The sequence below is a fragment of the Barbatula barbatula genome (genome assembly GCF_947034865.1).
Source record: "Barbatula barbatula genome assembly, chromosome: 10".
Classification (NCBI taxonomy): Eukaryota; Metazoa; Chordata; class Actinopteri; order Cypriniformes; family Nemacheilidae; genus Barbatula; species Barbatula barbatula.
The window spans coordinates 10016407-10286751 of NC_136773.1; the positions used below are offsets into that span (position 1 = coordinate 10016407).

Here is a 270345-nt window from a genome sequence, read left to right on the forward strand (position 1 = left end):
CAATCAATAATAATAAGCTTTTTATGCTTCACAGCCAGTCATACAATAAAGAAAGGCGTGTAAAAGATTTCTGTGTTTTTGGGTAGCTGTCCCTTTAAAGCTAAAACAGGTTTCAGAGAGCGAGAGCGCGAGAGAGAGAGCGAGAGGGTAATGAGTATCTTAGCATTTGCCAGCAGATTCAGTTAGGTCACTACAAAGCTCTAAAGTTAATCCTGTTAGCTCTGGAGTTACTGTAGCACAGGGACCTGTTTTGAGTATTAATGAAGAGAAGGCAAACAAAATGAAGAAAACACATCCAAGACTGAGACTTAAACACTCACAATGCTCTCAAAGGATATTGTCAATATTGCTGCCTGTATAGCCACCTATGTTAATAGAAAGAAATCGCACATTGATCTAGTCTAGTCTGGGGTTCATCACAGGAGAACAAACAGATGCTTTTGACCTACTTTATGAGTAGAGCAAATAGAAATCTGTTCATTTAAATATGACCCGAAATAACCTATAGTCTTTCGAAGACTATTGAGTTTGATCACATTTAAAAAAGACAGATACGGCTGTATAAAAATAGGCGAGGCTTAAACGTGTTGGGGTTTGGGTGGGGCGAGACTACAGCACGAGCCCACAATACATCGTCGCATGATCCCTGCAAAACTGTTGATTCACTGGAAGTTTGTGTTGTGTACCTTATGCACGCACACACCCATTGCCAACAAAACACAGACATATGACTCAAGTTTCACGCTGGACCGCTCCATCTATCAGCTTCAAAATACATCCAAATCCAGTGTTAGATCCACAGTTTATATAACATCCATCACTGTTATGCAGTGAACAAACAAACACAGCTGAACTTTGTGAACGCAGTGCTCCATCTCTCTGGCTCCATGTGTTTCCAGCTCTGGCGGGTTTGACGCGTGGACGTGCTTTTTTGGGAGAACTGTTCAATAAGGGACTAATAAAAGTTGTAACATAAGGGAATTTCATGTTTGAAAAAACGTTGAAAACCTACATGTACGCTGGGGAGTGTATCGAGCACTGAAATACTACGTCACACGTCCAACTTGTTTTTTGACCATGTTAAGCATGAGAAGACCGGATGTTTAACATTGTAAAGAAGTCAGAATCCATGAAACACTGTTTTCCTTTATAATAATGATTATTGATATTTATTTAAAGATTAAACAAATTAAACAATTAAATGCATTTTTATTTATAGACTTATTAAAAGAAATTAGATTTTTTTTTAGAATTAACACATTTTTAATACCACCTAGACTTAAATGCTACTGTAGAAACAACATGGGAATTCAATGTAAGGGGCCCCGCTGTGTGTGAATATAGAAAAAGCTCATTCTAAGAAAATAGAAACATCTATTATGTAAGGTCTTTATACAACCTCACACATTGCGCCTTCACGCTAAACTTTCATAATATCTCCAGGGCTCACGGAATCTCTGTCAAAAATATGAATTGCTAAAAAAACATCTGGGATGTCGATATGGAGATAAAGTTAGGATCTGGGTTTTCAGCAGATGCTCATGGATTCGTCTATGTCTGTGCTGTATGAGGACATGAACACGTGAACAAACTCTCAGAGCAACTTTGGAGGTGATTTCACGAACATTTTACTATTTGAGAGAAGAAACCGATATACTAAAAATAAGCGTCTTCCCACAACCTGCCAAAATAAAAGTCCTGTTAACTACAGAATCTTTGTGGACAGAAATATTACTATTTATTCCACAGACCCCACTTAGAAGAACCTTTTGGTTCCCTAAAGCAGAGTTCTCAAAGGCATCAGAGAACCTTTTGAAACACCTTTTTTAACATTTACATTTATTCATTCGGCAGACGCTTTTATCCAAAGCGACTTACAAGTAGTTTTTTTTACAGTGGCACATTACTGCAGAGCAATCAGGGGTAAGGTGTCTTGCTCAAGGGCACTTCAGTCATGACCTGCTGGCACTGAGATTCCAACCGGCAACTTTTTGATCACAAGACCAACACTCTAACCACTAGGCCACAGCTGACCCCATTTTTAAATGAACGCACATACCACACCCCCACACCTAATACGCATGCGCGCAATTTCATTTTCTTATGCTTGCGTACTTTGGGGTTTACACGGAAATGAAAACGGCGTGATTTTCAAAAACTTGCACTTTGTTTGCGTTATCAGTCCCCTAAAACAGCTTTTCCGTGTAAACGGACAGCCAAGTCGCATAAATTGTCTTGCGCTTTCACTTGAAAACGGCCCCTTAAAAACTCCATTGGAGAAAAAACCTCAGAGGAAGAAAACGTGTGGTGAAAGGAGGAAGCATCCGGATTTATTTGAACAAGTTCAAGCGGCAAGTTTCAAATTCTGTTAGCGTTTGCATTATGAGTGTTGTGTCATATGTTAAGTAAAAGGTTACATTCAAATAAATGTCACTGTTTGCATGTTAGTGCCAATGATAATCGAGTCAAGTGTCCTCACAAACCTTTTAATTATTTTATACTGTAATGGGGTAAAATAAATGGGAGGACATGGTGGGGTTTACAGTACATATTTTATATAGGCCTATCCAAAATCTATGTGCTAGAAAACAATAGATGTATGACTAGCAATTTGCTTGGATAGATACTCTATTAGGTTTAAAAAACTAAATTTAAACAAAATAAATTGATCTGTTTATTATTTGTATATACTTTTACCTTAATGAAAGTAATCTTGTGTAATTGAGTATAAAAACTGATGTTTGTTTTAATATAGCATATGCAAGTTTGTTCTGTCAGTTGTCTTACTGAAGTTTATTCTATTAGTCTTATACACCAGCAGACTGAGGAGGATGTTCATCTGCATGAAAGACCACAGTGAGCACGCAACAGTTTCATTAACAATAAACTTGTATACTTCATGTATTTCTTTTAATACATTTATATTAACAATTAGAATTATTCATAAAATTGTGTTTCACGTGTTAGCATGTACTGGTGTTTTGCTTTGGTTTCCGAAATTGGTACCGAGAACCGTGGAATTTGACTGGTATTGGTACCTACTACTGAAATTTTGGAACCGTGACAAAACTAGGCGTGAGTGTGTCAAATAAAAGGCTGCAAAAGCTCAAATGAACACAATGGGAAGCTTTTGTCCTGAGAAGCTATTACGCATGGCAAACACGCGCAAGTCTAACACAACTGTGTGTCAAGGGTTCATGACTCAGTTCAAAAGTATCCAACCAACCAAATATATAAATAAGAGTTCATCTGTACATCCATTAAAAAAAACCTTTTAACCTTAAAACACAAAGACACAGATCAAAGCAGGGCAATGAAAGAACCAGGGTGCCCCTTACCTTAAGCAGAACTCTCTCTCTCTCTTCAACTCATTAGGATGAACGAGTGCAGTTCTTCAACCCACCAGGATCATTTGCGTCTTCTCTCCGTGTCTTTCTCTTTTCCCATCTGTCTCCTTGAGATTAAAGCCATGCTCCAGTTCTGCTTTTGCTTCGGAAACTGTGCATGCCTGTGTAGATCACATGAACATGAATGAAGTTAGTGTAACCTGAAATAGTGCTTTTATTGAATGCGTATGTGCAGAATCGGTTTCTTTGGGTTGCGGCGTGTGCTGTGCTTCGGCTATGAGTTCATGTGCTATGCAGTTCTAATCCCTCAGAGTATATGAGCAGGTGCTTAGCAGCCAGGAGTCTTCAGAGAATAAAAGAAAAATGTCTTGATTCAACACACGGTATAATAATGCTGACTCGCATACTTCAGAATATTGCAGTCTCATTGCACAATGAACACCAAATCCATCTTCAACCCTTTCGGAAACACTCACCCATATCAAGACACTAGTACTTGTGTAAGTGGATTAGAGTAGCAAAAGTAGGACACTGCTTGATACTTTTAGTCCCGATTGTCCTTGACATGGCAAACATTAAGAGCACATGATACAGGCTGATGGCTGATAGACATGGCGATGTTGAGTCAGCATCGCAATTCGCAATAAAGAAAAAATTACAGGAAAATACAGCAAATTTCCAAGAAGAACGTGTAATTTTGTATGTCTATTTAAAAAAAGTAAAACATTTAAATTTACAAGAAAAAACCTGGGGAAAACGTGTAATTGTACGGGAAAATTATCCTCATTTTTACGGTATATTTCTGGCACCCCAGCTCCCGGATATTTTTCACGGGATTGTAGACCGCAAGGAACAAATAAAAATCACACAACAGGTGACAGAATTACAGCATGTCTCACCGTTGCCTTCATTATGAGAACTCTTCAAAGTGTAAAACATGCTTATTCTCATTGCTGTCATTAGGATAAATGGGAATGCTTAAGACCATCACACAACCCCACCCAACCACCTGGTAGCCATCACTTTTCATGAACCAATCCGTTTCTGATGGTTAAAATCTCCTCTTATATTGTTTGTCATTGAATATGTTGTTCCACTCAGAAAACCATCAAATTAAAGAAGTAAAACAAGATAAATGGGCATGTTGTGCTGACACACCCCTGTTTCAATACTCTCCCACATCCACGTTAATGCTCAGAGTAGTTTGTTGATCAAACTTTTATGGTTAATATAGTTTATGTTAATACGTTTTTCTGCACTGATCAATAAAGGTCTTTTTTTAGGGGAAGGTGCGGGGAATGATGAAACGGAGAATGCGTGCGAGAGAAATGAAGAACAAGACACTGTGATGAGAAGAAAACGAGGAAAGGCGTCTTGAGAGTAATTGAAAACATTCATTATTTAGCTTCAGCACCTGTCAAGGTCTGTCCATCCATCGCACACAAACAAACACAAAGCACTAAAAGAGGAACACAGGTTCCTCCATTAGAATACAATATTGAACTATCTTTAAACATCACACAGTGGCAGAGAGTGTGTTATCTGAGAGATATAGGGGCTGATGGGAAGGATCTTGTGTCCGTGAACAAACGAGATGGACTTTCCCCTCCCTAATGGCACTTCTCAGGTGTGAAATGAATCGCCTGACCTTTCTTATACACACACAAACCTCTCTATTAGTGCGGGTCAAGCTGTCTTTCAGTCTCAACACATCAGAGTTTAACCTAAAGGAAAGCAATCCCGATGGGAGGCCGTTCATTTATTCGTTTTCTTTCTACTTTTATCTAACCATCTTCTCTTCATCTCAGCAAAGCATCTTTCCCTTCAGTCCATTTACAGTCATCAATATAAACCTGTGACATAAACACACATGAGTCATATATTCCTTTCAGACCATCCTGATAATTTTTACAATATTGATTTGTTCTCTAAAGAAGAGGGAAAAGACAGAAATTTGGACTAATATTTTAGTTGGTATTTTTTTATGGAACATTACACCCAAGCCAAGTTGTTTCAAACTCATAGTCTGCCTTCCATGTACCTAACATTCTTTGATTGATAGAGTAGAAGGGAATTTTTATTTCTGGGTGAACTGTCCCTTTACGAATCACACATGGGCAAGTGTACATCATGGCAGTCGTGATAAGGTATTGGGATGTATAAGACACGATGAAGCATGCAGGATACTTTTAGCTGATTAAAAAAAGTATTTTTCCCTCACATGGAGATGTCTGTATATATTAAGGTGAGAATCATTTCTGTTCTTACTCTTAGCAAAAATCTCATATTTCTTTTCACTTTTAAAGGGTTAGTTCACTCAAAAATGAACATTTACTCACCCTCAGTTTGTTTCAAACCTATAAACATCTCTTTGTTCCGTTTAACACAAAGAAATATATTTGTAAGAATGTTACCCATTTTCAGTTCTGTGACATCATCCACTATCATAGTAGGAAAGAAGAATTTAGGAAAACAAACCTTTCTCTGAGTTCATCAGAACAAAGTAATTTATTCAGGTATGAATTGACATGAGACTGAGTGAATGATTTTTGGGTGAACTATAGTTTTAAGACTTGTAAACATCTGGATGATAATCGAGCGCGTTTAACGCCAATGTTTAAAGCTGGCGAAAAGCATGTGCGATTATCGGCCCGGTGTGTACAAGCCTTTATGTCACTCCAAATCTTTTGTTTTCTTTTGACAAAAGAACATGGTTTGCAAAATGTCCAAGTTGCTCTTCTTCACACGCAAGTAGAAGTAATCACAGTGACATTTTCTTTTTTGGTGCTTTTCTGGTCACTATATGCTGTGGGCACAGCTTAAAAAAGGTCCATTAAAAGATAGGTACAGTAAACGTTTAAATCCCTCTAAAAAACCTGAGAATGTGAGAGTTTAAGAGAGTATTTTTGCATTCTGTCTTTGGCAGCACTCATCTAATTCTCCTCACTGCATACTCTGGTAGCTAGAATGGTCGAAAGTCAATGAAGCAAAAAAAAAAGAAAAAAAGTAGAACGTATTTCTTGTGAATTTTGTGATCAGTAAAGCAAAACGCTAAAAACCATCCTAAAGAGTCAGACCTCTGGAGAGTGTCAAGCACTTATTTTCCTCAAAAGAAATTTTAATTTTTTCCATTCTTTGCTGCCGGGCTGTTTGTCGGAATCAAGCCGCTGAAGCCCGGTGATGGAAGAAAGCTCAGATGCTCAGTGGGGCTTTAAGAATCAATAATCAGGACGGACAAAGTCGCCCGGAGGAGGAAGTGCAGTAAACCTGGACTGTGTGCTTTCATCCACTTTTAATCTAAAAGGTTACTGTCATCTGGAGGTGTGTGTCTGTGTATGATTCAGCGCTTGCTTTTTCTGTCCCAGTGGTCCATGAAGATCAGAGTTTGGTCTGTTCTCTGTCAATCAAAGAGGCATTTAAATCGGGCGGCTGTATCTATTGATTTCAAATGACCCTCTTTTGTTGTATTGTGTGCAAGGCTTGACCTCACAGATATTGAGATGGCATATACAGACCCGTATTGGTATAAATCATGTTGGCGATGGGGGCACCTCAGCCATTTCCCTGTACCAGAATAGCGACGTACAATAACAGTGTTTCTGCTAGGATTTTGTGAAACTGTAGCGATTGGTGATGTCACACGCTAATAAACATATTCGCAACATCATCATGTAGTTTTAATACTGCATTCGAGACACCTCTGAAATCTAATATTTCCTACCACAAACGCAATAGTAACGTCTGGATTTACTTACATTAAAAGTATGTAGTAAAAGTAATGTAATGAGTTGCAAACTTAGCAACAATGGGCGGACAAATTATGCGTGAATGGGAAACAGTGCGTGAATGTAGTTTTACATTCTCGAAACATCACGTAAAGCAGGATGTATGTGCGTGCGTGTCACCGGTGGTTTATAATCAACGAAGGGTCCGCAAGATGGAAATGTCACTGTGCTGATGGGGAGCTGAACTGTAATCACATGAAAAGGTCGAATGAGTGTTTCCAATCTCGCAATAGAAAGAAAACAACAACAAAAGATAGCGAGCAACCTTATATCCACACTAATACCGATGAATACAACGCCGCCTTGACATAACACTTTCAAGTGTTAACCAATCAGCAGCTGCTTAGGGTCGAAGGCATTCCCATTACATCCACTGGTAATGTGATCCCAGTGAAAGGGAAAAGGTCATTCATCCTGGCCTTGAATGGAGACCTTCAGCACATCACACTTATGAAGGAATGCCATCAAGATCACAGCTTAATTATTCTTCTGTGTATGGAACAGAAACGTGCATTAAAAAGCACAATCTGCTGTGGGCATGACAAAAGACTTGATTACTTTTACCTCTTCTTTGCTTTTTTGAAAGACCATATCCATGTTTGTTGCGTGCCCTATTGAAAGAGTAGGCTTGGCCATTTCTTTTCATTTTTGCAAATTCACTCTTTAAATATATCCATATTGTAATATCAAGACAATCACTTATGCCAATGGTAGAAATATCCATTAGCCGTCTGTGGATGCGCTATTACACAATAAATCACTTTATAAAATGATGCACAATTATTAAAGGCCTAAAAGGTCAGTTGTAACAGTGCAAACAGTGCAGTCTTTTCTCATGGGGAGCAAATTGAAAGGTGCTGGGTCGCTAGTAGGAAACTTGCTAAATAATTTAGCACGTAGTTAACATGTTTTCACACCTGAAGAACTATACATAACCCAGTGGGAACGGTTAACTCGATCATAAGATAAAATCTAGGTCAAACAGAAAGGTGTGTAAGAATTGAGAAATGCTTTCTGAATGCACCAGTAATGGAAATTCAATACTAATTGTAAAATAAAATGTAAAATGACATTAGAATAAGGTATTTTCAAAACACCTACAATTTTCACTTTGCATAATGTTACACTGAGGGAAATGGTTTGTCCGGCCTCAGACTTACATGCATGTTATTCTGCAGAGTTCAGTTCCAGTCTTAATTTAACACACTTTACCCGGCTAATCAAGGTCTTCAGGATTCCTCGAACATCACAGACTAGAGAACTTCTTATTTCTATTGGAAAGTTTGCCAAAGGATTAATAAAGTAATCCCAAAAAGCTTTTTTAGATTCATCTATAATCGACAGATTAGTCAACTAATTGGAAAAGAGCAATAGATTAGTCGACTAATCGAAAAGTTTATGGTAGATTAGTCGACAGTAAAAATAATCGTTAGTTGCAGCCGGTCACTAATGCGAATCAATAAAGCTTTAGGTATATGTAAAGCTAAAGTTACAGGATTGACAGTAGAATATAGGGTTAGCATTAGCGTTGATAATTAGTACTTAAATAAGAACATTTGTTGGGTCCATTGAGTCATGGAATGTAATTATCGCAGATAATCTTTGGCTGATCGATCAGAGCACTTCTGGTTTAAGATTGCACTAAATGGCCACGAAACAAACATAAGTGAATTAATGAAAAAAACGTACACTAACCCTCTCTCTTTCTCTAAACAGGTAGTGGTCTAGCTTTGTTGAAACTAGTAACTTTGTATTAGCACCTATTGTATTATTGCTCTTTTATGACTTATCGCTTATTGCTCCCCGAACTCTTTGTAAGTCGCTTTTGATAAAAGCGTCTGCTAAATGACTAAATGTAAATGTAATGAAATGAGCTCATGCACCTAGTCAAAGTGGTTCTTAATTTTCGTGGCAAAACTGACACCGTTCGCCCTCACAGGAATGTATTAATTCATTTGAAATCAGGATTTGACATTCAAAACGATGTTCCAAGGACATGGAGGGATTTTATATATTTATATAAAATATTAATATTTGAATATATTCATATTTTATATAGAATGGGTACGCAATACATATATTCTATATGGTGTATGTGGGTATGGGAGATGTTCAGAATTACTCGCAGCAAATGTGCTTATGATGAATGCTTGAAAAGAACTGTATTATAGATGACAGTGGCTGAAATGTAAACAAAACAAACACACAAGTACGACAAGAAATCAATAAGTTATACATAACGAACTATGTACCTGTGTACATTGTACATTTGATGTGAACCATATTCACTAACTCTTGTCCAGATTATTTCTGATCTGGCTATCCTAACATTTTCCATGTCTAAAAACTCATCCTATAAAACCAGGCCATGAAATTCACATCATTTTCATTAGTGTAATCAAATTACACCTTGAAAACATAACTAACAGTTTAATAGTCTCGAGTTATGCAACCCCTGATGAATTTTTCTTTCTTTTAGGGATTCTCAGCTCACCATTTTCTGCTCGAGGATTTCTACATCCCTCTTAGTCACATCTCACTGGACGTCTACCCAGCATCACAAGCTCAACCTTGACAAGATGTCCAGGGTCTGTCTGCCAGACAAGATCTCACTCTCACAGATTTCTGCTCATCTCAGAGGATAGTTGCACATTCAGTGCCTCCAGGTGTAAAACACTCATTGCAGACCACGTTTCGACAACTGACAATAGGAAAATAAAGCCCTTCCCAAGCAATTATGCTAGAGATAAGTACACCGAAGCATATTTCACAGCTTGTGTCAGCATTACATGGAATTGCCAGTGACCTCTCGTGGACTGTCTAAAGCATATTGAAAACAAAAAAGTTATTGTCCAGTCGGCTGATTCATAAGCATCACGTAAAATATAATTTTGAGTGCTAAGAACTGGTGTTACAAAAGATATGATGCGAGTTAACATGCAAATTACATGTCCAGTGCCCTCCACTGTAATTGGCACCCTTGGTAAATATGAGCAAAGGCGGCTGTAAAAATGAATCTGCATTGTTTCTCGGGTTTGATCTTTTATTTAAAAAAATTCTACAATATTCCAACATTAAATCAAAGTAAAACAATTTGAAGTGGGGGAATATCACATTATGAAAAACGCACCCTGGATTATTGGCACCCTTGTATACAAAACATTCTGCAACCATTTGCATGAAAAACAGCTTAGAGTCTTTTCTTTTATGTCTGACGAGGTTTGAGAATACATGGCAAGTCATCCAAGTCCATTTCTTCATACAGAATCTGTTAAGATCCTTCAAATGCCACATTTTTTGTTGATTATTATGTTTATTTTGAACCAGTGTGCTGATGGAAGATCTAACCACGACCCATTATAATATTTCTAGCAGAGCAAGTCAGGTTTAGATTTTATTTTTTGGTATTTGATATAAAACACAATGCCATGTATCTGAACAAGATGTCCAGGGGCCGTATCAATAAGGAGGTTCAACCAACTAGGTTATACCTCGAACATAGAGTTGGTTTGCTTAGACATAAGAAACTTTGAGATTTCCGTTTCAGAACAGCTGATTTGAGCTGATTCTATCAACTCTGGGTAGGCTTACCTTGAGTCTTACCTACAACTACGACAAGCCATGATCAATGGAGCTCCGATATTACAATTCCCCATGGCAATGGCACTCCGCATACAGTGGATTTATTAATGTGCTGAAAATGATTTAAGTTTAAATTAATTAATAGATAAATGTACCAATAGACAAACACATCAATCAGTAAATTAATTAATTCATTAATGAAACAACAGAAATAATAAAAAGCTTATCATGCTCTCATTCATCATCATTGCTCTAGTGATGAGTGTGAGATGTCATGGTACATGGGACACTTGTAAGGGTGGCAGACAAATCTGCAGTACGAACCCTGCTTGGTTAGTTTTGGGTAGGAACGGCTGCATGTCCAAATTAACGTTTATTACCTATATCGCAGCATTTTTGCATAAGTCTCTATTTATTCATGCACCTTATTTATACACTTTCAGTCATTTCTTATCCTGAGTAGAAAACCACCATTTGTGAGGGCATGTAAGGGAAAGAATATGCTCTGATGTAATACACGGCCACGATGCCTGATCTTAGGATGGATGAGGAGTTTTGCTATTTCTAATTCGCTGTATAGAAAAGTTTTAATTCAAATGAACAGGGAAATGACAGTTCCAATCGGGTCCAAAATTGCTCTTCTGAAATCAAAGTACATCTCTATGAAATAATAATGCACATACAGGATCCTCTATAAAAGCAAAAATGACATTTTAGTCACCGAGATGGTCTCTGTGTGATCAAAATGTGTGCAATGAGTGACTGTATTAATGAATGAATGAGGTACACCGCTTGCGCTTAAAAAGAATGGTTGCGTAATTTTAGGACTCCTACATATTAGGGCTTCACGATTTGAGGATAATGTCACATTGCAATTATTGAGGTAAAAATTGCGATGTGCGATTGCAATACGATAAACTGGGTATAATGTTGGGAAACTGGAAAAATGCACACACCGGTAACTGAAAATGCTGAAATTTGTATTTCTCAACTGAGATATACAGTTCAAACTACAACAACAAGAACTGAAGAAGTTCACAAATTAAAATAAAATGTTATAAAATAAAATAACAGTAACATCTTTGCATTACTGAATTAAATTAACTTAAAAATATATATGTTCTCAACAGTACAGGTAAATAAAACTAATAGAACATAAATACGGATGCGCATATTTTAAGGAAAATAATCCCGACATAATGAACTCTTTTGAAAAAGAAACTGGATATAAATGTGTGGTTCACACATCTGTAAAACTTAAACCTCTATAATCTTTCTTGTTACTATAAATGGTTGTTACTCAACCAACTGGTTGAACATTCTATTTAGTACTTTATTTACAACTTTAGTTTTGCTAATTCTCTCTGCTCAGGGTCTGATATCCTGAAACCAAAATATCGCCAAATAACAGAGGTAGCGTTTTCTCTGGGCACTAGTACAGTGTCGGCCTGCTCTGCATCCATTTCTCCCGTTTCCACACTGCGCCTCGCAAGTCACGTGACCATAGCACACAAGACTTTTCTCGCATAGAAAATGGGCCTATATCTCTACAAATGGATGTCTCATCACGTCCACGGATGCATTTGTTTCTTTAATATAATCGCAGCATTTTGGGGTCATGTAATTGCATAGCCCGACATCGTGATTGTGATGAGGACTCGAAGACCAACTCACAACAATCCTAAAACGGCTGTAACATCGGCAGTCTACCTTGAAACGTTGACCTTTTAAAAAGATTTCTTGACAATGAGCTTAACCATAAAGACTATTTGCTAACTGTTTATGAGACAGGCAAAATGCTTACAATAAGCTGAACATATACTTTATATGAACATGGTACAGTTTTTTGCAAAACATAACTGCTTTTTTTATTCGAGTTTATTGTGTTATGTTCTTAGTGTGTTTAATGTATTTGGTAGCTGTGTAACTGTTTGATTGTAATGCACAATAAAAACGTGAATTTTGAAAATACAAAGTTTTGTTTTTGAAATGAACTTCACTTTAATTTGTAATTTACTGATATTTATATTATATAATATTTATCGCTGTATATTTTATAATCTTAATTTAAAAATTGCAACAATTTTAATATAAAATATTTTATTTGAATAGGAGTACATTTTTATTTTAAGATCTAAATTTACATATGACAGCATGATACCTCATTCTATAATATTTCTATGATGAAATGACTGACAGAGAACCCGTCCCCTATCAGCCAATCACTGTGGTCATCATCAGTAGGCTTTCTGACATCATCCAGAACAACAAGGTCAACCCCGCCCTTTCTCTTAGTTTGAGATATCGTTCTGCTTCTTGCTGTCAAGTGCATTGTGAAGAGGTTTTAAGCCAAAAACGTTTACAGCCGTTTAGGCGAGCTCTTAGTGGTAAAATCACTAACAAAATTATCATAACGTTATATTCAAAATGTTTTACTTTGATGTAATGTTGGAATATTGTAATTTTTTAAATAAAAGATCACAAGGAGAAACAATGCAGATTTATTTTAACAGCCTTGTTTTCTCATATTTACCAAGGGTGCCAATAATAGTGGAGGGCACGGTTTATCTTATTAACAGAAAAATGAAAAACGCTAACACTATGAATTTACTAAATGTATTAACAGACTCTCACAAAGAGAAATGTCAAGCACATGCTCTCAAAAACTGTTTTGTCACTTCCATAATTTACAGATAACCACCCCTCAAAACTCATGTATAAAACAGTCAGTGGCCCCGCTCCACTGTATGTGATGAATCATCTGGGTGGATTAACCACCACACTGGATCTTTACAAGCGAACGACAAAGCCAATTCATCCATTCTGGAATCGATCGGTTAACCAGAGGTTCCATTAAACCTCTGCATGATGCTATCTACATGACTAGCCTCTATATAAGATATGCTTCATTCATTACCCACAATGCACTTCTATCACTGCTATGAGTTGCCATGGGGATTAAAGATCTTAAAATCGGTGTCACCATCAGCCCAATGATAATGCCACCTCACACCGGTCTCGGTTCAGCAATACACACATAAACGTTGACTGACAGTACACTACTGCTGAAGCCGATGCAAAAGATAGGAGAACCAACAGTCTTCATAGAGGAGGAGGTGGAGAGATTGGTAGGAGGGGAATTCCCCAGATGTCCAATGCCTTGTAAAAGGTAAATTACAGATGTGTTTAGACGCTACTGCTTAAAGCGACACTCCACCCAAAAATGAAAAATTGTCACGAATATCTCTAGTTGTTCCAAACATGCTAACATTTCTTTGTTCGGTTGAACACACAGAGAGGTATTCTGGAATAATGTTTGCAACCAACACTTCTGAAGCACCATTGACTGCCATAGTAGGAAAACATTTATGTCGTTTTTTGTTCTGTTGAACACAAAAGAGGATATTTTGAGGAATGTAGGAAAACAAACAGTTCTGGGGCACCTTTGACTACCATTCACATTTTTCCTACTATGGCAGTCAATGGTGCTTCAGAAGTGTTGGTTGCAAACTTTATTGCAGAATATCTCTCTTTCTGTTCAACCGAACAAAGAAATGTTAACATGTTTGGAACAACTAGAGGTGAGCGATTCAAGACAGAATTTGCATTTTTGGGTATAGAGTCCCTTTAATCTGGCGTCCAGTGTTCTTGGATCAACTCTCAGGCACTGATCAGGATCTTCTGTACGGCATTACCCATCATGCATTGGTTAACAAAACAGAAAATGCTAGGAAAATTGCCCACTGAAAAATAGGAGTATAGTAGAGCTGACATTCTTATAAAGGCCGAGATGTTGTTTGGCTCTGTATACAACACGATGACATGATTCAGAGTTGAATTTAGAAGAGCTGAGCACACGATGACAACCCAAAACGCCGTCCAACAGTTTCGTCAAAGTATTTCCAGAGGGAAAGAAAGAGAGAATTATATAATATAAACAGTCCATTCAAATCCATACGTCCAGCGTCCTCCTCACACATGACCGAATCAAACCTCATTCACCTTGACAGTTCTGACTCATGAGATCCTCTTATGTAAACAAAGCTTTATCGAAATGATAACGTTGCGTATTCGTGTATCGATCAATACCCGAGAAATATGTTGCGGACACAAAGGTCATGGACGCCATGTAGCGTTTGAGACCCGGGTATTGCTTGTGCGGATGATCGGGAAAGGGCTGGACAAACGATATAAGCCTTATTAGAGTATGTCATGAACATATTACTCGTATTTTAAATGATTTGTACGTTTAGATAACAAGCACACATAATATGTCGCCTTACCACTTCATAAGCAACCGTTGGCATTAACTTCCGGTAGGTCATGTGTAAAATTGCATGATTATTTCCACCAAAGTCGGAAAACAAAAGCTCGAGCGCCATAAAATGGTCAAAATGAGGATCTTTGACTAGCAGACTGCTGTTTAATGAATCAATTAACTTCCTGTCAAGGCGAGCAGGGATTGGTCCGTTCCCTCATATGGCGGTCAAGGTGAAAGAAATGTAATAGAAGTTTAGTTCTTATTGGGATTACTTTTCCCCGGCAGTAGTTACGATTTTACTTTTTATTATAAAAAACAATATAACTTAAAGTATCATACGTGTGGAATATCATTCTTTATTTAAATAACATTGCGTCACACTTGTCAACTGCGCAGCTGCAGTGCCCTCTACAGGTAGAACGTGAAAGAGAAGCCGGATATACAAACATCGGAGCGATGCCTCGGAAATGGGATCCACAAACACGGAAGTAAAGTCAGGATTGACTAACATTTAGAGTATTCAATGACTTTAATGTTATTATTGGTTTATTAACATTAAATCATTACAAGTATCTGTTAACATTCAAATAATTTATTGAGACCTTAAGAGAGATTATTTCCGTTTGAAGTGGGAATTTTCGAAATTCCGAGAGCACGTGAGGGCAGCCTTATGGTTAGAAATAGATGGTGTTTCCACACTGTACAACAAATTGGTGAAGATTACAGAAACGTTTTCCTGCGAGATATTTCTTTAAATGTATCTATTCATATTCATTAAGACAAAGCAATGCAAATTAAACTCAAATGTGTTTTGTCTGCTTATGTCAAATACATATATACCAAATACTAAAGCATTGAAAATAATAGAAATGTCATTAGAAAATGTCACTATTATATTTATCATTTATGCTGCTTCTGTTATTTTTCTTCTATCAGCTATATGTCCCCATTGATGATTGTGTTATATGTATATATAACGAAATGAAAATAAAGTAGGTGGCACTATGACGTTTTGTGGAACTCTACTGTCACCTAGTGATTGATAATGGAAGTAAAGGACGTACTTGCTTAATGTACTGAAATGGGTCAATCCTAGAAATTACACACAAGTAACAGTACAAACAGTAATACACATATAATACATACAATTTTAAATGTAACATTTGTATATTATTACTTTAAATATAAGTGCAAAAGAGGAAACACACAGCACATTAGCTTGGTAAATATTTTATATGACTGATCTTTTTTCTTTGCAAATACAGCATAAAAAACACATACGGTAACGTTTCAAAACATTAAAGCGAGTCTGAGCCATTAAGACATGTAGTGAGAGGAATGTTCCTCTACAATTTTACTAAATCAAATTCTATCAACCAAAAAAACAAAGAGACACTCATTTCATCACTTTCATCTCTCGAGCTTCAGGCTTCCCTCCGCTCCTGATCTGGATTCACAGTTGGCCATAATACTGATCTCTTTAATGGTGCTTAACTCTCTTTACATTTAATACAGTATTCAAAAGAAAAATGGTTACATTTTATTTACACAAGCTTACTGAATGATTTTCAAATACACTGTATATATATTTTATATATATTTCTTTACATTTATAGATGCTCACTTGCCAAGGATTCTCCTAAACTTCATCTTAGTTTTCTGTCCGAGTCCAGATCCACCCCATTAGAATCTAAATCTGTATCTGATTTGAGAACCCGATTCCAAATTGGAATACAAAATATGTCTGATTCATAGTCTCTTTACTTATCTCTTATTTTGCTCCACAATTCTGTGTATAAGCGTCTTTGTGTGTATGTGTTTAATTTGAAGACAAACGCACACTACGCCATCTCTGTATTTTGTACAAAACATGTACAAATAATGACTCTAAATCATTATACAACTTCCAAATGACCTGCAAATACGAATGTGTATTTTAAAATAAAAACAAAGTCAAACAAGGCTTTCAGTACCAGTACATGTATAGCACTTGCAGCACAAGATACATACATTCAGCATAGGGGGAAGATACAGGCACTCTATGGGACAACTACGTTTTTAGGGGCCTGGAACCTCCCTGCACAAACATTCACACAGTTCTTTCAAAGATAACTCAACACACTGTATGCTAAAGAAGGACTGCAAAAGCAGCACGATCAAAACAATGTCAACCTTAAAGGGATAGTATTGAAATGCTTTCATCATTTTGTCTCCCTCATGTCGTTCCAAACATGTTTGACTCTTTCTTCTGCAGAACACAAAAGAAGATATTTCGAAGAATGTTGGAAACCGAAAACAATATTGACCCCCGTTGACTTCCATTGAATGGACACAAAAGCACCAAGACATCGGAGTCAAAATATCTTCTTTTGTCTTCCACAGAAGGGTAAACTATCCCATTAAAGAAACATTTTAGCAAAAAAAGCTTAAATCAACTATTCTTTTAAAAAGAAGTAGCCCCGCATGAGTGAATGCACTGATGTATCTCTGGAACGTCTCTCTCCAAACATACAAACACAACTGACTTTCACACAGAAAGAAATACACATTCTCATGCACTCGCTATACTACACAAGACTAAATACACTTGCACACTCCAGCTTGTTGTAGAGAACCCGTTCCATGGTTATTAAAAGGCTCATGACCTGCAGACAGACACTTAATCACACACATTGACTTTTGGTATTCTTAAAAATACACCCAAACTGATGCATGGTCCCCACGAGTGATGATTCCATGGCCTTATAACGGTAAAGGAATGGCTGTATAAATATCAAAATGATATCATTTCTCTCTCAAACTATAACTAACTAAGGGAATATATCCCTCAGTTATCTAAAAATGGCCCTATTTGAGTTCAAGGTCACCCTTAATATCCCCTCAACCCATACACACGGGTGATTTGCCCTAGGATCTTGATGGGCTAAACACAAGTAGCTTAACAGGTCAAATACGGGCCTCAACGTCATATTTAATAACAGCAGCTTTCAATATGAGTTTAAGTGAAAGTGATAATGTGTTGTACCTTACAGAAGTCTTTATAGTACATGTACGTTTTTGTCAAATCTGTCGAGATCTAAAAGGAAAATGTCAGTTTACAAGTTTGCTTTGTTTGAATTTCCAATGATCATTTCTATCCAGCTAACTACTATCAATCTTTATTTTCTTGTATTTTCTAAATATTATTTTATGGCACAAAGACAGAGAAAGAGAGAGAGTGACTCTAAAGATAAGGATTAAGAGATGGTACCAACACATAAGTACCTGCCTTATCTCAAACTGCCACTCTCTCTCCCCCACATTCCCCACCATCCTTCCCACCCTCAGCCGTCATCGGGCGTGGTGGACTCCTCGGCGAACTCGTCAGACGAGCCGCTCTTGTGGATGCGTCCGTCACTGCGCATGCTGTGGAAGGTTTTCTTAAAGGCTTCCATCATGGAGTGGGCGAGTTTTTTAGCCTCTAGTTTGCTCTCGCACTCTACAGCGTGGCAGTCCATCTGGAACGTCAGATCATCATTGATTTGTCGGTAGATCCACGCGAACAAGTTTGGGCTAATGTCGTGGTCCGCCGTGCAATATGCGATACGAGCGACCTGGTAGGTGTCCATGGCCACCGTGGCCTCGCCCCGCCCTTCCAGGTGATGCAGTCGCACCTGGAAGGGGCGGATCTCCAGTATGGCGTTGGAAGAGGTGATGGAATCGTCGTAGGCTAAAGACTTTCGTTTTGTGTCCCATAATCCCATAACTGCTGACTCTGTGCAGCCGGACAGGAACTGAGTGCCGGAAATCGTCACCTTGCCTAGGTAAGTCACCTGGGAAAGGTACAAAACCACAAAAAATGAAAGGTAAGTGAGGTACAGTTTTACACAAATGCCAACATGCACAAATAAACATTTAAAAGAACTATAACTGAGATATATTCAGACCTTTTCGATTAGAATGACACTATTGAAATATTTATGTTTAAATCATATGAAAAAATTGCTGAGAACAAATATATATATATATATTTATATAAAACACGTCATGTAAATACATAGTCATGAAAATGTTTAGTTTACGTTCACAGGTTAGTTCAAACTGAAGATTATATTTGAAAACTATTAAAATGTGTATCAATAAACACGTGATAATGTATCAAACAATACAAATTTGAACCAAAAATGTTTGGTTATTTAAAGTAATAATGTTGGTAGAGCTTTCAAACGATTATAGCATCCAGAATAAAAGTTTGTCTTAACATAATATATGTTGGTGTTCTGTGCATATTAATTTTGTATTCATTTATAAACATAAAAACATAGATGTATACATATTTATGAAATATTTACATGTATTTATTTATATTTACAAATAATTTTAACACACACACACACTTCATAAATAAATATGCACACGCCACAGACATATATTATGTAAAGACAAACCTTTATTTTGGATGTGATTAATCGTCGGACAGCCCTAGCATAAATATTACTTTAAATTATTTTTTGTTGTATACCAATGCTTTTGTTTAAATTCGATGCTTCCCAAAATATAAAAAAAACATACAATTAAATTTCACAGAATATGTTACAAATTTGACAAATAACAATGTACAAAATTGTTCCTTAATCTTTTTACTGATCTTAAATGTAAGTACGCTAAAAGTAAACAGAAGGATTTGTGAGTTATGAATGCCCGCTCTTGCCCAAGTGTTTAAAAGTGTGTGCTTCTGGCAAGCGTTCGGGAAGAAAATGTGAAGCTCCAGGAGAAAAACACTGTGTGGCTGTCTGCTTTCCTCTTCCAGACGGTATGTTTAGTCTACCACCACAAGGTCTAATTCTGGCCTTCTTTTCTCCCTCCCATTTCTTCATAGAACATATTTTTAAGCTAAATGGTCTTTATGACTTGAACTGTACAAAACTCAGCAGGAAGGGTTTAAACATCTGCGCCAGACAAACGCCAGAATGCAAAGTCACTCAGGATTGTACTATAGTGCTATTCTCTCATGTCAGAAACAGACACGTGGCCTTGCTGTGAGCTGGAGAGGAAATGCCAGTAATATCTTGTCTCTTCTGAAAACGATTTACATCAGAGAGAGAGAAAGAGAGAGGGAATGACTGTTCTCTATTGGAAGACGTATTGGAAAACATTACAACAGAAAGAAACAAGAGCCTCACTGCACTATGACAAACAGATGAGATAGTGTGAGTACTTGTGCATGTGTTTCTCAATACTTGATGGATAACTTTCCTAAATGAAAACTGGTAAACAACCCACAACAGAGCGTAGAAGCTTCACGACTGTACTTTTAAACTGTACTGTGGTATCAACTACACAAAGATAAACCTCTTAAAGGAATAGTTCGCCTTCAAAATGAACATTCTGTCATCACTTACTCACCCTGTTGTCATCTTAAACCTGAGTGACTTTCTTCTTTCTGCAAAAGAAGATATTTTGAAGAATGTTGGTAACCAACAACCATTGGTCCCCATTGATTTCTATTGTGTGGATACAAAACCAACAAGTTTTCGGTTGCCAACATTCTTCATTTTCTGCAGAAGTCAGTCACACAGGTTTGAAATAGTGCGAATATTAAAGGTGAACTATTCCTATACAGGCTAAATCATCCAAACTCAAAGGGAACAGCTGATTTTCCTCTCAGAGAGTTTATTTAATCTCACCGCAATGCTGTCTGTTGCTGGGTGGGTCTGTCTGTGTGTATGTTCCTCAGGGGGAAAACTGTGAAAAACCATCAAACACTAAGAGGGATTGATGCTGCTCAGTCACCGCAGAGTCTAGACGCCAACAGAGCGTTCATTCATCTTTCCATCCTCATACCTCCATAGGCAACTGAGAGAAATCCAATGATTTAGCTGCCCTGCCAGCTCTTTGATGCACAGCTCTCATATAAAGAAGTATAATATTGTGCAAAGCATGAGATGAGAATAAGGATGCTGTGCACATACAGTATTGCGTATTCACAAATCAAGATCATAACGTTAATGATAGAGACACGGGTTCCCTCTTAAACAGACTTTATGGGACAAAATCAATCTCCGTGCTTAATGTGCCTGCTACAAATTAACCAAGAGTCAAACCCACACACACAACAACATATTTCCACAGGAAAAACACATGCACACCTACACAATTCATGTGGAGACAATGTTATTTGTGCCACAGTGTTATGCAACACTATGTGGCCACAGTTGTCTCAATGTGTGTGAATCATTGTTTAGTGCTTTATATATATAACACAATGATAAATCCAAAATTTCCAGCCTTATAAATATACCGACAGTTTTGTAGCTGGTTACTATGAAATTGTTATTGATTTTGACCAAACAGCCTTTGTTGCCAAGTAGATGTAAAACACAGTTTTGTCTTCATATAGTCCCCCTTGTGTCATTAAAAAATCTGTATATGACTCTTTCATTTCTCAGACACAAAAGAGGATATTGAGAAATGTCTCTGTGGTTTCGTGTCCATACAATGGAAAACACATACGTGGACATTTTTTGAGTTAAGAAAAGAATGATTCAATTTAACCTTCTTTATGTTTTCGAACAAAACAATCAAAAACAACAACCATTTCCAGTACACAATCCTAAAGCACTGACTCTTATCCAGCAATTCCCTCAGTTGTGTCACAGGGAGTCTCCAGCAGGTGGCAGCGTTGAGAACAATGCTCAGCACTCCAGTTGAGGAAACTCCATGTATAATTCAGAAAATAATTCCTCACCAGCTCGGCATTCCGGAGCGGGACGTTAATGTCCCAGCCATCTCACAGAATGAGAAGCGTACGTGTCCTCCAACACAGCTGCACAATGAAGACATATGCATGCACACTCAAGTGTGTGTGTGTGTGTGTGTGTGTGTCAAAGAGCTGACTTGTGTGCTGTGGCATGGTACTATATTTGGTCTGTGGGGTGGAGGGAAGGGGTAACTATGTTTGTTAGCAGAATGCATGTGTGTGTTTGTGTAAACAACACACAGAACAGACTTTATACACGCCACTGAGCTTGCAGAATTATGCTTTCACATCTGGCCTCAGAATGAAGGCTTTCACAAACATGCAGACGCAATACACTCGCAGCCAGACAAACAGAAAAATAAATACCAAACGTACATAAATGTAAAACGACAGAGCGAAAAGAATCCAACTATGTGGAAGCTGAGTCATTCTCTCTTAGTGCTACACTATAAAATACACTATAAAACCTTGTAAACAACACGGGTCCACAAACACTTCTGCATTCACTCTGTGTGTTGAATGTTATTCTAATGTTCATGTGTTAAAAAACTAAAACAGGAAGTGTTTCTAGACCAATGTTGTTCGCTTTTATCAAAACGGTCTATATTAGCATCGACACTAACATAATAATCTTCGATTGCAGTCAATCCTTTATTGTTTATTACCTGAACAAAATCGCTCTGAAAGTGATTCCAACATTACTGTTCTCTGTATAGAAGTATAGCCACAGCTGTTCTCCACCATTTAGACAGAAAGTGCTTTGTAGTTTTTTTTTACTTTGTAGTTTTCTTTATATTGTCCCTGGTGTGAACGGGCCTTAAAGGGACAGTTCAGACATTCTGTCTTCATTTCAAAATAAACATAGTATGAAAACCTACAATGGTAGTTAATGGTCCCCCAGAACTGTTTGCTTCCCTACATTGTTCAAAGTATCTTCTTTTGTGTTCAACAGAACAAAGAAATTGATACAGATTTGGAGTAAGAAGTGAGGGTTCTTACATGACGTGAGAATTTTCATTTTTGGGTGAACTGGGAAGATCTGAAACCATGTGAATGCAGACATCACTTTCAGCTATTTCGAAATGTCCCTGATTCATAATGCACCCTTTGCAGGGAGGACAATATAGCAGGCATTAACTTTCTCCAATGTCAAATTTCACAATTTTTCAATCAATTACTTTCATGGCGGCACTACATGTTGAAGAGAATCTTGTCGTACAAGTTAGTACGTTTTTAGCATCTAAAGTTTACTCTAGGTACGCTCCTCATTGGGTACAGAGGTTGGCCATATATTGGTCAAACATGCACAACTGCACATCTGTGTTCTTGTTTACAGTATGTTTTCAGTTAAAAGGAGATGAGTTCCTTCAGTTCAGTCGGTAGAGCATGGCAATAATAACGGCAAGGTCATGGGTTTGATTCTGCCAAAGGAAAAAATTGCTTGGTCTTTACATGGATTTCACTCTTACATATCACAGCAAATCAGATCACTTTTGTCGTCACATCACAGCGATGAAAGGTGAGTGAAAGTCTTGGGTGCGTACTCCATACAAAGTAGAATGCAGTTGGACAAACAACTGTATGATTATGTAAACTTATCAACAGTATGTAGTGCAGACAAACAGTGCAAATTATAAATAGACCGGCTGTACAAAAAGTCTAATAGCCCGGGGAAGAAAGCTGTCCTTCAGCTATAGCCTGTCCTTCTGACATATTTCAGAATTGTGTTAAAATCTTTGCTTGGTAAGACACAAATGTTTGCCCTCACACACATAAGTCAAAAGATAACATGCATAAATCATACATTTTCCCAGAATGCCCATCCGGCAGAGTAAAAACCAGAGTCTAAACTAAAATATTTATTTCACATTTAACAATTTACTCAGCCATTTCTTTAAAATGGTCTCAGATATGTCACAATACACACAGAGAATAAAAAGTAGAGATCAGGACAGACATATGTATAGACAAAATGGTGCTCATAAATATATATCGATAAGAATCGGAATCGATCAGCAAAATTTGAATCGCTAAAATCGAATAATACCCAATCCTACTCTTCAGGTTAATTCATCTGACATTACTCTTAAAAGCATTTAAATAATTATGTTGTTTATGTACACTTTACTACTGAAAGCATAACTAACACATAACTATTCAGACGTAAACAGTGGTATGGGCATACATAAGTTGGTTGTTGATGACAGTTGGTAACTAGTCACAGACATGCTAAATGAACATGATGGCAAGGAAAAGCAAGGACGTCATCGTGTGGATAACGTTAGATAAGATAATACATGTTATGAGGCTTGTTTGATTTCATTTGGCGCCACGCAGACAGATCGACGGATGACATTGCGATACTGAGAGAGCTTTTTTGTAAACATATACGACTCGATTCTCTCTCGCGTTGCTGTAATGTCACCGTTTCGATCTGCGTACGCACTGCAGCTTGAAGTTAAACAAGCCTGATGTGTACACGGCCCTTGCGAGTCTGGTCATTGTCGCCTTCAGGTAGCATAATGGCTCATATGACAAGAGGCTTGACGAATCAGGGAAGCAAACGCAATGATACAGACGACACAATCAGTAAGCGGATGTGGGCAACCACGCCTGCGTATTCTTAAGTCTCCGTTACTGTTTTAAAGAAAAACGCAGAAGTATAAACGCTGCCTAAGCAAAGGGGCCCTCACAAAAGGACATATCGAATTTTGGGTGTACCTCGCATCTGAAAGTTTGAAAGCCCCTGCACAGCACTAGATAACAAAAACGCTGTCAAACTAACCAAATCAGACCTTATCACTTTCAAAATCCCAGCGTGAACAGTCAGTCCTAAAATCATTTGTAAAGACAGAGAAGTGTAAATAGGGAAGGCCAGATATTTTAAGTGTTCCTAATGCTGAGTGTGCACAGGAGGCTGTGCGCACACACACACACACACAGCAGGACAGATCTCCATGGAAACAGCATATAGACTGGAATTGTTGTGTTGTTACATAATCAAAGGACCACAAAGGATGATTAAGACTTCTTTTTTCTTCCTCTTTAACAAGTTCTATCAAACACAGCTACCAACACATGGTCTTGTCTGTGAGATCATCCAATTGGACTTAAATCGCCAGTAAAAATGTGAATCATCATACAACCGCTCTACACCCATGGGTAGAAACGCTTGTGGTCGAGCGGGAGTTTGGCTATACTATCTGAGGTCCGTGTTAAAACTACACAGATGAAAATGTGAAATATTTTGGAAGAGGCCGTCGACGGAGCACAAGCGTGTGCCAGAAATGTCAAAATGTGGACTTGATCATCATGGGCCCTAAACTCAGGGAAACAGAGCACTCTTAGTTTTTCTTTATTGTGAATCGTGTGCAGTATTTCTATGCAACAAAACACTGCAGCCAAAAAGTACTGCATGCCGCAATGCACTCGACTTTAACTTCTGCGTCCAGTGTCATGATTAAACCAGAACAAAACCGATTTAACTGGACAACCAAAGGTTAAACATTTGGACACAAAACTGGATTAGAAGAAATAGAGTGAGGGAGGGATGCTCGGTTTGTCTAAGCCAGCATTTGGAATGAATGGATGCTGAGGTTTCCATGGCAACAGCATTACAGCTTCTTCAGCAGGGTGACATCCTTGAGAGATTCGCTATATTTTCAGCACATTAATTTTTAACTCTTTTCCTTTCAATATATGCATGAAGAAATACTTTTGAACACATCTATTATAAATTCGTAGAAATTTTGTGTTCCAATACAGATTCCTGATGTGAGTGTTGGTTCTATACCTTGTATCCTGTGTGTGTGCGGTTCTTCGTGTGAGGTGTGGTTGAACACAGCTCAATGGCCTCTGGCTCATGAAAGATCACCGTCGGCAGCGGATCCTTCCGAAGCGTCAACACATTGAGTTTGGTCTTCAGCATGGTCTGTAAATGCTGAAAGAGAAAAATGATTATTTTCAACACACCCACAGAAGAGACAGAAAGCAACTAGTCACATAAATTGTTTGTTGGGGTGTTGAGTTCAATTTTAAACAGCATTCTCATTTCCTCCACCTGCCAGCATAAAAAAGACACCTTGCCGTTTGTCTATCTGCTAACCTACATACCTAAACACCTACAGACCTAACAAATACAGATAGAGAAAAATGATGAGAGGAAGTGGATAAATACCATTATAGAAAAATGATGGTGGGTGGGGGGGCAGTGTGTGCGAAAGAGAAAGGAAATGATTGAATGACAGAAGCCACGTGTATAAATGCTCCCTGAGACCAGATTCAGCACTTTACAACCCTGAGCGAAGAAAAAAAACATTCCTGTGGTCTGAGGAAGAAATAAAAGCAGAAAGACGAGTAAAAAGTGAACTGGAGCAAGAGGAAGAGAGAGAGGTTTGCTCAAAGGAAAGTGTTGAAATAAAGCTGGAATATACACTCAAACATATCAACTTACAAATATTTGTCTGTGTCTTCTGAGTTTTTACAAGGTCATAATACAATGTGTTTTTGAAAGACCGATAATTGAAACTGTCAGCATGTTCACCGTCCACCTCCCTTACTGGAAACGGGATATTGTGTTCCAAACTTTACCTCCCACGGAGCACATTGGTTTTCAAAGTTTCTTAGAAAGACGGACATTCCTAGAGTTAGATCCTAATTTCAAGAGGGGTCTACAGACACGTTCCGGTTTACTTGAACGCTGGATGCATGAAAAGAACACATGACACAATCTTGACAAGTTTTGCCAGGATCTCCATCCTTAATTTCTACATTTGTGTGTCTTGAATACGTTATCTCCTTCGGCAAAGAGGCGAAAAGTGACGACATCCTAGTTCTGTGTCAGCCACAGTAGTTCTTTGAAAAGGGGTGGAGTGAGCCGTTGGTTGCAATTCACAAACCTGACTGCTAGATGCCGCTTAATTTCATACACTGGACCTATAAAGGAAATGTGTATGCAAACATCGTCATTTATGTTTGATCGTTGAAAGAAAGTCCTACAGTTTGGAATAACACAAAAGAAGATACTTGTCTCTATACAATAGACATCAATGGGGGACAGTGTTGTGTTTGCCAAAATTCATCAAAATATATATTTTTGTGTTCTGCAGAATAAAGAAAGTCATGCAGGTTTGAAATGACACAAGGGTGAGTAAATAATTTTACAATTGTCATACTCAGGCAAACTATCTCTTTAAAAATAGTTCTACTCTGACTACGTCTATGTCCCTCCGTCTCTCAGCATACTGAAATGCTTCTGCTAGACTTGTTTTGAACCTCGGAAATGTCTCTTAAATTATTTCTCTGCTGTGTTCTTCGCCATGTCTGCCAATATCTTGAACAATTCAATTCAAAACACAGTTCTTGGCCAACACTGCTTCCAATGGCCTGAACTTAATGACTTCCACACCTGTACTGAAAATGCCCCGAATCTGTTGTCTCGGCACTCATCTTTTAAGACTCACTGTTTTCACACTTGGTTGGATGAATTTAGTCTCAATCCAAAATCGATCCCATTGAAAGTCTCTTTCCACATTGCATTGGCGTATTGTATTTGTTGACGTGTGTTAATTAATACATTAACTAAGAAACAGACTAACATGTAGTTCACCTAGGCAGTTTAAACACATGAATCCTCATGACTTCAGTATTAGCTAAGGTTAGCCCTTTCATGGCCGTAGCCAGGGTTTGAAAATGAGTCCATGGTGGGGTGTCAATAATTATACATAATATTACCAATAAAGTCTATAAATCATTCAATAAATTTAATACATAAATATAATACATAAATACATAATAAAGTTAACGAATGATAAACGTATACCTTCAAACAGGGCTTGATGTTGTGGCTAATGGTTTTACAAAAAGACTAATAAGTCCTACTCTGCCTGGTCCAGGCGGAGGGCTGTCGGGGAATCAGGTTTACTTGCACAGCTCTCTCTCGCTGGTCTCTGTTACACAAGCCACCCAGCATTTTCACTGTCAACTATTTTATATGACTACAGTTGACAATGAATCATCCGTTCAAAAAACACGCCCAAAATAAAAAGGGAAATGTTCCCATACGCAACTCACCACTTATGGTAAAGTGTTACCAAATTATTCTCTACTACCCCTTTGCATACATTTAGTATTAAACACCTGTTCGCCATTTTTCTAATATTTACTTAATTTAAAAAAAAAACTAAAACTGATCTAAATTCTGGACCTTTGTCGTTCGGACCACCACAAGCTACAGGCCTGTTTAATAGCAATGTAATTATTATTATTATTATAAGATGGCTGCTTTGCATGTGCATTCTGTGAATGGTGTAAAAAGAACGATGACTTTTATCACCTGGTAAAACAGTGATTTAAATGCAGGTTTGTGACCTGAAATAGTGACTTCACTGTACCCTGTTTATGCCTGTGTGAAAGACAGATAGTTAGTACTTGTCAGACCTGAACTAAATGGTTTCGAGTAGTAAATCACATGCCCATTTCCTGCTGTGTGTGGGCAGGTGACAGACCAAACTGTGTCACTGTTTAAAACATTAAACAGAAGTTTGTGGGCCTGACCGGCAGTGATGTGCTTAACAAGATCCAGAAAGACTCTGGTCATTCATATATCACACACAGACACGGAGAGAAAGTGGAGCGAATCAGAAAAAAACATTGCCTCAACAAGCCAAATGAGAATTATAATAAGTGCAACAAAAAACATTAAAAGATGCCATTTATATATCATTGACAGTGTACTGATATTGTGTTAATTTAACATATATGACAAATCTCGTACTAGACTTTCACACAGAGAAAATAGACAGAAGTTTGAGATGGGTTAAGAATGAAAGTGTGTCCAGATAAAGTCTGTTAGTTCCTGTTTGGGTGCCTAGGAGTTTGCACGAAACTTTACGAATGCTTGTGTTGCGTTTCACATGGACCCGTCGAGGCCAGATGGGGCCATACACGTAGGAGGTCCTGTGCTGGTGGACGCTGTGGGTGCGAGATGCCAATGACAGCAGTCAAGGCTCCGCCCACAGTCCTAAAACACGTCGAGAGGCACTGACGCAAAACGACCATTAAACCAATTGCTCAAACATACTAATGAAAACATATGTCAGTTAACTATGCATTTCTACATTAAAGACCCAGATTTACTGGCATATTTTCAGACGCACTCGCATGCATACACGCTCTCTGTGAACCTCTTGGGAGAGTCTTGCCAGACACTAAAGAAACTAACGACAGACAGACGGATCTGCGGTTTACCGTCAAACACACTAAACCGACACGCACACACATACTGAAACCAAACCGAAACCAAATGATATTCTTGGAAACTATGGATTATAAAAGAGGCTGTGTTGTACTGCAGTTCACTCAATTAATACTATAAAGAACACCCAAAAACACTTTATACAAGTACTTTCTAACACATCCTGACACGGGCCAAACCCAAATCTCTGCTCGCTGTCCAAACACACTGCAGAAGGAGAACAATTTCACTTTTTGCAGTTCAATATAAACATTTTAAGTGAACAAGGTACAACGCTAAATCATCCAATAAGACATTAGCACCTCATATGAAAACAATTTATAGGGGACATATCATATTAGGCAAGATCTTTGTCTCCCTTGTTTTTATCTCTTGCATTTACATTAGCACATCTGGGCATATAAACTCTCAGGGAACGTATTTGTTAACAATACATTGAGAAATCTGTTTATTTTTACTAAACCCATGATGATAGAGTCCAGACATCAGAAAAATGTTTTCTTTGTTAAAAAGGGAAATGAACATGCATTATGCATGTGACAAAAATAACATTTTAGACACTATACTTTGTAGGATTTCTGTGAATTAAAATAGACAAACCAGAAACAATAATACCCAACAAATGAAGAAGGGATGCCTCTTCAAAGAACATTCAAATGTTGTTTTATTTTGCTTTTCATGTACCCATTCATGAAGAATATGAACCGGTGTGGATGTGACAAATTCAAAAATGGCACCTACCTAAAAAGGAAAAATCATGCATAAAAAAAGCTTTAAAAACTTCAAGAGACCCCACATGGGTATTTCAACCACCAAATGTTGACATCTGTGCCTTCAGAATAGTAAAAACCTTTGGTCGATTCTATTAGTTTGTGTGTTCCCTGGGAATCAAACCCACAACCTTAAAACCCCACAACTTTCAGGCTTTTGCAGAGCCACGGAGAGAGTCACGTCAACTCCGTTGGAACAGTATTTTCACAGCAATGGCAGTTCTTGGAGCCTCTCAATAGTTCCCGGAAGTTATTAGTAACACATGGAGATGCAGCAAAACAGTCCCATTGTGGTAGACTTTTAACACACTTAAAGATGCAAGTCTTTTAAATAAAAAATGTACGTGTTAGCAGAAACAGTGACTAAATCATACATCTGGGGATGCAGAAAAGGGAAGGAAAATCAATGGCAACAAATGGAGGAATTTATCTACTCTGAGGTGAATGAATTTAACGCATTATTGCAACATACTACAGCGAGTATACAGTTCTAAAACCAGTTTATACCAAGGCCTCCATAGTCTAGTTTGTAATGTACTTGAAACCGACTGACCAAATGATGGTTAAAACTCGTAAGGCCATCTCGTATCGCTTGTCACGGTATCACGTCACATCTGGTTAGGTCGCGGACGCAGCGTGAAGCCCTTTAGGTGAGTCACCGGAACCATTCCATTAAAACACACAAACAACAATACAAACACTGAGTATAAAACACATCAAATGTATTCTTCAAAGCATGTTTACATCATTGTCTATGTGTGCTGACACAATCACAACAAAACTAATGAGCACCATCCAAACGGGACATGAACCTCAACAACAGCGAACACAAAATACACCGGACCCGTTCCAGATCTCAGAGAGAGAGACGAGAATGAGACCGCGCGCATCACCATCAACAGCGATGCATGTTACCGTGGAAACGCCACAAAGAGAGACTGCTGGTCGCCATGGTTACAATGCAGCGGACACAGTAAAAGGCTTCAATGCATTCTGAGAAAAGTGTGCAGTGAAAGGATCCATGTATACGTGCGTGTGCGTGTGGAAATATGAGGAGTTGAATATTAGGTTGGGTGGCTGTGAGCACATCAATGAAGTCTGTTCTGTAATTGTATAAATATCCACCCAGTGTCCATAACTAGGCATTCATTTAACCTGCGTGATAATAAAAATCTTTGGGAGTATTTGGGAATTGTGAAAGCAGTGAGGTCCAATCTACTCGCAGAATTTAACAACGCCCTTAAAACGACAAATCTGTGATGCTAAGATTGCATGTACTCGTGTAACAGTGATATGGCGCTGGTCAGAATGTTCTGTATTATTTCAGATAAGAGTGTAGGAGTGATCTGAAGGTTTGTCTCAAGGCCTCAGTAAAAATATCTATTTCAATCACGCATTGACAGTGTAAATGTCTACGTGTCTCTAGTTTTTCGAAAGCAGCGGCAGTAACACGTGTCCTTCAATGTGTTTAAAGACCAAATACCTAATCCATTCTGTTTCAGATCTAACCTTGCAGTTTTATTTTAGAAAGTAACTTGTGTACTTACAGTAGTTCCCATCATTCTGGGTTTAATGCAAGACTGTAAATACAGCCACGGAAAAAAAACGAAGAGACCAGTTTTTCTGAATGTACCATTTATGGGTGTGTGTTTAGGTAAATGGTAACCTAACCCTAACTACTACCAATATTTCTCCCAAATTTCAAATACAAATGTGTCTCCATTTGCATTTTTTTGCATTTGTCTGTTCATTTTGTTGAAACTCAACAGACACTGGACTGTTATGGCCACAATACATCTGGAAATGCAGATTACATGAGAATTTGGGATGGTCTCTTCATATTTTCTGCAGCTGTATATATTGAATTAGATTCTTAAAATGGTGCTGTTGATATTTATGAGAAATAAATATTTGTAATTCAGAAAAAAGTTGGGTCTGGTGACGTTACTCAACAACATGGGGTGTATGTATACAAAAGTAAAAAATAATGCCGGTTGGTATCACTATGCAAGAATAAACATCAGCGACAAAACTTTCTCTCCAGAGATTTGAGATCCAGTTGCTGCACAGGATCTGTTTGTGGTGTTGACGGTATAATCCAACTTTACTCAAATCTCCATGAACTAATAATGTCAATCCTGAAAGATACGAACGAAACATGTTTTATGAGATTACAGAACAATGCACCCTCACATTGGAGAACAGGTCCCTATACAAATTCACTCATCATTTTTGTTATATTACGTTTATGCACTTATAAGCTTACAATAAACAAGCACTTGTAAGTGCCCCGTGTTTAAACTCTCACGTTTATGTATGACCTTTGTGGGTCCACTGACACCATTCATTTTAGGAAGACAGTCTTTTGTAGGTCAAATTGTAAATCTAACTTTGTCACGGACACTATGATAAAGAGCATGTCTCCGTATACGTAAATCTTTAAAACATCAAAAATTCTCAATCAAAAGGAAAACGATGGTCCTTAAAACCAAAATATATGTCGACATCGAACATTTCATTTTCTTTAACATAGTTCGCCCTGCAAATAAATGTGGTAGACACAAGTTCAACAAAACCCTGCTGTCGTTCAAGCTTTTAAATCCTTTATAGAGTTTCAATGTCGCCATTTTACTATGATGTAAATCAAATGACTTAAAACAGCTTTGAAAAGTTTACTACGCTATTGAATAACTGTCGCCATGCCAAAGATTGTGCAAGTTCATCTGGCGAAACCCGTGGCTCTCCACATCTGGATAATATTACAGCCAGTGCAGACGTGAAGCCCAGCACCCCTGGAGATAAAAATACATCACTTGTGTTTTATTTCAACTAGATTTACAGGTAACTATTTGACAACGAGCGATACAAGCACGACTGCTCGGATGTGTTACCACGCACAGCTTGTCAATAGATGTTTTTCCGTTAACACCGCGAACACAAACACATGCAGTGGACGCGAACGCAGGAATCTCCAAACGCCGTTCGGAAGTTTGAACTTAACGCAACGCTCGTGGCGCGAAACGCGACGCTTCTATTAACAGACGTCGTGGCTTTAGACTCACAATTACACAAATGTGTGAATCCTAAAAGTAAACCAACGTCCATCAAAGTGTTTCCAGACCCAAGGCCATTTCACACACTTGGCGTGCTGGGCTGTAGTCTCTGAAACGGCCTGGCGTCTCGAGCGTTACGCATTGGGAACCGATTGGTTTGCTTGGATTTTAAAAGAAAAACTCCAAGTACCGTTAACGTTAGCCGAACATTAGCTTTGAGCTAAAAAGTTGCGAAGACGCAAAACACCGACGTACCACACCGTAGCAACCCGTTTCTGTGCGTGTTCGCTGGATGAGACGCGTTGATGCTTGTGGGTCGGCCTGCGCGCGTACGATGGATAAAAACGCGTTTCTTGATTGTATATCGGCACATTGATACCCGTGCGTACCTGCAATCGCTCCGACGCGGGCTGCCACATTGTACTGGATTGTAGGGTCGATCTCGGGCTGGAAACAGAGGGATAGTCCGGCTATAACATCTGCTCGCTGGCGCTTGCTCGCTGCTTCGCGCTCCTCCAGCAAATCCCGAGAAAAAACGGTTGGACGGTGAATTCCAACGGTGCGCGAGAGAAACTCCTCCTACGAAAACACACACGTTCTCTTTTCTTTCTTTCTTTCTCTCTCTGTCTCTGTCTCTCTCCCCCTTTTCTCTCTGTGTCCTCCGCCCCCTCTTTCATCTGCTGCGATTCTCGCGGTAACTCGAGAGGGCGACAGAGAGGCGCTTTGTGGTTCAGCAAACTTCCCAGCGACTTTTTCTTCAATTGAAACATTATGTAACATACACTTTTGTAGAAATGAAACTTGCGAGTGTAAAACGTTTTGAGGTATTATGAGAACAGTACGAAGGGGAAACTATTTATGCTGTATCAAATAAATACTGTGTTAAACTATTTAGTTTCAATATTTTATGTATTCACTTTAATCAACAGTATAAAGTTAGGTTTCTAAAACAGTTTGCAATTTTGTAGAATTATGGTCAAGTTAACAAACTCACAAGTTGAATAGTAAAATAACTTTTAATCTTCTCCAGGATAATCCGTGTAGACAGAATGTATATTTCCTATACACCATTTCATCGGGCGTGCGCGTTTGTGTTTGGCTAGTGTATAATAATGACTATTTATATTTGATTTCATTTATGTTGATATTTATTTATATTCTTATTTTCTGTATAATAATGGCCAAGTAACGGTTCTTCCCGGTTTCTTTTGAATGTTAACATGTATTATCTACAGGCACTTTATTGTTTGTTAACGTTTACCGAAGTTCAATTGGGGGTCACAAAATGAGCATGCGCGGTAACGTCTGTTGTTAAGATGAAACCGTGTATAAAACAGATGTTTTGATCACTGAATACTTTCATTAATACATTACTGTACCTTACACCACAATATAACAAAATATTTAAGAGATCAAATTGTTTTTGTAATACAGTCCAGATGTTTATGGCATGGGCAGGCATAATGACACCCAAGTCCATTTGATCACGTTTTAATGGACAAAATGAAATGGAGTTTGAATTTTGATCATTATGCAGTAATACTGAAATTTATTACAAGGTTGGCTTTCTAACCAGCTGGTTTATGAATTGGGTGAAAGGGAGGCCAGATGAAAGGGGTATTATAGTATAGTAAAATCTGATCTCTTGAAAAGTTATGTCAGAGGTCAGACATTTACCGGTCTCTGTGGTTCTTCAAGTAGAATTTCTCACCAAAGCTGCTCAGTCAGGAGACACTTTCAAAGGTATGGAGATTATTTAAAGGCTGTTATTTTGCATGGCATGTACTCTATACTTTATGTTATACTCTTATTAATTGAATTAAATAATATCAAACAGATACACAGCAATACTGTATATGCAAGAGAGAATGCCATTATTTGTCTCATGGTTTTATTTGGCCTTATATGGTCTATTATTTAATTTTTCATTGTATTTTAAAATTACTTTTTGTTGTATTTTATTTGAATTCAATATGTATTCATTTAAATTTCAAATAAATAATTAATCATCATCAGCGGTCACTCGAAACGAGTATGACTGTCCTACCTTTTGGGTCTAATTGTGGGACTTCAGATGGCTGTAGAGGCCAATCCGCGATCCGCATACTTTGGTGCAATGTGGACAGGAGAGAGTGGAAATAACTGATACTGGTTGAGCCTTTTTAGCTTTCTCCTTGTGAAGCTGGCATTATCTCTGCGGCACGGCAGAGTTCTATTTCATGATTTGCTGCTCCATCCTTCACGGATTTCTAACAGGAACTTCTGTCCCATGCAATGTAATATGTATTTTCTTCAAAATGATCTTAATGTTGTCCTTATAACGTTTCTTTTGTCCACCAGTTGCTCAACTGCCTTCCTTCAGCTGGGTGTACAGGATCTGTTTGGGGAGACCTGTATTGGGCATGCAGATGACATGGCCTATCCATCAAAGTTGATACTGCATTATAGCAGTAATGCTGGTCATGTAGGTTTCCTCCAAGATGCTGATGTAAGTACGTCTGTCCTTACAGCTGGTCCTCAGAATCTTTCGTAAGGATCTTTGATGGCAATGTTCCATGGCTCTCAGATGCCTGGTGTAGGTGGTCCGTGACTCGGCTCCATATAGCAGGATGGGGAGGACAACAGCTCTGTAGACCAGAAGTTTTGTTTGGGCAGGTAAGTCTCGATCTGGAAAGAGTCGTCTCCTGAGCCTGCCATAGGCACAACTCAGGTGATGGTTAACGTCAGAGTCTATGTCAGCTTTTGAGTAAAGAATGCAGCCTTGTTGTTCTTAAGGCTCCTGATGGCATCTTGAACCTCTATTTTAGTCGGAGGTCCCCATGTCTTCTCGAATGGGACCATGGGGGATATGTTTGGTACTGTCAATGTTGAGGAGATCTTGGAAATACGCTTTCCATCGGGCATTAATTGATTCATTGTCCTTCAGCAATTCCTGACCGTCCTTTGAGTGCAGAGGGTGCCACGATAGCTTGGACCATAGACGGTTTTGGTAGCATTGAAAAAGCTCCTGGTATCACCAGAGTCTGCCAGTCTTTGTATTTCTAGAGCCCTTTTCTTCCACCAAGAGTTTTTAGCACCCTTACCCGTCTTTGGACATCTGCTTTGGCTCTGGAGAGACCAGCCTTTTGGCCTGGCAGGTTACATCATTGGATGCGGGATGTCTCTAAGATGCCTTAAATTAGCTTTTCTGACGAAAGAGAGTATTAGTTATGATAAGATCATGTTTAACACAATTGCTGAGAAGCATAACTCTACTAGTGTTGATGTGTTCGTTGGCTTTCTTTCCTATAGTGCCCTTCCAGAGGTGTTGATCCCTGCCAACCCTGGCATTGAAGTCTCCAAGGAGAATAATCTCATCTTCCTTGGGGATTCTCGACAGTGTCTCGTCTAAACAGGCACAGAAGGTCTTAACTTCCTCTACAGAATCTAAGGTGTGTAGGCACTCACATCTGGTCAATCTATCTAGTTGTTGGCAAGCACCAGACGGATGGTCATGAGGTGCTCACCAATAGGAAATAATGAATATATTATTATGATTCATATTAAAATTCAAATATATGAATACAATTAATATATATATATTAATAAATGAAACACTTTATTCATTATTTTATTCTTTATTTTATGTTTATGTTCTTTTATTTATGAATATTGTATTTTTATTATAATTTATAGATTTATTGATTTGTTTGTTTATATTTCTTTTTTCCAAAATCGCATAGCCATTAGGTGTAAAGTATTGGAGTAAATGTAATGAGTAACTGTACTTAAGAATCTTTGAGTATTAAAGATATTATATCAAAGATATAAAAAACTTTTACTCTACTTACTACTACTACTTAAGTATATGTACTCTTTACTCCACTATATTTGAAATGAGTAATGTCAATATGTAAATTATTATGTAAATAATTTACAGGAAATTGTAGGTACTATATCTTGTGGATTTTCCCCTTACTTACTCAAACTTGTCAACGTGGCTTCTTTATGTGAATAAGCCAAAACCAGCATGTCCGATGCAAATCAGGCTTTGAATTTTTAATTTGACATTTAACATGATTTTATTTATCCATTATATTGAAGAGATCTTTTTGAATGAGTTTGGTTTACTTACAAGCACTTGAGCTTAAATGAGACTTGGGTGTTTGTAACAGACGTATGTTATGGTGTCTTATTATGATTTAAGAAAATAAATGCGATGGCTCTCTGACTTTCTTGTTTTCACTGACATTTCTCTTAAGTGTTGAGGAATAGTGCTTCTTTGAGCCTACATTCAGGATGATTAAAATACTCAAGCACTGTTAAACTCAGATACTGTACTCTAAGACTTTTACTGAAGTTGTTTTGGAATTGGTGACTTGTCACTTGTAATGGAATAATTCACTGCAAGGTATTGGTACTGTTAAGTGTGGTTTTCAGGATCTCTTTAAACCTCTGGCCACTTACATTACACTGTAGCAGAAACAATCATCTCCATTAAGTGCCAGTTACAAAGTGCTGACGAAAGACATCCTTATAGAATAAAACAGATACAACAGGTCAAATAAACACTCAGCCATTGAGTAACCCACCCACCCCATCTCTCTCTTCTCCTTGTGGGGTGACTTCTGAGTGGCCTACGTCACCACAGTCGGCCATATTTTCAGATGTTTACTCTCAGAACATCTGGAAACCACACAAGGTCAGTGAAGGGTCCAGGACACTGTTTGAAATCCATATAAGGGCACAGGCAGCTGGGGGACATTCCATGTTCAGACAGTCAAAGACATTCCAGCTGTGGAAAACGTACCTTCAGACAGGCTTGCTGTCTGTATCTGTGCGAGTGTGTTTCTCATTTTGAGACTTGAGAAAATATTGCAACACTGAATGGTTTTACAATTGGCTTAAAAGTGTTTTTAGTTTCTGTTTGGAATGTACATCCGCAATAGGGAGAGATAAAGAAAGAGTGTGTGCATGATAAAGACTTGTGAAACTTACCATCTGTTTATTGGAAAACACATTACTGAAACATCTTGTGCTTAGTGATCTGAAGTAAAGGTGTGCACGTAGCCCTCTCATGGTAACGCTTTAGATTACAGCCTGCAATGTAGCGCATAATTAAACAGGATTTACAGCGTAACTACTTGTAACAATAATGTACCTCTAGACTACATATCAGGGGAACAATATGTAAAGTTTGGGGAATAAAGGGGTAAGTTAATATAACTTATATTTATGAGTGAACTACATGCCATATAAACATCCAAATCAAACCGCTCTTGTCTCAAAAGATCAACATTGATTTTGGACATTTTACACATTAAAACTCATCAAAATAAAATTATATTCCACATGGACCCATTAATACCACCAAGTTTATTTTATATTTCAGCCTGAAGAATATCTGAAATGACTCAGTTTAGGGAAATCGTGCCACTCAGCGGCCGTCTTTGCGATGCGCCTCCGGGCAGTTAATACGTAATTCAAACAATGGGCAATTCCAGTGAATGGGGAATACCGATATTTCTACAATCGCCGGCTAAAATCCCAATTAAACGACATATTTAAAAACAACATTTAAAAATGACATAAACTGTACCATAATGTTTGTTTCCTAATTGCGCTTAAAACATTATTTTTCATGTCGCTTTAGATACTGCGCTACCGGGCGGCCATTTTGAGCGTTGCGTTCCTCCCCATTCATTTCAATGGCAGCGACGTGTCTGGTTGTATATCTTTACTTTGGGTACATTATAACTCCAGATATACATTATATATTGTAATATTCAAATTTTGATTTATGCATTTGTAAGATGTATTTATCCATAGGATCTTAAAGTAAAAGGTTCAAGGTATACATGTTGTTTTTAGATCTTTCATCTCGGCATTGCTAGTGGCTGTTTTTATTTAAATAATGTTAGAAAAACATACAGTGAATGACCTCAGGTTTTCACTTTAACTTTTATTAGTACATCATTCCACATATAACCAAATGTGTTTTATGGTTTGTCTAACAAAGAAGCTTTCCTTTAAAACCGATAAAATTCAACTAATAAAAGAGCAAAACTGGTCTCAGATCAGCCGCAGAGAGCAGTTTCGACCTGTCTATACTAAGCAATAGGATAACCATAGGAATACAATGAGTAGAACTAGGAGTATATTGCAGATAAGAGAGATGGAATGGGAGATGGGAAGACAGTATGAACAAATGAACAGCACTCAAGCCAGACGCAGATGAAAAGAAAAAGAGAGAGAGAGAGCTGGAACCAACTGCAGGAATACCAGAAGCACACGGCAGAACTACACCGGCTTTAACCAGCCTGCAGGAGACATGGCTCATGTTCCAATACTCCTAACATGAGCTTATCCATGTCTGTATAGATACCAATGAAAAGAGTAGTTTTATTTCTTTAATAGTCTGTTTTAATCACAATAAGCCTTTCATGCTTTGTTAAACTCCAACATAGTTGATTTTAATGTGATTTTCCTGTTTTTGTCCTGAATTCTTTCGTCTCTCTGAGGTCATTTGGAGCTTGAACTAAGGAGCTTCGCAGATGTATTGAAACAGAGATGTCCGATCGGTTAATTTCCACAAAACACTATGAAATACAGATCAGAACTCCTATTTTATTACTCAGTGAAATGCCACAACCGAATATTACTTACTGTATAAAAGCACTTTTAGTGCCGCCTTGACATTAGCAGTGGTATCTTAAGACTTTTGCTACCACCAGACACAGAGGAGACCACAATGAGCAATAGTAAATCAACTGTAAACAACAACGTACAGAAGGTTACAGAGAAATGTGAAAACCATTGATCCTATCCATGCACCGGTTAAGGCAAGCTACATCATCTTATGTTTTTTTTCCTCCTGTATAAAGTTACAACATAACCATACGTAGAGAGCTATTATACACCTAATTCTACAGCTGGACTGCTGCTCTCGTATTTGTGATCTAGTTGGTTAAATCCCTCGGCGTGTAGCTTGGTATTCATCTACTCACATTCCACAAAATATTTGCGTCAGCAAACAAAACACATTTGTCTCCAGTTGAACTAACTCCATGATGCACTCTAGGTGCTTGATATGAATAAACTCTTACTGATATGAAGCACCATAAGCTAAGTGTGTTACAATGGTAAAATATATCAAAAGATTTATGTTAGGGTTCGATTTATATTTAAACTATTTTCTGGAAATGAATGCTAAATTATTGGCTCATTTCAAAGGCTGGTGTCTGTGTGTGTGATATATATATGTATATATATATATATATATATATATATATATATATGTATATATATATATATATGTGTGTGTGTGTGTGTGTGTTTAAAGTGTAATGCTTCACAAATCCTTCGTTTTAATGAGTGCGACGAGGGGCTTGTCATCTGGACTGTAGTCTTCATAGTTGATAGGTGTAGCGTCATACATCGCTGGTCTGGATTTCTTTCCAAACCTGTACCAGACACACAAACAAGGGAACAGTCTCATGATTTTCACAATTCTGATTCACATTTAAAGTTCACCCAAAATCTCTCACTGTCATATCTTCAACTTCTAAATGGATACAACACATTCGAAAACCAATGGTGTTTGCCAGCAAACTTAAAAAAGCATAATGACAGAGACTTGGAAGTGTAATTTGTACGGTCATGTGTAGTACTTTTGCAAAACTTTTATGTTACTCCGTTGGTCAAACAGCCCCTAGCTACTGTTTGTGTGTATACGTCTTAACAATTTGAAAATATTTTATTCATATATATATATAAACAAAGATATTGTGATATTTTACATATAAATTCAAATTCACCCGTGTGTATTGTTTTTTTTGTGTGTAGCTTTTCAATGTTTATCAGACATTGATATTCAATATAATGTATAGTATAAGTGTATTTTTTCCACCCATATCAGGGATTTTGCTTTTCCAGTACATTTTGTTTAATAAATACATTTTTATTTGGGTACACTAGACTTGTGAACACTGGCTGAATAACAAAACATGATCACCATACAGGGTTTAAACAGAATAAGGCTAAATAATGGCAAAATTGTGATTATTGGGTGAACTATTACTATTTTCTAACTAACAAATTAATTTAAGTCAATCTTATTTATAGATGCATGGATATAGATGTAGTCATTCATATTCAATACATTAACTTGTAGCTGTATGTATGGTGTTTTATAAAGAGGTCTGACATACCTTGCATGGCGAATGGAAGCGACAGCATTACTGAAATCGCTGTCGATGCTGCGGCAGTTGTAAAACTCCTGGTAGGCGTGACGGGACGAGCCCTGGTACTCGATCCGACTGATGCGACAGATACCGACAATGAGGATGATGAGCATCAGGACAAAGGCAACGCACAGTGCGCCGATTATTATGTAGAGAGAGTGACGAGGCATATTGGTCAATGAGTCCACAGGCTGAGCCATCTTCCACTGCAAATCTGGCAGACAGAGAGAGAGAGAACGAAAGGACTGAGAGGATGAAAAAGTGTGCTGGTTGAAGATAAGATAGAACAGAGGAAAGATTTAGCTTGTTTGTACTTAAATTGTTGCCATGATGCTAGGCTAGGCTATTCTGGGTGGTTGCCAAGAGGTTGCATATCGGTTGCTAAAATCATATGTGTTGTTTTTAGCACCTCACTGGTTGATAGGGTTTTCTGTGTGGTTGCCATGACATTGCTATGTGGTAACTATGGTCCACTGTGTAGTTATTAGCACCTTACTAGTTGAAAGGGTTTTCTGGGCGTTTGCCAGGACATTGCTATGTGGTTACTAAGGTTCTCTGTGAAGTTATTAGCATCTCACAGGTTGAAAGTGTTTTTTGAGAGGTTGCCAGGTCGTTGCTATGCGATTGCAAAGGTCCTCTGTGTAGTTATTAGCATCTTACAGGTTGATCGGGTATTCTGGGTGGTTGCCAGGACATTGTTTGTCGGTTGCTAAAATCATTGGTGTTGTTTTTAGCATCTCAGTGGTTGATGGGGTATTCTGGGTGGTTGCCAGGCCGTTGCCATACGGTTGCAAAGGTCCTCTGTGTAGTTATTAGCATCTCACAGGTTGATCGGGTATTCTGGGTGGTTGCCTGGACATTGTTTGTCGATTGCTAAAATCATCTGTGTTGTTTTTAGCATCTCAGTGGTTGATGGGGTATTATGGGTGGTTGCCAGGTCGTTGCTATTCGGTTGCAAAGATCCTCTGTATAGTTATTAGCATCTCACAGGTTGATCGGGTATTCTGAGTGGTTACCCGGTCGTTGCTATGCGGTTGCAAAGGTCCTCTGTGTAGTTTTTAGCATCTCACAGGTTGATCAGGTATTCCAGGTGGTTGCCAGGTCGTTGCTATGCGGTTGCAAAGGTCCTCTGTGTAGTTATTAGCATCTCACAGGTTGATAGTGTATTTTGGGTGGTTGCCCGGACATTGTTTGTCAGTTGCTAAAATCATCGGTGTTGTTTTTGGCATCTCAGTGGTTGATGGGGTATTCTGGGTGGTTGCCAGGTCGTTGCTTTGCGGTTGCAAAGGTCCTCTGTTTAGTTATTAGCATCTGACAGGTTGATCGGGTATTCTGGGTTGTTGCCTGGACATTGTTTGTCAGTTGCTAAAATCATCGGTGTTGTTTTTAGCATCTCAGTGGTTGATGGGGTATTCTGGGTGGTTGCTATGCGGTTGCAAAGGTCCTCTGTGTAGTTATTAGCATCTCACAGGTTGATAAGGTATTCTCTGTGGTTGTCCGGACATTTGTCATAAATTATTATCATTAATGTGCATTTGTACATCCACATACATATAGTGGTACATTTTTGACAAGCAGGTCCTAATGTTAGCGCCTTACAATTCATTGGCATAGAGAAGGTTTAATAAACAGGTAAGAGGTGGTGACTTTGTGGCGACTTTATTTATTTATACTTTGAATACTTTCTCGCCAAATCGTTTTTGGCATCAATCCGTTTCATTGGTTGTTATTTGGGGTGTTTTGTTTTCTTTCATTTGTCAAAAAATTACTATTATGATTATTATTATTTCTTTTTTTGCTAATGTGACATGCTGTTTGTAAATTGAGAGTTCACCCAATCAAGGTGATCACCTGATATCTATAAGACTCACTTTATTGTCTTGTTGATATTTGCCTGACGAAGACCTGGCGGTTGAAAAATTGCTGATTAATTATTAAAGTTGTGGAGCAGAATCCGTGTGCTGACATTTTGTTTCTCCTAATTATTATCATGTAACTGGGTGCTCTTAGTGGTTGCTAGGGCATTGCTAGATGGTTGATAGGGTGTTTTGAATGGCTGTTTAGTAAAACAATCTATAAAAAAAACTTGGTCCTTAAACAGATATGACTTATGTTATTTGGCAGCTTTATTTGGCAGAAACTAGGCTCAAAGTTGTGAGTTATCTGAGAGTGGCAGAATGACTCCACCTCTCTTCCTGTCATTGATTTCCTACCTCTCAACCGGAGGGGTTGGGGGCGTGAGAGTACACGATGAGCTACACTTAATGATAATGGCACTGCGTCACAGCTGTCTCAGTTAGTAATACAACGTCATTCCTCAGGAGACAGCACTCAGCCCCGTGCCAGCACGATGTTGTCCTTGACGCCCATGAAGGTTGTGATTGAGCAGCATAGCCTCCACAGACACGATTTGATCTATCTCCTGCATGACCATGACCTGAATTTCCCCCCACGCCCCTTTAACATTTGCTGTATTTCCACACTTTTACTGTATTTTACCAGTAACTTACTGTAGATCATACTAGTTTCCTATTAGTACTGTTTTCTATTTGAGTTAAACTTGACTTTATTCAAAAGGAAAACACTTCAAAATGTGTTTTATGAGAGAAAATATAAGAACTAGGTAAGTTTCAAACAAAATTGTAAATTAAACCTACAGTAAGTAACTGGAAAACCTGCTGCAAAACTACAGCAAAGTTTTACAGTGCACACGGACCCTTACATTTTGTATTTACTTCTTACTCCACCTCTCACAGAATAGCTCTAGGTAGATCAGAAAGGCAAAGGTGAACTTACGGATCTCACAACTGCCACCAACCCAGCCAGGTGGGCAGTGGCAGGTGTAGCCATTTGATTGGTCGATGCAGGTGCCGCCATGGTGACAGGGGTTACTCTCACATTCATTCAGGTCAACTTCACAGTTCTCACCTACATAGAAACGTAAAGGTGTGTTTAGAACACCGTGCCGGACATAACCGCTAACATTGCTATCTTCCTGATTGTTCTTTATTAAAAATAGTACATGAAACAAATAAACAAACACAAATTTTAATATGTACCCATGTATCCTGGTGGACACACACAGGACGCATTTCTCCCTCCGCTTTCACAGCGTCCACCATTCTGGCATCTGAGCTTCAGACAGGGGTCCTTGTATATCTCACAGTGCTTTCCTGAACAAATCCACACAAGTTCAGTTAACTGATATGTTTTTAATTTAGAGTGACGTTGTTCATGAATTTGAAATGAATTGCGGATGGCTGCGCGTGTGAAATGCACCTGTGAACTGAGGAGCGCAGATGCACTCGTAGGCATTTATAAGATCCCTGCATGTGGCGTAGTTCTGACAGGGAGCAGACAAACATTCATTATACTCCTCTTCACAGTACAGACCATGATAACCTATAAAACAGAAGAGAGAGAGAGAGAGAGAGAGAGAGAGAGAGAGAGAGAGAGAATATGCATGATTTCTAATTAATGTTTAGGGTTAAATACAACAAGATGTATTAGCAGCATTTTTGGAAGATTTCTAAATAAGCAGCACAAAGAAAAATATATTTCAAATTTTTCAGCATATCTCATATTGTGATGATAAACATGAATATCTGCCACCCTGCAGAGCACAACTGGGGTTGGAGAAGGAAGGATGGTTAATGACATGGTTTGCTGATTATTGTCCACCAGAGGACAGTGTTTTGTTTTAAGGGTGTTTTCCATCACAAAAAACAAGAGTCCAGTAAAACAAAATGACATGAACTGGAGTTGACCAGATATTGTTAAGGGATCGTGTTCCACAGAACACAAAAGAAGATTTTGTAAAGCATGTTGGTGACCATTCACTTCTATTGTATGGACACAAAACCAATGGAAGTCAACGGGGGCCGGTGCTGTTCAGTTTAAAAGATATTTTATGTTCTGCAGAACAAAGAAGATCATATAGGTTTTAAATGACAAGAGGGTCAAAAGGAAGACAGAATATTCATTTTTGGGTGAACTATCACTTTAATATGTGTAAATATGTGCCCGTGTATAGTGTATCTATTGTGTTGCTAAGTGGTTTTTAAAGTTTAAAGTTAAAGAGACTTCATTGAGATCTCAGTTGCGTTTTATTCATGTAACTGCAAACACATGCAAAGGAAAGCGAAATTACAATAAATAGTATAGACCACCTCGGATGACGTTTAATCATAGCGTATCTCATTCTTAATAAACTTCACAATCTGTCGTATCATTATTGTCTGTAGCACAAATGATCATCATCCTCAAGGTTACACATTAAATGTGCTGTAATACTTAGTGTTAGTTATTTTTTTCACTAAATAAGAGCAATAATAAACGTAGTATGATTGGTGTGATTATTCAAGGCCCTGAACAATGCAAGTAAATAATTAGCTGATTTGTTTTGCGAGCATCATATTGTTCTTCTTGAGTATGCTCTTTAAACTATCGTCAGAAGTGATGTTTACAGTGTAATCCCACCGGACATTATTTACAATCCCAATGGAGAACACACTGGTCCCAGTCGATAGCTCTTATCAGAGTGAGGTGATATCAGTGGATAGACTGAGCTGCCTGCACAGCTGGTGCATCCACACTGTCTGAGCACGCTATACACTGGAGGCAGTTGCCATGACAACCAGACAGACCCGGAAAGATGTATTGGGAGGATGTAAGTGTTGATAGGAGACAGAAACAGCTATGGGTGGAAAGGAAAGAGGTGACACAGGAAAACAAACACTTTAAAAGACATGGTCATGTCCTTACCTGGCACACACAGGCATCTATAGCTGGTACCAATACTGCGGCAGATGCCGTGAGCGCATGGATTGAGGGCGCAGAAGTCCACCAGCTGGGCGCAGGTGGGTCCAGTGAAACCAGCGGGACAGGTGCAGCTGAAGGCCAAACCAGTGCCCTGTGGAAAACAGCTGCCATTATTGTGACAGGGCCCAGAAGCACAGGGGTCGATTTTCTGCTCACACATTGCACCTCGATAACCTGATGGAGAGAAAGACACATAGAGATGCTATATTGTACAAAGATACTTATTCACTCCTCTGGTATTTAAAATTAGCTCTAATCTAGATCAAAACATGCCCTGGATCAGGTTGGCCGCGCAGAAAAAGTGACCATGCCGATGAACACAGATTAAAGCCTAGTTGCTTTTATACCTAAAACCCAGGGTTGGCAAACTAATCTGGCTAGCCACCTTAAACGGCTTCACGGCACAGGGCCCTGGAGACTATGTAGTGATGTAGAGATCAGATCTCTATGTGTTCCTTAAGGTCTCTTTCCATACTAGAAGCTCACTTGGTTATAATAGTTAATGACATATTTCCTACAGACACTCAAAATATTGAAATATAAATGTTGAAAACTTGTACTGGTGAAGCCTTAACGCCTAAAACCCAGGGACGGTGTAACAAAGTTCAAGAAAGGATGGAGGTGGGAAACGGCGAACATAAAACAGACTTTTAATAAAATAAACAAACAACAAAACCCCTCGCGGTCAAATGCCAGCCACACAAACATAATGACACAACATAAAGTCCATCCCATCCTGTCCTCTCTCGTCGTATCCTCCTGTCGCTCGTTCTTTTATGCTCCCGGAGCTCCTCTGTGAGAGATGCGAGACCAGTGCAACGCACAGCTGACACTCATCATCACTGGCGTCACCGGCCTCGGCCGTTCCCCCACAGCTCTCATCCCACCTTGCTCGTTGCAAACGGATAATGACTTCAAAGCGCTCCGGGGCCGGTTACCTCCAAGGACCCCCCTCCCACAATTTTTCCGTTCTTTCCCTTAGCTGCACATTCACAGTTATAGAAAGTGAAAGTTAAGATGATAACGAATATTAGATCGTTCTCAAACTGCATCAAATGCCTAAGCTACACTAAAAAATAATCTGTACAGGGTTTATAGAAGTGTAATATTAGCTACACAGTGAAAACTCAACAATAGACCAAATTAAGGCGTATAAAATTAACTGTCAAATATACACATATTTTAATGCATCAGATAAATAAAACATGTCTCACCATAAAAAGCCCCTGTGACACATACATTTAATTTAATAAGTAACATATTTAATTTAAAAATGTAACATAAAAACATGTGTTGCTATGATTTGTTGATCATTTCATATTTTGCAGGGTACCCACAGAGGCTAGGACCCATATATTAAACATAGATAAACATTTGTTTTCATTGTTGTTGGGTTCTCTGTACCCCCTCGGGCTCATGGTAGTCAAGGGCCCCTGGACACTGGCCCCATTGGCCCGGTCAGTAATCCATCCCTGCTAACACCGTGTCTACACCAGACGTGACAGGACAACCCGCTTGTTCTTAAAGGGTCTGATGCGCTGCATCCAGGGTGGACAAAATTTGAATTATAATGGGTTCTAATGCCTTTCTAATGTATTTTGTCATGTCGCGTCGCGTCCGGTGTAGACACAGTGTGGCACAGTACTGTATGTGTTTGTGTTTTGTGCAGCAAAATATTCTCCTCTCAAAATTACATGCACACCCCTGCAGATTAAATGACCCGCACAATAAATGTCAATCACACGGAATCTGTGCTGATTCACCCAACACTCTTTCCCTTACAGAAGCTCTTTTATGCATCTTCCTAATGAATCTCACACAGAGCCAACATGGATGCATTTCATTCTCAGTATCAAAGAGGGAAATAGTGTCATTACATGCACATTCTTAAAAAAAGGTGCTTCAAAAGGTTCCATAAAGAACCTTTAACATCTGAAGAATCTTTCTGTTTCACAAAAGGTTCTTTGTGGTGGACTTGCTGGGAAAACATTCTGGAACATGGCAAACAAACTTTAATGACGTAATGACCGACATCTATAAGAAACCTGCTAACATGTTTAACTGTTTAAAAGCAACATACAGGTTTGAAACAGTGAACCGATTGAGCCAGGATACTCTTTTTTTTTGTGAACTACTTTTTAGATGTAACTTCTTCCCTCTTGCCTTTTCTTGTTTGCAGCAGAGCTACTTTATCGAGGTGAACGGGTCCAAAAGATTTGATTCCGTCTGAGTGCAGTCTAGAGTCTGAATAAAGCCTGGATAGATGTGTTAGCTGGGAGACGCAGCAAAAGCTATTAAGTGCCTCACATGGCTCTTGAAATATTAAATGCTGTAGCCCGAGCTTCGCCACACTAATTAAAAAATGTGCTAATGGTGCCGCTATCGTTATTGCCTCATCTTTCCTTCTGCTTCAAACGGTGCCAGTTCACACCACAAGATTAATATTTCAGCCTACGAGTGCATTGCTGGCTCCTCCCGAAGCCAAAGTTCCTATCAAATGTTCTCGTGTTTTTCAAGGAAGTAAATGTCTCCCTGTTCTATCTGCTGACTGTTTGGAGTGTTTATCCTGGTTAGAGAGGCCGTCATCTCTGATGGTTGCTCCTGAGAGAGAAACAGAGAGAGTGGGGGCGGAGCTGTGCTGCGGCTCACGATTAATTGGAAGAGTGGAGGAGAGTTTAAAATAAGCAACTCTCTGACACACTTAGAGAGAGCACGAGGAGTGCGAGCAGAAATAGAGCTTGAATCAGGCCGACTCGAGTTCAACATGAATGCAAAAACACTTTCACGCAGGCATATAAAGAAGAACACGAAAAGGAATAAAAAACATTGTTATTGTATATTTAAACGTAATTTAATGGAAGGATGCTGTTAATAAATGTGTTTGTTTGTGTGTGTGTCTACCTTCTGCACAAAAGCAGTGAACCCCTTCTAGACTGCTGGTACAAGTGGCTCCATTCCTGCAGGGTCCAGAAGCGCAGTGATCTACCAAAGACTGACAGCGATCTCCCTCAAAACCTGAAAACACACATTATTCTATTATGCTATATACAGTATATACTATATATATATATATATATATATATATATATATATATATATATATACTGTACTATATATATTGTCGTTTACAAGCTGGTGCCGTTTTTTAAAGCATGTTTATTTTTCTGTCATGATTAACTTTCTTACACAAACCTGTCTCTTAATGTTGTTATTAGGACAATATGTTGTATGTTAAAATTAAATTAAATTATTTTCTAGGACTGTCAAACGGTGAATTACATCCAGAATAAGAGTTTGTGTTCACATAATAAATGTCTGTTTACTGGGAATATTTTATTTTTTATACATTTTGTATTTACAGTATAAACACAAACACATACATTTATACACGTTGTGAAAAAATATAAATGTATTTATTTATATTTACCAATCATTTAATTATATAAAATGTTTATAAATGTTTATATTATATATTTTTCTTGCATGTATGTGTATGTACAGTTTGTGTTTGTTTTTATCAATAATAAATATATACTGTACGCAGACATATATTATGAAAACACAAACTTTTGCTCAGGATGCGATTAATTGCGATTAATCATTTGACAGCCGATTATTCTCACTATGTAGAGAAAATATACAAACAGAAACAATCACTTCCTTTTATTGGACAACTCTCCATGGAAGGGGTGGGACTCTTTGGATTCTAAAGCGGATTTGATTGGACGAGAACTTTGATGAAAGGCTGATGTCATGGAATTTCTAGATTTTTTTTAACGCTTATATCTTCTAAATGGGATTTTTTTCAGGTTGTAGGAGCATCAGTTCATTGACGTCCTTAAGGCTAACTTATTTAAAAAAAAAAGAAAATAATTGTTTTTATTTCACTGGGGCTTTACATTTAACCAAGGCAGTCTGTGTGCTTTCCTACAAAACAGATAGTTAACATTATTTCTGTTCTTTATAATCCTTTTATAATCCAAAATGCGGCAGCTCGAGTTCTTACGCGTACAAAAAAGTATGAGCATATTAGCCCGGTTCTGTCAACCTTGCACTGGTTACCTGTAAAGCATTGCATAAACTTTAAAATCTTGCTTATTACCTATAAAGCCTTGTATGGTTTAGCTCCTCACTACTTGAGAGAACTTCTGACGTATTATAGTCCATCACGTGCACTACGCTCTCAGGTGTCAGGTCAGTTGGTAATACCTAGAATTTCAAAATCAAGTGCAGGCGGCAGATCCTTTTCCTATCTAGCGCCTAAACTTTGGATCAGTCTTCCCTGCAATGTCCGGGAGGCGGACACACTCTGTCAGTTTAAATCTAGACTAAAGACGCATCTTTTTAATCTTGCATACACTACATTATCATAATATATATATTTCAAAGATCTAGGCTGCACTAGTTAGATCAACCGGAACCAGGGACACTTACAAAAACAACTGATGCATTTGTTGCATCAAAGAGTGCAGAACAGTACTCTACTCTCAGCCAGTCTTGTCTCATTGTTCCAAGGTTACCAGAGCGGGCAGGACGCAGTCCAAGGTTACAGGAGCGGGCAGGGCGCAATCCATTCCCAGACCTGACAAATGCTGGACGAAGGACGTGGCGACTCTACAAAACTTCAGTCGCTATTAGATTATTAATGATAATTTTAAATCTAACTTTGTTTTTTATTTTGCCTTGTTGTGCAAGCACTGTCGAGCTTGTGCAGAGGCAGCAGTTTTTGCCAGAGGGGAACTGGAATCCCCTGGTTAGGCCTGGTCTCCCTTTGAGTTTCTTTTTCTCCTCCAATGGAGTTTTGGGTTCCTCGCCACCGTTTGCATACTGTTTTGCACTGTTTGCCTGGCCGGGGGGGCTGCTAGAATTTGATAGTCTTATTTAATTAACTCTGCATATAGGAATTTATTGTGTGTCTGATATTTGACCTGTGTTTTGACTTCCATAACCTTTTATGTTTTACTTATAGTCAATGTTTTCTTGTACAGCTGCTTTGTAACAATGACAATTGTAAAAAGCGCTATATAAATAAAGCTGACTTGACTTGACTCTTACAAAAATGGAGTGAACAGCAAACAATGTTCATTTGTTTGTCTGCCAATAAGCTCCTACTATATCTAAATAGATCAGCTTGTCCATAACAACATTTCACAAAATGTTTCTGTTCTGTGTGTTCTGTGTTTAAAGAACTCCAGACTGAAAACTAATCACAATCTGACCTTCTCTTCCTCTCTCCCCCTCTTTCTCTATTCATTTTAATTTACTCTCTTTCTGTGCCTCGTCTTTGCCTTTAAAGCAGCTTCAAAGCATGTAGGCTAAAGGCTCTGTGCTGTAAACCACCTTTATTTACTGCTATCCACTTATAAACAGACACGTTTAAGACAGCATGTACACATACACATGCACACACACAAACACACTGATGTTTGTCATAGGTGTATAAAAGATTTTTAATTAATTGAATATGTGTAAAATATTCATAAGATAATTTCTTTGTTAGGGAATGGTTTTGCTACATTCATGTTGTGCATCAATTAACTTGTATATGTTAATTTTATAAATATAATGAATCTCTTTAAAAGAATAAATCACATCATGAATGGGAATTGTTGAGCAACAACAATGTTCTTCAATGCTGATCTTCAATAAAATTGCGAAACGGTTATTTTTAAGGGAATGGTGCAAAAGTTAGGCTATTAGGTGACATTAACGCTAATGCTAAAAACTAATTCTGCATTACCAAAAAATACGATGTGGAGATCAAAACATAATTTTGCAAATATGCAATCTATAATTTTTGCCTCTATATTTGTTTGAAACAAAAAATTGCATATTACTTTACGTAAATATTTTGACATGTATTGACGACATGAAATGTTCTAATAATTGATTTATGTTTTAATTAAACAAACAAGCGATAGATCGTCGCTTTTTATAGCCCGATCTATGTAGAATTGTATTTCTATTTTCTTAATCCTATATTCCGATGAAAACAAAGGTTTTATAAATAATGTTCATCTTGCAATACATACAGAACAGAAATAACATCATCAAACAATATGTAATGTCAAATAATGACTAAACCTGTATCTGTAGTAAAGAAAAGTAATCTTACACACCTGGTTGACAGTTACAGGTGTAGTTTTGTCCTTCATCTCTTTGTCTGAGATCAGCACAGCTGCCGTTATTCTCACAGGGATTTACATGGCACGCGTCAAACTCCTCGCAGAAGATTCCCGAATAGCCATCCCCACACTGGCAATAAAACGTGTCCTACATTTCACATTTGCACACGGTCAAATCACAGAGAAAGCACATACACCCTCATCATTTGAAACGAATAAATAGTTTAACGTAAATTAACAGTATGCCAATTGTAATCTTGGCCTTTCAATCCTAGATAAAACAGCAAATATGAGTGCATAACGGTCATTTTTATAAGAGGTCATTACCACAGAAGACTGGGTGATGCATTTTCCTTTCCCAGAGCATTGTGGGTCGCTGAAACTGCTGCCGGGTTCCAAGCAGTTATTGGTTTTTACCATGAGGTGCAGCCTCAAAGTGACCTCTGGACCAGAGGATGACCCAACATGCAGCACACCTACACGAAGAAACTTAATTATCAACAGTAAATAATATTTTTACATTTTTGTACCAGTGTTTACATATTTGTTTGTTCTATTGAACACAAAACTAGATATTTCGAAGAATTTTATAAAGCAACCTTACAACTCTTTGAATTGTTCCTACTATGGTAGTCAATGATGTCACAGAACTGCAAGTTTATAACATTCTTCCAAATATCTTTGGTATTGGTATTGGTGAGTTGATCAGAACTAAGACATTTATACATGTTTGGAAAAACTTAAGGGGGAAGTAATTCATGACAGAATATTTTTTTTGGTGATTTCCCTTTAAAGTAACGAATTGTCGCTTTTTTAATCGACCAGTTAACCAATAAAAAATGCTACTCCAAATAAAAAATACTGCTTATGTATATCCAAGGCTAGAAATGGGGGAAACATCGGGGGTTGAATTTATTTGGGGGGGTTTGGGTTCCACTTCAAAACATAGAAGATTTCTTTAATACATGAAATAGATTCCAAACACTATGCACATTTCATAGATACATACATAAAGTATAATTTTCTGCATGTATGATTTAAACATAATCAAATGTCCCCCAACTAAAGTCTCCCCAGTAAATTCATTTCATGCACTGAATAAAAATGGTCACCTTAAGCAAAACCAATGTCATAGATGTTAGTTAGACCAATGATAGACCAAAGCCAATGATTTTTTAAAATAATAAATCGACAGTATACAAAGTACAATACCTATTTTTTCTTAAAGACACTGAATTTTGAATTCACAATTTACTACATTAAACATAAACCATACAAAGCAAATCAGTATGTTTCAATAAAATTATTAAACACCTAAACCTTAAACACAGTTTACTGTATTTCTTCCTGGTGCAGATGCTGATACTGTATTTTATAACACCTAAATCAACTGCTTCCTCTCATAAATAAACACAGACAGAGAACAGTCACGTACATGTTCACAAAATCACACGGCACCGCCTCAAGGGCGGACCATCATGCGACTGATGCATAGGATAAAGATGTTTGGCTCACTAAACCAGACAGGGTCTTATGAAAGACTCGCATCACTTACAACAATGCGCCTAGACGCACATTCAGAATGCCACACAAACAAAATTTTAAAACAGACTTGCACAAAGATCGTTTAAAGGTAAAGCCAAGATTTACATGCGCTGCTACTACGTCATGGATCCAAATGCGGCTGACGCGCTGCAACATGTGCGAGAACAGATGCACTTACTGATGAAGTAGTTGTGCCCGAATGGCAGAGACTGGTCTGGTAGAACCAATCCATCCGAGCTCTGTTGAAACCACATAATTGTGCCATCTGCAACAGAGCACTGATCATAACCAGCTTCACCTATACGCCACAACACGGCAGAGCTGCTCACGTTCCCAACCAACCTACAGAGAGAAAGACTTTCTTAAAAGCCCTCGAAACAGCACATTTTATTAAACGACAGAATAGCTGCTTTCATTTTCTCACGCTCCAAAATACAATCACAGTTGCACAGTTTCTTACTTCACAGCGGTTTCCTCGGCAACCTCCATGGAAACGGTCATCATGCCGGCAGACTCTCCTCCGGCGGTACTCACACACTCAGCTTCATCCGTGATCTACAACACACACAGATGAGGTATTCAGAGTCATTACTGATGTAGATAACTACTGCTCTACACGCTTAAAAGGGTGCATGCTTCGCTTTAATTCGTTTACACATGCAAACGCACACCTGCTCACCTGTTGATCCTCCCACAATATCTCCACCACCTTTTGACCTGGCTTGGCCTGCCACGGTTCCAGGGTGGGCGGAGCCTGAGTAGTGGTGGGGACTGTGGTTGGCTGAAAGACTTGAGTGGTGGTCGCAGGAGTGGCGGGAGTGGCGGGCGTGGCGTGTTCCGGCACCAGGCTCTCGGCGAGGTCCCAGGTGGACTCGGACATGTCAAAGGTCAAGGTCGGCAGGTCACAACGGACGCCGCCGTAACCTTCGGTGCACTCGCATACGAACCCATTCCCCTCGCCATCCTGGTTACAGTTGCCATGGAGACAGGGGCTGCTGGCACAGGGATCTGCAAAAAACTGCGACCAACAAAACAACGACGAGATGTGAGAATTGCATAACAATAAACCTTTTGCTCCTGTCACGCTGGATAAGAGGAGGCAGCAATAAGAGCAGGAAAGAATACAGCCATTATTTCAAGTAAATATGAAAGAACAAAATTGATTTGGAAAATGGATCCGCATAGAAAAATACAATAAAATGACTGGGTGTTACGGAGGAGAGCTGTGGATAAAAGGCACAATAAAAGATATAGAGCTCAGTGAATCAGTCTGTTTTTCCCAAGTTGTAATTAAACAGAATGATGCATTTCCTATTTAAAGCTATACTGAATAATTGATGTAAATAAAGAAGAATATATCCTAAATCCTAGTCATGAGTAATGTAAAGCAATGCTGAATACAGTGGATTACAATCAGATGAGTTTCAAGAGGTAACTGATCCTTTGTAAAGCTCAGAGCTCAGATGGGCTTTAATGAACACTGTTTTCATGAAAATGTGCTTGCAAGATGATAAAAAAAACATATTCTTATTGCTTATGTACACTGTGTATCACTCATGTATACTTATGGGTGTATCATTTTCACCGGGTGTTTTTCTTGAAATGAAATTGTAAAATGATGCAGCAATCTGCTTATAAACTAAAGAAATCGTAAAGCCAGAATCAGTTACAGTTGTCAACTGAAAATAGAAGTCTAATTTGAGGCAATTGTTATAACATTGGTGTATTTGAATACAATTACAGTATTTGTTTCTGGGCAATTCCAGCACTATGGATGTGACATTTACAGTAAAAACTAGAAATATAAATACTCAGAGAATTGATTTATTATGTGTGTTTCATCATTTTCTCCTGTATGACTTTGTTTCTTCTACAGAACACAAAAGAAGATACTATGAAGAATGTTGGTAACCCAACAACATTGGCCCCCTGTTGACTTCCATTGTATGGACACAAAACCACTGATGCATTTTTCAAAATATCTTCATTTGTGTTTCACAGAAGAATCCTGTTTCATTTTAGCCAAAAGTGTTTTTACTGCTGTTATAGAAAGGTTTTCATGGTATAGGGCTTCATGGTTTCACCTGAATGTTGGGACCTTTAATGTATTTAAACACTGTACAATGTACAAAAGATCATGGAGGACTTGCATAAACGATCATTGGAAAAAATCGAACAACAACTGTGTCAGGTTGAAACAGTTGCTATTATTTGGAAATGTTTTGGAGGCGGCGCTAAGTAGAGATTCAATTACATTTCTCAATCTTCAGTGACCTGGAGATCACAGCACGTATTGTGAGATCGACTTGACATAAATCCATTTTAAAAGAGCCTAAACCCCTAAAAGATGTGCTTATGCTCCTGCATGTTTGTGTTTCAGAAAGAAACCACAAGGAACAAAACGTTCCTGTTATACGCCAGCAGCCAGCTTGCAAACCCACTGTCATCTGCCTATTAATAGAAAAAGTGTGTTAGTTGTGCCTGTACTCTATGTGTGTGTGAAAAGGATACATCACTACCAACTGCTGTATTAATATTATGAAATTATGATCAAAATAAAATATTTTATTTGTTCTTTCAGACAGTGTACACACGCAAATAGCATCACGGAGGAGGTACAGTATGTAAAGGAAGTCTATGATTGGATCACAGCCATTAAGCATCAAGGGAAGCCCAGAATGAATACTTACCAGCCTGCAGATGTAAGACGCATTACAGTTTATAGTATACAAGTTCACAGATACATTGGGAGGGAGATTGCATCAGAAAAACTCATTGTTGTACAGCAGCAAGCGTAGCCTTTTGTGAATATTGTAATGATAGTGTCCAACTCCACAACCCCGTCCCTGCTTACTGTTAATCCTGATATGAATCTGCATATTATCACTTCTAAAGTAAGGTATTCGCTGTCATTAAACATTAATTCTAATTATCGTTTGCCTGCAGACGCTCTGGTGGGTCTCGGCAGTTTTGCCACATCGGATTTACTAACTCTGCTTTTATAAACTGTAACTGTGTTTTTTTGCCGTTTGTAAAATTAAATATACACAACATGTGCTGTAATGTACTGTTTTAGTGTGTATTTAGGTGAACACTTGTGCAGTGTCCGCCTGTCAACAGATTAAATCGGATTTGAAGCTTGTCATATAAACATGCACATCAAACACCTTTCATTTAAACACTACATTCAGATTTCACAATCTGAACAAATTCAATCCGATATGTCTATGTAAATGTACCTACAGTAGGTGTGTCTCATGTAAAATTTCTTCATATTTACATAGACATGGTAAAATTGGGCACACACATTACGGGGCGGTTTCCCGGACAGGGCTTCAGTCCACTCCCAGACTAAATTAAATGTAAGAGGCGACTTAATCAAAAACAACTTACACTGACACATCTTGAAATATATCAGTGTGATTGTTTTGTCTCAAGATGCACACAGTAATGTTTTTATAAAGTTTTTTTTTACTTAAATATCCTAATTTAGCTAAAGTCTAATCCTGTTTTAAACTAATCCCTGTCCGTTATATTGGGGCAGGATCTGGTTACACACCTGCCTGCATCCTACAATATTGTGCTTTGATGCACGTATAGTCAAAACCAATTAGTTTGATGCATGTACAAGAGACAAAATATATCTTATGCTGAATTTCTTCATAATAACATAGACATGCTAAAATTTCAAGGGAACACACTACATGCAGGACTGGTTCATATTTCAAAGGGGGGAATATTTGTGCAGGATCTATTTTGCCGACCTGCATGCATTCGATTGCCTCTCAAACTCGAAATCTTATGCTTTGATGCACATATCGTCAAATATTATTAGTTTGATGCATGCACACAAACGACACTATAAGTCTGATGTTCAGGCCCGGATAAAGAATTCAGGGGCCCTTGGGCTAAACCGCCCCCCCCCCATGCACGGTCACACAATACATTTTTTAAATAGCCTACAGGGTAGTACGTGTAGGATCACCTCTACTGTACATATACAGGATTACATTGCCAGGTTACAAACTATGATCACAACCTGAAATACAATATCAACACCTGTACACATTCTCCATCATACACGATTTACAACACAACAATGCTTTTCTGGACCAGCAACAACAATATCAAGACATCTCCCTGCATACTGTAACTCACCTATTAATTTAGATCTATCAGATTCTTCCATAATTCACACACAAACACGACGGATTAACAAAACTGTTTTAAAGAGAAAATATAAAACTTTATTAAGATAAATTATAGGACGTTCTTAAGAATATTCTTAAGTGTAATTCTCAAATATTTACTTATAAACATATACATTTTTCTCAGAATTAAAGGGCAGACTTTGTCAATTATTATACTATAAGAGTAATTTGTCGATTCGATCAACTTTTTTTGTGTAACAAGCACCTCGCGACTCACGTTCTTATGTAAGCGTGTAATGTGTTAAACGGCATTTACAAATATTATAGGTATATACTACTTTAACCTATATGTTACAAGTCTGTGTAATTTAACATTTTGCAATGTATGTAAAAGTGCTCTGGATTTTCTAATAATGAAAGCTAAACATCCGTAAAGAAAGGCAGTTAGACATGATCAACGTTATATCAAAATTTATTATTGGCAAAGAAACACCACCAATGTAAAAAATAAACTCTTACCTTTTGAGATTTTAAAGACGTAGAATACGTGAGGATATTCTAACTTAGCCTATATATTATATTTACAACATTAAAGCTGTTTTCCTTTATATATCTTCCGCTTCTATTGTCTGACTTAACGTGACATGTTCTAACAAATCATCACAAAAAGCGGCGATTTTGGCTGTATTCTTTCACACAGTCTCTGTCTAGGTAACCATGTGCATATTTGCGTGTGTGCGGGCCAGAGAGTCACACGGCAGAATGAATATAGAAAAAACATTATGTGAAATGTTCTCCCCCTTTCTTGGGCCCCAAGCGCACATGTGCCCCTATGCCGGTGCCCATAATGCCCATTGGAAAATCTGGCCCTGTACATGTTACACCTGACAGAATATTTAAATGGGGGTAATATGGTGACAGGTTCTGTGTTGCTCAACTGCCTGGATTCTACCCCTCAAATTTAAGTGCACTTAAATGCACATATAGTAAAATAAACAAGAAAGTTACAGACATGATCATTTATTCATAGGGGCACACAAATCTAATATTTCAAGGGCACACACACAGAACATGCAATATTCAATTGAAACAAAAGTGGTTGTTTAATTACATCGTCAAACTTCAAATATGAGAAAAAGTAGTGGTCTAAACAGCCCATAAGGATGTTTTTTGAAGCTAAACAAAAGTTTTTATGATTAACCATCTTGTTGCCTGAAAACCTGCTACCACTACTCGAATTACATTCACATTAGCATTATTGGCTTTCATGTTAAAACATAACTAGCATTATTGCTCTTCATTGTATTATTAGTACATTGAAAAAGTGCACATTAGGCTTAAGAGCAATAGCAGAGGCGAAACAAATGTGTTTGGCACACAAAGCAACCAATACCTTCAGAAAAAGCAAATATAGTGCATGGGATGCATGGACTTCTTTTTTGTGTTTTTTAAAGCTTAACTGCCTATAAGTACGAACAGGAACAGACTGGACATACCGCTAAGAACCTCTTGGAATGAGAGTAAAAAATCATTTTTGTACAATTGTCCTTGACATTAAGGGCTCTCTTGGTTTACTTTTCCCGTCTGCAAATTACATATCCTTTGATGTCTTCCCAAATATTCAACTTTTCCTTTTACACGCTCGATTCCCATTTTACTCATGAAATAAATCCTCAAATGAGTTGTTTTAATGAGGCCTGGTTAGATAACCGGACTCCAGCGATAGACATACTGCTCATAAATTGTGATCTATTCCATCAACTGTTAATCCAAAACAGACAATCCTATCAATATGTATCTAAATTCATGTCATTTCACACACGTATGCTTGTTATTTTTGTTCTGTAGAAAGTTTTGAAGAATTGTTTAACTGCTCTTGCTCCAAAAAGAACATTTTGGCTTTTTTGCTCGTGAAAAATGACAAAATGCATTTTGGGCGAACTATTTGTACAGCTGAAAGCTTCCAAGTAGCAATGGTCAGTCCAGCTCTTTCTTGAATATAAATGTATTCCCCACGGCTGCTTAACAAGCTGAAATCAAAGCCAAGAGACCAAAGAGAAAAACAGCTCACGGCCTGTCTTGTGATCCCATACCCACTAACCAGGTCATTCTTTATAAATATACAAACATTGATGTCTTCAGTTAATAATCAACATATCTTGCTTACAAAACCGTGCTTTCTGGTGACTCATGCACAGTCGCCCTACATCAGCTACCGCACAACACCTCAGCCTAAGGTTAAAATAGCTTCTCAAGGGTAAAATGCACCTAACTTCAGTTCATCAAAGCATTTCTCTTCACACGCACTTTCTCTAAATGTACAAAACTCAATCACATTTATTTCTGAAAATAACCTAACATCCTCACACACAAATGTTTAAGCACTATGCTTGAAGTTTGAAACATGGCTGTCTCACTTCAGGATGAATGAAGAACACCGGCCTTGCCTGAGGAAATGGAACACTGACATCACGATGACTTCAGTAGTCTTCTCGACCAATCACAGTGGATCTTATCAGCCCTGTCATCCAACCGCACGGCAGCGTCCTTTCTGTCTGCATTCAGGGGAATGTTAATGAGCTTTTTGACGTCATGGCACAGAGGATCGGACTTGAGTAAGGTTGAAGAAAGGACAAAATGCACTGATGAATGCAGCACTACATTTCCACAAAAACATCGGTTCCTTTTGGTCCCTAATTCCCTGTTCTTCAAAACAATTTAGTAGAAAAACAAAAGACACAGAACACAACCGCAAGGTGACACCTGTTGGTTTGCAAAATGGTCACCTTGTGAGATAGACGCACACACATATACAGCATTTCTGTGGATCTCAATTCAGATTAATTGGTGAGATTTAGGTCAGAGGCCGCAAATGTGTCTAGCTGTGACACAGATTTTCATTTTTAATATAACATTGGTCTACATCCAATACACAACTATAAATATTATATAAAATATGTAACATTATATCTAATTTAAAGTTGCTAATTATTAGATAACAAGCTGCAAGGTTTGCGTTCAAGCATTAATATCACTGCGACTTCAATCTTTGACTCAAGATATCAAGATCCCAAGATGTCCCAAATTTCCTCATCTATCCATACGTACCCTAAACCTGTACATTCAAACAGAATATTTTGCATTGGACCATCATAAATTCACAACGCACTACACATTAAAATTAAAAATAAATGACAAATTCACAATAGGTGTTTGCACACTTGCGTTATAAATAAACTCTTGCATTGATCGTAAAACACAATGCTGAAAAGCAGGAGATACAACACCTACAGTTACACTGATCTTTACCTCTTACACACTCACACAGCATCCTCTCCTCCTAGCTGTTGCCACGGCAACACAGCACTCTCCTTCACATCTCACCGATAGCACAAGCTCTTGCAGACCTTCTGACACACGCACGAAAACCTATTTACCCCAACACAACTCTCAGCCGCTAGAGGATTTTTAATACAAAGTACACACCTCACAGTTCTGTCCTGTAAACCCCTGGCCGCAGATGCAAGCGTAAGTCCAGAAATCCGACTGCATCTGGGTGCCGTCCTCAATCTCTCCCACCCGACTACAGATGCCACCGTTCAGACATGGTCTGCCCTCGCATGGGTCTGGCAGCGCGCTGGAGGTCTCGGTAGGGCTGGGACCTGGCATCAGCGGGGTCCCAAATCCTCCCCTCACCCTGAGGATGAGGAGGAGAGGAAGTATATAGCACTTCATGAGAGCCGTACAGATGTGTCGCCTTTTTGTTTCTCTCTGTTCTGCATATGCTGGTAGAGAGCAGCTGTGCGGATTAGTGTCGTCTGCTTGCGACAGCTTGAGTGTGAGAGAGGTAATTTGCTTGAGTGGAAGGTCTGTGCGTGTTTGAAGGAGGAGAGAGAGAGCAGGAGAGGAGAGAGGAGGGAGGGTACCGGTTCAGAGCGACGACAGGTGACGACACTTACATACTCCTCCTCCCTCAAAGACGCATTCATGTGTTTTAATGTATACTGTTTTTTTTGCTGTGTCAGGGTGAATCTGGGTTAATAAAGTACCGCATGGTTTGATAAAGAATGTTTCGTTCATTTTCTTAAAAAAAAACACAGAAAAGCATCACTATTAAGTTGTCCATACAATTGAAGTCAATGAGGTTCAGTGTTGTTTGGTTATCGACATTTTTCAAAATATCTTATTCTGCAGAAGATAAAAAGTCAATATCAAACCTAGTCCAACATATTTGGACAGTGAGCCTGGTTTGAGATGTAGTTTATTGGGTTTATAGTGAGTTTATGAGGCACAAACCATCGGCCGCCCTCACTGTGCTTTCCTGACGATCTTCTCCTCAATTTCTCCTCCTGCTTGTTACCATGACAACCGCACTGGAAATCGCACTATTACCTTTGCTCCGTATCGCTAGTTACGATTAAACATCCCAATTCTGAAATATATATTTTTCTAATTAGCAGTTTCATTAATAGAGAGATCAGAACAGATCTTTCTAAAGCCTGCAGTAGTTACAACACAGTATAAATTTTCATTAAGGTGTGGGCTGGCTGTTTTTGCTGGAAACTATTGATTTGATTCCGGTGCTGCTGTAACCAGAATAGTCATGAAGTTTGTCAGTCAAACAACATGTAGATCTTTAAAGCTGAACCAATAGTGATGAATATGTAAAACTAATTATGAAAGCTACTGTGACCACCAGCATCCCTGGCTGGGAACCAGTATCCACAACATACACTGGAGGGACACTATCAGGTAGGGACAAAGCTTTGGTGTCAGTGCACCTTTGTGTCTAAATCAAATGACATAGCTTTAAATATAGCTTTAACTTACAGTAAACGTTAGCTATTAGCCTACATACAGTATGTGGCATCTCATGTGAGCTTCATAATATTCAAGCCTATAGCTGAGACAACAGCCTATGGGTTGTAAGAGAGTAAAAAGACAGCACTTTATATCAAGCCCAATGAAATACATTTTTTCTTTAACATGATCAAAATAAAAAGGGACACTATTTTAGACGTTGTACAGTGGCGCTTCCTACTGGACACAAATTGCCTTATCAACCATATTTGGTTCCAAACCACCAACTATTATTGAATCATTATTCAAAATACAAAAGTGCTTAAACCTTTTTCCAGCTTTATAGAAAACAATTAAGCACAAACACAGCAGACAGGACGAAACAAGACACATAAATGAATAGAAAAGATCAAATACACGAGAAATGATACATGCCGTCACTGTCTCATCACCATTTGGCTGCCTTCATACTGTATGTGGTCATCTTTTTATGTCACAGGGCTGTGCATACAGATGATTCGGAGCCGGACCTGTCAGTCTCAGATCTCCTCAGGAACCTATATATAATATTCAAACAAGACTTAAACAAAGAAAATATATTTTCAAATGAACTGTCAATACATAAAATAATTTTATATTCGAAAATATATAGAATAATGCATTGTTTATATATGACAACATTACTATATTGAATAACACATAAGGAATTGTCGCTCTTTATAGATCTTAAACTTAACCAAGTGTCTAAATCCCAAACAAGGCTAAAGACTTTGAAATTGTAGAAGGGCTAGTATGATAAGATCTTCTGCCTTTGATAGTCTGGGAATTATGAAGTGATGCATTATAATCTAAGGCTCTAAAACATGAACTGCATTCGAAAGTATTTATGAAAATTTTGGAATACACGCTTATCTAAGCTTAATATTGCTGCGATGATAAAATTGATATGATCATCTGTCTTTGATCTAGTAAGCCCTAAACCTTTTACTGTGAAAAAGTCCCGTAAAAATGTAATGAAATATAAAAATAATTATTAAAAGTACATGTTTTCCCTGCTTTGTTGTAAATTAGTGTTCGGTCATTGGACAATGTGGACAGGTAAATTATGTGAAAAATCTGTAAAGATCGTTGTAACAAGTTAAATAAAAGGAGGGAAAGATGCTGCAACCGGCGAACATAAAACAACTTTTAATTAATTAATAAAAAGGCAAATAGACAGCCGACAGCCCCCTCACGGGCGACTGCCGGCGACACACACAAACAGAACATAAAGTCCAGGCGTGGTCCTCTCTCACATACGGTCCGGTCGCTCGTCCCCTTATGCTCCCGATCTCCTCCGTGATACTGCCTCACTACAATAGTACAATTTTGTAAAATGATACTTTTTTTAACAGTGATGGCATAGCCCTGCAGGGCACCCACCCAGTTATGAAACACAATAATTATTTCGTGCAGGTAAACACTGCATTATTAAACACTGGAAATCAAACAACAGATTTTGAAAGTAGTAGAAATTGGACAAATAGGAGTCAAGCCAAACTAATCATTGGTTAATTATTAGAATGACATAATCTATGCTTTTAAAAGCTACATTTAAGGACCATTGTGTCATTTTAAGCAGCATCTACTGGTGAGGATGCGAATTGCAACCAACGGCTCACTCCACCCCTCCTTTTCAAAGCATGAGCTTCTTTGCTAAAGGAGATAACGTATTTAGAAAACGCATTCTGTAGAGCAGTATTTCATTTTTATGTTATGGTGAATGAGCAGAGGAAGATATTCATAGCAAACTTGAGTATATTAGTGTGCTTCTGTAGTTTGTGTCTGTGGCAGTTCTTAACCATGGCAGTAGAGGGTGATCTTGTATTATATAAGGTGCAGCCAGACTTACTATATGTACATGACTAATGGTGGTGGATTCAAGATTGCATTAATAAACAATAAACAAAAACTGAGTTTAATTTAACAACAGTCTTAAATTTGATTGTGTGAAATTCTATATCCAGATAAAAACTAGGGGATAGTTCACCCAAAAATAAAAATGTTGTCATTTATTCACCATGTGTCATTTAGTCCTATCCTGTGTAGGACTATTTCTACTGTGGATCACAGAATAATGTATTTTGAGAAATGTGGTGTCCATACAATAGAGGTCAATGGGGCCCAATGTTGTTTGGTTTCCAACATTCTTCAAAATATCTTCTTTTGTGTTGTGCAGAAGAAAGAAAATAATACAGGTTTGGATAGCAAATTTGACCTCCATCATTGTAAGCGTAGGGACTACTGCCTTGGCTCATGCTATATATATCTATTAGCCCCTCCTTATCTGAATGTAATTCCCAGAATTCTCCAAATCCACTCAAAACAGACACGTTTAAAGTGTTTGATTGTCTAGCGGATGTTGAAGCAAGCCAGATGCCCGGAGAATTGGATGCCAGTACCACATGTTCGTGTGTGCGCACCTGTCACTTGTGCCAGACCCATTGCCTCCACCGCTCAACAGCTCCCTGCTATGATGTCACAAGCCGGGTTACACTAATCAACATAGACACTAATCCAGATCTTCTATAAAGCGCTTTTCCTCTTCATGAGGGACACCGAGAGAGACAGGGGAGGATAAAGGGAGCAAGGGATGGGGAAAAAATAGACGACTGCATGATGTTCAGTGGCGTGACTTACTTTGGAATATTTTAAGAGTGAACACAGTTTTTCCCTTCACTGACCCACAGCGGAGTTGCATAGATCGTGCACTCACAACAGGGATCACACTGGAGGGACAGTGCCCCCAAATGGGGCCTGCTGAGGGGCAGTGCTGTGGGAGCTGCGCCCCTTTGCCCCCTATTATCATACCAAGCATGGCCAGCATGGAGCTTTGCACCGCCCAAGATGAAGGATGCTTTCCCTCAGATGGGTAGGACCTCATAGAAATGTTTTGTGAGCTGCGGATGTGTTTGTTTGTGTTGCATTTGGTGTCTAAGGTTTCTGCATGTGTGCATTGAGAAATTTCACAACATTACACAACTTGTAGCCTTATGGCACATGTTAACTAATGCCGTTCTTGCTCTGTAAATCTTTTAATGGAAAAAATGTTCAGGCATGATTACCTGTAAGTAAAATATACTGTATATAAAAATGGTCACACTTCAGTATAGGGGGCAATACTCGCTATTGACAAACCATTAATTACAACTTTAATAAACTCTTCATTTGTTGCTTATTAATAGTTAGTAAGGTAATTTTTAGGTTAGGGTATTGGGAAGAATTCTGGATGTAGAGTATGGACGTGCAGAATATGTGCTTTAAAGCACTAATAAACAGCCAAATCAACAATAATAGGCATGCTAATAATAACTAGTTAATAGTGAGAATTGCCCCTATACTGAAGTGTTACTAAAACTATATAATAAATAGCAATAGTAAAAAATTATGATATTAGAAATAATAAATATTAAGGTAATCGTCAATAAATGTTAATTGTCAATTTAAAATATTACATATACTTCAATGATTGAACTATCGTTATAATACTTTTTTAATATTTAAGAAAATAAAAAGACATCAAAATATTGTCACAGTAATTTGATAACTCAACAAAAACACATCAACATTGCCTCTGTTTTTCCATTCTTGGTAGGTCCTTATGTTGATTTTTTTCATTCTCAACGTACCTTTAATCTTAACATTTCAGCAATGTGAACGTTTTAAAATGAATGATTTTCAGTGGGTCAAAAAAAGAATAAACCCAATCGTTATAAACTAACCCATGGGTTGTTGTAGCCCAAAATGCTGGGTTGTTTTAACACAAAAGGTTGGGTTTGTTCCCTTGGTTGTTAAATGTTTTGAGAGAGAGACTACAGTATTTATATTTGACATTCAAACCCCAGATCTCTGCAAGTGCTCTGCTCTTCACACCCTTGTTTACACTTAAGCTTTTCTCACTTTTACCTCCACATCTTCAACCTGTGAGGCAACAGGAGTATCAGGAGCCATCTGTTCTGTCAGCTTGTTAAGGTTTTACCACTGACGGGGGGGGGGGGGGGGGGGGGGGGCTGGATTACACTGTTACCACAGAGACCTGAGCAGATATGTGACGTACATGGGTTGAACATGTGAATTTTGTCACAGGGGTTAACAGTATATTTATCCTTTTCCCTGTATGTCACTTTAAAATCATCAGTTCTGGCCTTTAGTCTGCTCTGTAATACTTCGAATCTGAAGTATCTCCTACTGTAATAAAATCATTTTAAAGCAATAATCTTGAAATCCATGCTTCATGTTTATTTGTGCATTTGGCTGTGTGCTTCAGGATCAGCTGTTAAAGTATTTTTTTTTTTTAAATTGTCAAGCACATCAGATATGCCGTAACCCACAACTCTTTAGGTGTTACATCGACCTGCACTTTCAATGTTATGTGTAATAACTTTCCATGTTGTTTTGCGAAATAACTCTATCTGCAGGTCACAGCTTCTAACGTTTCCATCTCAGATCGCTTAGGTTGATAAATACACACACACACACACACACACACACACATAGAATGTTCCTAGTGAGTGCAAGAAAAATAAAGAGAGATTTACTTGGAGAATATAAACAGATTTGGAACAAAAAAAGTGAATTCAAGTTCACAGGTATGTGTAATTTTATCGTTCGCAAACAGGCTATGAAAAAAAAAGGAATAAAGATCAAATATGCATCACGAAGTCTTCTTTGGCCACTTCCCTCTTTGTGCTGACACTTCAGCTATGTTCATCCGCTATTAAAAAAAACTATTTCTGCTTATGGGCATTTCTGCAACTACAGGCATTTTTGAATCTATGAAACCCCCTAAATGTATTTACATTTTAAGTCTGTAATACTTATAAAATGGTCAAATTGCATGAGCCATTTAGATTGAAACTTTGAAAATGTGGCGCGGTAAAAGTTTAATATTGCAGCTAACTGGCAGCTAGCAAGCTGCATGAGTTTTGACTCTTAGCATCTTAATATACATGTGTTAAACATAAATATACATACATTTTTAAATGTAGTTCAAAGTACAGAATTGTAAAAATGTATGGTAAGGACACACAATAAAAACTGACACAGATAAAGCACAGATTATATTTACCTTTTGTTTTGGGGATGTTGTGAGTGAGGTAGTGAGGTTGCCTAATCTGTTAGCAATGTGCTCATGTGGTAATTTTGTATACTTGTGGAAACTATACTTTGATAATGTCATGACACTGAGACTAGGAAGATTCGGAGACTCAGATGCAGGGCAAACAAGAGATGTTTATTGAACAAGGCAGATAATCCACTCTGGCACCAGCCTGGAGACACAACCGCGTAAACCCGGCGGGGAGGGGTCTCGACCCGTCGCGACCTACGGGAGAACACGAAACCCACTACGGGAGAACAGGAACGGAGAATCCGTAGAAACCACGGGAGTCCGCGGGGAGATGACTCGACCCGACGGCACTCACGGGAGAGCTGCTTGAAGACCCAGACCGGGAGAAGTTCTAGATGCGGAAAAGGCGCACGGCGGGGAAAGCCTCGACCCGTCGGCCAGCCAAACGAGAGATGCGGGTTGAGTGAAGGTGAGCCAGCACCGTGCAAAGCACGAAGGTCCAGAGCGTCAACGCAAACTAATGGGCAAACAAAAACAAAACTTGCAAGCAAGAGAGCAGAACTATGAACACTATGACTAGACTAAGAAAATAAATAACAAGACTGTGACTATGACTTTTACTAAGACGATGACAAGAGGAGCCAGGAACGAAAGTAACACATACAATGATCTGACAAAGAACGAGAGGACAAGAGGGACTAAATAGAGGGGAACTAAACAGCGGGGACAAGCTACAGGTGAGAATTAATTAATCACTAATGGGAACGAGTTAAAGGGGCATGAGAGAATGAATGAGTGGTAAAGTGATCGTGATGGAAACCCGGTGCCGGGAAAGCCTAGCGGAGACACGGAGGGCGGGGCAAATGACGTAGACACCGAACACGTGCGGAGCTGTCAAAACAGCTCCCCACGAGTTCGACAACAATAACACAGTACACACAACCAAGACAAGGCTAGGATCACGACAGTATCCCCCCCCACCGGCATCACATGACGCCTAAGGAGGGGGCTTACCTTTCCTCCGGTGAAAATCCACAATGAGCGACCGGTCCAGAATGTTGCGAGACGGCACCCAACACCTCTCCTCTGAACCATAACCCTTCCAGTCCACCAAATACTGGTGCTCCCGGCCCCGCCGACGTACATCCAACAGCCTCCTGACGGTGTAAGTCGGTGTACCATCCACGAGACATGGGGGAGAAGGGGAGGGGCGTTTACTAGCTGGATTGAGGGGGGAAATGACAACAGGCTTGACCCTGGAAACATGAAAAACAGGGTGAACACAACCAAGGTTAGGAGAAAGCTTAAGCCGGATGGCCACCGGATTAACCACCTTGGTGATACGGAATGGCCCAATGAACCTGGGTGCCAACTTCCGAGAGGGCACCCGAAGAGGAAGTTCCAAAGTGGAGAGCCATACCCGCTGACCACACACATAGGTCGGGGGAGAGGTCCGGTGCCGATCGGCCGCTGTCTTGGTTCTCTGAGAGGTTCGGGCCAGAACCCCTCTGGCCCTCGTCCAGGTGCGACGACAGCACCGAACGAAGGCCAGAGCATAGGGAACCGCAGCGTCAAGCTCCTTAGAGGGGAACAAAGGCGGTTGGTAACCCACAGAACATTCAAAGGGGGACATACCTGAGAAGGGCTGTGTTGCTCCCTCCAGCCAGTGACGCCACTCACCCAAAGCCAGCCGAACCGCCAAAAGCTCCCTGTTACCTATGTCGTAGTTCGCTCGGCAGGGCTGAGGCGATGAGAGTATAAGGCACAAGGATGCACCTTCCCATCCTGACTAGACCGCTGAGACAGAACCGCGCCTACTCCGACATCGACGCATCAACTTCGACAATGAACTGGCGTTCAGGTTCTGGAAAACAAAGCACAGGAGCAGAGACAAAACGGGACCTTAAGTTATCAAAGGCTACCTGTGCTAGGGCATTCCATCTGAACGCAACCTTGGTGGAAGTTAATGCTGTGAGCGGGACGGCAATCTGGCCGAAACCCCGGATGAATCGCCTGTAAAAATTGGCGAAACCCAGGAACCGCTGAAGAGCCTTACTAGAGTCGGGAACGGGCCACTCGGCGACGGCTCTGATCTTGGCAGGATCAGGGTTAATGCCCTTGGGAGAAACTAAATAGGCAAGGAACGAAACTGAGACAGCATGGAATTCGCACTTCTCCGCCTTGACAAAAAGTTGATTCTCTAATAAACACTGGAGAACCTCTCTAACGTGTCGGGTGTGTTCCTGGAGAGAACGGGAAAAAATCAGAATGTCATCCAGGTACACAAACACAAAGCGATTAAGCATGTCGCCCAACACGGCATTGACGAGGCCCTGGAAAACGGCAGGAGCATTGGTCAAACCGAAAGGGAGAACTCTATACTCAAAATGTCCCGAAGGTGTATTAAATGCCGTCTTCCACTCATCCTCCCGGATACGAACCAGGTGATAGGCATTGCGTAGGTCTATCTTAGTAAAGACCTGAGCTCCCTGCAAGAGTTCGAAAGCGGTTGACATGAGAGGTAAGGGGTATTTATTCTTAACAGTAATCTCATTCAAACCTCGATAATCAATGCATGGACGCAAAGAGCCGTCCTTCTTCTGGACAAAGAAGAATCCAGCACCTGCCGGGGAGGAGGAGTGGCAAATGAGTCCAGTCTGTAGGCTTTCCTGGATATACTTGTCCATCGCTTCTCTCTCCGGAGCGGACAATGAATAGAGACGCCCCTTGGGCGGAGAAGTGCCTGGAAGGAGGTCAATGGCGCAGTCAAAGAGGCAATGCGGAGGAAGTGAGGTGGCTCGCGACTTACTGAACACCGGACTCAAATCGTGATATTCCTCCGGGACCCCAGACAAGTCAGGGCTGTCAACCTGCAACACAGAAGACACACAGACAGGAGACGGGGCAGCGCCCAAACAAGACACGTGACAAGGGCTCCAGGCTAACACAGAATTCTTAACCCAATCAATGTGAGGATTGTGCTGTGACAACCAGGGATGCCCTAATATGAGAGGGGTATTGGGGGAATCGAGGATGTACAGCTCAATACTCTCACAATGATTTCCAGAAAGAAAAAGTCTTACGTGAGGAGTGACGTGAGTAATAGTGGCGAACGGGAGTCCTGCTAACGTCTGGACCGAAATGGGCTGGACGAGAGGCTTAATGGGAATCCTCCACAAGGCAGCGATGGTGGAATCAAGAAAGCTACCCTCTGCACCCGAGTCGAGAAGAGCCTTGATACGTGCCTCGACGCGAAGGCAGAGGTTGGTTAGAGGGCAGCAATCTCATCCGCGATGACCAGATTTACCCCGTCCAGGAACCGAGCCCGAAGAGCTCCCTCATTCCAGTCGCAAACAGCCGCCAAGGTCTGGAACTTTATGGAGTAGTCCGTAAAAAGGACTCCGCCCCTGAGACAAATGTGAGAGCTGAGCGGCCGCCTGATCCCCCTGGGCTGAACGGTCAAAAAGTCTCGTCATCTCCGCCCGAAAGCGCATGAAGGAGGGACAACACGAAGCCCCAGCGTCCCACATGGCCGTTCCCCACTCTCTAGCTCGACCCGTCAACAGAGTCAAGACGAATGCCACTCTGGACTCTTCAGTAGCGTAGCGACGAGGCTGGAGAGAGAAGCAAGCGCGCACTGGGAGAGGAAAGGACGGCAGGCACTGGGCTCTTCATCGAAAGTCGGAGGACTGTTGACATGGGGCTCTGTCTCGGCTAGATGTCCCCGTGCCGCAGGCTCGGGAGAAGCGCGACTCACCGCTAGTTCTCTGCGTAGTTCTGTGACCAGTGCTGCTAATTCCGTGACTTGACTAGCAAGAACTCCCACATCTTGAGCCGTGACATTTAGGCGAGTGACTTGCTGTCCGAGAGCAACTCCCTGCTGCTGGATGGTATTGCGGAGCGGATCCATCCCCGCTGAGTCTCCGGTGTGGTCAGATCGTTCTGTCATGACACTGAGACAAGGAAGATTCGGAGACTCAGATGCAGGGCAAACAAGAGATGTTTATTGAACAAGGCAGATAATCCACTCTGGCACCAGCCTGGAGACACAACCGCGTAAACCCGGCGGGGAGGGGTCTCGACCCGTCGTGACCTACGGGAGAACACGAAACCCACTATGGGAGAACAGTAACAGAGAATCCGTAGAAACCACGGGAGTCCGCGGGGAGATGACTCGACCCGACGGCACTCACGGGAGAGCTGCTTGAAGACCCAGACCGGAAGAAGTTCTAGATGCGGAAAAGGCGCACGGCGGGGAAAGCCTCGACCCGTCGGCCAGCCAAACGAGAGATGCGGGTTGAGTGAAGGTGAGCCAGCACCGTGCAAAGCAGGAAGGTCCAGAGCGTCAACGCAAACTAATGGGCAAACAAAACTTGCAAGCAAGAGAGCAGAACTATGAAGACTATGACTAGACTAAGAAAATAAATAACAAGACTGTGACTATGACTTTTACTAAGACGATGACAAGAGGAGCCAGGAACGAAAGTAACACATACAATGATCTGGCAAAGAACGAGAGGACAAGAGGGACTAAATAGAGGGGAACTAAACAGCGGGGAAAAGCTACAGGTGAGAATTAATTAATCACTAATGGGAACGAGTTAAAGGGGCATGAGAGAATGAATGAGTGGTAAAGTGATCGTGATGGAAACCCGGTGCGGGGAAAGCCTAGCAGAGACACGGAAGGCGGGGCAAATGACGTAGACACCGAACACGTGCGGAGCGGTCAAAACAGCTCCCCACGAGTTCGACAACAATAACACAGTACACACAACCAAGACAAGGCTAGGATCACGACCGATAAAATGTCCCAATAAAAGCTGTTTTTGTTATTGTAAGGACTCAAAAGTGTGGGACAGGCACATTTTCTTTATAATGATCAGTAAATAATAAAAAAAAATCACAATGCTGTAAATACGTATATTAAATAATTGCTTTTGAAATAAGGTCAAATTGTAATTCCAGGAACTTATTTGAAGTATTTTAACATTGTGACCGGAGTTGTGGGATATGAACAAAAATGGTGTTCGAACCTATACATGTTTTTTATTTTAATTCACATAAATCCTTTATTATATTTTTTGTCAGGGTGTGTAATGACACTGTGACTTTATTTATAAATATGACACATTTTTACATAAATCCAAAATTTCACAACTGGGACTTAAGTGCCGCAGTTGCAGAAACACCCGAATATAAAAATACAAATTGCTAATATTGTGCATTTTCTTCCAAGTAATTGAAAAGGCAAAATATGTATTTTCAACTTGACAACTTAATGCCCTCCCTGTTATGAACTGTGACGGAGAACCCAATTGCAGGCAGCGAAACGGGGATGAAGGGGTTAACAAGGACTTAAAGACTTAATATAAAACAGAAAACAAAAACCCACGAGGGGGTATCAAGACAGTACACAATAACTAACACCATAAACTGAAAACTAAACACTCACAAAGACTAGCATAAACTTCAAAGATTCTGCCACGACAAGGCTTAGGACAGGGTAACAAGTACAGGCATACAAGTACAACGAACGAGCACAAGACAATAGACAAGAGGGCATTAAATAGGGGAACAAACACAGGATAATTACTAAGGGGCAGGTGAAGGTAATGAAACACTAATGGGAAGGCTAACGAGACAAAAGGGCGGGAAACACTGACGAGACACGAGAAAGCACATGGCATGTCAGAATCAAAACAAAACCATGTCTTTCTCACACAAAACCTAAGGCTATGCCATGACTCTGCTGCAAGACCAAGAATAAACATGACATGATAGCGGAATCATGACATAAGCCCCCCCTAAAATGAACACCTCCAGGTGTTCATCAAGGGGTAGACTAACAAGACAGGGCAGACTGGGACAACGACAAGACAAGGCAAAACATGGAAAACAAGATTAAGGGCAGACAAGCAAAAATTACAAAGGGGTTGGGGTGACATAATAAAAATAACAAACAAGGGAGGTGGGGAGGGGGAACAACCGAGTTCATGGGGGGAACAAAAGAGTCCATGGGAGGAAGTCCAAAGGGTGTGGGACATGGGGGAACAGTTCTTGTCCCTGGCGCTCGGAAGCGCGGAGTCCCAGGGGACTAAGGGGACACCCTGGGGGGCGGCGCTCGAGCGCGAAGTCCCCGGCAGGGCGGGACTTGACGCCGGCTGGAAGGCCGGCAGGGCGGGACTTGACGCCGGCTGGAAGGCCGGCAGGGCGGGACTTGACGCCGGCTGGAAGGCCGGCAGGGCGGGACTTGACGCCGGCTGGAAGGCCGGCAGGGCGGGACTTGACGCCGGCTGGAAGGCCGGCAGGGCGGGACTTGACGCCGGCTGGAAGGCCGGCAGGGCGGGACTTGACGCCGGCTGGAAGGCCGGCAGGGCGGGACTTGACGCCGGCTGGAAGGCCGGCAGGGCGGGACTTGACGCCGGCTGGAAGGCCGGCAGGGCGGGACTTGACGCCGGCTGGAAGGCCGGCAGGGCGGGACTTGACGCCGGCTGGAAGGCCGGCAGGGCGGGACTTGACGCCGGCTGGAAGGCCGGCAGGGCGGGACTTGACGCCGGCTGGAAGGCCGGCAGGGCGGGACTTGACGCCGGCTGGAAGGCCGGCAGGGCGGGACTTGACGCCGGCTGGAAGGCCGGCAGGGCGGGACTTGACGCCGGCTGGAAGGCCGGCAGGGCGGGACTTGACGCCGGCTGGAAGGCCGGCAGGGCGGGACTTGACGCCGGCTGGAAGGCCGGCAGGGCGGGACTTGACGGGACCACCGGGACCACCGGACTTGACGGGACCACCGGGACCACCGGACTTGACGGGACCACCGGGACCACCGGACTTGACGGGACCACCGGGCTTGACGGGACCACCGGGACCACCGGACTTGACGGGACCACCGGGACCACCGGACTTGACGGGACCACCGGGACCACCGGACTTGACGGGACCACCGGGACCACCGGACTCCGAGCCGCCCTCCGTTGCCTCTTCTTCAGCCGAGCCACCCGCCTGGTGGTCGGCTGCAGGCATGATGTGAATGGGAGTAACATGGGTTCGATGAGGTCGCCGACTCCGAACGCGCTGCGGCAGTTATCCACACGGCGTCGAAGTCCAACGGCCTCATCGCCCTCATCTCCGAGCGAGAGAGTGGCTCTCTGAGACCAGAGTTGAATAGCACCGCCAGCTCCCTCTCCCCGAAGACGCCCTGCCAAGCTATGTCCAGGAATCTCTCCACATACTCGTCCACAGTCTCACTTCCTTGGCGAAGACTGCAAAGTCTGCGGGCCAAGCTGGAACGGTTAGTGTCCATGCTGCTGCTGCCTACTGGGTTCAGTTCGGGCTCGTTCGTTCTGTTATGAACTGTGACGGAGAACCCAATTGCAGGCAGCGAAACGGGGATGAAGGGGTTAACAAGGACTTTAATAATATAAAACAGAAAACAAAAACCCACGAGGGGGTATCAAGACAGTACACAATAACTAACACCATAAACTGAAAACTAAACACTCAACTGGAACTCAACTATAAAGACTAAACAAACACTCACAAAGACTAGCATAAACTTCAAAGATTCTGCCACGACAAGGCTTAGGACAGGGTAACAAGTACAGGCATACAAGTACAACGAACAAGCACAAGACAATAGACATGAGGGCATTAAATAGGGGAACAAACACAGGATAATTACTAAGGGGCAGGTGAAGGTAATGAAACACTAATGGGAAGGCTAACGAGACAAAAGGGCGGGAAACACTGACGAGACACGAGAAAGCACATGGCATGTCAGAATCAAAACAAAACCATGTCTTTCTCACACAAAACCTAAGGCTATGCCATGACTCCGCTGCAAGACCAAGAATAAACATGACATGATAGCGGAATCATGACACTCCCATGCAACGTGATGTTACAGTGCAACAACCACAGATATTAAAGTTAAGCATTGCGTAATGCAAATTACAAAGAGAAATGGTTGGGAGAATACAAATATTGTGTAATATTTTTGAAGCAGTAACATTAGTTTTAATGTCTGAAATAATATCCCATAATGCAATGCTTTCCTCTGTCTCTCATATAAAATGACTATAAGAGAACATAATCCATTTTGATATAATCGTATACGCATCCAGTAATCCGGTTCTCTGCCTTCCAACGCAGTTGCTTGAGAGTGAAACGATTAGTAGCAGGTCAGCTGGGATCAGCAGCAGTTAGTAAATCCTACACGCTTTGTTTCTTAGTATTGTGATGTTGAAAACACACTGAACAGTCCACAGTTCTGCAGCGTCACTCTCCACGATTAAGATTCCCGAGAATAACTGAAATTGTTAATTTAGTTTGTTTCAATTATTAATCTTGTTTTGTGCATGCATGGTATCATGGGAAATGAATGATTTAGAACACATCTGTCTCTATGTTTTTATGTGCATGGGCATCTTTGTATTGAATGTCACACAAACACATTTCCATTGACAATTTTCTAATCCAACAGATTGATGGGGGAAACAGAAGCACAGGCCATGGAGGAATTTCCAGTACAGAGAAAAGGTGACAGACTGCCCTTTCAGGTAAAAAAAGCATCCCCTTCTTTGCTGGGAGATTTGTGTTAATATGTGTATATTCATTTTTGTATTTTAATTCATACAGGTGGCTCAAATAAAACTTTTTATGCATATCAAATATTTGCGGGGTCTGTATGCAGTGTACAGTGGAACCTACAGTCATAGTTCACCCAAAAATTTAAATTCGGTCATCATATATTCACCCTCTCTTCATTTCAAACCTGTATGACTTTCTTTCTTCCAAAAGGAGCTGAACAGTGCCGGAAACCCATTCACGTATGGACACAAAGCCAATGCTAGTTAATGGGTGTCGTTGCTCTTTTACCAACTTTTTTCAAAATATCTTCTTCTGTGTTCTGCGGAAGAAAGTCATACAGGTTTCAAATGATAAAAGGGTGAATAAATGATGATTTTCTAACCATCACTTCAAGCCATAATGCTTAAATGTGTTTTTATTCTTCTGAAATGTTTTCCAGTCATTTTAAAGGGGTCTAAGTAATGTTACCGATTTATTTAAATTCAATCAACAATTTGGCAACTATAAAATGTTTTGGCACTTAGGAGCCATGAAATAAAATGTATAACCTGCTATTCTGCTACAGATGGTGTTTTTAAGAAGAGAGTATAACGCACTGCTCGAATTGAATCATGTCAACCATGGGATGTTTTTTCTTGGGTTGGACCAAAAAAGTAAACTAATTTTACAATATATTTAAAATAGTAAATCATTTATTTTAAATATTTACCATATCTTAATTGTCAATTTTTAGATTTGTCATTATTGTTATTTAAAAAAAAATTACAATTACCCTCAGATAATTAAAAAGAATAATAATGACAAATCAAATGTGTGCAGAGAAATGGTAAATAACGCTTTACGGGGGCCCCGGATACCTCAGCCCCCCTTAAATCGAGCAATGCTATAGACTATTCATTTAATGCTATAGACTATACATATAAAAATGTATTTCATTTATAAAAAAGTTGATTTTGTCAATATTTAGAAGTGGCTACAAATCTTTAATGTCAATTGTAGTTCTGTTTGCATGTATATACCATTCAAGTGTTTTTCCTCATAATTTTGCAGATCTTCCCAGATCCAGTGGAGGTAGTTTTGGGACAGGAGGGTACTCTAACCTGCATTCAACAGGGGAAAGAGCGTCTGCCGTCTATTGTGGTGGAGCCTACAGATGTTAGTGAGGTGGAGAGCGGTGAGCTCCGCTGGCCCCCAGAAGACATGGACTTTGATGAAGATGAAGATCTGTTCCTGGAACAGTGCATCCCACCTGCTAACATCGCAGACTGGGGGGAGGAAGATGAAGAAAGCTCTGTCGTTGAAAACCACCAGCAGACCATATCTTTATTAGGTATTTTGCCTTCCTTAACCAGTCATGTGCTCACTTACTCGCTGGAGATTGAAAAATCGGATGTATTATGAAACATTCATTAACTGTCATAACTAAACTGGCATCTTTGACTATCTATGTGCAGATCTTCAGACGGATGACTTTAGGGACGACACCCCGACACTGCCTCCAGAGAGTGCTTCGGCTCTTAACTAAACCCTGCCGACTGCTCAGGGCCTGACCCTAATAACCTGTTAAACCCAGCATTGTCGTGTCTGACCAAGGAGATATGCATGAAAATATAACTTGAGGATGCTTTCCTGATCATCTCACAGAGATTCAAACTAACTTATGTTCAAAATGAGTTACATGACCAAACACACATGAGAGTGTGTGGCTGTGATAGTTCACAGGATGACTTCAACTTTGACACTTTATCTAAAGAACGGAAAGCATAAACCTGTAAAAAAAAATGACTGCACTCGCCATTAAAAAATATGTGCAAAGCAGTAGATTGCATATAGTCGTTTTACAACTTTTCCTAATGTTTTCCATTTGTTTATCGTTTTAGAATGAACATCATGTTTAAACACTTGCTGTCAGAATGCATTGATTTATATTATTAAGTTGTTACAGTATATTTCAAAATTTTACACACGCTCAGCGTAATACCAAATCTAAACTCGCAATCAAAAAAGGGAAGAAACATCATGGCAACCACATGATCTGTAAAACAGCATTTATGGAGACAATGCAATAAACAAACTAAGCGAAGTTTTCTTTTCTACTTATTTTTCTTTTTTTTGTGTTCACCATCTAAATGAAAACAGAACCACAACCATTACTGCAATATAATTCATATTATTACACAATTTGCTGTGTTTAAAAGACATTATAATTATTAAATACAAATTCTGGGACTTTACAGCAGTGAATCGTATTGCAGTTAGGATAAATGAATAGGTAGTTTGACTGTTATTCAAAATGTAAGATAACGAAATATGTAAGTAACCAGCTGTACGGGCAACAAAAAGTGCTTACACAACATAATTAAGGAAAGGAGTTTTGAACACATCATTGTGCAACCGTTTCCTGGTAGTTTCACAGCTATATAGACTGTTACATCCAGTTTTAAAGCCAGACGCACCACTTCACTGACACAAATTCTAAGAGGTAATGTGTTTGATTTTTAAATATTTGATGATATTAGTACTTATGTTTTTTATAATAATTATAATAATAAATAGGGCTGTAAATTGATCAATCGCATCCAGAATAAAAGTTTGTGTTAACATAATATATACCTGTGTACTATACATATTAGATCATTTTGCATAAACAAATATTTAGGAAATATTAAAATTAATTTATTTATATTTACCAATAATTTGAAATATATATAAATATTTATAAATGTGTATATTTTATATTTTTCTTAAATCTATTGATTATGAATACAAAATTAATATGCACAGTACACAGACATATATTATGTAAAACAAACTTTTATTCTGGATGCGATAAATTGCAATTCATTGTTTGACAGCCCTAATAATAAATATATTTTTTTAATAGTCAGACATTGTTTAATGACTATTTATTGAGAAAATATGTTTATTTATAACACTGTGTTTGGTAATGCAAATTTTAATAGATGAAAACATATTTTGCTTTGTTTTTTGTCATAATTCAATCATCGTATCAAAGTTAGAAATACCAGTATCATGTCAACACTAATATCTATCTCAAATTTTTTCATCATTTTACAGCTAAAATGGAGGACGGTGACTACGTGATTACTTTAGACCACAATTATACCAACTGTTGGTTAGGAAACTGCTCCTATGTGGTGAATCCCGATGAGATCTCTGTCATAGGTGCACGCCACTGGTTCGCTCTGATCTGCTACAGCATCGTCTTCCTGCTGGGTGTCCCGGGCAACTGCCTGGTGGTGTGGGTGACTGGATTCAGAATGCCAAACTCGGTCAACGCACAGTGGTTTTTAAACCTGGCCATAGCCGATCTGTTGTGTTGTTTATCTTTGCCTCTGCTGATGGTACCGCTCGCTCAAGACCAAGACTGGCCCTTTGGTCCTCTGGCATGCAAAATACTACACGGCCTGTTCTACTCCATGATGTACTGCAGTGTTCTGCTCTTGGTTGTGATCAGCTTGGATCGTTTTCTGTTGGTGACCAAGCCCGTGTGGTGCCAGAACCGGAGAAATCCAAAGATAGCCCGTTGCGTCTGTTTGGCCATTTGGCTGCTGGCTCTCTTGGGTAGCTCTCCACAGTTTGCTCACATGACAGAAGAGGTACAAAGTGAGACTAAAACATTGTGTGTTAGTGTGCATCATAGCATGGGTCAAGCCTGGGCTGTGACTGTGTCTCGATGTTTACTGTCCTTTGTGTTACCTTTCATGATCATCTGTGTCAGCCACTGGAAGGTTTACCATAGGACAAGGTACGGCCAGGGCCAACGGGGCAATAACAAGTCGGCCCGGACACTGCGTGTCATCCTTGCTTTGGTGTTAAGCTTCTTTCTGTGCTGGATCCCTCTGCACATCGTGGATCTCCTTCAATTGATAACATACAAAACATCACCTCAGTTACGAGCCGACATAAAATTAGGCCACGTGCTAGCGCTTTGCTTGGCTTACTTTAACAGCTGCATGAATCCTCTACTCTACGTGTGTCTTGGCCGAGGTTTCAAGGAAAATCTGATATCCTCCCTGCGTAGCGTGCTCTTCTTTGCGTCCGAGGCCCCGTCCAATCGAATGAACTTGACTGGAAGCAGTAAAACCACCACCACAGATGGACAATCTTGCAGGGAGAAGCCTGTGTGAAGCCTTGCATGGACAAATGGTCAAATAGTCTAAATTCTCAATAGTCAATATGACAACCTGGACTCCATCTTTGTTTCATGGGTTCTCAAGGCGGGGTTCTTTTTAACAACATTTTATTAACTACATATACATTTAAAGACATGAGGCTCTTAGGAGATATGCTATAACAATGTTAAGGCCGCGAGCCTCGGAGAATCACATCCAACCAAATGCTCTACGCAGTTGACGCAGTTTGATTCGCTTAAAGACTTTTATATATCAAAATATAGATTACTAGATCGATCACAACCACATTAAACAAAAAGGTTTTGTTTCTATACCTGTAATTTTAAATATATTTTATTTTAACATTTGCAGATGCGCCATCTCAGCAGTTGAGATGTTAAGACATGTTTGATCTTCTCCTAGCTGTTGGTTTAGCTTATGCCGTTGAATGCTTTGATTTTGATTGATTTTTTCCTTGTTTAAATATAACTTTTATTTACTAATTTAAAATATTTACATGTAGCTGCATAGGTCATTCATCCCTTCAACTGCACTGCAAGCCAACCAACCAAACCTGGGATCATCTAGTGAGCTCCAGACGGTTTGTTTTGGTTAAACAAAATGCTTCATTATTATTTTACAACTGAATATATGCTGAGTAATATCACTTGAATTCAATTCAATTTTATATATATAGCGCTTTTCACAATTTGCATTGTTCCAAAGCAGCTTTACACACACAAAAAAAGGTAAAACACAGTACATGAATAGTTTAACTTGTTATATAAGCACCAATAATATCTAATGTCAGCAGTCTCACGGGGGTTTATTTTGCATTAAGTAAATGCGTGGCTCTCAAGAAGTGTCTTTAATCTAGATTTAAATTGGACGAGTGTGTCTGATCCTGGAAAAATATCAGGAAAGCTATTCCAGAGTTTAGGTGCTACGTATGAGAAAGCTCGACCCCCTTTGGTGGATTGAGTTATTCTAGGTATTATCAAAGGTCCTAAGTTTTGAGATCTTAGAGAGCGTGATGGGTTGTAGTGTGATAAGCTCTGTTAGGTAGGTAGGGGCTAAACCCTTTAAGGCTTTATAAGTGATTAAAAGAACTTTAAAATCAATACGATACTTAATGTGTAGCCAGTGAAGGGTTGATAACATTGGGGTTATGTGATTGTATTTTCTGGACCTGGTTAGAACTATGGCAGCTGCGTTCTGAACTAACTGTAGTTTGTTTATTGATGATGCAGGACAACCAGCTAGTAGCGCATTACAGTAGTCAAGTCTTGAGGTCATAAATGCATGAATAAGCTTCTCCGCGTCAGCAACACTTGAATACTTGAACCTTGATTTTCATTGTAAACTTCTAACCTCGAGAAAATAAAAGAACAACATGGCGCAGAGCCGCATGAGGTTTAACACTATTGAGGCGAAAGTAAAAGGGACGGATTCCTTTTCTCGAAACACAAAACACCACTCTCATGTGTGTTTGCTATCTGAACAAGACAGTGAAAAGACATACAAGTCTAAAACTAAAGCTTGGAATTTACATACAAAGAACTGAAATCTCCCAAAATGTGCATGAACTTGCCAAACCAGAGCTCAGTAAAGAGCAAAAGTATTAACTTGTGCTTGTGATTTAGTGAATGATTGTAAAAAAGGCTACATTCACCATAATTAGACCAAAAGGGACCCAGTGGAACAACAAAATGGTTAATGTTTACGTAATGCAGTTGGTTGGGAAATTTGGCCATGAGTTAGCAACCATTATTTCCCAATCAGCATTTTTTTCTATTGCCAGGGCTACAAAAGGCAGTTATATAGAACATAGAAACTGGAAACAGAAGGTATCGCAATTAAAAAATGATCCTCAACCACTTTTTGCTTATACTATATGTTAATGGAGAATATGATAATCATGTTGTGTAGTTTACTCTGGTTTTTTTTTGTTAATAGATCAGAAACATGAAATAAAAAAGGTTTGTAGTTCTGTTTCTAGCCTACATTCATTTACACTCTGAGACACACTAAACGAATAAAGTGTGTGTGTAAAACAGCCACATACAACTTTATAGATGTTTTTTTTCCAATCCAGGATGTCCCAAATAGGATTATTGATGTATAACTTTAATTAATAACATTTAGAAATATTACATTATTAACTCCGTACAGATAAGCTGCTATCTAAAATAATTTAGAAGCAGTTTATCAAGAACATGCGATGAGCAGAAACATTATAAACTATACAACACAGTGGCATTGAAACATGTGGTGAAATATTGAACGCAAGGCATACTATACATACATACCAGACTCACAGGTTTTGGTGTGTTGAGAATGGGACCCTTCCTCTACGGGTAAGAGCGTCTGAGTGTAGAGCAGCAAATGAATTATTCCTGTCCTTAAATGCACTAAATGGTTCATATGAATATTCTTCATAATGTCAATCTTTATCATCAAAGCATAAAGACAGATTACTTACTATACATGTAAAAAGGTTGCAGCAATAACACTGCAAATTCATTTTAACAAACATGCTACAAAATATGTGTATCAAGATTCTTGTGCAAAATATATAGAAAACCCATGAGGCATAGCAGGCAAGGCGTTACGTAGTAGTACAAAAAAAATCATTTATGCACCCTTGTGTTGTTCCAAACACGTATAACTTTCTTTATCAGAACACAAAAGGGAACAAATGTAATGAAGAATCCCAGAGGAAAACTGTATTGCTCAACTACATTGAGAAATTTGAATTTTCTGACCTTTAACTAAGTTCTCGTTTGCATTTTATTTTAGAGATTCATATCCGTTTTGACCCGCATGTTTTTACTTAAAATTCATTTGAATCTATTTACAAAACTGCAATTGCCTAAAAAATTTTTTAGAAAAAATGAACTACAGTACAGCTGAAAGAATCAGATTTTGGAGAAATTTGATGAGAAATGTCTGAGATATTAAATCTTCAATAAATCCTTTAATGGAGACATATGTAAGATTTCTGGACCTTTTCTGGGTAGGAATATCTAAGATTAAGGAGCCCTGCAAAAGATTTCATGTACTCTAAATTTAATCTCATTACCGTCTAAGAGAAACAACTGAGATACTTATGAGATCTCATCTGTTACTTTTCGTTCTTAAAGCGAACACCCAAAAATGAAAATTGGGAAAGGTACTAATGACGGGTAATGATGATAGAATTTACATTTCTGATGAACTATCTCTTTAAGAGAGCTTTGAAATCCGTTACTCCCCGACATCAATCCATATGATCTGAACAAAATTGTCTGCTTAAAAATTCTATAAGAGTTTCCTATAATTTAATACTCGAATGAGGTCTGACGCACTCATACAGCACTGCAAAAATAACTTCATCAACATAGATGCTCATCATTTATTAATTTGTGCATTGCTTTGGATAAATGTCCCTGCTATATGTCTGAATGTAAATCTATTTGGTGGTCCGACTCAAACAGTGGTCATGAGTTTAAGAGAGCCCGAACGAAAACTCATGATTTTCTTTTTGAGTGCTTGTGAGGCTTTAATCTTCACCACAGAACCGGAGGGATTCTGGGAGGAAGAGGATGAAGACGGGTGCAAGCGAGGAGGCAACTGCTGAGGCCAGACCAGCCCACCGCTCTCATCTGAATCGCTAGACACCGAACTGGTCGCCGGGGAGAAAGTCCCACTCAAACTGGAGTCGGAAACGTCGGTGGGCTCAACGGCTTTCGCCAACCCCTTCCCAACCCTCTGATCCTTCTTCACGAACTGAACGCAAGTGTGATTGGGTAAATAACCATGTCTGATCTCATGCATAACCTCGTTCTCCTCCTGACTGAGATCCGCTGAGGAGGACCTGAGTCGCTGATCAGATGTGTAAAATTTGTCACCGGGTTGCCTTGTGGTGTCCCTTCCCACTGTGTAATATTTGTTCTCTGCATGGGCGGCCCATCCTTGAGAAGAAGAACCATCTTCAGACTGAGAGCGGATGGTTGTGTTGATGTGTCGTTTTGATCCGGTCGTCCACCTTTCTTCGGAATCCCTTCTTGCTTGAGAGCGAAGAAGAGCCCAGTCTCGAGAAGGAAGGAGTTTCTCACGGGACCCTGGGGCCGAGCATGTTTGATTGCAGCAGGTGTGAATGTGCGGTTTCACAGTGTCTGACATCACATGCCAGTGTTTAAAATGCCCCTCTTGATGCTGAGGTGAGTCAATATCATCGTTGCTGGAGCTGACATCCGCAGCTCCGTACTGATCCGTCTCTAAGGAGGATTCAAGCTCCTCGCTGTCCAGAGAAGTTGGTCCAGCCTGGGCGACGGGAAGGGTCGTGTAATATCCGTCCAGTCCCTCATCCTGGTTCTCATCCTCTGAAAAGACTCCCCATTCGGGCCATTCTGGCTGATGGTGCTGAAGGTCTGGGTTGCTGGGTGGGTATGTGTGCCACTGAGTGACATCTGAGTTGAGTTCGGGTGTCGTTCTGAGGTGTTGACGCTGCAGGAGATTCAGAATGTATGCCTCCACACGCATGGCCTGCTGGATGTCCTCTTCTGTCGGGCCATCGTCTGTTTTTCCTTCCGCTTTTGTATTGAGGCTCATCTCGAGCGCGAGGCTCTCGTTCTCATCAACCATGGATTCGACTTCCACCAGATGATCCATACTCCAATGAGTGCTTTCATCCTCCTCCTCTTCCTCCTCTATTACCTCAGCAATATTCTCTAAAGGGGGGTAGGGGGCAGAAAACGAACGGGGCAGGGTGGCATGTATTGTTGGCTCCATGTGACCCTCCCAGTCCAGCATGTAGGCATCTGTTGACAGATGAAAATAAAACAAACTTTTATTATCCAAACAATTTTACTTTTATGAATCTGTTTAACATATCCTGAAAACGACAGGTTGAGGGCTTATATGCACAGTGACATTTTTGTAAAAGTGAAATGAAGCTATCTTCAGGCAGACTCTTATAATTCATTGCGATTCTTTACAATAACGTTCTTTAAAATGCATAAAGTTACATGGTATTGAAAGAAGGATTTCATGCATGTCAAGAGCAAATAAAAAAGTTGATGTGAGATAAAAAAATGAAGAATACCCTTACCCACAGATCTGGGTCTGTGACAAGACACCGAGAGGTTTGGAGTGGAACAAGTGCGCAGTGGAGGAGACAGGCACTCACTTTGATCATAAAACCCTGAAAATAATCAAAAATTGTTTTGAAAAGTTTTTTAGTCTTAATTATTTAAATAAATTGTTCAAACAAATCAGATGAATGAATGACTCATTGACTTAATAATGACGACATTTGCCGCCACCTACTGGGTGTTTTCAGGATTTCACATTGGATTAATAACATAAGATATAGTTGCCCCGAAAGAAAATGTAATCATAATTTACTTAAACTCGTAGTATAATTGTTTATGGGGTGGTTTTCCGGACAGGACTTAATATTAGTCCCATACTAAGTTCCAGCTTGCATTTACATATCTCAAAATATATCAGTGCCATTGTTTTCTCTCAAGATGCACTCCGGCATCTTTTGTAAGGCATGTTTGTAAAAACTACTTAAATATCCTATTTTAACGAAAGTCTATCCCTGTTCAGGAAACGTACATTATGTTTAATATATTCTATGTTGAATTAAGATCTTTATTTCTGAAGCTACTTTTAATAAATGTGCTTTTAATTTGCGATTAATTAAATTATTTAAGATATTTAATAGCCTCACATCCAGTGCATTTAACTAAATTTATTAGAACACCTGCTATAGCAAAGAGATAACATAAATATTTTAAGAAATAAAATATAAAAAAAACTTTACAATAAAAATGTTATTGACAGTTGTAAGGCAAAAAACAACAACCTGAAACAATTTTTTTTTATTCTTTATTGTACGTTTATATGTTCTTTTCCACGATCTGTTTTTATTGGCTGTATTTGGGCATCTGAATAAAAAAAGGGCTGAACTATTCAGCGCTGTGCTACTACCTTCCAGATATCTAATAAATCGAGTACCTGAGCTGGATGCACTGGGGCTGTCCAGTTCCTCTTCTGGATTCTGCTCACATGTGAATCCAGTATCCAGCCTGAACTCACTGAGCTGTTGTTGCAGTGCCAGCATCAGCAGGCTGGGGGCGCCCTGAAGCCGGTTCTGCAAAATACCACAGAGAGACTGAAATCACAGACAGTACAAATGACATGCATATTCTTTATTAAACACTGGGCTGATGTCTTATGTAATGCAATGCGAGTCCTGCTCATTTACAGCACATAAACTATCCTGTGCGGCTCTTAAAAGCAATGCATAATTCACAGACTGCAGTGACATGGTGACTCAGCTCAGATGGCAGTGAGGTGCATTAGGGCATTTTTCTGCCCTTTTTTCCCACATTGTCCCGTGTTCCACATTACCATGAAACACTTCTTTCCTGAAATATTTTAAAAGATTACTAAAAATACAGTCCTGTAAATGTCCTGTGTGAATTAAAGAAAGAAATGTTAATAAAGTGATGTATCAAATTAGGAGAAGCCATCATTATTATAGTAGCATCATATTATTTTTCATATATCATATATAGGAATGTGAGATGGGACAGACAACTCCAACATGTAGCACTATGCCAACATGACTCCAAGCATGTGCCCGGAAATGGCAAATGTACCGGATTTAGAACATCAATAATTTACAGAAGACACAGAAAAGATTTTCATCCTCTCTTTTTGTTTGTGAAAAATGTGTTCATAAATTACAGCATGTTAAACACCTGTCCAGAATATTTCGGGCTGTTGTTTTATTTAGCTGGTTTAAGACACAAAGGGGGTCATTATTTTAACCACTGTCTCCATTTACAGTTCAGAGTGCTTCTTTATTTTCCATAATAACGACTATAATAATGACAAAACCTAAGTTTAGGTGGACGGATCCCGGTCAGATCTGGTTATTCAACATTCATTATGTTTTTATGTCACACTATGCTAAAACAATGATCCAGTTGTGATGATGTTATGATATCAGCTGTGAAGTCCACGACTCGCCTTGTTTCCTCTAGGGAATCTTTGTTTCGGCTTCACGATTAATCTTCATAGTCTGTTTTAAGACAGGCAGCAGTCTATCTGATTACTACAGAAGCAGACAGGACCTGAGGGAGATCAGGCAGCATGTGTACTCTCATTATCAGGCGCGTGTCTAGGCTTTAATGTGCCAAAATGGGACACAAGCGGTTTTACCCCCAACCACACACACCACCCTGCCCCCATTTATCATCACACATGCACCTCGGTCTAAAAGAAGAAGAAACTGCATCACTAGCTCGCGTGTTCATGAAAGCAGAGAATCTCTGGCCTTGAGGCCTGATGCTGTGTTTGCCCAGATGTTGTGCAAACAATACTGCACCAGTGCTGCTGGGGTCTCATCTACAGTTGAACTTACAAATGAATATGTGTTAAACTGTTTAAAGCGTGCATTGAAATAAAACTTACAATTAAAGGATCGATGTGTAACTGCATGATACCTGCAGGTCGTTAAATGCATGGATGTTTAGATTGTCTATCTGACAGAGACAGAGACAGAGAGAGAGAGACATAATGAAAGATCTCGCGGTGAGCGCTGCTCTCATCAGTTTGGTAAAGTAAACCGTGTTTCCGGTGGCCAGTGAAGCACGAGCCGCTGACAGCTCATTTGGGTGATGCGTCTCGAGCTCTCCCGCGAGACTCTGACTTATTAGTATTCCACTCCAGTCGCCTTTTGTCTGATTCAACGGACTGCTGCTTATTTGATTTCTCTCACCGCCTTTTCACGGACTCTTTATTGAAAAGTGAGTTAGAGTGAGTCCTAACCCGGGACTGATGGACAGGTAATGAAAGGACAAGGGGAGCATGAAAATGATGACTTAGGAAATAGAATCTGCAGCTATCCAAGATAGAATTAAATTAGCATAAAAGCAAAGCAGATAAAATAACAACGCATAGGGCAAAGAAATACAATTAAATAGCCCTGTAACCAAATACTCATTGATAAAACACACGACTTTGTTTTAATATATAATAATTAAGCCATACCCAATAACAATATTGAGAAAAATTACAATAGTTGAAGAAAGGAATTCATATTTTTTCGTGTACAATATGAATTGGTGATCATCGCGAAAGAAACAATGGACAATTAAACAACTGGAGGCTCCGCCCACTTTACACGCGCACATCAATCACAGCTGTCAAACAGCGTCACTTACACATGCAGACTTTAAACGCACAAATATTGTTAACGGCCTTGTTATATTTGTATTCGCTTCATTGGCTTTTCATAACGCAAGGTTCACTGTTTGTGTGCATTTGACACTAAATCCTGTTTCTCAACTTTCTCTCACACTTTTCAACCCCATGAAGGAAACTTCACACAGAATGTATTGCCACAAACACACCGCGAATCTTTAACCTACCAGCTGTCGTCTTAAAGTCAGCTGCTCGTGCTCTCTGCTGCAACGGGCCGGACCGACGTCACCCCACGCCGGGCACCCCGCCACAGTCTCCCCGAGCGCCAGAGCGCCCAACACCAGGCTCTCCTGCCGCTGCTTCAACATATCGAGCTCACACAGCCACGCCAAACTGATCTCTAGACGCTCTTTAGTCCGACTGCTCTCTTCTTCCATCTTTACATGATTCTCATGGTCCACCTGGAGCTCGTTCCCAACAGAACAAAAGCAATCAATCATTCGATGTGATCTGCGTAAGGCTGAGGTCTGATTCTTAAGGCTGCGGTCTGATCCTTAAATCATCGCTTTTCGCCTCACAATGAAATAAATGTCTTTGTGTGTTTTAAACAACACGCGCCTCTCACATGGATGCGGAGCGGAGGGACATGTTTGGGTCTCTGAACGATGTTTCCCTAACGCCCCTCACATTGCTGTACATTCGACGGGTTTCCCCGTTTATTAGAATATTCTTACGTTTCAGTTTTGATTGGTGGAAAGGTAACATTTTCCGCCCTCCTGATGAATATCGCCCGCCCACTCTCTGACCTCCCCTGCTCCTATTGGTCAGTTTTCCGCAGCCTCATATGCGCTCAGACCGTACATGCAGTGCTGCACAGACATAGTTGCCAAGTCCGCTTATAATACGCGACTTTGGGCTTTTTTTATTAGTAAGTCGCGTTAAAACAACACAGGTTGCGGGTTGCGTTTTTTTGGGCTTATTAAAAAAATATGGTTGCTTGTTAGGAAAATCTGACAAGCAACTTCGTTATCTTTACATCTATGGCCAATCTCCAATACATTGAATGACACTGTCTGCTCAGTGCAATAATATAAGTGCTGTGGCGTAATTCGTCAAAACATTCTACCGAATCATCCCCCTTATCCCCCTCATTGGAGGAAAAAATCACGTTCAACGTGCAGGCGCGCGCGACGCTGTAAGCTATGATAGACGTAAATAAATACTCATACTTCAATTTCTGCAAACAATGCCTCCAACGAAGTGGTCCAAGTATGGCAAAAATCACAACAAAGACTGGGAAAAGGATTAATTATCGCTTTAATAAAAAAACAAGTAGGCCTAGTTATATACTACAATAACAGAAGATAGCCTACATATGGTTCAAATTTATTTTATTAAGCTAAATATTGGTTACAGCTCCCCTTAATGCTCTTGTCTTTTCCTGCTTGTCTTTTTGTCCTTTTCCACCTCTACAATCCTATCCAGCCTCACAGGTGATCGGAGATGAGGATAGTACGTGCCGTACCTTCCGCTTTGTTGCAGTTCGCTGATTTTTATTTTTTATCCTTTTTTTCCTAATCCTTTTTTAATAAAGGAGTGGTTTCAGTTTAATATGTTGCAGGCTCATTTATTGGTAATAAATAATAAATGATAATGCTGAAACTAAATAATCTAATAATATTGGGCGTGTTTTGGGCTTGTTTTTGAAGCTCCAGTTGCTTATTTGTCTCGCGAGAGTTGGCAACTGTGTGCACAGACCGATCGACAAGATGAGCGCTTGCCGTCGAGGGAGGAGTTGAACGTCCAATAAACAAACGTTTTGAATTCAAAGTAGCAGCCATAAGCACTTGCCCAACATGTGGTACATTGACATCTAGCGGCTGAGCCTGGTATCGCAGTCTAAGCAGTGTTGCCATATAACTACAGTGGGCACGTTTGTCAGCAGAATGAATCCTAGTTGGTGTCCTCCTGAAGATTTAATATACAAAATACTGTATGATAATCCAAATATCAGTTCCATTCTGTAGTCAGACACAGTGATTTGCAATGCATCTTCACAATCGAACCCACAACCATTTATGCTACTAACCCAATGATCCAACTGAGCCACAGGATCAGTGAAAGAGTCAAATAACGAATAGCGGATCATACTTCATAATTGGCCAACAGATGTCCTCTGAGATGCCTGAAATATATATATATATATATATATATATATATATATATATATATATATATATATATATATTATTAACTGCTTGTAGAAGATAACAAAAAAGCAAACATTTACAACAACCATTATCATTGTCAATACAACCTCCAGATTCCCTCAGTCCAGACTAAATTCCTTCAGTCTTTCAATCCAGATTAAGTGCAAAGTCCTTAAACACTGCCACTGTTCTTGTAGCTTTTAAGTTTTTAGATAACACAACAGACTACTCAAAGTACATTTTCAACTCGCGTTTAAACCTCAAAAAAAGAAGAGTGCATTTAGAGAATTTAGATTTGTGAATTTGAAATTTAGCTAACAGAAAAATAAGGTTTATAAAATAAATATCACTTTTCTTTTCACATTCATGAAAACCAAAAATTACATTTCTTTATGTAAAATCAACATTAGGATTAACATAACAATTGATAAAATCACAAATGTCACACCAAAATGTAACTGTAAAAGAATAAAGTAAGTCCAGAATAAATGTAAAGTGGTCTCAGGTTTTTCTGAACAGAAAGAACAGAGGGTATCAATGCCATTCTTAAGTCTTTTGAGAAAGCATTTAGACCTGTGTAAAACCTGTGAATTCATTTAAAGGTGATTTCTCTCGTTTTATTACTATCCCTGGCTGAAATATTAACGTTACTTTTAGAAATAAGAGCATCTGGTTGACTTCATGAGGATTGAGGAGTAGACCCCTGCTAATAACATTTCCTTCTCATTTCATGATTTTTTCTCTCTTCTTCAAAACACATCACTTATTTGTATTGATACTTCATTTATTTTCTTCTCGTGCCTTGCTTCATGCCTGTTTACTTGCATCAATCAGTGCCATTATAAAGTAGCCTATATGAAGACTTTGGTTCCAAAATGAGATAACTCCGTTCATAAAACATTTCTAAAGGCATGTTTTTTATTACGTTATCACGTTTTTGTTGTGTTATCTAGCTGTATTTTTGGAGTTACTATGGCTTAAATCCCTCAATCCCTTCATAATAATATCTTGTTCAATATGTACACAATATAAAGGCTAATATATATATATATATATATATATATATGTGTGTGTGTGTGTATATATATATATATATATATATATATATATATATATATATGTGTGTGTGTGTGTGTGTGTGTGTATGTATATTTGTACAAGAAAGTTACTTCAAGAGTTGGATGGCGAAGTGAGTATGCAGAATAAACCTTTCTTTAAGGCACTCCCTAAGAAACTGTGGTCTGAGATCAGCCTGTGTGCTCGAACCTAAAGAACACATTCATTCAGCAGCTAAAACCCATTAGGAAACCTTTACAACTGTCCACGGTTATCAAACATCGCCCTCTACTGGCGAAGGGGTGTAAACGTTCAATTGAAAGGAGAAGACGAATCAGATTCTCATTTTCTTTACAGAAGTAAAAGCCAGTTTAAGAAGAGTTTAAATGTACTTACTGAATTGTTGAATGACACTCCTAAAAGTGCCACACAAACACACATAACCGAATATTGATTAGCGTTGTATGAAGAACACAGACTGTAATAAATATGATTAAGAGACTGTAATAAATATGATTTTATTTTTTATTAATAAATAATTGTTAGGAACGATCGAAGAAGTGATGACGACCTCTAGTGTTAGAGGTCATCTTGTGGTAAAAGCCACGCGTTTGTCAAAAAGAAGTTATCTCATGACAATTTCACATCACCCCCCAAGCGTTGCATTTGCAAAAGAGCTTAACGATCATATACTGTAGCTCCGAAACAGGATTGGTAATATCATGCAACGTTGTTTTCGTTACACTAGATGTCCTCAAAGCCCCGTTTCACATCGAACAGAGAGTTCGCTTTTTCAAATGTGTACATCAAGTCCCGTTGATTTCATTGGTTAGGTGGTGAAAAGAATGACAACGCGATATAAGCAAAAGCTCTTTATTTGGAGGCCAGGCGCTGGCGGTTCGGCCAGCGAAACTTCATCCGTGTCTTTATGCGCTGTGGTGGGGACGTGCAGATCAGCGCGATCCTTCCCACCTAAATAACATGGGGTGGTCTTCTCGTGGCAGTTTCACTGTCTGCAGTCGGGTGCCTGAAAGAAGTCTGTTAACTTTAGGTGTAGGCCAAAAGTCATTGGGATAAAGACGCCCGTTTCAAAGCCTTCATTCCAACGAATGGTCTCGAAGTGTCATTCATTTTCCTCCGGCAACACCAACACACACGGAAAGGCTCACCCACCTGTTTGTGGGTCAATGCGCAAATCTGTTTCTCCATCGTGGCACAGGCGACGCACAGATGCCCTCTGGATCCCTTCCCGCGCGCGGCATGCCGTCTGGTGTCTCTTCATCGGGCTCTACCCTGTAAAGGCCTGTGCTGCGCTCAGCTTAATGACACACACACGCATCCTGAAAATACAGTCTGGATGTCGCAGTCACGTACCTGCCGTGCTGTCGATGTGGTAAAGCATGCGGTGATCCAGCGAGCGGTCCAAACTGTTGAAGATGTCCCCCTGGACTGAATGATGAGCGGTCAGCATAATGCGTGTACAGAGACCCCGTTTCCTCACGGCCACGGCCGGCGGCAGTTAACTACACGCTAAGCGCACAGCAAACTTGAATGCACTGCATAAGGGTAGCGTCACCCAAATATACTGTATTTTCTGAACACGTACCTACGATGAAGCGAGTGTTGGGCTTTTCCTTGTCCAGCCTGGCAGCTGTTGAAATGGAGTGCTTGACGCGGTCAACAAATGCAAAGCGCGTGGCCTCAGCGATGACGTCAGCGCCTGCCGTCCGCACCACAGATCCTACAGGTTCCTCGGTGAAAGTAAAAACACGCAATGCCACTCTCACGGGAGCACTCGTCTCTCATAAAACACTGAGAAACTTTCTGATGCCTCGCCCGTAGTAGTGATACTCTCGACATGACCAGTGGCGAGAGCTCCACCGGCTGACCCTCTGGCACTGACCCTTCAAAAGCCAGTCTATTCCTCCCAGGTGGCTCGGGGTCCACTGTGGCCTAGTGGTTAGAGCGTTGGGCTTGTGATCAGAAGGTTGCCGTTTCAAATCTCAGTGCCAGCCAGCACGGGTCATGGCTGAAGTGCCCTTGAGGAAGGCACCTTACCCCTGATTGCTCTGCAGTGATGTGCCACAATTACTGCAGAGTAATCCAACGATGTAAACTGCTTATTAAGCAAACACAATCATATCATGTCTATATACTTCAAACAATCTGTGAATGACCGATTCAAATATTGCTTTGTATGCAGTTGGAGAACCGCCATTGGCTGTTGTTTTGCATAATTAATGAGCTAGCTCTGGAAACGTCATTCTGTGACTACTCGTATATAATAAATATCATTGCGTTTCGAGTTCCGTTTTCAACAAAAGTGTGTACAATAAAAGTGCTCTGTTCTGTCTGACTCGTGTTCTCAACGTTAAACGTGAATGTACATTTTCTCACCAACCGTCGTCGGCTGGAGGGTCGCCGATGTATAGCCTATCAAATCAGTCGCGACGCCCACGCGGTCGTCCGGGCCGGAGACCTATCGCCCTGGCCACCAAGCCAACATGCTACTAGAGTCGCTCGTCAGGGCGCTGGGCCTCTGTGCTCGGACACCGGGCTGATGCCGTCCGGCCGGCGCGCATCGGCTATTTACACTGGTTAATGTTAGAGCTTTACTTGTGGACACATCCGTGTGCATCAGAAGAGATGACCTGCATATGTACGGGATGAATTTCGACTCAAAATGATTAACAAATGCACGCACAGTCATCCGTGAACGTGATACACGTTTCATTTGTATTTTACGACTCACAAACAAATGCCTTCTGATTTGATTCTGTGAAATTAAGATTTGAATAAACACGAAGCGATTTGTACAAATAGAGGCAGATTTGTGATCGCAATGTTTTATTTTGTGTTCATGTATATTGATTTTGCGCATACCAATTAGAAGTTGTGCATTTGTGGATCCTGTGACGCGCGTTCATACATCCTGTTCGGTTCATTTGGATTTTGAGACTTTCTTTACGCGGTTTTGCATTGGACAATCCACACACACGCAACTGCAGATCCATGCGCAACCGTGCAGAAAATAAGAACTACCACTAGATGGCAGGCTTACGGAAACCATAGGTGCTGGCCATATCATTAGAATATCATCAAAAAGTTGATGCATTTCACTATTTCCATTTAAAAAGTGAAACTTGTAAATTATATTAATTCATTACACGCAGACTGATATATTTCAAATGTTTATTTATTTTAATTGTGATGATTATAACTGACAACTAATTAAAATACCAAATTGATAAGGCGTTTTAATCTCAAAGACAAAGCATTTTCTCATAAAGTTAATAGATGCAGTTATTAAAGTTACAGTGCAGTAGATGAGTTTACAACTGTCCACGGTTATCAAACAACGCCCCCTACTGGCGAAGGGGTGTAAACGTTCAATTGACAGGAGAAGACGAATCAGATTCTCATTTTCTTTACAGAAGTAAAAGCCAGTTTAAAAAGAGTTTAAATGTACTTACTGAATTGATGAATGACAGGGCGCGCTGGGTCTCTGTGCTCGGACACCGGGCTGATGCCGTCGGGTTACCCGGCGCGCATCGGCTATTTACACTGGTTAATGTTAGAGCTTTACTTGTGGACACATCCATGTGCATCAGAGATGACCTGCATATGCGAAGTCACACCGGTGGGAAGTGCTCCTAAAATCAACATTAGGATTTGCATAACAATTGATAAAATCACAAATGTCACACCAAAATGTAACTGTGAAAGACCAGTTCCAAAATAAATGTAAAGTGGTCTCAGGTTTTTCTGAACAGAAAGAACAGAGGGTATCAATGCCATTCTTAAGTCTTTTGAGAAAGCATTTAGACCTGTGTAAAACCTGTGAATTCATTTAAAGGTGATTTCTCTCGTTTAATTACTATCACTGGCTGAAATATTAACGTTACTTTTAGAAATAAGAGCATCTGGTTGACTTCATGAGGATTGAGGAGTAGACCCTTGCTAATAACGTTTCCTTCTCATTTCATGATTTTTTCTCTCTTCTTCAAAACACATCACTTATTTGTATTCATACTTCATTTATTTTCTTCTCGTGCCTTGCTTCATGCCTGTTTACTTGCATCAATCAGTGCCAATATAAAGTAGCCTATATGAAGACTTTGGTTCCAAAATGAGATAACTCCGTTCATAAAACATTTCTTAAGGCATGTTTTTTATTACGTTATCACGTTTTTGTTGTGTTTTATTGTGTTATCTAGCTGTATTTGTGGAGTTACTATGGCTTAAATCCCTCAATCCCTTCATAATAATATCTTGTTCAATATGTACACAATATACAGGCTAATATATATATATATATATATATATATATATATATATGTGTGTGTGTGTATGTATATTTGTACAAGAAAGTTACTTCAAGAGTTGGATGGCGAAGTGAGTATGCAGAATAAACCTTTCTTTAAGGCACTCCCTAAGAAACTGTGGTCTGAGATCAGCCTGTGTGCTCGAACCTAAAGAATACATTCATTCAGCAGCTAAAACCCATTAGGAAACCTTTGCAACTGTCCACGGTTATCAAACATCGCCCTCTACTGGCGAAGGGGTGTAAACGTTCAATTGAAAGGAGAAGACGAATCAGATTCTCATTTTCTTTACAGAAGTAAAAGCCAGTTTAAAAAGAGTTTAAATGTACTTACTGAATTGATGAATGACACTCCTTAAAGTGCCACACAAACACACATAACCGAATATCGATTAGCGTTGTATGAACAACAGACTGTAATAAATATGATTAAGAGACTGTAATAAATATGATTTTAATTTTTATTAATAAATAATTGTTAGGAACGATCGAAGAAGTGATGACGACCTCTAGTGTTAGAGGTCAACTTGTGGTAAAAGCCACGCGTTTATCAAAAAGAAGTTATCTCATGACAATTTCACATCACCCCCCAAGCGTTGCATTTGCGAAAGAGCATAAACGAGTATATACTGTAGCTCCGAAACAGGATTGGTAATATCATGCAACGTTGTTTTCGTTACACTAGATGTCCTCAAAGCCCCTTTTCACATTGAACAGAGAGTTCGCTTTTTCAAATGTGTACATCAAGTCCCGTTGATTTCATTGGTTAGGTGGTGAAAAGAATGACAACGCGATATAAGCAAAAGCTCTTTATTTGCAGGCCTGGCGCTGGCGGTTCGGCCAGCGAAACTTCATCCGTGTCTTTATGCGCTGTGGTGGGGACGTGCAGATCAGCGTGATCCTTCCCACCTAAATAACATGGGGTGGTCTTCTCCTGGCAGTTTCACTGTCTGCAGTCGGGTGCCTGAAAGAAGTCTGTTAACTTTAGGTGTAGGCCAAAAGTCATTGGGATAAAGACGCCCGTTTTAAAGCCTTCATTCCAACGAATGGTCTCGAAGTGTCATTCATTTTCCTCCGGCAATACACACAAACACGGAAAGGCTCACCCACCTGTTTGTGGGTCAATGCGCAAATCTGTTTCTCCATCGTAGCACAGGCGACGCACAGATGCCCTCTGGATCCCTTCCCGCGCGCGGCATGCCGTCTGGTGTCTCTTCATCGGGCTCTACCCTGTAAAGGCCTGTGCTGCACTCAGCTTAATGACACACACGCATCCTGAAAATACAGTCTGGATGTCGCAGTCACGTACCTGCCGTGCTGTCGATGTGGTAAAGCATGCGGTGATCCAGCGAGCGGTCCAAACTGTTGAAGATGTCCCCCTGGACTGAATGATGAGCGGTCAGCATAATGCGTGTACAGAGACCCCGTTTCCTCACGGCCACGGCCGGCGGCAGTTAACTACACGCTAAGCGCACAGCAAACTTGAATGCACTGCATAAGGGTAGCGTCACCCAAATATACTGTATTTTCTGAACACGTACCTACGATGAAGCGAGTGTTGGGCTTTTCCTTGTCCAGCCTGGCAGCTGTTGAAATGGAGTGCTTGACGCGGTCAACAAATGCAAAGCGCGTGGCCTCAGCGATGACGTCAGCGCCTGCCGTCCGCACCACAGATCCTACAGGTTCCTCGGTGAAAGTAAAAACACGCAATGCCACTCTCACGGGAGCACTCGTCTCTCATAAAACACTGAGAAACTTTCTGATGCCTCGCCCGTAGTAGTGATACTCTCGACATGACCAGTGGCGAGAGCTCCACCGGCTGACCCTCTGGCACTGACCCTTCAAAAGCCAGTCTATTCCTCCCAGGTGGCTCGGGGTCCACTGTGGCCTAGTGGTTAGAGCGTTGGGCTTGTGATCAGAAGGTTGCCGTTTCAAATCTCAGTGCCAGCCAGCACGGGTCATGGCTGAAGTGCCCTTGAGCAAGGCACCTTACCCCTGATTGCTCTGCAGTGATGTGCCACAATTACTGCAGAGTAATCCAACGATGTAAACTGCTTATTAAGCAAACACAATCATATCATGTCTATATACTTCAAACAATCTGTGAATGACCGATTCAAATATTGCTTTGTATGCAGTTGGAGAACCGCCATTGGCTGTTGTTTTGCATAATTAATGAGCTAGCTCTGGAAACGTCATTCTGTGACTACTCGTATATAATAAATATCATTGCGTTTCGAGTTCCGTTTTCAACAAAAGTGTGTACAATAAAAGTGCTCTGTTCTGTCTGACTCGTGTTCTCCACGTTAAACGTGAATTTACATTTTCTCACCAACCGTCGTCGGCTGGAGGGTCGCCGATGTATAGCCTATCAAATCAGTGGCGACGCCCACGCGGTCGTCCGGGCCGGAGACCTATCGCCCTGGCCACCAAGCCAACATGCTACTAGAGTCGCTCGTCAGGGCGCTGGGCCTCTGTGCTCGGACACCGGGCTGATGCCGTCCGGCCGGCGCGCATCGGCTATTTACACTGGTTAATGTTAGAGCTTTACTTGTGGACACATCCGTGTGCATCAGAAGAGATGACCTGCATATGTACGGGATGAATTTCGACTCAAAATGATTAACAAATGCACGCACAGTCATCCGTGAACGTGATACACGTTTCATTTGTATTTTACGACTCACAAACAAATGCCTTCTGATTTGATTCTGTGAAATTAAGATTTGAATAAACACGAAGCGATTTGTACAAATAGAGGCAGATTTGTGATCGCAATGTTTTATTTTGTGTTCATGTATATTGATTTTGCGCATACCAATTAGAAGTTGTGCATTTGTGGATCCTGTGACGCGCGTTCATACATCCTGTTCGGTTCATTTGGATTTTGAGACTTTCTTTACGCGGTTTTGCATTGGACAATCCACACACACGCAACTGCAGATCCATGCGCAACCGTGCAGAAAATAAGAACTACCACTAGATGGCAGGCTTACGGAAACCATAGGTGCTGGTCATATCATTAGAATATCATCAAAAAGTTGATGCATTTCACTATTTCCATTTAAAAAGTGAAACTTGTAAATTATATTAATTCATTACACGCAGACTGATATATTTCAAATGTTTATTTATTTTAATTGTGATGATTATAACTGACAACTAATTAAAATACCAAATTGATAAGGCGTTTTAATCTCAAAGACAAAGCATTTTCTCATAAAGTTAATAGATGCAGTTATTACAGTTACAGTGCAGTAGATGAGTTAATGCAGTTATTAAAGTTACAGTGCAGTAGATGAGTTTACAACTGTCCACGGTTATCAAACATCGCCCTCTACTGGCGAAGGGGTGTAAACGTTCAATTGAAAGGAGAAGACGAATCAGATTCTCATTTTCTTTACAGAAGTAAAAGCCAGTTTAAAAAGAGTTTAAATGTACTTACTGAATTGATGAATGACAGGGCGCGCTGGGTCTCTGTGCTCGGACACCGGGCTGATGCCGTCGGGTTACCCGGCGCGCATCGGCTATTTACACTGGTTAATGTTAGAGCTTTACCTGTGGACACATCCATGTGCATCAGAGATGACCTGCATATGCGAAGTCACACCGGTGGGAAGTGCTCCTAAAATCAACATTAGGATTTACATAACAATTGATAAAATCACAAATGTCACACCAAAATGTAACTGTGAAAGACCAGTTCCAAAATAAATGTAAAGTGGTCTCAGGTTTTCTGAACAGAAAGAACAGAGGGTATCAATGCCATTCTTAAGTCTTTTGAGAAAGCATTTAGACCTGTGTAAAACCCGTGAATTCATTTAAAGGTGATTTCTCTCGTTTAATTACTATCACTGGCTGAAATATTAACGTTACTTTTAGAAATAAGAGCATCTGGTTGACTTCATGAGGATTGAGGAGTAGACCCTTGCTAATAACGTTTCCTTCTCATTTCATGATTTTTTCTCTCTTCTTCAAAACACATCACTTATTTGTATTGATACTTCATTTATTTTCTTCTCGTGCCTTGCTTCATGCCTGTTTACTTGCATCAATCAGAGCCATTATAAAGTAGCCTATATGAAGACTTTGGTTCCAAAATGAGATAACTCCGTTCATAAAACATTTCTTAAGGCATGTTTTTTATTACGTTATCACGTTTTTGTTGTGTTTTATTGTGTTATCTAGCTGTATTTGTGGAGTTACTATGGCTTAAATCCCTCAATCCCTTCATAATAATATCTTGTTCAATATGTACACAATATACAGGCTAATATATATATATATATATATATATATATATATATATATGTGTGTGTGTGTGTGTATGTATATTTGTACAAGAAAGTTACTTTAAGAGTTGGATGGCGAAGTGAGTATGCAGAATAAACCTTTCTTTAAGGCACTCCCTAAGAAACTGTGGTCTGAGATCAGCCTGTGTGCTCGAACCTAAAGAACACATTCATTCAGCAGCTAAAACCCATTAGGAAACCTATACAACTCCACGGTTATCAAACATCGCCCTCTACTGGCGAAGGGGTGTAAACGTTCAATTGAAAGGAGAAGACGAATCAGATTCTTATTTTCTTTACAGAATTAAAAGCCAGTTTAAAATGAGTTTAAATGTACTTACTGAATTCATGAATGACAGGGCGCGCTGGGTCTCTGTGCTCGGACACCGGGCTGATGCCGTCCGGTTACCCGGCGCGCATCGGCTATTTACACTGGTTAATGTTAGAGCTTTACTTGTGGACACATCCATGTGCATCAGAGATGACCTGCATATGCGAAGTCACACCGACGGCAGGAAGTGAACCCGTTCCACCGGAAGTGCTCCTAAAATCAACATTAGGATATACATAACAATTGATAAAATCACAAATGTCACACCAAAATGTAACTGTAAAAGAATAAAGTAAGTCCAAAATAAATGTAAAGTGGTCTCAGGTTTTTCTGAACAGAAAGAACAGAGGGTATCAATGCCATTCTTAAGTCTTTTGAGAAAGCATTTAGACCTGTGTAAAACCTGTGAATTCATTTAAAGGTGATTTCTCTCGTTTAATTACTATCACTGGCTGAAATATTAACGTTACTTTTAGAAATAAGAGCATCTGGTTGACTTCATGAGGATTGAGGAGTAGACCCCTGCTAATAACGTTTCCTTCTCATTTCATGATTTTTTCTCTCTTCTTCAAAACACATCACTTATTTGTATTGATACTTCATTTATTTTCTTCTCGTGCCTTGCTTCATGCCTGTTTACTTGCATCAATCAGTGCCATTATAAAGTAGCCTATATGAAGACTTTGGTTCCAAAATGAGATAACTCCGTTCATAAAACATTTCTTAAGGCATGTTTTTTATTACGTTATCACGTTTTTGTTGTGTTTTATTGTGTTATCTAGCTGTATTTGTGGAGTTACTATGGCTTAAATCCCTCAATCCCTTCATAATAATATCTTGTTCAATATGTACACAATATACAGGCTAATATATATATATATATATATATATATATATATATGTGTGTGTGTGTATGTATATTTGTACAAGAAAGTTACTTCAAGAGTTGGATGGCGAAGTGAGTATGCAGAATAAACCTTTCTTTAAGGCACTCCCTAAGAAACTGTGGTCTGAGATCAGCCTGTGTGCTCGAACCTAAAGAATACATTCATTCAGCAGCTAAAACCCATTAGGAAACCTTTGCAACTGTCCACGGTTATCAAACATCGCCCTCTACTGGCGAAGGGGTGTAAACGTTCAATTGAAAGGAGAAGACGAATCAGATTCTCATTTTCTTTACAGAAGTAAAAGCCAGTTTAAAAAGAGTTTAAATGTACTTACTGAATTGATGAATGACACTCCTTAAAGTGCCACACAAACACACATAACCGAATATCGATTAGCGTTGTATGAACAACAGACTGTAATAAATATGATTAAGAGACTGTAATAAATATGATTTTAATTTTTATTAATAAATAATTGTTAGGAACGATCGAAGAAGTGATGACGACCTCTAGTGTTAGAGGTCAACTTGTGGTAAAAGCCACGCGTTTATCAAAAAGAAGTTATCTCATGACAATTTCACATCACCCCCCAAGCGTTGCATTTGCGAAAGAGCATAAACGAGTATATACTGTAGCTCCGAAACAGGATTGGTAATATCATGCAACGTTGTTTTCGTTACACTAGATGTCCTCAAAGCCCCTTTTCACATTGAACAGAGAGTTCGCTTTTTCAAATGTGTACATCAAGTCCCGTTGATTTCATTGGTTAGGTGGTGAAAAGAATGACAACGCGATATAAGCAAAAGCTCTTTATTTGCAGGCCTGGCGCTGGCGGTTCGGCCAGCGAAACTTCATCCGTGTCTTTATGCGCTGTGGTGGGGACGTGCAGATCAGCGTGATCCTTCCCACCTAAATAACATGGGGTGGTCTTCTCCTGGCAGTTTCACTGTCTGCAGTCGGGTGCCTGAAAGAAGTCTGTTAACTTTAGGTGTAGGCCAAAAGTCATTGGGATAAAGACGCCCGTTTTAAAGCCTTCATTCCAACGAATGGTCTCGAAGTGTCATTCATTTTCCTCCGGCAATACACACAAACACGGAAAGGCTCACCCACCTGTTTGTGGGTCAATGCGCAAATCTGTTTCTCCATCGTAGCACAGGCGACGCACAGATGCCCTCTGGATCCCTTCCCGCGCGCGGCATGCCGTCTGGTGTCTCTTCATCGGGCTCTACCCTGTAAAGGCCTGTGCTGCACTCAGCTTAATGACACACACGCATCCTGAAAATACAGTCTGGATGTCGCAGTCACGTACCTGCCGTGCTGTCGATGTGGTAAAGCATGCGGTGATCCAGCGAGCGGTCCAAACTGTTGAAGATGTCCCCCTGGACTGAATGATGAGCGGTCAGCATAATGCGTGTACAGAGACCCCGTTTCCTCACGGCCACGGCCGGCGGCAGTTAACTACACGCTAAGCGCACAGCAAACTTGAATGCACTGCATAAGGGTAGCGTCACCCAAATATACTGTATTTTCTGAACACGTACCTACGATGAAGCGAGTGTTGGGCTTTTCCTTGTCCAGCCTGGCAGCTGTTGAAATGGAGTGCTTGACGCGGTCAACAAATGCAAAGCGCGTGGCCTCAGCGATGACGTCAGCGCCTGCCGTCCGCACCACAGATCCTACAGGTTCCTCGGTGAAAGTAAAAACACGCAATGCCACTCTCACGGGAGCACTCGTCTCTCATAAAACACTGAGAAACTTTCTGATGCCTCGCCCGTAGTAGTGATACTCTCGACATGACCAGTGGCGAGAGCTCCACCGGCTGACCCTCTGGCACTGACCCTTCAAAAGCCAGTCTATTCCTCCCAGGTGGCTCGGGGTCCACTGTGGCCTAGTGGTTAGAGCGTTGGGCTTGTGATCAGAAGGTTGCCGTTTCAAATCTCAGTGCCAGCCAGCACGGGTCATGGCTGAAGTGCCCTTGAGCAAGGCACCTTACCCCTGATTGCTCTGCAGTGATGTGCCACAATTACTGCAGAGTAATCCAACGATGTAAACTGCTTATTAAGCAAACACAATCATATCATGTCTATATACTTCAAACAATCTGTGAATGACCGATTCAAATATTGCTTTGTATGCAGTTGGAGAACCGCCATTGGCTGTTGTTTTGCATAATTAATGAGCTAGCTCTGGAAACGTCATTCTGTGACTACTCGTATATAATAAATATCATTGCGTTTCGAGTTCCGTTTTCAACAAAAGTGTGTACAATAAAAGTGCTCTGTTCTGTCTGACTCGTGTTCTCAACGTTAAACGTGAATGTACATTTTCTCACCAACCGTCGTCGGCTGGAGGGTCGCCGATGTATAGGCTATCAAATCAGTCGCGACGCCCACGCGGTCGTCCGGGCCGGAGACCTATCGCCCTGGCCACCAAGCCAACATGCTACTAGAGTCGCTCGTCAGGGCGCTGGGCCTCTGTGCTCGGACACCGGGCTGATGCCGTCCGGCCGGCGCGCATCGGCTATTTACACTGGTTAATGTTAGAGCTTTACTTGTGGACACATCCGTGTGCATCAGAAGAGATGACCTGCATATGTACGGCATGAATTTCGACTCAAAATGATTAACAAATGCACGCACAGTCATCCGTGAACTTGATACACGTTTCATTTGTATTTTACGACTCACAAACAAATGCCTTCTGATTTGATTCTGTGAAATTAAGATTTGCATAAACACGAAGCGATTTGTACAAATAGAGGCAGATTTGTGATCGCAATGTTTTATTTTGTGTTCATGTATATTGATTTTGCGCATACCAATTAGAAGTTGTGCATTTGTGGATCCTGTGACGCGCGTTCATACATCCTGTTCGGTTCATTTGGATTTTGAGACTTTCTTTACGCGGTTTTGCATTGGACAATCCACACACACGCAACTGCAGATCCATGCGCAACCGTGCAGAAAATAAGAACTACCACTAGATGGCAGGCTTACGGAAACCATAGGTGCTGGCCATATCATTAGAATATCATCAAAAAGTTGATGCATTTCACTATTTCCATTTAAAAAGTGAAACTTGTAAATTATATTAATTCATTACACGCAGACTGATATATTTCAAATGTTTATTTATTTTAATTGTGATGATTATAACTGACAACTTAAATTTATGTTGTTGTTAATGACAATTTATTTAGCGAAATGAATACAACATGCTAAACAAATAATACAATCATAAACTATAATAATGGTAAGATTCGAAAACATGTAAAATGCATGCTTACCTTTTAAAATCAATTAAGATGATATAAAGTCACTTCATCTGAGTACATAAAGGGACCCTCCATCTGTTTCAAAAAATAAATTTGGCCAATTTATCTTGACCCCAGGTTTCGTATCGTCGAATTACCTGCACGGAAACCATTGAATAACATCTGCAGAATAAACGTGACGGTATTGGTTCAGCTGGTGAGACAAGCAAGTAGTATGGCCGGATACATGGGAAATGTGCCATAGTGCACGTGCTAGAATAAATAATAATAATCTATTATAAGATTATATTTAAAAATATATAGTTTAGCATTATAAATAAAGTAGGCCATACGAAAGTATTTCACAAGTGTTGAAAATTTGAGTGTGTCTCTTATTTCATTAATTAAATTTATTTATTTATTATATCCTATATCTATTTTCCACCCGTCAAAAAGCATCCACCGTGACAGCTGTTTGGCAAGTTCAAATGTCCTTGCCGAACAGATTCGCGAAATTAGTTATAGCAATTTATTATGCACAAAAGAAGTAAATAAATAACAGTCGTCATGCCAGAGGAATTTATCAATAAATCTAAAGAAAAACATCTGCAATGATCGCGCAACTGACTGTAAGTTTTTTAGTATGATAAATAAATAAACCAAAAGTGTTGAAAGTGCTGCCGCCGAATCCTCCAGTGCGTTTCAATAGAAGTTGATGACGTATCTCCGAGCAGTCAACAGACGTACACAGTCGGTTTGGACTGAAGCTCCCGAGCCAATATTTTCCTTTTTTCTGCGGTTTGTGCGTTTTCCCGGTGTTCTCGACATCTTTCGAGTAGAAGAGCGCGTTTGCACGGTACCCGCGAGGCCGTTTCTTGCGGATTTTGAGGATGTGAGCACGCTCCGGAGTGTGACGCCTGTTTTTATTTTAGCCCAGCGCCGCGACGCACAGAAAGTGAAATGGACGGATCAATCGACATGACACTTTAAAGACACGACTGGACGACGTTTAACATTATATTGCACTTTTAAACGTTGGCTTATAAGAGTCTCTTTTAGTAAACGAGGAGATCTTTGCGCAGGAGACCAGGCCAGCTGTGAAAGACTAGTGATCTACCAACCTAATATACAGCTTGACATCTTTAAACACTTCTGCCAGTCCTTTATCGTGGTAGCAGAGCAGGAACAGTTGTAAATGTAATCGTGGACAAACCTTAAAGACGCGATGTTTGCTGAACGGTGGTGTTTGATAGTGTCAACATGATGCCCATTTAAGATATTTTCTTTATTGTGGTTGGTGTTGATAAAGTTCGACGTCAGCTCTGTTTGACATGTAACTAACCAGATCCAGAGCACAGACACTAAAGGAAATATATAAAACATAGTTGATGATTGTAAACCTGATGCAGCCCATACATGCTTCAGAACACTTACAGTATTGCGGTCAAATAAGTTCATGGTTTTGTGAACATACAAATAAGGAAAGTTTAATGATTAGAGTTGGCTTTCAGAAAATATACATTGAAACCCCACTCAAAGTAGTGTTTTTCGCTGTCATGTGAATGCTTAATAGACAATGCACTTTTCAGGGAGATATTGACCTGTTTTTTCCCCAAGATTGAGAGAATTAGACTATGTTTTAGCTGGTTGAACATCATTGGTGCGTGACAGGCAGTGGTGTGTTCCAACTTTCTGGAAATGAGAAAATGAATTGCGAGGATCAAGCTGTAGATTCGTGCAATACCATGACAAAACCCGACATAGATGACAACACTACATCACACCCCGTGGACAAAATCCTTCCCTGTGACGGTCTCTCGGATGGAGACAATGGGGAGTGGGGTGCCACCACGGAGGCTGCGGACTCTGCTGTCTTGGCGAGATTAAAAGACGTCCATGCCAAGGATGAGGATATTAAGCTTTCCACAGACATCAAAGCAATGCACGGTAAAAACAATGGATCCATTGCATCGGCTGCCGTGTCAGCTGACCCTGTGAACGGTTCCAGTGGTGAGCAGCAAACATTTTCAAGCAATGTGGAGGAATCATTAGTGACCAAATGTTCCCTTGGAGATGGATGTGATGATGGTGACATGGATATCGGTGTGGATTTAAGTCTGGATGAAAATGGGGTTTTGGAGTTGCAACCAGCAGACAAGACGACTGCTGTAAGTGACGGAAGTGCCTCTAGTTGCGATAACATCCTCATTTCAGAAACTGTCATAGAACTCCATTCACAGGTCAATTCAGAGGAAAGTACTGAAGATGTATCCTCGATCAGTCCATGTGTGGAGGCTGTCTCCCCTGCTTCCACACCTGGGGAGGGAACAGGGGTCAAGCACGGCTCCAAAAAGGTGACCTTTCCTTCGGACGAAGACATCATCTCGGGTGCGGTTGAGCCGAAGGACCCTTGGAGACATGGTAAGCGGACATTTACAGTTTTTCACTGTGTTGTTGTGTATTAGGCTGTTTGCTTGAGCCGTCAACACCTTTGAGGTGATTGACAGATTTTTCAGTTCTCGCTGGGTCCAAGCTAGACCTTTGAACATGGCTTCTGTTACCCTTTTTGCTCTAGGAAAAGAGCACGAAAGCATAAACAGAAGTGGCTTCCTGAAAGGCTTGCGTGATCCAAATGACATTTGATCCCAGAGTCCTCCAGGGTCAATCCAAAGCTACATAACAACTGCAGCCATTACTGTTCGTCTGAGGCTCCAGCAAACATAGATATGGAGCAACGTCCGTAACCCTTCCAGACGGTGTTTCATAACACTGAGATATCGGAATCTAGTGTAAGGGACAGTAACCCAGAACCTTGTGTTATTCTGAGCGTTCGGCTGTGTCACGTCATACTCGCAAACACATGTTTGTGAGCCAGCAGAAACGTAACAGCACGTTCATTGCTTTCTTCTCGGCCAAAGGTTATGAGGTGTGTCTTACTTTGGCCCGCAGGGAATCTCCTTTGTGTGCTCTGCACAGGCCAAGGTGTAGTGTGCATTGCTTATGTCTGAGTAAGCTCAATCAAAACCCAGCAAAGCCGTCAAGACACAATAAAACAACGGATTGGTTGACAGCTGCTCTTTGTTTTCATTGTAGTATTTGCATTACATTTTTACTGTTGGCAAAGACTTTCATTTAAAGCGACTTTGAATAGTGTATTCAAAGAACATGTTATCAGTCTGTGTGTTCTGTAGGTATTGGATTCATGACCTTGATGTCGCTTGCGCTATGCTTTACCAGCTGATAATATATTAAACATAGTTGATGATGATAAAAATGTGCAATTTATATTATTTAGCTGGAGTTGAATCTCATTGTTTGCCATCTATCTCAAATATAACTTTTTTTATTAAAAAATAAACATTTACTAGCCAGCTGCAGTTTTAACTGGTTTTGTGGTGACTTGTGGTTTAAATGATCATTAGTTCAATGTTATTAATGCAAGTTGTAAAATGTTTCCCTATTTTGCATCCTCTATCTACATGTTATTCATTACGTAATCCTCTCTGCTTGAATAAGAGAGCCTGGAATTGCACTGGTTGTACAGTTTATGTAAGTTTTAAAGGTTCAGCCATCACTTGTGGTAATAGTCTCGTGTTTAAAGAGCTGATGAGCAAACACAAAGCTTGCTGTGTAATTTCCACATAATGTTGTCCCTGGAGAATTCCAGTGATCCCAGACCTGCATTGCCACCATTGTTTCTTTGAGCAGGGCACAGTACACCAGGTCGCTTCAGCAGGCCTTTTCTTGGAATAAATATAGAAAATTGCATTGTACACTGAGTAGCTAGTTGATCCACTCATGTGATGTGTGTATATGGATAATGTATAGAAGATAGATCACCATTAGATTTGAGTTTATATTGTCTGCAGTGCACCTCTTTAATGTGGTCCTAATATTTGGGAAGTTGTTTTTTATATTGGAGCCTTTGAATTGTCTTATTTCACTGTTACACATTGTACTGTTGTTATTTGGGAATGAGGAAGTAGTTGAAATCACATGCCTGCACTGTACAGCGTATCATTTCCTTATATTCCGAAGCTGAACTTCCCACTTTTGTAGCTTGGTTTCCTACACCGTTTCCTCCCACGCTGAGCTTTTGTATCAGGGAAACACTTGTATTTGTTTATCGACAGTTCTTATTTTCATGAGACTTCACGAGCGAGCCAGTGGCCATGTTTAGAAAGTCGAGTCTGTTTTGGTGTATTTGCAGTGACAACCTTTTATTAAAGCTGAAAATATAAAGAACAAAGAAAATAGACTATTATTGTGACAGCTATCCTGTTTTGAGTTTTAAAACCTTTTCTGACACTTTGTTCATGTAATGACATCTAAACTAGTGATGTTATGTTTTTATCATCAAATGTCTACACAGTTATAAAGAGACAAAGGCCTCCCAAATTCTCTGAGTTATCTCTCAGCATTGCAAGTACCTGTCTCTGAACTCTGAATACTTTACAGGAAATATGTTTACATTAGAGGTGTAAATCAGACAGTTCATCTTGATACTATGCAATATAAATTTTCTTCGCCAGCATTGTGGTTTTTGCTGATTCCTTTGTATACATTTACAATTCGATTAATTTATCGATATTTTGATATTACTTGCCTAATGTGACCCTGGATTACGCCATAGGCTAATTTACATGTTCGTGACATCATCACATAGTTTTGTGTGTTGCAACTTCAGAACCATTTTTGTTTCTACTTTCTAAACATTCTATATGTGTTACATTATTAATACAGCATATTTAAATCAAATAGAACTTTTTATGCTTTTCAACTACATTTTAGCCCACAATAGCCAACTAAATTAACTATAAAGTTAAAGTCTTACTATCTGAGGAAATCTCGTTCACATCCTGCGTTCTCTTGTGGTTCACTGAGCTTTATATTATTTAATGATATTTTATATTCACTAGTGACTGAAACCTTTTACCAGTTTAAAAGACATGTTAAAAATTTAAAAAAAGTTTTTTTTCTGGCCAATGCAGATTTAAAATTTTAATCAGGCCAGCCGATGGCTGATATCTAAGGCCAATTTTCTTTTTAACACATTTATCTCATAAAATTGTATCAAATAATAAGAAGTGATACAGAACATTTCTTAAATTAAACATTTATTGAAGACGTCTAGAAAGTTTGAGTAAGTGTTTATTGCAGGATACAAAACAGCAGTCTAATTCATAGTAATAATACATTGCTCAGAACTTTTAAGCACCTTCTCAAAATGTTCAGAAGCATGCATTAATCTAAGTTAAAACAAGCGCTCATATTAAAGAGCCTGCTGCTCATAACTGCGCTTTTTTTGTTATTTTATGCCTTTTTCTAGTCTGACAGGAAATTAGACGTTCTTGTAGTCGAATGTGTTTTAACAAGGCATGGCTGCAGAGTGTGACTTGCTCCATCTCACAGCCTCAGAGGGAATGAAATTCTCCTGTACCGAAACAGGATAGATAACGTCAGAATTTATCTACCTGACAACTGTAATAGTTTAGCCGCTGGGCTCGTCACCAGGTTTTTGTACCGGTGCATACATGAAGCCTAAACTATGTGGTTGAAGGCTCGCTAACAATAGAGTTCCATAAAGTAACATGCATTCTCAAGTAGCATCATACTAAATCAATGAAATACAAGGCGAGATTAAATAATTTAAGTGTTACAATTTTCTTGGAAAGTTAGCAGGCAGTTAGGTTAGCAGGGCATCGCAGTGTTATGCCGGTGGTAATCTGTTTGTGGCAAGAGGCAGCATCACGTGTAGCACAACAATGCTTAGCTGCTCTCAGATGCACCTGCCTGTTAATCTGCCTAATTTGTGGCAAAATTATTAATATTGGGCTGATTAAAATTGCCCCACATTTTATCGGCTAGTGGTGCCACCCCTAGCATATTTGATTCCAAAACATTCCAAAAAGAATGTTTATACTTATACCAAACTGTTAAAATCTTGTGTGCTGTTATGGGTTTCAAAGTAAATTAAAACAGGTTATGATGTCTCACTAATTACATATACTCAATATTACTGTTGTGCAATTCAAAGAAATTTTTTTAGTAATTTATTAGTTTGCCCCGGGTCTTGATTTTGCTTAGGCCCCCAAAATAGTAAACACACCCCTGTCAATATGCGCACACTTCTTAATATTGCAATGTTGCAAATTATAACAATTGATCTCTCAGATGTCATTAATTTGATGCAAGAAACATTTTGTCACATTTTCATTGCAGAAAACACCTAATCATTTTTGTTTTGTTAAACCACACAGTTGAGTTATAAATATATCAATACTTATCAATATAGTTAATATTAAGGTGGTTTATTTAAAGGAACATTACAGTTTCATGGTTCAGGCAATACTCTTTATAACTGTAGCCTTATAAACTTCACTGCAATTTGTAATGTTTCGATTCAGAATCAAAAAAACGATCATTCATTAATTGTTATCGCCATCGGCAGGTACTGCCGTAAGGTATGGTACCCACCTTGGTCGTCATCGGCAAAATAATAAAAAAAAACGGTCGACCTCTAGGATCGATGCTTTGTGTGATTAGAAATTAAATCGATACTAGCATTGTTACATTTCAAGTTCACATAAGGAATGCAGCAATTACCGAATTTCACTATTAGCCGCGCTTAAAAACGTCACGGTTAATTCATCGCAAAAAAAAACAATGTTACACCAGCAGTGCACCAGCTTAAAGAGCCGTGCTTATCAGAGACACAAAGACAAAACATACTTACTGCTCCTGACTGATTAACTTTAATTACTTTCATATGGTTTCATATACGTTTCATTTATTCTGTGAAGACTATGAAGTGTTATTTTATATACCTGATAACCACAGTTAGATCAACTAAACACCTAAAAAACACTGATAATTTAATTTGTGTGTTTGCTTTATTACATTTTTTGTGTTATTGCTTATCATTTTATAATTTGTACTAATTTTATTACTTACTGATTCACTGTCTTTGACTATATAAAATGTCTGTGAGTTAGGCTAATTGTTTTATGGTATTATAACAGTATTTATTAAGAAAACAAACAAATAAATGGAGAATATTATTAATTTAACTTTTTTCTGATAGGAAAAGTAAATGTATGTATTATAATTGCCATAATCATGCAACCGTGATTTATTCCACTGACTATAATCATACCTACAAAATCTGTAATCATTGCATCCCTAGCTCACATATGTCAAACCAGCTTTAGATTTACATTCTTAAACAGTTGAGAAGAAATCCTAAGGTTATAAAGATGCGACTTTATGTGAATGCATTTTTAGTAGGGTTGTAATGATTAGCTCCGCTCGCGATGTCATTCACGATTCTGATCTCACGATGCGATTTAAAAAAAACTAAGACTTTGTCTTTGCTTTTTTAAGAAATATCAGCATATCCACATTTACAAAGTTTGTAGAAAAAAACTGTGACCCCCACTGTTCAAAATATGAACGGCGATTCTTTTAATATCTCAACCGATTTGAATAGTTTTTCAATCATTGAATCGTTACATCCCTAGTTTTTGGTAAAGCACCTAAAGCAAATGCAAGTAAAATGCCTGAAGCTAAGATTTTTATAAATAAATTGGGCAGTTCCTTCTGTTATAAGTAAATTTTGCTCTGGATTTTGATGTTTTTGTTGCTGGGTCTTCTGTTGGGTATCACTCATGATCTGTGTCTGATTGATCATTAACCACAATTCCGGTCAAAAGCAGGCAGAAAATGCAGCATGTGACACCATCCCACTTACAGCATTCATGCTAGCCACTGTCCCCACTAAGATGAAAGTTTTGGAAGTGAGAGTGGAACTATGCGACCAAACAACAGAGAAAATAGACAAATAGATAGATAGACTTTGTGTCCACACCAGATGTGACACCACTTTGCAACACATAAGAGAAGGTTTGTTTCCCATGTTGTTGTTATAATAGGGTACAATGGATTCTATACTAGAAACTTTTTCTTTAATGTTGTACCTTTAGAATCGATTTACATGTTTTTATCGGTTTTATTTCAAATGTAAAAATACTGTCTGATCAATGCGGATACATTTTTATAAATTTTACGGAAAGTTTGAGAATACATGTATTGCACGTTCAATATTTATACAATATTTATTTGTAAACATATTTTAAGTACTTTCAATTTTATTAAAATTTCTAACACTGTTTTTATAAGGTGTCACTTTGTGAGGCTAGATAACACAACGCCAAATCCCAAATACTGTTCTAACCATATGTAAGTAACTCTCTCTGAATGTAATCTCTGGATGACAGTCACAGCTTTGAGCAGTGTTGGTTTCATTCAGGTCATATTTGAGGTGATTTATCAGTACAGAAAGGGCATGGATGCGGTGTGGGTGTTTTCCTACCACACACTGTCCCCCATGACTGTGGCACTGCTGTGTGAATGACTTTGAGGTCAGCTGGCATGAAGTGTGTGGAGATCTATTTTAGAACGTATCACTTAGATGTTACTGCCTCACGACGTTCCCAGGGGTTTAGCATAGATCTCCTCTTGTGTTTGCTATTGACCCCCGAGACCTCATACGGAAATTCCCACAGGGGCTCTATTATCATAACTCATTTGTATCATTAAGAGCCATAATTTTAAAAGACTATCATTGAAAAGTTATAATAGATGTTTAGAAAACTTTGGGCTTCGTTGGGAGAGACTATCAAGTTTAAAGGGGTCAAAACAATAATGTTTTGAACTGGCTAAACAGACTATTTAGACAGCTCTGCTCTGCTCCACTGTACCAACCCAAGCAATTGAGCTTTCACTGTAAAATACATTATGTACTGTAGATATGCATACATTTGGAACCAATATTCTGTATGCACTCTTTGGATGCAAAGGTGTAAGTCTTTTTCTCTTCTTTGTGTTTCAGTTGTTGACGACTCTGAAAGATTAATGCTTTATTGATATCATCTTCTTCATCAAAAATATTTTCAAAATTAGCTTTAGAACCAGACTCTAGCTAAGCTCGGTTTGGAGGAAATGATGCTGCTGTCTGGGCTTGTTTGATGCTGTCGAGAGACGCCGCTCAATCTTGCCTCAATGCTCAAATTTTTGCCTGCACCCGAGGGGCTTGATTCTGTCTGCAGACATTACCTCGCTTTAATTCCCAACAGCTTTTGTTTACATGTCGTCCTTATCGCATACAGTGCACGTCCGCCTGCAGAATATACTTGCGTAATGTGTCCAATTCACTTGCACTGAATCATGTTTGAGCTTACTGGATCTGGCCTTTGGATTTGTTATCTCACCAAAGCTTCTACAAACATGTATTTATATAGAGTTAACAGTCAAGTCGGTAGAATAAAACAGCTGTGTTTCACAGGAAAGTGAGCTGGCACAGTTAATTTACAATGGCTGTTCATATTCTGTGATGACTTAAAGTCACCATGAAACGGAAATTGGGATCGTCTTCTTTTCCGCATCGTGACGTACATCCGAGCGAAACGGCTTCTGAAATTTGAAAAAAGTAGGGCGGGTCTTCATGTCGCTCTCCCCTTATTGATTGTATCATTGTAAATTGGCCTTATACACCACTGATACCCATTGGACAGTCTAGATAGTCCTTCCTCTTTTTCAGAGATTACGTCATGAAGAGAATAGTTGTTGTTTGGATCTTTGTGTTTTTGATTAAAGATTACAACTAGACATGAATTTTACAAAAATAATGATCTGCATGGATGAATCATTTATAATAATCACTGCAACACTGTGTAAGAAAATTAGTATTATCATTTTTAATAACACGGTGACTTTAACCAATGGCTAAGGCAGAGGCTTTTTGTATTTAACACTGCAAGATTTTTTAAGACATTTTGTACAGTTCAGTCAAATGTATTTCAAATCAGTGTATTTCTAGCGCTTTTTCTCTTTTGCGTGTTTTCTGTACAGTTTTGAAACCATTCAATACATGTACAAAAATATTATTAGAACGTCACCGGTCTTTATGTGTAAAAGATTGTAAGATGAGAGTTGGAAGATAACTGTTATGCCACACTCAGGAAGAAAGGTCTCTTTATGGAAACAGAGTGAAGTTGCTTTCATCAGAGGGGATTTGCTAAAGCTCACCTTGTGCGTTGTATGTGAATTCACATGTGAAACAATTTATAGATCATACACGCACACTGCAATACGGTTGTTGTTCCTGTTTCCTGGGCGCTTAATCCCATATGAGATATGGGAAAATGTCCAGTTGAATTTCTAATAACCACAGAAAGGTCATAGTACAGTGTCTGGTGTTGCTGTCGTCTCAGATTTTTTGCAAAAATACATTTCATAATCGTTTTTTTTTATCTCTCAACCTTCATACATTTGTAGATGTACCATCACTTTGTATTGTGACTTAATACCTGTTGCTGAATTCGCTGAGATTTTCTACTGCAGTACTGCCATGCATTTATGTAAATGTAATGAGTTTTAATCTGTTAAAGAAGCAGTCTTTAATTCAGCAGATCAGCAGGAGACTGAATGTTCTGCAGCAGTCCACTTGGAAAGCTTCCAGTTACAGAACTGCAAGCCACTGGTTTTCAGAAAGCTTGCTTTGCTGATCGACTGTGCTTCATTGATTATCTCTGCTCTCACACAGCTATAGTTTAGATTAGTTACTCTCATACATACTGCGATGCTGCAGCGTTATGATCCATATAAAACTGTAATGTGTGGGTTTTCAAATATGTTAAAATCATCCAGAGGTTTTAGCAGGTCCATTTAATGCAGAACAACAACTTTATCTATAAGCTTTATCTGGAAGTGTTATGGCACATATACTCATGTCCAAGACATACACATTTACATGATCTTAAAGCTTATGAAACTGACCAGACAGTGTGTTCAAGGGCTGGACAAATGTGGTTAAATGTGCTTTGAACCAAAGACACCTCATGGACACTACATGGACAACTAAAGACAAACTTTATTCTAGAAAGACTTTATTCTTTATTCTCAGCTTTTAAGTTAGGCTACTAAATGTATTTGACAAGGTTATTTATTTATTAAGGAATGTTTTTATAGCATTGTTTATGTGTTTGTTGAGTAGCGATATTGTTGTCCCATTTTGGGAAGCCTCTCCTTATTTCTCTCAATGGGAACGTTTGCCCAGGCTGAGATTTTGAAAGCGCACGCCAAACTAAGGATTTTTCCAAGGACATGCTGTACACATGGTACATGAAGCACATTTTGTGCCCTGCTGAGCCCCTGTGTCCAAAAAACATGTACACAGATGTGGGTTTCAGCATCTTTTATGTCATATTAAGGTTTAGTTCTTCACACATTCCATGGACAGAACTTACAGCCTGTTTACTTTGTGTGTGTGTGTGTGTTTTTCATTAAAGAAATGCAGGAGAAAAAGATTCTAGACCTAAAATTCATGGTAGAACTATTCCACGACTAATTTACTAGGACATACTTAAGCTACAGGTAGCTTGGACGCCAGAAGTTGTGGACATGCCCTGACATTTGTAAGATTTCTTTAATGGCAGGTGATTATTTAATATGACAAACTACATTACTCGGCCATCTGAAATAACATTTCCTGTCTTTTAGACATATTTAGTAAATACAGCCCTTTTGATGGAGAGTGAAGCGTTTGAAATCTTTTAGAGTTAAGTGTTTAATTAGAATCTGTCTGAGGAGACGACGAGGGACACAGGATGCACTCTTGGCTAAATCCTCACATCCGTTCGTTTATTTATTTTCATTTATAACCCATGTTCCTGATGAAGGTCATTATTAAAATGGCCCTTATTCGAAGTGTGGAGGAACTGTATCAGAAACAAGTTAAATATATATAAATAGTCATTACTCATCACTGATTCCGCTTCCTTCTGGAATCTATATTCATTTTGGGGGTAGAGAAGGTGTAAAGACCAGAGAGAGCACTACACCCGCCTTTTTAATTTATATATTGATTCAAAATGTACATGTCATATAAGACTATTATCTTGTAAAGTGGAATAAATGGTAGATTCTGGTTGGGTTTTCAGCCTGATGACCATATTAACAATTTAGCAAGAGAACCGTTATGCAAAATGTAAACAATGATACAGTAGCACTTCCTGATTCAGTTTTTTTGCGCAAAATACAACCAACAGAACATTTACAACTGAATCTAAAAGTTAAACAAACATCTTTCAGACAGAATTACAACAAATGTTATAAAATCTGTCTTTTATTGAAATAAAAAGCTGAAACTCGAAGTGATTTCATTTGACTTAATGGGTAGGGGTTTGCCAGTGAATGTATTTAAAATAACGCCATGTGAACTTTTTGAATTGCTATACTCTACTTGTGGTACAGTCTACTGCGCACTCCCAAAGCACTGCTGGCAGTGCCAAGCACAGTTAAACACTCGTGCTTAATGCGTGAGACTCTGCGGACGCGTAAGACTCGGGCGAATGTTAAAAAGTTGTTTACATAGAGAAACGGAGGGAGAGTAGTGCTGCGGGATGGAAAATCCCATTGCCTTTATGCATGTCCGGGCCGGTCACTCGGTCACTGTGGCTCACAGCACGGCACACACATACTTTGTGCAGTTATTAGCGTGTTCTGTACAGTAATGAAAACAGGTTGCACCACAACAGAATGTGCACTCACACAAATGCTCCCAAATATATTTTAAGGTTGCACGGCTTAACTTTAGGGAGCATATGCGACAAGAATTATCGCAATTTAGAGTCCAGCACTCCATCATGCCAATTGCGTGAGGATATCGTGATCTTGCAAGATCAAAAAATTCTCAAGCAATTGGCATTTGTTACACCCCTAATAATGGGCTATCCCTAACATATTTTCTGTCTTATTTATGCAGTAAGTTGTGCAAAATGTGGAGATGTTATGTTATTGTGAAAGTGTCATCATAACAAGACAAACATTTGCTTTAGGACACCCTCAAATGCGGTGTTGTACTGTATTTCAAAAGTATGTGCATGTGCTTTTCCAAATGTGGTCACATGACTGTCATCAGATCCCAAAACGGTTGGACCCTGTTAACCTGTGTTAAGCACTGTGTACTTTCGATCACCTGAAATGGATCTTAATAGCAGGTGTAAATAGGGACTGTCTGTTTGTGATGCAGAAAGTTTGAATGTGTTTAGTAATCATCTGACTGAGCTCAGCTCTTAGAAGTTCTTCACTGGTAGGTTCTCTGAATATGTGTGTTCATCGTTTACACAAAGACTCTTCTGAGAGGCTCGAGCTGTACACGCACTTCTCTCAGGGCACTCATCTACCACCATATACTCTATGAGAACACTTTGTGTTTCTGTTCCCTTTCATTGTTCAAGCTCTCACTCTTGCCGAACACTACAAATAGATGCAGAGTGAACATTCAGTACGGATAAAACGTTATCACGCTTTGATGAGGATGATGATAAAGATAATAATAATGACCATGTACATATCTACACTTCTAAACATCCTTCTGCATGACCTTTGACTTTGTCCTCGTGTCGTTTTGTCCCTGCAGCCCAGAATGTGACTGTGGAGGAGATTCTGAATGCCTACAGACAAGCATGCCAGAAACTCAACTGCAAACCTATCCCCAAAGTGCTTAAACAGATACAGGTAACAAACACACACATCTGCTTAGGTTCACTTAAAGAATATTTCAAATGTGCCCACATCCCCAGCCTTGTTGAATGCATTCTGTCTTTACTCCTTGTTTCACATTTCTTGCTCCTGGCTTGCTTCACAGTAGTTAAAAGAGACCCTAACCTCATCCCACATGTCATAGTTTCTATAGACAGTTTCAGCAACAGCAACATTAACAAACGTTATGTGGCCCAAGCTTAACTTCTGGTAGACCTCTGCAAAGAATCAATTACTGTTGAAATTTCATTTAACACAATTAATATCTAGTAAAATGTTTATGATTTTATATTAAAGGAGTAGTTTACTTTGAGTGTATTGTCATGACAATTCACTCACTCACACGTCATACAAGCAAGGAGGAGATACAAACATGCACGTTATGTGGATAATTTAGTGTTTTTAAACCTTAAATCGTGTAAAAACATATTTTACAATGATTTACATCTAAAACAAACGATAATATTCATTTTAGCCACGTCATATGGCCCCTTTAACATCCAATCTTTTCTTCTGATCTAACTGTCTTTTATCACTTTTTGACATATAGTGTCATGCAATGCATTGTGGGTTGATAACGTGTTACGAGGGAACCGTATCAGATTCTCCTTTACATAATCTGCACTGAACAAAGGAAAGCTTGATTTGTGTGCATTTGTAATCTCTACTCTGTCCTTGTTTGGCCTCATATGTTCACTTGCGCAGGATTACATTTGAACTCTATTCACAAGGCTGTCAATCAAACGTACAACCTCAACAACCTCTGGCATCCAGCCAATCACATGCCTCCCGGTCTAGACCCCCCTCTGGCTGCAGGTTGTCTGAGGTTGAACGAACACTGATTTGTTAAAATTATGTATACGTCTTGTGTTAGCATTGCGGTTGACATATATAGGTTTGCGTGTGTTGCTGTTAGGGTATAAACACACACCTTGGCAGACAGATATTTGCATTCAGCGTTAGATCGATTCAGTGTGAGATCAATATAAACATTGCATTTGAGTTAATGTGTAACTACGTGATTTAACATAACAGGTACATCCTATTTAAAGCACCTGTTTAATTCGAAGGGTCAAAAACTGAAAATGTAAATAGTAGGCTTTCTGTATAAATTCATGACAACCGCTTGAAGCTCCAGACTGATAGATCGATAGAGGGAGAATAGTTTCTCTCGTGTGCTCCTAGCTGAGTCACAACAAACAGAAGGATGGACAGAAAGAGGGAGGTCATGTTATCATGGTCTGATGTTTGCACAGATATGCCAACTAACACCCACAGTATTTCACCAACCAGCGCATGCTCCTGTTCTCCACCCCTCTCTTTTCCCCATTCCCACCTCATTCCCAATTTTTCCGCTCCTTTATTTTAGTCTCAAGTTGTAATATTTGTGTGCCCTGCACCTATATTACTACACAGGATTTGTTGCCGTCTCTTCTGCAGTCATGTTTATAAAACATAGTTGCGCCGTAGGTCTGTTAAATTCACTGTAAATTTCCACCGCGAGTCCCTGGAGCAGAAAATAACCATCATTACTGCGTGTGTATAAATGTATGTGTTTTTCCACCACCTCAGTCTCAGTCTGCTCTTGTGTTGCTCTGCCTTAATTGCTTAGTCACCGTTGGAAAAATGACTTCACAAACAGGCCTGTAAAAGAAATGCGCTAAAGAGAGAGAGAGAGAGGGCGCGAGAAGATTAATGGTCCCTTTATGTTCCTTTACTCTGCACAGATGGACAGTTTTCTTTATATACACATTTTGTACGTTGAGGTTGTGTGTATAATCCCAGTGTTGCTCACGCCTTTAACAGATACACAGCACAGTTTAGGTAACTGTTAAGTGTTTAATCTGTCCAACACAATCTCATGTATTATTTGGTTTCACACTGGTCAGGTTTGAGGGTGGTGTAGGGGAGGGGCTTCTGAGTTTCCCCTAGGTTTACAGATTGGGGGGGTCTCTATATTTGTGGCGGAGGTCCGGACAATACTTTTTAAATAAATGATATGTAATCAATTGAGCCCAGTCGAATCTTTATATAAAAAGTTAATATCTAATGTTTTATCAGGCCATTTAGTTTATATTCTGATACCCGCAGTGTGTATGAAACATAGAAAGGCCTGGTAACTGAGAAAATGTGTTGTAGGCTCTGGTGCTAAATCCTAGTTGACTATTTTAATATTTAAAAATCTACTGACAACAAAATGTAACAACTAAAATTAATTTATCAATACCAGACGTACTTACAAAGTTACTAACAAGTTGCCTTAATGCTATTCATACTAAAAATGATTCTAAATGATCTCGGGACTAAAACATGATTTATTATGAAATGCTCATTACATGCTGATTATTTATGATATTAATATTATTAATATCATTAATCCCAAATGTAAATGCAAGACTTTTACCAGTTTATAATCTGTCACAAACCTAGATGGCAAACAGTAAACTGACTGCTTGCTAAAAAGAACTTATTAGGCTACTAATGCATTATAGTTTACTTAAACATTACAGTAAACAGCTTACAGCTTTTGCTGTCTGCAGGTCTTTACATGAGACACGTCTTTGGCAGGAGAGTAGAAAGGGTTCAAATAAAGCGCGTTTGGAGCTAGCTTAAGCTATTAGAGGATATCAATATATGGATATAGGATATATTCAAGGATATATAAGCGGCAAAGATCAATTTCATAAATGTTCCTGAGAGCGTGTGTAATGCGATTCTCCATTGGCTCAATTTAAACAAACAAAATAGTCAAATGTCTTAAATGGTTTATTAGACTATGTTTCGCAGTCTGGATGGAACGAAGCAAAAGTCCGTATCCAGCCCAACCTCAACAAACAAACAAACAAAAAGAAAGTGTTAAAACGGAGCATGTTTGGCGCTAAATAAAGATATTAGAAGATATCGCGGAAAAACAATCAACATAAATGAGTTCACGTGATTTGTACATCTCAGTTATGAAGACGCCCTACTTGGACTCAGAGCAGAAGGAAAGTGGCCATTTTTAGCGTAAAAAATGCTAATATTTGACATAATATGTTTTCCAACACGCGTTTCTATCCATTGGTGGGAGTGTGCCTTCCTGTGTATGTAATGCGCATCGGGTGAAACTTCTGGCGCTCGCCAGAAATTACATGCTGCCATTTAAATAAGATAAATACCACAATGCTATTTAGTTTGTTTAATAAAAGAACAAGGTATGTTCTATAGGAAGGGTTACCTTAAATGACTTGTCTTGTGATCTGGTACTATATTGAAAATAAAATGAACTTGACCTTCAAGGGAGGTGTGTTGGAGGGGCGGGGCGCCCCCCTAAGGTAATGGTAGGGGAAACACTGATTTGCAAATTGATATGAATGTTTCTCTCTTAAAGACGGCATGAAATCAAAATTCTAAACATTGTTGTGTATTTTAGAAGTGACTTATCAGTCCACTCATAATGTTTCATCAAAACGTTAAACTCCCCCCTCAAAATGACTTTTCATCACTTACTCTCATAAGGAATGGCACGAGGGTGAAGCTTTCTTCATGTGAGGAAGCCGATGGTGAGTCCGGTGGGGAATAATCCTCCACGATTGACTTCAAACTCGCATGAAATCTGCCTCGATCTGCCTCGACCTTGTTCTCAAAAAGATTATACGTTAAGTACAGCTAGCCAATCAGATCAATGCCTGTAATTTGAGCAAGTGCTTGTCAGGTTTAGTGCAACATAGTTTAGTGCTCCAAACCCATAACATGTTTGTTATTAGCCTAGAGATTTAACACCACCTCATGTGTGTGACGTGGTTTGAATACTCAGAGCTGTTTTTGGCCTTTATTGGATATCTACTGGGCCTCTTTTGACAGTTTTGTGTTGAATCCTTTGTCGTCAGTAGCAGAAGTACAGACATCTTTTGCGTGCTCGCAGCTGCACGTTACATAGTTTCCCTAACAAATACACACGGACAATCTTAGGAATTCATACTTTCAACAGTGTGTGATATGTGTCCTTTAACAGTGTAACCTCACTTCCTGTCTTATCTATAGAGTAGTCTTGTATATTATAGATGCAAACAACTGTTATAACTACATCGTTTGATTATAATTGAAATCATACAAATGTCAGTTTGAAAGGCACTCACTCCATCCATACGCTTAGATTTTAGTTTTTCATCCTTGGTTGGCTACAGAAGGTAATCATGTTTTGCCTTTTTTTATGTGTGATTCTGTAAATCTGAGGTTTATGAGACATAACCTGATGGGTAGTGCATGTATTGCACGCTTATATGCCGGTGACTCAAGTTTGAATCTCGCTTGGGTCATTTCTCGATACTCTTAGCCTCCCCTGTCATTTCCTGTCTCCTCTCTTTGAAATTCCATTCGTAAGCTTTTGAACTGGCGGCCAACAAACCAAAACAACAGTTTCAACATGAAACTCATTGCTTCAGTATATGAACGTGTATGTGTTTATGTTTGTATATGTAGTACTCTTAAACAAACATGAGTGGTTCACAACAGGAATATTTTTTTAACAATAAAAAAATATAATATTTCCAATAATTAGTTTGAATACATATTTAATTTCTTAGTTGAAACGGATAAGATACAGGGCAGCACAAAAGATGACAGCAGTTGGATTGTTTAACAGCAACAACACAAGACTCATTGAAGTCAGAAAATAACGCTTAGCGTTCAATGCTGCTCGCAGGGCACTGTTAAATGTCACAGTATGTGTCTGGATGCTCCGACTTATCGTCTGTGCTGATCGTAGATCAGGTTTAGGGCAGCATGCCCCCAGCTGCAGGTGAGCACAGGCATAAGTGTTTACCTAGCCGTGTAACACCGCAAGTAAACGTTTACCATAACTTATTTACAGATCTTACTTCCTGGTGTTCAGCAGGTTTGTGTATAATGTCATCTTGAGGTGTGTCGTTGTGCTTTCTGAGATACACACGTACACATTACGTACTTGTCCCTGCTGACACACACAAACACACTTTTCTTCAGTCTTATCTTGCTTACTAACATTTTGCACACAGTTTGCAGATTTTCTATATGTATATCCCAGCATGCAATGCGCTCTATTCTTCCATTCTTAATGATCAAGGTAATGTAAGCTGCAATTATACTGCTACTTTTCTGGAATTGAGAACATGTTACACAATTAAAAATCGAAAAATAGCAGTAATTGTAAAAATAATGTTGATTTTCACATTGGTACCAAAATATCACTTGCATGCTGTGTAGAAATTATAATGCTGTGATCTTATTTTGGAATAATGCCTAATGGTATAAGGCAAGCAAGGGAGTTTAAAGCTACAATTTCTTTCTAAATATAGCCACTTTCTACATGATCTTGGCTAGATACAAATTGTCCGATCAGAATAAAGTGTTTAATTCCTGATTGTGGCTGGCTCTCTTATTTTTCGTCTCTCTGTCTCTGTCCACAGGACTTAAAAGACCTGACACAGCGAAATGAGTGCCTAGACCTCAAAGGTGAGCTGAAAGCTTTCACACAGACACACACCCTTATCCACACACAGGTTAACTGGTAAGTTCGACCTGTTGAGGCCGATTTGCATCCTTGTTTAGTTTGTGGAGTTAATGGGCGGAGATTTGCCTTCGAACTGTGCTTGCTATGATGTCAGTTGTCTCCTCATGGATCACCTCATCAGACGACTCAGATTTACTGTAGATACAGTAGCGGAAAAATTAAAGGGCCATTGTTGCATACATTGTTACAGAATTGGCTCTGACAAGCAACTGGAAGTCAGCTGTTTTCAATAAGAGTCTACGGCAATGTGGGCAGCACATTAGCAGAAATAAGATATTGCAACCCACCAATGGGAGTGAAGGAGCTCAAATAAGCCCTCCCCTTTGAGAAATTTTGATTTTTTTTGCATTCTTGAAGCAGAATTATAGTTGTCTGCCAGAAAACTATTAATTACTTTCAGCTTAATTGCCACCAATCCGCTTGTTAAGCCTGACGTCATGCAACACCGTACAGTATACAGAAGGCTTCATCGAATGCGCATGCCTAGGATCGAACATGTGTTCCACATTTTTGGATGAACCTTTCCTTTGCAACTCACCCTTGCAGGTGTGTAATTAGACCTCTATTATTGTTTTTCTCTAAAGGAGAGAAGCTGGACTATAAATCTTGTGAATCTTTAGAAGAGATCCTTAAGAGGGTCCAGTTTAGAGTGGTAGACCTGGAACAGACCAACCTGGATGAGGACGTAAGTTCACTTTATTATTGTTATTCTGTTTTCTTTGGGGGGAGGGATCGTGGGAAGCCTCTGCACCACATAGTCCTCTGTTAGCAGGGATGTGTTTTGATTATTTTAATCAGTATTGTAACACAATCACTTTATATCTAATAAAGTGGCCATAAGCCTATTGTTTTGGGTTATGGTTAAGGCATGTGTGTGCGCACATGTGTTATAGTGTGTGTTATATTACTGGAAGGCATTACGCTTTCATAACGTTTGTTTGTCCAACATAAACACAGCCCTAGAAACATAAACTCAGCTGTTCCTAAACGTCGTTTACTTGGCTTTAATTCACAAATTAATTTCACCATAAGTCATAGTGTATAAAATCCTAAATTTTATGTATATTGATGTGTTTGTAGGGTGTGTGTGTGTGTTGAGAGTGACTGTTGGGTCATTCTTACCATGTCCAAATAACGCATCAAAGTACAAATAAATCTCTTCAGTAAACGTGTTCCTGAAGCTCAAGTGGTACAACATGGCAGTGAAATAAACAAATAAATAATAAAATGATTCGTAAAACTGAGAACAAAAGTCTGCAAATAACATTGGTTCAATTGCAGGGGCTAAAATGTATACCTTTGAATATTTTGTATAACTTCTTATTTGACAATTAACCCTATATATGTCTATGACCTCTAAATGTTTTGGCCAATTATATTATTCTAGATTCATTATGAATAATAATTATATGATTGATTATATCATTTATGTCTTTAAAATACAGAGCAGGGCTGCTTGATTATGACAAAAATCATAATCTCGATTATTTTGGCCAATATTTAGATCCCGACTATTTAACACAAACTCATTAACCTTTAAAACAACATAGAAAATAGAAAAAACTTTGCCTTTTAAACTCAGAATTTCACTGGAAAATAAATGTAAAGAAATAGCACTGCTGAACCACTGTAAAGGAAAGGGCTCACTGTATATTTATACTACAAGAAAAGAGAGGATCATTGGCAAATGGAATGCAGCACAATAAACGTTTACCTCGATTATTTAGTTTTTGTAATTGACGAAGGCTAAAATTGATGATTATGAATAATTTTCTATTAATTGCTTAGCCCGAATACAGAGCATATAAACTACTGTATTATAATTATTATAGTTATTATAGTTTTATTTTTAGATTTTTTATTTTTGTTGAATTTATTTTTTCTTTTTATTATGTTGCCATAAGATTAAGTTTTTTTTGTTTTTGCTTATTATTATGATATAAGTGCCTTAAACTTATTTCAGTGTATTTCTGAGGCTACATTTCAATATTTCATTGTTTAAGTTTTTCCAAAGAAATGTAGGCCAATATGTTATTTGATTTCAATAAACTGATTTTTTTTCGAAGCTTTAGATTTAGTAAACTAAAATAGCCTTGGTGTATAACTGATTATACGTTCTGCTTGTTGTTTGAGAACGTGAAAATACTTAAGTATGTGTCATCATATATTGTTAAATATGTATTTGATTTTCTTTAACAAGATAAAATATTGACTGAACCAAGTGCCTTTTTCTTTTGAATGCTTAGACATCACGTCTGTCCACGCTCTCTACATCTCTCTCTCTCTCTCTCTCTCTCTCTCTCTCTCTCTCTCTCTCTCTCTCTCTCTCTCTCTCTCTCTCTCTCTCTCTCTCTCTCTCTCAAGTGTCATGAAGGCAATATTTAGGGTGTTTTGTCTTGGCTTGTCTCGGGTCACTTTGTAAAAAGATCATGACTCATACTGCATCTGAGGATGGTGTAAATCTCGGGTGTAAAGCTTTTGGAAACAGAACCATATTTGCTCCTGAGACAGACACGCACGAACGCACGAACGCACGCACGCACGCACGCACGCACACACACACACACACACACACACACAGAGAGACATACACACACACACACACACACACACACAGAGAGACATACACATGCTCAAACGCTTACAGTAATTCTCAGCCATGTCAGATGCAACGCATTGTGTTATCCATGGAACAGTAAGAATTGAGAATCGATCATCATTAAACATGTCAGTGAGAATTACCATGTAATGCAAATATATATTTAGCCAGTAGTAAAGCATAAGGAGGAAATATTCTTTAATGATAATTATTTTTTAATCCTTTTCGTATTAAGCAAAATCCTTTTATTCACAATAAACAGGAAGGCAACTGAGTCTTAATAAAGCCATTTCTTCTTTCTCCCCCCATCTCTCAGGGAGCATCAGCTCTGTTTGATATGATAGAGTACTATGAATCTGCCACTCATCTCAACATCTCCTTCAACAAGCACATCGGCACACGCGGTTGGCAGGCCGCCGCCCACATGATGAGGAAGGTTTGTCTTTACAATTGGTTCACACATCATTCTCCTGATTACAGGATACGTTTCACACATTTGGCCGGTATTTGGCCCAAAAACAAATTCTGTTATCATTTACTCCCAGTCTTGTCATTTCAAACCTGTATGACTTTCTTTCTTCCGCAGAACACAAAATACGATACTTTGCATAATGTTATTAACTGGTCCCCATTCAATTGCATTGGTTATATGTCCATACAATAGAAGTGAATGGGGGCCAGTGCTGTTTAGTTGTCACCTTTCTTCACAATATCTTCTTTTGTGTTCTGTAGAAGAAAGAAAGTCATAAAGGTTTGAAATGAGTAAAGGACAGAAATGACAGAATTTTCATTTTGAGGTGAACTATCACTTTAATATGTATCTGTGTGTATATGCAGACGAGTTCTCTGCAGTACCTGGAGGCTCGTAACACCCCACTGCTGGACCATTCTGCTCCATTCGTGGCTAGAGCTTTGCGGATTAGCAGCAGTCTAACTGTTTTGCATCTGGAAAATGCCGGCCTCTCAGGGCGACCACTTATGCTTCTGGGTAAGAGCGAAATTAATGTGAATCAGAGCAAGTTGTATTAAAAACAGAACCTCTGTTTTCTAGTACACTTCCTAGTACGTTGTTTGTGTGATTGGAGTGATTTTTAATGGAGGCGTTGTCCAAGAGCACGGCAAATCCGTTTGTTGATCATCAGATTGGTTTAGACTAAAATCGAGAAATACACTAAAATAAACATCAAGACTCCTAAATGTCAGTTAAAGAGTTGATAAGTTGGATAATTAAGTTGTTTTGTGTCTGTGCAGCCACGGCGCTGAAGATGAACATGAACCTCAGAGAGCTGTATCTGGCCGATAATAAACTCAACGGCCTTCAAGATTCAGCCCAACTGGGGAACCTGCTGAAGTTTAACTACAACATCCAGATTCTGGACCTGAGGAACAATCACTTACTAGACTCAGGTCTGTTGCCTACTCTCTTCATCTTTCTTTCTCTTGTCTACTTTTGCTCCTCTTAACCCAGATTTGTGTGTGTGTTTCACAGGCTTGGCGTATGTGTGTGAGGGTCTCAAAGAGCAGAGGAAGGGTCTGGTCACTCTCGTGCTCTGGAATAACCAGCTTACACACAATGGCATGAGCTACATGGCTGCTGCTCTGGTAAACACACATACACATCATGTGTACACACAATTTAAAGGGATACTTCACCCCAAATGTAAATTCTGTCATTCACTCACCCTTGAGTTGTTCCAAATCGGTATAAATGTCTTTGTTCTGATGAACACAGAGAAAGATACTTTGAAGAATGCTTGTAACCAAACAGTTTTGGGGCTCTATTGACTACCATAGTAGGGACATTTACGAATGGTGTAAGTGCCCCAGAACTGTTGGCTTTCTTACATTCTTCAAAATATCAACTTTTTTGTTCAACAGAATAAAAAAAAAATCTTATTATGGATTTCAGTGCTGTCCGACTGTTTGGTTACAAGCATTCTTTCAAATATCTTTCTCTGTGTACATCAGATCAAAGAAATGTATACATATTCAGAACAACGTGAGAGTGAGAATTTTCATTTTTGGATGAGCTTTGCCTTTAAGTCCCATGCAAAAGCTGGACTGGTCACAAGATGAGCACATGTGTTACCACTCGGGCTTTGTTATATTTTGGTGCCTACAGACAGCAACTTGTGTTGTATTGGTTGGTGATGGATGGGCAAAGATAAACAAAACGGGATAAACAAACAGGTTAAACAAAACGTAGCACATACATTTGTTTACATGTACTTACAATGCACAGGAAAACAAATAGTTCACCCAAAAATGGAAATTCTGTCTACATTTACTAACGCTAATATCATTCCACCTCTGTATGACTTACTTTCTTCTGATGAACACAAAATAAGATATTTTGGCAACAAAACAACATTGGACCACATCAACTTCTACTGTATAGACACAAAACCACTGAGACATTTTTTTCAAAATATCTTCTTTTGTGTTCCATGTTGTACAGGTTTTGAACAACATGAGGGTGAAAATGTTTTGCTTCAAACATGCCTCATTACATGGGCTTCCCTAAGGTCAACTTGTCTGAAAACTGAACATAAATAGTTTAGCACATCCACCTCCCTTCATTTTTACTGATCTGTCTGTTCGACTCGTTGTTACCGTAGCCATTCACTCAGAGTCTGGAGACACTGAACTTGGGACATAACGCTGTGGGGAACGAGGGAGTGCACAAGCTTAAAGACGGTCTGATCACAAACCGCTCCATCCTGAGACTGGGTCTGGCCTCCACCAAACTGTCCTGCGAAGGTGAGGTCGAAGTGAGGGGAGAAGTTAGTTTAGATTACAAGATTCATTTTCTTAGTTTTACGTCTACATTGACTTGTTTTACTGTGTGTGTGTTAGCATGTAGGTGATGTGTTGTACTGCCTCACGATTCGATTACGATTCAGAGGGTCACGATTCGATGCATCTTGTCTGATATTTGTTTATTAGTAATACAAATACTTCAACATCTTTCACTTGCAACTTTTATATTTGGCAGCTTTTTTAAGCAAAAATAATAGTTTTTTTAATATCTAAATTATTAGTCTAGAATTATTCCTATATGCATGTCAGTAGTTACAAACTCAGCATTACTTGCGCATACAAAAGTTTATATATGGAACACAGTCATTTTTAATGAAAACGACGGAGCAGCAGTGCTGTTCATATAAACAGGCAAATATTAGCTTTTAAGGCATCAGGTGTGTTTATTAGCACTGGCTCCTGCTCTCCCTTTTGCCAATGTACGTACAAACGGAAATGCAATTTTCTTCCAAAGGTCACATTATTAAAAAGATATTGTTACGTCCGCATCATGATGCATCGTAAAAACAATTATTTTCCACAGCTCTAATGTGTTGTGTCTTCATGACAGGAGCTGTCGCTATAGCAGAATTCATTGCGGAGAGTCCACGGCTCCTTCGGCTTGACCTGAGGGAGAATGAAATCAAGACCGGGGGCCTCATGGCTCTCTCTCTTGCCTTCAAGGTGAATACATCTCTGCTCCGACTGGACCTGGACCGAGAACCCAAGAAAGAGACGGTAGGGTTGATTCAATGGGAAGAGAAACAAATTCGACCTTATATAAAGACTATTCGCTACTTGCACAAGATCGCGACGGTGAGCTTTTGGGACGCCAGAGTAATTTCCGGTCGTGTAACACTGTGTGGGAAAAGGAGGATTTTGGGCCGGCAAAAATGGGTGTTTTTTAGATTAAAAAGGAGAAAGTAATATATAAGCGATATGCCAGATCCTCGTTACATCGTTGAGTATTTTATTAAGCCACAACTTAACAACTCTACAGTGTTTTGCAAAAGTAAATTAGTCTGCGGACTCTGGCGTCGCAAAAGCTCACCGGCGCCATCTTGTGCAACTAACTCATTGCTTTTGAACTGTGGCCATAATATAGATTATGTATCACTTATTTGGCTAAACATTTCCTTAACACCGACTAGTACAGGATTGTCTTGTCTTGAAAACTATTTTTATATTATTATACTCTCACAGGTGAAGAGCTTCATTGAGACACAGCGCGCCCTGCTGGCAGACATCCAGAACGGTTGCAAAAGGAACTTCATCTCGGCCAAAGAGAAAGAAGAGACCGAGCAGAAGATGAGAGAGTCGGTCTCTATGGCAGAAATCGCCACAGAGGAACAAACTCAGGAGGGGGAAGATGAGGAAACCCCCTCTTCTGCTGAGAAGGACGATGATGAAAACTCAGACAGTCAGGGAGAGAAAACAGATGAAGAAAGGTCTTCTGAGAACCAAGAGGACAAAGATGAAAAACCAACAGTGCAGGATGACTCAGACACAGAAGATGAGGAAGTTGCTGAAGAGCCAGTTGTTTCTGCACAGGCCACACCTCCAATACAGATCCCAACATCAGTTGCATCTCCACACGCTTGTATGATAATGCCTCCTACACCTCCTCCCCCTGCGTCTCCAGTTGTCATTTCGGGAATTAAGGTGACTGAAGCAACTGTGGCCACCGGAACCCCACCATCAGCTGGCCGGTGCTTCTCCGTATCCAGCCCAGGCAGGGGACACAAAATTTTTATGGTAACACGAGTGGAGAGCCCCCCGGAACAGAAACAGCTCACTGCGTGTCCTAACGTAATCCAGGAGAGTGCAGCAGAGAGCCAAACACCTGCAGCACCGAAACAGACTGATACGACAGCTCCTTTAGATTTACCTTCAAATCTGCTTGAGCAGAAATCAACAGATTCTCCTGCTAGCCTTAATGGTTCCAAGACTCCATTGATGGTCGAGCCTTTACGAATTCAGTCGGATGTCAAATCACAGTCTCCACAGACGGCGCAAACGGCCGAGTCTGAGCCCCCGAACGAGCCCCCTTCTGAGCCTCTCACCCACAATGACACAAATTCGACGCCTTCGCTTGCAGCAGACAAATGTGAGAATGTAACAGAACAGATTCATTCAGATGAGGTTCTACCTGAAGCCTCAATATCAGAAAGCTCACATGCTCAAGACAGAATTCCTACACCACAGCATCAATTAGAAAGTCAAACAGACGCTGTTGATCAGTCTCACATTGAGCAATCAACCATATACACAAACACACAAAGACTGCACGAGATACATATTGTCATTAAGCAGGACCAAACTGCACCGTCTGTCCAGGAAGAGGAAAGAAGCAACGACCGTCCCGTTCAGGAATCCAGCCCTTCCCAAACAGAGCCATTCGTTTCAGGACAATCCCAGGTGGGCTGTATTACACAAGCAAATGCAGAGTCATCCACAGGATCTCCTGAAGGGAGATGCACGAAAGAGGAGAGTCTTCCCACTGTGACCACAGGGGCAGCATTGCCGAACGGGCTTAAGCCAGAATTTGCCTTTCACCTGCTCGAACCAGAGGGACCCAAACCAACAAGCTGCATTATGGAGCACGGTGAGTTATTATTTGCATCAACATTGTAGTACACACATCTCGCTTAAAATATGATGCTTAATATATTTTAGTATGTGACCCTGGACCACAAAACCAGTCATAAGGGTCTGTTTTTTGAAACCGAGATTTAAACATCTGAAAGCTCAATAAATTTCCATTGATGTATGGTTTATTTGGACAATATTTGGTCGAAAGACAACTATTTGAAAATCTGGAATCTAAGGGTGAACAAATCTAAATATTGAGAAAGTTGTCCATCAGATGTGCTGTAGCAAGCCGTTGCTCAGATGAAACGGGCTTGTTTTAATGCTCTCTATTGTCTTATCACTGCAATGACGTTGCGGAGAGTAGATGAATCCAAAACCTGAAATTCTAAGCTTTACATAGATACCAAACTTGAGTGGCTAAATCTCACACCGTGTCTACACCGAATGTGGCGTGATGCAACAAAAGGCAATAGATCACATTCGAATCCATTAAAATTTTTAATTTTGTCCACAACGGACGCAGGGCGACAATGCCATTAGAACAAGCCGTGAGTCGCATTGCATCCTGTCCGGTGTAGACACGGTGTCAAAGAGCAGGCATTTCCGGCCATATTTTGCGATTTTGCTGCATTCACTCACAAAAATAAAGCTTTGAGTAGAGAATTTACAGAATATCTTCATGGAACATAATCTTTATTATTCAAATTATTTTTGGCATAAAAGAAAAATGTATCAATTTGACCCCTACAATGTTTTGTTGGCTATTGCTACAAATAAACACGTGCTTATTATGAATGGATTTGTGGTCCAGGGTCACATAAGATAGCTGATTTGATCATAAACATGCAGAGTGATGAACGGTGTTATTTGTAAATATTAGTGACCATGACAGCAGAGCTGAGCTGTGGACAAGATTTGGAGGAGCTGCTTCTGGATGCCAGTCTAGAAACCAGCAGAGATGCACCTTAATGCTATAACAAAGGTAAGCAAATAAAAGTATAAAGACATCTGACGGTATCGGTTTTACATATCACGGTAATTGATGTGGCTTGGCGGTGTGCGACATTATCACGGAATTGGGGGTTTGCAACTTTTTGGAAAAATAACAAAAACATGAATATTAAAATAAATGAAGATATTTGAAGAGTTATTGAGCAAAAACAGATTTTTTATTGTGCGTTCCAGGTAATACTCTTGGGTTGTTTTGATTAAATAAAAATAAAAACATGATAAGATCATACAGTTTTGATTTTTAAAAGTTTTTGCAAATAAAATGTACCAAGTAACCAACTGTTTCAAACAGCTTCAAATGCAACCAAACTGTGAAGAACAATTATAAAGAATCAGACGTTTTAACCATAATTGTTTTGAGCTGGCATGTTTTAGTTTACATAAATAAACATACATAAAAGTGATTAAAGTATAGGTATGAAAAAGAGGTTAAATATTATACATTTTAAGTGTTTTATTTATACTCGTATACGCCCCTTATACTCAACACACACACACGGTGATGTAAATTTGATCCAGCTGATGGAAATCTTGAAATGAAAAAACTTCAAACCAAAATTGGAATATATTGATCATTTGAAAGTGTGCATGATAATATTCTGCATTATATGTTGTATTATTGAATACCGGCACATGTCTGCTATGAACTTAGGAAATTGTTTTTAAAATAGATATTATCTTTCAATTTTTAATACGACACTCTTTGTCTTTTCTCAGAGTCAAGACACGCAGTGAAAATCAGAAGGACCTGTTCGCTGTTATTCCTTGGGCCATGTTTCCCCTTTATGTTTTCTTCTATTGTCATTTCCCAAAATTTTCTAAAATCTCTGTTCAGCTGTGCAACACAGAGGCACTCTCGACCTCCCTCCAATTAAAATAAGAAAATCGTATGTGTTGTGGTCGAAAATGTAAACACTCACTTGCGACAAACATATACTGTGTGTATGAAGACATTAAAATGCTGTATTTTCCCCGTCACAATGTTTAGTCAGTAACTATGTAAAACATGCAGTTACCAAAGACACAAGCAGAGCAACACACACTAATACTTCTTCTGTTCTGCCCCATTACTCTGCCGAATGTGGCACTTCGCTCATTGCTGCCACCAGGTGGACTAGAGGTTCTATTGCTGTCGAAAGACTTCCGCTCAAGGACTGCTGTTGGAACACTTTCAGATCTTGGGCAGACACAAAAATTTTTGTTAGGGAGTGTATGTGCTGCATCTATGTGTGCGTCAAACTTACTGGTGTCTCGTGAAAGAAAGACTTCTACCAAAGTGACATGTATTCACTTTTCAATTGGTCCTGCTGCTGTTGTCCTGCTCAGGAATCAATGTTTGTATTTGAGCTTGGTTGAAACTTCGATCTGTCACAACACAGGCAGTCACTCTCACTCTCTGATCTCACCAGGTTCCCTCCATGAAGCAGCACTTTTAAAGCATTTTGATCTCTGCGTGAATATCTGAAAGTTTGAACAATTGACATCTTCCATGCCTGGATAACTGTTGATTTCTAGTGATGATCCGATTCAGATATTAGATTTAGAGACACAAAGTTCCACACCAAATGAAATGTAAACTCTCTTTCTCACAAATCTCATTCTGTCTTCCCTCTGTGTCACCATAAATCCATCATAACACAAGACATGACACATTTGCCTTTAAAGCTCTTTCTCCTGGCTGCTTATCTCAATCAGTTTGTATTTATTTTAAAATTTAAGTCTATTGTGTGATTTTGTGTTGCCCCTTTTTTTGTTCCCAATCTTTTTTTAAGCTGTGGGATACTTCCCTTTGGTGTATATTTTCAGATTCTATAAAGAGAAAATATTAAATTGAAGTTTTTTTCCTATTTTGATTGGTGGGGGTTTGGGGAAGGGACTGAGGCGGGCTCTGTTGATTTATATAAATGGGACTGGAGCTCTAGGGAAAGTATATAATGTAAACCAAGAGTGTGTTTGGGGGGGGGGGTGAAAGCTCTGAGGCCTATGGCTGCTCTTTACAAGGCAGTATGAGTGCTGGACCACAAAACTTCATGATGAAAACACTAAAGTTGCGTTAAGCTACTGCCGCTGGGGAGACTAGATACTAAACTTTACCTCGAGATAGACAGAGCCACCAGCGTAAGATAAACAAGTGATAATGGGACAAACAAAGAAGGTCATGACATCATGCAAGGCCTGACCTGTACTTACCACCATTCCAGGGTCATTTGGTTTCTTTCTCGAACGTCTGGTTGACTCTTGACTTTGAGGAGAGACAGATATCTGCCAAGCTTCACCAAGCTCCAGAGGAGCTTTGCGTCTACATCCAGATTGTCTTTAACTTAAAAATCAACACTTCTGTGCTGCCCCCTCAAACCCAATGTTTGTAATGCTTTATTTTTAGTAATTTTTAAAATTACCTGTTAAATTAATCAAAATGTACTTGTAAACACAAAGAGATGTGTATGGCTTTTCCCTCTCAAATAAATGCATGTAATGACAAAAAGCTTGTGTGGCAAATGTGTCTTTGAAATAGTTAATTTAGCAAAGCCAGTTTGTCAGATGACCCCCCAACACTGAATTCAAGCCACGGTACACTGTGAAGCCAATGAAGCATGGTGACGCAAGCATCATATGGGGCTGCTTCTCATACTATGGTGTTGGGCCTATTTATCGGTTTGACTACTTAAAGAGGTCATGTTGCCTTATGCCAAAGAGGAAATGCCCTTGAACAAGACAACAACCCAAAACACAGCAGTAAGCATCTTGGTTCCACACCAACAAGATTAATGTTATGAAGTGGCCAGCCCCAGGTCATCTCCAGACTTTAATCCAATAGAAAACTTATTGGCTGAAGTAAAAAAAACACTGTTTCTGAGGCAACACCAAGAAATTGCAAGGAATTGTGGTCTGTAGTGCAATTGTTCTGGGCTGGAATACCTGTTGTGCCAGGAGTTGGTCGACTCAATGCAACACAGACGTGAAGCAGTTCAACCTGAAACCGTGGCTATACAATTAATTATTAGTCCAGTGATTTACACAGTAATAGAAAAATGCAGACACTGCTAACAGTCCTTATTCTTCACTTTCTGCAGAGTAATAACAAATGTAATACTTTTTTTTCTTCATGTTTTGATATAAAATAGAATGTGCAGTGTTCCCAATGCATTGTATTGATCTAAAAGTTTTTATAAGGATTTTAAGCTTTACTCCCTTTTTTAAACACACAGCTATTATTTTGAACAAAACTGTAGATAGAAATAGCTCATTCTAAGGTAATTAAAACATAGAGCTTTGTTATGTAAGGTATTTTAACACCTCTGAAGACATAGTTTTGTATATTATATTGCATTTATATCTATAGGGCCTCCAAAAATACGACACACCTTTGATAGCACTTATCTTTTGTTGCTTATGTGTTTTATTTTTTGCTCAAAATCATTTGTGTAGTAAACATTTGTTCAGTGTTATATTAAAACTCAGAGAATTTAACTGTGTTTTGGGGTTTACAGTATATGAAAGAAAGTCACTTCATGGGGTCTGGTATGCTTACACACCCTTTGAAATGCATGATACAGCCTTGCCCCAGGACTGCAATATGTTTGAGATTAGCAAAGTCAGTGGACGCCAAGCACAGAACAAACAAATTATGAACCAAATTCACCTTCTGTTGTCTCTAGACATGTCTTGATATCTTGAAAGATTGGTACTTTTTTGTCTCAAGACGAGAGGTCTCTTAAGATTCCTTTTAAGAACCTTTATGTAGTTTTAGACTTTAGTGGGCCCCATTTAAAGACATTGTGGTCCTATGTGGGAGAGTTTCTTTAAAGAAGGGATTTCAGTGATCATTGATGCTTAAAATTGTAATCCCCAGTCACTCTTACTTAAAGGCTGGAATACACTGCAAGACTTTTGCTCATATTTTCGCCCAAATTCTCAGTCTGGAGATGTTGCAGAAAGTCAGATTTGATCATGTACTGTTTTCTCTGCAAACGTTCAACAAGTCTGCAAGTGTGTGATGTCTTGTTTTATAAAAATCTGTTCCGATTTTAGAAGTCGTGTAGTGTGTTTCTGCCTTAAATGACCACAGAGAGCGCACAGGTAAAGTTAACTTTTTATACGTTGCTAATGTGGTTATCCTGCATTATCAGGACCAAATGGGAATTGTATAAAAAAATAAGTCTACTAGAAATAAACAATGACCCTTGTTTGTAGATTTTACCATGTTCACAATTACTGATCAACCTGACAACCATCTCATGATTAAACTGGTTAGACCTTGACATTAAATCTGAAGTGTCTGAGCTATGGTTTGTAAATATGTTGTGTAAACCTCACAATGTCTCCTTGAAATATATCTCCTAGAAGAATTAAATGGTTTTTGCACCCCAAAGGTAAGAGAGTTACTGGCTGGAATCCTAAATCTGCATTGCATTCATGGTTTGCTGAATGTGTAGCCTGTTGTTGATTTAGCGCTTTAAAGACCCGTTCGCTTGTCAGTTTCAATCTGACTTGTTCGTTTTTGGCCTACTGTTCTCTGCCAGATCGGGGTGAAGATAACCTCCACGACCTCTTCATTGCAATTGTCTTTTATAGACTTTTTAGTATAGATTATTTTGCTGAGAAAGACTTTAAAGAGCTGCTGATGAACTGTGTGAATCAGACAGCGCAGAGTTGTCTCACATGATGGCGATTAGAAGAAGCTCGCTCTCTTTCTGGTGGTGTTGGTGGAGTGACCAGTGGGCGGTCCATAAACTTTCTACATTCATTTCCTGAACGGCATCCCATGCACGGTGGAGTTTAAGAGCAAGTTTCTGTACCACAGGACAGCCTTACTTCAAACAGGTAAATATTACACTTTCACAGATTTAAAAGCAAATCATTCGTTATATTGTGCTAAGCAGATCATTAAAGTACTTTGAAATAATTATAAATGTCATTCTACTTTTTTATTCATTTGGAATTCTGTTATCGTTTAAATAAGACAGAATTTTATTGATCGACTTTTATATTTTATTATTAATATATTTATCGCATGGAAATGATCTGGTCACATGTCAATGTTTTGTTTTATAAATAAATACACGTCAATGTACTGTATAGAGGTGTTTGATTATTTCTCTCCAGCCAAGCTATGCACAAAGTAATTGTAGCCACACTGTTTAAGAAACTGTTTTCTCTCATGTACCTTCACTTTGTGCCTTAGGTTTTCCCCCAGGGTTTTCATTATAGTGCGGTTCTTTAAGTTCCATTTGGAGCATGTCCAGAAAGGGAGGATTCCATTGAGTCAGTGTAATTTTTACAGTGGGAATTCACTGAGGTCCCTATAGAGGTCATAGCAACGGGGCAACATCTTTGAAAATTTGTATTCACCCCAGGGCTTTGCTTTTTGTGTGTTTTCTCTTCACACGCCATTACTTTCGGTCTTTAGAGATGCGCGGATAGTACATTTCTCCACCGATGGCTGATTATGCACTGTAAACAAATATTAGTTTTTTGCTAATTTTAACTTGATGAATTTCTCGTTGAGTTGACTAAACTCATTGAGTTGACTAATATTCTTAAGGTAAAGTAACTTTAAGGCAACTTGGTAACTTATTTTTTAAGTTAAACCAACCATTTTTTACTGAAGATTAAATTAACATTTCTTAACTTTCTGAATGTTATTCATTCACAAAAAACTATTAATATTGAACATCAAACTGGTGATGTTTCTTTACTTTTTATATACAAAGAGCACAAATTCATTGCCTTTTCCTGTCCTCTTTTAAATGAATAAATCAGCCTTGAACATTGCCTTCCTAAACTATCGTCCAATACCCATTTATGTGAGAAATTGCTCTTAATTGACTGATTATTGGCTGATATGTCAATGCATCTCCAATTTTTGCATTCAGTTCAAGGATTACATTAATGTATTTGATTTTTACAGGTGCAATGACAAAGATATCCGCTATTCTGGGCGGCTCTGCTCACAAGAGCATGTTGGTCTTGACCTTCACCTTCCTGGTTTGTGAGATTGTGGTTGGCCAAATCTGCAGATCTCTCCTCATCGCAGTGGATAGCTTTCACACTCTCTACGTTTTCATAAATACGGCTCTTTCTGTATCGAACCATCAGCCTAAAACCTCTCTCACTTACCCACATCTTTCCTCTGCCTTTTTGTCAGGACCACATAATTCTGTTCTTTATTCTGGTTCTTGCACAGCCTCTGGTCCCTCTCTTCCGAACATCACCCAGGCGGTTGACCAAGCCTCAGGGTCAATGGGATGTCCCGGGATCCCTGATCGTGAACCCTACAGCAGGATGCGACTTAAGCCTTTTGCTATTCTGATCTCAGCTCTGCTGTTGGCATCTCAGTGCATCTCAGTTAGTCTGGAGATTCTCACTCGCCTTGTGCAGCCCGAAGCCATTCAACATCCATTCCTGTCCACTGTGGTTGGGGCAACTAGTCTGTTATTCAATATACTAATGTTTACCTGGAGAACGAGAAACAGAGGAATGAGTGAAGTTGTTGAGGGGATTGAGTTACAAGGGTTGATACAAACTGACCTTCATTCAACATCAGAGAGCAAAGGTATGATTGAAATGAACTCAATGTTTGTTAGATGGGAGGAAGGCCTAGTCTTGCCTGATGTATAATTATACGTGTCCTATGGTGTGACATAGCAAAAAAGATTTATTTTGAGATTTACATTCTTCTTTTATGTGAAATTTTTGGGAGAAATATTGTCAATAGTTTACAGAATAAAACAAAAACATGCCTATCAATAGTAAATTCTGAAAAAAATGAAATATTTTTATTATAAAGTAGGCTACAACAGTATTTTTTCTGGGCCACCACAAAAGTTCCTACTTATATTCTGGTAAAGCTTATATGATCATTAAAATATTTGTTAATTTGTAACACTGCTAAAAATGACAAAATATTTCATCAGTTTACAAAACTTTTTGCAGGAAAATTTCTAATAATAATTTAATTGGAATATTTAAACATTTTAAACTATTATAGCTCCCCCGCAATACCACTTCAGCCCACCAGAGGCTGTCACAATTTGAGAAAGCAATGTAATCAATGTAATTTTTGAGTGATTATGTGACATAATTTGTCACTATGTACTTCTATATATTATTTCAAAATTTTCACTGTGTTTTAGGAATTGTTGTCCAGGATGAATCACTGATGTTCTGCAACCCTGAAGCCCCCAGTGTTTTAAATCCAGATCAAAGCTCTCAGGACTGCTCTTCTATATGCTCTGAGTTGCAAAACCACCATGTTTCCAAACCGGATCCTGAGCTCAGTCAGGCTCAAATCCACAATTCCAGTATCTGTGAAAGTACTCACAAAGTTTTTCAGTCTACAGTGGAACTTTCAGAGAAAACTGTAGACTCTCCGTGCACTGACCCCACGAGTGAGATGCTTTCACACCAATATATTATGTTGTGTTTTACAATAGGCCTATATGTTAAAATCCTACTTTTGCATTTTCCCTAAATACCAAAATGTGTTTTTTTGTCATAGTGCCGTCAAATGACCAGGCTGCTCCGCATACAGGCAGTCCTATAAGATCCAGGTTCAGAAGACTCTTCATCACTGTGATGCAGGACTTTCTTTCTTCAGCGCTCATTTTAGTTAATGGTCTCGTTGTCCAGCTTATCAAACCACACTGTCATCGTCCTCATTCAGACTGCCATCTTCTGGTCTATTTAGATGCAAGTTTTTCCATACTAGTCGTTGTAGTTTTATTAGCTACAGCCCTGCCTAAGCTGTATCGCTATGGACTGCTTGTGCTCCAGGCAACACCACTGCATCTTTGCATCAGTGAGGTACGGGATTCTCTTACTCGTGTGCCGGGTGTATTGACGGTCCATGAGCTGCACGTGTGGCAGCTCTCAGAAACATATGTGGTGGCGTCTGTGCATGTACACTGTCCGGAAAAACTGAATGCAGAAGAGTGTTCAGATCTCATGGTGAAGATCACAGGGGTGCTGAAAGCCTTCGGTATAAACCACTGCACTGTGCAGCCTGAATTCCTTCCCTCAGACAGGGGTGATGCAGCGAATATTGGTGGAGATGGACGAACAGCGCCTGTGAGCTCAGGTTGTAGCTTACGTTGCGGGCGAGAATGTGCTGAGAAGCTCTGCTGTTCTTCACAGACGGAAGAATCCTGCATTCTCAAAGCCAACAGCTCCACCGCCTCTAAGAACCTGAGATCTCTCTGTCCACAAGAAGAGAGTTTCTACCCTCCTGCTTCCACTAGTGTTGGCACGACTACAGATGTGATTATTGAGAACACACACCTGTGACTAAATATTGGAGAAAATATTAGTTTTTTACTAACAGCTACATTTGTGTACATTAAGTACTGTATTTGGTGAAGTTACTCCAGCAATAAACATAACATAACATAAACATATGTGTCTCTCAGTTGGTGGCCTAACATTAATAAAGCCAGAGGTAAAACAGGAATTTTCATAAGACATTTACTTGTTACTATGAGGCTATAACCTGTTTAAGCTGGATTGTCTTAAAAAATACAAATGTTCCAAAACAAATATATTGTATGATTATATTAATATTATATTATAACAGCGCCACCATTGCAGTCCGGGCAAGCCCACTATAAACAGTGAATGAGGGAGCTGATGTTTTTCTGGCTTAAAACAATTCCAGTTACAATGAAAAAGATTACATTGGATAAAAATAATTTGTCCTGCTTTCAGTTTTGTGTATTTATATTGCAGACGTCACAGTTGTCCTAAACCAACAGTTATATCCAACATACAAGTATTTTATTTGCTCTAATATGTTCTAAACATTAATGACAGACGTTACCTTGGTCTGCCAGATGCTGATCCTTATGTCATCACCAGTGTTGGCAAGTTACTCTAAAAATGTAATTCATTACATATGCAATAGTGTAATTAGATTACTGTACAAATTACTCTCCAAATAGTATTTAATTACAAATTTTTCAAGATCTCAACCCGTGGGGTCAAAATGATCACAAGAACGATGAGCAAAAATCCCAGAACCACATGGGGGGAACTAGATATTCACTTTTAGTAGTGTTATTTATCTATTCAGTAAGTACATTTAAACTCTTTTTAAACTGGCTTTTACTTCTGTAAAGAAAATGAGAATCTGATTTGTCTTCTCCTTTCAATTGAACGTTTACACCCCTTCGCCAGTAGAGGGCGTTGTTTGATAACCGTGGACAGTTGTATAGGTTTCCTAATGGGTTTTAGCTGCTGAATGAATGTGTTCTTTAGGTTCGAGCACACAAGCTGATCTCAGACCACAGTTTCTTAGGGAGTGCCTTAAACCACAAAGGCTTTATGGAAACTTACAAATCCCAATTAGACCATTCTGAAATGTTAAAACAAGCCTCATCAGTCTAGGCTTATCCGATTTCTCCATTATAATCCTGAAATCACAAATCAAACACACTTTTGAAAGGGTTTGATAATTGGACCCTTCACTTGTGCACTAGAAGGAAACAATTATCAGAACACTATTGTATTCTGGCATTCCAGCTGTAATGCAGTTAGCAGCGGTTTAATTTAGTGCCGGCCCCGTGAGCGCAGACAGGAACCAGAGACCTCCCACAGGTGACTGAAAGTAAATATTTTAACATCAAATTGGAGGCACTCGCTTAGCTTGTTTTTTGAAGTCAGTTTTCGGCTCTCTCTGCTTCCTGCACAATTATTAATGGCTTGTTGTTCCACTGCCAATCTCTTCACTGCCCAGTTTTAAGAAAACCAACTGTATCCTTTCCACCTTTTCTTTACTCAACCGTGCAAAGAAACTGGGGCCGAATGTGGGAAAATATAAGATGCTGTATCCTCGGGCAGATGTGGCATGACTGCTGTTTGGTTTATCGGTAGATGGCCGAATTATGACTGCTGTTGCACCGTCAGGTGCGGACATGCCTTATTTGGCTCAACAGGAAACCGCAGATCTGTTTGAACTTCCTGTAAGGTTGCCATGGCTGTCTTTAAATCCCGCATCAGGTCTCCCTCAGCATTTGATTTATTTTGCACATTGCGCAAATTGAAAACGTATCCAACAATGATCCTTGTCATATGGGAGATTGCCTTTTTTGTCAGGACATTACTCACGCGCTCTTCTCGAGAGATCCATTTAACTGACACAGGTTTTCGGATTTCTGGGATTTATCTGCTGCGGCAAATAAGAAAGCCATAGGCCTTGCGGAGGTTTTAGACTTAGAGGGTCAGGGTTCAAGTGCGCTGCGAAACGTCACCAGCTCAAATTTCAAAAGCATAATACATGCGGGGAGTTTCGGGAGAATGCCAAAATGTGTTTATCTCATTCATCTGTCTGCTAACTGAAAGCATAAGAGATGATTCAGTTTTCATGTTTGAGCATGGAGGGTTTCAGGACGTGACCTCCAGTTATTTTAGACAGAACTGCTCCCGCCACCTGTTGCTTTACTCCAGCAATCAGGTGTGCATGGGAGGCAGGTGCACGGGAACAGGAGAAGTTATACTCCACACGTTGACTGTAGCGCTCTGCTGTCAGGGAGGCCAACATCTGCCCCAGGCAACTGTAAATCCACACATGTGCTGAGTTGGAGGATTTTACTGTTACTCTATCTCAAGTAGTTTTTTCATCCCTATGCTTTCATTTATGGAGATGTCAGCCAGAAGCTGGAGGAGAAAGCCTCAGAATCCCCAAAAAGAAACAAATCCAAGAGTTAATCGGTAATGTGATTGTGGTGATGCGATTGCCTGACCCACCTATGTTTGAGGAAATGGTACGGTCCGGGGGTATAAAGGTAGATAGGACTGGCATGTCACACAGGTGTGTCCTATAGGGCTTCCGGGAGTACCTTTATTTCCGGTGGGTTGGGCTACACGTCCAAGAGTGTGGTTGAGGAGTACTGCGGGCATTTGTGAATGGCCATGTATTTTCGAGAGCCATTAGTGAAGTCCGCGTCAAGTGCGTGGTGCATTACGGGTCATTAGCTGCAGTGACTTTGGGTGTTGGAGGTGTTGCAGCAGGCTGAACCGACGCCAGTTCGCAGGCTGATACCGGCGCTATTTGGGGCTGTGATTCTCCCTTATGGACTAGCGCTATTGTACCTGCATGTATAACGACTGCTTGAACTGGAGTGTTTTCCGAGATAGACAGTGCCACTATTGTTCGCACTGATTCGTCCAACTTACCATTTCTCCTACCTGACTGCCTAGTGGATTCCTGAACCGGGTTGTTTCCAGACCCGTTACTTTTAGTGCGACGCTTAATTTACCTTCCACTTTCATTTCACTGCGTAGCGGATGCATGAAGCTGACTGTTCCGGACCGAAGTGGACAGTCCGTAGAGTCGTGTTTATTTCCGTTTTTGCTCTTTCACTCGTTGCCGTGCCTGGGACAGCGTCTTTGTCCCGGTTGGTGTGGAGGATCTATTCCCATTTAGCTGGCAGTTATTTCCAGTGTATAATAACCATTTAGTGTCTGTTGACGTGCTTCGATATCGCGTTCTGCGTGTCTATAGGCACGACATTTGGCTCTCTTTCTCGGAGGACTGGTGATTACCGGACTAGCTATTATTATCGATGTCATTTTGGGCGTAACTTGTTTTGTTTAAATTGATTTTGTTTAATTCGTTTTGTTTAAAATTTATTTTGTTTAATTCGTTTTGTTTAAGTGATTTTGTTTACTTCGTTTTGCCTAAGTGATTTGGTTTTGTTTAAGTGATTTTGTTTACTTCGTTTTGCTTAAGTGATTTGGTTTAATCTGTTTTGCTTAAGTGATTTGGTTTAATTTGTTTTGTGTAAGTGATTTGGTTTACTTCGTTTTGCTTAAGTGATTTTGTTTACTTCGTTTTGCTTAAGTGATTTTGTTTACTTCGTTTGTTTTGTTTAAGTGATTTGGTTTAATTTGTTTTGTTTAAGTGATTTGGTTTAATTTGTTTTGTGTAAGTGATTTTGGGATTGAGTTTATTAATTTTCTTTTCGTTCCAGAATTAGGGGGAATTAGTCGCGGTCGAGATCCTCTGTATGTGGTGCTGTGGTTGACTTGTTTGTAGTGTCCACAATATCGAAACATTTGGCGTGTGGTGACGTGAGTGAGCACAACGGTTGTCGGATCAATCAGACGACTTTCCCCAATTCTGGGTTGGACGTTTTAAGTGTGTGTATGCTTTGTACGAAGATGATGGCCTGTTTCTTTTAATGACTTTAATTAAATGTGATTTTGTATTTTAGATGGTGTGTGTGAAATAAATTGTTTACCAGCTTCCCTTTTGTCTGCTACCTGTCTCAGCCAATAACGAACCTGTGAGCTTTTGGTGATTTACTTAATTTTGGGTCCCTGGCCCTATCCGGGGTGGCGTAGTCGGCTCATGCTTTGATTAATCTTCTTTCACCGTATGCCATCGCCACATTTGGCGTAGTCGGCAGGGTCTTGGCTGTTGTACGGGTACAGACGTAGGGATTTGTATTTTTTTTTTCACACATATATATATATTCTTTCTTCTACTTGACCATATGGTGGAGACGCGTCTGGTGATTACCCCTTATATTGTGTAGAGATGGAGGCTGAATTACAGGAAATGAGAGACCTTGTGGCTCAGTTGAAGGCCGATAACGATCGACTGCGACAGGAGCAGACACCGGTTGAGTTGCTTGATCCTGGCGCAGGCTCTAGTAGTGCGTCACGGCCATTAACGCCTATATCTGTAGGATCCAATGTTAACACCGTTGAGCGCTTTGTTTTTGTTCCTCGTGAACGGCGCTGTCCCAAATTTAATGGTAGGTCTGGTGTAGGCATTGACGAGTGGGTCGAAGAAGCTCAGGCGTGCATGCGCATGCGGACGATGACGGCTGTCGAGCAGGCTTTCTTTTTGTTTGATCATCTTGAGGGAGAGGCTCGGGATGAGATTAAATATCGGCCGAGCCCTGATAAAGATAATCCTGAGAAGATTATTTCTGCGTTGCGTGAAGTGTATGGCTGTCTCGAGTCCTATATTACGCTTCAAGAAGCCTTTTACTCACGGCGACAGGTGGAGGGAGAAACGTTACAAGAGTTCTCCCTGGCGCTCTTGAGTTTATTTGATAAGCTTAAACAACAGTCTCCGCATGCCATTTTAGATGCGCAGGTGGTAGTTAGGGATCAGTTTATTGAATGTGTGTTGGATAATGCCTTGCGCAGAGAATTGAAACAATTGGTAAGGCGTCAGCCTGCTGCAACACTGTTAGATGTCCGAGGGGAAGCAATTCGCTGGGAGAGAGAGGGAGTGCCAGGCGGTGTACGGGGGCGCAGTCAGTCTGTTCCTTTGGTGCAGGGACATCAATGTGGCGTTAAAGATGATTCTGGGGTAAATCCTGAGCAGGGACATCATTCACAGGAATTTAGGGAGTTGAAGGACATGCTGATTCGACAGCAACAGCAAATTGATCAGCTTTCTCAGACTTTAGCCCGTAACCATAGTCCCCAGTCTCGTGGTCAGCCACTGCGTTCTAGTTACGTGATTTGCAGACGGTGTCAACAGCCTGGCCATTTTGCTCGAGACTGTCAGTGGCAGCCCCATTCGTCTGGCCCTCAAAACCATTCCCGGGGTAACCTGATATCTCGTGATGCTAGGTCAAGTGTCCCTAACCAGCCGGAAAACTAGTACCCACCGGACTGCAGAGTCTCAGTTCGGTTGGAGGTAAGAATGGCTCTTGTGATTTTCGTGCCAGCGGTTCTGTGCCTCGTTTAGTCTCCTCATGCCCACATTTAGTTGCAAATATTGGCGGTGTGCCCATACCCTGTTTGATAGACACTGGTTCCATGGTATCGACCATTACAGAGAGTTGTTTTCGGTCTGGATTCGAACCATGGGGCCAGCGTCGATTACAAAACTGTCATTGGTTACAGCTTAGAGCAGCCAATGGACTGGAAATCCCTTATATAGGGTATATGGAATTGGACGTTGAACTGTGTGATCGTGTGGTATCAGGGTGTGGCATATTGGTTGTGCGTGATCCACCTGGGGGTAATTCTAGTGTTCCTGGGATTTTGGGAATGAATGTTCTTGGTCGCTGTTATCGTGAGCTTTTCGGGCAGTACGGACCGACCCTATTTGAGCTACCATTAGTGACCCAAGACGTGGGAATATCTCGGGCCTTCCAAGCCTGTCAGAAAGTAGATGGCGTTCTGGCATACGGGGGCAATGTAAGAGTCCGTGGGCATCGGGTTTGTCGCGTTCCAGGGGGCACTATGAAGTTTGTAACAGCAACATGTTCGTCCATGTTTAGAGATAAGATCGTGTTATTCGAGCCCCTTGACACTGGTCTGCCTGCTGGCTTATTGGCCTCTCCGTCGTTAGTGTATGTCGACGGTGGTTTGGTTTGGGTGCCTGTTGTCAATGTGGGTGTTCTCGACGCTGTTTTATACCCGAAAACCATCCTCGGGAAGTTGCGGGAAGTGTATCTGGTGGATTCACCTGCCGGACTGACTGAGGTATCTGCGGTTCCTGCTATCACAGTGACTTGTGATATGATGGCAGCCCCTGAGGCAGCACAGGTCGAGAACATAGAACTGTCAGGGCTGTCGGATGAGGAACAGGGCAAGGTTAGGGCTCTCCTTCAGGAATTCCAGGCGGTGTTCTCTGCTGGGGAGGGAGACTTGGGTTGTACCGACCTCCTGTCCCATGAAATTCCTTTAATCGACGAGACGCCTGTTCGACAACGCTATAGACGGATTCCTCCATCTGAATATGAGTTAGTTAAGACTCATATTGGCCAGCTTTTAGACACCCAAGTGATCCGGGAAAGTTGTAGCCCGTACGCCTCCCCATTAGTATTGGTTAAGAAGAAGGACGGTGGCCTACGCATGTGCGTAGACTACCGCCAACTCAATGCTAAAACTCGGAAAGATTCGTTTCCACTGCCTCGAATCGATGAGACATTGGATTCATTGACAGGGGCTCGCTGGTTCACTACGCTAGATCTGGCCAGCGGATATAATCAAGTCCCGGTTGCAGAGGCTGATCGCTACAAAACAGCTTTTTGTACACCTTTTGGTTTATATGAATGGAACCGTATGCCTTTTGGTTTGTGTAACGCACCAGGCACCTTCCAGCGGTTGATGCAACGGCTGTTTGGCGACCAGCAACATCAGTCTCTCCTGCTGTATCTAGACGATATTATTGTCTATTCCTCCTCTGTGCAACATCATTTACAGAGGTTGAGGATGGTGCTGGAACGGTTGCGGGCTGCTGATCTTAAGGTAAACTTGGCCAAGTGTGCATTTTTTAGAGAAAAGGTGCAGTACTTAGGACACGTAATATCCCCCCAAGGAGTGGCCACAGACCCGGCAAAGGTTGAGGTTGTGGCGCAGTGGCCACGCCCCAAGACTGTGTCAGAGCTACGTACCTTTCTGGGATTTGGTAGTTACTATCGGCGATTTGTGGAAGGGTTTGCTCAGATAGCAGCACCGTTGCATCGGCTGGTAGGGGAGGTAGGACAAGGGAAGGGGAGAACTAAGATACAGGAGTTGGATGCGTTATGGTCCGAACAGTGTGAACAAGCATTCCGGACCCTGAAAGCTAAGCTTGCCACCACACCAGTCCTGGCATATGCTGATTTTAAGTTACCGTTTATCTTGGAAGTCGATGCCAGCTATGTAGGGTTAGGTGCTGTACTGTCTCAAGAGATTGGGGGCAAGGTAAGACCAGTGGCCTATGCCAGCCGTAGCCTGCGTCCTGCAGAGCATAACACTGCTACCTATAGTTCTATGCGGCTTGAGTTTTTGGCTCTAAAATGGGCCATGGCTGAAAAGTTTCGTGAGTACTTATTGGGCCATCGTTGTATCGTTCGTACAGACAATAACCCCCTTAGTCATTTGGCGACTGCTAAGTTAGGTGCCACCGAACAGCGATGGGCAGCTGAACTAGCGGCCTTTGATTTCGAAGTGCAGTACCGATCCGGGAGATCTAACCAGAATGCGGATGCGCTATCACGCATGACTCCTAAGGAACGGTACCTGGAAAGGGAAGGCTCGTTGGGAACATTAGTTCCTGAACTGCTTAGGCGTGCTGGAGTGGTGGATCGGGCAGACTCCACCACTGTGAGGGCCATGCAGGTGATGCCAAATCGATCTAGACCAGAGTTGGCTCGATTACAGGAGGAGGATCCCATTATCAGTTCAGCTTTTAAATTTTGGCGCCAAGGGCAAGGCCCAGGGCCCCAAGAACGACGACAGTTACCCAAGCTAGTGTTGGTGTTACTCCGGCAATGGGAGCGGTTGGAGGAACTGGGGGGCCTATTATATCGACGGGTTTGCAGTCCTGATGGTGGTGCAAAGGTGTTGCAGCTGGTGCTGCCTGTTGTGTTACAGACTGAAGTGTTGACCCAACTGCATCAGTGTCATGGGCACCAAGGCACCGAGCGCACTTTGGAACTGGTGCGACAGCGGTGCTACTGGCCTGGGATGTCGGCCGATGTAGCCCGTTGGATACAGCAATGTGAGCGGTGCCAGCAAGCCAAAGAGGCTGCCCCAGTCCCCAGAAGCTACATGGCCCATCTGTTAGCTTCCCGTCCAAATGAGATAGTGGCCATTGATTTTACGGTCCTAGAACCTTCTCGTTCGGGGCATGAAAACGTGTTAATAATGACAGACATTTTTAGTAAATTCACAGTGGCAATCCCTACTCGGGACCAACAGGCGGCGACTGTGGCTCGCGTCCTGGTTGACGAATGGTTCTTTAAGTTTGGGGTCCCAGGCCGTATCCATTCGGACCAGGGACGTAACTTCGAATCGCATCTTATCCAGCAGTTGTGCACCCTTTACCAGGTGGGTAAGTCTCGTACTACCGCATACCATCCAGCTGGTAATGGCCAGTGTGAACGGTTTAACCGTACCCTGCACAATTTGTTGCGGACCTTGCCCACTGGAAGGAAGAGGGATTGGGCCTCTTGTTTGTCCCAGGTGGTATTTTGCTATAATACCACTCTCCATCAAGCCACCGGTGAGAGTCCTTATTTTTTGATGTTCGGGCAAGAGCCTAGACTGCCTGTGGATTTCTTGCTTGGTCGGGTGCAAGAACCAGTGGCTGGTGGAGTCCATCATTGGATGGAAGAGCATCAGGCTTGCCTTAAAGTGGCCTTCGAAGGTGCCCGTGAGCGGTTGCAGGCCGCAGCTCAGCATCGCAAGGCGAAGCATGATCAACGGGTAAAAGAGCAACCGCTAGAAGAGGGCCAAAGGGTCTATCTGCGAGAACGTGGGTTCTCCGGGCGCCATAAGATCCAGGATCTGTGGAGCTCGATCATCTATCAGGTAGTTCGAGTGCCACGGGATGGGGGATCGGTGTACTCTGTAGCACCAGTGCAAGATCTCACTAAAGTCCGTAACGTGCATAGAGTGTCCCTAAAACCCAGAGTTCAAAGGGATCCCATGCCGACCGAGTCCTTTAAGGATTGGCCGGAGTTGCCAGTACCTTCAGTAAGAGAGGAAGGCTTTGAGGAATTTGAGGATGGGGATTTAGCCTTGGTGGTGACCCAGGCCCCATCAGAAATTCCAGAGAGCATTGGGGTGAATAGAGCATCGCCAGAGGTAAGGGCGAGTCCTGCGGTACCTGGGGGTGCAGTTGGGGGGAGCGAGAGGAGTGTAAGTGTACCATTAGACGTAGTACCAGATTCTATCGGACCGTCTAGTATCTCCGAAAGGATCGTTAGACCTAGACGTGCTAGGGCCGGGCAGCATACGAATTTGTACCATTTACCACGGACCGTAGGGGCTGAGGCTCATCAGATTTCTGCTGGGTCTACTTCAGGGCTAAATCGTGCTATGGCTTTCAGACCTTGAGGCTACGTTGTTCATCGTCGGGACTACGATGACTTGTGGGGGGGGTAGATTGTGGTGATGCGATTGCCTGACCCACCTATGTTTGAGGAAATGGTACGGTCCGGGGGTATAAAGGTAGATAGGACTGGCATGTCACACAGGTGTGTCCTATAGGGCTTCCGGGAGTACCTTTATTTCCGGTGGGTTGGGCTACACGTCCAAGAGTGTGGTTGAGGAGTACTGCGGGCATTTGTGAATGGCCATGTATTTTCGAGAGCCATTAGTGAAGTCCGCGTCAAGTGCGTGGTGCATTACGGGTCATTAGCTGCAGTGACTTTGGGTGTTGGAGGTGTTGCAGCAGGCTGAACCGACGCCAGTTCGCAGGCTGATACCGGCGCTATTTGGGGCTGTGATTCTCCCTTATGGACTAGCGCTATTGTACCTGCATGTATAACGACTGCTTGAACTGGAGTGTTTTCCGAGATAGACAGTGCCACTATTGTTCGCACTGATTCGTCCAACTTACCATTTCTCCTACCTGACTGCCTAGTGGATTCCTGAACCGGGTTGTTTCCAGACCCGTTACTTTTAGTGCGACGCTTAATTTACCTTCCACTTTCATTTCACTGCGTAGCGGATGCATGAAGCTGACTGTTCCGGACCGAAGTGGACAGTCCGTAGAGTCGTGTTTATTTCCGTTTTTGCTCTTTCACTCGTTGCCGTGCCTGGGACAGCGTCTTTGTCCCGGTTGGTGTGGAGGATCTATTCCCATTTAGCTGGCAGTTATTTCCAGTGTATAATAACCATTTAGTGTCTGTTGACGTGCTTCGATATCGCGTTCTGCGTGTCTATAGGCACGACATTTGGCTCTCTTTCTCGGAGGACTGGTGATTACCGGACTAGCTATTATTATCGATGTCATTTTGGGCGTAACTTGTTTTGTTTAAATTGATTTTGTTTAATTCGTTTTGTTTAAAATTTATTTTGTTTAATTCGTTTTGTTTAAGTGATTTTGTTTACTTCGTTTTGCCTAAGTGATTTGGTTTTGTTTAAGTGATTTTGTTTACTTCGTTTTGCTTAAGTGATTTGGTTTAATCTGTTTTGCTTAAGTGATTTGGTTTAATTTGTTTTGTGTAAGTGATTTGGTTTACTTCGTTTTGCTTAAGTGATTTTGTTTACTTCGTTTTGCTTAAGTGATTTTGTTTACTTCGTTTGTTTTGTTTAAGTGATTTGGTTTAATTTGTTTTGTTTAAGTGATTTGGTTTAATTTGTTTTGTGTAAGTGATTTTGGGATTGAGTTTATTAATTTTCTTTTCGTTCCAGAATTAGGGGGAATTAGTCGCGGTCGAGATCCTCTGTATGTGGTGCTGTGGTTGACTTGTTTGTAGTGTCCACAATATCGAAACATTTGGCGTGTGGTGACGTGAGTGAGCACAACGGTTGTCGGATCAATCAGACGACTTTCCCCAATTCTGGGTTGGACGTTTTAAGTGTGTGTATGCTTTGTACGAAGATGATGGCCTGTTTCTTTTAATGACTTTAATTAAATGTGATTTTGTATTTTAGATGGTGTGTGTGAAATAAATTGTTTACCAGCTTCCCTTTTGTCTGCTACCTGTCTCAGCCAATAACGAACCTGTGAGCTTTTGGTGATTTACTTAATTTTGGGTCCCTGGCCCTATCCGGGGTGGCGTAGTCGGCTCATGCTTTGATTAATCTTCTTTCACCGTATGCCATCGCCACATATTTCACACGTTTAGGGAGAGAAAATGGGCTTCAGTCAATGACAAGTTGATCTTAAATTAGAATGTTGGCAGATGTCTTTCTGGAACACAAACCACTTTCATGAACATTTTATCTCACCCCAAAATCTCAATTCTGTCACCGTTTGCTTACTCTCATGCATGACACAAAAGACGATATTTTGAAGAATGTTGATGACCAAATAACATTGGCCCACACTGACTTCCATTGTATGGACATAAAACCACTGAGACATTTTTCAAAATATCTTCTCTTGTGTTTTCAACTCCTTCCAAAAGCATTTTTATTGTTGCTTAGGGTTTAAAGTATTTTATTAATATATCCGGCTTTAAAGAATGCAACTTAAAATCTTAATACCTCCGTATTTTATTTTATCTACTAAATGGTCTAAAGATAAAAAATGTATCAGAGAAAAAAAGGGAGATGAATGACAGCATTTCCATACTTCTGTCACTGTATTTGTGCTGTTCTGTAATTTAGTGAAGTATAAATGCACTCTCAGTTAGAAAAAGAGAGTGGAGAAAGAGGTTGAGTCTCAAAGGACACTTCTTATAAACAAGCAAACATTTCAGGTCTCGTGTAATGAATACATAGACAGGTGTATACATACAGCACGGCACATATTTATAAAACAATGTGTCAAAATATTCATAAACATGGTTAAATTCATGTGGGTCAATGAAAAAAAATACCATTTAGCTTTAAGATGTAAGTGTACATTTTGCATTAACATGAACCTCACGGGTACTGCATAAGCAAGCAATGGACTTTACACAAAGGGGACTTGCAACTACAAAGTTTGAGAACCACTGAGATAGCAGACTCTCATCATTCCCTCCCTCTCTCTGTTTCTTTCTCCTCCACCCTTAATTATTTGTTGGACCACAGGCAAGAGGGACGGGTCCATCCGCAGGCCTGGCTCTGATAACTTCCACATGTTCGTAAGGTTTTTGAATCAAAAATACACCTCTCCTCCTTAAACCCAGAAGAAAGCAGCAGAGGAGATATAAAAGCTATGCTCCTATTTGATCTGTGACCGAGCACCTGCGAAAGGGGACCGAGGACCAAACAGCGCCATTTCTCTTCCTTCGCCACGTCATTAGAGAATAGTCAGCTTGATTTTCCTCTTCTTCCTTTCGTGCGACCATCTGTGCGTCCATTTGTTGAACTCTACCTGTGCGGCTCGAACCTCTTTCCTCTCCGACATATGATTTTATGGTATTTATCGCTTCCTCTGCCCCAGTTCTCTAGCCTGAAACGTACAGTAATGGTTTGTCAAAGCAAACGTTTTTATTGCGTTATGCACACTGAATTGTTTGTGTTGTTGCCTTTTCGCATTGATTTTGACCTGCATTAGCATATACTGTCTTCTTCGCGGTTCTCTTTGAGGTCAGCTGCTGTGATGGCAGCGTGAGTTTGAAGAGAATCTTAACTGCTGACATATTTATAGATGGATATCTGAATAACACCTGGTTTGTTTGCATAGACATTTAAATAATCACTTTTAAGTAAGCATCAAATTGGCCCTATTTACTTTTTCATTGCATGTTTTTGGTTTGCATGATGTGACATTTTTTCCGGTTCACTCTGAAAATACGTTGCCTCATGGGAGTAAATGGATGCAAATGGCAATCCACATTGCCTTTACTGCACCCTCAACAGAACTGCGCGCGGCACATCGGAAGCTTTCGCATCTGCGTTCATCCCTTCAATCTTTCTCATGTCTCTCTCACTGTGACTTCCCAGGGTCCAGAGGTTTTACCCTTGACTGCCATCTCACCCCACCGCGCCCCTCGTCTCCTCTTCACACTTCTTTTAAATATTCATTTCCGTCCTCCGGAGTGAGATTGGGAGAGCTTCCTGCAACGGCCTCACTGGTTTCCCTGGGAAAGATTTGTAGGAAGCAAAATGGATGGAGTTGCTGTGTGTCCTGGCATCCGAGCGCATCCAGAGAGTCGTTTAAAAAGCAGAGACAGGGGCGGGCGTCTGCAGCACCCCGTTAGTTTGCGCTCGCCATCGGAATGCTCTCATTACCAACATCACTCTTTTTCTTGACTCCGGTAGCTGTGCTTGTTCAGGACCTTGTCCATGGGATCTGCTGTTTGCTTTGACATCTGGGGCTGAATAAGAGATCCTGGAGGGAGGTTCAGTTTGCTGTGTAAACCTTCATCTCTCGCTGGAAATCTATCAGATGTGTCATACGTTAACACCTGAATATGTATACAGTATAGCCTATCTCTAAAGCCGGTTGAAAACGTGTGACAATAGATGTTTGCCCATAAAATACTCATTGCTGTAATATTCTGAGAATTTTCTTTTTCTTTTGGACGTACGTTTTGTAAAACGATTTTTGACAATATAAGGCAATAAAAGAAAAAAATGCATAGATACTGTATAAATGAAATCGGTGTAAAAAAGTAATGGACATTTACTTGCAAAACATGAATAAAAGCAATACGTTGTCAAGCAAAACAAACAATTTACTTATCATTTTTGTTAAAACATGAAATTAGTGTTGTAATAATGTGCTTTTATGACATTTATTTAATGTTTTAGGACGCATAACTTTTCGTTCAAGTTTGGTATCTATGTAAAGTTTAGAATTTCAGCTTTCGGGTTCATCGACTCTCCCCTATCTTTATGGCTGGTTTTGTGGTCCAGGGTCACATTTATGGGTTTTGCAGAAAATTTTTGCCAAAAGTTTTTTATTAATTTGTGTGTTTCTTGGGGATCAAACTCATATCACAAGGCAGAATACCAACTAAGATACAAGAACACTCTTCTAAGGATGTTGCTTGCCGCAGTCACTCTCAGCATGCTCACAGGGGCATTCATAAGGTGTGATTTTTCTGCTTTAAGTTATTATATATGAAGACATTTTTATATAAATAAAACAAACTTGACTATTTATTTTGCTCTGAAATAAAACTTGGACAGATTTACTTGTTATGCTGTGGCCACATTAGCCTTTACTTTCAATTGACTTTCATTTAACGAGTTCTCCATTGCAAAAACCATAAAAGAAATAATAGAATGTGTATTTGGTGAGCTGTCCTGGGAGAGAGCTCCGAGCTTGGTATTCAGGCTGAGGTAGAAAGCGGGCCGATGGTACGGAGTCAAGGTGGTGGAGGGATGCTGAAAACAGATGAGAGAATATAAGACGGCTTGTCTATATTTATAGGGACTTCCTCTTACGCTAATAGGACAGATGATGTAATAGCTGATGACATATGAATAAATTATTTGCACACGCTTCTCCCGAACTTTGTTAAAGGGACAGTTCATCCAAAAATATCATTATCATTAACTCACCCTTAGGTTGTTTCCAGCCTGTATATGTTTCTTTCTTCAGTTGAACGCAAAGAAAGATATATGGACGAATGTTGACAATTTTCAGTTCTGGGACATCATCCACCACTAGTAGAAAATGATATTGTATATTTTTTTTGTCTGTTGGGCACAAACTGAGATATTTTGAAGAATGAAGGAAAGCAAACGGTTCTGGGGCACCTTTGACTACCATTTATTTTTTCCTACTATGGTGGTCAATGATGTCCGAGAACTGAAAATTACCAACATTCTTCCAAATATCTTTCTCTGAGTAATTTATGCAGGTATGAAATTACACGAGGGTGAGTAAATTATAACAATGATTTTTCATTTTTGGGGGAACCACCCCTTTAATAAAACATCATAAACAAGCGAATGTTACAGACTGAATGCAAAACATTATTCAAAAGAAACGAAACAACTTAGAACGATGTGTTCTGAAGTTCAGGCTTGGTGTGAATTTACATCATGTTATGATGGTGCGTGACCAATATGTATGATCAATATGTCACGTCCATTTTAGGAGAAAGAAACACCGAAAACAACAAACACATTTTGTACAATAAAGCTTCAAAATAACAAAAGCAACAATAACAGTGCAAGCACGGCAGAATCTATGATGTATGGATAAAAAACAATATGTGTGACATTGTGTGACAGTGTGTGACAATAAACGGGTTGAGAAATTGAAAAAACTGTTAATAATAATAATATATTATTTTATATTTTTTATATTTATAATCTAAAATAGCATAAGAAAGATTTATCTAATTTTTTCAAAATGTTTGCTATGTCACACGATACGACACATTTCCGGATTAATTGTCAACTACCATAAGCTTGCTACCCAATATGTAGGTGTCTGCATAGAAAATTCCCATTTTGAAAGTCAGCGGCATCGCCTGTATCCCAGACACCATCAAACCATGTTGCTGCAACCACAGCAACAACAACTTTGGCTATGCAAGATGATGAAAGATTTTTGACCGTGTCTAAGGCTTGAACACAGAGCAGCTTTTTCCCATCTTGTTCCAAATCTGCACATGTGCCTGTTAACAAAAGTCAGACTTACTGGACGTCTTGGTTACAATTTTAATGCTACGGTTTACGAATCCAATGGCACTCCTGTCCAAATAAAACACACCCGGCGATATGCCGCTCCACCAATGAGGAGGTCCGAACATAATTCAGTCCATAAGAGGGGACAAAATCATTCATTCTGTTTATTTGTACTGCAGACATAATGCGCACGGCAGCATAACTTCCGTCGATCTTCTCAAAGGTGGTCCGGTGTGGTTCGAGAGCTTGATGAGAATGAAGACAGCAAAGCTGAGGGGCGATGTTTACCAAACCTGTACGTTTATCGTAGTGATCTCTGTGCAAGTGGATCTCAAAGTACATAGCAAATGTCCTTGCGTGTCAGTTGTGAGCGACATACGTGTGGTGATAGCGTGAGAAGTGTGGGTGTGTAAGTGATAGAAATGTGTTGTTGTGAGTGTGTTTGTGTGTCGGATGATGAACTGGGCTCGCCCAAGACAGGAAGTATAATGACTTTGCACGTTTGGTTTTCTCATTCTGGCAATGAACTCTTTGTCATTTATCTTATTGTACCTTAACCATGGCCACACACAGAAGGAAAGTTACTGATTTCTGACTCTTGACCTTGTGAGACTTCAGGTCTTGCGTTGCAAATCTGTCAGACTGTCAGACAGAAAATCAGTTCAACTTCATAGACAAAGTATTCAAGTTTGGGTATCTACTCTATTATTTAGTCCTGCATTTTCCTAATGGAGAAAGATAGGGTAACACTTTACAATAAGGTGCTATTAGTTAACATTAGTAAATGCATTAGATAAATATGAACAATTGAGTTTTTTAGCATGTATTAATCCTTGTTATTGTTAGTTTATGTCAAAACAGTTATATGTTAGTTCATGTGAACAGTGACAATATTTGATTTTAATAATGCATTAGTAAATGCTAAAATGAACATGAATTGATATTAATAAATGAGTACTGTTGATGCTAATGCATGAACAAATTGTTAACAAATAGCACCTTATTGTAAACCAAAAATAGTTCACCCACAAGTGAGAATAGTGTCATTATTTAACATTAGCATGGAACAACATGAGTAAATGATTTTTGAACATCAGCATTTACCATTAATATCATTATTACAAAAGTCACTTCTGACAGAGCAAGGTAAGGAAAAGTACTTATATTTTTTGTCATTGTGTTTTGTTTTTACGCAGCTGTTAAGTTTAATACATTGGCGCAGGATCCTTTTTCTGTGACACAAAGCACATCCACCTAGTGAAATTAAAACGTTGTAATAACCTTTTATGATGGACACCGCTGACCTGCTCCAATGTCAGCACAGTAAAACCATCCAATACTTATTGCTTTTAGTTTTGAACCGACGCCACATTACAACCAGGGGAGGCTCAAAAAGTTCATTTGGAGCATGGCTGACCAATTACAGTACTGGAATTCCACTCAATGCATTTTTAACAGCTTTGATGCGAGAAAGTATCCAGAAAACTGTCCCTCGAACCCATTTACATTCAGTCTAAAGACTTTTTAAAGGTGTAGTATCTGACTGTTCTGTGCTACAAAAGAATGAACACATTATGGCAAACTATTTGTTTTTGGTTGAACTATCCTTTTGAAATTATAAAGTTAGGGATTTGATCTAAACACCCCACTTAAAATAACACTGGTGCAAAAGTCATCCCATGCTGTCTGGACACCAGAAATGATTTAATCTCAAGTCTTTCGACCTGTTGAGGAGAGATGTGATATTACGATTTATTCCAAAAAGAAAATAAACACATTCATTCACATTCATGCAAGGACATAATTAATGACTTGAACATTATAGGAAACGCACCACTCACATGTTTTCTTAATGCAAAACAGAGGTTAAATACACCCAAGGTTTCAAGAGACATATTTTGGTTTATTGAGCTTGGCTCTCATTACCATTCATTAAAACAGTGAAACGGTTTGATAAGTGTTGAGCTGGGACACTGACGTCTGCGTGTTGGTGACCTGTGTTTGGATGTGAGTGTGTTTCTTTTATCGGGTTGGGTTGTTTTGAGTCGCTCTCATGCAACACTCTCCATGTTACAGAGATGAAAAAGATGCATCCCACATATGTTTTATGCACAGACGTCTCTGATACAATTTTTGGCTGACCTCAGAAGAGAAACACAGATGGGCTATGCATATGTTCACTGTAATGATTTGCTGGCCAGATATTTTGGATTGATTTTTTCTTTTCACAGAAGCATAACTTATGCTGTTTAATTTTAAATAGACATATGCTTTCCAAACACTCCCATTTAGGGAAATGATTCAGCTGCGTTGTTTAAGTCTTCAGACAGCTTTGCAGCAGCACATACGGTATGTTGAATTTATAAAGAATATTACTTATTCACCTTCTTACAACCGCAAGATCTTGTTTCGTCTTCGGAAGACGAATTAAGATATTTTTAAAGAAGTCTGAGAGCTTTCTGACCCCCCATAGAGAGCAACGCAACTACCTTCAACGCTGTTAAAAATAAAGGTGCTTAAAAGGTTCGATAAAGAACCTTTAACATCGGAAGAACCTTTGTGTTTCTCAAAAGGTTCTTTGTGGAAAACATTTTCTTCAGATTATAAAAAACCAAGAGAAACCAATAGAATTTATCTATGTTTTTTGTCAGCAGGGTTGCCTGATGTCTTATCCCACGTTAAATGAGCGTGGGTGTTACCAACCTATCAGCATGTGCGACTGATTGCGCAATTATTCTTTATTCGTAAAATGGGCCCATGCAATTTGCTACATCGCACGAGCTAATCTGTATCCATTATCTTTAACCTTATTAAATCACGGCTGTAATGTTCCTAGTCAGTACTCTGTAATAAAAACGTAGACAAAGTAAGGAATCTGCAAAAATGTTCAGTGGTGAAAGCGGACCTGAAGTGAGATGTTGATGGAAATTAGCTACAGTCGCGTCGAGGCTGATTTGGGTTGGTGTGGGCTTCACAGATCAGCACCTCTCTCCGAGAGAGAATAATGAAGTCTGGTGGGGCAGCAATCATTTAGCCAGGATGTATATAATCCCTACGCTGCTTTTTTGTACTTGCATATAAGTCAATGGGTTGTTTTTTTTCCGGAAAGTTATAGGGCCAAACGTGATTATGAGGATAGAACCGTATAAAAGATCAAGCTGACATACCCCTCTGGACTTGGTGTATATTTGAGCACACATGTATAGGAAAATGTTGTTTTTCACACTTGTGCTCAGGAAGCATTTTAAGCTGTGTGTGGGAGGAAACGGCATTTAAAGACGAATGCACATTTCCATTACCCTTTGACGATTTTCCTGGATGTTCATCATAGCACTGCACATTATCACTTGTTTAGGATTTCTCTTTGGTTCTCCTGTGACTTTGGAGATGAGAATAGAAGTGTCAACAACAACTGTTCCCTGGACCTTTGGGACCCCATAACAGTCAGTACCCACCCAAACATTTTCACCTGAGTCCTAAAACGCAAAATGTGTCCTAAAGCCTGTGTTTTAGCCTTTTTATTTATCGTTGATGATATCAAACAATGCAATTGCCCCAGAAACTCAAAAGCCACCGCGGTCCATGATTCTATTTATTAAATAAATTGAGCAGTATAAATATAAGGCTCTTGTGCGAAAATAAAGTTTTTTTGTATTACAGAAACGTTTCCAAACCGTCCCCTTCCTTTGAAAGCAATGTGGTCACAGACGTTCGCAAATTCTTGATGTGTTTTACGATTCAGAGCGGTCGACGACAGATGGAGATACCAGGGAAATAAACAGGCTCGATGAGAGGAAAACAGATCAGACGAAAAAAAACCCGGGACAAAATACGGGGAGAAGAAGGAGGCAGGATCCGGGAAGGAGCTTGAAGGATTGTGAGATGGAGGGGTAATCTGTCGGGAAGCGGTAGTCGGGGCTGGACGAATTTGCAGATGTTTGAAAGTGCTAATCTAATCTTTCTGCCAGGCCTCTTCTCCTTAACTCCTTCCTTCTTCTGTCTTTCTCCTGGCTTTTCTGGAAAGGATGAAATACTCTTTAATGCTTCTCGGGAGCATCATGTACTGTGCGAGGTAGTCGGCAGCAGTCATTCATCTGCCTGTTAGCGGCCATGTTTTGGCGAAGAGGGACATGTGCTAATGTAATGAGGGCCTTTTCTCTTGGAAAGGATGGAAAAGGGGAAAAACGGATTGTAGAAAACCCAGAACTGACTGAAAACAAGCGGAGAACAGCAAGGAGGCGAGGGAAAATAGGAAGGATGAGGTTTTTTCTTTGTAATGTCACCCCCGGTGGCCATCTATCATATTCGATGAACTCTCGTTTTTTTCTCAAGTAGTCATTTTATTCATTGAACAGCATTCATTTGCTCGCTGGCTGTTTTGGTCTCTTTCCTGACCGTAATTCCTTGGTTATGGATGTGATAAAATTTTAAAGAGGATCAAGTTGCATACCTGCCATATAAAAAGCAATATATGCTAAACTAAAGGCTGAATTTAAATTGTAGACTGGAAAATTTGACTCCTGATGTTCAATTTATATATATTTATTTTATTACCTTACTTTATTGTTACCTTAAGCCCACATTTTTTATAGTTTACAAATCACAAAATACAATATAAATATTTGATTGCGTATGGAGAGACTTGGATAAAAAATTGGGTTTAAAGATACGACTACTATAATTTGCAAACATTTGTCAAATTCAGCTGTAAGTTTAAGCGATTAATTTGCTGCCTAAAACCCATTAGTCACTTTTTATTTGGCATGCCATGCAAACCGGCTTAAAATAGATCCACTGTTATGATGTTGACAGGCCTGTAATGAGAAGACCTGCTGTGCGGTTTGGAGAGCTCTCTGTTTCTGTTTATCGGCTGATGTACTGGGCACTGTTGCTATTGACCCTTCTCTTGTATGTAGATCTGTGCAGCACTTTGTTTGTGAAAGTTATAAAACACCTTCTACGATGATTCCATCCTGGCAACCAGACCCCCTTCTTTCCTGCCTCTCGTCTCCGGGCTTCATCTGAGGAGTAAACAGCCCAACAGCTGTCTTAACGTCTCTTCCTCCTGTTTCTCAATCTCCAAATCTGTTCTTCTCTTTCTTGCCCATTCAGGTTGGCCAGAGGACTGTTAAATTGGCAGTTTTTTGCATGTTTTATTTAATTAAATTTTTTCTACATATTTTTGTTTGAAGTAACTGTGAAGTTGTAGGTATTTTGTGAACCATTTTAAACCCACAAGAGACAAGGACTTAAGGTCCTTTTCAGAATTTTTTTAACATAATAATTCTCAGATGGTTTGGCCAGACCTCAAGACCACACACCTGTGGATTGTAATGACGAACTCATACTGGCAATTCCACAGATGCAAGAACTCAGAGAAACTCTCCTGATCAAATGTGACTTCATCAGAAAATGAACACATGAAAAGTTTGTTTCCAAAATGAGATGTTAAAAAATCATGCTATCATGTTTTTATTGTGTTTTATTGTGTTAGTTAGCTGTATTTTATACAGTTATTATGGCTCAAATCAAAAACACATACCAACTGCAGTTTAATTGGAATGCACAACAAAATAAACATGATTTCTGAAATGTTTTCATCTTATTTTGGATCCAAACTCTTCATATAGAGGGACATTATAAAGACATTCATACTGTCGGTCTCCGTCCCATCCCCTGCCTGCGGAAGTGTGCGATATGGTTTCCAAACAGCGTTTCTGCATTCAATTTTTTCAACAGCTTAGTAATTAAATTGACGTGTATTGCACTGCCTTTGAGCTTATACAGAGACATCATTAAAGACACTGGTAAAAGACAATTGCGCTTAACAACCACATGGGGTAGCCATGAGCAAAAGTTCTAAAGTGTTGCTTGAATTTAGGTTTTTCGTCCACACTGAGATGGCATTTATGTAAAAAATGAAACTTTTTGAAAAGTGGAAATATTACGTTTTACTCAAGCGCAGAACATATGTAGAACAGTTCATAAAGAGTTGTGGACATTGTATAACAAGATAGGTTACAAGATTTCATCCATTATGGTCTACCCTCTCATATCCATTCAGATCAGGGCTGAGATTTTGAAAGCGGTCTCATAAAGGAGCTACTAAAGATGCTTGGTATTCGAAAATCCAGAACCTCATCGTACCATGCACAAGGGCAGCCACAGCCTGAAAGGTTCTACCGAACGCTCCTTTCCATGCTTGGAACGCTGAATCTTGCAGAGAAAAGCAGTCGGAGTCAACACATCAATCGTTTGGTACACGCATACAACTGTAATAAGAACGAATCAACTAGGTACTGACCGTACTATCTTCTATTTGGAAGGGAGGCTCGTTTGCCAGCGGATGTGTGCTTCGGAACGTCGCCAGATGGAAATGGATCCAGTAAACATCGCAAGTATGTGGAAAGGATGAAATCGGACTTGCAGAGAGTCTATCAGCACACAGCTTTAAACTATTATTTTACTTAATTCTTTTATTTCTTGTTTATTTATATATTTTCAATATTCTTAATTAAATAGCCATCAAAGTATTATTTACAACTGTTTATGAATTTACGTTTTCCTAAGTTCAAGATAGTGGTATCAGAGTAGGACATTTTAATAACTAAACCCGATGCCTGCCCCAAAAAGTAAAGTTTGGATAACACACTCCAAATAGGGTAGGGATTCTACACATAGATGTAAGCATTTTCCAACAGGTTTAGTATGGATGAGCAGCTTTTGAAAAACTCTAGTATGGACAAAGTGCTTTTAAAACTTAAACTCTGACTTGATCGGGAGCAGTATAATTGTAATGACACCACAGATTGGGGATTTCTTGGACAAATTGGCTCCAATATTTGGCTTAAAATCTTTACATGTGTGACTAACCAGATTAAGAATCAGACAACTGAAAGTAAGACATTGATTGACTTTCTGAGTCTGAACACTGTAGTTCAGGTTATTGTTTTGTTTTAATATAAAGTAGGCTAATATGAGGAAATATGAAATACTGCAAATTATGAGTGGCTTTTAGGACAGACTGGAATCATAGTAAGTGGAACTCACGTCATCTGTCTCTAGTTTACTGTAGTGGATGGAAGATTAAGTAGCTCATTTGTTGCAACTTCTTGATTTGAAACGATACATTGGGAACTGACTGACCTAAATAGCACGCCGTATGATTCTTGTATGTCATATGAGATTTGATCAATTAAATAAAATGATTCTGTACTAATGCAGTTTATATAAAACACTTTTGAATGTCATATAAATTTGATTTGAGCTCCATACAAATGATATGAAACAACATCAAACAGCAGTGACAAAACAAACAACCTGACAGAAAGAGACCGCATCAAAAGTCGCTGGCTGTGTAAACTTAGCTTTAAAGTCAGCTGATCATTGTAGGTTTTAGAGCTCAAAAGTAGTAAACCCCAGGTCCAGTAGAGAGCACAGTAAGTCAAGCATCCCTGGTCACCCTATTATCACCTTCACCATAGAGAGTTCCAGACAGACTATAGGACATCAGGGGTCTGCTTAACACAAGAGATACTGACACAACAACAAAATGAACCCCAGAGTACCTGTTATAAGCAACCTCCTGCTCTAATGGTTTGAGTGATACGTCTACCATAGTAACCACTCAAAGCAGGACACTGGCCTCAGACACGCATATAGTCTGACAGACAGACCTCAGAGAGAGAGAGAGAGAGAGAGAGAGAGAGAGAGAGAGAGAGAGAGAGAGAGGGGGGGGGGCAAGCTAGAGGAGGAGCAAATAAATGTGAATTCCAGCCGAGCAGGGATAGCATCCGCATCGCTAGACACCTGTAAAAACATAATTTTTCATCCTGGGCCGTGGGGGAAGCAGCAGGATTCATGGGAGGAGTTTTGGTTGGTCTGTACTTGGGTATGATTTCGTCCACCACCATAAAGTTCTCGCTGAGGTTCTTGCTTAAGGATTTCATTGTGTCTAAGGTCAAAATGATTTTGTGAGGATGTTGGAAACCCAACCTACCTAAACCAGAATGGGTTATGGTGGCTGGTGCAGGTCTAGTGTAACATAGTAGTTTAGTAAGTCTGGCGTGTAACACACTCTTGCTTTTGAGTGTTTCCAGGACAACTTTGTTTATAGCTAAATATAGAGGGATTCACCCGAGCTGGAGGTGACTAAAGCAACTTGATGTGCTGTTTTGTGGTTCAATCTGCAAATCTTGCTCGCTGTGTGAGTTTAGTTTTTTTGGCTTATATATGTGTCTTTGACCACACAGGAGAAAGGGGATTTCTATAGGTGAACACACAAAACCACAATGTTCCAGATTCTTCTGATGATAAACAGCTACTGTGTATGACGTCAATGTGAACCAGGTGAAAAAGTAGAGTTAAATATTCTTTGGTTTGATTTGGCATGGTAATTGACTTATGACAGGGCTATGAATTCTGTCAGCTAAAATGTTGGGCAATAAATGCAGTCTGACCTATGTTTGGAAAGTAGAGAGGATGGACTATGATGAAATTGTGGAACCTTGCCATGGCGGTTGAAACCAAAAGCACCTCACATCTATTTAATTATATTCACAACTTTTCAAATCATACCCAGGCCCGTTGTGGTTGTGACAAGTTGCAGACTCTTTGGAACGTTGCCCCCCTTGATGGGAAATGAGCGGAAAGGTGGGACTAAACATAGGAAAAGATTTTTGAGTCGGGTTGTTCTTTAACCTGTCAGTTATAAGGTACCCAATGGACACATTTCAATGGATCTACCATAGTTCTCACAAAATCTTTGGAGGCTCTTTCAAGTGAGAATATTTGCTTTAACAAGCCCCTTAACCAAACAGTGTGTCCCTATGCATCTATTTATCCCTGTGATGTAATTCTATAATATCCTTATCAACTCTATTTTGGTAAAATAATTAGAAGTATTTTAGATTAGTTTGCAGTTTGTTATGTTTAGTTGCATTGGTTTTGGTAAAAATAAGCTTTGAGATTGAAATCATTGTAGAGCGCTGTAAATTGTAATATATATATATATATTTCACTAATCACTAAATACTGTATTACATTAAATACGTCATTTGTCTATTGAAGTGATTGTACTCTTACATTTTGTGGCAGATTTGTAAACGATGACTGAGGATAAAACACATTGTAATGAACGTATCTTCAATCTCATGGTCTTGGCTTACGTTTAGGGCTCTGTGATTTATGGTTGTGTGAAGGTGCTATATACATGTCACTGTATCAAGGCCACTGCAATTCAGTTCATAGGTCAACACCTGGAAAGATAAACCGGCCATATCCCATCCAACCTTCCTTCTCCACTCCTCTGTAATGGAAAACATATATGAGTGTGAGAAAGAAGGCAGCACAGGTAAAAGGTCATTTTCCTGCTGGTTTGTGACCTATGCTACTTACTTTCTTTTTTGCTTCTTTCCCATAGTTTCAGATGTTTCGTGTGATCCTTCACACAAACATCTATGAAGTCGACCTTTTGTAGATGTGTTGACTTTATTGGACATAAAACATGCATTTGTGAGATTTAAGAGATCACTTTAAAAGACAGCTGTTGATCTCAATTACAAACATTACAGACACTAATGAAGTGTATCTGTTCATTTCAAACCAGTTTGGTCTCCAAAGGCCAAGGTACAGAGAACATACAAGCTCTTCTCACTTGTTATGAGATGAATGAACCACGGGAGGAAAGCGGGACCACTGCAGACGTATTGCTCGTTCTTCTGAAGCTCTTTCACAGGACGAAAAACAGATGTAAGAAAGAAATCTATAATGTGAAGTGATAAACTGTTGAGGGTTTTACAGTGCTGTTTCTCTTCGTATGACATCTACAGTATCCTGCTATAAGGAATCACATGTGAGTGTGTAAGTGTGTGTGTGTGTGTGTGTGTGGTCCGCCAAGTATAGTAAACCTGTAATGTTTAACTTTTTTGATCCTCGTGAGAAAAACAGCTTATAAACGTAATGATGTTTATTTGTAAATGGAAAATTGCAGAAAGGTTTGTTTGATGGTAAGGTAATATAATATACAGTTTGTATAGTATTAAAATCATAATGTCTAACAAATCAACATGCATTCAATCCAAGCAAAACCTTAAGTTACAAATTAATTTGTACAAAATCACTAAATATGGTGATATAAAAATAAGGTAAGATTTGTGATTTGTTTTGTGTGAAAATGTCCAAAAGTGTGTTTTAAGGTTAAGGTTAGACTTTAGTGATTATAGACGTTCACTTCTGGTCTGTGTTTGGTTATCGGTCTGGCTAGTCACTAATAATATAACATTTTAATTTATATTATTATTGCATAATAATTGTATTAAACTAGGTTAAAACTACTCAACATGTATTGATTATTCGTGGAGGTCTACAAGAAGTTAAGTTTGGGCCAGATAACGTTTGTTTTGGTTACCGTTGAAATTGTCTATGTCTATAACTAGCTGTGTACAGTATAAAAACAATAGAAGTCTATGTCCTCATTAAAATAGATACAGTACGTAAAAATAATTTCAAAATGAGGAAACATTTAAAGTTTCACCTGTGAGGAAAGACATGTCACAGCTTTGGAAAGAAAACAATTTGAGAGGTGAAACTGCCCTTTTAGTTTGGGATTTATTTTTGCACATTTCAACACAATGGATCGAGACAACGTCACACATTCTCAAAGCTGTTGTTTAAATTCTGCATGTACAGCATCACAGTGGTAAAATATAATCAGCTATTCATGTCAGAACATTGGAATAAGCTTAGACGTATTTGTTCATCTTTCATTTTTTATCTCTTTATGCAACAGCTTGATCAATGCTGAGATAACTACTTGACAACAAACAAGACACTTGTCACAAAGTTATGTAGAATACCAAGCTTGCACATGTATGGCACATAACATTTGGCACGTATTATGGAATGTTTTGGCAACGTTCTTTGTTTCACAAAGCTTCTAAATCTTAAGCCCATAGATAAATCAATGCCGAAATAAAGCTGCCATGAGTCAGTGCTGTGGATTTACAAATAATAATAGGTGAGCAATACCAGTTTTGACTGGCTTTAAAAGGATCTATAAGGCGTTCTGGTATTTGTACTGAATATCTGCAGTAATGTCAAGATTAAATATTACATATTTAATTGCTTAAATAGATATATAGATGCATTTTTTAAATTAGATTTACATAACTACCACAGAAGTATTTGTTTTGCAAACTTTTCGTTAGACTGCACCGTAAAAAACAATTACAGGTAACCATAAATAATAGCACATTCAAAAAATGACACAATAATTTCTCTGTGTCATGATTTTTTTTAAATAGCTCATAATGAGAAGTGCCTGCAATGAGTTAATGCCTCTGTCACAGCGCATGCTTTACAGTTTATTTTGCTACCAGGGATGAAGAGTCCAATCTGCAGCAGTAAAATGTTACTCTTATTGTCTCTGCTCGGTTTCTCGACACAAACGCTCTAGTCTGTGGTCATTTCTTGGTCCCTTGGAGTTGTCAAAGTTATGGTGTTCATGAGGGAAGAACGCACAACACAGTACAGGAAAGACACAACAACAGGAACATAGCGACTGGATGCTTACAAGACAGTTTGAGTATGTTACAGAAGACTGACACGTTACGGTTGGACTGCACCATTTTTAGGTCGCAGTTCAAACAGATATAATGCGTCACTGGATACACGAAGACAAAGCTGGGTTCCAAAGGATTATGGGAAGGTGCTCGTGTTAAAGGAATGCTCTGGGTCCAATGCAAGTTGAGCTCAATCGACACCTTTTGTGGCATAAGCTATAATGACACATTTTGTCCCTATTTATTGAATTTCAAATGTATTTGTGGGCAGATGAGACAGTTTTTGACATATTTAACACATGGAGCTGAACCTAGAGCATTCCTGATGAACTGATGAAACAGTTTGACCTCGCTTTCTTTCACTTCTCTTTCCGACTTTATTCTTTATCTTTCTTAGAGGGATAATTTACCAAAAAATGAAAAATCTTTCATCATTTACTCATCCTCATATTGTTTATGTCTTTCTTTCTTCTGAAAAATGCAAAAACCACAGAGACATTTCTCAAAATATCTTCTTTTGTGTTCCATAGAAGAAAGAGTCATATTTTAACTGAGAGTGAGTAAATGATGACAAACAAAAATTTTTTTTGGGCTGCACTATCCCCTTAACTTCCGCTTTAAAACCTTTATTTTCAAATTCCCCCTTCTCGCATTTATTCCATAAGTGTGTTTTGCTATCGACAACCGCATCCCTCCACCACCATGTCTTCGTAGTTTTTTAACACCACACGTTCCTCCTGGTCCAGGTAGAGGAGCGCAATAGGGCTGAGGGAGGTGGGTACGCAGCAGGCCCGCGGCACGGCTCCATTTACAGAGTTAACCAGCGTCTGCACCATAGCATGGCTGGAAGAATTCATATGGTCAGCCAGCGGGAAGCGGCACTCTCCGAGACAAAAGAAAGCATCGTAACCGGACGGCGCCACGATCCATTTATTCCAGCCTACGTCTTTGAAGTCCACATACAGCGGGTGTCGACGGCAGCGTGCCCGGGAGAGGCGTTTGAGCTTCGCCGCCCTCCCTCCGTTGCGTTTCACCCGTCTTTCATTCCATCCCCCCTGCCAGTCTGCATCCGAGCCCTGACCTCTGTTAGCCCTAAACTTGCCCCCAGTCCATCTGCCCCTGCCTCTTCTGCCCGCGGGGGTCCTCTTTTTGAGGGATGCAAACGGTTTGCTGCGGCCATCGTGACTGTAAGTTACCAGTAGGGGTCTCTGACTCGCCCAGCTGGGCTCATCCTGCTTCGCTGACCTGCGCACACGCAGATGTCTCTCTGTCAGAAGGCTGCTGTTGTCTGCGACAACATCCAGAATGAAAGACAGGCTACCTGACTTTTTAGATATGCTCTTAAAAACATCTCCATGGAGGGGGAAGGTTTCCCAGAGTTCGGGGGTGTTTTTATCTCTGGTCAATCGACGTGAATAGAGGAGTTTGGGATTCGACGCAGGATCACCGCTGGAGAGATAAAGATCGACCACGTGAGAACTTCCATGTGGTCCTTCATGCATGAAGCGTAGCTCTGCCGACACAACGGTTTCATCTGATGGAATGGAAGAGAGATTGAAGCCGATATGAATGCTGTCAACCGGTCCATTCTTCTCTTCTGTAGTACTCTGTAGATCTGTTGACACTAAAGATGACCAGAAAAAAAGAGACACAGAAGTTCTTAAGTTGTTAAACGTTTTCCCTTCATGTTCCAACACCTCCCTATCTGGCTGTCCCAGGAAAAATGACATAATTATCTAACTAAATAATAATTGCACATGATTTTCTGGCAGCACTTTAAAAAATAGCCTACGTTCTTCTCAACCTATTCCAAGGTGTCTACACCGATGCCAAGATTGAAGTGAAAAACCTCAGTACATCAGAATCCACAGGTAGCGTTTTCAATAACCATATAGTTAACCGAATTCCACGTATTTCTGTGGTTTGTTCGTGGTAAATTTAACCTTTACGACTGCCAAGAGATTTAAAGTTCTCCATGACCTACAGTAACTGCTCATACCTGTGTGGTGAAAGCACCGGACCGTGTTGGCTCCACGCACATGCTGGGAGGGGAAGCTAAATGCCGGCTCTTCAATAAGATGGTACTGTTGAGTGTGAAATCGATACAAGTCTAGAAGGTACCGCGGCACCCACGCCTGCGGACTGGGGTTGAGGTGTGACTGTAGACCCAGGCGGGTCAGCAGAAGCTTCTGAACGGTGTGGGCCAAACTGGGATCCAGAGGGGTGACCAGGTTTCCATTAGTCTGACTGGGACCCCCCTGGCGACCTGATAAGGCGTGAGGTAGCAGCAGGATCATCAGAAGCAGTAGGCTAGCAGGGAACATGTTGGACCTGGGGAAAGAAAGGTAAAGAGAAGAGACACTTTTAAAAATTTGGAATAGCGCTTAATAAAACGCATCACAAAAATAACGACGAAGCTTGCACATTTGCTAATCGATGGTATATTTGTAAAAAACACTTTTCATATGTCTCAATTTCGTGTTGAAAAAAACAGCATATGCTAGTTAGGTAGGTTTTGAAACATGGTATGGTTTAAACCAGTTTAGAACCAGCTCAAGACCGTCTTAAACCAGCACATGACCAGCTTAAACTAGCAAATGACCAGCCTAAACCACCACAAACCAGCTACCATGCTTCAAAACCTACCAAAGCAGCATATGCTGTTTTTTCAACAGGGTTGAGCACTTGTGATTGGATCATCCAACACCAACTTCTTAGTAGTAGATGTAAAAAGGGCAAAAACATGTCTCAAACGCTATATACTCAATAACAGTTTCAACTTGTTTTCATGTCCCATTTACCAGAATAGTAATCAAGCATATTTTCAGGTCTGGTCCTTCTGCCATGTTTCCCTTGTTTTTCATATATTAAGTGATTTAAGGCTAGCGGTCTGGTATGTTACAAACAACGGTTAGAAACCATCGCTCTGTGTTTTTGTTGTTGATTTACTGGTATTTGTTGTTTTGGTCACAGTAATGGCTAAAACAGCATCACAGGGCACTGAAGTAGTTTTACAGAGATTATGGCCTGGCGGTGTTTGATTTAGAGGTCCACGATAGGCCTGTTAGACCAATTCATTAGACCCGTGTCTCACCAGTTGATTTGGCTGACAAATGAGGGTAATCCACTACATCATTGTTTGTGCCAGGCTTTCTGGAAAAGCACATCTTTAATGTATATTTATTATTAATGCTGATTGACCAATAGCAATCTCTTCAAACACATTTATATATTTAACATTTATATATTTTGCTGACATATTTAGCATTTATTAACTTACACAGTGTTATCAGCATGTCTGTTCCCTGAGATTCGATAACCTATAGCTTCTGGGTCGAGTATTGCTATCCTTAATATAAAGTGTAAACTTTCTTGTTGTGTTTTAAGACTTTTAATATTGTGCTATAGCCTATCCTGTGTTATAGCTTAAACTTTTATATTTAAGCAAACCAATGCATTAATAAAGTAAAATAACAGTTAATGAAAGTATAATTAGTTATTTTTACTCCATCGTGTAAATGTGCTGTCTATTTCTGCAATTTAACATTTTAATCTCATGAAAATCTGTTAAATAAAACAGTAAAATGCCGTACATTTATATATTTTAACGTGTGGTGTGGATCATTGTTTGCTGATTTACTTTGGTCTGGCTGGTCAGCCTGGACAAACTTGTTTTCAGCCAAACTGGTTTCCTCTTGTAATTTCTTAAAATCGATCTAAAGTAATCTATGCTTTTAAAAGCTTAGATGTCCTGCCTTTCAATATCAACTAATACAGCAGTTACATACTGTGATCCTCAGTCAACCCTGCTCTTCCTCATTAACCCTCTGTATTTTAATCCCCCATAATCCTTTAAGTGACATTTTCAAATAAGTACTTTGGTGGGGATTAACACACGTGTAAGAGTTTATATGAGAATACGAGGTGCTGAAGCACAAGGATTACACTGTTAAATTGCTTGCACCACATACTGTAGGTCAGGGGTCCCCAAACTTTATTCTGCAAGGGTCACATAATTCTCCTTGTCTTTAATGGGGGGCCGGGTCGGTTTGTAACAGAAAATTACATGGGCCGGAGGTCCCACTTGAATTATTGTGGAGATTTAATTATGATTTGAAATGTATTTATTATGCCTCCTAATGGTACAATAGTTTATTAATAGTTTAGTGCTACTCAAATTCAAAACATTTTCTTATGCATATTAATTAACCTTTCTCTTTCCCAACCGCTTGGCCATTTTGTCGTCTTTGAAATTTTCTCACCGCCTTAATAGAGCAAGCTCCTGATTGGTTAACGCGGCGAAAAATTTTGTGAAAGTTCAGATTTTTCAACGCAAACGCTCAATTCATGCGATTCGCGTGAGCGTCTTTGCATTGACTAAACATGTAAATCACTCTCGCTTAACGCTTCATTCGCGTTTGGTGTGAACACACTATAAGGCATTGTTCAGAGGGCCGGTCCAAATCTGTGGGCGGGCCACATTCAGCCCGCGGGCCGTAGTTTGGGGACCCCTGCTGTAGGTAAAGCTCAACTTTTTACTCATTTCTGTTGTAAATAAATTTTTTGTCTGTGAACGTTCATAACTCCAAAAAGCTTATTTATGATTTTTCCTATTCATCAAGGAAAGGAACAAAAATTATATAAATATACTTTTAAAAAATAAAACCTTTAAAAATAGCTGGGTCGCCTGACGATAAATCAAGCACATTTACTGAAGCCAGGAACACAACCTTGCATTTGACACAGACAAAATGTTCTTTTGATCTACTGTCCGCTCAAGTCAAGACATGCAGGGTTTGCTCTTGGTCTCTTGTTCTTGGAATCTTGGTTTGCTGAAAATTACAGGTGTTAAAGGTCAGTTACGGGAGAAAAAGACCTCCCACTGTCCTCTGAGCCCCTCCCTCACGTTCATTCACCAAACTCCAGCCAAATCCACAGAGGACACACAGGATGAGATGCTTGGCCCACGCCCACAGCATCCGGCAGTAAAGTAGATTAAGTGGCTTTCATCCATCTACTAGATTGTTCGCCCAGTGGGACCTCACGGAGGTGTAATTTACAGACAGAGCGGATCTCCTGATCCCCTCCTCCCTCATGGTTTGCATTCACGCTACAGGTGTGTCATGGTCCCCGTGATTGAATTTGCCACATGTAATCACTTCCTCAACGAAGAAAGGGGTGGAGAGAAGCGTTTATTAGATTCCAGAATGACCCCAGAACAGACGTGGGGGTGACCCCAGCAGACGAAAGCCAGCCAGACTCGTGCCATTTCCAGAACAATGTGACCTACGACCTGAGAGTTTAGAGGGCGTTTTTCCTTTTTGTATACACTTATCTTTTTGAGCCTGTTTGCCCTGTTTCTCTTTTGTGGTCTCTCTCCTCCATCTTTTTCCTATTTTTATTTCTTCTTATCAGTTCCCTTCCTGTTAGGCATGACTGAAATTGATATATTGTTACAGACCTCCATAGTTCTAGGAAAGGCCAGTTATCGCTCCCTCGTGTTATTCCCCTGTATTTTCACCCAGAAGTCAACGGCACAGGGCCGTAAGGGTCACGCAGCCTCTGCTCATTGCTGATTTATCCCCGGTGTCTTCATGTTTCACGTTTTGCTCCGTACCTCCATCCCTCTGCTCTCCTTTCCTGTTGTTCTTCCTTTCGTTCAATTCCCAGACTGCTTTCCCTAGCTCAGGCTACTTTCTTTCTTCCCCCTTTCATTTGTCATCTATATCTTAAAGGAAACCTAACCAAATTAATTCTGTCATTTACAAATTCTCATGTCGTTCTTTCTTCTGAAGCATGTTTTTCATACTGTGTAAATACAGTGAACTTCTGAAGCTGAATGACAGCATTGTATGAGGAACATACAGCAAATATTGTCTTAAATTCGTATTTTTGCCTTGATTTCTTTGGTATGCGTGTTCATGAGAGTTCATGAAAGAAGCCCCGCTTCGTTCACATTGGTTAGAGGATATTTATTTTGAGACAGTTGATCTTTTGAGGGATTTGTCAAATTGTATGTATTTTAATAATTTAGTTTCTTACGTATTGCCATAGAAAAACATTGTTGGCTCCATGACTGAACACAAAATGTGTTGTTTTAAACAGAATTGTTTTGAGAGTGCACATCAAAGAAACTGAATCAGAAACTGAATGAAATGGTTTAAATAAACTGAATCAGAGAGGTAAACAAAAACTGAATCAGAAACGAAATCAGAAACTGAATCATAAAGGTTTAAAGGAACTGAATCAAAAACTGATTCAGAAAGCTTCAAAGAAACTGACCCTGCATTCCATTCCGAAGTGATCATCCCAATGCCCTACTCCCTCCTTCCAAGAGTAAAGATCTTGATGTATAAACTCTAGAAGGAAAAAACAATTGTATCTAACAATCTGTCCGTTCAAAATTTACTTGGCAAAAGGAGCTCTTTATTTGGAGTGACGTTTTGTGTGTTGTCCCCTTTGAAGGGCCCTTCGGAGGGCAATATATCCTATTTGGAATGCATTGTGAATCAGAAAGGTTGAAAGAAGCTGAATCAGAAACTAATGTAAATCAGAAAGGTTCAAAGAAACGGAATCAATAAGGTTGAAAGAAACTGAATCCGAAACTAAATCAAAAAGTTCCAAAGAAACTGAATCAATAAGGTTTGAAAGAAATTAATCATGAATGAATCATAAACGTTTATAGAAACTGATTCAGAAATGTTTAAAGGAACTGAATCAGAAACTGATTTAGAAAGGTTCAAAGAAACTAAATAAAAAAAGGTTTAAAGAAACTGAATCAGATAAGTTCAAAACATGAATCAGAAAGGTTCAAAGAAACTGAATCATAAATGTTTAAAAAAAGATAATTCTGAAACTGAATCATAAAGGTTTAAAGTAACTGAATCAGAAACTGAATCAGAAAGGTTCAAAGAAACTGAATCAGAAACGGAATCAGAAATGTTTGAAGAAATCAGAAATGTTCAAAGAAACTGAATCAGAAACTGAATCAGAAATGTTCAAAGAAACTGAATCAGAAACTGATTCGGAAATGTTTAAAGAAACTGAATCAGAAACTGAATCACAAAGTTTCAAAGAAACAGAATCAGAAACTGAATCAGAAAGCTTTAAAGAAACTGAATCAGAAATGTTTAAAGAAACTGAATCAGAAAATTTTAAAGAAACTGAATCAGAAAGGTTAAAAGAAACCGAATCAGAAACAGAATTAGAAACTGAATCAGAAACTGAATCAGAAATGTTTAAAGAAACTGAATCATAAAAGTTTAAAGAAACTGAATCAGAAAGGTTCAAAGAAACTGAATCAGAAACAGAATTAGAAACTGAATCAGAAACTGAATCAGAAATGTTTAAAGAAACTGAATCAGAAATGTTTAAAGAAACTGAATCAGAAATGTTTAAAGAAACTGAATCAGAAAGGTTTAAAGAAACTGAATCAGAAAGGTTCAAAGAAACTGAATCTGAAATGTTTAAAGAAACTGAATCAGAAACTGAATCACAAAGTTTCAAAGAAACAGAATCAGAAACAGAATCAGAAAGCTTTAAAGAAACTGAATCAGAAATGTTTAAAGAAACTGAATCAGAAAATTTTAAAGAAACTGAATCAGAAAGGTTAAAAGAAACCGAATCAGAAACAGAATTAGAAACTGAATCAGAAACTGAATTAGAAATGTTTAAAGAAACTGAATCATAAAAGTTTAAAGAAACTGAATCAGAAAGGTTCAAAGAAACAGAATCAGAAACAGAATTAGAAACTGAATCAGAAACTGAATTAGAAATGTTTAAAGAAACTGAATCATAAAAGTTTAAAGAAACTGAATCAGAAAGGTTCAAAGAAACAGAATCAGAAACAGAATTAGAAATTGAATAAGAAACTGAATCAGAAATGTTTAAAGAAACTGAATCAGAAATGTTTAAAGAAACTGAATCAGAAATGTTTAAAGAAACTGAATCAGAAAGGTTTAAAGAAACTGAATCAGAAAGGTTTAAAGAAACTGAATCAGAAAGGTTTAAAGAAACTGAATCAGAAAGGTTTAAAGAAACTGAATCAGAAAGGTTTAAAGAAACTGAATCAGAAATGTTTAAAGAAACTGAATCAGAAAGGTTTAAAGAGACTGAATCAGAAAGGTTCAAAGAAACAGAATAAGAAATGTTTAAAGAAACTGAATCAGAAACTGAATCACAAAGTTTCAAAGAAACAGAATCAGAAACTGAATCAGAAAGCTTTAAAGAAACTGAATAAGAAATGTTTAAAGAAACTGAATCAGAAAATTTTAAAGAAACTGAATCAGAAAGGTTAAAATAAACCGAATCAGAAACAGAATTAGAAACTGAATCAGAAACTGAATCAGAAATGTTTAAAGAAACTGAATCATAAAAGTTTAAAGAAACTGAATCAGAAAGGTTCAAAGAAACAGAATCAGAAACAGAATTAGAAACTGAATAAGAAACGGAATAAAAAATGTTTAAAGAAACTGAATCAGAAATGTTTAAAGAAACTGAATCAGAAATGTTTAAAGAAACTGAATCAGAAAGGTTTAAAGAAACTGAATCAGAAAGGTTTAAAGAAACTGAATCAGAAAGGTTCAAAGAAACAGAATAAGAAATGTTTAAAGAAACTGAATCAGAAAGGTTTAAAGAGACTGAATCAGAAAGGTTCAAAGAAACAGAATAAGAAATGTTTAAAAAAGATACATCTGAAACTGAATCAGAAAGGTTTAAAGAAACTGAATCAGAAAGGTTTTTCGGATGTGAGTACAGTAGTTCTGCATGGAACCATTCAGCCAAAATAAATTCTTCAATGGCATCAACTTAATTTTTAAGGGTGTATATTTTTCAGAGAAGATCAAGAGTTGGCCCCTTTGACTATTCTTTTGTGGTTCTTTGGCATCTTTTTAAAGCTTGAAAACTCCAGTCGCTATTTATTTCACGGGAAATAAAAATCAGTACAATAATCAGCATTTCTTTTTTTTTCCTCAGAAGAAAAGCACTCAAAGTATTGTACGCAAAGGGACATGGTAGTGAGTAAACGATGACAGAAGTTGCATAAGTCTTTAAAAGAACACTTTCTAAAAGTAGAGTGAGTCCAGTTTTGGATGCAAACTCATTTCCTCCCAAATCTTGACTGCTGTGGGCACATGAGAAGTCACAGATGGTGAGTGCTGTGCCTCTGTTCTGCTACATTAAGGAGATGAAATCATTAGAAAAATATTGCAGGTAGCCCATAGGCCGGTTTTATTGGACTGTATTAGCACAGACCTGTAATTTATGCCAGCTGGGCCGAATAAGAGATCATGACAGATGGCTCAGACCTCAGTTTGTGCCCTATAAAATGATGTAGAAGAATCCTTTGTGATCGCATTCAGGTTTCTTCATGTAGCACGCGTACATACACATGCCTACAGTTGCATCGGTTACACACACTAGAAGCCAATGATACAGACAGAAACACACACTTTATAGTACATTTTCCAAAGGTCAGAACGTTTAAAGTTGTCTCAAAGGACGAATACAGTAGACCAGACAAAAGTTTTCTCCCAGAATCCCTCACACAACATTAACAGTGCATTCCCACATAAAAAACTTCTGTATTAATATCAGTTTGTCAGATTTACAGATACTGAAGATGATATTTTCATCATCTCCGGTGAAAAGAAACGCTAAGATGGTCTGATCTTAGATGGTTTGCTGGTTTTAGAGAGGTTTTGGGCACTTTTATGATAAATAATTAAAACAACCCAAAATATAAGCAAGACACTTTTTCTGTAGAATGTATTTTTATCATATTTGAGAACAGGGTTTGTCTTTTGCTTTTATATTCTTACCGATACATTTAATTCTTTAAGCGGCTGCATTTAGCTCTCTGCCAGCATTTACCAGTCATACTCGCCTCACTTTAACTGCGATCTCCAGCTGATAGATAGTCAGCCACACAACACGGATTTCATGTCAGTTCAAAAGTCATTCATGGGAAAAGTGAGACGTGCGCAAAACTGACTACTGTTTGATTTGTGTAAACAATGACTGGCCTGGTTCACATGCTGTGAGGCAGCATCTTCTGACATTGGGTGTGAATTTTTTAAACAAAGACAGTCTGTAAGGAGCTGGTGTGGAATGTGATATGATTCAGGTGTTTTTGAGTTGGTGTTGTTTGAGTTGATTGATTGGATTTGAGTTTGATCTGATCTCAGTCTCAGAGTTAAAGGAACAGATCACCCAAAAATGAAAATTCCGGCTTAATTTACTCGCCCTCGAGTTGTTCCAAATCTGTGTACATTTCTTAGTTCTGATGAACACAGAGAAAGGTATCTGGAAGACTGCATTTTATGTGGCCACCATTGAATAGCACAGAAGGAAAAAATGCTTTATAAATGTCTTTACTCTGTTGAACACAAAAGAAGATATTTAGAAGAATGTAGGAGAGCAAACAGTTCTGGGGCACTTTTGATTACCGTTGTAATTTGTCCTTCTATGGTAGTCAATGGTGGCCAAGAACTGTCTGGTTATAAGCATTCTTCCAAATGTTTCTGTGTTCATCAGAACAAAGAAATGTACACAGATTTGAAACAACTCGAGGGGGAGTAAATGATCACAGAAGTTTCTTTTTTGGGTGAACTGTCCCTTTAGAGCAAAGTTTAGCTGGTACAAAATACGTGAGACTGAACACAAATGATTTTTCAGAACACACATTTTGTTCAGATTCTTCCTCTGAGAAACAGACGGTAGACCACAGAGTCTAGATCCCTAGAGTTTCACAATATCTTTGCAAAAAATTTGCTGTCACAATCAAAAATGTGAGATGTTGTGATCTCAATCATTTCTTATTAAATCCTGAATATCTGAGCTATCCTCTTTTTCTTTCTCTATATTCTAACTGTATGTCCAAAATAATCTCATTTTTGTTCGCCCTTCATCATTTAGGGACAAACACCTGAAACAAAGTTAAAAACTGAGAGATCAGTAAACCTATACAATTGGAGCATTAGAGCGCAAGCATTCCTGTGGGTTATATTACAAGCTTTGATGTATTCTTCTGCCGTAAGGGGTTTGGTGTGCGTGTGTCATACTCACGTCCAGGTGAAGTGGGAGGTGTGCAGAGTCCATGGCTTGTCCTTGAGCTCCAGCGTTACAGACCCTCTCTTCTCATTTGCCCCTTGAGGATGGACGTGGACACTGTCTCTCTCTCTCTCTTCCGCAATCTCCTGCTTCTCTCTTCAGCAAATGTCTATGACTGAATAAAATGGTGTAGGAGCGGGACAGCACTCATCCTGTTGTGAGTGTCAGAGAAGTGCTCTCTTAAAAAATATCCACCGGCTTCCCTCTGGCTGGCTGACCTGTGCTCCCCCTCACCTCCCTACAGCAACCCGAATGCACAACGCTGTTGTGGTCTCCACACCTCCACCAGCAGAAGTTTTATGCCAGCGAAATTCCCTCTTGTCGCTGACTGTCTACCTTCCCTTCTGAATCTGTCTGTCCTGCTCTTTTGAGCTCTCCTCCTCTTTTTCCCCTCTCTCTCTCTCTCTCTCTCCCTTGCCAGCTGTTAAACTCAGTTAAACTCTAATTGACTTTCCTGTCCATTTGGATCCTCCCCGATAGTGATGTCACCCGTGCCTCCCTCCCTCTCTCCACCCCTTTCCCAAACCTACAGCGCACACACACAAACACAGATAAGGTCAGGGCTGCTTTGGATACACAGAATGGGTCAGACTGCCATTTACAACTTTACATATTGGTCTAAATGTTTCTTTCGTAGGAGACAGGAAAAAACATCAAAGATAATGTCGAGCACACAATGGGCGGCATGACCGGTTGATCTGACATTATCTGGGCAAGTGTTTATTCTGGAGGGTGTCATGAAGGTGAAAGAGAACTAATGATGATATGAGATTAATTCACTGTCATTGGTGCAAATGAATAGCCAGAGGGTGCCAGGAAAACACATCTATCACCAGAAAGAGAGTGAGCGCGCGCGCGAGAGAGAGTGAGAGAGTGAGAGCAAAAGCAACGCAAATGAAAGGGAGAGAGAACAAGGTGCGCTCGTCCTTCTGGTGTGGTGGACCGCATTGGTATGCATCTGGCAGGGCAATGAGAAAATGTCTATAACCTCGCAAATGTTGTCTGACAGATTGGATTGCATCTGTTGAATCAGTTGAAACGTCCCCCTCAACACACACACTCTACCCCCTCAAATCCACAGAGAAACTTTCATTTCTCATTTTGTGAGGTTTGGAACTCAGTAGTTGTCAGCTGATGGGTCACAGATTTGATCTTGTAGGGTCACGGATAACATGAACAATGATAACTGCAACAAATAAAATACAACAGACCAAATACTGCATTTTAATGTTTATTTTGGTTTGCTCTAGCTGGTTAAAGAAGTAGTTCACTTTAAAAAAATTAGGAATAAAATTACTATGGAAAGTCAACAAGTATGATCTGTCCGATGAAACTTGCAATGAAGTTTCCAGGTTAAAGGGACATCCTCATGTCATTCCAAACCGTGTATGTTTTTCTTCTGAAAACACAAAACACGACATTTTGAAGAATGTTATTGGACCACGTTGGCTTCCATTGTATGAACACAAAACAAAAAGAAATTTGTGTACCACAGAAGAATCTAAAAAAAAAGAAAAAAGAAAGAAGGAGTCATATACAGGATTTGAACAACATGAGGCTGAAAATGAAGACAATTTGGTCAGCATTTCATAAAAGGAACACACAACCAGCCCTACTTTACATATAAACAGTTTTGCTCGACTGAAAACCATCCCCAATAAGAAAGACAAGTGTTATATGAATGACTTTGCAATGTAGAAATAAAAAGGAAGGAAAGACAGCAAGACTACTGTTGGATGATAAAATGAGGGTCTTCCTGTGGAGAGCTTCTGGTTGATGTTCACAGTCAGCGTTAGACACAGTCAGAGAGAGAGACAGGTCTCATCGCCCTCACATTTCCTTCACCGAGTCGGGAGAGTCCTCTACATTCCGACACGGGTGGAGCATCCTGAATTAATTCATTTATTTATTGGACATGGTGTCCTAATACAGATCTGTGCAAATTAATTCACAAACTCTCTCTCTCGCTCTTTGTTGTGGCATGCTGTTTGTGGCTTGTGGCCTGCAAGAAAATGACATACATACACAACCAAATGCAATCCTCAAATGTCATAAGATTTTCTTCTTATTCTCTTGCGAGACTCTGTTGTCCGTTTATCACCATCTGCTCATCGAATACGCTTTAATTGTCAGTTCTGCCATATTGAATTACACTTCAGATTCCATTAAATTACTCATCATTGCCATATAAGGTCACCAGATGGGATTTGCTGTAAAACTATGACAATGTGACACCCGCCTCAAACGGGTCTCATTTCATCTTCTCTTCTGTCTTCTCCAGTTACCTTTCTCTCTTTCTTCTTTTTGTCCCACTATCTGATTTTGCTCAGACGTTAAACACCAAGTGTTCTCATTCACTTTAACCTCTGCTGTCTGAGGAGAGTAAATGCTGGTAATGACACACTGAGAGACGTCATGCATTGATACAAACTAACTTGAAGCAAAAGGTGAAGGACTCTCATTCTTCTTTAATCGTGACAAACACATCCGTTTGCTCAGGTGCCTGTACTTGGAGTTAATGTGAAACAGAAGCAGTTTACACAACGGTAAAACAAAAGAGGCCCTATTGTTTGTTTAATCAATATGGAGGATGTTGATGTCATGCTGTCTGGTTGTTAAAGCTCACCCAAAAATCATTTATACTCAGCCTCATGTCATTCCAATCCTGTGTGACTTTCTTTCTTTTGCAGAACACTGAAGAATATATGAAGAGTTTGGTTCCAAAATGAGATAACTCTGTTTAATTTGTTCATCGAAAATGATGTTTTTTTATTGTGCATTACAATTAATATCAATCAAACTGAAGTTGGTTTGTATTGCTTTAAGCCATAATAACCCCAAAATACAGCTAACTTACACAAAAAAAACACGATTAAAACATGATAACATAATAAAAAACATAATCTTTCAAAATAATTTTGGAACCAAACTCTTTGTATTTTGTAGAATGTTGGTAACTATACAACAGCCCCCATTTACTTCCATTGTATGGACACAAAAGACAAGACATTTCTCAAAATATCTTCTCTTGTGTTCTGCAGAAGAAAGAAAGTTTTAGAAAGCTTTTAAAATACACAAGGGTGAATAACTTGTGCCATACTAATCACTAATAGCTATAAGATTAAGAAAAATAATGGATACTTTTAAACTTTCGCCATCAGTCATTTCTCTCCCTCCTAAATGCAAACATGAGTTGGCTTTGCATTTGATAGAAATTCCAAAGTGCATTCTGAGATAAGATTCCTTTCTCGTTAGCTCATTGTTTGCTGAAAGAGAGAGAGAGAGAGAGAGAGAGAGAGAGCAAGAAAGAAGGACAGAAAGTGTGATGAGATTAAGATGGGGGCGTCCATTGCCTCATTCTCAGTCGACCTGCTCTTTCAGTAAGAGGCGAGCAGCTTCCTCTGACTGTTAATCGCTGTTCTGCCAGAGTATGCTTGGCAAACATTCGCTCTCTGGATTACATGATAAAACACTGCTGGCCATCACAGATATATAAAGACACACACACCCACACAAGCACACACACACATTGAGCTGTGCTGATACTTTGTCCCCCCTCCAGAAAACATTCCAGTGATATCACCGGTGTAAACGTTCAAGGCATTTTGTCCTGTTTTGTTATCATTGTAGTGATTTTGTCAGTGATCTAATGCAGTCCGAGACAGAGAGAACGCAGATAGTGTAGGTGACTGTTTGTGCTTGTGTCTTCTCTTGGACTGCAGAGGCCCTCCACTTTTTTTGGAGACACCCAAAGCGCTGTTTGCAAAAGATGCCTTAAAAATAATTGCATTTACCACCTTATTAGTTTGAGAAGAGTGCTGTTGGAGTGTAAATCAACAACAATGCACCTTAAGCTTTAATGTGGTATACGACTGACATATAAATTCAAATCCAGTTGGTGAAGATATGATAAACTGTGTTATTGTTGATTTAATATAGCCTAGATATATTATATATGGGCCATACATACATTTAAGAAATACATGTTTATTGTATTTTTTTATTTCACTTGTCTGTCTTTAAATATATATATTTTTTTGTTAATTATTTAATTATTCATTTTCTGTTAACTGGTAAATATCCTAAACATGATCCTAAAGTGTATTTACATATTTTGCATTTATATAGATGACTTTAATTAGTATTATTGTAGTTATATTAAAATATTTGTTTTTTATTCATTTTGGTGGAAATGGTAATTGTATGCAGCTTTGTTAATGCTTTGAAAACGTTTAGAAAAAGAGAAAAAAGATAAATTGATCCCAGTTCATTTGAGAAATAGGGTGAGGACGATGACAGTTTAATTTGAGTGTGAGCTATTCTTTTACGATCACAAGAAACACATTCAGTCAAGTATGTCAACACACACACTAATCCTATATTCTTATCTCAACAGCCCTTCTCACCTTAATGTGATTAAGATTCTCAGCACTCAGACAATGTTTAACCCATATAAATCTTGCATTGTATAATATTGGCAAGAAATAGTTAAATTACAGTTAAACTGTTTAACTGCTTCTCACTCTGATAAAAGCCCCAATCTGCTGTCTTATGTTGTAAGTACCTGTCATTAAAGTGATATGAGCTGTCACTTCAACACTCAACATGACCCAAATAATCTAGAACTGTTTGCATGAGCTGATACACAACCATTATGCTGATATGGTACATTATGCTGTAGTTGCTTGAGCACCACTTCACATTTTCTTTACTGTATTTGTGTGCATGTGTGCACGTGTGCGTGTGTGTTGATGTCATAAACAACCCTTGTGCAAAGAAAATAAATTTTCCTATACATTAACTATCAGTATATTTAATCATTTAATAAATATTTGAATAGAATTGTCAACAATATGAACACTTGGTTACAATATATGGAAATGTTTTATTTAATATATTGCATTATGTTTTCCAGCATATTCCCATATATTTTGGTTTCGTAACTGGACTGCAAACGTAAGTTTGGTCTGGCAATTAACTCTTACCCTGTTTATTACCATTACAGGCAACAGGCAAACACACTGTAAAGCTTCGGCCAGCCCCAAGGGCCCGTGCAGATGGGGCCCAGGGGTCGGAAAACGAGATGGAGGGTTTTCAAAAGAAGAGGAAGATTAGGACTAACAGGAAGCGTGCTCTCCGGCGCTCATGTAAACGCGTCTGGACGTCTGAAAAAAATGTATCGGCCTTGTGGGAGACGTCCATGCCAGTGGTGGAATTCATCCTACGAAAAAGAAAGACACAGCCATGCATACACACACAAGGGCTCCAGAATCCAAACAGGAACACCTGTGAACCCCTCCACCCCATCCATGCTTCGTCTCCATGCCAACCATATTGTGTGTAAACAGTTTATAGTAGACAAAGGGACTGAGAGGTTGGAAGGTTTGCGCAGAGGAAGGGATAAATAGCACTTTGGGATGTGCAACAGTGCAGTGGGCAGTTCAGCTGAAGTTCCAGAGAGGGAAAATGCGTGGAAGTGTTAGTGTTCAGTTTATCACAGTGAGTCAGGTAAGAAAAAGTGATGCACATGTTTACATGTTAAAGGAGTGATGGCATGTGATTAGTCACGTTTTATAATAAACCAATGTGAAAGTATATTTGGGGAAGAAATATTGCGTAAATAATTAAAATCCCATAGACATCCACTGTAAACGGTTATTACGTAGATCTCTATGGCCCAATACAGAGTAGAAAGTTTTTTTACTTCCATGTGTAATGTTATCATAAACTCTGCAGAGACTTTAGACTCTTGCTAAAAGAACAAATCATCAGTTTTTATATTTTCTCATGGCTAAGAAATAGAGAAAACACTCATTTTTTTTAGGTATTTATAGGACACATTTATTTTGACAAAAGGCAACACTACATAGAATGTAAATTTAAACTCAGTTTGTTTTCCAAACACAAAACACAAACACCAATGCAACATGCATATAACAGTTTTAATCTATCTTTAATACATATTTGAATAAACAGCGAAGATGTCAATAGTCGAAAGTCACTTTTTTAAATATGCTGTGCCCCAGTATACATTTCAAGTTTACGTTTTGTCAGTGCAATCATTTACATTAATAATAGCTTAAAAACCGAACTGGTGCCGTCTGTGTGTTTCCGTGTAACAACTTCAGCACGCAGTCTGGTGACGACACGCGACTGAGGGTAAGCTATGAAAAAAGAAACATGACGAAACTAAAGAAAGTTTCTAAATAATATTGATTATCTTATTGTAACTCGATCATAATAGCTCCTGTAGATTTGTTTGTGCAAAGCAGGGAAATGGAAGAAAGAAGTCCAAAAATGACTAAATGTAAAATAGTTCGAGTGAGTTAAGACTTGATAAACAAACTACTGTACATCCCCAGCTAGTCAGGTCTCAAATATTAGAGGAAAATGTCTAATGAAAACCTTTGTCAAGTCTGTTAAAAAATGAAACATATTTGTTTGGACTTGGCTGTTAAAACGACTGGTTTCTTGAAATATTGTAATTGCATATTCTTGAAATTGATTAATTATTCATTGTTATCATTGTGCAATAAATGCAGACGATTAAGAAAAAATTATCTCTGCTTTCATTTTTTCCATAAAGTGCATGCAAACATGTAAGTGTGTAAATACATCAATGTTTACCTTCACCAATATTGTTGCACTGTAGGAATAGTGGTTTATGCAAGGGACGTTTGCATTGTGTTACATAATTGCACACGGCAAGATTTTAAGAAAAAAGTGTTAAAAAAGCAATGGGGGCCTGTGCCCCAGCAGAGCTTAAGATCTAGCAAACGCCCCTGGAGGAATGAGGCCTGCAGGTGCTTAGATTCTCACTCACACCACCTGGACCCTTTTCCTCAATGTCAAGGGTCAGCTAGAAGACCTCGAAAGGGTCAAGTGCAAAAACCTCATATACTAGCAGAGACCTTGATACAAAAACAGGTGCCTCGTTGTGTTTAAAGCTGGATGGTCACAGGGGAAAGGTTTTATTTGTTGTTTGCATCCGTGGGACCGTGATTGTGTGCTATTATAGATTTTTCGTTTTTTTCTGTCCATTGTACTACAGATCTATTTTTTAACAAAGGTACAAAATGACAAATATTAGCCATATTCTGTATGTTGTCTACTGTGTGTTGCTTGTAATTGTAACAAAGTAAACATCTGTATTTGTTACAAACATTTTAATGGTTGTATTGTTTCAGAGACAAAATAATGCTCCTCTAAACATGCAAACATTTGCTGGGTATCGAAAACAATCTTTAAGGTCAAGTGTATGCAGTTTAGTGACAATATTGGTGCTTGTTATCAAAAAATCAGTTGGGCTTATTAAAACAGTTGTATTTAGTCTTTTGCTTGTGTCACAATTTGTGTTACACACCACAAAGTTATCATCTGTCAAAAAAAGAGAGAATTGTCAAACGTTTGTCATTAGTTTTGGTATAATCTGGTTTAATATCTCGAAAATTCATAATACAACTTCACTTCTAATAGCACACAGTGTGAGATCGCATGCTGTTGTTCTTTAGCTCAACATAACATCTCAAGCTTTGCTTTGTGTGGTTTGTTGGTTTTATAGCTTAAGGACTCAAAATTTACATGAAATTACACACTGAAAGGAATTCAAAGTCTAGGGTTTGGGCTCCGGGGTCTTGCTCATCTGGAATCAGTGTGTTTGTGTGTGCGTGTATATGCATATCTGTGTACGTCTTCTGTTCTTTATCTAGGCCCTGTGTTTATTCAGATTCAGACTCACTGATAGCATCAGTAAATACACTGGCCAAAAGAGACGTGCCCTGGGACACCGCCAGCCCACCCCTTCATCTCCTTTCCTCTCTACCTCTTTATCCTTCCTCCACTTTGCCTGCTTCCGATCTTTCCCTTAATCATCCGTCCCTGCCACCCCTCTCCTCCAAAAAACTTTCCTCTCTGGAGAACACGCAGATCCAGGTCCTAATCATCTGCGAGCTTCTTAAGATGAATCTCGCTGTTCTTCCTTTTCTCCCCCACTGTAATGATTTGACGACACAGAGCAGACAATGTCAGGTCGGCCCCTGCTTAATTTGGGCGAGGGACGGAAGCAGCAACGTCCCGTGGTGACTCTGCTATGAGCCGGCCAATGATGACTCACCAGCTTTGGCTGATGAAGGTTGGTGACCCCAATTTGCGAGAGGGAGGAGAGATGGGCAGTCACGTCTACGTCAGCTGCTCGCCTAACTGGTGTGTGTCCTTGTTGTGACTGACATAAATCAAGAATGGAAGGGAAGAAAGAGAAAAGGGGAGGAATTGAAAAGGGGAGAGAGGCAAAAGTGGCATGTGTTGGAGGAGAAGTGGAGGTTTCAGTTAAGTTATTATAATGGGATAACGGGCCAAGTTGTCACAGGGATTTCAAACAGTTCAAACATCAACCCTGTCCTAACTTGCAATATTCATTCAAATCTACTTCTAAACTGAAATATATTATCATGTAGCCATATTTTCTCATTTATATAACTGAATTCTAATTGAATTCATGTTATCAATATTTTCTCATAGCTTTTATGTTAACAAGTTAACACAATAAAATCACATTGAAATGCATAAAAAATACATTCAGACATAGAAATAGGCTTATAAAGAATTGGCATGCAAATATAATTCTATCCGGGAGTAAAATTGTGACAACTTGCCCCAGTCTTATTTATATTTGACTCCCACATGCCCTATAAGGACACTCTTGGACACAATGCAAAAAGATAAAGATGAGTGTAGGAGACAGGTAACAGTGTAACAGGTTAAAGTACATGGGGATGGGTTTATGGGAATCAGTCAATTGTATTTTTATGTTACAGTTTTGTCTTCCTTTTGAAGTCTTATGATTGTGAGAACGTTCCAGAACAATCATAAAATCTATTTGTGCCAGAACAAAATATTTAATTCTAGGAGTATACAACATTGTTTTCTTAAATAATTGGCACAACACCACTAAAACACATTGTGCAACCATACACTCACCCCTCGTGACCTTAGAAGCAACAAGCCCAATTCTCATAAAGAAAACACACACAAAAAATGTCTTTTGTGTAGTCTGTCCACAACATTCCTAGAGAGATTCAAAGTAACTGCTTAAATATATTGAGAGAGATTATTAATGTGTTTTGACAGAGAGCCTTTTAACTGCCTCTCACTAGAGAAGAATGCCGTTCAGCATCAGAATGAAAATAACTCTGTATGGCAGACTTGGACCCACAACAAATGCACTGGGTTCCAACAGGAAACCACTCAATAGATATTGCTTGTCTACTTCCTGTTTTTGTCTAATTGGAATCATTATAGCATGTTCTTAACAGCTTTCATTGTCCGCCTGTCAGACCTAAAGCAACTGATATTAAAAGCTCCAACGTTTTATACATGATTATTTTATGTTTGGTCTTAAACAATGTCTATACGGTTTGTGTCATTGCTGGAAGTGTTCAGTACACTCTAAAATGCAGGGATTTTTGCATGGTTGGGTAGGGTATGGATAAACCCAATTGTTGGTATAAATTAACTTGAACATTTTGTTTCCATCTTTGTTACAACCGTTTTGGATGGGTCTTTATCTGTTTTGAAATGACTGATCCTCTGTGTACAAGTCATTGAAGGGGTTGGTTAATGAGTGCCTGATCATACCAAAGGTGTTCAGCTGGGTTCAGATCTGGGGCCACTCAAATTCTTCCACACTAGACCGAATCAATCATTACTTTTTAGATATTTCTTTGTGCACAGGGTCATTTACATGTTGGAATTAACCATGGTCCAGTCCAAACTGTAGCTACAAAGTTAGAAGCACACGATTCTCTAGAATATCATTATTTGCTGTAGCATTGAGATCTGTGCTGACGAAGACCACAGTGATCAAATCTGTTCATTAGAAGATCATCCCAATACTACTGTCCGTATAGTGTACTTGATTGAAAGGGTAGTTTAGGGTTCATTTTGCTTATTATAAAAGATAATAATCCAGACAGATCCTAATTAAAATATTTTGGTCCGAGTTTTCAGACACTTATCATGTTCTAATCAGATAATGCGTGGGAGAATGGTCATGTAACATTCCCCAAAAGAGAGAGATTTTAATGCCTTTTAAACCAACAAGGTCTCTCATTAGAGCAATCTTCCTGTGTTTAATCCCTGAGGGGTGTGGGGAGAGACCCTCCACTTGTATTCAGATAAAACCAGTTATCTCTCATCTCTTTATAATTAGAATCTCCTTGTGTCCAGTCCTTCCTGGCTAGACAGAGGCAGTGCAACCCACCCAATCTCCACCTGTTTGCCTGGCCATTTGTGGCACAACAAGAGTCATTAGAAGAGACGGATAAAGTCGTGCTTTCAAAAGTAAATACTGTATGTGACAAAGCCAGTCATAAACAGCACAGGTAAATTTGTAGCAATGCATAGTATGGGTCAAAATGATCAGTTTTTAATTTAAATCATTAGATTTTAATGATGTTCCATGAAGATATTTTGTAACTTTCCTACTGTAAATATATAACACTTTAGTGAGTGGATGTGAACAAAAATGGCATAAAGTAGAGAGGGTGTAAAATGTGTTTTTTTGAAGTCCCCACTGCCCGTTGTTGAAGAAACACTCAATTGTGTTTTGAAGAGCTTCAATGAATCACAGATCTCTACTCTCTTGTGTCCTTGACCTTCCTCCTTCACTGTCTTCAGAGCTTTTACAGCACTGTATGTGCTCCTATGCATTCACAATCACTGGAGCGGCTCCAAAATTCTTTGAAAGCAAGTTAAACAAACCTCAGCTCGGCCGGGTGGAGAGTGACTCAGTCTGCCCCTGGCCCTCACAATGGGCACATAGCAATAAACATCCCAAAGAGATGGAGCCGACCTCTCCGGCCTAAACTAAACATTACAGATTGTACGCTGACTCCGGTCCAAAGGATAATGCTTTTGCATTTCTGTTAATGTAGTCTGTATGTTACTACACATAGAATTTGATCTCTGTTGTTACTTTGCAGGGAAACAAGTGAGAAGGGATGCTGATATCTAATGGCAGGATCGCATTAAAAAATATCCACATTTCAAAGCCTTCATGGGAACTCGGAATTGTTCTGAAGAAGTCACCTGTTGTGTCAGTCGCATGGAAGAAACTATTTAAAACATTTGCACGCTTCTCACAAACCAAGATGAATTATACACAATGAATACACAAATAGATGCAAGCTGATAACAAAGGGTCTGATGCAGGACGACAGATGGCACCTGATAGCAGATGACAGTGAATGTGATAAAGGCTTAAAAATAGATTTCCCATCGATCATCTGATGCCAATGCATCCTGCAGATACAAACCATCATTGCTGCTAAAAACATTGAGGAATGGGGGACAGGGGGACTATCTGACCCCCAGGCCCATCATTAGGATAAATCTTATTCTCCCCCTCTCATGAGAGGACAGGGGACCACATTCCCCATTTGCTCTCTCCAGGATGCCCCGGGTTGAGCAACATGCAGAATTACGACCTGAGTGTTCAGCTAGTTCATTATAAAAGATGGTTCAGAAGAGGGCCACAGGGGCAGTAGCGGGCCATGATTAAGGGTCCGTGTGGTTTATTTTTGTAAGATACCACAGACATGTTTCTGCGCCTGGCAGGAAGAGAGAGAGGGCCGCAAACAGGACGGACTGGAATGTGCTTCCTGCTGGCCAATGCCGCTGGACAGGGCAGATTCTTGTACCATCGCTGACACAAACACACTCTTGCAGGGATGTTTTCTTGCTGGAAGTGTAGAGGCTGCAGACAATAAATGCAAAAAATTCAGAGATACTTTTTGTACCTACAGTGTGCAAGAATGTTGCTACTCTGATGCTTGTGAACTAAAAAATGTCAAAAATGTAATTTGTTGTTTTATTCGTAGTTAAAATTATATTAATATACTATTGTGGAAAAAATGGGCCGCATCCTTAAACGATAGGTCCAACTATGACTACGCCAAAAATATTTGATCTTTCATAACACACTTTTCCAGATTACTTTCATAAAAATCTCCAATGTGTTAATGTCTCACATACATTACAAATCATGTAAAGCAGTCTAAAACTGACAAACGGTCCACACAAAATTCACTTTCACTCCATTAGTCCTTCACTTGTACCTTTTCGCATTCAATGAAACATTTATGAATGAATGAAAAGCTTACGTAAGAGGTCACACATCCGAATCTCAAAACATGATTACTCAAGGCTACCAGGTGAGTAAAACGACTCGAGCAGGTACGGTTCATGATTTGAAATATGAAATTAACATTGCGTGTCCTTGTAAGCTTCCTGATTGAATCACTGAGAGCTCTGACGACAAAACAGGATCTTTCTCTCTTTAGTATTTCAGGGGCAGCAGACATGAGTCATCACCCACATCGCCTCTGCCAGGGTAACTTGTACAACAAAGGGACAGTGATTGAACAATGTCTAATGATACTCTAATAAAACTCTGGCATGCGTAAACAACCTCGTAGCTTTTAGGAAGATTGAATGTCATTGATGTTCTCTTTTCCATTAGAAGAGGAACAACAAACATAAAGTCCTGTCCCTTGAAAAACATTTTCTGAACTCAAATGGATGACTAATTTGAGCATTATAGGGAAAATGCTAAAATCACAATGGATCATTCATGCAACAGTAGGTTGCAGTATTGTACAATATGCAATTTTGTGTTTGTGATGGTGGACCGATGATAAACTTGTATTTAACATTAGAAAGCACAAAAAAAGTTTGTTTTGGTGGCAAAAGAACAACTGATTCAATGTCATAAGTACTCATATATATGAATGTCCTAGATGCTGATTGGACAATACAGCGGCATTCCAACTTTGCCAAAATGCACAATACAAACAAATCTATCCAGAACTTGGAAAAAGCTTTCCTGTAGCTCAGTGGTAAGAGCATGGCGTTAACAAGGCCGTGGGTTCGGTTCCAGGGGATTGCACATACTTAGAAACAAATGTATAGGATAGTGCAATGTAAGTCGTTTTGGATAAAAACGTCTGCCAAAGGCATTAATATAAAAACAACGAGTGATGCAATATAACTTAGAAGACAGATTTGATTTCAATCAATTTTAGTGATTAAAACATTTCGTAGCACACACATATCCCAGGACCTCACATGGTCTGTCAACATTATGTCCCATTATGCAATGGCTGTACTTTCTGAGGATGCTGAGGAAAACTAACCTGTCTCCTGTGTCCTTTTACCACTGCTCAGTTGGAAGAATACTTTCTCATGGCATTCTGGTAGAAAAAAGCTTTGGAAAGTTATTACCTCGGCACAGAAAATCACTGGTTTTTACTCCTGTCCCATCTCAGAACTGAACTCCAATTAATAGTAACAATCACTATTCACAAGCTTTAAGGTGTGGACACTATGGGCCATACACTCACTACTCGCGTAGCTATTGGTGAAGCTTTGCAATAAACTGTACTCAGTATTATTTATTCATTTGCATTCTCTATATTAATTAATATTCCAATCACTACTGTACGTATCTGCTGCATTTGCACTATTGCTTTTGTATTTATAACGGTTACATGAGCACATTTTTCCCATTTGCTGTTAAGATTCTCTGCAATTGTTTACATTTACTAAATGTACATTTGTTTGTATGTTTATTATGTGCACTTCTATTGTGAGAGCCAACATTTCGTTGTACAGCTATTCTATTTAGACATATCAATTATAAGTAGTCCTTGTTCCCGTGTATCCAAATATACATCAATATTATGCAATGAAAAACTGTGCAGATAATGTTCAGCTCAATATTTATAATAAGTAGAGGACAATAACGCGCATACAAATGTAGTTCCAAATATTGCAAACGTTTATTAACATGAAAACCAATGAACCCAGCGCCCTCTTGTGGACGATATGAAGACGAGTCCAATCTCCAATTATTTACAGTTCAAAGGAGCACGAGATCACATCCTGACACCTCACCAGTGCTTCTTTCTGCACACCAAGAGGAGTCTCCAAATCCGACACCTGAAAGTTCAAGATGTCTATATCCGAGATCCCAAACCTCGCTCGGACCTGCACTTTCTCGTACATGTGGAACTGAACTGGCTTGTCTGTCATCATTAACAGTGTCCGTAAAAATCTCTCCCGCAGCTCTGATCGTACTCGCTGCTCCTCCTCTATCCCGGGATCTGTTGTTGCTGAAGATGGGATGGATGTGGGACACAGAGCGATAAAACGCGGGGAGCTTCGGTCAAACCCGCGGCTCCTCGGTTCAGGACCTCTGGGCAATCGCAACACACCCACTGGAGGTTTCAAACTCATGCCTGTTTAAATCATAAACGTATTATCACCTTGAATAAGGAAAAATAGACCAATAATGTGAAAATAGCTACAATTAAAAGTCGTTACTACGTACCTCGCGCATTTGTTCAGCAAACATATGCCACTTTGAGAGAGCACAACGTTAAACCGGAAAAGCATTGCGATTTTCAAAATAAAGGTCAATTACAAATTAAAAGCGTTTTATAGGCACCGTTTTTGATAGATTCCATCTTACATTTTGAACAGTTAGGAAACCGAATAATATATAAGAACCGAATATAAGAAACCGAATTACTACCGATTTACTTTTCCAATTGACAAGAGAGTTACAGTTAACTTCTGGTTTATTGGAAATCAGGGTATCTTCCATTCATTAGATATCCAATTTGAAATCCCAAAATATATAGCCTTACGAAAAAACAAAGCGTTTTTTAATTTATTATTTTATTGTCTTGGTTTAAAATGAACTTGATATTTTTCCAATCTGTCACTCGTATAATCTTCCATAAACTACAGGTTTTCGAATATTGGCCGAAAAAAAGGGAATCTGATTATTTCTCAACTAAGCTATGTGATCTTGAGTGATGGGCAAACTCGGCTTATGTCCTGCAGATCACACATGAACCACTGTCTTCATAAAGACTACAGTTAGGTTATCACGTTTGGGGCTGAACTCTGCAGGACATATGAAAAATATGGTGTGCTCATTGTATTTTTTTCCCTCAGCCAACAAGATGATGATAGCCAGCTCCCAGAAGTCTTAGAAAGAATTGAAGAACTGCCCGAAGTTGCACAGGCCATCAGAGGATTATCTGAAACGGTTTATATTATTTTTCACAGATGAAGAACGTGCATCAATCAAATCATTCATTTGCTTTGCGAAGATTTGTTAACAAGAGGATAATTTGGACCAGTGGGAGCGAAATGCCAACATCTGTGTCAAATGAGACCAGACAACTCGAGGGAAAACGGATACAGAGTCACAGGAATTGATGGTGCATTGTTTGCTTTTGGTGATCTTATGAAAAGAGAGGAGGTGACGGGGAAAGGCTTATTTTTTGTTGACCGCTACCAAGCTTCTAATGCAAATTATAATGACCTTTGGATGCATGCATTGGATACAAATACTTGTTTGTTCCCTATGCAAATAAATCAAAAGAAGAAACAAAGTCGTGTTTGGATGACCATTGCAAGCAAGCGCGTCTGACAAAAAGGTTCCTTTAATCAGCCTCTCGGCGCCGAAGATCATGGTCAGCCATATAGTCGCCAACAGTTCATATCTGCAATAACAGAGGCCTGTGGAAGGAGTTCCTCAGAAACATGTTCGGTATCCCTTTTCCTACAATAGCAGCACGATAATTAATCAATGTATCCACAGATAGAAACACATAAAATATTCTACAGAACAGCCAACTTGTGCATAAAATGACCAAATCTGTGATGCTTGACAATGGTGCAATTATATACTACTAAATTATGAGTCATTTTGTATATTTACATTGTTACAAAAAAAAGAAAAGAAATGTTTCGAACATTTTTATAAATACCTGCAATCCTATGTGCATTCCATGATTAAAGAGTTCCTTCAAGCCCAATTGAGGAAACCTGACAGGTAAGATTGGATGCGCAAAATTTTGTTGTATTGTCCTCCATGTTGATGATCTCTTGGTCCTGAAGTTGCAGCAGTGCTTCTTTCAGGGGATAGTTGTTTATTTCTGGCCAAATACGCTCACCTTGAAGGTTCTGTTGATATACGGTATTATAATATTTGATTGTATAGTGCAAAGAAATTATGGACTTCAGGTAATGTTTTTAAAGGAAAAGCTTACCTTTGATGATTTTGTTTGGACATAGGGTTGCATTTGTTTTTACAATATAAATTACTAGTATGCATTATACTACTGTGTGTGTGCGTGTTCATATTCCCAACATTATGGTGACCAAATTTTGACATATTATTCAACATTTCGTTACTTTAATTGTAAATTGCTGACTAATTTCATGTTTTTACCATAAATGGTTAAATGATTGATCCTGAAGTGCCCCAACCTCCACAAATACCGGAAACACTCTTCAAAGAATATGTGGTAAGTGTATGTCAACCTACTCCTTATGTTATAAATGTCTTAAGGATAAATTTACAATGATTCTTAAAGTTCTCATTGGCATCACAGTCTAGCTTATGCCCCATTTTGTCTAGTGTGCAGTACGGCTTGGAAGATTTCTCGAGTAATTTGAATTAAAAAAAAAACATTGAGGTAAATAAATTAAATGGGAAGAACTGTGAAAAACACTGCAATTTTGTATATTTAAATTAGCATAAATTGAATTGCTTTATTTTCTAGCATATCACTTGTTTACAATGACTCGAGCATCATCATTTTCAATGCTTGCGTTTTTAATTAGTCCAGAAACCAAAAATTGCACTGGGAAGAATCTAAATGCATTTATGTTGGTTTGCTGGCTTGCAGGTTTACAAAAGTAGCCTTGGCAAACTTGAAGGGCATTCATGGTGAGTTGAGTACATTTTATGAAACCTGTGCAACTAAGCATGCAGGCTATTTGCATTTTTTCATAAGTGATGAGTGATTGTGGAAAATGGATGGTTTGTGAAGGCTTTCTGAGGTTTTGTGAATTTTCTAAAAATGTTCATTTTACAAATAAACATTTAAATTAATCTACATATTTAAAATGTCAGAGTTTGCAAAACAACACGCTTTAAAAATTTCTGAATAACACTGTGACTGGTATTGGGACAAAACTCATTCTTCTTTGTTTATCCTCCAGCATTATGAAAGTGAGGAGGTTAAATCTGTGATTGTACAGTACAGACAACAATACGAATCTACATTTGGGCAGAAGGTGTAGATCCTGGAGACAAACCTACAGATGTTGGTGGTTGGTACTTGAATGTGTAGAAGTTCTGTAGAAGAGTGTTAATCTTGGATGTGGGATGCTTTTTGGAGTCATTTATGCCCTTAATCTAAACAATCAGAAAGAACTCAAGTACACGTTTGAAGCATTTCAGAAAATCATGATCTATTTTTTAAATTACTTAAATCTGATGAATTAAAAAGCTTTTATGTAGGAATACCTTATCCTGTTTCCTATGAATTTGAATCAAATCAGATTTATTGATACAATTTGTCCGGATCGGGGTGGTGAGACAAGGACGGAGGACCCAGATGCAGACAGCGGGTTAGGGGTTAACAGGCATTTATTACAAAAGACAAAACCAAAAACCCACGAGGGGGTAAAACAATAACAAGGGTATAAACATAGCATAGAAAAGGAACATAGACTGAAAAAATAAACTAGACAAGACTAAGACAACACTTGAATAAAATACAAATAACTGGACTGGACTAGACTGGACTGGACTGGACTGGACTGGACTGGACTGCACTGCACTGCACTCAAAATGAACCAGCACATTACAGACAACACCGGGACATTAAATAAGGGGACAAATCAAGTAGGACAGCTGCAGGGCATGAGGTATTTCCTGTAGCTCAGTGGTAAGAGCGTAAAATGTATAGGATAATGCTATGTAAGTCGCTTTGGATAAAAGCGTTTGCCAAATGCCTAAATGTAAATGTATTAATGGGGAGACGAGAGGGCGGGAACAGAGACCAGACCGGAGACAGTATGTGGCAACCCATAACAGCCTTCTCTCCACACAAAATATGAGGTTCTGTCATGATCCTGCAACTAAACCAAGAGAAACATGACATGATGCGGCAGAAACATGGTAACCTGACGCTCCTCAAGGCACAAACAAGACAAGACAGACTGTGACACTAACAAAAACAGGACAACATGATAAATACAAAACGTAACACAAGAGTCCCGGGGGAAAATACAAACAAGGGGAAATTTCAGACTTAATTGCCGGCAGACAATTACTTCCAGCATAGAATTACACCCTTTGGCTCAGACTTGGTATACTGTCAAAGTAAATACAACATATTGACTTTTTATTATTGAATCTTTAATCTAGTTGATTATGTAATCTAATAAGGATAAACATGTTTTAAATACAAATTATACAAAAAATTATGTGTCAAATGATTATTTGTTTAAATTACACAAAATCATTCTAGAATCTAAAAATGTATGTTTGCATGATGACTCACCACTTCCCTTTGTTTGAACTTCCTCTTAATGCTCATTTCTGCGCCAGTGTTCTCAGATGACTTTACCTTCACATAACTGTAAGTATTCTCACACCAATTTCTGTGTAAATAGGCTACTTTGAAGATTGCTTAACTACGTTATTAAGTCAAGCGGATAATAGCCATGAATGCATTATTGAGTGCACTATTAAGACTAATAAAGTGAAAGTGATTCATGGAAAAGTGGAACAGGCAAAAGTCTAACTGTAGTGGAAACCATGCATGTCGCAATTGATGTGCCATTCTTTTGAAGTTGTATATGTGTACATATTATATCTGCTATAGGCTACAGTGTAACATAAGATTATCTGTAATGCTGTACATTCTTCATGTTTCTGTTATATATGCTCAAGTTTGTTGGTACCCCTCCACAAAAACGAAGAATGCACAATTATCCATTAAATTAAGTGAAACTGACAAAAGTAATTGGCATCCACCATTGTTTATTCCATATTTAATAGAAATGTTTTCAACATAATATTGTAAATAATAAAACAAATCAAAATGTCATGGACAAAAATAATGGGACCACTAACCTAATATTTTGTTGCACAACCTTTAGAGGCGATCACTGCAAGCAAACGTTTTCTGTAGCTTTCAATGAGACTTCTGCACCTCTTAATAGATAGTTTGGCCCACTCTTCCTGAGCAAACTGCTCCAGCTGTCTCAGGTTTGATGGGCACCTTCTCCAGACTGCAAGTTTCAGCTTTTTCCATAGATGTTCTCATAGACTCATAGAAGGCCACTTCAGATGAGTCCAATGTTTTGTTCTTATCCATTCTTGGGTGATTTTAGCTGTGTGTTTTGGGTCATTGTCCTGTTGGAGGACCCATGACCTGCGACTGAGACAGAGCTTTCTTACACTAGGCAATACATTTTGCTCCAGAATGCCTTGATAGTCTTGAGACTTCATTGTACCCTAAACAGATTCAAGGCACCCTGTGCCAGATGCAGCAAAGCATTTACATGTAGGCATTTGGCAGACGCTTTTATCCAATGCGACTTACATTGCATTATCCTATACATTTTAATTGGGTATCTGCAATCCCCTGGGATCGAACCCACAACCTTGCGTTGTCTCTTTCCACTGAGCTAAAGGAAAGCCCCAAAACATAAACAGGAAAGCCCTAAAACATAACCGAGCCTCCTCCATGTTTCACTGTAGGTATGGTGTTCGCTTCTTTGAAAGCTTGATTTTTTTTCATCTGTGATCATAGAGCTGATGTGACTTGCTCCAGCTTTCACTCATCTGTCCAAAGGACATTCTCCCAAAAGGATTGTGGCTTGTCAATTTGAATTTTAGCAAATTCCAGACTGGCTTTTTATGTTTTTCTTTCAACAGTGGCGTCCTCCTGGGTCTTCTTCCATGGAGCCCACTTTTGTTCAGAAAGCCACAGACCAGAAACTGACGTACCTTCACCAATGGAGTTCAGCTTGTATCTGTTAACAAGTTATATAGCCTTAACCTTAACCTTAACCTTAACCTTAACCTTAACCTTAACCTTAACCTTAACCTTAACCTTAACCTTAACCTTAACCTTAACCTTAACCTTAACCTTAACCTTAACCATGCTTGTCTATTATTTTCTTTCTGAGCTCCTCAGACACCTCTATCCTTTGCTTTCTCTGGTCCATGTTCAGTGTTGGGCACACAATGATACCAAACAGCACCGTGAATACTTTTCTCCGTTTAAATAGGCTGAATGACTGATTACAAGATGGGATACATGTGTGATACTAATTAAAGAAATTAATTAGTTTGAAATATCACTATAATATAAATTATAATTATATTTATAACACATATAAATTATGTATTATGTTTAATAAGGGGTACCAACAAATGTGTCCACGCCATTTTAGAATATCTTTGTAGAATAAGCAATAATTCATCTCTTTCCACAGCTTTATTCTATGACATACCAAAGGCATGCAAGTATACAGGATACAATAGCTTTTAATGTCATCACTCATCAGGAGGAATGAAGCATTATTTCAATGAGCTGTAAGGGTACCAACAAATTTGAGCTTGTCTGTAGTTTATATCTTTGAAAGGATGGGGGAAATATGGAGAAAAACCGTGTCAGTGGCATAATGGGTAAGTTACTGATGCAATGTGAGGTATTATATTTGACTGTCACGGGAGATTGAATGTGAGTGTGACAGGAAGCACAAAAGTATCATTTTGTTTACTTCAGCATTAAGTAAAAGTTGATCATTGTTTTTCTACTAGCACCATGACAATTGTAACCTCAGAAAATATTAAAATTGTATATAACATTGACTTAGAATTACATATCATACACTTAATAAAATCTCTAAATTAAAACTTGAAGATGTACAATATAAATGATTTCATTTTAACAACATAAACAAACCTTACTGCGCATCAAACTTTTGTTGCCCCGACTTAACTTCCGGTACAAAAGCCTTTGACTTATTGAATTACATATACATTTTACAAAATCTCGAAAATAAACATTTGAAAACATTTAATATAGGAAGTCACAAAAGTTTGAGTTCGCAGTTCAAATGTCATGTTAAGAGTGGATACAAGTGTTCTTCTTTATCTATAAATATAAAAAAATATTATAAATGTAAACCTGCATTAAAACCCATTAATTATATGTTTACAATGATTCTTGCTGGTCTATATTACATATGGGTTGAAAATATTCATTGTCTTTGCACATTCAGGCTGGTTTCGTCAGCATTTTGGAAAACAAAGGAATGAGTTGGACCATGATAACCCATGTAAATGTTCTCAGAAGGACCATTTTGCTTTAAGCAATTCCAACAGCTCCTCTGGAAACCACACATACACCGCTTATTGTGAAACCTGCTGTCCCGGGGAGTCTAGTGTGTCTTCAGCATCCTCTTCATTACCCACCAAAAAATCATCCGTCTGCATCTCAGAAAGCCCTTTGCCTGCTGTACTCTCCTCAACCTTCCGTTCAATTCTAAAACATGACGTTTTTTTGTGTCACAGCGATAAAGACATTGATCAAGTGCACAGCCTGGCCTCCTTCCTAGAAGCCCCTTCCAAAGGTCTACGCTGTTACCTGCAGGAAAGGGATTGTCCACCAGGTGGAGCTGTGTCCACTGAGCTCCTGCAGGCTTTGCATGAAAGCCACTGCTGGGTGTTGCTCATCACACCCAACTTCCTAAAGGATGACTGGTGCTTATACCAGATGCACCAGGTCCTCTCTGAGGGGCCCGTGTCACAGAGGATCATCCCCACTGTACTTAATATACCCAGATCTGAGCTTCCACAGGAACTCCGATTTGTCTTTACTGTGGATTTAAACAGGAACATAGAGGGCGGCTACAACCAAGTGTACAAGACAGTGATTCATTGTAGGTAGAATGTTTTGCATTCATGTTTTCTGGATAAATTGGTTGTATTTATTATATAAGTAATTGTAATCAGTATTTTCATATGCACGTTGTTCTTATATGTTGTTGTTGTAATAAGTTATTAATATTATACTGTGCTTGTCCATCTTAATAATAAATTAACGAATACAACTTTTTTATTATTACAGGTTGTAAAGTACCAAACCTGTATTTTTGTCATTATATACAACATAAAACTGATTGTTTTTCACTTGGTTTCGGTCACTTTTTTATTTAAAGTAGAGCCCAAAAAATAAACAAATTATAAACTGTATTCAAATCATGTCTTTTCCCTAAACCTCACGAATCTTACAAATTCAACTAGATTTAAATGTTGTGTATTTAAATGTTCACATAATGAATTTGACAAATTGAATTTGAATGTGTTTTGCTCGTCTGGATGTATGTTCATTTTTGGCCAAATTTGTTGTAAAACTTGTTTATTCAATTTAACAAATATATTCAAGTTTTGGTTATTGAGAATTATAATTGTAGGCAAACCTCCAAATAATGTCTTTCTTCCTACTTTAATTTAAAACAACAATGGAAAGTTTATGTTTTAAACTTTCCCACACTGTTTTAGATAGACAACGGTACAATGTAAATGTAATGGATATAAATTCTCTGACAACAATTTCCTTTTTTAACAGATTTGAAGGACATGCTTGAGAAGGAAGAGTCCTACAATGTCGCAGTCAGATAGCTGAGAGTCAAAATGAAGACGTCAGTCAAGTCTCAATTAAGCTTTATTTGTTAATTGTATTATTATTCACTTCCAAGAAGTGACATCCACACCAACCAAGTTGTTCTGTAACTTTCTCCACACACTGTCAAAAAGAATCTATCAAACCAATATACAATATGTGTTCTTTTGTTCGAGGTAGGGGTTAAATTAAGATGTATATTGTGTTACTTGTGAAATATAGAGCCAGATAGAGAATTGTGAGACACAGGATTAAGCACGACAGAGCACATGTTGTTCTTTCTGATTTTAGGTACTCTTCAGATTAAGGAAAATGTTGATCCCCTACAAACCATAAATTATTAGAGCAAATCTTTTAATAACATGTAAGACTAAGTCCTCTTGTATCAAACAGAGAAGCAGAACCGCTTCACATATAAAATACATTCTAATTGTGTTTGTACTATCAGTATTATTTGCAAATAATTTTTTCAAACACACAGGCCATGATTTGGGTTTTCTGCCTGTTGTCATCCGTGCTTGAATCTGTCCCAGATGAAATGCATTCAGATGATTCTTTGTAGTGTTTTAGTGTTTTCAGAAGTGCCCTACGCCACAGTATGTGCCATGTAAACCAGGGGGACACCTTAAAGAACTGCTGGTCTGGTTGCAGAGGTATGATTAAATGTACTTGGCAAACAGTATTGGATGTGTCATAAATCCCACTGTCAAATGTGGCTTTAAAACTATATTAAAAATGCCAAGTTTGAATTGCTTAAAAATAAAAAAATTCTTCTGATTTGGATTATCAAATAGAATACTGCAGATCGTCGATGTCCTTACAAATCCTCAGATGCCCAAATTTAGGGAAAAAAGGGAAAATACACAGTACTTTTTAAATGTTTACTGTGATGTCAACGTTGGCAAGCTCTTTTGAATACTTTTTATTGCTTAGATATTTGCAAAACCCACTGACAAACATAAAGGTTGACTAATAATAATGATTTATGACAAAAACAATCACATCACAACATATGGAGATACAAGGTTTCAGAAGGACAGCAGCGATATATACTTAGTTGTAACTGTCTTGCTGGTACAAAGCTGAAACTGGAGTCAAGTAAGGGCATTTTTGCATAAATCCGTGCAGATCTGAGCAAATTAAAAAGGGATGAATTGTTGGAGGAATAAATAAGATTATTCTGTATTTAAAATAAAACTTGTATACAATGCTCATTTTGTTTCTTTTAAAAACATTGGTATCCAAAAATCTGAGCCATGTAAATGTCAAAACAACTTTAAAATAAACAAATTATTAAGGTATTTTTTAAATAAAGACAATAATGTGTGAATGTTGACTTTTTCAAAATTTCTATAGTTGTATTTGGGCGAGACCAAAGATTGCTTTTTGTTACTGTGAACATGAAATTTTGTCTGTCAATGTAATAAGCATGCACATACAGTTAACTACAGCTAAAAAAAGCCTTGCAGAGAAAATTCTACGGATATTGCCCAAGAGCAAAAACGTCATTGATCGGAAGCTGGTCGTCTTGCCACACATCCACCCCACCCCCATTTTTGTATGGATAGAGACCCTGGAATTGCAGACTTTTAAGCAAATCAGCCATTCAATTCTAATATATTTAGTAATTTTTATATATTATAATAACATCTTTTTATGTTGAAGTACTTTTTTTGAACCACTGTGTTGGCCAACAATTTTGGAGAATTTAGATCCAATTTAGATCCATCCTCATTTATGAAACAGTTCCCTCAATTATCGATTTGATTTTCACAAAAGAAAACAGAAAATACAGCGCAATCAGCACAAGTTTCAGCAATCCTGATAGTGAGACATTACCAGATGTCATCCTACTTGCTTCTAAAAAATGGAAGCCACAGCATTGATTATTTTAGTCGTGACCACTGACTTGATGTAATCACAGTCTTGCAACCTTGCCAAAACACATATTTAAGGTGCATTAACAAATCAATACTTTTCTTTATTTAGGAAATCAATATCCTCCCACAACTTCTGTTTCAATCCATAGAGTTTGAAGGTTAACACTATTTGCTTTGAAAGAAGTTTAAAAAGTGCGTTGCACACGGTAAGTCTCCTCTATTCATAATGTGCTATTTGTCTTGACTGGGTAATGGAAATTTGGCAATTCGTAGTTTGGTAAAGTCTTTTTCCTTTTTTCTCTTATGAAGTGTTATTTCTTTGAAATGTTGAATGTGAAATATATCTGTCATGACTCATGACTTAAAGAAGAGAGCGCCCATGGAGTTATATACACTATGTGTAATCACTTTGTTGTAGTTTGGCTCTATGACATATCGCTATATTGCTCCCTGCTTGGGATAAAAGCGTCTGCTAAATGATAAAATGTAAATGTGGCTGACTTGTTCAGTGTTGAAATTGTTTTCACAAATCATGTAAAAAAGGGATTTAGGCATAACTTCAGGATATGTTTGTTTTATTTCAGTTCATTTACAAGCTTCTCTGAAAACAAGTCTTGCTTTATGGACAAAGTTATTTATTACAAATGTGTCATTGAAATGTGACGTCTTTTATAGCTTTCTGTTGATTATGCTGGATTTCATAGCAAGCCTCCCCAGACTTTCATTTGATTGTTTCCAGATCTATCCTCTGCTTCACAATCCATTCCTTTATCCTTTGTTTTCAATTCAACACTTTACTGTTGTGCCTGTTTATATTAAGTAGTAGCTATTAACAATTAAACGTTAACTGCTTTGAAATGTGTTCCCCGAGCAGAATGAATTGCGTCAGTTAACGTGTAAACAGCCCGGATGATTGATTCACTTTTTATTTGTGTGTCTGTTAACGCTTGAAGAAACTTAAGTAAAACATTGCAGAGAACAACACAGGCCCGGATGCAGAAACTGGACACATCTTCTTTAAATCAATACTCCTGCTAGTGAGAAAGACTTGGGGATAGATTACTCTTACAAGTTAGTCATTCAGTTTTTTTCCTCAAGACCAGACATATAAGATTACTGTGGTCAGTTACATAAAACGGTAGATTGGTCAAAATGGGAATTAAATGTCTGATATTATCATTTCACATTTCTTTGTGAAGTGCTGTTGTATTTTTCAAAAGCGTGTCTTCCTCTGTTCAGACATGTTGTGTTGGCAGTGTTTACCCACACATAGACATTCCTATCCTGTGGGTGACAGCTAGGGCTGTGTTGCCAGTACAGTACTTACATTGTTACTTTTTCCCTTCTTACATAATATCATGGATTACACAAAAATATAAAACAACACTTTTCCAATATCAGTGGCGTGGATCTAAAAATGTAAATAAAACATTGATTGCTGGGCCTTGGTGGACTACCGTTCAGCTGTCCGGTACATTCACATATTACAGATCGCGTTTGCGCATGCGCAGGGGTTGCGCAGATGCAGTGATCATGATGTGAGCTTACAAGAAAGACACTTCAAGAACAGCGAGCTCAACACTTTAGTCTTTTTGCCAACAGAAGAAGATTCATTAAAAGCGTTTTCAGTTGACGGTGAAAACGGGGAAGTCGTCTGAAGGCACCGCAGAGTGAAGAAATGCACTTTTATACCGCAACTTCGCTGATATGATGTGACTGTAAAGAGCGTCTGGATCTAGGGGGAGAGGGAGGGTCTTTTTCGGACTATCCGCATTCACTTTACGGAATTGAATTGATTTCCTGTCACATAAGTGCATCCCGGTGAGTGGATTTATGTATTTCCTTGTATTAAATTTACACTGAGACCACACGAGCTGGTCCCCCAAATCTACTAAGCGAACTCGGCACACTGCACACTGCACGGATGATTGATGGTCTGCGGAAATGCTTCACGCGTTGATGGCATCCAAACTTGTTGTCTGTGGTTTCACATCCTTGAGCTCAACCTTTGAACCCAAATGGGACCAAATGTTTCGGGCATCCTGAGCACTGTACATCATTAAAAGTTTTACGAAGTTAGCCTTGATCCGTCAGTCTAATCCAAAATGCTGTGAAATAATGCAATGTGAAAAACATAACTGCTTACAGCAGACTCCACTGATCTGCATTTCAACGATGCCAATTTGTTACAGTAATATCAGTTTATTTGATACAGTATAACGTGTTTTGTCATTATAATGACACTTGATAATCTAAACGTTTTTAATAATAACAATACAAATAATTATAATATTATTTCCATTGGAGGCATGTACTGCATTTGCATTCATTGTTACTGTAGACAAATGTTGAAATAGATTTGTAAAAAAGACTCGCAGTGCTATTTTTAACTTAATGTTAGCACATTTATATGTTACCTCATTGAACACATTTTAAGTAACATGATTGCCTACACTGTACAAAATCCCGTAGAAAAAAGCTCTAGAATGCCAGAAATAAACCGTTAAATAATACTTTTTCCGGTAAAATTACATTGCTGTTTTCCCCATTTTTCTTGTAATTTTATTTTTTTGTAAAGTTTTTTTCTGAGTTTTTACGGTTTTGTCTGTATTTAAAATAATTTGTAAAAAACAGTAAAGGTAGTTTTTTACATTATACGTGGAACATCTAAATAAAAATTAACTTTTTTCTTTACGGTGTAATTTATAACAGTATCCAGAGAGCACACTTTTTTTGCATATAAATCAGTCATAATAAGTCATTGAACAATTTAATACTTTCAGCCCCAGTTGTACCCAGGGTCTCTTATGAAAGACAATTGCATTGGACTTCAGTTTAAGAGTCAAATTGATCAAATATTTGGGTTTAATATTAGATTATGACTAGCAGGCCACTTCAGATCTTAAGGGCTGTCCAGACAGCATTATGAATGTATCGACACACAAGACTGTTGGATTTGAGCCAAGGTTGTGCAATGAGACAGGGTGACAGTATTCTCTCTTACAAAGCTTTTATACCATATTAAATGGTATTCATTGTTCAGATCAGGCCTCTTTCTTGTACAGATTTTATTTAATTATTGGATCGTAGATACTAGACGGTATACAAATAAAAGTTTATGGTCCAGGAAATCTGCAGAAGTCAAGGTCTTGTGTGAGTCAGTTTATTGAGCCTTAACGTTGAACTATTTTTAATAGGCTTTATGTACACAGTCTATGATAGATTGATGGAGGGATAGGAAGAAAGAAAGATAGCTTTAGTAACTGTAAACTCAAATCTCATTCAAATTGCCACTCATATGACACAAATTAAATTCTTGTGAATTGAAGCCTTACACCTCCCCGGATTAAGGGCCTTGCCCCAGGACACAAATAGCAACAAGGTTCTTTCTGTTTCACCCGAGCGCCCCACCTGAAGTTGTTACATTACCAGAGCCTTAACCACTCAACTACCACCACCCTGTTTTCTGTTTGCTCTCTGTGTGCCAGCCATTGTTTCAGGGAATGGTGAATTCCTCACAGCTGTGGAACATGTGGAGCTTGTTGGAAGCACCTTGAATGAAGTTCAGTTGTTTTACATGGAAAGAGAGCAGAAAAGACTGGAAGCCTGCAATGTTCTAGAGCGGGGATTTCAAGGACTACCTAATGTCATGATCCTGCCTCTCCTTGTCTTGGTTTTCGAGTCTTGTGGCAGGATCATGTCAGTCCCATGTGTTTTGTGTGGAGAAAGAGCATTGTTTTGGTTTGAAAAGCTATAATCTCTCTCCAGTGTCGCATCCTTTAGTCCCGCCCCCTTGTTTCCCCGGTTAGCGGTCCATTAGTGTTAGTCTTGTCTCCAGCCCTGATCCATCTTTCCCTTAGTGTTTCAGTCCCCTCACCTGCCTCGTGCAATCCTCCTGTTAGCTTTCCCTTAGTGTTTCATCCATGTCACCTGCCGCCACTCTCCCTGTGTCATCAGTCCTTGTTAGTGTTTCCCCTTATCAAGCCCCAGTTTCCCTCTGTCTCTTGTCGGTTCATTTTGGATTTTGCACACTTTGCACTTTTACCCTAGTCTGTCTGGATTACCTGTGTTCCTGTTCCCGTTCCCTGGACTCAGTTTGTGGACTTATAGTTTGTTGTTCTTAAGACCTTGTTTGTTTTGTCCCCCTTGTGGGTAGTTTTAGTTTTCAGTCTTGTTTGTGTTATTTTCCCCATCGAGGGTCTTTGTTTTAATAAAGGTTTTGTTATTTAGTAAACCGCTGCCTGCGCTTGGGTTCTGTCCACACAACCGTAACAGAATGAACCGACCAAGAAGAACCCAGCAGGCAGCAGTGTTTGTTGCAAGGTCCAGCCAGCCTCGTCCCCTCTGCAGCGTTCGCCAGGATAACTCAGACCTGGCGGACTACCTTGATAGGTTTCTGGAAGCTGCAGGAGAGGTGGTCCTCGGAGAGGAGGAGGTGACCGCAGCATTCATCCACGGCCTCAGGGTTCCCCTATCTCCAGCGGAGACGAGGAGGCTGAGACCGCTGGACTTCGAGGGTGTGCTCAGGTTTGTCATGAGCCGACCGGAGCCCAGGGTCTCAACAGCTCCATGTTTTGCATCTCCGTTGGGCCCCATCCCTGAGGGTCTTGCCCTGAAGCTCGGGGTGTTGACAACCGCCGCGCCACCAGCCTCTGCTCCACCACCAGCTAGCCTCCGTGGTAGGCGTGGACGGAGGGAGTCGTGGGACTCCCCGTCCGACTCCTCCAGCACGGAGATAGTCGGGTCCCCCACCGCTGCTCTGCAGCCGGCCACACATCCTGTGAGCCGGTCAAAGAGGAAGAAGCGGAGGAGAGGTGCACCGTCCTGTCCTGCCCAGAGTCCGGTGGTCCCGTCAAGTCCGGTGGTCCCGTCAAGTCCGGTGGTGCGTCCTGCACCCAGTCCTTCCCATCTGGCGTCTCAGCCGGCCCTCAAGCCGGCGTCTCAGCCAGCCCTCCAACCTACAACCCAGTCAGCCTTGCCCCAGCCGTTCCCTACTACGGCCGTCCTGTCATGCCCTACCCCTTCTAGTTCCTCCTACTCCAAGAGAGGTATCCCTTCCATGCCCAGACCTTCCTACCCCACCCCTCCGCCCAGCTCTAGGAAGCAGGGTCCTGTCCCTCCTAAGTCCCCACCCAGTTATGTTCCCAAATTTGTCCCGCCTATACCGCCTCCCCCCTTCCCATTGATGTTTATTTTATTGTCCAACCCCAATCCCTTTCTACCTTTCTAGTCATGTCAGCCCTGCCCCTAGTGTGTTCTGTTCTGTGTTTATGGTGTCTGTCCTCCTGTCTGTCAGTCTTGTCATGTTTAGTGTGTTATTGAAGAACTCCTAGAGGAGTTCTTTAAGGCGGGCGCTCTGTCATGATCCTGCCTCTCCTTGTCTTGGTTTTCGAGTCTTGTGGCAGGATCATGTCAGTCCCATGTGTTTTGTGTGGAGAAAGAGCATTGTTTTGGTTTGAGAAGCTATTCTCTCTCTCCAGTGTCGCGTCCTTTAGTCCCGCCCCCTTGTTTCCCCGGTTAGCGGTCCGTTAGTGTTAGTCTTGTCTCCAGCCCTGATCCATCTTTCCATTAGTGTTTCAGTCCCCTCACCTGCCTCGTGCAATCCTCCTGTTAGCTTTCCCTTAGTGTTTCATCCATGTCACCTGCCGCCACTCTCCCTGTGTCATCAGTCCTTGTTAGTGTTTCCCCTTATCAAGCCCCAGTTTCCCTCTGTCTCTTGTCGGTTCATTTTGGATTTTGCACACTTTGCACTTTTACCCTAGTCTGTCTGGATTACCCGTGTTCCTGTTCCCGTTCCCTGGACTCAGTTTGTGGACTTATAGTTTGTTGTTCTTAAGACCTTGTTTGTTTTGTCCCCCTTGTGGGTAGTTTTAGTTTTCAGTCTTGTTTGTGTTATTTTCCCCATCGAGGGTCTTTGTTTTAAAAAAGGTTTTGTTATTTAGTAAACCGCTGCCTGCGCTTGGGTTCTGTCCACACAACCGTAACACCTAATGACCGTCAAAGAAAATCATATGAATAAACACTCAAATGAATAGTAAAATTGTGAATCTTTATCTTTACACCACGTACTCTAATTCTAATGCATTATTAATAAAATTCAATTCAATTTTTCAATTCAATTTTATTTATATAGCGCTTTTTCACAATTTGCATTGTTCCAAAGCAGCTTTACAGGGGAAAAACGAAAAACCCAAGAAAGGGTAAAACACACTACATGGTGTTTTATATAATAAATCCAATTATTCTAGTAAATAATATCTAATGTCAGCATCTCCTGGGCCCAGTTTTTCAAAAGTAATCCACTAGGATTTTGGATACCGGATTGGATCAAATCTTGAAAATGTGTTTTTCAAAAGAAAAAACGGATCACATTATCGGATTAGATCACGTAATCCAATCTTGGTTTTGATCCGGATCAAGCCTTTAGTTTAGGTTTTTCAGAACTTTTTTGTAGGATTTGGATCACTTTGATCCAAAATATCTGGATTAAACTGATCCCATCAGAAGGGTGGATTCAGCGTGTATTTCATGCCCAAAATGTAATGAAAACTTAAAAGATGTATCAAATAATACTATATTTGGATCATGTAGTATCTTACAAGATATCCTATTTATTCATAAAGTTTTAATTGTATTTGTTCATCCGTCAGGCTACAGTGATTAAACGTATTCAGCCTTTCAGTATAGGCCTAAAGCAAAGTAGAAAGAGTTTGGCCTCATAAAATAATTATCCAAACCAAAAACAATACATTTTATTCTGTCACTAATTGATATATATATTCATCACAATCGAAAATATTTTTGTTTTTAGAATATTTATTAGTGATGCATACAAGGATTACAGAATAACCAAAAAATGCAAAGAATGACAATCACTGATTTTTGAAATCCAATACAAAACCAAATCAGAAATAGGCAAGGCAAGGCAAGGCAAGGCAAGTTTATTTGTATAGCACATTTCATACACAATGGCAATTCAAAGTGCTTTACATAGAAGAAATTAAATAATCCATTTGATAAAACAGTTAAGAAATAAGAAAAATAAAAGTAACCAGTTAAGAATAAAAAATAAAATAACATAGTTTAGAAGAAATAAGAAAAATAAAAATTAACCAGTTAAGAATAAAAATCAAATAAAATATAGTTTATAATACATAATAAATAAAATAAAGTACAAACAGTCGGAGACACAGTGGCACATTAATCAAATGCAAAGTTAAACAGATGTGTTTTGAGTCTGGATTTGAATGTGGCTACTGTGGGAGCACATCTGATCTCTTCTGGAAGCTGGAAATAGTGTCTAACTATTGCGTCCCTTGTTGCACGTCCTGTTTGCTCGTTCTGGCAGTGTTTGTGTTGTAGGTCTCAGATTAGCGGCCTGCAGGAAGAGGATGGGGTGGGGTTTTTCTTGTTTTTAGTTTTTTTTTAAATGTGTGTGTTTTCATTTCAAATAAAAATAAACTTATATTGACCCCACCCTGGCTATTCCACTTGTTGCTCTTTACATATCTATATTTACATTCTCCTCCTCAATCCAAGGCTCGCCATCCCCTACAACACCTTGAATACCATGGAGAGCTTGCGACTTCTCACCTCCAATGATGTCGAGGACCACATCTGTGTAATCTCCCCTCTTAAATGGCTTGTTGCCTGTTTGTGGGTTTTTGGTTTCAGCATGGTCCTTTGTTGCCCTGGCCTTAAGATTCTTCCACCGCCATTTGATTTGGTCTGTGGTCCTCCTCTGGCCAGACCCTATGGCATTCACATTTTCTGTGATTAAAATCCAAACATAATTTTTCTTTTTGTTGGTATCCTTAGCAGAATTAAAACGTTCCACTATTGCTCCATAATGGCACCGAACACCCTCTAGTAGTGCATTGGTTTCAGCAGCAGTGAAGTTAAAGCTTCTTGAGTCCATGGTTCCGTTGCTTTACTATAGTGAACATTGTTCATCAATCATAGGCCTTGGGTCCAATTGCCTCAATTGAACACAAGCCAAAACTAATCAGTTGGAATAGGTGTGTTTGAAAAGACCAACTACACAGCCATATAAATCAGCATTTCTCAGAGGATTCACAGAGAGACAGTGAAATGGCCGGTGTTGTCCACCGCCACCACCACTTTGCCTGGAGAGGATACCGTCAAAGGGTGTATGTTGAACGTACCAAGCCACTGGAGCAATACACCACTGAGGAGCTGTATGTCCGGTTTCGCTCTGGTCAATGAATTTGTTTCTTTTCCAAAGGACAACCAGATTACCCAGGCCAAGCGCAGCTTTTTTCTTTTGGGGAATATGCCCAATACTATTGGAGCAATCGACTGCACACATGTGCATATACAAGCACCTTGTGAGCATAAATGGGAGTTTATAAACAGAAAGGGGAGGCACAGCATCAATGTCCAACTTGTGTGTGATGCTGACCTCATCATCACCAACTGCGTTGTCAAGTGGCCTGGGTCTGTCCATGATGCACGCATCCTGAGGGAGAGCGCTCTATATAGAGACCTCCAAACCAACCGACCGGATTGCATAATATTAGGAGACAGTGCCTACCCACTCCTACCATGGCTGATGACTCCTTTTCTAACAGCAAATACACCGGCGCAGGCACGCTTCAACACTGCTCATTGTAGAGCAAGATGTGCAATTGAGCGTTTAAATGGAGTTCTTAAGAGGCGCTTTGCATGCCTTATCTACCTGAGAGCGGAACCACAGAAAGCATGCAACATAACCCTTGCCTGTATTGTCCAGCACAACATCGCTACTAAGCGCAATGTCCCTCTCTGTGCTGACAATGATGCACCTGAGCCCCTTGGAGACACTAACCAACCGCCTGCATTCTGCCAGAATGAGCAAACAGGACGTGCAACAAGGGACGCAATAGTTAGACACTATTTCTGATTTGGATTTGTTTTGTATTTCAAAAATCATTGTGATTGCCATTCTTTGCATTTTTTTGGTTATTCTGTAATCATTGCATGAATCACTAATAAATATTCTAAAAACAAAAATAATTTTGATTGTGATGAATATATATATATATATATATCAATTATTGACAGAATAAAATTTATTGTTTTTGGTCAATTTTGACAGCTGTTTGGACAAACTCTTTCTACTTTGCTGTAGGCCTATACTGAAAGGCTGAATACGTTAAAGCCTACCTAATCACTGTAGCCTGACGGATGAACAAATAAAAATAAAACCTTATGAATAAATGCAGGACAACCACTAAGTAGCGCATTACAGTAGTCAAGTCTTGAGGTCATAAATGCATGAATAAGCTTCTCCGCGTCAGCAACACACAGAATATTTCGTAACTTGGTAACATTTCTTAGGTGGAAAAGGGCTGTTTTTGTGACATTTGAGATGTGATTTCGAAATGACAGGTTGCTGGCTAATATAACGCCTAGATCTTTTACTGTATTTGTTGGAGAAAAAGTACATCCTTCAACTTGCAGTTTATAATCAGAAATATTTGGTTTGCGTGTCTTTGGTCTGATAAGTAATATTTCTGTTTTATTAGAATTTAAAAGAAGGAAATTACAGGTCATCCAATGTTGTATATCTTCAATGCACTCTGCCAATTTGGATAGCTGGGAGGAATCGTCTGGGCCCGGTTTTTCAAAAGGTTTAATCCGGATAAAATTGATCCGGATTTAGTAATCCTTTTTTTGCGATCCGTGATCACGTAATCCAGTTTACTTTTGGAGCCAGTTTTTTAAAGCAACATCGGATTGGATCAATCTGATCCGGATAGTAACTTTTCAGGATCACCAAATATGGATAACCAGTGCTGGATAACCAGTGCTCAAACAGGATAGGAAATCACAATGTAGAACTATAGATATGTAAAGAGCAACAAGTAGAATAGCCAATGTGGGGTCAATATAAGTGTATTTTTATTTGAAATGAAAACACACACATTTAAAAAAAACTAAAAACAAGAAAAACCCCACCACATCCTCTTCCTGCAGGCCGCTCATCTTAGACCTACAACACAAACACTGTACATTGAGGATATTTATAACAAGCATCAAGTATAGATATATTGAATTAAAAAAAAAAAGACTTCATGTAAAATACTCCACAATGATTTCAGACTTCTCATCTGATGTGGAGAGACCAGCTTGTCTGAGAGTAGCCTTTAGGCGGATCTCAAGTCTGGCCTTGGTTTGCTGCAGTTTGGTCAGAGTCAGTTGTTCCTCTGCCAGAACGAGCAAACAGGACGTGCAACAAGGGACACAATAGTTAGACACTATTTCTGATTTGGTTTTGTATTGGATTTCAAAAATCAGTGATTGCCATTCTTTGCATTTTTTTGGTTATTCTGTAATCCTTGCATGCATCACTAATAAATATTAGGCCTTATACTGCGTCAGTTTGGTTAATTAAATCCGTGATTAAATCGATGAGTGGGTCCTTTAATGTGTTGTATTACCCCAAAAGATTGTAGTAGTTCTGTAAACGCCAGTGCTAATGCATCCTTAGCGCTATCTACGTGGATATTAAAATCTCTGACAATTAGTATTTTATCAACGTTAACCAATAGGTCCGATAGGAAGTCCGCAAACTCTTTCAGAAAATCAGTTTAGGGACCAGGGGTCTATACACCGTAGCCAATGTAAAATAAAGCAATGGTTTTTTACTTTTGTTAGGAATAATTATGTTCAACGCAAGCACTTCAAATGATTTAAATTTATGCTCTGTTCTCTGAGTTACAGTAAGAAAGTTTCTAAATATTGTAGCGACGCAGTAGGGCTGTGCAATATGGAAAAAAGAATCACATTGCGATTTTTATAAGCAATATTGCAATTGCGATTTTATTTGCGATTTTGGTAATTGTTTTACTTTTTCAAGCATGTAACCTTCTAAATGTACCAGAAGTGCATAACAAAACATTCCACAGTGGAATAACATAGTATTAACATTAATAGAACTTTAAATAAATGTCTTTAAAACAGACAACATAAAATAAATTCTGATTAACTTACATAAATTTCTAAAATAAACTTGTCACAAAAGTGTGATCTTCTGGAAAGAATGCTGTTTGCAAGCATCGACTTTCCATTTCAAAGTTGTCATTAATATAATGCACCGTTAAGCTCATATACGGCTCCATCGTTCTGCTGGACCACATATCTGTGGTATTGACATGTTTACCTGCTTAAGTTCGCATTCAACGTCTGCCTTACATTTATCATACACAATGGCGGTTCTACATTGAATTGCACCCCGGGCGAGAACACCTTTAAGCGCCCCAACACCCACCCCGAAAATTTGATAAATAAAAATAGAACACACACACAAAATTAAGACAAACCGTCATAATTTTTAAAACAACATAGGTGAAAGAGAAAATTATATTTCTCAATTGCACAAATCTTTTATTTTTGTGCACCTGATGGCTTTGACCTTTTCCTGTCCATCTCTGTTTATTTGGCACTCGACAATCAACAGATTTCCCCCCCGCCCCCCAACACTGTCACTCAGGAAACGAGTCACGGCCATAATCGTTTTGTATTACTTATTTTTTATTAGCCATTTCACACAATTCAGAAAAACAAAATGTGCAGGAACTATAGGCCTGTATTCATTACATTATGGATAAAATGTGCGATATTTGGAAGAAAGTCGAGGTGGTGTGTGACTGACTTTAGCCCACTAATTGAATTCGCGTCATGGGAGGGGCTTCTGCCGCTCGCTAAATGATAATAATTTCTTCCAAATAACTCACATCTTCGGAGAATACCTGACAGACAAATAAAAATAAAAAAATGTTCTCTCAACAGGTAGTGGTCTTGCTTTTGTTGAAACTAGTAACTTTGTATATGCTCTTTGTATGACATAGGGTATCGCTTATTGCTCCCCGAACTCTTTGTAAGTCGCTTTGGATAAAAGCGTCTGCTAAATGACTAAATGTAAATGTAAATAATCACGGCACTACTAGAGCAAGCTCCTGATTAGCAAATGTTCAGATTTTTCAACTCGCGCGGAAAACGCAAACGCTCAATTCACCTCATTCGCGCGAATCGCACCGCAAGTAGGTCATCGCGTCTTTGCATTGACTTAACATGTAAATCACTCGCTCTTAACGCTTGTTCAAAACGCTCCAGAGTTTTCTTTTACTGCTCGTGCCGGTGCCGCCCCCCATGTGACATGAAAGAATTCCGCCCGGGCGATTGCCCGGTTCGCCCGTGCCTAAAACCGCTACTGCTCATACATTTCGGGAATAACAACTCGTGTGAAATCAGTGCGCGAGGGCAGCTGGTATATTTTGTCGAGTGTTTTTTATTTATCTTCGGAAACCGTCTTTACTGACGATGTACGCAGGCATCATGTTTTTGCAAATGTGATAAGTGATCGCTTCGTTTATTTCTTTGTGGCGCTTAGAGCCTTTCTCATAAGGCGTTACGCCTGCAAATGCTTCAACGATGGATACTTGTTCAGCCTGGATTTGGTGTGTGCTTTTGTAAGGTTCGACAGACTTTGTTGACATGCATTGATCATATAGTTTTTTATGCCGCTGTTTTAAGTGTTGGAACAGGTTTGTTGTATTGCCACGTTTCGTTGCAATAATCATTTCACAGGTCTTGCAGATTACCTTGCTCTCTGACACGTCTTTTCTCCTAAATCCAAAAGACTCCCATACGACTGATGTTGAATTTCTTTTTGACAGCAAATCATTTTTATTCTGACCTGCATCCATATTTTATATCGATTCCTCCCGTTCGCCTATTCTGTTCTTGTCCCTCTCAGCTTTTTTCGTATTTTGCACAGTTCGCAGAGTGAGCTCTGATAGGTTAACATCTTAACATGCGCACAACACAGTTTTAGTATTCTGAGTTATAAATTAATTAATAAAATCGCAGCTTTGTGCGGTTTAGAAATCGCATGTGCTCAAATCGCAATTTTTTTGCGATTGCGATTAATTGCACAGCCCTACGACGCGGTAAATAAAAAAGTTTTTTATTTACTGCTAATAGTAATAGTGGACACGAAACACTTTTCTGTGGTGCACTGTAAACAGGGCTCTAATGACTTTGATGGGGAATTTATTAACTTTGTGGGGACTTGCAGAAAGACTACAAAGCTATATTAAGTAAGGGATAATAAACAGACAGCCGGTTGTTATCGCGAAAATAAGATCTGACAGTGTGATCAGGTATCTTGTATCACACTGAAGGGGCATATTTCGCGATAACAGCCGCCTGCTTGTACATCATCCCACTTATTACACAGCTGCTTCCCACAAGAGAAAAAACTGAACATGAAATGTGAATTTCAAATATTGAATTAGCTGATTTTTACCGAATACAGACCTTCTGCGGGGAAAAGCGGTTTACTTTCTATTATAAGGTAAGAAACTACGTTCAAATGTCACGAACTGGCAATTTGGTTGAATAATTTGTAAATATAACGTTATATATGTTACAAAAAGACAGATTTACATTTAATTTGTCAAAGAAACTGTCAACATTATTTGCTGCATCCGGGGTTACTGTGTGTTATTTGTTTTGAGAGGTTGTTATCTGGCTATAACGAACCTGCAAATGTCGTGACTGGCCAATCAGAATCCAGTATTCCAACAAGCCGTGTAATAAAGACAAACAATGTTGATACATTATTTAACACAGAAGATAAATAAATATACGTATTCTTAAACATCAAGAGAACAACTGTATATAACAGAGACTCACACTTTACTGCAGCGGCTCTTGTAATAGTGGCGCGTCAAAACTAAATCACGGAGCGCTTTATTGATTTAACCTTGAGTACTTGTGTTGAATTAGTGCTTTACAGCAATAACAACAGCTTTAAACAGAGATATAAGTGCAGAAATACAAACAAAAATGTATTTACAGTTTTTTTCAACTGCTGACACACATTTTCAAAACGTTGCCCTCTTTTTTCAAGACTTTACACACAAATCCAAGAATTGCATATACAAAATGCAAAATGCCTCATATCTCTTGCAAAATTATGCACTACATTAAGGATATTACAAACACATTTCAAAAGCAAACATTTGTCTTCTTTTGCAAACACCTTTACCATAATGTTATATTTTTGGATATATCATCTACACAGTCATTCACAACCTAAAGCTCTTCTTACATTTCTGTATAAGATTTAAAGAAATTGGCAGAGAGATGTTGAAAATTCACTGTAATATATATATATATATATATATATATATTTCTGTAAGTATTTGTGGTTTTGGATACAGTGAATACTGTACACAGTACGAAATATACATATATTTTCTTTCGCGAGGGAGGGACTCACCAATTTGGCCAAAACCAAATTCCTGATAGCTGTATCTTGCTCTTCAGTGAATATGTGACCTCGCCCACAATGAAACCTCCGCCTTTCACTCTGTAGAAGACTCAGGAACAGTGTGAGTGTGTGCCATAAACTGTAACATAATACTACTTTATACAATATACTGTATGGTCAGATTGTCTTCTTACAGTTGTTTGAACAGATTGATACCTCACCAGACTATGACCAATGAAGTGCACTGTAGAAAATGAATGCAAGGGTACTACTGTAAAATATATGTATTATAGCCTACTCTTTGTTATGCTGAAATAGCTATTACATTATTTGTACATTAGAACATGGGTACATAACAGTTACACTCCTGATTCATTTCTAAAGATTCGTATTAGACTTGCCACTGTAAACCAACTCAAATTAGGGTGGACTCTCTGCCCAGCCACTCTCGTTGTTAAACTGTAGTTTATCACATGATCAATGCCTGTAGCCCTAATGTCATTCGAGATCCCTGTTCTTGTTCCCCCTCGTTCTACTCGTCCTCTTCTGCTCTTGCTCCCCTTACAATTCCTCCTCCTCTAATTCGAACTCTGCCTCATCCTCTGACTCTCCCTCCATCTCCCCGTACTCTGTCTACATGGTTTGCATCCATTGTTCTAAAGCTATGTTTTGACCCTTGGCCTATTTATAGTCATGTCATGATTGGTTGGTGTTAAGTAAACACGACTAAAAGTAAAATGACTAAAACACTGTATTACGCATGCCACGCCAGTAGTTACTAACATCACTTTGTAAAGAAAAAAGTCCCTGATGATTGATTTACGGTTTATTGGAAGGCAGACTTCCATCGCTAAAGAGACCATACAATACAGAGCGTCGCATTTATTGTCATTCATAGTGAAGTGTGCGCACATATAGAAACAAACAAACATACAAGATGCCGGAAAGTTTTCCTTCCATCGACTCGTCCTACCGGGTCTGATCCAAAAGAGCCGTTTAAAAACCCTTCTTAGCTGTGAATGAGTGTTAAGATTTTGCTGTAAAAACCCGATTCCAAAGAAGTTGGGACACTGTACAAATTGTGAATAAAAAAGAAATGGAATAATTTACAAATCTCATGAACTTATATTTGATTTACAATAGAATATAGATAACATATCAAACATTGAAAGTGAGACATTTTAAAATGTCATGCCAAATATTGGCTCATTTTGGATTTCATGAGAGCTACACATTCCAAAAAAGTTGGTACAGGTTGCAATAAGAGGCCGGAAAACTGAAATGTACATATAAGGAACAGGAGGAGGACCATTTTGCAATTTATTAGGTCAATTGGCAACATGATTGGGTATAAAAAGAGCCTCTCAGAGTGGCAGTGTCTCTCAGTAATCAAGATGGGCAGAGGATCACCAATTCCCCAATGATGTGGCAAAAAATAGTGGAGCAATATCAGAAAGGAGTTTCTCAGAGAAAAATTGCAAAGAGTTTAAAGTTATCATCATCTACAGTGCATAATATGGATAGTATCATCCAAAGATTCAGAGAATCTGGAACAATCTCTGTGCATAAGGGTCAAGGCCGGAAAACCATACTGGATGCCTGTGATCTTTGGGCCCTTAGAAGGCACCGCATCACATACAGGAATGCTACTTTAATGGAAATCACAACATGGGCTCAGGAATACTTCCGTAAAACATTGTCGGTGAACACAATCCACCGTGCCATTCGCCGTTGCCGGCTAAAACTCTATAGGTAAAAAAAGAAGCCATATCTAAACATGATCCAGAAGCGCAGGCATTTCACATGTTGCAGACAGCATAGCTGCCCTAGCATACGTCAACCGTCAGGATGCGTTCGTTCTTGACAGATGTCGCAACTCGCCCGACACCTCCTCTGGAGTCAGCAGTGGGTGGTGTCCCAGCAGGCAATTCAAATCCCGGACGACCTCGATCAGACAGCCGACGTGATCTCTTGGCAGATCGCTCCGTGGAAGTTGGTGACTCCATCCCCGGAGTCCAGCTCATTGGGAGCAGTGCGGGCTGGCACTTAGGTACTCTCTAACGAGACCTCCTTGGCACGGATGCCTTTGCGCACAGCTGACTGCGGGACAAGCGGGATTACAGTTTTCCCCCCGTGTTCATGCTATTTGGCCAATCAGGTGAAGCCCCAGGAAGTGTCAGCTAAGCTCAGATTGATTTGTGAGGTGTCTGTCAATTTAGTTGCGACCGTGTGCCGTTATACGATGGCGGAGGAAGAAGAGAAGAGTGAGGTAATTGTGGTGGCTGACGAAGACCTTGTGGTGAAATATAACAGCACTTCAGCTATATGGAATTATTTTGGATTTAGGAGAGATGACGCATTACAAACACAGGTACTGTGTAAAACATGTGAACAGTGGTGGCAACTTCAAGAGGAAACACGCCTCATTATTGCTACCTACGACCATACGACTGTAAAGCTAACCCGTCCCACCACTAAGATTGAGTATGGTCACGTAACGAGACTGCGCAGCACAACTACGTTTGATTGGTGAAACACAGTCATGTGGTAGAGCCTTTAGCAAAAGTCTCTCTCTCTCTCTCTCTCTCTCTCTCTCTCTCTCTCTCTCTCTGTCAAAATAAAACATTAAAACGAGGCGTACACGGGGGGAATAACAACAATGACGCGTAGAATACCAAATAGGTAAAAAGTAACGAGCTCATTGTAGTCTAATGTAGCGGAGTAAGAGTACAGTTTCTTTTTTGGAATAGTCTCTTAAATTTTTTCTGTAACATTAAGTGGTTTTATGAATTGAACAGCTGAGTTTGTCTATTGCATTTAGGCCATTTAATATCTATAAGCACTAAGCACGTTACTTTTGTTGTTGAAGCTGACGGACTTCAACAACCAGACAAAGAAACACAAGGGCTTAAATACAAAGGATAATGAGAGGGCTAACAAGGCACAACTACAAAGAACTACAACACATTTCAGGGGTACTTTTGACTACCATTGTATTTTTTCCTTCTACGGTAGTCAATGGGGCAAAATCTGTCTGGTTGGAAGCATTCTTCAATCTTTCACTGTGTTGATCAGAACAAAGACATTTAAACAGATTTGGAACAAATCGAAGGTGATCAAATGAAGACAGAATTGTCATTTTTGTGTGAAGTATCCCTTTAAGAGGGCAGCAATATGTCATTTAATTAGGAAGACTATAGAGGCCGCAATACAGGGCAACCATATCATAGAAAGAGAAAAGTAGAGGACCAGTAGGTATGATGATAAAATTTTCAAACACCCCTTAACTCAAAATGGATCACATTTCTAGACAGAGCTGAAAATTCCCTTTACGACGACACCTGAATTGTGAAAATCAGTTGAGGATTGCGAAAGTTATGATATTTATAATAACAGGGAATATATTAAAATAGTTAACATTAATAGTTAACTGAAGTTTCCAACGCTGCAGGGGTTTGCACTCGATGTAGTTACCATCGTATTAAGGAAAAACATACTCCCACCAGGCGGCCAGAAGTAGATATTAAAATACGCGCACATTTCAGTACTACGCAGTTTGGAACACATTGTTGAGACAGAATGTTCGCCGCGAGTGGTTGCCATGTCTTCATACCTAGTACCAGGTTAAAGAAGGAAAACAATATACTCTAGGGCCAGAGAAGCCACAGAGGCTGTATGTTTTTTTTTTCGTAATTAACTACAAAGCCAAAAATATGTTGCGGTTGCGACAACGCGTCTTCTCATGTTGACACAGGGAAGAGATCATGCGGGCATTAGAAAGAGCGATACATAAAATAAAAGGTCCGTCGATTTTAAGTATAAAAAGAAAGAAGGAAAAAAGTTAGGCGGAGCTAAGGCTTTTAGCAGAGATACTCATATATATCTATGCAGATACTTTCCAGCAGAGAGACGTTGGAGAGATAGATCATCTAAGAGGTTGCTTTGATTCGGATCAGTATATGTGAAACATTGGTTTTCTGTTTGTTAGAACCAAGATATGATGTTGTTGTAATATTAGCTGTGTGACGAAGCAGTTTTGAGTGTCATTGTTTATCTAGCACTGCTTTAATACTGTACACATCCAATAACTGGAGAGAGAGCAAGAGAGCGTTGGCACTAAAACTAGAGAAAGCTAAGGTTAGCCAAAAGGACGATACAGTAGGTTTGTCATTATGCACTTCTTCTTAATGAAAGTCGTAGAAGTGGTCAGAAAAGTCTGGTCCAAAGTCTAAATCTAGTGAAAGAGTTGCTAACGTAACAACACTGGTAGTAATTTCCACTGTGGACAAGGGGGACATGTCCTCTCAATTTTCAAAATCCTTTCGTGTCCCCCCCTTTCAAATGATTTCTTATGAATTTTAACCGCACACCGTCATCGCCATGGAGAAGTTGGACCAAGCAGTCTGCCTGTGTCGATGCATGCAAAGTAAATCTCTCACTGAAAGGTTGTTTTCAATCACGTGGACGGCAGCAATTGATTTTCTAAATAGGAATTTAGTTTCCCAAAAATGCACTTAATACGACTGCCTGTAGTATTGCCCTTTTTCCCAGTGCTGAAATGTCCCTTTATAGAATGGCTCGTTTTTGTAGCACGCGCTTGTTTTCTAAATATTTCCGGTAATTTTTTACCCGATGTGCATGTGGTAGGTGAATATTGTTTAATGCAATACCTTTTCTATGTGTAGATAGGACTGTAACAAAGTTCCATAAAAGGGAAGGAGGAGGGAACCGGCGAACATTTCACAAACTTTAATTGATCAAATCAAATAAACAATTACAAAGAAGTAAAAGACCGGCAACAACCTCAAGGTAGACTGCCGGCCACAAAACATAAATACAAACTTAATATATGTCCGGGCCCGGTCCTTTCTCGTCAACAGTCCTGCCGCTCGTCCTCTTAAGCTCCCGATCTCCTCCGTGAGATATGCGGGAACAGTGTGCGCACAGCTGATTCCAACTATTACTCACGCCACCAGCCCCACCTCACCTTCCTCACCTTCCTCACCACAGACCCCCATCGCCCCTAACAGGCCGGGGGCACCACCGAGTACCACTGTACGTAGAACTCTTACTCCGCTACATTAGACTACAATGAGCTTGTTACTTTTTACCTATTTGGTATTCTGCGTGTCATTCTGCGCAAAACAAAAATGTCAGAATAGTAAAAGTGAGAAACAGCAGCTACATTTTGCGGTGTCTTCTGTGTCTACCAAAACAAACGACATTTCAGCATAAACTCAACATCCAACTTGAGGAAACATGTACGTTTCCTAAGTTCGTTCTCTTCTCTTTATTTGTATATTTTTTTTTGCTGTGGATAGGCGAATGATTGTCTTTTAGGTTACACATATTTTAAACATTTCCTATATATACATACACACATATATGAACACGCACAAACAGAGAGAGAGAGAGTTTAATGCTGCCTTGTTCTTGTTCTGCCTCCAGAGCCTGGTAAGGAAGTATAAAGGTTTGAACATTTTTGTTACTTGTGCTTATTTATTTTTTATTATTTTATTTTTGAAGTACTTGAATCTTTTAATTTAAGCTATTTTTTTAATTATTAGATGAACTATAATTTGCCTAAAGAGGATTATTTTGTATTTTTGTCTGTCTGATTGAATGCTTGTGTTCAAAAATCAATCAGACGTTACTCAACAGTTACTCAGTACTTGAGTAGTTTTTTCACCAAGTAGTTTTTTCTCTTACTCAAGTAATTATTTGGATGACTACTTTCTACTTTTACTTGAGTCATATTATTCTGAAGTAACAGTACTTTTTCTTGAGTAAAATTTTTGGCTACCTATGTGGTTTCTTTAAAATAAATAAGCTTAAAATGAGACTATTGTTATCCCCTTTTAACAGTAGTTAGTGTATTTTTTAAATTTGGTATTGCATAGTCGTTGTTTTGGTAGGCTATGTTTAGCTGTTTTCTTATAATGGAGTTGTTCTTTTAACATCACTTTATGACAAGGCTTGACAGAAAGGCTTCCCTGGTCGTTCGTTGTTTAGGTACGTTTAACCTCGTTAAGCGTTTTAGAAAGTCATCCGGCTCGTCTCATCCCGATGCAGATTCAGATTTACAAACCATTTTTTCATCAGTTTTGAGGTCAATACTTGCATTTCCCTTTCATGAACATCAACGAGATTTGGATGTGCGTATACTAATGTTGCGCCCCGATTTGCCTACTATGTAGTAAGAGAAAACTGTCACGGATTAGGACAAAACCCAAGCGTAAGCAGACAAAGGATTAAATAATAAACATATTAACGTAAAAACAAAAACCCACGATGCCAAGGCGATGGCAAGGCCAGTTAAACATACACTGGAGGACAGGAACTTTCGATTCTTGACCCTATCATTTACTCACCCTCCAGTTGTTACAAACCTGTATACATCTCTTTGTTTTGGAGTAGATTTACAGTAGGCCTAATTTTTTCACCAGAATGCAGTGGAAAATTACAGTTCCAAATTTGCTGCTGTAAAACGAGTGATGATCTTGAGATTATTTACGTATGATTCAGAACTTTTATGCAGGCACCTTTTATGTAGGTGTACAAAGTTTCATTCACAATGTGCTGTTATCTTAGGTTGAACACCAAAGACAAACAGAGTGTTACTGCATTGAGATTGCCCTGTAAGACTTATCAAAACCTCAGTTTGTTTTGTAAGAGTCTAAAATTTGGCTTTGAGGTTTGCGAAATTTACTGGAGCTCAAATCTTGTGCAAATTTTTCTTGTGAAACTACCATATGAGAGTATTGAAACACTATATCCACTGAAATCCAAGTTTATGTAATAGCAGTGCTACATTCTCATTTGGAAAATGCACAAATTGATTTGGTGCATTTTTACATTAATTCAGCAATCTCAATTTATTTATTAATTTATTTTTAACGCACAATTAAAAACAATTACAGATTGACCAATGTGCTGTACAAAGTTATAATTAGAAATAAAACAACAACAAACAACAAGAAACATCACATGTCGTAAAATGTACCGAAAAGATACGTTTATAACTTTTCTTTAAAAGTGTATAAAGTTTGTGAAGTTCTAATGTGCATAGGTAATCTAAACTCCGGAGTTTAGGTTTGGCTACCTCAAAAGGGTGGTCACCCCTGGACTATAATTTGGATTTTGGAACAGTTAACGGTCTCTGATTGGAAGATCTATGACTTCTTCCTGGTTGATGTTGACACAGGAGATCAGAAATATAAGGGGAAGCAAGACCATTTAAATAAGCAAAAGCACTTTGCCTGGATACCAGTGTAGGGACATTCCCTCTGATCCCCACAACTTGATCAAGCTGAGATAGTAAGACCTCACGGTCAATTGTATCGAATGCAACACTTTAATCTAATAGTAACATCCCGACTGCATCACCTGAGTCAGTGGCCAATAAAATGTTGTTTAAAACTTTTACAAGCGCTGTCTCTATAGAGTGGAGTTTTTTAAACCTGATTGGAAAGCATCCAGAACGTTATTTTCATTCAGAAAAATCTACAGCTGGTGCAGAACTACTTTCTTCAAAATAATTTATAGAAAGGAAATATTACAGATAGGCCTGAAATTTGATAAAACTGTTGGGTGAAGATTAGGACTTTTTAAAGGGGGTTTAAGAATAGCATGCTTTGAACAGTTGAGTACAGTTCCGGAATCAAGGCACTTATTAGTAAAAACTAAAAGAAAAGGGCCAATCGCATCAAATACTTCTTTAAAAAGGTGGGGACAAACACAGAGGGACCCGGAGGGCTTAAGTGGATTAATAATATCATGTAAATGAGAAAAAGGGTCAAACTGGCCAAAAGTGGCACTGCAAATTTATAACACATTTCTTTTTTTTATTACACTTCCAATGCGTATCCACTACATGGAATTCAACAATGCAAAACAATGTTCAGTGCTGATACTTTAACACTAAACTCAAAAGATCTATAGCACAACAGATTACAATAGCCAGGCCATTTACCTTATTCTGATGACTTACACTGAATTGAATCAGACAGTTTTGCTAAATCTGGGCAGTAGCTGCTGGTAGTTAGTCTCAAACAGGCCTCCAAATTGTCATTAGTCATGGTGTATCAGTGTTTTGACTAATTTATTTTCACGTGCGAAAAGGTTTCCATAGATAAATTGAGCCAAACAGTGCTCTCAGTGAGGTGGTACATTTTATGATATTTTGATACTTCTCTTCTGCAAGAAGGTTCCAAAACTGTCCAATGGCCCTTGCCTTCATGTCAGTCTGCAGTGCTAAAATCTCCTCCTCCTGCTGATGGGTTTATCTGAAACAGCTTTCCCATGTCTGGGGCCAGGGACTCAACCTCATGCTCATCTCTGAATGGAATGCACATGAATGTAGCAGTCATAAAAACTTTTGTCAAAGTCTGACCTTTCAAATTAGCTAAATATAGCACTGACTGTCAGGTTGTGCTGGCTCCTTTCCTTGCTTGTGCAGTTCAGATAAGATGTTTTGAATTCGTGCCGCACAGAGGACCCAGACGCAGATTGATGCCGGCTGCACCGGACTGGAAAGCCTGCAGCTGGTTGGCTTCGACGCTGGAAGGGATCCCGGCGGCCTCGACACCCAACAAGAACCCGGCGGCCTTGACCCTGGAAGGGAGCCTGACGGCCCCGACTCTGAAAGGGAGCCTGGTGGTCTCGACCCTGAAGGGCAACCCAGCGTTATCGACCCCCCCCCTCGCAACGATCCCTCTGTCTGCTGGGTCCTACACTGGCTGATTCATTCTGCATGAGATACAAGGACAGAGGACCCATACGCAGACAGCGGGTAAGGGGTTTTATTTACAAAGGACAAAACAAAAACCCACGATGGGTAAAACGAGAACAAGGGTGTAAACATAACATAGAAATAGGAACATGGACTGACTAAACTAGACAAGAATAGAGATAACAGGAAAATAAGTACAAATAACTGGACTAGACTACACTGACTGAGACAGGAACTTACCACACAATCACAATGAACCAGCACAGGACAGAAGACACGGGGGCATTAATTAAAGGAACCAATCAAGAGGGGAACAGGTGTAGGGCATGAAATAATTAGCAAAAATTAGGAAACGAGATGATGGGAACAGAGACGAGACCGGAGAGAGTGTATGGCAAGCCATAAAATCACCCTCTCCACATAAACATGAGGTTCTGTCTTGATCCTACCACAAGACCAAGAGAAACCTGACATGATGCGGCAGAATCATGACAGCTGCAGCTTAGATGCGAGTAACTGTAGTTTTCTTTTGAACTCATTAACTGAGCTGATCATGTTGAGCACCTTTTCCTTGCAGCTCTAAATTGAGCTCATTCAGCATGTTAGTCAGCTCAGTCAAAAAGGCAAAATCTAAAAGCATCGCCTGTGCAATCGACCTATTAGGCACCCCTGACTTAGTATCTCATCAGCACTTTGATCAGATAAAGAAGAGATCAGAGGCAGTGTGGTCTCCTTAAACATAGAAGAAAGCAATGATTTTCTACAGTATATCTATATATTATGGCTTTATAAATCACCTTTTACCTTCAGTACCCTGGTTAATCCTAAAGCCAGATTTAACACAGCCGGTGGCCAAACTCTCCAAATGACACTTTCATTTGCAAGAGTGAGAATTTGAAACATATTGTATGTGTTCATAATATTTTTATTTATTCAGGAGGACAATATGGATAGTTTAAAATTCAGAGAGAAAACGCATAACTGAAGATGACCTTAAAAGCAACCAAAAGTAAGTTAACACGTGCACTTGTGTTTTTAAGTGAGGGTGTATGGGGCTCTGAACTTTTTTGCATTTGTAAAGTGAAGTTTTAAACAGATATAGTTGACTGTAAACATTTGAACAAAGAGATGTTCTTGTATGTCATGATGCATTGGGTTGACGTCTGGTTTAAAGGGACTACAGGTGGTTCATGAAAATGTTTTTGGGAATTTAGTCAGTTGACCTCAGGTAATGATATTTTAATTAAGATTTTATTTGTAATGTGATGTGCAGCAATACATTTACACAGAACTGACAAAACCGGCAACAATCGGACAAACGCTAATAATTTCAGGGGTAATAGGACACAAGTTTTGGTGGGCATCCATTTTCTTTTTTTAAGTATATATAAGTATATATTTAAAAACTTTTTCGCAGTTGGGGCCCGGCTCATTTCTGTGTATGTGTAAATGTAATGTTCAATCGCAGAAATTCTTTATTTTAGGGTTGATCTATTGCTTGAACAAATCCTATAGTACAATACACTCTCTTTTTCTTATTCTCTACCAGCATGGTTTTTAAGACTCCTTCCGGTTGTGCTTTTCTTCATCTGTTACTATTGCTCACAGATTTACTTTGACAGGTCAGTACTGTTTTAGTTATTTTATCTTTGTCCTTTATGACCGCACAGGCTTGCTTCTTTGATCTTCATTTGATTGAGTCAACATACCACCAGAAGGTATATGTTGCTGCTGATCTTAACAGAAGCATTTTTCTTTTTCTTTGAACTATGGTAGCAGTGGAAACTCTCCTCAGCCGACTGTTTCTCAGTGTGATATTAATGTCTCAAAGAGGAAGTGGAGCAGTCTTCCTTTGAAGTAAGTCAGATTCAAGCGTGTGTGACTGTGTTTGTGTGACAGTATGTGGAGAAGAAATTGCAATTGCGAGGCTATCATTGCCATATATTACACACAGTTACAAGTTAATTTAAAATGAAACTTCCAGTGTTTTTAATTTTGTGGTATGTCGGGTGAATTTTAACAAATGGCTAACTCCTCCCTTTTGAAGCACTACGGTGGCTGGCACATGAATAAGCTGTTGTCACATATTCGCTTCTTTGCCGTAGATTAATAGTAAAGTTGGTTCTTATATTGTGATTTTAAAACAACTACTGTGGTATCAAACTCGCTGTAATGACAAACAGTTAAATGTACAGTAACTAGTATTGACTATTTAAATAACCCCCGTGTGAAAATCAAGATTTTAATGTTTATATATTTATGTGATGTTTTTAATATGCTTTAAGGTGAAGCATGTGCAAATATATCATTTTAAACCATTGCTGAGTATTTTCTTTATAAAACTGCAGTTTACCAAAGACAGTTTTAAAAAATGCTGTTAATGACGCCATAAACCTGCAACCAATCACATTAACTAATTTGACCCCATAGATCAGCAGTTTGAGGCATTTACATTTAGTCATTTTACAGACGCTTTATCCAAGGCGACATACAAAGAGTTCAGAGAGCAATAAGTGATATGTCAAACAGGAGCAATTATAAAATAGGTGCTAATACAAAGTTACTAGTTTCAACAAAGTTACTAGTTTCTCATATTTTCCAGTGCTAAGTCAGTGTTTACAATAGCAGATAAAACCGTTCAGTGTGTAGCGTGTCATGATTTTAGTCTTAGAATATATGAGCCAGTCATCCTCACTAAAGATTTTATTAAACACGTTTAATATTTATGACTGGCACTAGAGATGGTGAAGGCTACAGGCAGAAACAATGGCAGAAATGCAGACAAAACTTCTTGAAGATGGTCGCCCACTGCAGGAGTTTGAAGGCTAAAGACATCAGTGGTAAAGGATGGGAATTCTTCATTGTGATGTCATTCAACCCCCAATAATCGATACAGGGGTGAACTTTTGAACTGTTTGATAGGAAATCAATTTCAACACCTGCATGAACTGAATCAACAACCAATGCAGAAAAAACACCCAATGAAATGAAACCAAAGGTGGAAAGAATTAAAAAAACAACAAAGATATATTTGCATTCAAAAGAATTACATTTAGATTTACAGTGGGGCAAAAATGTATTTAGTCAGCCACCAATTGTGCAAGTTCTCCAACTTAAGAAGATGAGAGAGGCCTGTAATTTTCATCATAGGGTACACTTCAACTATGAGAAAAAATTCCAGAAAATCACACTGTCTGATTTTTAAAGAATTTATTTGCAAATTATGGTGGAAAATAAGTAATTGGTCATCTACAAAAAAGCTAGATTTCTGGCTCTCACAGACCTGTAACTTCGTTAAGAGGCTCCTCTGTCCTCCACTCGTTACCTGTATTAATGGCACCTGTTTTAACTAGTTATCAGTATAAAAGACACCTGTCCACAACCTCAAACAGTCAGACTCCAAACTACACTATGGCCAAGACCAAAGAGCTGTCAAAGGACACCAGAAACAAAGTTGTAGACCTGCACCAGGCTGGGAAAACTGAATCTGCAATAGGTAAGCAGCTTGGTCTGAAGAAATCAACTGTGGTAGCAATTATTAGAAAATGGAAAACATACAAGACCACTGATAATGTCCCTAGATCTGGGGCTCCAAGCTAGATCTCACCCTGTGGGGTCAAAATTATCACAAAAACGGTGTGCAAAAATCCTAGAACCACACGGGGGGACCTAGTGAATGACCTGCAGAGAGCTGGGACCAAAGTAACAAAGGCTACCATCAGTAACACACTAAGCAACCAGGGACTCCAATCCTGCAGTGCCAGACGTGTCCCCCTGCTTAAGCCAGTACATGTCCGGGCCCGTCTGAAGTTTGCTAGAGAGCATTTGGATGATCCTGAAGAAGATTGTGAGAATGTCATGTGGTCAGATGAAACCCAAATATAACTTTTTGGTAAAAATTCAACTTGTTGTGTTTGGAGGAGAAAGAATGCTGAGTTGCATCCAAAGAACACCATACCTACTGTTTTTCTGCAAAGGGACCAGGACGACTGATTTGTAAAGGAAATAATGAATGGGGCCATGTATCGTGTGATTTTGAGTAAAAACCTCCTTCCATCAGCAAGGGCATTGAAGATGAAACGTGGCTGGGTCTTTCAGCGTGACAATAATACTAAACATACCGGCCAGGCAACGGAGGAGTGGCTTCGTAAGAAGCATTTCAAGGTCCTGGAGTGGCCTAGCCAGTCTCCAGGTCTCAACCCCATAGAAAATCTTTGGAGGGAGTTGAAAATCCGTGTTGCCCAGCCCCAAAACATCACTGCTCTAGAGGAGATCTGCATGGAGGAATGGGCCAAACTACCAGCAACAGTGTGTAAAAACCTCGTGGAGACTTACAGTAAATGTTTGACCTCTGTTATATACCCTTTGTTGGCAATGACAAAGTATTGAGATTAACTTTTGTTATTGACCAAAAACTTATTTTCCACCATAATTTGCAAATTAATTCTTAACAGACAATGTGATTTTCTGCATTTTGTCTCTAAAAGTTGAAGTGTACCTATGATGAAAATAACAGGCCTCTCATCTTTTTAAGTGGGAGAATTTGCTAAATTTGGTGGCTGACTAAATACTTTTTTGCCCCACTGTATATTTAGTCATTTAGCAGATGCTTTTATCCAAAGCGATTTACAGAGAGTTTAGGGAGCAATAGGCGATATGTCATACAGGAGAAATAATACAATAAGTGCTAATGCAAAGTTACTAGTTTCAACAAAAGCTAGACCACTACCTGTTGAGAGAAATTGAGAAGTTAGTCGTTTTTTTGAATGTTGTGAGAGATGTGGTTGACCGGACTGAGTTAGGAAGAATGTTGTGAGGCGATTTACTGCCCTTTTGAGAAGGCAATACAAGACGCTACTGGTTCGCTGAACGCAGGTTCTTGATGGGGTGTAGGAGGGTGTGAAAATATGCCGGTGCTGATCCAGTGATAGTCCTGGAGGTAAGCAGTAGTGACTTGAATTTGATATGAGCTTCAACCGGTAGCCAGTGGAGAGAGATGAAAAGGGGTGTCACATGAGCCCCTTTGGACTGTTGGAAAATCAAGCATGCTGCTGTGTTTTGAACCAGTTGGAGTGGTTTTATAGCCGTTGCAGGAACACCATCAAGGAGAGCATTGCAGTAGTCCAACCTTGAGATGGCCTGGACAAGGAGTTGTGCTGTGTGCTCAGTGAGATGGGGTCTAACCTGTCTAATGTTGAAGAAGGCATATCGGCATGACCGCGTTGTCCTTGCAATGTGATCATTGAAGGACAGCTGTTCATCAAATATGAATCAGAGGTTCCTGGCTGTTTAAGAAGGAGTGATTGTGGTATTGCCAAGTTGGGCAGGGTGTGCCGGAAATATGAGTAGTTCTGTCTTGGCAGGGTTCAGCTGGAGGTGAGGCTCTTTCATCCAAGCCGAGATGTCGTCTAAGCAGGCTGTTATGCGAGCTGTTACAGTGGTATCGTCTGGGTGAAATTAGATGTAAATCTGGGTTTCGTCAGCAGAACAGTGATAGGAGAAGCCGTGTGCCTGTATGATGGGTCTCGAGGATGTCGTGTAGATGGGAAAAATCAGCGGTCCAAGCACTGATCCCAGAGGGACCACAGTGATGATGTGGTGGGAATGCCTGAGATTCCCAAAGATGACAGGATTTACAGCAGTATCTGGTGATTAACAGTGTTGAATGCTGCAGATAGGTCTAGCAGAATGATGACAGAGGATTTAGACTCCGCTTTGGCTAGCCACAGTGCTTTCGTGACAGATAGTAGTGCAGTCTCAGTGGAGTGGTTTGTTTTAAAGCCAGACTGCTTGTCATCCAGTAGTTTATTCAGGGATAGGTAGGAAAATGCCTGGTTGAAAACTGCCCTTTCAAGTGTTTTTGTAATAAACGGGAGGAGAGAGACAGGTCTGTAACTGTCGGTAGTAGAGGGGTCCAATGTGAATTTTGGGCGTGACCTGGGCCTGTTTGATGGCAGGGCGGCTGGAGAGAAGTCTGGTGACTTCAGTGTCATTCACTGAGGCGAAAGAGGAGCGTTCAATGTTTGAAGTGAGGGTAGTGTGTACCGAGGTCTGAGGTGCTGAGAATTGTTTGCTGATGGATGATGGTTTTTCAGTGAAAAATACAGTGCAGTCCTCCGTAGTCAAAGATGAAGTGGGTGGAGGACAAGATGGGCAAAGAAAAGAGATGAATGTCTTGAAAAGCTGCTGAGTGTTAGGTGCATTGCTCACCTTGGTGTTATAGAAATATGATTTCATTTACATTTATTCATTTGGCAGACGCTTTTATCCAAAGCGACTTACAAGTAGTTTTTTTTTATACAGTGGCACATTACTGCAGAGCAATCAGGGGTAAGGTGCCTTGCTCAAGGGCCCTTCAGTCATGACCTGCTGGCACTGAGATTAGAAGTCTTGCGCCATTTCCTTTCAGCAGGCCTGAGTGTACCCCTTTGTTCACAGAGGATTTCATACAACCAAGGGCAGGAGGGGGTGGCTCGAGTTTGTCTGAAGGACAGAGGACAGAGGTTATCTAGACGGGATGTAAGTGTTGAGCATAAAGTGTTGGCGGCAGTGTCAATATTTAGGATGTCACTTTGGCAGTGCTAGGGGAGAGAGAGCGAAGGTTCTGTCTAAAATAAACTGATAATGGCTTAGGTGTAGTCCTGATCTGTGAGTACCGGCTGTGGCGAGGCACGTGAGGTCGAACAAGGCAGTGAGGGTGTGGAACTTAGAAGCCTAGTGTTTCTCCAGGTGGATGTTACATACAGTCTCTCTCTTCTGGGGGAAATTTTGATGAGTCATCTTGCACTTGCGTATGAAATCTGTTAGTACAACCCTTGAGACATAAAAGTGCTGAGAATTACATTTACATTTATGCATTTGGCAGACGCTTTTATCCAAAGGGACTTACATTGCATTATACTATACACTGTATCTGAGTATTTGCAATCCCCTAGGATCGAACCCAAGGCCTTAGCATGATGCTATAACCACTGAGCCACAGGAAAGCCTTGAACAGAAAAGAATGAAGAACAGTCTGGGCTACTTAAAAAGAAGAACTCAGTTTTAAAAGCTAACATTTTCAATCAATTTCTATCAACATTTGTCCTCCAGCTGTTGTCAGTGGTGTAACAGGAGAAAAAGAGGGCACTTAATGAAAATGGACACTTTCAACTCACTGCCAGTGAAAGTGAGTTGAAACCTGGTAAGGCAGTTAAGCAAACACGTCTGCGTGTAATGATTTCGAGCTGCTCTGCAGCACTTCAGCTCTGTTGAGTGAGTTACATGTTAACTCCAACATTTCAAGAAGCTCCACCTTTTGAACTTTATGCAAAGACAACACTGCAGTTTAGCCAAATTAGTGTCCTACAAGGCCTACTGAAATGACAGACGTAAACCTAGATCACACATTAAGTCAAATGTCTTTTCATGCACTGTATCATTTGCCATTTTTTGCATTTGTCTCAGTGTTTGTATTTTAAGCTATCCGTCCTTTCTTTTGCAACAGTACCAGCAGACATCCAGAGCTCTTTCTGAAGCTGGAGGATTTCTTTTGGAGGCAACATCTGTCCACTCACTCTCTGCCCTATGGTATTAAAGGCAGTGGTATGTATAGCTTTTGTTATTATCATTTTTACTTTTTCAATACAACGGTCAAACAAAGTCATTAAACTTATGCTCATGTTAAATCTGGCTCACATCACTGCAGTTAACCTAACAACGATTTTTATAATTTTCTGCTTTTAATGCAGAAACTAGTAGGTTTCAAATGCTTTTTTTCATGGAGTTATTCCACATTGTTGCTACATTTATATTTGTACACATTGTCTTTGCTCTCTCTGCAGAGCTCCTGCTTCTGAAGGTCTTGGCAGTAGTCACCAGCTACTCAATGCCAGCAAACATTGAGAGGTAAAGTGAAGCTGGGCCGCATTTAGTCTCAAAATCAAACCATGTGCAAACTACTACAACAGGACATGGTTTAGTCTGCTCTGCGCCATGCATATTTAAATGGATAGTTCACCCAAAAATGAAAATTCTACCATGATTTACTCAACCTCAAGTTGTTCCAAACCTGTATTAACATCTTAGTTCTGATGATCACAAAGAAATATATTTAGAAGAATGTTTGCAACTGAGATTTCTAGGGTATTCAAAAAATGGTAGTCAAAGGTGCCCCAGAACTGTTTGTTTTCCTAAATTCTTTAAAATATCTTCTTCTGTTTTTAACTGAACAACAAAAATATACAATATGTTTTTCTACTATGGTAGTCAAATCTCAGTTGCTTACATTTATCCAAATATTAAATAAATAATAAGTAACTAATTAACTTACCTTAAATACTGGACGCTGTTACCCACTGATCATTTATATTTCTTCCTTATTAGTTATCAGTACTGACTACAGTGTTAATGCAGCACTAAACATTTGTTCTGCATTAGTTCCTGCATAACTACCTATTTAGTATGACACAGTATAATAAAGTTTTACCCACTTTGTAGAATTTTTTTCTAATTACGTTTTTTTTAATTAACGCTGCATATAGGAATTTATAGTCTGTCTGATATTTGACCTGCGTTTTGACTTGCATAACCTTATATGTTTTGCTTATAGTCAAGGTTTTCTTGTACAACTGCTTTTTAACAATGCAAATTTTAAAAAGCGCTATATAAGTAAAGCTGACTTGACTTGAGTTGACTTTTTGAGTTGTGCATTTAAAAACATTCTTTTAAATGTTAATAATGAAATGAATGAAATATACTTGCAGTTGACTTCAATCACTAAAACGTTGTGTTTTGACTCTGACCTGATACAATAAAACATTAGAAACATACACACAATAGATATACACCTGATAAGACATACTCATAAAAATAGATGGTCCATGTTCAGCAGTCTGGTTGATGTTGGAACAAAGGAGTTCCTAAATATGTTTAAGTTTGTAACAAGATGTTCTGAATCTTCTTCCAGAGGGTAAGAGTTCACAACAAGAGTGAAGTACTGTACATGAGACGGGTCATTTAAAATAATTTTGCCTTGTTCAATGTAAGTTACATAGCTCGTACAGAGCTTGAATACTAGGGTAGTCCTTAAGTCTAATAATCTTTGTAGCAGTTCGTACAAAATATACACTATCTATGATTTGGATTTTACCTAGAGATTACCATACCAAGTGGACAAGCTGTACCTAATAACACTTGCTAATGCAGACTGATGAAAGACAAACATGATTTTCCTGTTTACTCCATACATCCATCATCTTCTGAGAAATTACAGTCTGGTAAATGTATCCTTACAGCTAAAATCTAAAGATTATTAACATTTTTGTTGTGTGTCTTAAAAGATGAACAGTATAAATTAAAATAAGTGCAACGCAAAAAGAAGAATTTGAGCAATAGAACATTTTAATTGATTTAGTTAAACTAAATGTTTCCTTAACGATCATTTAAGTATTAACCATTTTTTATTGTACATATTACCATGTGCTATACAGTACACATCATAAACCAACATTACAAAATCAAACAAAAGTTATAGCACAGAAGGCACACAATTAACAATAATAATAAAAAATTAAACATAACTCAATTGTTTCTGGTCGTCCTCATTCAGCGTCAGATAATCCAATAACAATCGATTAACCACAAAAAAACGACTTCTTACCGTGTACCCTTTCTTCACCATGACATTCCTTTACTTCTCACTACTTTCGTTTATTTCCAATCTGAGATTGTGACCCCGCCCACTTCCGGCATGAGACTGCTGCTGTGACATACGATTCTACTGTTCTGCAATCAGTCACTGTTGGTAAAATCATCATAACGGTTAATTTGATACTGCTACGACAATCTGATAGGGTTTTTGTAAAATCATCCTATTTGTTTATTTAGTTGATGTGGTTTAGATTAAATAAATTTTTGCTCTATGGACGGAAAATGGTTGAAAAGGTTGGACAATTGGACAGAACACAGTATTGTGACGAGGCTTCGAAACATTCTGACAGCCGACAGAACATGCATGCACCCTTAGTAGTGGGCTATCACTGCAGCACCAGGTGAGCAAGTAGGATAAGGTGCCTTGCTCATGGGTTCAGTCCTCAGTCGTTACCCACCGGCCCTGAGAATAAAAACTGGCAACCTTCAGGTCTTCACACGACTTCCCACACCGTTATTGCATGCCCCCGTTCCTGTATGGCATAAGATTAAAACACTTTACCAAAATCAATGCAACCATACGCACCAACCTGCTGGCTAAGGCTGTTATACCCCCACTGGCACCGTTGATTCATGCTCAGTGGCCTGGGTTCCGTATTGCATAACATTATGATAAAATACCAAAATCAACGCAACCATATGCGCCAACCTGTTGGCTAAGGCTGTTCTAGTCTCACTGGCACCGTCAAACTTGAGTTCCCCTGGTTCCGTATGGCGTAACATTCCAACACACAATACTGTTTTATTATGTCGTCATTTGGCAGCCCATAATGTGTCCTTCGGTTTCAATCACAGCCAGTGGCTGCTTCTCTCAGATCTTTGACTACCGTCCGTTGGGCCTGTCCTCTGATCTCCCCTTCCTTAAGCAGCCTTGTAGTGGAATTGGAAACAAAGCCCCTGCAGCCCACTTCCACCGAGAACACTTTCGCTGTCCATCCCCGATCTTCAGCCTACGCTGCCAAGTTGGTATACTGGAGATTCTTTCTTCAAATGCTTCGTTAAGGGCCTCTTCCCAAGGTATAGTAAACTTGCATTTCCAAATCCCTGGCTATACTCAGCAGACGTGAATATGGGGATAAGGGTTTGACCCTAACCCCTCCCGAATAAAGGGTTGTCTTTTTAACGAGTTAGCCTAGGGGTTTGGGGGATGGCATTTGCTGCCACTCTCTTGGTCTTTACCGCTGCAGCCAAGCACTTTAGTTCTTGATTGTGGTGCCATGTGTTTCTCCCGTGTCAAGCTCTTCTTACAACTCACAAGAATATGTTTAAGGTTTGCTGGAGCTGCACATTGGTGGCATGCTGGATCCTGTCCACTCCAGAAATGCAGATTTGTTGGTGAGGGCATCATATTTAGCTTTTATGATAAAACTTGTTTCCATGCTTCACAGCTAACTCCAAGTGATTTTTCGCCGTTCAATACCTTCCCACCTCATCCAATGGCCTTGCTGGGCTTGAGAGACCACTCTGGCACATGTACTTGCTTCTTCTTGACGTCGAGCCTCTTCCACTACCAGGAGACGCTGTTCCTTTGTCACTCTTCGCCAGGTGGGTGTGGTTGATGCCAAACCAAGACCCCTCTGCCATGTTGAACTTGTCCCACAATGTCCTTATTCCTTGTGTCTGAGGGCTGCCTTTGCATCTCCTATCGCTGTTGTTAGGTTGTTAGGCGTCTTTATGGTCTGTGGTGTACCACTGTCCAAGGCGTTTGATTGGCTTTTCCGCGACATGGGTATGGGCTCACCTTTTTTACAGAACCTTTAGTTGGTAAGCCGGACATTCAAGTCAAGTCAATTCTTTATTTATAAAGCACTTTTTACAAGCAGCTGCACACGAAAGATATTGACTATTAGCATAGAGTAAAAGAGTAAAAACTTTAAGATAATCCGGCACTCCCATAAGAAGTAAAAAAAAAACTTAGGGGTCCCTCAGATATTTTCATTTGAGTAAAAATGATAAATGTGATTAAATTCACGCTATGGATATGGTACATTTCGTGAATTCATTATTTACTATAACTTGTATAACGTTGTGTTTGGGCTAGTTGCCATGTCTCTGTCAGGAACGTGAATGAAGAACCCAAGCACAGGCAGCGGGGATAAGGGGTAACAGGATTTTAATATACAAAAACAGAAAGCAAACACCCACGATGGGGTAACAAAACAAGAACAGGGGACACGATAAACTGATAAGAACTAAAGACACTTGACAAGAACACTAACTACAAAATACCAAGACTAAACGAACACTCACAAAGACTAGAATAAACTTAAGTATATTACAGGACAAGGCTTCAAGGACACTAGACAAGGCTTCAATGACAAGGTAACCAGTATAGGCATACAAGTACAACGAACGAGCACAAGACAATAGACAAGAGGGCATTAAATAGGGGAACAAACACAGGATAATTACTAAGGGGCAGGTGAAGGTAATGAAACACTAATGGGAAGGCTAACGAGACAAAATGGCGTGAAACACTGACGAGACACGAGAAAGCACATGGCATGTCAGAATCAAAACAAAACCATGTCTTTCTCACACAAAACCTAAGGCTATGCCATGACTCCGCTGCAAGACCAAGAATAAACATGACATGATAGCGGAATCATGACAGTCTCGCCCCACGTCTAAAGACCGCAGGACATCGTTGACATGACTGTTTGATTGGTGTTGCTCAGGTGGAGCTAACTTCAGCTAAAATATGGAGAATCTTTCCACTATACTTATCAACTCCATGTCGGGGCTTTTGTATTCCTTGCGTAAATTATTATTAGGCCTGGTTCTGGGGTGCTAGAGATCTCGATGAAGATGAGTGACAGCTTTCTAGTAATTATAAAAGGAGTGCACCTTGTGCGGTTTCTATATATAATCCATTCAGAATGTGATAACTTGTTTTTCATGCTGCCAAGACCAACAGCCACATAAACGCTGGCAATTTTCGGGAATTACATTGGCATATAAATGCTCTTGAAATAGCTATGAGTGACATATTGATAGCCAGTTATTTCCTGAATAAAGCAGACTTTTGGCCTGAAACGGTTGACTGGTCTGCTGACTGACAGACTTGCTCATAACCGTCCCTTGCCGTAACTATGTTAACTGCACTGAAATCGTTGAAAAATCCCCACAACACTAACACACAGACTAACAGCCAGTCTTGTCAAAATTCATATTTTTAATAGCTAAAAAAATCGTTTCTTGCATTTAAAGTCTTTCCGAACAAACATTATTATCATGTGTAATAATAACGTGTAAATAGTTCAGTTAGGGAAAATAGTAAATACTACATAGGTTATTAATGCTAGAATTATTCTGTTGGATGTACACCACTGTTCAAAAGTCATTTCTGTTCAGCAAGCCTGGATTGATTTGATCCAAAATACAGTAAAAGAAGCCTGTTCCTTTATGTAAGCCTGTTTTTAATAAATTGGATATAGTTATGCATATTATGATGAAATATATTGTGTATTTTGTATAAATTGTATATTATGAGACTTACCCCCACCAAAAAAAAGTCTTATGGTGGGGAACCACAGAAGACTTGATTCAATTTGAGCACTGAGCTAAACATTCAGTTGACTGAAACTTGACGATTTTTTGACTGGATAATTTGTGTCCCGTTCAAAAATTGCTCTTGAGAAATGTAATGTATATTGTCCCCCCTACTGTTAAATGAGATTTACGCCCATGGGGACAACATGTAATGTATTACATTTAAAACATCACAAACCAACACAAAATGTGGTCAAAATAACATGTCATGTGTTAAACATAACAGAAACAATGTGTTGAAATGAACATCCATTTTTAGAGTGATAGGACTGCATCTTCATTTTGAAGAGCGTAACCCATTATTTGGTTTAGATATGAACAAAATCAACCTAGTTAAATGAACCGAAAACCATTTCAAGTGTCTCGTCACACCCCTAGCACATAGACAAACTGTATAACACTTTTTACTCAACTTCTGCTAAAAATCATCAAACTCGTTTACAGTAGCATATGCATTTTTTGAGTGTGGTTTCACATATATGTGTTTTTCAACAAACTTATCCACAGACCATAACTGTTATAACTGTTTCTTGTATCATAACTGTTTTTTGTATCAGCAGTTTAGAGTGCAGGACGTGTGTAGTCATGGGGAACGGCTTTTCAGTTAAAAACAGCTCACTGGGGGAGATCATCAACAAATACGACGTGGTAATCAGGTGCAGACCTTCAATTCTCTTCGACAACATTCCCACCATTTCTTTTCACGTTCCTTCTCAAAGTCTGTGGTTTATATTACGCTTCACTTCAGGTTTGAGATTAAACTCTTACATTAGTTTGGCTTGTACTTCAAATTCTAGTGTATTGCAGATGTGTTGGGTGGCAAGTAATAACCTCAATGCATAATAACTTCTGTTATTAGGGCTCTGCTTGGCTACGGTTGCTCAATCGGTTTAAAGCTTTGGAATGAACAAATGCCATTTTGTTTCTCCTATGCTCTAACAAACGGTAAAATTTGGCCTAGTAATTTTTTCCATAATGTCCTCCTACTCAGTCCTTATCACAGTGGAGGAGGAGAGGACATTTGTGTAGAGTTACAAATCCTGGTTCAATGTCCCCATTAACCGAGATCAGCTGCTTTTCTCTAATCTCATTGTGTAAAGAAGACTGTTTCTGTCTCAATTAATAAATCCCTTGAAAAAGCAAATGTCACATGGGGGTGGTCGTCTGTGTTCTGTCAGTAGAGATAAGAAGAGGTTGAGCTTTACCTTACCTTACCTTACCCTTGTTGCCTTACCGTTTTTATAGTAATGTTGTATTCTTTTCTAAAACATCTTTGAGTCGCTGATGCTTTATAATTTGTTGCATGTAAGATTTAAGTTTTCCATCGTCAATTATTTGGTAATTCATTACCCACCGTGTAGCCATTATTTGTTTTTAAGTTAGGGTCCACGTACTCAAGGGGTCCATTTAAAATAGCCAGGAGGCCCATGGAAAATTCATTAATTGTAAAGCTCTCACTGAAAATCATAGCAAGTGATTTAAATCCAAATACAAAACCGACTAATTACATCACATCTTTGTTTAGAGGTATAAATAGTTTAAAGTCTGGTAAGTTTAGCTTGAGCTCTTTTAATGATTCATCTGAAACACAGTGCATGAGTCCACATTATTTATTTATGTGCATGTGCATAACCGTTAAGTAACTTCCTGCCCATATGACACTCTTGATTTATATTATTATTTCATCTGCTTTATTTGCACATTCTGAGTATTGACGTATAAAGGAGCATTATTAAGCGTGCTGTCAAAAATGGTTTGTGACGGTTTGTGAAGTGGTATGTCTACCAGTGTATATGGAGGTTGTTACCATTAAAAAAATGTAATTGCAAAGAAAGGTCACAGGTTTGTGTATGTAAATGTAAAAAGCTTATACGTAGAACAATCAGACATTTAAAAAACCCTGTTTTAATATTTAAAAATGATAGCCTATTGAAAATTATAATTAAAAGGAACAAAGGCTTATGTGATACGTATGTAATTTATACTGTACATTTTAATAGTATGACATTTGATCATTTGTTGTAATGTTTTATAATAACAATTTAAGTTACACATGGAAATGTGCCATTCCTTTATTAAAATATTTACTTAAAACCATAATTACTTCAAGTAATTCATTTAGGTAAAAAGGGTTCGGCTGACAAACATTTTTTATAACCCCTCATGATAAGTCACAGTTCATGACTTTGATCAAATGTACATGTTCTAAGTCAAATAAATAAATATTAGGGGAGCAATGTGGAGATTTAAGTGACACTTACAGGGCTACTGTAGAAACAACATGGTGAATTCCATGTTAGTGGAACCACAGTGTATGTAGATAGAAATAACTCATTCTAAGATAATAAAAACACAACGCTTCATTATGCAAGGTCTTTACTCACCTGAAGACAGTTATATTTATTATATTTTTGTCAGTATATCCTCTTAAAAATTACACACTGGACCTTTATATGTTATACGCAATTAACGTCTTATTTTATTTAAGAAACCCTGTTCCAAACAGAATTGATGCACATTTTTAATTTTAAGGTAGAAATGTCAATATGCTCAACTCTTGACCTTTGACCTTCCTCTATTTGCTCATCTAATCTGTATAATTTCTCTCAGGCTGAACGATGCCCCAGTTAGAGGCTTTGAGGAGGATGTAGGAAACAAGACCACCCTGCGTCTGTTTTACCCTGAATCAGCATCTTATAACCCTGAGATACACAATGATCCAGACACCCTGCTGGTCCTGGTTCCATTCAAACAGCAGGACCTCCGCTGGCTCAAAGAGATCTTATATAATGAAAAGAGGGTGAGCAAAGTTTCACTGCTTGTGGTTCACACATGCCTCATCCAGTACTACTGTGCTGACCAATAAACATGAGACACTGAGATCTCTGTGCTTGATTTAGGACCAAAAGGGTTTTTGGAAGCCTCCTCCTCAGATTTGGCTCGGCAGAGCCAGTCAGATCCGTGTGCTGGATCCATATTTCCTTCGTCTAACAGCCAGCAACCTTCTTAAAATTCCCTTGATCCCACGCCGACAACAGGTGAGAACACCACATGTGGCCAAGCTCCTGGAGAATGTGATGCTTAATATTCTTTGGTCTGGCAACACACTTGGTCTGGCTTTTGTCCACAATATTTCAAGCTGCCAAAATCCCAAATGACTTTGTTTGTCATCCCTGGACGTCAGAGATTACATTTTTGTATGTGGCGCATTATCTGTATGTAGTGAGGTAGGTGGGACGCGAGCCGGGATTCGAGGCCGGTGCGTGATTGATAACAAACGTCAGCTGTACGCGGTCTTGTATCACGGAGGAGATTGGGAGCATAAGAGGACGAGCGGTTGGACTGTATGTTGTGTTATGTTTGTATGACCGGCAGTAGACCGCGAGGGAGCTGCCGAAAATTTTAGTTTGTTTTATTGTTTGTTTATTTAATTAAAGATGTTGTACGTTCGCCGGTTCCCGCCTCCTTCCTTCATATTATTGAACTTGTTACTCTGTAATTCTAGTGAATCTGTGACAGAAGTAAATTTCATAATAAACCAAACGAGGCTTGTGAAGATAGAGTTTAGATAAGTGTGTCTGTTTATTCCTTGTACAAGCTCTCTAAGGCATGTAACAGACAGGAAACAGAAGAAGAGCTGAAACTATTCTGCACTTCCTCCCCACAAACAAACTTTGGTCACTTTGAGAATGAAGAAGACAAAGTGTGACAGATGGAAACTTTGACAGTGTCGCTAAAACTCAGAGAAAAACACTTGTCTTATTTCCTCCTGTGTCTTGTATGTGTGTGAGGCACACTCCTACTCATATTTTTGCCTTTTTTTGTTGAGCATGCTCACAGAGCCCACTTTTTAGTTTATTCAGGGTTTTGCTTGTAATAAAAATATAATAAATATTAAATGTGAAATAGTATTTAAGCATACTTTAAGTGTAACAGTGCACTATGAGTAAAGTACAAGTGCTTACTATATTTTGTTTGTAAGGCAACTACTGGCACGATATGGAAGGACAGAACCCAAGCGCAGCCTGTAGGTGTGGGAGAAACAATGATTTAGAAAACACAAAACAAGATCCACGAGGGGTAAAACAACACAGAAGGAAATTAACACGAAACTCAACAGGAAGAATAAACTTACTTGACTAAAACAACCATTGACAAAGAATAATGACTGACTGAAGCTAGAGGAACACGACAGGACTAAACAGCATCGAACATGGCAATAAAGCAAAACGAAAGAGAACAAAACAGCGGACACAAGGGCATTATATGACAGACTAACAAAGGATAATTAACAAGGGGCAAGTGATGGTAATTTAACATTGAAGAAGAGCTAACAACAATGTGTTTCTCTCCACACAAAACACTTGGCACGGTCATGATCCTGCCCAAAGTCTAGAAAAACCTGACAAGATGTGGCAGAACCATGACAGTACCCTTCGCTTAAAAGGACGCCCACTGGCCTCCTCTAAGGGAGCACCACTAACAAGACACTACAGACTGGGAAACAGACAAAAAACATCAGCACATTGTAAAAATTAACAAAGGCAAACAGGCAATATTAATAAATGGGTTGGGGTGACACTAAAAATAAAATACATGGGAGGGGGAACAACAATGTTCTGGGGGAAAAAGGACAATAAACTGACTGGACTAGACTAATTACTGAGTAAGCTAGAGGCCCACGACAGGACTAAACAGCATCGCACATGGCAATATAGCAAAACAAACAAGCACAGGACAGCGGACACAAGGGCATTATATGGGAGACTAACAAAGGATAATTAACAAGGGGCAGGTGTAGGTAATGAAACACTGAATGAGAGCTAACGAAGAGACGAGAGGGGCGGGGCCAAAGACGAGACCAGAGAGTAAGCACATTATGTCGTGACCGACAATAATGTGTTTCTCTCCGCACAACACTTGGTACTGTCATGATCCTGCCCCAAGAACAAAACTGACAAGATGTGGCAGAACCAGACAACTATGCAACAAGTGAACTTGTGGTTATAATGATCTATATACTGATAATGAGTTCCATATATACATTTCTTTACACCTTTAATCATTTTATTTTGGTTTTTAGTAGGTTTGAAGTACTAGGCAAATCAGCATTTTCCTACTATGTAAGGTATATTTAATTGTTTTTTAAGGATATTTCTGAGAAGTGCATGGAAAGTATCAGATTTTTAAGAAGTATACTATTAGCACACTTGAATTTGAAAGCAATAAGTTACACAAGGCTGTTTTTTTCTGCCACAAAGTTAAACTGTTTCACAATGTTTTTCAACAGGAAGATTTAATTCAACTTATCGCAACTTCTAAACCTACAACTTGCTTACTAGACCCCATACCAACTAAATTATTAAAAGAGCTACTACCTGTTGCAATTGAGCCCATTTATAACATTATTAACTCGTCAATTAATCTAGGCCATGTCCCAGGACCCTTTAAGATGGCCGTCATTAAGCCTCTGATCAAGAAACCAAACTTAGATCCAAATGAACTAGGAAACTATAGACCGATTTCAAATCTCCCATACCTGTCTAAAATACTAGAAAAAGTAGTGTGCACTCAGTTGTGCTCTTTCTTACAAAATAACAACATGCACAAAAAATTTCAGTCAGGCTTTAGATCGTATCATAGCACTGAAACTGCGCTCGTTAAAATTACAAACGACCTGCTTATAGCATCAGATAAAGGCAACATCTCACTCCTGGTCCTGCTTGACCTTAGTGCTGCGTTCGATACCGTAGACCATAACATACTTCTAGATCGCTTACACAACTATACCGGTATTAAGGGACAGGCACTAGAATGGTTTAGATCTTACTTGTCAGACAGACATCAATTTGTCCATTTAAATGGGGAATCATCCCATTTAACGCAAGTAATTTATGGATTACCTCAGGGATCGGTTCTGGGACCCGTGGTGTTCTCCATATACATGCTTCCCCTTGGAAACATTATTAGAAAACATGGAATTAGCTTCCATTGCTATGCAGATGATACTCAGCTATATATCTCATCAAGACCAGATGATTCCTCCCAGCTATCCAAATTGGCAGAGTGCATTGAAGATATAAAACATTGGATGACCTGTAATTTCCTTCTTCTAAATTCTAATAAAACAGAAATATTACTTATCGGACCAAAGACACGCAAACCAAATATTTCTGATTATAAACTACAAGTTGAAGGATGTACTGTTACTCCAACTAATACTGTAAAAGATCTATGCGTTATCTAGGCGTTATAAGATCTAGGCCTGTCATTTCGAAATCACATCTCAAATGTCACAAAAACAGCCTTTTTCCACCTAAGAAATGTTGCCAAGTTACGAAATATTCTGTGAGTTGCTGACGCGGAGAAGCTTATTCATGCATTTATGACCTCAAGACTTGACTTCTGTAATGCGCTACTAAGTGGTTGTCCTGCATCATCAATAAACAAACTACAGTTAGTTCAGAACGCAGCTGCCAGAGTTCTAACCAGGTCCAGAAAATACGATCACATAACCCCAATGTTATCAACCCTTCACTGGCTACCCATTAAGTATCGTATTGACTTTAAAGTTCTTTTAATCACTTATAAAGCCTTAAAGGGTTTAGCCCCTACCTACCTAACAGAGCTTCAATCACACTACAACCCATCACGCTCTCTAAGATCTCAAAACGCAGGACTTTTGATAATACCTAGAATAACTAAATCCACCAGAGGGGGTCGAGCTTTCTCATACGTAGCACCTAAACTCTGGAATAGCCTTCCTGATATTATTCGAGGATCAGACACACTCGCCAAATTTAAATCTAGATTAAAGACACATCTTTTCAGCCAAGCATTCACTTAATGCAAAATATGCTAAATAAACCACCAGGAGATGCTGACATTAGATATTATTTACTAGAATAATTGGATTTATTATATAAAACACCATGTAGTGTGTTTTACCCTTTCTTGGGGGCCCTGTAAAGCTGCTTTGGAACAATGCAAATTGTGAAAGGCGCTATATAAATAAAATTGAATTGAATTGAATTGAATTTTCTGATTGACACTGGTAACCACAGCGATGTTCTGGCGTCTCAGGGCATTAAAGTTGCGGGTTGAAAAATTACAGCCTTCCATCCGCTGAAAAAAAAAGTCCCTGATTCACTGTTAACAACTACAGAATGTTTTGTATACGTTGCTAAGGGTGCGTTGTCATACACAAAAATATTTGGTTGGTGAAGCATTCATATCTGTTTGTTCAAAACCGAATGACTGATGACTAATTTTATAATAGTAGTAAATTAGCATTGTTTAGGGTTTATGGTTAACACATTAATACCAGGGTTTAAGCACAAGGGCAGTTGTGGTGCTGATGGCACATTTGGAAGGGAAAGTTAATTCCGAGTATTAGGAAGTAATGAAGGATGAATTCTCTTGTTAAAGGTCTTATTGTTGGTAAATGTTTCACCATATGCTGAGACTTTTCTATGTGGAAATATACTCTGTGCATGTGTCCAGGGTAATGCTGTACAGCTCCGTAGCTGCAAAATCATGGAGCCATTCAGAAAAGCTAATGACTTGGAACCACTGGAGAGAGATAAAGACACAACTTAAACGACCAGCATTTATTGCTCTCCCCTGCTATTTGTTAAATTTCCACCCAACAACTGACCATTGACAATTATTTCCAGCAAACATGTTTTAAGGGCTTGACTGCAGTGCTTTGAGCACAGCATACTAAGTGTGTGTTAAGAGGGTTAGTTCACCCAACAATAGAATTTAGTCATCATTTACTCACCCTCATGACCCTCAAGTCATTTCAACATGACTTTCTTTCATGACTTTTTGTGTTTTGCAGAACACAAAAGAAGTTATTTGGAAGAATACCGTTGTGGTAAACGAACAACGGTGGTCCCCATTGACTTCTATTGTATGGGCACAAAACCAATGCAAGTCAATGGGTAGCGCTGTTTGGTTACCAACATTTAAAAAATATATTTTCTCATAAAAATATTTTCTTTTCATACATGTTTGAAACGACAAGGGCACCCATTGTAGTATATATCATGACTTTTGAACGCAAGATACTTTAGAAATAATAGCTGTTGATGTTATTGGCTTCCAGTTTTCATCATTTGAGAGCAACTTCATCTTTTCATCACTCAAAAGTATAAAATGGTTTCAGAAGAGTTGGTATATAGCAAATCATTCATGTAGCATTGTCATATGAACTTATTTATTTTGCCTTTATAGCAAGTAACAGAATGTTCATTTTGGTGTTTTCTGTGAAAGAACACAACTGCCCCCTGCAGGAGAACAGACGCTAATGAATAGACTTTTCCCAACATGCACCACCTTTGTTTTTGTTGTTCTCTCAGAAGCTTGTTCATCCCACCACTGGTATTCTGGCAGTGTTTGTGGCACTTCACTACTGTGATGTCGTCCATCTGGCTGGATTCGGATATCCGGAAAACAAAAAAATGCAACAGGCAGTCCACTACTATGGACAGGACACAATGAAATCCATGAAGGTTGGTTTTAAAGTGTTCATGTAATGAAAAGAAAGCTGAGTTTTTATGTCTTATGTACTCTCATGTTGGTTGTTGCAGAATTCCGTCCATGATCTGAACCTAGAGGCACGTGTTCTTAAGAGACTGGAAGAGAAAGGGGTCATTTCACATCTTCTGCATTCTTAGCACAAATGCTAACAAACATCTGAAACAAAACTGCTTTTTAGTACTTTTTTTAGAATTCACGTGTACATGAAAATGTGTAGATACACCATAATACAAACCATCTCTTTGTACAAGACACAAAACTGGACTGCATGTAAGCCACAGAAACACACAGGATCACGTTTTCATTTCCTAAATTGGTCTAAAGTGTTTAGCTCGTTTTCGCTCACAAACTGCAGAGCTGTGTGAGATTTCTGTATTTCTACAGAATTACCAAGTTTTCTGTCTAACATTAGATGTGTATAATTGATTCTTTATCTCTTATTGTCTTTATATCACCACTGGATATTTTCGGAACGTTTTAATGATTAAATAAAGTAAAATGTTGTTTTATGCTAAAAATAAGGCCTCCTTTCTACTTTAAGCAGCACAGATATCTGCAGATCTGTTATAAAGCAATCCTGTTGCAGTACCTTTCACACGTCACAGTGGAAGAATGGTCTACTCTGTTTATGTCTGCCTACTGAAGCACAACCTATGTACATGATGGCCTTATTATCACTTTTGGCTATATGGGAATTGTTTCAGATTCTCTTTTGGATTTAGAACATCTGGAGTGGCGTCAGACGGCACAGAGTGTTTTTATGTGCCAGAATAAGCAGTCTGTAATAATGACAAAAGCCTGATTTCTGTTTTGCCTATGAGCTCCGGTGTATTGTACTTTAATGCTTATTATTAAAAACAAAAACAATGCTAATGTTTTCAAAAAAGTAAAACTGCGATTTTATGTTTCTAACTGAGATGACGCTAGAGAGACAAATGTTAAGGATTGCAACCTAATAAAAAAAAATGCTGATCAAATGTATTATTATTATTATTATTATACAGTAAGTAGTAGTTAGTGTTGTAGTCAAGACCACCAAAACCGAGACCAGACCGAAGAATTTATAAAATAAAAAATAAAAATCTCATAAAAGTAGCTTTTTTTGTAATCACATCTTGGATATTGTGGGCATTTATATATTTTCATTTTGTTGACCGATTTCTTTAATACAATCCCCCATTTTACTCTTACCAGCAGCAAGAGTGACAAAAGTAACAGAAGAATCAAATTAGGAACAAGTGGTGAATGCTTTTAAAGCCAGAAGTTTTACATCCGATCACATGAATGATGTGAACACATAAATCAGACAATACACCAGCAATTTAGTGTAATTCCCTCAGCTGTGGTCTTGATATAAAATCCCGAGACCAAGTCTGAGACAAGACTGAGACCAAAGACAGTCGAGACAAGACCAAGAACATCACAAAATGGTCTGGAGACCAGTCTCGCGACACGACAACACTAGTAGTAGTAGGCTAGTAGTAGAATTTAATGGCAATAAGAATATTTAGAGAGGAAGACTGTAAAAGACTGATATTGCTTTTAGATGTTTTACGTGTCTTTAAAAAAGATGTGAATGTCTGTTTAGAAAAGTATAAGGAAACAATTGCAGATTTTAATATATACACATTATGTCATGTAACATAAACAAATGAACTGACAATCGTGTAGAACTGAGGTCTCGCTTTATTCCTGCTTCACCATTACACACACACTCTCACTTCCGTATTTACATCACACATCCTCCCGGGCGTCCTACATCCTTTCCTACGACAGCCTGAGGGAGGATCACAATAAACCATTAAGATATGTAAAAAAATATTTGTAAATGGATACCTACAACTCAATACAAAATCCTTACTCGTAATTCACCCACAAAAAAAATCTGAACTAGGCATTAATGAGACTCTTAGTCGAGTATTTTGTATGAAATATTATGGTCCAGATATCCTATAGCTGAGGTCTTGCTGACACTAGGCAGAATGAGCACTCCGGTCATCTGGTCACACTGACTTCACTTTCATTTCTGTGTAGCCGGAAACTTCAACTGTAATTTCTCTCTGTATGGATGGGTGACCACGTGCAAAGCAGCTGGTTTATAGCGAAACAAAGTTGTGCTCGTGCGTAACTGCCGTCTTCACAGGCCGGACTGTGTGAACAGCGACGGTTTCATTATCCCTTTGTCATACCTGATTGGTCATCCTATCTTCTGTTATGCAACACTGTATTACGCAACCAAAGAAGACGTGTTTCGTTGACAACCGTAAGTAAGGTCAGTGCAAGTGGTCAATGGGACTCTGTGTTCATAAACGTCTGTAGAGGCCGTGTGCATATACATTTTGTGTCCGTATTGTATGCTAAAAATTCAATACAGAAATAGATATTCTGCAGAAAGTCCCCTTCTAGCAATATCTGTCTTTCATCAATAATTTCCAAATGTGAGAGATCATTGTTAAATCAGGGGAAGTGTAGTGAATAGTCAATATTTTAACTGTACAGTAAGCCGCAGTATTTGCTGCATCATCATGATTCACGCGTGTTATTTTTGACTCAGATGCAGAAGATTTCAGTGCGGTGGATTTAAAAGCAGCTCTCTGTCTTATTTACACAGCTAAACTTTAAAATCTAAATCCGAATCAAATATGTCCAAACACTTTTGCCCTTTAATTCTTTGATAGCTTGCCAAGAAGAGCTCTTGAATTCTGAAGGCATCCTTTCTATGCAAAGACATTGTTGAGCAGAAATAATGAATGCCGTGCTGAGATCATATCACCCACACTCTTGAGGTAGCCTGAACTGCTCTTTTTCTTTCTCTCTGTGTGATGAACCTTCCCACCGACTGCAGATATTGTGCGGGTACGATCACGGAGATTTAACTTTTCGTGAAAGAGGTAAATGAAGTCAACGCTATGTGCAGACATTCTGCTCCTGATATCAGCCAGACTTATTTTTTATGTTGCATGTTATCATTAAAATGAAGGTTTGTGAGATTATAAAAAGAAAACGTCACACTTCCTACCTAAAGGTTTCACAGACAGACTAATTCTTTAACTAACACAGGTAGCAAACTAGCTGAGACCGCTTACAGCACCTTTACTAGCAGCACGCCTTTTACAGCACGCTTATCTTGTCCTAAATACATTGTGTACATCGTTCATTTTGACACGTCTCATGCTGGTAGGTTTGCACAGGGCTTTCCCTGCTCTAGAGTCAGACACACTGTGTCTATGTGTCAACAATCATCATTGACCTCAGATGGTGGTGTTCTGTTAGGTCTGTTTATCTCAGACCTCCATCGCATATCTCAGTCATGCAGGCTGCACGAGTGTACAGCGGGCCCCTCCCACTTGATGACGCGTCTCCTTTCAGCCCCTCATTGGTTTGTTTATCATTATTTAGTGTGACTTCAGTGACTGTTCTGAGACGCAGAACCCCACTTTTCAGACGGATGCCCTCATGTCTTTGTTCAGTACACAGCATTTAAATGACATTCTTCAGTTACACAAAATCGCCACTGTACACACACAGACAAGCATAAACACACGTATTTCTTGTGCTTACAGTACATTATCTTACTTGATGCGCTACGGTAAATGTAGGGCATTATTGCGCATTAAAATTCAAACCTCACTACGTTGTGTAGGGAGCATGTATTTTGAAAGTATTTTTATAATCAAATATCATATTGTCATTTCCCCTTGACTTCATTTGACTGCAAGGTTTTCAAATGCAATAAAAATGCATAAAAAATGGTTCTGCGATTGAATAAAGGAGGTGGTCTCGCCCCCCTTGTAAATAAACTCAGAAGTGCATTGCTTGAGGTTTGAAGGCAATCCGACCCAAAAGACCAATGCACCAGTTTGTATGATGGTTAATGTTGTACATTGGGTGAAAAACAGCAGTGTGTGTTCTGAAAATATGGTCGAACAAACAAAACACATCATATTGCAGACGTATACACTATATTTAGTGCACATGTCTCAAAGATCAGTGAAACAGTGCAAATTCTGTTATTATTGGCTCAAACAGAAGTTATTCCAAAGCGATATATATTTTCTTATGGTGCGGAACACAAAGAAAGATGTTTGGAAGAATGTTTGTTAACACACAGTTAATAGGCATCACTACCATAGAAAAAAAAACTACGCTTGTAGTCAATGGTGCACCAGAACTGATGGTCCATTTTGAAATGTTACCATGTGAAAGCGAACAGAACCATTTAACCATGAGAACCATTCGATTCCAAACATCCAGGTTTAGACATGTTTCCACACATAAATTCATCAAATGTCCTTCATAATGTTAATATGATTGTAGCTGTATTATAAAATGCAGCTTTTTACGTACACACTTTATCAGTAACTCCTCCCTTCCGTCAAATTGACCCCAGACAGAAACAATAACACTATTTTGCATAAAAGGCACATTTATTAAAAGTGCACGTATGATTTGTTATCCAACAAAGTAGTGAAGTCTTAATATTATTTGCTTTGCTTTTCAGGTCATGAGGAAGTCAGAGATGTAAATACAGTCAGTTCTCTTTAGCGTGTGATCCGTAGCAGGTTCCTTGAAGCTCCTTGTGTGTGGCCAAACACGGCAGCCTCAGCGCTAAATATTTACAGTAAATGGATTGGTGCTGATGATGCCAGGCTTGGCGTCTCTGTCATTGCACTGCCAATGCTTTGCTGCAATGCTGCACTTGTGACTGCGTGAACCGCGAGAGAACAGCGGGTGATCCCATAACAAGACAGATGTCCTATTGCTAAACACATGCTGTAAGTGCACATGAGTTCAATGAGTGTGTAATTAAGAGAGTTCCGTAAGATCATTGTGCTAACACACATGCTCTAAAAAAGAACCATAGTATTACTGTGTCTTTATTAGACAGCACCATTGTAATACTACAGTGTAATCTGAAGCACCCTTTGGTAGATTATCATGGTATTACAATTTGAAACTGTTACTGTTTATAGTATTCCTGTATTGTTGTGATGTGACTTTTGGATAAAAACTTGGCAAAGGCAGAAGGCAGGAATCATACTTTATGCGAGGGTTGTTTGTTGATCATGTTTTATCGAGTGCATTGGTAATGCCAAGCTCTTTTTAGCTTTCTGAAAGGTATAATTTTACAGGTTGTGTTGTCCTTTAAAGGTCCAGTGTGTCATCAGAAATGCCCCTTAATAAACACAATAAAACGTGCCGTCAAGAAACATAAGGGATAAAACAGCCCTCAACGGACAAACTGCTCTATAGCATGTTTCGTAAATATGTTATCTCCTTCGGTAAATAAACGAGAACGGGACGACATATTTATCCTGTGTCAGCCACCGTAGAGCTTCAATGGTTGCAGTTCTCAACCTCACCCCTTGATGTTGCAAAATTTCATACACTGGACCTTTAAGTTTGCCTTGTGATATGGAAGATCAAAGCTCGAAAAGGACGTTTGCATGAGAACATCAACTCTTTCAACTTATTCTTCCAAAACTTGATATAACAATGAAAAACAGGTCGCTGTCAGTAAACCAACACTTCTGACAGATCTCAGTTTCTCATAATGTACTTTATAGCGTTGGATCAACTAGAACAATAGAAAAAATTAGCAAATGTCATGGAGGACAGAATGTGTACTCGGTAGGATCTGACATTACATTTTATATTTAACCAAACACAGAAACTTCAGTGATAGCCTATCTGTGTGTCTATCTACAGCATCCATTCCTTCAATTTTTCCGATAAAGATTCCATAATTCATTTAGTTTGGGATTGAAGTTCCAGGAACAAGAGCTCAAGAGGTTTGTTGGATAGCAGAGGGGACAGCGAGAGCATCAGGGCCTCTCAGGGCATGAAGATGACTCTGGGGAGAAGATACACAGAGAAACAGCTGCATTTAGAATCCCTAAGCTCCTGGTCTAATTTACACTCAAATATATAGACAGACGCTCACTGTCCAACACACAAGTGCCATCTATTATGAAAATCCACCTCTTACTAAGAGATTCCAGGATATTGATTTAGAAAGATCTACATCCTTTTGAATTCCACTCCATTGTAAGCAGGCAGGACTTATCCATTCTGCAAGGCTGAATAATAAATGACATATGGAATATTTTCTAGGTGTTCAGGAAGGTAATGCAAATCAATGCTTGTGAACTCATATAGCATTTGGTATAGATTCTGTATGTACCAGAATAAAACAAGCCTGTGGCTAACTGCGTATGTGGACCTCGCTGTTTGATGCATCAGTACAAATATTGGATTTTCTCAAAGCTTTTCCGTACTGAAACTTTGTCTATGGTCTGAAGTATTTGGCTTTCAGCTACATATATTCCACCTACTTGTTTTATAATTCTCTGCAACTGTTTTCTTTCTAAAGGAGAAATGTGGAGATTTTAGCAGCATCTAGTGGTGAGGTTGCCAATTGCAACTAACGTCTCACTCCACCCCCCTTTCAAAGCACTACGGTTGCTGACACGGGGCTGAGATGTCGTAACATCTTCAGTTCTTTGCCGAACGAGATAACGCATTTACGAAATGCGCTCTATAGAGCAGTTTTTCCGTTTAGTCATTCCATGTAAGGGGACCAGCAGTGTATGTAGATCGAAATGCAACTCTAAAGACATGATTATGTTTATTATATTGCATTTTTGTCAATCCTCCTAAATATATCCACAACATATTCTGATGAGTGTTAGAAAATTGAATTATAGGAGAGGGAGAGAAATGGAATATACAGTATGACTGTGGAAAACAGAAAATTGTGAATCTGGCAGAGAGGGATAGTCCTGCCTGTGACAACTTCATTCCCCAGACACAGATCATCTCACATTCAATAACCAGCAGCCTGAGAAACAAGTTTATAACAAAATCTGCTATTTTTCTGTGGTTAGACACAATAGATAACACTGCTGTATTATGTCAGACCTGTTTAATTCCTTTTTTAATCTACAACTCTCTCTCTCTCTCTCTCTCTCTCTCTCTCTCTCTCTCTCTCTCTCTCTCTCTCTCTCTCTCTCTCTCTCTCTCTCTCTCTCTCTCTCTCTCTCTCTCTCTCTCTCTCTCTCTCTCTCTCTCTCAATTTTTATTCGTCCAATGAAATCCTTTTTAGAATCCGAATATTCTGTTCATCCCCTAACAGCTTTGTTGTATCATCATTAAATTAGTACATTTTTACCTATGTGAATAATCTGTTTCTGTGGGATTTTTCTCCCATCTAGTGTAGCTCTGCTCACTGAGTGGACCCCAGACTGCACTTGTAGACAGCCCTATGGGCTGTATTATACCGTCAAAGATTTTACACCATATTCTAATGGGGAAATCAATATTTTTGATTTTTTTCCTAATGGCATACATAACTCGTTGAGCTTTATCTTTGAGCATTTACTTCCATACTGATACTCCCTGATTGCATCGTGTATTCTAGGGTGGTGTTGCAAACTGATATTTGTGTTCCTGACATCTGGGCATTTTCTGAAAGACCATAATGTTGGTCTTTTTGAGGTTTCGAGGGTCAATTCCTCTTATTCTGCAGGCATCTCTGTGGTTGTGGTAGACGTGCTGTCTTTGTTTGTGTAGTTTGAATTGTCAGTGAAGTCTGCAAAGTAGTAGGACCTGTACAATCCTGAGGATTATTATTTTCAGGAGAAATATTCTTCTTTTCTCTTTGCATCTCCCTCTAGTTTGCACATATCTGAACGGATAGCTTGGTTTTCATCTTTTAGTTCTTGTAGAGCTTTTGTGAGCTCAGTGATGGAGGAGCTGGAGTCTTTTCTCAACTGTTGGAGTTTATGTTTAATCTCTTGTATGTACAGTAAGTGTTTGGGTTGTTTATGTCTGAGAGTTTGGATGTGTTCTTTAAATTCAGTGAAGTCCAGTTCTAGTAAGGCTAAAGTGTCTCTCAATCGGTGATCAGGATGTGAAGAACATTAAAGGTGACAAGACCTGGCTTTTTTTCTTATTTTATGCTGTTGTCTGAGGTCTACTATATGAATTTCACATGTTTTTTTCATTCAAAAACAACTAAATTAATAAATAATTATATTATATTTTCTACCCAGGTTTTAAGGCTGGCTCAAGAAACACACCTTTTTATGGGCAGGTTGCATTGAAGACTTGGAGGTCCACTGCTATGATTGGATAACAGTTCCAAAAGACAGCAGTGTGCCATCTGATGTACATTTCTGTGTGTCTGTTTGACAAGCTACGTGCTTAGTTGGAGCCTTCTGTAAACTTGGTTAGACATATAGGTTAAATAGAGATCACTTTATTTTTCCTGATTTTAACCAAGCAATAGTGACGTATCCTACATATATTTTTCACTCGCATAAGATTCCAGTCAGATTTAATATTGACAGCACATCATTGCTGATTCATCTCTCTGCAAATCCAGCATTGACATGTGTCTTGTTTACAAAGAACTCCACGGTGAAATGAAGTGAACAAATGCTCAATGTTTCACCCACGTGAACTGGAACGTCTTTAAAAATACACTTCAACCACTCATTCCTAATATCAGAATCCGAAGGATTCTTCCAAAACCAGGCGCTGCACAATCTGTTGCATGTCTGTTGCTTGGTCACTCTAAATTAAAATAACAATGAAAGAAGTCCTCACGTTTGCACACAGGGCAACAGGGCAAGCCGCTCTCGAGAGCCCTAAGCCCTTTGCGAAGGTGACAAATAAGCTAATAAAGACAAGTCGAAAACAAACCTTAAAATGCTAAATAAGTTTATTTAATTTCAAAATCTGTGACTGACAATTTATTAAGACATAAGTGCTGAGCGTTTTTGTTCTAAGACCAAACAACAAGCATAAAAGCGCTTATTAATAATGAACAATGCAACACTGCAAAAGAGCGCTGTGTGATGCAGCCTTCCGAGTGTACAACACATCGCGTATCAGCAGTTTATTTTAAACTCACAGACAAAAACTGGTAACCATTGCGACATATTTAAAAAAAAAAAAATAAAAGCTCAGGTTAAAATGTATTTCTTAATTCATGACACCTTTAATCCTAGTAGTGTAGATGTAATCTTTTTCCCCATTGAATTGAATGTAGTCCGCATAGAGAACATCAGGATTTTCTCTGAGAGATTTGTCTATGTGCTTTCTGGCCTGTAGCCTACACTTTTACAGTTCTCTGGACAACACACTGCACTCTGACTGCTCGGGTTGCCATGGTGACCGTGACCAGACTGCTGCTGCTTTAAGCTGTTAGCTTGTAGTGACGGGTTTAATCAAATATACAGTTTGTGTTATGTTGTAAGCCAAAAAGAGCTCAACATACTGTTCAGAAGCTGAAGATAAACAATTGTGTGATGAGCTGTCTTGTTTTAGCTGTAGTACCATGAAAAACATCCTTAATATACAGTAACTTTTCAGATAGCCGACTGCTAATCCACAGCATCTGGTCTTCTCTTGTATCAAAAAAGCATTTTCTCAAAGTAAAACCAGTCTTTACATGAATCAAAGATATTTCTTGCTTGCTTTTCCTTGTTTGTGGCTGTAGTCTTACTTTTTGGCTTAATCTTTAATAGGTTTTTCAGGAGCTCATTCTGACAATGACTGATCTCTCTTTCTTTCTCAAAAATTTAGAGATTGTTGGGTATTAATATTGTTTGGTATATGTGGTCAAGTAAGGGCTAGTTTGAGACTACATAGATATTTAATTTGTAATATTCTTACATTTACTTGCAAAAATGCTAAATAAATAAAATCTAAATAATAAACCTTGAACTATAGTCTCAAAAACTATAAGAAAAAGTTTCATGTGATAGTGAGACTAAAGGGATAGTTCACCCAAAAATGAAAATTCCGTTCCAAATGTGTATACATTTCTATTTTCCGATAAACACAAGGAAATTGGGAAGAATGCTTGTACAACAGAACACAAAAAGCATTCTTCCAAATACCTTTCTCTGTGTTCATCAGAAGAAAGAAATTTTAATCTTTTTGTTAGTACTTAATCTGCATTCATATGTGTGCCCTGCCCTGTATGTGTATGTAACTGTGGCTCTTGGGATTGGAGCAACAGATGCTGGAGACAAATAAATGTGTTCAGAATGAACAGGCCTTTTTGGGTGAACTAATTGGTTAACAATCCTAGAAACATCTTGACATTTCTCAAACCCCCTACCATCAAATATTATTACATTTAAAATTGTTAGACAGATTTTGGGGTGAACTAGTCATTAAAGTCGCATTCAAATGTAAGACTCGAATATTGTATAATTGACCTTCATTATACAATTGAAATGGGTTAAAGGTTCATCATATGGCCAGGGGCACAACTGCACATTTTCTGAGGGGTGTGCGAGATTAGTTTTGGCACACAATTTATTGAATTCTTTAAAAAGTGAGTTTCACTTATAGAATCTATAATTTTGTCATTTAATACCTTTAATTTAAAAAAGCTTGTCCAGTTTTAAACAATAAAACTTCTTATAAATATCCCAAATATAGGTAACAATCCAGTTGTAGCCTATTAGAGATGAGCTTGAGGAAATGTTGTCAGTGAATTGATCTTCAACGTTAGACATTAAGATTATTTCATTTTCTTCAACAAAAAATATCTAAATAAAGAATTGGGAGCCACTTCCTGCGAGCCCAGGTCTCTTCTGAAGTTTCCCTCGGAAGAGGTCTCTTTGTAAGTCCAAACGACCGTGAGGAGGGCGTGGGAGCTCAAACGAGGAGGTGGTTGTACTGCTCGCCAGGCCACCCCTGACTACCGGTGAGTGCTGGCTTTTACCGGACAGGAGGAGGCTTGATGTCCTTGACTGGCACAGTAGAGGCATAATCCTTCATTAAGGCGTCGTAGCTTCTCTTTAGTGGAAAAGCACAGCCTACCCTGCGGCATAGGCGCCGATTCGTCCAGGGAGGCCTGGTGTTCTAAGAGGGGGAAACCAGTCTCCTGAGTCTGCCTGAGATCTTGATGAAGCCTTGACTCACCGATGCAAGTCCATTCTTGCGTCAAGCCGGATGGCTATATCAATGAGGTCGTAGAGTTTGTCAGGGGGTCTCGAGCGTAAATTTCATCTTTGACGACACTTGGCAGACCCTCTAGGAAGCCTTCCACAAGCACTTCGGGATTCCAGTGGCAGGTGGCTGCTAAGGTGCAAAGCAAGACAGCGAAACACATTAGCAACGGATAGGAGAGCAGAGGGGAATATAAAGGGAAGGAAATAATGAGGGAAAAGGGAACAGGTGCGTGAGATAGCGTAATGGGTGAGTGAGAGCAGCTGTGCGAGAACGCACATGGAAGTTACAACCACCCCAAAAGTAAAGAAAAAGAGAGAGCGAGCAAGGATCAAACCTGAGTCCAGACACAAAAGAACCAGTTTTGGTTCATTCATTTTCGCAAAGGAGCCATTGCAAAACTACTATTTTATATGTTCAAAATTATAGCATTCCAACATCCCTAACCAGATCAGTCACTGTTTTTGTTAGAAATCATATTTCTATATGGCAATTTTATTACTAGTATGTGTAGTAGAGTAATAGAAAACCAACAGACCCAACAGTCATGACATGCATGCTGCTTATTCTGTGTAATTGGATCATTAATTGAAAAGGGTGTGTTCAAAATAATAGCAGTGTGGAGTTCAGTTGGAGAGGTAAATCATTCTGTGAAAAGACTGGGGTCAAACAAGTGGCCCCTATTTGAGGACGAAGGTAGCAAACGTTGTACTGTGCATTACTCTCTATAAATCTGAGTAAAATGGGTCGTTCCAGACATTGTTCAAAAGAGCAGCGTTATGTTTTTATTTTTGATAAAAACATTATTAGAGAGGGATAAACATATAAAGAAGTGCAGAAAATGATAGGCTGCTCAGCTAAAATGACCAAGGGATCGAAGAATGGCCAAAATGGCAAAGACTCAGCCAATGATCAGCTCCAAGGTGATCAAAGATAGTCTGATGTTACATGTGAGTTCTGTAATAATTAGATGTGAAGCCAAGCTATCAGCAAGAAGCCCCCGCAAAGTCAAATTGTCAAAAGTGACCTATTTGTCAGTTATGGTGAACCATACCTGAAATGTGACCTCTGCATTTAACCCATCCAGTCAGTAGTGAACACACGTACACCCGGAGCAGTGGGCAGCTATCGCTGCAGCGCCCGGGGAACAAGTAGGGGTAAGGCTATTAGGTGTCCATTCAAAACAAAAATGTATAAAACTGAAGCGAGCAATGTTATGCATTTTGCTGTCTTCTACTGCCTCATTGTTACAAGCGACAGGGTAAACAGCAGGAGGCTTGATGACACAAATAAACTAATATGAAACCAGTCCAGAGGGGCAGTGGGAGGGGGGAGCTAGCATTTGGACCAGACAATGGAAAGGGCCATACTGTATGTATGGACTTCATATGGTTCATGTGCAAGAAAGACAGCTTACATGCAGAGGCGGACGAAGTACACAACTTCCTTACTTGACTGAAAGTACAGATACTACTGGTCAAATATTACTCCACTACAAGTAAAAGTTGTAAAGACAAATTCTTACTTGGTTAAAAGTACACAAGTACGTGCTTTTAAAAGTACTCAAGTATTTCTTTTGTATATTTCCTTTACCAGTTTTAGCAGTAATTTTCCAGTAAGTAGTAAGGTTCTTATATAGTACTGTATATAGTAACATGTAGAAGCCATGTGTTTGTTGGATTATTACCATTTGAATTACAATAGTTTAACTGCAAACATAAACAGCTACTATAATAAAACTGTTACATTTTTAGCTTTACTAAAAATAGCTAAAGCTATAGTATGGTTACTTACCTTACTATATACTTCGGGAACTTTTAATATGTAGTGGGGTAAAAAATAGGATATTTTTCTTAAAGTCACAAGTACTCAAGTAAAGTACAGATACTCAAAAAGTGTACTTAAGTACAGTACTCAGGTACATTTACTTTGCTACTGTCCACCTCTGCTTACAAGGATGTGAGGAGCTAAACACAGCATATCCATACTGACGCGTCACAGTTCACTTCCATCTGCTCACCGGATACTTTGCTGTATGGTTTGTTTTTAAAACGTTTTACATGTGATTAAATAGCAAGGCAACACGTTCCGTATGATACGCCACAGAGAGCCGTAACTTTCAATAAAAGCATGATGCTCGTTCTTCTAAACTCCTTGCGCTCTGGGTAGCTTTTTTAAGAATCAAATGTTGGTGAAGGATAAGACACCTGGCGAGCCATAGGTACCCAACCACTGCTTTAGAATGAGCAATTTCTATCTACATTCTCCCTCGAGTTCCTTTACATGGAATTCAACATGTTGTTTCTACAGTAGCCCTTGATGGACAAACTTGCAGAGTGTGTATTTTAAATAGGTCAAATAAGTGAAAACCTGACAAAGCTTAGTCCTGTGTTAGCCACCGTAGTACTTCGAATGGGAGGGGTGGGTTGCAATGTGTAACCTCATCACTAGATGCCACTAAATTTCATATACTGGACCTTTAATGTCAGTTAAAGTGTCATTCCATAAGTTATTTTGAGTAAAAATTAGCAAAAAACAATTATTGAACAAGTGCATGAAAGAACGGTGTTTAAAACACTGCCCTTTCTGGATTTATCAAAGAAAGCTTGTCATAATGGATTGTAATTTGCCCTGTTGTGTCGTCTTTCCCAGAGATCCTTATTTGGTGTCTTTTGTCTATGCGTCATTACATCACATCCTTACACAGAATGAAGAGGATCCGGCTGCTAGCTTTATAATGTTCATTATGATAAATGTAATTTAAGCCCTATTTGCACAGGATTAGTATTATCTGGGGAACTTGTGTCATTTAGAAATTACATCCCCTCATCTGTATTTCATGTGGCTCGAATTAGCGCGGATAAGTGAAGCCTTTGATTTTACTCAAATTTACTGACTTACTGTATATCCCGGATATGATGGCAAGGCTTTACTTACTTACTTAAGCCTGTTACTCCAAGAAGGAGCATAGGCCACTGATAATATTTATCCACCTCGTCCTATTCTGTGCCAGCTTCTCCAGATCTTGCCATCTGTAGCCAGCTCTTTCCATCTCTGCTGTGACACTCCTCCTCCAGGTGTTTCTTGGTCTCCTTGTACCATGTTTGCCTTGTGGGTTCCACTGTAGAGCTTGGCGTGTGATGGAGTTCTTCGGTTTCCGCAATCTGTGTCCAATCCATCCCCATATTCGTATAGTTATTTCCACTTCCATTGCAGGTTGCTCTACTTTTTCCTCTCTTTGTTCCTTATTATCTCAGGCCATCTGATGTTGAAAATGTGTCTTAGGCAGTGGTTGGTAAAGACTTGTAGCTTATTCAAGAGGTTTTTTGTTGTTTTACACGTCTCAGCTCTGTAGTGGAGTATGGTTTTTATGCTTGAGTTGAATAGTCGTATTTTTGTCTTGAGTGTGATGTTCAGCTGTGGCCTAATGGTTAGAGCGTTGGGCTTGTGATCAGAAGGTTGCCGGTTCTAATCTCAGTGCCAGCAGGTCATGACTGAAGGGCCCTTGAGCAAGACACCTTACCCCTGATTGCTCTGCAGTAATGTGTCACTGTATAAAAAAAAAAACTACTTGTAAGTCGCTTTGGATAAAAGCGTCTGCCAAATGAATAAATGTAAATGTAAATGTTAATTGTTCTCCATATGGCCCCCATCATGCCAAATGCTTCTCTTGCCTTGCCTATTCTCCACTTTATATCTCCTTCTGATCCACCATCACTCGCTAATTCGCTTCCTAGATAGATGAAGGAGTTGACGTCCTCTAGTGGTTGATGGTTTACCATGCAAAGACCTGTCTCGGCTGCCTTCTGTTCTACCTCACTCAATTTCTCTTGCATTTGTTGGTGAATATGGGACAGTAATGCGACATCATCTGCAAAGTCTAGATCATCCAGTTGTGTGAACAGGGTCCACTGGATCCCACTTGTTCGTGGCTTGCCTCAAGATCCAGTCGACCACTAAACCTAACAGTAGCGGGGAAAGTAGGCATCCTTGCCTTACTCCTGTTGTGATGTGAAAAGCTTCTGTCAGCTGGCCCTCATGTATGAATCTACATTGCATTCCCAAATAGGTGTTCTTGATGTTGGTAATGAACTTTTCTGGTATGCCGTAGTGTCTCATCAGTTGCCAGAGAACTTTCCAATCCAGAATATCGAATGCTTTCTCAAAGTCCAGAAATACTGTATAGAGTGGTGACTTAAATTCTTGTGACTGCTCAAGAATGATTAGCAGGGTTGCTATTAATTAATCCAGCTTGGTTGTCTCTAAGCTCTGTGTCTACTGTATATGTGACGTGGGTCATTTGTTTCCTAATGGTTAGAGCGTTGGGCTTGTGATCAGAAGGTTGCCGGTTCTAATCTCAGTGCCAGCAGGTCATGACTGAAGGGCCCTTGAGCAAGACACTCTGCAGTAATGTGCCACTGTATAAAACTACTTGTAAGTCGCTTTGGATAAAAGCGTCTGCCAAATGAATAAATGTAAAATGTATTTGGATCTGTTTATGTTCCTTGTTATATCATCTGCCATGTTATCTGTGTTTATTATGCGCTACTAATGTACAGTGAAGATTCTCACCAGTGCACTGTCACAGGCAACGACTGAAAACATCAGACTCATCAGCGCAGTTGAGCAGTGCCGAATCACAACTCACGTAAATCACCTGCAGTAGCAATTACAAACTGAGATGGCTACAAAGAGGCCAATCCTACGTTGTGCCGCTTTAAAACATATGCAATATTTCATTATTTATTAGTGTTAGTTCAGTGTGCATTAACTAATGTTCACAGATACAACAATTGCTTTTATATATGCAAAGTGTTGAAATTTTAATGAAAGATTACTAATAAAGTGCATTAGTAATAATAAGATTAATTCATGCTATAGACCACTTCAGATGACAAAATTGGTACAGAAGAACTTCCTGTTTCAGTTTTTTAACACTGAACAAACATTTGAACATTTATAACCAAATCAAAATGTTGAACAAATATTTAATTATGTATGTAAGATTTACAAATAAAATCAATATAATATCGGAAGTGCCTCTGGACTCAAAGTGGTCTTTCATGAATCAGTTCATGTTAACTATTGAAGTAATGTTTTATAATGAAACCCTGGGACTGTAAAATGTTTAAAAATTTAGTCTAATAATGACTGTACTTGTTTTGTCGACATACCAGAGCATCCAATAGGGATCCTAATGGGAAGCGCTCAAGCAGCCTACTGTTTCTATGGTAACCTCCTTAAGCAACTTATGTTCCGACAGCTTCAGCTGCTACTGTAACTTCCATTACTGTGGGGGGGAGCTTTGATATGCTGCTGTGATAGTTGACAGCTCAGCGCCCCTTACAAACCATCATAAACTGGTGTAAAGTTTCTTTCAAACTAGGTTACAGCTCTGGAGCTGCTTTGTATGCAACATGAAGCTTAAACCCCATATCGTCCAATGTCAACGGAACCCCATAAGTAATAATAACGGTGGACCATTGCCTCAGTTAAGAACATCTTGTATCTCCTCATCATTTCAGCGTTTGTGCGGTAGCAGTCGAGACAGGGATACCTTATATGTTCTGTAATGCTTATCTTGGATAAAGCATATGGTATTGCATGATTCAGACGAGATTATATCAGCCTGAATAAGAAAATGTGGAAACAGACCAAAGGTTTGGCAGCACAACAGAACAGTCTATTAATAACAAGGTCTCTTCCGTTTCCTTTTCATTTTCACTCTTCCAAATATAAAAACATAAGCGTCTGTTTTAAAACAGCTGGGATCTGTAGAACCATCAGAGAAGTTGAAGAGAAGATAATGAGTGAATGAGCACAGATGTGAATTTCACGCTCAGTTCTGACAATGAAGATCTCGGATGAATTTGATATCTTCCTGTCGATGAATATAAGGATAACCATAAAGCTTGAAGAGCTTTTACAGTCTTGCAAGAATTGAAAAAAGAAGGAAGATTTTTAGAGACCTGTGCTCTATGGAGCGATTTTAGTCTCATTAATTATTCATGCGTAAAACAAGATACACACATGCGTAAACAGTTTCGCGTGCATAAAACCTAATTTACGTGCACATAGTATATATTTACATTTACGAAAAGCAATTCACGTGCGTAAAACTAAACTATTTTCTCACAAATTACGTTTCGCAAACATACAACTGCGCACATAACTTTCGAAAAGTTAAAATGTTCGCGTTTGTCTTGTTTTACGAATGTGCGAATCGTCACACACGTGTGAATCGCCTTGGACGTGTGTGTGTGTGTTTTGAGACTCTCCTGGCGACGCAACCCCTTCCACTTGGGTTGTCGTACTCTTTAGCCAATCAGATTCAAGCTTACCATTCAACCAATTACAGGACTCAAGGAAAACGGCTCTGCGCAGCTTTGGTGCAGGCGGCACATAGTTTGTTTTGTAGGCTAACGTTACATAGTTTAACCGTTCACGGCGAGTCTGTTTTTATGTTTTTAAACGTTGCTTACGTTACCATTACGATATGTGTTTATGTCAGAAAGCCTGCCTTAGGAACTAAAGTGTTTTTAGTGTTTCCCAGACGGACCAGTATTAGTGTAACCTATCAGTAAAGGTTTCATCCTTTGTTCATGTTGCTGCTCCTTTTCCGTGATGTATTCATTTATTTGCACAATGTTGAAATCAGTATTATGTCTGCTATTGCTGTTTCGAATGTTTACATTGTTTGTATTGTTCCGCTTTAGCGGTTATTTGCGGACGTGATTGCCGCGATGTTTCTAAGCTAACGCTACATGTAGCTGCTACAAACGGGTTTGCACATTACTACTTGTGATAATATATTACCCTAAATATTATTATATGTGGTGTTCATTGTATTAGGGTTCAGGTGGAGATGTAGGTTATACATTTGTACTGTGCATATTTGCATTATAAGCGCTATTGGCTTTGCTAACAATGTTAGCGATGGTTATTGATAATTTGTAATTGTTATTATTTATCTTGTTCCTTCGTAGAACAAACCCACATGTTCAATAGTGGCAACAGGAATAAATAGGATTGCCAAACAAAGCCTCAATGTCTTCCTTCACTCTTGATTCTTTGACCGGAATCTGGTTCATACTTGGCCACCTCAACCAGTTAAATTCTTAGAGTAGTATAGTTCACTACTTGACAGTTTATGTGGTTACCAATCCAAAATAATAGAGTTGTTACATGAAAATGATTTTGGTTACATGTGGAATAAAGTGTTTTTATCGACTGCAAATCTTCAGTTTCCTCCCATTTTGCGATTCATTGCTGTATCATGGCTATTTACCTTACCGTGTTTCTATCTGAGGTCAGTAGTATTGTCAAAGACGCTTTGTGTCGTTTTTATTAAAATCTGATAATACTAGTTAACTTTAAATGTAGTAATTTATTAGTATGTGTCTATATAGGCTAATATATCTATCCATTTAATCTGAATTAGTAAAATAATCCCTTCAATGGCGTTTACAGAAGCGAATAAGGAACATAACACGTATGTCTAACTAGACTATATTAATTTACATGAAGAAAGAACTACAAAGTCAGGGGAAACATTAGAGTATTTCAAACTGACTTGACAGAACACATAGTGAAATGAGACCAGGTGGACAGCAGCGAAGTAAATTGAGTAATGTATTTTATTTAAAAGTAAAAAATATAAGAAATTGTACCCACGAAGCAGCGCAAGCGTAGAACAGATCGTAATGTGATTAACGTGCGGTGAGGGTGATGCGTCATTTCCGTTGTATTTGAGCCTAACTGCACTAAAGTTGCACAGAGCCGTTTTCCTCGAGTCGTGCACCCTCAGTGGGTTGTGATTGGTTGAATGGTAAGCTTGAATCTGATTGGCTAAAGAGTACGACAACCCAAGTGCGTTGCCAGGAGAGTCTCAAAACACACACACACACGTCCAAGGCGATTCACACGTGTGTTACGATTTGTACATTCGCATAACAATACAAACGTGTACATTTTAACTTTTCAAAAGTTTTGTGCGCAGTTGTATGTTTACGAAACGTACTTTATGAGAAAATAGTTTAGTTTTACGCACGTGAATTGCTTTTCGTAAATGTAAATATATACTATGTGCACGTAAATTAGGTTTTATGCATGCGAAACTGTTTACGCATGTGTGTATCTTGTTTTACGCATGAATGATTAATGAGACTAAAATCGCTCCATAGTGCTCAGCTGTATAGTCTGTGTTATATGTAGTACTTCCTTCAAGTGGCAAATTAAAGAAACCATAAAACATTCTTTCTTATGATGAGAATTGCATTTTTAAACTGCAAGAAACTGTCTTTTCATTTACTGTATAAAAAAGGTTGGTTGTACTTTTTTTTAAACGAGTTATCTGGTTGCCTTAAAATTTTGAATAAATAATAAAAATATTAGTCAAATCAACGGGAAATTAATTGAGTTAACTTTATCATTTTAAGTTGAATTAACAAAAAACTTTTTTATAGTGTTGCAAGCATATGTGTGAATGGCTTTTTGACCAATACATGTTATTTACACATACCTCATAATAATTCATGTTAAAGGGGCAGTTCACCAAAAACATTCTGTCATCATGATCATCATTCACCAGCATATGCTTCTCCATTCCCACATTACTTTGTTGCAAACATCTTTTTGCAACCAATGCTTTAGATTGATTAAACAATGACTTTTTTGCAATGGGGTTGAACTTTAAACATTTAACACTGTCTTTTAATCCTTAAACATCTTGACATTTAACATCTTACTCTCACTAGCAAATATGCATAAAATTGTAACATTCAAGTATCATATTTGTTCAATTCTTGTGACCTTGTCCTTCACCATCTCACAAGCATGTTATCCTTCCAAGCCCGCTACTATCAAATATGATTATATTTTTAATTCTCAAGCATCTTTATTCTTTTAAATTTCCTAAAAGTATCTTCATTATACAATTGTATGGTTAATATGTCATCATACGACAAGGATCATTTATAAAAGTCACTCTGTTCCTCGGCGATCCAGGTTGTTCAGGGGTACTTATTTATGGATAGAGACGAAATAAGGGACCACTCCATGTGAGAGGCCTTTCAGAGGGATATTTTTATTCACAAATGTTGCTCTTAGTCCCCCTAGCTTAGTTGTACAGGTCTGCCTAACCCCCTCCCACATATACTCCAAAACAACTTTCACAATATACTCACAGTGCCTGAACCACCCTTGTCAAACAATCACGCACACGCACACGCACACACGTAAACAGTCTGACTCATTCTCTCTGGGCTCACAATGCATCTGGCAGACCACAACTTGTGTTTACAACACACAAAACGCAGAAAAACACACTCATTACCTAATGTGTAAACGCTCATATTTTGATCTGAAACTGGACACGAATGCTAAGAAAATAGTATAAATACACATGAATATTATTTGTGGGAATCTAAGATTTCCATCTTCTGTTGGTCTCACACACTCACGTTACGTGAATTCGCGGGTCAGAGTTCACCAATCTTGAACTTTTCGCTATGCAGCGAAATGCGAAATGCGGAATATGGGCTTGCGTTTGTGGACTGTCTCATTCGCGTGCATATGAAAGAAAGTTAATGGAGAGAAAAATAAAGTGTGACCGCGACATGAGTCATCTCTTGGTGGGGATCACTCAAAAGACGTGATTCATTCTGAATTAGAGCTCAAAGTTTAAGGGTCGGGTCTTATAAAAATAAAGAATAAACTGAAAAATCTGTTCCTCAAACTCATCCAAACCTTGTAAGGCAAAATAAGATATTTTGAGTAATGCCATTATTTTGAAGAACAAAAGTCATGTGGGTTTAAGTAAGGGAAAGTAAATGATGTCTGAATGCTTATAGTTGAGCCCCTTTAAGGCAACAACTGTTCATTATACAAGATTACAGTATACAAAACACAGAAAAATAATAATAGATATATATTATATAGATGTAGATGTATAGCTTTAGTTACAAATTAGTTCAGAATGAGGAAATGAACTATGTACTACAGTAGTTGCTGTGGTATCCACTAAAAATAAATAAAATCCTATTAAGTAACCACCATCCCCCATTGAGACCACATCTTCATCTCTATCCTCAGGTCTGCACAGATCGAGGGACTTTGTTTGGGCTTTAGGCTGCACTCTTTTATCCATAACAAGTTCTCTGTCAAACCCCTTCTAGCCATTAACCATCAGCTTCAGATCATCTTACTGAGCTTCTCTCTCTTTCTACTCACATTCTTTTGGGACATTCATGAGGTCTATAAGAATCTTCAGAGATATACAGTATACAATACGAGACCGCTCCACCATGCTCATTTAGTTTATTGATCTGTTTTTTTTTGTTTATAGATTATTGATTGTATTTGATGAGGTTTATTCTTCTCAGTCATATGTTCTTGTTCAAAGATTGATGGAGCTGAAAAATTAGACCAGAAAACATTTGAATTTTCCAAGTGTATCAATTTGCTTCTTCTGCTTAAGTCCTCTACACAGTGTGAACAAATAAGAAGTGTTTGTAAATTTGGTCCATAACACACAAAATAAGACAAATATATTTTATGTAT

General features: G+C 39.3%; 12 protein-coding genes across 29 annotated transcripts; 7 read left to right on the forward strand and 5 right to left on the reverse strand.

Moving 5' to 3' along the window:
- Positions 1-16191: 16191 nt before the first annotated feature.
- On the reverse strand, positions 16192-33464 carry pid1 (phosphotyrosine interaction domain containing 1). Of its 2 annotated transcripts, none has more exons than XM_079466568.1 (3): positions 33182-33464; positions 25508-25654; positions 16192-18787 (listed from the first exon to the last, which is right to left on the reverse strand). In XM_079466568.1, the coding sequence occupies exons 1-3, from the start codon at positions 33209-33211 to the stop codon at positions 18299-18301; spliced, it is 666 nt and encodes a 221-aa protein (XP_079322694.1). In that variant the 5' UTR covers positions 33212-33464; the 3' UTR covers positions 16192-18298. The 2 variants fall into 2 exon arrangements, with proteins under 2 accessions (XP_079322694.1, XP_079322695.1); XM_079466569.1 differs by lacking the exon at positions 33182-33464 and adding an exon at positions 27536-27692.
- Positions 33465-40105: 6641 nt separating this feature from the next.
- dner (delta/notch-like EGF repeat containing) lies at positions 40106-61391 on the reverse strand (the record flags this gene model as incomplete). The annotated part of the gene is made up of 13 exons (XM_079465944.1): positions 40106-40234; positions 40982-41228; positions 43811-43942; positions 44074-44187; positions 44294-44416; positions 45779-46009; positions 48737-48850; positions 51955-52108; positions 52288-52436; positions 53684-53847; positions 53966-54060; positions 54185-54523; positions 61143-61391. The coding sequence occupies 13 exons, from the start codon at positions 61389-61391 to the stop codon at positions 40123-40125; spliced, it is 2223 nt and encodes a 740-aa protein (XP_079322070.1). The 3' UTR covers positions 40106-40122.
- A 3663-nt stretch (positions 61392-65054) lies between these two features.
- lbhl (LBH regulator of WNT signaling pathway, like) lies at positions 65055-78241 on the forward strand. The gene is made up of 4 exons (XM_079465941.1): positions 65055-65367; positions 76040-76115; positions 77197-77476; positions 77601-78241. The coding sequence occupies exons 1-4, from the start codon at positions 65246-65248 to the stop codon at positions 77669-77671; spliced, it is 549 nt and encodes a 182-aa protein (XP_079322067.1). The 5' UTR covers positions 65055-65245; the 3' UTR covers positions 77672-78241.
- Positions 78242-78594: 353 nt separating this feature from the next.
- c5ar1 (complement C5a receptor 1) lies at positions 78595-82272 on the forward strand. The gene is made up of 2 exons (XM_079465942.1): positions 78595-78628; positions 79225-82272. The coding sequence occupies exon 2, from the start codon at positions 79230-79232 to the stop codon at positions 80295-80297; it is 1068 nt and encodes a 355-aa protein (XP_079322068.1). The 5' UTR covers positions 78595-78628; positions 79225-79229; the 3' UTR covers positions 80298-82272.
- A 96-nt stretch (positions 82273-82368) lies between these two features.
- On the reverse strand, positions 82369-89387 carry dact3b (dishevelled-binding antagonist of beta-catenin 3b). 2 transcript variants are annotated; one of them, XM_079466129.1, is made up of 5 exons: positions 89110-89173; positions 88712-88945; positions 86289-86424; positions 85375-85467; positions 82396-85084 (listed from the first exon to the last, which is right to left on the reverse strand). In XM_079466129.1, the coding sequence occupies exons 2-5, from the start codon at positions 88919-88921 to the stop codon at positions 83751-83753; spliced, it is 1773 nt and encodes a 590-aa protein (XP_079322255.1). In that variant the 5' UTR covers positions 88922-88945; positions 89110-89173; the 3' UTR covers positions 82396-83750. The 2 variants fall into 2 exon arrangements, with proteins under 2 accessions (XP_079322254.1, XP_079322255.1); XM_079466128.1 differs by having other exon boundaries at positions 82369-85084; positions 88712-89387.
- Positions 89388-105531: 16144 nt separating this feature from the next.
- Positions 105532-135450, forward strand: ppp1r37 (protein phosphatase 1, regulatory subunit 37). Of its 2 annotated transcripts, XM_079465683.1 has the most exons (14): positions 105533-107005; positions 107078-107258; positions 118318-118415; positions 123866-123911; positions 124554-124654; positions 126885-127004; positions 127406-127556; positions 127820-127975; positions 128058-128170; positions 129187-129328; positions 129939-130105; positions 130571-131972; positions 132840-132941; positions 133688-135450. In XM_079465683.1, the coding sequence occupies exons 1-13, from the start codon at positions 106544-106546 to the stop codon at positions 132926-132928; spliced, it is 3228 nt and encodes a 1075-aa protein (XP_079321809.1). In that variant the 5' UTR covers positions 105533-106543; the 3' UTR covers positions 132929-132941; positions 133688-135450. The 2 variants fall into 2 exon arrangements, with proteins under 2 accessions (XP_079321808.1, XP_079321809.1); XM_079465682.1 differs by having other exon boundaries at positions 105532-107258.
- Positions 135451-137745: 2295 nt separating this feature from the next.
- LOC306899898 (proton-coupled zinc antiporter SLC30A1) lies at positions 137746-141359 on the forward strand. The gene is made up of 4 exons (XM_079466481.1): positions 137746-137794; positions 138882-139526; positions 140107-140361; positions 140472-141359. The coding sequence occupies exons 2-4, from the start codon at positions 138887-138889 to the stop codon at positions 141254-141256; spliced, it is 1680 nt and encodes a 559-aa protein (XP_079322607.1). The 5' UTR covers positions 137746-137794; positions 138882-138886; the 3' UTR covers positions 141257-141359.
- A 25489-nt stretch (positions 141360-166848) lies between these two features.
- On the reverse strand, positions 166849-179998 carry bmp16 (bone morphogenetic protein 16). Its single transcript, XM_079466566.1, has 3 exons — positions 179524-179998; positions 170456-170787; positions 166849-170080 (listed from the first exon to the last, which is right to left on the reverse strand). Exons 2-3 carry the CDS (start codon positions 170778-170780, stop codon positions 169131-169133), a joined length of 1275 nt encoding a protein of 424 aa, XP_079322692.1. The 5' UTR covers positions 170781-170787; positions 179524-179998; the 3' UTR covers positions 166849-169130.
- A 13392-nt stretch (positions 179999-193390) lies between these two features.
- On the reverse strand, positions 193391-194020 carry gemin7 (gem (nuclear organelle) associated protein 7). Its single transcript, XM_079465467.1, has 2 exons — positions 193955-194020; positions 193391-193862 (listed from the first exon to the last, which is right to left on the reverse strand). The coding sequence occupies exon 2, from the start codon at positions 193858-193860 to the stop codon at positions 193477-193479; it is 384 nt and encodes a 127-aa protein (XP_079321593.1). The 5' UTR covers positions 193861-193862; positions 193955-194020; the 3' UTR covers positions 193391-193476.
- Positions 194021-198015: 3995 nt separating this feature from the next.
- Positions 198016-203464, forward strand: tirap (toll-interleukin 1 receptor (TIR) domain containing adaptor protein). The gene is made up of 4 exons (XM_079466492.1): positions 198016-198074; positions 199942-200134; positions 200734-201393; positions 202083-203464. The coding sequence occupies exons 2-4, from the start codon at positions 200104-200106 to the stop codon at positions 202133-202135; spliced, it is 744 nt and encodes a 247-aa protein (XP_079322618.1). The 5' UTR covers positions 198016-198074; positions 199942-200103; the 3' UTR covers positions 202136-203464.
- Positions 203465-204170: 706 nt separating this feature from the next.
- Positions 204171-249683, forward strand: st3gal4 (ST3 beta-galactoside alpha-2,3-sialyltransferase 4). Of its 15 annotated transcripts, none has more exons than XM_079466041.1 (12): positions 204188-204222; positions 226756-227088; positions 227966-228037; positions 228578-228650; positions 228805-228885; positions 234515-234612; positions 234852-234915; positions 240831-240926; positions 242881-243070; positions 243171-243308; positions 248634-248786; positions 248865-249683. In XM_079466041.1, the coding sequence occupies exons 3-12, from the start codon at positions 228016-228018 to the stop codon at positions 248949-248951; spliced, it is 1002 nt and encodes a 333-aa protein (XP_079322167.1). In that variant the 5' UTR covers positions 204188-204222; positions 226756-227088; positions 227966-228015; the 3' UTR covers positions 248952-249683. The 15 variants fall into 15 exon arrangements, with proteins under 15 accessions (XP_079322171.1, XP_079322167.1, XP_079322175.1 ...); XM_079466043.1 differs by having other exon boundaries at positions 204193-204222; positions 226790-227088; XM_079466053.1 differs by lacking the exon at positions 204188-204222 and adding an exon at positions 204230-204293.
- LOC306899234 (putative nuclease HARBI1) lies at positions 212173-212918 on the forward strand (the record flags this gene model as incomplete). Its single annotated transcript, XM_079465348.1, has 1 exon — positions 212173-212918. Exon 1 carries the CDS (start codon positions 212217-212219, stop codon positions 212916-212918), a length of 702 nt encoding a protein of 233 aa, XP_079321474.1. The 5' UTR covers positions 212173-212216.
- Positions 249684-270345: the final 20662 nt, after the last annotated feature.

Coding starts and splice junctions, on each gene's coding strand:
- st3gal4 (XM_079466049.1), top strand. CDS start 228,016: ATGACCTTAAAAGCAACCAAAA. Junction 234,613..234,851: donor CTATGGTATTAAAGGCAGTG/GTATGTATAGCT, acceptor CTCTCTCTGCAG/AGCTCCTGCTTCTGAAGGTC. Junction 240,927..242,880: donor AAATACGACGTGGTAATCAG/GTGCAGACCTTC, acceptor AATTTCTCTCAG/GCTGAACGATGCCCCAGTTA.
- dact3b (XM_079466128.1), bottom strand. CDS start 88,984: ATGATTGATTGCTTTTGTTCTGTTGGGAACGAGCTCCAGGTGGACCAT. Junction 85,468..86,288: donor CCCCAGTGCATCCAGCTCAG/GTACTCGATTTA, acceptor GATTATTTTCAG/GGTTTTATGATCAAAGTGAG. Junction 85,085..85,374: donor TCACAGACCCAGATCTGTGG/GTAAGGGTATTC, acceptor ATCTGTCAACAG/ATGCCTACATGCTGGACTGG.
- pid1 (XM_079466568.1), bottom strand. CDS start 33,211: ATGTGGCAGCCCGCGTCGGAGCGATTGCAG. Junction 25,655..33,181: donor CCGCGTCGGAGCGATTGCAG/GTACGCACGGGT, acceptor TTTCTCTTTCAG/CATTTACAGACCATGCTGAA. Junction 18,788..25,507: donor GCACACACACAGGATACAAG/GTATAGAACCAA, acceptor TACCTTTCCCAG/GTGACTTACCTAGGCAAGGT.
- ppp1r37 (XM_079465682.1), top strand. CDS start 106,544: ATGAATTGCGAGGATCAAGCTGTAGATTCGTGCAATACCATGACAAAA. Junction 107,259..118,317: donor GAAGGACCCTTGGAGACATG/GTAAGCGGACAT, acceptor TTGTCCCTGCAG/CCCAGAATGTGACTGTGGAG. Junction 131,973..132,839: donor AAGCTGCATTATGGAGCACG/GTGAGTTATTAT, acceptor TGTAAATATTAG/TGACCATGACAGCAGAGCTG.
- LOC306899898 (XM_079466481.1), top strand. CDS start 138,887: ATGACAAAGATATCCGCTATTCTGGGCGGCTCTGCTCACAAGAGCATG. Junction 139,527..140,106: donor TTCAACATCAGAGAGCAAAG/GTATGATTGAAA, acceptor ACTGTGTTTTAG/GAATTGTTGTCCAGGATGAA. Junction 140,362..140,471: donor TCCGTGCACTGACCCCACGA/GTGAGATGCTTT, acceptor TTTTTGTCATAG/TGCCGTCAAATGACCAGGCT.
- bmp16 (XM_079466566.1), bottom strand. CDS start 170,780: ATGTTCCCTGCTAGCCTACTGCTTCTGATGATCCTGCTGCTACCTCAC. Junction 170,081..170,455: donor CCGGTGCTTTCACCACACAG/GTATGAGCAGTT, acceptor GGTCATCTTTAG/TGTCAACAGATCTACAGAGT.
- gemin7 (XM_079465467.1), bottom strand. CDS start 193,860: ATGAGTTTGAAACCTCCAGTGGGTGTGTTGCGATTGCCCAGAGGTCCT.
- c5ar1 (XM_079465942.1), top strand. CDS start 79,230: ATGGAGGACGGTGACTACGTGATTACTTTAGACCACAATTATACCAAC.
- lbhl (XM_079465941.1), top strand. CDS start 65,246: ATGGGGCCTGCTGAGGGGCAGTGCTGTGGGAGCTGCGCCCCTTTGCCC. Junction 65,368..76,039: donor GGATGCTTTCCCTCAGATGG/GTAGGACCTCAT, acceptor CTAATCCAACAG/ATTGATGGGGGAAACAGAAG. Junction 76,116..77,196: donor GTGACAGACTGCCCTTTCAG/GTAAAAAAAGCA, acceptor ATAATTTTGCAG/ATCTTCCCAGATCCAGTGGA.
- tirap (XM_079466492.1), top strand. CDS start 200,104: ATGGAGAAAAACCGTGTCAGTGGCATAATGG. Junction 200,135..200,733: donor CCGTGTCAGTGGCATAATGG/GTAAGTTACTGA, acceptor TTGCACATTCAG/GCTGGTTTCGTCAGCATTTT. Junction 201,394..202,082: donor GTACAAGACAGTGATTCATT/GTAGGTAGAATG, acceptor CTTTTTTAACAG/ATTTGAAGGACATGCTTGAG.